The sequence below is a fragment of the Petromyzon marinus genome, chromosome 14 (assembly GCF_048934315.1).
Source record: "Petromyzon marinus isolate PM22_M1 ecotype Great Lakes invasive population chromosome 14, UKy_Petmar_22M1.pri1.0, whole genome shotgun sequence".
Taxonomy (NCBI): domain Eukaryota; kingdom Metazoa; phylum Chordata; class Hyperoartia; order Petromyzontiformes; family Petromyzontidae; genus Petromyzon; species Petromyzon marinus.
In genome coordinates this window covers 510,545-798,902 of record NC_133680.1, presented here as the reverse complement: position 1 = coordinate 798,902, position 288,358 = coordinate 510,545, and the positions used below count along the sequence as shown (strand labels likewise).

The following is a 288,358-nucleotide window of genomic DNA, read 5'->3' as shown; positions in this document are numbered from 1 at the left end:
GTGGTGGTTGAACACAGTGTGGTGGTGGTGATGGTGGTTGAACATAGTGTGGTGGTGGTTGAACACAGACTGGTTGTGGTGGTGGTGGTTGTGGTGGTGGTGGTTGTGGTGGTGGTTGAACACAGACTGGTGGTGGTGGTGGTTGAACATAGTGTGGTGGTGGTTGTGGTGGTGGTTGAACACAGACTGGTTGTGGTGGTGGTGGTTGTGGTGGTGGTTGAACACAGACTGGTGGTGGTGGTGGTGGTGGTGGTTGTGGTGGTGGTTGAACACAGTGTGGTGACTGAGACGATGCAGCCAGAGGCTGGTAGAGAGCGAGTCCTCAGCACCGGTGGAGGAACCAGTGAGTGAGGTTCCGGGACCAGTAACCAGAGTAGTCATAGAAGAGTGATAAGGAGGTGACAGACCGACCGTCGTTGAGCGAGAGATCGAAATGAACCACTGCTGAGTAGAGAATAAAACCAAATGCAAAATACGACGTTTCGGATAATAACGCTCCCGCAGAGCACGCAGATTATCGGGTGGCCACAGTGTTCATGAGTGCACGAGCCTTTGTTAACTGTGCTTGTTCACCGCTCTCTGCCGACGCAGCATCACAAATACACACGGAGAGAGAGAGAGAATATCGGCTCTGTGATTTAAGGAGCATTTCCGATTGAAAGATTACGCAATCAAAGCCGTGGGGTGATGAACGCGGAGCCCGGCTCGAAAATACAGTCATGGGACGCAAATCCACGTTGTGGTGATGATGGTGATGGTGGTGATGGTGGTGATGGTGGTGATGATGATGATGGTGGTGATGATGGTGATGGTGGTGATGGTGATGATGGTGATGGTGGTGATGATGGTGATGGTGATGATGGTGATGATGGTGATGATGGTGATGGTGATGATGGTGGTGATGGTGGTGATGGTGGTGATGGTGGTGATGATGGTGATGATGATGGTGGTGATGGTGGTGATGGTGATGGTGGTGATGATGGTGATGATGGTGATGGTGGTGATGGTGGTGATGATGGTGATGGTGATGATGGTGGTGATGGTGGTGATGATGGTGATGGTGGTGATGGTGGTGATGATGGTGATGGTGGTGATGATGGTGATGGTAGTGATGGTGGTGATGGTGGTGATGGTGGTGATGATGGTGATGATGATGGTGGTGATGGTGGTGATGGTGGTGATGGTGGTGATGGTGGTGATGATGGTGATGATGATGGTGGTGATGGTGGTGATGGTGATGGTGGTGATGATGGTGATGATGGTGATGGTGGTGATGGTGGTGATGATGGTGATGGTGATGCGTGGACGCCGCGATGACGCGGGGCGGCAGGGACTTCGTGCGCCACACCGCAGGGCGGCACCTGGGTTCGACTCCCGACTTGAGCGCCTCTCTGTGTGGAGTTTGATGGTTCCCTCGGCCAGAGCGTGAGTGAGTGTTTCTGAGTGAGTGTGAGTGTTTCTGAGTGAGTGTGAGTGAGTGTTTCTGAGTGAGTGTGAGTGTTTCTGAGTGATGAGTGAGCGTGAGTGAGTGTTTGCGCGTAGGTGGAGCGTGTCTGTTCTCTTGTTCCGCACAGTGTGAGTGTTTCCGAGTGAGTGTTTCAAAGTGATGAGTGAGTGAGTGTGAGTGAGTGTTAGTGAGTGTTTCCGAGTGAGTGAGTGTGAGTGTTTCTGAGTGAGGAGTGAGTGTGAGTGAGTGTTTTTGAGTGAGTGTTTCCGAGTGAGTGTTTTTGAGTGAGTGTTTATGAGTGAGTAAAGAGTGAGTGTTTCTGAGTGAGTGTTTCCGAGTGAGTGTTTCTGAGTGAGTGTTTCTGAGTTTGATGCTCTCTCTCTGTGCGGGGGTTTTCTCTCTCCTGGTTCTCCGCTTTCCTCCCATTGCTAAAAAGAAGCCGCACCGCACACGTGGTCACTGGGACCGGCTAAACATCGCGCCGTAGCGAAATGACCTGGCTAGATTCCCTCCTGCACAACGAGTCTTGAGACTCAGCGAGGCTTCTGCGATGCCCGCGTGCGGCGTATCCGCATTACTGTATTAGTAATTTAGGAAGCTGTGCTTAATACCTCCGCTGAAGTGTGCAGATTTTATCTTTCTCCGCAGGACCGGGAGCACTCTGCCCGTGGGCTGCGGCACTGGGATCATCACAATAAGAATAATAATAATTATTAGTAGTATCTACAGCTCTGACAAATTGTTTCACGAGGCCCAATGTGATGTGCAGTGGTGGCATCAGCACCTTCCGGGGGTCCACCAGTGGCTCCCACTTGACGTTGCTCCTCCCTACAGAGAACTCGGTCCGCTGTGGCCAGTCCCGCCTGTGGTTGCGCGCCTTCGTGTCTACATCTTTTGTAGTCATTTTTGTATTACTTTAGTATAAATACATGTTTATTTTTATCCATATATTTTTTTACTTATGTGAACGAATTCTCCCGTTTCTCATTGAAAATAGGTAAATTAAAAAAAGATCGCTGTCCTGGTCACAAAAGCAAAGTTTGTGGGGAACAATGGCCATTTTCTATACTTTTTAGGCATAAGCAATTACGAAATAACACTTACTATCCAGGAACAAAAATTGTGTTGCATGGTGCAGCTATCCACGCGTCACGCTTGCGACGCAGACACCGGATATTCTGATGCTCCGTCTCCGTGTTCTATCCGGAAGAATCTCGCGGAAATCGCGCGTCTCACACCCTCAAAACCACTGCCTTAAATATGAATATGTGCTATGTATACACACACACACTGTATGTGTATATATATACACACTGCATGTGTATATATATACACACGCTGTTGAGTTGTTGTTGTTGAGTGTGATGGTGCACCACTGCCAATGCAGCAGCATCGGCGGATTAGTTTTTTTTCTCTCGATCTCGCCCAGGTGATCTCGCCAGGTGAGATCACCGGGCAAGATCACCTGGGCGAGATCACCTGGGCGAGATCACTTGGGCGACCACGCGTGGAGGAGAGGGGAGAACGGAGATGGAAGAGAAGAGAAAGGACATGGGAGAGAGGAGATGAGATAGGAGAAGAGGGATGGGAGAGACGAGATGGAGCAGGATAGGAGATGAGATCGAGTGGATGGGAGATGGGAAAGAGAGACAATATGAGATAGGCGGGAAGAGGAGATAGGAAGGAGGGAGATGGCAGAGAGGGGAGACGGCAGGGAGAGGAGAGCGCTGCGGGGATAGCCAGTGCCATCGCATCGGGGTCCAGGCGATAGACGACGGGAATTGGAGAGGGGCCCCGACTGATGGAGAGAGAGAGGAGAGAGAGAGGACAGGGAGACGCTAGCGGTGTTGCTGGTGGCGACAGTGATGGCATAGAGGGGAGACGAAAGAGTGGAGTGGAGGAGAGAGAGAGGAGGGGGGGGAGAGTAGATATCCTCGCCAAGGTGTGAGAAGTGTGCAGCAGTGGAGGAGAGTAATGGGAGAGAGTGGAGAGATCGTACAAAGAGAAGGGGGGGGGGTAGAGAGTGGAGAGCGGGTCTCCGTTCCAGCTGTGAGAGACGAAAGTAGTGGAGGAGGGGGGAAGAGAGAGGATCGGAGAGAGGGGGTGGTGGGGGAGATGGTATCCACGCCAGCATGGAGCAATGATAGAACACCCTATTACTGCCTACAAGCAGCACAGCGCCGTGGCCAAGAGGCGGCGGCTGGGAGGCAGGGGGGGGTGGGGGGGAGAGGCCGTAGGGGAGGGGGGTGCCTGGGGCTCTGCGGGCTGCGGCGCGGGGTGCACGGGAAGCTCGCGGCTGGCGCCTCCGCCCCGCGCGTTGATTCCCCCGCGCTAATGGGAAGCATTCGTCTTGGCTGGAGCCGTCACACCTCCCGCTCGCGCCAACAAATGGGGACAGAGAGAGCGGCAGGGGAATAGAATCTGAACCCCCCCAAACAACCGAACCCCGAGGCCAGATGTAGACCGAATCTGAAGTGTGGGACTCGTCCGGTGTAAGCGGGGCACTTCCCAGTGAGACAAAGGCGGTCGGGGCGAGGTGCTGTGCACCCACCCACCCATCGTGCGCCGTGTTGGCCTTCATAGGTGTCGCTACTCGCTAATAGCACTTGCCCACACAGGCTATAGGGGTGTCTTTGTCTTTGTGGTCTACGTGAAGGGGGAGGCTTCTGCTCGCGTGTACCTCGCTCTTCGTGTTCCCCACACGAGGTCGATCGTCGCGGGAAGGCCTCCCCACTTTGTGGGCCCTGCTGAACAGCGTCCGGGGCAGAGCGGTGTCCGTCACTCGTTTTCAGAGGGGGGGGGGGGGGCACTTTCGCCGATAAGACATCGGCAGCGTTCAGGGTCGCCAACCGATTTGAAACCATTGGGGTTGACAGCAGCACGATGGGGGGGGGGGGGGTTCTCACTCTTTGTGCATCGTCAGGCGCCGCACGAAAGGCCACCAGGGGCCGGCAGTGCGGCCCGCGGGCCTTGCACGGGAGGAGGAGGGAGAGGAGGGGGGGGGAGAGGAGGAGGGAGAGGAGGAGAGGGGGGAAGAAGGAGGAGGAGGGAGAAGGGGAGAGGGAGAGTCGCTGTCGCCGCGTTTCCACGGCCACGGCAGCCGCGTCTCGCGTGCCCCCTGCACCCTCGACGCAGATTTACACGCGGACCAATCATCGATGCCTCTCAGGCTCCCTTGATCCGCCGCTAATTACGAGCGTAATTAAATTAACCGCGTCGCATTAAGCGCCACGATCTGACCTAAGGGCAAGTGGCCGCCCTAAATATTCCCAGCGACATCCATCAGCCGCTTATAAACTCATAACCATCGTCATAATCACCACCATCATCATCATCACCATCACACTCCACGCCGAGCAGCTAGCCGGACGGACCAGTGCCGTGCGCCACGTCAGCCCGGCTCTGCTCACGAGACGCCCGTCCAGACAGAGCCTCCCTCTGTTTGAACCAATGATGCTGCACGATTACGCACTTCGAGAAGATTGTGCACAGGATGACGAGATGTATATTTATATATTTTCAATGCTGTATTATTTGTTTTTCACGTGGAGGGACAGACGTGTGAGAGGCCACACTGAACGTGGCTGCTGTGACCCAGCACGGTCGAGGCAGCGCCGAGGGTTGGTGGATTACCGCACAGATCCTGTGCAAGTTCCTTCCCGTGGGTGGGCGTCGAGGAAGTTCCAAAACTTGCCTCGCCAGCAGAAGGAAGTACAGCAAGTGGACTAGTCTCCATCTGTTTACATCTGTACGGGGATTAGAGCGCCCTCGCTTCGCGCGAGGCGTGGGTTTTATCCAGGTGCTCTGATTTCCTCCCCACGAAGTGTCACAACAATAATCATGACAAACACACTCATCACGAATTGCGCCAGAAACATCGAAACATAAAACACCCCAAAGCAGCAGCAGCAGCAGCAGGACGCTCCTGAAGCAGTCCTACAACAGAGTGCGACTCTGCTGGATTCATCGCTTTCATCACACGTGGGGAAGAGGAGTGCATTGTCTGCTTGTCAGTTGTGTTGCGATGCAATAGGCTCGGCCAAGATGCCTGATAAAAGTGAGGGGGTGGCGATACGCACGAACCCCACACATAGCCAGACATACACACAGCGGTGTATACACAGCGGTGTATACACCGCTGTGTGTATGTCTCTGTGTGTATCCGTGTGCGTCTGTTGTTTGTCTGGGTGGGGGGCGGTAGTGTAGTGGTTAGCGCGCTGCGCTACGAACCCGGCGACCCGAGTTCGCTCACGACGATTACCTCAACCAGTCCTGGGCCTCCCCAAGGTCGACTCAGCCTCAAATGAGTACTTGGTGCGATGTGTAAACATCGCGACGAGAAAGACAAAGGCGGCCTAGCCTGGTGTTGGCCACCCACCCCGTCGTGTGCCGCTCCGGCCTTAATAGGTGCTCGCCAACAACACTTTCTGCAACAGTCTGTGGAGGTTATACGGGGGATCTTTGTGTGAATGAGGGTTTACATTGAAACATCCAACACCTCAGCACAGAGGTGACCTCTTGTGAGGAGGTCGTGGCGCAGCCCTGCAAGTGCTCCCCTGCGCCACTGCTGGGGACAACAGCGCCTCCACTGGAGCAGACTCTTTGGCAAGTATTTGGGGTTCTCTTCCACGTTGACGAGACGTGTGCAAAGGAGCTGATCCTCTTTTAGAAGTGGAAACAACTCCACTCCCGCACCACCCCGGAGCGTCCGTGGAGAATGTGGAGGTCACTGCTGCCAACTCCAGATTTAACCCTTGACCCTTAACGGGCTCATAGCCGATGGGCAGTTTTAGTGATTCACTAATGAACATTCTCGACCTCTGAAGAGACGAGCTGTCGCGAGATACGCCGCCGGTGTCGCTGCGCTGGGAGACTGCGACGGGGTAGATGGGAATCGACCTGCGTCGGACTGCGTGGGACACTCACAACGGGTGGGAGAGCTGACGGCTCGAGCTGATTCGAGACTCCAGCGCATTCTGTTTGACCAGCTGAGGACCCCGGTAGGCCCGGTCAGAGTCCCGTTCGTAAGCGTGACCCTGGGCCATTCCCACCGCCAGTCCCCTTCAGAGCGGGGGCTCGGCCTGGCCGGGACTCGTCGCTGGAAGGGCCGTGGGCCGGTGGCCACTAATAACAACGGAGTGGAGGCCGCGCCTCTGACCCCCACCCAACCTCTGAACCGTCGCTCTCCTTCCCTCTCCCCGTGCCAGACCCCGTCATCAATCAAATGAGTCACCCACCCACGGCACAGACAAAGATCCTCCGTGTAGCCTTCAACAGACTGGTGGGACAAGTTTCTGTCAGCGAGCAGCGCCTAATGAAGGTCGGCACGGCACACGACGTGGTGGGTGTGCCAGCACCACCACGCCTCCCCGGCCGCCTTTGCCTCCCTACTGCCGATGTTTCCACACCGCAACAGGTAACCATTGAAGGTTGAGTCAACCTCAGGGAGAACCGGGTTTCGGTTCAGATATTCGTCACAATTGTGGGCTGGGAGCGGGGAATCGAACTCGCGTCACGGGGTTCGTAGCGCGGTGCTGCGCTAATCACCGCGCCACCCACCTAGTCACACCCCCACTCACCCACACACTCACACCCCCACTCACCCACACACCCACCCACACACCCACCCACTCACACCCCCACAGCCCCACCCACCCACACCCCCACACACCCACCCACACCCCCACACACCCACCAACACCCACACAAACCGGCCCAGTGCTCAAACCTTCCGCTAGACTGGGGGGTGACCGTGCGAGCCTGCGTGCTAAGGGAGGCGAGGGGGGTGGGTGGTGTTTGACTGAAGACCACATCAAAGGATTCATTAGGAGGGGGTGGTGGTGGTGGTGGTGATGAGATTCTGATATTGACCTCATCACAGCCTTGATGGGGAAGGTGATCGTGGCATTGTGATGGTAATCAATCCGTTTTTCATGGGAGTGGTCAGCAGTTGTCACCGGTGGTTAACAGTGGTCAGCAGTGGTTAGCAGTGGTTAGCAGTGGTCAGCAGTGGTTAGCAGTGGTTAGCAGTAGTCAGCAGTGGTTAGCAGTAGTCAGCAGTAGTCAGCAGTGGTCAGCAGTGGTCAGCAGTGGTTAGCAGTGGTCACCGGTGGTTAACCAGCAGTAGTCAGCAGTGGTCAGCAGTAGTCAGCAGTGGTTAGCAGTGGTCAGCAGTGGTCAGCTGTGGTTAGCAGTGGTTAGCAGTGGTCACCGGTGGTTAACCAGCAGTAGTCAGCAGTGGTCAGCAGTAGTCAGCAGTAGTTAGCAGTGGTCAGCAGTGGTCAGCAGTGGTTAGCAGTGGTTAGCAGTGGTCACCGGTGGTTAACAGTGGTCAGAAGTGGTCAGCAGTGGTTAGCAGTAGTCAGTAGTGGTCAGCAGTGGTCGGCAGTGGTCAGTAGTGGTCAGCAGTGCTCGGCAGTGGTTTAGCAGTGGTTAGAAGTGGTCGGCAGTGGTCAGCAGTGGTCAGCAGTGGTTAGCAGTAGTCAGCAGTGATTAGCAGTGGTCAGCAGTGGTAACAGTGGTTAACAGTGGTCAGTAGTGGTCAGCAGTGGTCAGCAGTGGTTAGTAGTGGTCAGCAGTGGTTAGTAGTGGTCAGCAGTGGTTAGCAGTGGTTAGCAGTGGTCAGCAGTGGTCAGCAGTAGTCAGCAGTGGTTAGCAGTGGTTAACAGTGGTTAACAGTGGTCAGCAGTGCTTAACAGTGGTTAACAGTGGTTAACAGTGGTCAGCAGTAGTCAGCAGTGGTTAACAGTGCTTAACAGTGGTCAGCAGTGGTTAACAGTGGTTAACAGTGCTTAACAGTGCTTAACAGTGCTTAACAGTGGTCAGCAGTGGTTAACAGTGGTTAGCAGTGGTCAGCAGTGGTCAACACACTCTGAACAGAGGCGTCGAGGAGGCCCCATACCGTGGCTCACGAGGACAAGGCTGTGCAGCAAATTGTGGAAAGATATCATCTGTCCGGTCTGCATGGGATAGAGTGTTGCCCCCTCGCACGCATGGGGTTTTCTCCGGGGGCTCCTTGTCTCTTCTCGCACCTGGAATGCTTTGGCGCTGTCTGCCGGCCTAGTCACCCTTAAACTAAAGCGAGCTCCTGAGCTCAATGGGCTTCACTGTCTACACACTCGCTCATCGGACGGAATGGTCTTCATGTCGGGAGGACTGTAGATAAATTGTTGGTAGCGCCGGCTCTTTGCTGGCTAGCAGACTTCCGGCTTGGTCTGTGGTTCCTACTCAGTTTGCATGAAGGACAATGCATGGCACAAGACTTACAGTAGACATGTTGATGTTGTAACGCTGCCGTGTCTAGAGATATTTCTCTGCATCGGTGAACATAAATTAGAGTATTAAGACGCTATATAAATACAAATGATGATTATCGTTGTTATTAGTATTTACTACGCAATCATTTTTACAATGTCCACGATTCTCGGTAGATCTGGCGACGCTCTCTCCCTCTCCGCAGCCGGACCTCCCCCCCACTCCCCCCACCCCTGTCGATAGGGGATTGACCCCCAACCCACATCCCCTTCGTCATGGTGGGGGTCACACCTGTAAGCCAGGGTCCCTGACATCCCTATCAGCCCTCGCCCCGAGGGGAGGGGTGGAGGGGGATGAGGCTGAGTCTCGTCGTGACCTCTTGACCCTGCCCCTATAATCACATCGCCTGGACCCTCATGGAAAGTCATGGCCCCTCATTACAACGCTGCAGCTGTGCGACCGTGACGACTACGACGACGATGATGGTGATGATGGTGATGATGTGAAGCTGGGCTGTGTAATGTTGTTGTTATTTAATGGATGGTTCCGTAAATTAATCTTCATTTTCATTCAGTGCCCGCTGGGTGACCCGCGCAGAGGTGACGGGGGTTGTCTGTGCAGCGCTGGGCGCTGTTATTCACTGCGTTCTGGATGAGCAGAGCAACTCTACGCACTGCCCTATAACCAGTGACCTGAGTTAGGTTCCCACCGGCGGCTAACGTCAGTAGCGAGTTATATATCAGCCTACCCACGCCTCACTAAACCCGCACTGACCAGCGTGGTGAAGTATGGTCAAACAACCTCCATGACTGACACGGCCTGGGAAGACTTTCATCCAGCAGTGGATTGGCAAAGGAGCTGTAAATTCATTATCATCAGCAGCAGCAGTCACGATCAATCCACTGCTGGATGAAGGCAGCTCCAAGTCATCACCATCGCTAATGGTCCTGCGATGCCACAATCTATTTTGCGCTCCGATACGGGAGCTCATCTCGTCCCCCTCCGTCTGGTTAGCGACACAGCTCAGGACAGTGGAGGCAACACCGCTCGTGGCCGTCGTCGGCTATGATCGATCTACTGCTGGATGAAGACTTCCCCCCCCCCCCGAGCCGACGGGCATCGCGCACGGTCGAGTGATTCATCGCCACGACCTGCTCCCGCACGCGGGACGGTTTCCTCGCTCCGTCTCCGCGATGGCCGTTCCCTCCTTGGGCCGCCGTTCCGTCGCCAGCCTCGTCCAGCAGCCATGGACCCTGCTAGCCATGGTGGAGTGCGGCCCGCGGCTGCTTCCTCTCCTGCTCAAGGTCCACGTGACGTGCTCCACGTGGACTTGCTGCGCTCCTCTTGCCAGTGGGGCTGGATCTGTAAAATAAAAATGTCAGATTTGGCGGAGAAGCGATGCCGACCTAATGAGGTTTCAGCCGGTCCGATTGGCCTTAGGTTGGAAACATCCCTCAAGAATACTGCTTCAGTTTGAGCGCCGCTGCCCCCTGCAATACCATAATTGAACCAACACTATTTAGAAAAAGCGAACAATAATTTCAACTGTCAAACTAAACATAATTGAATTCGCCAATCGCAGACGTAGCTCAGACGGCAGAGCGCTGAGCTGGCACAGCAGAGACCCGGGGTTCGAATCCGGGTTTCGGCCACTGCCCGTGATTAAACCTGGGTTCTCAAAGTGTAGTAAGCAGATGGTGTCAGGCAGGTTACCAATGGCTCAGACATACAAAATCACAGACGTAACACATAGAGACCCATAGGCTCTCATCGACTGGGCTGTGGTTAACCTGGATACCCCGAGGTCGTGGCTCGGTGGTATGAGCCCGGTCACCAATGACTTACATTGAGGCCCATAGACTCACATAGAGACCTTAGCGACTAGAGTTGTGATTTAACTTGGTTCTCACGTGCAGTGAGTTGATGGTCTCAGTCCGGTCACCAAGGACCACACACACACCGAATAACCCTATGATATGATCTCTGGTTCTGCAATCAATTTGTCGAAATTCCAGCTCTGATAATTAAAAATCATGGTTTGACTGTTGTGTGCAGAACGTTTCTCTCGTATGGCAGAGTGAAAACACTGCCCCATACGGCGAGGAGCAGCAGTCAGAGGTAGCTCTGTGTAATCCACTTATCTGGGCCATTCTCTAGCACAGGGGATGCATTACTCGTAGGGGGTTGTCGCCGTTCTGCTGTGTGGCTGTCCGAGGACTTTGCACGCTGTACCGCGTGCTGTTCGTCACGAAGTCCGACGTTTGGCTCCACGGGCTTCTTCAGCAGCAAAAAAAATCCCTGAAACACACGCGGAAGAGCCAGCCGAGTGCGCTTGTTGGGACGATCCGGGTGAAATTGCGAAAAATTGATAAAAAAAATAATTCAATAAAGACCTAGCCGGCGGATTTATGTTTTCTCTTCTTTGTGATATTTAAAGCGACTATGGATCGGGGAGACTTCCCAGTGGATTTTAGGATTCGTCTTCGACGGTCGGCTCACGCTAGCAGCAGCAGCGTGCCAATGGACAAAGACGGAGATACGTTTTGTGAACTCTGCAGATTCTTCGCTCGGATCGATGGGAACGCCCACGGCTCCCGGACTCTCAACCATCGGGTACGCGGCTTTTCGTTTCGTCTTCGGTTAATTCTCTTTATTTATATTCTTCAGATTCTGAGATTTGGACAGAAGCCCCAGTGAGCCTTCATTTCGTTGTGCGTGTGCTTTTTGTTGCCCTGTTTGTTTATCTCAAAAGTAAAACAATAACAACAAAAAAGTGTGTCACGCCTCAAAGCTGTGCTGGAGACGAGTTGCCTCTCGAGAGTGCTGATTGTTGCTCGCCGCTTGAAGTTTTGGGCCTGCACTCAGCAGCTGTGTCAAATAAAGACGGTGCTGGCCGTGTTCCTCCGCCATCCACGGGACTTGTGGTTGTGGTGTAATAATTCAAGTGAAGTAACCTCACACTCAATTAAAACTACTGCTGCCTTAACTCTACGAAGCCCTCACCCACCCACTCACTCACACATCCACTTACCCACCCACACACTCACACATCCACTCACCCACACATCCACTCACCCACTCACTCACTCACACATCCACTCACCCACTCACTCACTCACACATCCACTCACCCACTCACTCAGTCACACATCCACTCACCCACTCACTCACTCACACATCCACTCACCCACTCACTCACACATCAACTCACCCACCCATTCACTCACACATGCACCCACTCACTCAGTCACACATCCACTCACCCACTCACTCAGCCACACATTCACTCACCCACTCACACATCCTCTCACCCACTCACTCACACATCAACTCACCCACCCACTCACACATCCACTCACCCACTCACTCAGTCACACATCCACTCAGCCACTCACTCAGTCACACATCCACTCACCCACTCACTCAGTCACACATCCACTCATCCACTCACTCACTCACATCCACTCACCCACTCACTCAGTCACACATCCACTCACCCACTCACTCACTCACACATCCACTCACCCACTCACTCACTCACACATCCACTCACCCACTCACTCACTCACACATTAACTCACCCACCCACTCACTCACACATCCACTCACCCACTCACTCAGTCACACATCCACTCAGCCACTCAGTCACACATCCACTCACCCACTCACTCAGTCACACGTCCACTCATCCACTCATCCACTCACTCACTCACTCACACATCCACTCACTCACTCACACATCCACTCACCCACTCACTCACTCACACATCCACTCACCCACTCACTCACTCACACATCCACTCACCCACTCACTCACACATCCACTCACCCACTCACTCACACATCCACTCACTCACTCACTCACCCATCCACCTACTCACTCACTCAAGCACCCATCGACCCGCTCACGTATCCACCCACTCATCCACGCATCCACACACCCACCCCATCACCCACCCACGCATTCACCCACTCACCCACCCACGCATTCACCCACTCACCCACCAACTTACCCACTCACTCAGTCACACATCCACTCACCCACTCAGTCACACATCCACCCACTCACTCACACATCCACTTACCCACTCACCCACCCACTTACCCACTCACCCACCCACTTACCCACTCACCCACCCACTTACCCACTCACCCACCCACTTACCCACTCACCCACCCACTTACCCACTCACTCACCCACCCACTTACCCACTCACCCACCCAATTACCCACTCACCCACCCACTTACCCACTCACCCACCCACTCACCCACTCACCCACTCACCCATCCACTTACCCACTCACCCACCCACTTACCCACTCACTCACTCACCCACCCACTCACCCACTCACCCACCCACTTACCCACTCACCCACCCACTTACCCACTCACTCACCCACCCACTCACCCACTCACCCACCCACTTACCCACTCACCCACTCACCCACCCACTTACCCACTCACCCACCCACTCACCCACCCACTCACCCACTCACCCACCCACTTACCCACTCACCCACCCACTTACCCACTCACCCACCCACCGAGCACTTGTCCTTATGGTTGGCAGCGCAGTCCAAGACTGATTGCGCTGGTGGGTGCTGGGTGGTGTGAAAGCGCGGTGAGGTTGTATGGTTGTGGCCGAGTTGTAGTGGTGAGGCCGGGTGGCGTGGCTCTGCCCTGTGTGGCTATTGGCGTGGCTGTGCGGTGCTCGACTTCCCGCTTGTCTGCGGTAGTCCATGCTGAGCAGATACGCATCACAATATCCCCTGCAACAGCGCTCGGTTCTGATCCCGCGACCTTGCGGTCCAGGGAGCAACAAGACACCACATCAATCACGAGCAGGTTTGGGGGGGCCTCCTGCTGAGAGAGGAGGGAGGGCGGTGGTGGGGGGGGGCGAGGTCCTGCAGAGAGAGGGGCTCACGCAGGGATAGGGTTAGGGGTTAGTTAGGGGTTCGCGTTAAGAATGTCATAATGCAATCAATGTGACACGATTGCTGTCACGTGGAGACGAACTGGGCTTTAAGGGAAGGAGCAGCGGCCACCGACGCTACTGCTGGCCACCCAGCCCCTCGTGTGCCGTGCCGACCTTCGTAGGTGCTCTCGAACAGCACTTGCCTCGACAGACTGTTAAAGCCTATACAGTGTACCTTTGTCATTGTTGTTGTGGGTCTGTATGTTGTTGTTGTTGTTGTTGTTTTTATTCTCGCGTGTATTAGTATGCGAGCGCGTGTACTCCGATTATTTAACTCGGTCCTGGGCCTCCCCTAGGACGACTCAGCCTCAACTAAGTTCCCATGCGATGTGCGATCATCGACACTGGGGAGACCGATGCGGCGGGGCGTGGTGTGTTGAACTTCTTTCGCGCCGTACGTAGCCAACCGTGATAATAGAAGGTACGGGGGAAGGACAAGCAACCAGGTGGTGCTGGCCACCCACCCGCTTCGTGTGCCGTGCCGGCCTTGATGAGTGCCACTTGCTAACTGCACTTGCCCCAACAGTCTGCTCGGCCATTAGGATGGGATCTTTGTCTTCGTCTCTGTGTGTGCCCGTTTGTGTGTGTGCCCGTGTGTCTGTGTGCCCGTGTGTGTGCCCGTGTGTGTGTGCCCGTGTGTGTGTGTGTGCCCGTGTGTGTGTGTGCCCGTGTGTGTGTGTAGGTTGCTGAGGAGATGGAGTCTGCCTCAGTGGCCCGCGATCACAAATCTCTATTTAACTCCATCAAAAAAGTAACCTGCAGCGCCACATCTATTACCATCATTAGGGGAAAAAACGGTGTTCCAATCTCCGACCCCCAGGAAGAGGTTTGCAGATTTGCTGAGCATTTCTGTGAGGTCCAGGGGGAGGGGAAACCCCTCAGCCAGGAAAACATCGTGGTACAAAGTGGGGATGACCCTGCTGAGGCTGCGATGCCTCAAATATTGGAAGAAGTCACCCCCTGTGAGTGGCTGGCTGAGGTGCCATCTGTTGAGGAAGTACTGATGGCGATCCGGAGTCTGAGACCAGGAAAAGCACCGGGCAGAGATGACCTCTCAAGCGAAAAGCTGAGGGAGGGTAGCGTTTGTGCACAGACTGTCCTATATGACATCATAACAACAGTCTGGACCACTGGACGGGTTCCGCAGGATTGGAAGGATGCCCTGGTGGTCCCCCTTTTTAAGAAGGGGGACCGCACAGACTGTAACAACTATAGGGGCATCTCACGCCTCAGTGTGCCGGGAAAGGTCCTGGCAAGGATTATTCAACATTGCCTTGCCAGGCACGCTGAAGAGAGGCTTGCGGAGCCCCAATACGGTTTCAGGAAAGGGCGGTCCTGCACAGATGCCATATTTTCTGTCCGTCTGCTACAGCAGAGGTGTAGGGAATTCCAACAAGACCTACATCTCTGCTTTATTGACCTGGTCAAGGCCTTTGATACCATCAGTAGGCCTGGGCTCTGGGTTGTTCTTCGTGCTTTTGGAGTCCCTGACTCCCTGCTCACGATCATTAAGGACCTTCATGATGGTGAGCGGGCCCAGGTAAAACTACGTGGCCAGGAGTCAGAGCCATTCCCTGTACACCTTGCGATGCGACATGGATGTCCTCTGGCTCCCACATTATTTAACATCTATTTTGACCACGTAGTTCGTGAAGCCTTCAATATCTGTACCGTGGGAAACTCGATTTGGTACAGATATAATGGGAGGCTGATCCATGCCCGGGTGCGGTCAAGGGATGGATCCCTATTGCTCAACCATGTTATGTATACTCTTTGGTTCTCTTCGGTAAAGTCACGTAGGTAAAAAGTAAAACAACAAAAATCACGACGTTTCGGCCACAACCCAAGTGGCCTTCATCAGGTGAAGGGACCAGACTGTCTAGAGGGCAGCGCTGGAGTGAACACAGCCAAGCTCAGACCGCGACCTTTAAGCTGTGTGAGAGGAAACAGAGTGCCTTGACAAAGGAATTAGCATAAAAATTAGCATTTAATTGGCGGACTTAGCATGATGAACGGTGTAGAGGGGGTGAACATGTGCAGGACGGCAAGGGGGGGAGGGGGGAGTTTACATATTGATGGTGTGAAAAGGGAATTTAAGCAGCTGCGAAAGTTTGGGATACCACTTGCAGTCACGAAAGCTTTAAATCCATGTTATGTATGCCGATGATTTGGTAATAGCTGCTCATTCAGAGGAGGAGTTGGAGACGCTGCTGCTGAGACTGGAGCGTGCCACTAAGAGATGGGGCCTTACCATCAGCCCCACCAAAACTAAGCACCTGCCTGGGTATTTTGTACCATCGGACACTCCACCCCCACAACTCCCAATCGGTGATGGGGCAGTTGTGGAGAGAGTGGAGAGTTTCCCATACCTGGGCAGTGTGCTTATGACCGGCTCCAGTTTAACAGCAGAGGTCTCACTCCGAATCAGTCTTGCGGTAATATCTTTTCATCGGTTGCATAACGCTGTGTGGAAGCTACCTGGTCTCTCGCTCCGCACTAAGCTTCAGGTCTTCTCGGTCATGGTCATTCCCTCCCTTCTCTACGCTTGCGAAACGTGGACCCCCTTAATGGAACAAATTCGCCGGTTAGAAACATTTAGGCTAGCCTGCCTACGATCCATCCTGGGTTCAACCAGGCTGGATTGTGTGAGGAGCTCACAAATCCTTGAAAGATCTGGGCAAGGTCCCATCAGTGAGCTCCTCTGGCAGGCAAGGCTGCGTTGGCTGGGTCATGTAGCCCGCATGCCCAGCCAACGCATGCCGAAACAGCTTTTGTTCGGCCGGATCGAGGGGGCTAAACGGGCGCGGCACGGGCTAGAGAAGAGATGGAGTGATGTGGTACAGGAGGACGTGGAGCTGAGTGGACTTGCCGATGACTGGTACCAGCGGTGTCAAGATCGGCCTCTGTGGAGGAGGCTCGTGAAGGATGCTACTGGGCAGTTGGAGGCAGTCGCCCTCCAACAACAGCGGAGGGCGGAGGAACGACGCTTACAACAACGAGCGGAGCGCCGGGTGGCTAAAGCACAGCAGGTTGGCACAGTAGGGGGCACAGGTGGTGCATCAGCCAGTCATCTCAGTCAGTCGACCCGTGGCACCTGGGTCTGCCCCGTGACCTCCTGCCAGCGAGCGTTCGACACTTCACGTGGCCTCAAGGTGCACATGGCCTGGCACAAGCGTCGTGGTGACGTCACCGCCACTTAGTGGCGAATGGCGGTTGTTGTTGTGTTTGTGCCCGTGTGTGTGTGTGCCCGTGTGTGTGTGTGTGCCCGTGTGTGTGTGTATGTGCCCGTGTGTGTGTGTGCCCGTGTGCCGTGTGCGTGTGTGTGCCCGTGTGCGTAGGCCCGTGTGCGTGTGCCCGTGTGTGTGTGTGACCGTTTGTGTTACCGTGTGTGTGCGTGACCGTGTGTGTGTGCCTGTGTGTGTGTTCACCGGCGCGCGTGTCTCTAAGCTTACTCGACCTCTACAAGGTGACCTCTCCCACCGTGGGGGGGGGGGGGGTCACGTGTCTGTGATCTTGGAGGTGACGTGATGGACAGACCCCGCTTCTCGCTGTCAATGATGCGCGCACCATCACAAAGGGGCCTCTGCTCGCAAACGCCACGCGGCTTCGCTGTTCCTCCTCCCCCTCCGTTGAAGGAGGCGCAGACCACAGTGGGCTTACTGTGAGGTCCATAGTGCGGGTTTCATTAAACTATTAAAACTATGTCTTACAACCTATTAAACTACGTTTAATTTTACCGGGTAAGGCCCACTGAGCTATAAAGATATTTTTCTGAAGCGACCTGGCCACAAACGATAGCTCAACGAAGTGGCTTATCATCGTGTGGACATTTCAAGCAGCCCAATACTCTAAATGCACGTTTATAAACTAGAGGGAGAGACCGGAGGACCCGGATAAAAATCCATGCGACTACGACAAGAACATGCACATTCCAAATATACAGCAGTGAGGGTCGGGATCGAACTCACGACCTCCTACATACCAGGCGAGGGAGTTAACATCTCACAAGGTCCAGGGATCGAACTCACGACCTCCTGCATACCAGGCGAGGGAGTTAACATCTCACAGGGTCCAGGGATCGAACTCACGACATCTCGGCCCATGGCCACACTGGCACTACTGTGGCGTGTGGATTTCATGCATCTCCATGGGTCTCTATGGGTCAGTATGTGTCTCTGTGTGTCTCTGTGTGTCTCTATGTGTCTCCATGTGTCTCTATGTCTCTGTGTGTCTCTGTGTGTCTCTGTGTGTCTCTATGCGTCTCTATGCGTCTCCATGTGTCTCTATGTGTCTCTGCGTCGCTGTGTGTCTCTATGCGTCTCCATGTGTCTCTATGTGTCTCTGCGTCGCTGTGTGTCTCTATGCGTCTCCGTGTCTCTGTGTGTCTCTATGTGTCTCTATGCGTCTCTATGTGTCTCTATGTGTTCTTGTGTCTCTATGGGTCTCTATGGGTCTCTATGTGTTTCTATGGGTCTCTGGGTCTCTGTGTGTCTCTATGTGTCTCTATGCGTCTCCATGTGTCTCTATGTGTCTCTGTGTCTCTATGTGTTTCTATGGGTCTCTGTGTCTCTATGGGTCTCTATGTGTCTCTATGTGTCTCTATGTGTCTCTATGTGTCTACATGGGTCTCTATGTATCTCTATGAGTCTCTTTGTGTCTCTATGGGTCTCTATGTGTCAATATGGGTCTCTTTGTGTCTCTATGTGTATCTATGGATCTCTATGTGTCTCTATGGGTCTCTTTGTGTCTTTATGGATGTACTATGTGGTCCATGGTTTGGATTTCGGCCCGGTGAGGGCGTCTGTGTGGGGAGCGTTTGCGTTCGTCAGGGAGCAGAAAACCATAACCGAGCCAACTCCGACCATCCTCGCAGCAGCGAACTTTGGCTGCTCGATATCGAACAAAGACGGCGGTCGCCGCATCGCGTGGCGCTTTCAGATGCGCTTCTGCGGCCGTCTGGAACGCTCTTCCTTCCGATATTAGGAAGCCACTGGAGCTATGCACTTTGAAAACATCATCTAGATTGACAAACTCATTTCTTTCGAACTGCTTTTTGTGTTTAGTTTCCTCTCCTTACCAAAGTTCAATTCCCGCTCACGGCAACCAAAATCAGCGACGGTTGTCTGAACCAGTCTTGGGCCTCGCCTAGGTCGACTCGGCCTCAAATGAGTACCTCGTGCGGCGTGTAAACAAACATCTCGGCACAGCGCTTCCCCCCCCCCCCCAACAGGAGGCTCCGTGGGGGATCGTGATCTTCGTGCCTCTCGGCTGTGCCTCTGTGCTCCTCGCATTAGGAGTTGGCGCTCGGCTCCACTCATATGGGCTCCACTCACATCGGCTCCACAGATCGACGGAGGCGCAGGGCAACTGCCGGAGCGAGCCAAGGAGGTGGAGACGATGTCGGCTCTCCCACTCACCTGGTCGCTCACCACTCACCGACTCACTCCCACGCACATCGCTCACCATGTCGGCTGATGAACGCAGTGGCACAATCGCTCAATCGCCATTCACCGCGCGCGTAATGAACTCCTTCCACGTGCGGTCTCCTCAGAGCAGCACCCACAGGGGAGAAAGCGAGACGGGGACGGGCGACTCACGGAGCATGAAGATTGATGGGGAGAGAGATGAGAGGAGCAGGAGAGGGGGAGGAGAGGAATACGCGGGAGAGGAGGCAAGAGAAGAGAGGGAGGAGATGTAAGAGAGATGGAGCAGGAGGGGAGAGATGAGAGAGGGAGGAGAGGATGAGAGAGGGAGGAGGGAGAGGGATGTGAGAAGGGTGAGAGGGCAACGAGAGAGGGATTTGCTGTCGATGGAAGACTTTTCCAGTGGAGCCGGTGCATCATTTTATGTCGAGGAACTCCGTTCGCCCTGAACGTCGCGTGCGGAGAATGAATACAGAGGTCGAGTAGCCTGAACAGACTGTTGGGGCAAGTGCTGTTAGTGAGCACCTATGAAGGCCGGCACGGCACACGAGGGGGTGAGTGGCCAGCACCACGACCCCCCGCCGTTGTCTCTCAAGTAGCAGAGTTTTTTAATCGCACCGGGTACCCATTTCAGGCGGCGTCGACCTAGGGGAGGCCCAGGATCGGTTTAAATAATCTTCACTGATTTTGGCCGCGAGCGGGAGTCGAACTCGTGTCGCCGGATTCGTAGTGCAGCGCGCCAACCACAACAGCAGCGCTCCCCCCACACACTCACACCCACACAGCTCCACTCCGCAGCATCGCATGATAGGGGGAGGTAATGGAGCATTCATTCGTCAACAAAGCAAAATAAGAAATTAGATTTAAAATCCAAAAACGGAATGTTTGAGTGTGGGCCGCACAAACAACGCGGGAAACGAAGCGACGAAATCCGCACGAGTGCCGGGAGGAGGGATGCGAGGCAGGACGAGGGGGGCCATCGCCACGTGGGCAGCCAGCGGAGCTTCTGTGGAGGGCTCGAGGCGATTGTTACCCCCCCAACCACCCCCACCACCACCACCACCACAACCACCACCACCCACCCCTGAGTCTACAAAGCTGGGGTGGTGGGGGTGGATGGGGTGGTGATGAACACGTGAGCGAAGATCAACTTAATCAACACAACCAAAATCACCACAACCACCACCACCACAACCACCACATCCATCACCACCACCACCACCACCACGAGTTCCCCGGGCGCACGCGTTCAGTTGGCATGGACGTGGCACGGCGTCTCCCCGCACAGACCCCCGCAGAGCCGCCGCGATCTCTGCCTCTGTCTCGGAGGGAGCCGCTCTCCCATTCCTCCCGCGCGTGGTGCGAGGAGAGACGTCGCTCTCCAATTAGGCGCCCCATATGGCTCGCTGTGGGGGTGACCCCCCCCCCCCGCAACCGGCTCGGTTTGGGGGGGGTCTGGGTTGTGTTTTAGTTCCTCACAGGAAGAGTGGGGGGGGGGGGGTCCAGAGGGACTCGTGACAGCTGTCGTGCGCAGGGTGAGGCGGTGCGGGGTGAGGCGGTGCGGGGTGAGGCGGTGCGGGGTGAGGCGGTGCGGGGTGAGGCGGTGCGGGGTGAGGCGGTGCGGGGTGAGGCGGTGCGGGGTGAGGCGGTGCGGGGTGAGGCGGTGCGGGGTGAGGCGGGGTGAGGCGGTGCGGGGTGAGGCGGTGCGGGGTGAGGCGGTGCGGGGTGAGGCGAGACCGGTCACGTGCGCTGCTCCGCGCCCAAACTTCCCCAACCTCCCCCAACCTCCCCCAACGCCCCCCAGCCTCTAACTCCCCCCCCCCCTTTCTCTCTCTCCCCCTGCGCCCCGTGATCTCCCTCTCCCGCAGCGCCGCGATCAGCCACGGGATGTCGAGTGTGGTGAGCTAATGATGGTCTCAGCCCAGTTACCAATGAGTCGCACAGCGAACCATAAACATACATCGAGACCCATTGACTCACACAGACAGAGACCCAATGACACCCACATAGAGATGCCTGATGCCACCCATAGAGACCCATTGCCTCGCCAAGTGAAACATGTTTATAAAGACGTTGCAAATAATTGACGTCGGGTGGCCTTCATCCAGCAGTGGATGGACCATGACGGATGGTGAGCGGCCTCTGTGGGATCCACGTGGCCCTGCTGCGCGCCTCTCCCGAGCGCGCCGCGCCACGATTGGCTGAGGGTCGGGGATGGAGACGCGGGTGACTCAGCCAACTCTCATCTCTCCGGGGTCGATAAAACTGGTACCGTTTCGTAGGGAAGCCCCACAGTTGTTGTCCTATGGTGAGACTTGTGTGCCCCCGCCACCCCGTCATAGGAATGTGGAATTTTCATCACTGGCTCAGGGCGGTGCTGCTCATGAGATCTTGGAATCACTTTGCATGTTTGTGTGAATGCACACGCGCTCTCACCGCAAAGAATACTCTCACACCCGGCACACCACGTCCTGTATACCTCTCGCTGTGGGCCGTAGCTACGAGTCACGGGCCACGTCCTCCAGCCTACCAGCGACCCCGCACACCACATCCAGTGAGACATTGAGCCATGCGCGAGACCTCCCAAGCATCACCGCTCAGCCCTCACAACAACGGCCGAAGAGTTACGAGTCTCTCTGTTTCTTAAGACAAAAATTCGTCACAGTCTCGTGTCTGCTCCCCGACCCTCCCTCCCATCCACCCTCACATCCACCCACCCTCCCTGCCTCCCATCCCACCACGCACCCACCCTCACATCCACCCACCCTCCCTGCCTCCCATCCCACCACGCACCCACCCTCACATCCACCCACCCTCCCTGCCTCCCATCCCACCACGCACCCACCCTCACATCCACCCACCCTCCCTGCCTCCCATCCCACCACGCACCCACCCGCACATCCACCCACCCTCTCTGCCTCCCATCCCACCACGCACCCACCCGCACATCCTCCCACCCTCCCTGCCTCCCATCCACCCTCACATCCACCCACCCTCCCTGCCTCCCATCCACCCTCACATCCACCCACCCTCCCTGCCTCCCATCTCACCACGCACCCACCCGCACATTCGCTTCGCACCGCTGTGCGTGCAAGATTTATAACAGCCCGGCTCTCAGAGTCCAACTCGGGTTTTTTTTACAAAGGATGCCTTTGTGCTGTGTAGGTGCGTGAGTCCGCGCGTGTGTGTGCATGTATGTGTGTGTGTATGTGTGTGTGTATGTAGTGGGGAGCGGTAGTGTAGCGGTTAGCGCGCTGCGCTATGAACCTGGCGACCCGGGTTCGATTCCTGCTCACGGCCAACACCAGTGACGATTATCTGAACCGGTCCCGGGCCTCCCCTAGGTCGACTCAGCCTCAAATGAGTACCTGGTGCGGTGTGTAAACATCGTCACTAGGGAGACAAAGGCGGTCGGGCGTGGTGCTGGCCACCCACCCCCTCGTGTACCGTTCCGGCCTTCATAGGTGCTCGCTAACAGCACTTGCCCCTACAGTCTGTTAAGGCTATACGGGGGATCTTTGTCTTTGTATGCACAGTGGGGAAAACAGGTGGTTCATCTGCCAGTCATCTCAGTCAACCCATAGCACCTTCACCTGTCCCATGACCTCCTACCAACCTTCCACACTTCACGTGCGCCTAGCTTGGCACAAGCGCCATGGTGATGTCACTTCTTGGCGATTGGCGGCTGTTGTTATATCCGCGCGTGTGTGTCTGTGCTTGCCGCAACACTCTATGTAGGCTACAAGGGGGATATTTGTGTGTGTGTGTCAATGATCGACTCAGGCTCAAATGAGTACCTGGTGTGGTGTGTAAACATCGCCGCTAGGGAGACAAAGGCGGCCGAGCGTGGTGCTGGTCACTCAACCCCTCGCGTACCGTGCCGGCCTTCATAGGTGCTCGCTAACAGCACTTGCGCCTACAGTCTGTGAAGGATAGACAGGGGAGCTTTGTCTTTGTCTTGCGTTATGGGGAGCGGTTATGTTGACGATGGTGATGAATGCTCCACTCACGAGGTGCTGGCAGTGATTGACAGGTGATCAGCTCTCGTGCACGTGGCCAGCTGTAGTCCAGCGCTGTTAGAGGCAGCAGCGAGGGTTGATGTATCACACGCAGATGACCACATCTTGCGATACTCCTCCCTTCCCGTGGGCATCGAGGAGGTGCCGTGCCCTGGCTCGTCAGTCGAATGCAGTCCAGCAAAGTGTGGACTGACAGAATCTGTCTTTTCTGTGTGGGATAGAGTGTTGCTCCCTCGCACGCGCGGGTTTTGCTCCGGCTGCCCCGGTGTCCTCCTAACGATTAGCTGAAAGAATCTTAATATAGAGAGGACTGCAGAGCAGCTGTTTGGCGGCGCCGGCTGCTCACCGCCGAGCATCCTGCCAGCTTGGCCTGTGGTTCCTACTCGGCGATTCTGAGATTCAATTTGCACGAAGGACGACGCCGCTAGATAAAACGAACCTTGAGATTTGTTTTATTTCACAGATGGTAATTATTCGGTGCGCGGAGGGAGAGACGCACACGAGCCGCGCGTAGCTCAGGTGACTGAGCGCGGCACGAGGTAGATAATGCGACCCCCCCACTCCATCTCTCTCCCTCTCTCTCCATCTCCCTCCATCTCTCTCTCTCCATCTATCCATTTCTCTCTCCCTCTATCCCTCCCTCCCTCTCTCTCTCTCCATCTATCCATTTCTCTCTCCCCCATCTCTCTCTCTCCCTCCCTCTCTCTCTCTCCATCTCTCTCCATCTCCCTTCCTCTCCTAGCCCCGCGTCCCATCAACCCGAGTAATGGGATATGTGGGGATCGGTAGTGTGGTGGTTAGCGCGCCGCTGCGCTATGAACCCGACTCTCCTAGTTCGATTCCCACTTACGGCCAACATCAGTGACGATTATCTGAACCTGTCCTGGGCCTTCCATTGGTCGACTCAGCCTCAAATGAGTACCTGTGCGGTGTGTAAACATCGCCACTTGGGAGGCAAAGGCGACCGGGCGTGGTGCTGGCCACCCAACCCTTCGTGTGCTGTAGGTGCCTTCGTAGGTGCTCACTAACAGCACTTGCCCCAACTACCTGTTAAAAAGGCTATATGGGGGATATTTGTCTTCGTGTGGTGTATGTTTATGTACAGTATGTGTGGAACGGTGCTGTGCGCGTGTATAACAATTGCCTGTGTGTGTTGTCTTTGATGCATGCATCTTTATGTGATCCACCAACCCCGGCGTGGATCGCAGATGTGCGCGGCTCCACGCCTCGCCAAATTCATTTTTGTAATTCAGGGCTCAACCAACGAAGTAGAAGATTATAAAGTTGGAACATCGAGGGGGGAGGTGGGACAGGGGGTGGATATGGGAGGTTAAGGGGGGGGGTCTGGGGGGGGGTGTCCATGCATGTACGGTGCGAACGAAGTTCAACAGTAAGGCGGGGTATGGATGAAGACAAATGGACGACCCACACCTGTGCTGTACCACAGGTGTGTACCACAGGCGTGTACCACAGGTGTGTACCACAGGTGTGTACCACAGGCGTGTACCACAGGCGTGCACCACAGGCGTGCACCAGAGGCGTGTACCACAGGCGTGTACCACAGGTGTGTACCACAGGTGTGCGGCTGACTGATTACTAGGGGTCACTATGCACAGAATGCTTGGTTATTTGTAAGCGATGAGAATCGATGATGACCTTTCTATCGCAACGCACGCAGGACGATTGCTGGCGTTGCGATCTATGGGTCTATGTGTAAGTCTTTGGGTCTCTGTGAGCAGTCTATGGGTCTTTATGTAAGTCTTTGGGTCTCTGTGTAAGTCTACGAGTCTCTATATAAGTCTTTGGGTCTCTGTGTGAGTAGTCTATAAGTCTTCTTTGGTTCTTTCGGTAAAGTCACGTAGAATGAGAATAAAATAATAAATTGATAAAATAAAATAACACAATAAAATTCTCACGACGTTTCGGCCACAACACAAGCGGCCTTCATCAGGTGAAGGGACGAGACTGTCTGGAGGACAGCGCTGGAGCGAAAAAGCCACGCTCAGATCGCGACCTTTAAGCTGTGTGAGAAGAAACAGAGCGCCTTGACAAAGGAATTAGCATAGAATTTAGCATTGAAACAGCTGAGTGATTAGCTTGTGACTGGTCACAGAAATGGCTATGTTAAAGTTAAAGCATCCACATCCACAGAGGCACCCCTTGACAAAGGAATTAGCATAGAATTTAGCATTGAAACAGCTGAGTGATTAGCTTGTGACTGGTCACAGAAATAGTTATGCTAAAGTCAGAGCATACACATTCACAGGGGCACCTAGTACAAAACAAACAGGAGAATTTAGCATTGAAATAACTAGGAGAATTTAGCATTGAAATAACTGAGTGATTAGCTTGTGACTGGTCACAGAAATGGCTATGTTGAAGTCAAAGCCTACACATCTGAGCTATTCACAGTAACTGGGTATACACTACAATATATAATGAATACTACATAGTGAACCAATAAAAAACTAAAATATAAATTACCTCAATGTTATCAATAAACTCTATATATTCTCCAATCATCTAAGCTACCAACAATAAGTCGTTATATATCACAATGCTATATGGCGAAAAAATGGGTGGATTATTACCCTCAACTTTAGCAACACAGATAGCTACGGACCCCGTTCAGACGGACGAGTTCATCCATAGTCGGAACAGACGAGGGGGAGAGAGACAGATGCGAGGCGCTGTTATACTCCATGTTGTAAACCATATCATTAGCCGTGGTGTGAGAGGTATTAAGAGTCAATGCCAGCGAAAGAGCTGCGGTCTGAGGGTCATCGTAAAATACAATTAATTAAGAACGGAAATGGTTTAAAACATATTTCCAATGGTTACTAAGCCAGAATCCATCTTCTCGGTTGAAATTGTCTCTGTGCTTGTATATGTGAATGGCCTCATGAACGAATCTCTCATGGTAGCCGGTTGGTTTGCAAAGAACCTCCGTCTTGGAGAAGTCAATGTCATGTGAGCCCACTGAATTATAATAGTGATCCGCCACGGCAGAGGAGTTCGTTCTACCGTGTTTCAAGTCTGCTTTATGTTCGCGGATGCGGTCCGAGATATGAGATGATATTGTCGTCCTCTCAGCCGACAAGGGCAATGCCACTGTTATCATGGACAAAACAGAATATAACAACAAAATTCAAGAACTCCTCAACGATGGCAGCTATACAAAAATAAAAAGAGATGCCACCAACAGCCTGGTTACCAAAACGAACAAAATAATATCTGATTCAACAGCATTGATTGATCAGACCAAACAGTTCTCGTTGAAATCCTCTGCTGCCAGACCACCAAGATTATATGGCCTTCCAAAGATACACAAAGAAGATACACCCCTTCGTCCCATCGTCTCCGCGAACATAAAGCAGACTTGAAACACGGTAGAACGAACTCCTCTGCGTGGCAGATCACTGTTATAATTCAGTGGGCTCACATGACATTGACTTCTCCAAGACGGAGGTTCTTTGCAAGCCAACCGGCTACCATGAGAGATTCGTTCATGAGGCCATTCACATATACAAGCACAGAGACAATTTCAACCGAGAAGATGGATTCTGGCTTAGTAACCATTGGAAAGATGTTTTAAACCATTTCCGTTCTTAATTAATTGTATTTTACGATGACCTTCAGACCGCAGCTCTTTCGCTGGCATTGACTTTTAATACCTCTCACACCACGGCTAATGGTATGGTTTACAACATGGAGTATAACAGCGCCTCGCAGCTGTCTCTCTCCCCCTCCTCTGTTCCGACCATGGATGAACTCGTCCGTCTGAATGGGGCCCGTAGCTATCCGTGTTGCTAAAGTTGAGGGTAAGAATCCACCCATTTTTCGCCATATAGCATTGTGATATATAACGACTTATTGTTGGTAGCTTAGCTGATTGGAGAATATATAGAGTTTATTGATAACATTGAGGTAATTTCTATTTTAGTTTTTTATTGGTTCACTATGTAGTATTCATTATATATTTTAGTGTATACCCAGTTACTGTGAATAGCTCAGATGTGTAGGCTTTGACTTCAACATAGCCATTTCTGTGACCAGTCACAAGCTAATCACTCAGTTATTTCAATGCTAAATTCTCCTAGTTATTTCAATGCTAAATTCCCCTGTTTGATTTGTACTAGGTGCCTCTGTGGATGTGTATGCTTTAACTTTAACATAGCCATATCTGTGACCAGTCACAAGCTAATCACTCAGCTGTTTCAATGCTAAATTCTATGCTAATTCCTTTGTCAAGGCGCTTTGTTTCTTCTCACACAGCTTAAAGGTCGCGATCTGAGCGTGGCTTTTTCGCTCCAGCGCTGTCCTCCAGACATTCTCGTCCCTTCACCTGATGAAGGCCGCTTGTGTTGTGGCCGAAACATCGTGATAATTTTTTTGTGTTATTTTATTTTATCAATTTATTATTTTATTCTCATTCTACGTGACTTTACCGAAAGAACCAAAGAAGATGAATCCTTGCAGTCACGAAAGCTTTAAATCGAAATTTAGTCTATAAGTCTCTATGTAAGTCTTTGGGTCTCTGTGTGAGTAGTCTATGGGTCTCTATGTAAGTCTTTGGATCTCTGTGTAGGTGTACGAGTCTCTATGTAAGTCTTTGGGTCTCCTTTTAAGTAATCTATGGGTCTATGTGTAAGTCTTTGGGTCTCTGTGAGTAGTCTATGGTTCTCTATGTAAGTCTTTGGGTCTCTGTGTGAGTAGTCTGGGTCTCTATGTAAGTCTTTGGATCTCTGTGTAAGTGTACGAGTCTCTATGTAAGTCTTTGGGTCTCCTTTTAAGTAATCTATGGGTCTATGTGTAAGTCTTTGGGTCGCTGTGAGTAGTCTATGGTTCTCTATATAAGTCTTTGGGTCTCTGTGTGAGTACTCTGTGGGTCTCTATGTACGTCTATGGGTCTCTGTGGGTCTATGGGTCTCTGTGTAGGTCTATGGGTCTCTATGCTAGTCTATGGGTCTTTGTGTAAGTCTATTGGTCTCTATGTAAGTCTATGGGTCTGTGCAAATCTATTGGTCTCTATGTAAGTGTATGGGTCTCTATGTAAGTCTATGGGTCTCTATGCAAGTCTATAGGTCTTTGTGTAGGTCTATGGGTCTCTATGTAAGTCTATGGGTCTTTGTGTAAGTCTATGGGTCTCTATGTAAGTCTATGGGTCTCTGTGTAAGTCCACCCACGGTAGCCGTGGGGTCAATGGAGACGATTGCCCGCTCACTCCGCAGGTCACCGAACGTCGCTGCGTCCACCAATCAGCGAGCTCCTCCTCCACGCTCCCCCTCGACTCGAACACGCTGGGGTAAGGGGAGCACCCTCTCCCAGCCCCCCGCCCACTCATCGGAGCTCCCCCTATCCCCCCTCGACCCCCACCCTCTACTCTCCACGTCTCAACCCCCCGGGGTGGGGGGGGCTGCACAGAGCTAAAAAAAGGAAACGGGGGGGGGGTCAGTGGGGGGGGGGGGGGTCAGGGGGGGGGGTCGGGGGGGGTTAGGGGGGGGGTCTCTACCGCTCCGTGCGAGTGTGGGGAGGCGTGCGCCGAGTTATTGATTGTTCCCCACCTTTTATCCTCCACTTTTTTTCTTCTTCCACACAAAGACTCCGCTCCTCCTCACCCCCCTCCTCCCCGGGCGTCTGGCACCAATTGGTTGATCTTCCTAGCGTTGAATGCACTTAAAGATGGCATCAGTGATTTTTGACAATGCGTCTCTTATCGCGCGCGCCTTTTCATGGACAAGGTCAGGGCACGGAGGCTTTTTGTGAGAATTCAACGCGCACCCCGCCCCTCCAGCCCCCCACATTCCCAGTTGCCCCCCCCCCCCCATTCCCCGCAGCCTCAGCAACACACAGCCGCCCGTACCCCCCACTGATGTATCCGAAGCTCACCATCATCTCTCCACCCAGACACGCACACAAAGACAAAGATCCCCCGTGTAGCCTTCACAGACTGTAGGGGCAAGTGCTGTTAGCGAGCACCTAGGAAGGCCGGAACGGCACACGAGGGGGTGGGTGGCCAACACCACGCCCGACCGCCTTTATCTTTCCAGCAACGATTTTTGAGGCTGAGTCGACCAAGGGGAGGAACAGGACCGGTTCGGATAATCGTCACTGGTGTTGGCCGTGAGCGCGAATCGCTACACTACCGCTCCCCACCAATACCCACACTCATACCCACACACATATCCACACTCACACTCATACCCACACTCATACCTACACTCATACCCACACTCATACCCACACACACACTCATACCCACACACACACTCATACCCACACACACACTCATACCCACACTCACACTCATACCCACACTCACACACATACCCACACTCACACTCATACGCACACTCATACGCACACTCATACCCACACTCACACTCATACCCACACACTCACACTCATGCCTACACTCATACCCACACACGCACTCATACCCACACTCATACCCACACTCACACTCATACCCACAATCATACCCACACTCACACACATACCCACACTCATACGCACACTCATACCCACACTCACACTCATACCCACACTCATACCGACACACACACTCACACCCACACTCATACCCACACTCATACTTACACTCATACCTACACTCATACCCACACTCACTCATACCCACACAGACACACACACATACCCACACTCGCACTCATACCCACACACACACTCATACCCATACTCATACCCACACTCATACCCACACTCACACTCATACCCACACACATACCCACACTCACACTCATACCCACACTCACACTCATACCCACACTCATACCTACACTCATACCCACACACACACTCATACCCACACTCACACTCATACCCACACACACACTCATACCCATACTCATACCCACACTCATACCCACACTCACACTCATACCCACACACATACCCACACTCACACTCATACCCACACTCACACTCATACCCACACTCATACCTACACTCATACCCACACACACACTCATACCCACACTCACACTCATACCCACACTCATAACCACACACATACCACACACTCACACTCATACCCACACTCATACCCACACTCACACTCATACCCACACACATACCCACACACTCACACTCATACCCACACTCATACCCACACTCACACTCATACCCACACTCACACACATACCCACACTCACACTCATACCCAAACACATACCCACACACATACCCACACACTCACACTCATACCCATACTCATACCCACACTCACACTCATACCCACACTCACACTCATACCCATACTCATACCCACACTCACACTCATATCCACACTCATACCCACACACATACCCACACTCATACCCACACTCAAACTCATACCCACACTCACATAGATGCCCCACACACTGCAGACAATAATCCCCGCAGGGGCGGTGTAGTGAAGGGAGACGTAGTGAGGGGTGAGGGTCTTAGTGGGGAGTTGTGTGGGCGGAGGTGGGAGCTGTAGTGGGGGTGTAGGTGGGGGTGTAATGGGGGCTGTAGTGAGGGCTGTAGTGGGGGCTGTAGTGGGTGGGCTGTCGTTGGGGTGTAGGTGGGAGAGTGGTGGGAGCTGTAGTGAGGATGTAGGTGGGGGTGTATTTGAAGAAGAAGCCACCCCCTGTGAGTGGCTGGCTGAGGTGCCATCTGTTGAGAAAGTACTGAAGGCGATCCAGAGTCTGAGACCAGGAAAGGCACCGGGCAGAGATGATCTCCCAACCAAAATGTTGAGACAGGGTGGCGTTTGTGCACACACTGCCCTACATGACATCATTACAACAGTCTGGACCACTGGACGGGTTCCGCAGGATTGGAAGGATGCCCTGGTGGTCACCCTCTTTAAGAAGGGGGAGCGCACAGACTGTAACAACTACAGGGGAATCTCACTCCTCAGTGTGCCGGGAAAGGTCCTGGCAAGGATTATTCAACATCGCCTTGCTAGGCACACTGAGGAGAGGTTTTCGGAGCCCCAATGCGGTTTCAGGAAAAGGCGGTCCTGCACAGATGCCATATTTTCTATCCGTCTGCTACAGCAGAGGTGTCGGGAATTCCAACAAGACCGACATTTTTGCTTTATTGACCTAGTCAAGGCCTATCATACCATCAGTAGGCCTGGGCTTTGGGTTGTTCTTCGTGCTTTCGGAGTCCCTGACTCACTGCTCACGATTATTAAGGACCTTCATGATGGTGAGCGGGCCCGGGTAACACTACGTGGCCGTGAGTCAGAGTCATTCCCTGTACACTTTGGGGTGCGACAGGGATGTCCTCTGGCTCCCACATTATTTAACATCTATTTCCACCACGTAGTTCGTGAAGCCTTCAATAGCTGTACCGGAGGAAATTCCATCTGGTACAGATACAATGGGAGGCTGATCGATGCCCAGGTGCGGTCAAGGGATGGCTCCCTATTGCTCAACAATGTTAAGTGTGCCGATGATCTGGTAATTGCTGCTCACTCAGAGGAGGAGTTGGAGGCGCTGCTGCTGAACCTGAAGCTTGCCACTAAGAGGTGGGGCCTTACCATCAGCCCCACCAAAACTAAGCACTTGCCTGGGTATTTTGTACCATCGGACACTCGACCCCCACAACTCCCAATTGGTGATAGGGCAGTTTTGGTCAGAGAGGAGAGTTTCCCATACCTGGCAGTGTGCTCATGACCGGCTCCGGTTTGACAGCGGAGGTCTCACTCCGAATCAGTCGAGCGGCATTATCTTTTCATCGATTGCGTAACGCTGTGTAGACGCGACCTAGTCGGTCGCTCCACACGAAGCTTCAGGTCTTCTCGGCCAAAGTCATTCCCTCCCTTCTCTACTCTTGCGAAACGTGAACCGCCCTAATGGGACATCTTCGCCGGTTAGAAACATTTAGGCTGGCCTGCCTACGATCCATCCTGCGTTTAACCAGGCTGGATTTTGTGAGGAGCTCACAAATCCTTGAAAGATCTGGACAAAGTCCCATCGGGGTGCTCCTCCGGCAGGCAAGGCTGTGTTGGCTGGGTCATATAGCCCGCATGCCCAGCTACTGCATGCCTAAACAGCTTTTGTTTGGCCGGATCGAGGGGGCTAAACGGGCGCGGCACGGGCTAGAGAAGAGATGGAGTGATGTGGTACAGGAGAATGTGGAGCTGAGTGGACTTTCCGATGACTGGTACCAGTGGTGTCAAGAACGGCCTCTGTGGAGTTGGAGGCAGTCGCCCTCCAACAACAACGGAGGGCGGAGGAGCGACCCTCACGAAAACGAGCGGAGCGCCGGGTGGCTAAAGCACAGCAAGTTGGCACAGTATGGGGCACAGGTGGTGCATCAGCCAGTCATCTCAGTCAGTCGACCCGTGGCACCTGGGTCTGCCCCGTGACCTCCTGCCAGCGGGCGTTCGACACTTCACCTGGCCTCAACGTGCACATAACCTGGCACAAGCGTCGTGGTGACGTCACCGCCACTTAGTGGCGAATGGCGGTTGTTGTTGTAGTTGGGGGTGTAGTGGGAGCTCTCGTGGGGGCTGTCGTGGGGGTGTAGGTGGGGGTGTTGTGCGGGTTGTATGTGCGTGAAATTGATGCCCCCTCTTACCCCGAGCGCTCACAATGCAGCGATGATTGTGTCGAGTCAGGCAAAACATTAATTGTGATGGATGTTGATTATTATGATTAATACATTTCCATATTAATTTTAAACCCGGGATTATATATTACCATTAGGAGTCGTGGCCGTGTAATTTACACGCTACGGGCCGCGCACAATGAGAATTATTGCGGGTGATGAATTCGGGCGGCTTTTATTTTATTTCCAGCCGGCACTAAAAATAATCATGAATTATTTCAAGATTCTCCTCCCTGAAGTGAGAATGACTCCCGTAAGGGGGTTGTTGTCCACTGCGAGTTAGCGCCCGGGGAATCAACCGATTTCACGAGGCCGCGTTCACAGCCACACCACCTCTGGCCGAACCCAACAAAAGCCGAACCACCCTCTCGCGTGCCCGTTTCGATCTTCGTGTGTGCCGCTGCTCGCTCACAGCACTTGCCCCAACAGTCTCTTAAGGCTATACGCGGGATCTGTGTGTGTGGGTACGTGTGTATACGTATGTGTGTGTACGTGTGTGTGTGTACGTGTATGTACGTGTGTGCATGTACGTGTGTGTACGTGTGTATGTATGTGTGTACGTGTGTGTATGTACGTGTGTGTACGTGTGTGTACGTGTATGTACGTGTGTATACGTGTGTGTACGTGTGTGTATGTACGCGTGTGTACGTGTGTGTGTGTACGTGTAGGGACGTGTATGTACGTGTGTATACGTGTGTGTACGTGTGTGTATGTACGTGTGTGTACGTGTGTGTGTGGATAAAGAGAGTGCCGCCTGCAGCTAAGAAGTCAGGCGCACGCGAGCTCAGAGTGAGACGTCACCTCGGAGCGATGTGCGTGAGAAGCTCTCTCCACTGCTAGCGTGCAGACTCCCCCCTCCATCATCCTCCGCCTCCTGTCAACCAATTCTCATCTGTTAAATTCGAGATAGATGTGAATATTATTTTCGCTCCTTCCGTGTCTCGCCCTGACCCTCCGCCCGAGCGAGGTCTGTCCGTGGTGGGGAGACGTTGTCAGGGGTCACGGCAGAGTTCACGGTCCTCCACACGCGACGACTTTTGTTACGAACTCTTCATTGTCAAGAACGGCTGTCGGGAGGAAAGTAGTGGTGGTGATGGTGGACATCCCGATGAACTCACTCACTCACCAAGTCACTCAACCCAAAACTCACTCACCTACCGGCAACGCACTCTTCCACCCGTTCACGCCACTCACCCCTGACCTACTTACTCACCGAAGCATTTTACTACATCGCCAACCACTCACTCACTCAATTACTCACTGCGCACTTACCACGCATAAACTCACCCGCTCCACCTTCGACCCAACGATTCAATCATCCACTCACCCTAGCCCTCACCACCACGCACCCTAGCCCTCATCCTATTACCCATTCACTCCTTCTCCTACTCACAGCACACTCACCCATTCATTTCTCCATTCACTCAACTCACCCACTCACCCGCTCGCTCACCAGCACACCCATCAACGCACTTACCCATCCATCGACTCACCCACTCACCCGCTCACTCACCAGCACACCTACCCATCAACTCACTCACCCACCCATCAACTGACTCATCCACTCACCCACTCATCAACTCACCCGCGTATCCACCCACAAACTCACTGACCCACCCACCCCTCTTGCCCGCTCACCGCACCTCGTGAGAATTACGAGTCCTGGCCAGGGCCACGTGGAGAGCAGCGGGGAGTTCCCCCTTGGTGTCACGTTGAGTGACCGCGTGCGGATTGTGAACGCTTGGCCGCTCTCGTTAATGAAGGGGCCGCGCTATCGCTCCCCGCTCCGCGGGGTCCGCGTCTCGCATTCATTCATGAATCACGCGCGGCCCCGCGCACGATATTTTAAGCAGCGCGTCAACAGATTCTTAAAACTGTGCAGGAGGAGAGGAGAGATAAGTTAGTCCCAAAACCCCCACTCGCACCACCCCCAACCACCCTACTCCACCCCTCGACCCCCCACCCCTCACCCGCGTTCATTTAATTCAATCAGATTTTTAATTAATTGATGTTGTTTTTGTAGTAATTGGTGTTCGATAAAGGGGAGGGAGGTTGTGATTTTTATTTACCACCACGACGATCACCACCGCCACGAGCAGCATCGACAGGGGAGCTAATGGGGCGGTGCTGGGGAGCGTTCGGCCGTCACGAACGCCTTCTGGAAATTAAATGTTGACGCGTGTAGCTGAGACGAGTTCACGCGATGGATCGTCCGGAGAGTCTGTACGCTTGGAGGTGATAGTGGTGGTTGGTGGTGGTTGTGGCGACGCGATCTTCAGCGCACTACGCTACGAAACAAACGACGCGAGTTCCCACTGACGGCCACCAACACCAGTGACGATACTCTGAACCGGCCCTGGGCCTCCCCTAGGTCGACTCAGCCTTAAATGAGTACCTGGTGCGACGTATATACATCGCCACTTGGGAGACAAAGGCGGCCGGGCGTGGTGTTTGTTGCCGTTTCGGCCTTGATAGGTGCTGGAGGAGGAGGCGAGGGGGGATGAGGAGAAGAGAGAGGAGGAGGAGGCGAGAGAGGAGGAGGCGAGGGGGGATGAGGAGGCGAGAGAGGAGGAGGCGATGGGGGGTGAGGAGGCGAGAGAGGAGGAGGAGGCGAGAGAGGAGGAGGCGAGGGGGAGGCGAGAGAGGAGGAGGCGAGAGAGGAGGAGAAGGAGGCGAGGGAGGAGGAGGAGGCGAGAGAGGAGGAGGCGAGGGGGGAGGAGGCGAGAGAGGAGGAGGCGAGGGGGGATGAGGAGGCGAGAGAGGAGGAGGAGGCGAGAGAGGAGGAGGAGGCTCTCCTTGTCTCCAGGTGAAGGCCCCGCCCGGCTCGCGCCGTGCAGCCGAACCCGAGACGGCGCGCGGCGCCCTTTGTGGCGTGGAGATACAAAGGTGGCTTCGCGCACACGTGTCAGAGCAGTGGCGCAGATACCAAGGCAAAGACGACACCTCGTCTAGCCTGCACAGATTGTTGGAGAGCGTTGTTGGTGAACATCGGGAAGGCGTGCGCGGCTGACGAGGGGTGGTGTGGCCAGAACCACGCCTATCCACCTTTGTATCCCCAGGTGGTGAATGTTAACGCACCGGTAATTATTTAAAGCCGAGTCGAATTGAGGGAGGCACGGGACAAATGTGGATATCCCTCGCCGCTGATGTTGGTGGCCGTGGTCGGGAATCGAAGGCGGCTCGCCGGGTCCGCGCACCGCGCTAACCACTGCGCCACCGCTCCGCACGTATTGAGACGTGCTCACACACACACACAGATACCTGCAGCAACACAGATACGCACATACATACAAATATTCCCAGGATAGCCTTTCCAAGACTGTTGTGGCAAGTGCGGCTAGCGAGTATCTCTGAAGACCGGAAGGCACACGAGGGGATGGGTAGCCAACACCACGCCGGGCCGCCTTTGTCTCCCCAGTGATGAAGTTTACTCACCTTACCAGGTACTCATTTGAGGATGAGATACGCACACATACATACAGACAGACACCCCCCTAAAATGGCCCCCGCAGATTAGGTAGCGCTCCCCTTTGTACCCCCTGATTAAGGGGTCCTAGGATGAGTAAAGGAGATGAGGCACAGGGAGACAAAATGCGAGAGAGGAAGAGAGAGAGCTATGGATGTGTAGAGAGGAAGAGATAGGCTTTTTTACTTTTAAACAACTTTTATTGCCGCCAGCAGCAACAGCACTGGAGGCGATTTCGATATGAAATACACAAAGTCACCAGCAACACAAATGAAAATAAACGCTACAAATCCACGCGCTGTGGCGCTAAAAGCACCGCGCACAACACGAAAGAAAAGTCACGTGGTGGTGGTGGTCATCGCGCACGCCACGATGACGAGCGAGCGCTTCAGAAGGTGAACACGTGGGTGCCGTCCACGCTGGTACAGATGGTTTTTCCGGCGCCCCAGCGTTCGAAGAAGACGTGCACATCACCGACATGTGTGTGGTATGCGTGTTCCAGCCGGAGCCGCGCCTTAAGCAGGCCTCTGAACACTGGAAGCAGCACAGAGCAGCCGTCAGTGTCACCTTCCAGCATCTTTTTTCTCGTTCTGTACACTGCCATCTTCGCCTGAGCACAGGCGAAGATGGCGAGGTCATGGCGCTTGTTAGCCAAGTAAGGCACCACCCCATATACGAAGGGTACCCCCAGTTTCATGAAGATGTCCCCCAAAAGGCGGAACATTGGTTTGAGCCGCTGGCAGCGTAAGTACCGGTGGGGCAGATCCTCCCTGGCACCGCAGGAAATGCACCAAGTCTGTTACCCCTGGCGAGATTCGGCTGAGCCACACGGCCGATGGCAACGTGCAGTGTGCCAACCTCCACTGGAGGTCACCGCAGCGTTTGGCTAGGGAGGGAGAGTCGAAGGAGAGGGAGGGAGAGTTGAAGGAGAGGGAGAGTGAAGGAGAGGGAGGGAGAGTGAAGGAGAGTGAAGGAGAGGGAGAGTGAAGGAGAGGGAGGGAGAGTGAAGGAGAGGGAGAGTGAAGGAGAGTGAAGGAGAGGGAGGGAGAGTGAAGGAGAGTGAAGGAGAGGGAGAGTGAAGGAGAGGGAAGGAGAGGGAGGGAGAGTGAAGGAGAGGGAGGGAGAGTGAAGGAGAGGGAGGGAGAGTGAAGGAGAGGGAGGGAGAGTGAAGGAGAGGGAGGGAGAGTGGAAGGAGAGGGAGAGTTGAAGGAGAGGGAGAGTGAAGGAGAGTGAAGGAGAGGAAGGGAGAGTGAAGGAGAAGGAGAGTGAAGGAGAGGGAAGGAGAGGGAGGGTGCTCGTGGGAGCTGGCTGGAGCTGTGTAAGCGATACTTTGGAGAATCTCACGGCGTGAAGGAGAGAGAGGGAGAGCGCGCGAGGGATTGTGGGGGGAGATGGGGTAGAGGGGGAACGATGGCAGGTGGGGGTGGAGTGGGGGGGGGCTGTGGAGGAGGGGGGTGGTGGAGGGGGAAAGGTTGGGGGGCTATTGGGGATGCAGGGTGGCTTGGGGTGGGGGCGGTGGTGGAGGCGGTGGTGGAGGTGGTAGGTGGGGTGGTGGTGGAGGCGGTGGTGGAGGTGGTAGGTGGGGTGGAGGGATTGGGGATGATGGGGTGGGTGGGGGTGGGGGGCTGTGTAGAGGACAGGAAATGTCGGTGACAGATCGCCGCGCGACAGCACGCGCTGGGTTGGACGGCGGCGCCGTGTATCGAGAGGCGCGCAGAGCCGAGCCCTCCAGAGCGGGTTCTGAATGAGGGGACCCGGCGCGTTGAGAGGCCCCGCGCGGTATCCACCTCATCCCACGCGTACCGCGAGAGGGCCCCACCAACCCTCCTCCTTCTCCCCTCTCGCACTCCCTTGATCCTCCTCCTCCTGCTTCTCGCCTCTACCTGCTCCTCTGTACGCATCTCTCCTCCTCTCTACCCGACTCCCCTTGCTGCTCTCTCTTTCTCTCTGCTCTACCTCCACCCCTGCTCTAAACCGCATGGCTCAGGAGTCAGAGGTACCGACCCGACACCTGGGTTCAAATCCGGGTTCAGCCGCCCGCGGTTAAACCTGCTGCTGCTCCTCCTGCTGTGTCGCCAGCTTTTGGGGTCCGCCGCGCCACAACGGGCTCCTCATATCCGGGTCTTTCAATACATTTGGCTCGATTCCAGCTCTGAGATTGTAAACGTTTCAGGTTCACTGCCACGTGACGAGCGTCTCTGCAGCAGGGAGCGTGCGGACGTGGCCTTCGTGCGTGAACAAGAGCTCAGCAGCACGGATCGTCAGAAGCATGTGACACCCACTTCCGCGGGAGCGTTCTGGAACGCGAGGGTGGTGGTAGTGGGGGTGGGGTCACGGCACCCCCCCCCCCCCCACCAGCTCCTCACCCGCACGATTTCCGAAAGGAGTTTCGCCGTCTCGTGACGCAGAACGAACCATCTCTGGGCGCAACTCTCATCAAATCGTATCACGAGAGAAATGTAACTGTTTAAGTCTTATTATTGTTATATTATTACCAGTTTGTTTGCGTATCCAAGGACGGGTGTATATTCCAGTAAATCTGAAATATTCAATTGAAAAAAATTGTTCAGCTCATGATTATTAATGAGGGTTTTTTTTTTTAATCAGAGATTTGTTCACGAGGCAATTCAGATCTACAAACACAGACACAATTTCAACCGAGAAGATGGTTTCAAATTAAGCAACCATTGGAAAGATGTTCTAAATCAAACTAAACATTATACTAATTTTCAATGGTACAGTATATTTTTCAAGTAGTGTTACCCCAAACTTTCGCAGCTCTCAAAAATTCCCTTTTCACACCATCAATAGGTAAACTCCCCCTCTCCCCCCCCCCCCCCGCGTCAACCGGCAAGTCCACCCGCATGTACACCACTTCTATGCTAAGTCGGCCAATCAAATGCTATTTTTTATGCGAATTCCTTTGTCAAGGCACCTTGTTTCCTCGCACACAGCTTAAAGGTCCGCGGTCTGAGCGTGACTGTGTTTCACTCTAGCGCTGTCCTCGAGACAGCCTGACCCCTTCACCTGATGAAGGCCGCTTGTGTTGTGGCCGAAACGTCGTGATTTTTGTTGTTTTATTTTTTACCTACGTGACTTTACCGAATAGAACCAAAGAGTAGGGTTGGGGGGGTTGCCCCATGTGGAGTGACGTCACCCGCTAATGGTTATTGGGGAGGGGTGCGGCATGTTGAGTGACGTCACCCCCTCATGGTTATTGTGGAGGGGTGCGGCATGTGGAGTGACGTCACCCGCTAATGGTTATTAATAAAGGGGGGCCTCATGTGGAGTGACGCCACGCGCGGGACACACATTATTGTCGTATTACATTAGTAATAATTATCATACGCGTCGCTCCGCAAGAGAAAATTAAAGACGGGTGTCACGTCCGTCTCACGACCTACCCGCACTCGGAGAACGAAAAGTAATTTGCCTTTTTATTTGACGCAGTAATAAAATGCCAAGATAATATTTCGTGAGGTTTTCGTTTTTAATATTCTCGAGGATTTAAAGAATGTTCTGGGGAAAGAATGACATTCATAGGAGCACAAATTGAAAAGTTCGGGCACTTTTAAACGAGCCGTGGTCAGTCTTCGGCGTCACTATAATTAAACGTCTTCCGAACGTCTACCTCCGACGTTCCAATTCTGTTCAACGTTACTGTATTTGTTACACGTACAATCCCTTGCAGCCAGTTACCCAGCTAGTTTCCGTGGAAATGGCCCGCAGCAGCCGCTAACAACAACAACAGAGTTACTGGTGGGGTTGGTGAGGAGGCCAGCCAGCAGCCAGCCAGAAAACTCGAGGCATAGCTTGTTGGTAACCATGACATATTTTATTGTTGTTGTTGTTGTCGTCGTCGTAATGACACCGGTGGAATCGAGACGTCCGCCAGTGAAAGGCATCGAGCGCTGGGCGCCACTCGAGCCCCCTGCAGATCGCGCCGCTGACGAGCTCCGATGGGGAGCGGTGGCGCAGTGGTTAGCGCGTTGCGCTACATTGCACTGCGAACCTGGCGACTCGAGTTCGATTCCCGCTCAAGGCCAACACCAGTGACGATTATCTAAACCGGTCTTGGGCCTCCCCTAGGTTTACTCGGCCTCAAATTATTACATGGTGCAGTGTGTAAAACTTCAATACTAGGGAGACAAAGGCGGCCGGGCGTGCTGTTGGCAACCCACCCCCTCGTGTGCCGTACCGGCCTTGGTAGGTGCTCGCTAACAGCACTTGCCCCAGCAGTCTGTAAAGGCGATACGGGGGATCTTTGTATTTGTGTGTGTGTGTGTCAGAGCGTGTGTTGGGATCAGCGTGTGTGTCTGTGCGTGTGTTGGGGTCAGCGTGTGTGTCTGTGCGTGTGTTGGGATCAGCGTGTGTGTCTGTGCGTGTGTTGGGATCAGCGTGTGTGTCTGTGCGTGTGGTAATGTGGAGGGACGCATGGCAGAGCGGTAGGAATTGAAGAATGGATGGAACTGAGATGGAGCGATGCATCTGTCCGTTTGCTTAACCTTCGCCTACAACATCAAATTATTCACCACCACCACCACACGATTCCAAAGCCAAAGATCAAAGACCCCCCTTATCAGGCTTACAGAGGCCGGCACGGCACACGCCCGGCCGCATTTGCCTCCGCAGTGGCAACGTTTACACACCGCACCAGGTACTCATTGAGGCGGGGTCGACCAAGGGGGGAGACCTAGGGTCCGGTTCCGATAAGCGTCACTGGTGTTGCAGGGCGTGAGCGCTAACCGCTGCGCCACCGCTCCCCACCACGTGAGACCACCGCGACCACACGAGACCCCCCGCGGAGTCGCGTCCCGTGTCGCGCTGCGACGGAGCGAGCGAGAGACCGGAGCGGTCCCTGGCGAGTTCCAGCGGTGACGCTCCTCAGGTGGCCACGGGGAGGTGAGGGGGGTGCAGGGGACGCAGGGAAGACGGAGCGGGGAGCGCGAGGTGCAGGGAGGGACGGTTCTGCAGTATCACGCGTATTCGCGCCACGTGTACCTATACCACGTGCACTCGCGCCACGTGTACCTATACCACGTGCGCTCACGCCACGCGTGCTCACGGCCCCACATGACTGCGCTGCCGCTGTTGAGGCCGAGGGGAGCGCCGCGGACGAATCGAACCCAAGGCCAGATTGAGATTTATGTTGTCCGTGGGGCGCTTGATTGAGATTTATTTTGTTTATTGTGTGGGATTTGATTGATGCAGTGGGCTGGGGGTGGGGGCTGGGGGGTTGGTGGAATCCACGCAATCAACAGAGAGCCCATCGGGACTGCGTGCCGGCCTGACGTGGTGGTTACAACAATGACGTTACTAAAGGACGTGGTGATTACAACAATGACGTTACTAAAGGACGTGGTGGTTACAACAATGACGTTACTAAAGGACGTGGTGATTACAACAATGACGTTACTAAAGGACGTGGTGATTACAACAATGACGTTACTAAAGGACGTGGTGGTTACAACAATGACGTTACTAAAGGACGTGGTGATTACAACAATGACGTTACTAAAGGACGAGGTGATTACAACAATGACGTTACTAAAGGACGTGGTGATTACAACAATGACGTTACTAAAGGACGTGGTGGTTACAACAATGACGTTACTAAAGGACGTGGTGGTTACAACAATGACGTTACTAAAGGACGTGGTGGTTACAACAATGACGTAACTAAAGGACGTGGTGATTACAACAATGACGTTACTAAAGGACGTGGTGATTACAACAATGACGTTACTAAAGGACGTGGTGGTTACAACAATGACGTTACTAAAGGACGTGGTGATTACAACAATGACGTTACTAAAGGACGTGGTGATTACAACAATTAAGTTACTAAAGGACGTGGTGATTACAACAATTAAGTTACTAAAGGACGTGGTGATTACAACAATGACGTTACTAAAGGACGTGGTGATTACAACAATGACGTTACTAAAGGACGTGGTGATTACAACAATGACGTTCCTAAGGACGTGGTGATTACAACAATGACGTTACTAAAGGACGTGGTGATTACAACAATGACGTTACTAAAGGACGTGGTGATTACAACAATGACGTTACTAAAGGACGTGGTGATTACAACAATGACGTTACTAAAGGACGTGGTGATTACAACAATGACGTTACTAAAGGACGTGGTGATTACAACAATGACGTTACTAAAGGACGTACCGCGAGTCGCGGCTGACACGATCACTGCCTTATCAATGGTTAGAATTATATTCAGATGACGTTTCGGCAAATGGCCCTTCTTAAAAAAAATTAAGATGCATTGGGTCGTAAGCAAAATAAACCAAAGATGTACATAGGCATAGACAGTCACACACGGGACACACAGACAGACACAGAGTGACACACAGACACACAGACAGACACAGAGTGACACACAGACACACAGACAGACACAGAGTGACACACAGACAGACAGACAGAGTGACAGACAGACACGCAGACAGACAGAGTGACACACAGACACACAGACAGACAGAGTGACACAGACACAGAGTGACACACAGACACACAGACAGACAGAGTGACACACAGACACACACAGACAGACACAGAGTGACACACAGACACAGACACAGAGTGACACACAGACACACAGACAGACACAGAGTGACACACAGACACGCAGACAGACAGAGTGACACACAGACACACAGACAGACACAGAGTGACACACAGACACACAAACAGACACAGAGTGACACACAGACAGACACAGAGTGACACACAGACACACAGCCAGACACAGAGTGACACACAGACACGCAGACAGACAGAGTGACACACAGACACACAGACAGACACAGAGTGACACACAGACACGCAGACAGACAGAGTGACACACAGACACACAGACAGACACAGAGTGACACACAGACACACAGACAGACACAGAGTGACACACAGACACGCAGACAGACAGAGTGACACACAGACACACAGACAGACACAGAGTGACACACAGACAGACACAGAGTGACACACAGACACGCAGACAGACACAGAGTGACACACAGACACACACAGACAGACACAGAGTGACACACAGACACGCAGACAGACACAGAGTGACACACAGACACGCAGACAGACACAGAGTGACACACAGACACGCAGACAGACACAGAGTGACACACAGACACACAGACAGACACAGAGTGACACACAGACACACAGACAGACACAGAGTGACACACAGACACACAGACAGACACAGAGTGACACACAGACACGCAGACAGACACAGAGTGACACACAGACACGCAGACAGACACAGAGTGACACACAGACACGCAGACAGACACAGAGTGACACACAGACACGCAGACAGACACAGAGTGACACACAGACACACAGACAGACACAGAGTGACACACAGACACGCAGACAGACACAGAGTGACACACAGACACACAGACAGACACAGAGTGACACACAGACACACAGACAGACACAGAGTGACACACAGACACGCAGACAGACACAGAGTGACACACAGACACGCAGACAGACACAGAGTGACACACAGACACACAGACAGACACAGAGTGACACACAGACACGCAGACAGACACAGAGTGACACACAGACACACATTCCCTGGATAAAGATCCCCCATATCGCCTTGCTGTTCGCGGGTACTGTACTGTAGTAATTAATGTCGGTACGGCATGAGTGGGTGTGCCGGTACCACGCTCGGCCGTCTTTGTATCCCCAAAGCTGATGTTTACTCACCGCACCAGGTTCCCATGTAATTGCGAGTCAACCTAGGTAAGACCCCAATCACACACGCGCCTTGCACGGCTAACACATACACACACAGAGGCACACACACACACACAGAGACACACAGAGAGACACACAGAGGCACACAGACACACAGAGAGAGACACAGACACACAGAGACATACAGAGGCACACAGACACATATAGAAACACACAGACACACAGAGACACACAGAGGCACACAGACACAAAGAGAGACGAAAAAAAGATCCCCCATATAGCCTGTACCAGACTGTAGGGGCAAGTGCTGTTAGCGAGCACCTATGAAGGCCGTAACGGTACACGAGGGGGTGGGTGGCCAGCACCACGCCCGACCGCCTTTGTTTCCCTAGTGGCGATGTTTACACACCGCACCAGGTACTCATTTGAGGCTGAATCGACCTAGGGGAGGCCCGGGACCGGTTCAGATAATCGTCACTGGTGTTGGCCGTGAGCTGGAATCGAACCCGGGTCGCCAGGTTCATAGCGCAGCGCGCTAACCGCTACACTATCGCGCCCCACTAGAGGCACACAGACACAAAGAGAGACACACACAGAGACACACAGAGACACACAGACACACACAGAGGCACACAGACACACACAGAGACACACAGACACACAGAGACACACAGACACACAGATATACACGCAGACACACAGAGAGACACACACAGAGACACACACAGAGAGACACACAGACACACAGACACACAGAGACACACACAGAGAGACACACAGACACACAGAGAGACACATACAGAGACACACACAGAGCGACACACAGACACACAGACACACAGAGACACACACAGACACACACAGAGAGACACACAGACACACAGAGAGACACACACACAGACACACACAGAGAGACACACAGACACACACACAGACACACACACAGACACACAGACACACAGAGAGACACACACAGAGAGACACACACAGAGAGACACACAGAGAGACACACAGACACACAGAGAGACACACACACAGACACACACAGAGAGACACACAGACACACACACAGACACACACACAGACACACAGACACACAGAGAGACACACACAGAGAGACACACACAGAGAGACACACAGAGAGACACACAGACACACAGAGAGACACACAGAGACACGCAGCAGTGACCCCTCTCGCCCTTAGAGTCTCCCCCCCCCTGGGCTGGAGAGTCTCCCCCTCCCCTGGGCTGGAGAGTCTCCCCCTCCCCTGGGCTGGAGAGTCTCCCCCTCCCCTGGGCTGGAGAGTCTCCCCCCCCCCCCTGGGCTGGAGAGTCTCCCTCCCCTGGGCTGGAGAGTCTCCCCCTCCCCTGGGCTGGAGAGTCTCCCCCCCCCCCCCCTGGGCTGGAGAGTCTCCCCCTCCCCTGGGCTGGAGAGTCTCCCCCTCCCCTGGACCAGGGCTGGAGAGTCTCCCCCTCCCCTGGGCTGGAGAGTCTCCCCCCCCCCCTCCCCTGGGCTGGAGAGTCTCCTCCTCCCCTGGGCTGGAGAGTCTCCCCGTCCCCTGGACCAGGGCTGGAGAGTCTCCCCCTCCCCTGGGCTGGAGAGTCTCCCCCCCCTCTCCCCTGGGCTGGAGAGTCTCCTCCTCCCCTGGGCTGGAGAGTCTCCCCGTCCCCTGGACCAGGGCTGGAGAGTCTCCCCCTCCCCTGGGCTGGAGAGTCTCCCCCCCCCCCCTCCCCTGGGCTGGAGAGTCTCCTCCTCCCCAGGGCTGGAGAGTCTCCCCCTCCCCTGGGCTGGAGAGTCTCCCCCTCCTCCTCCCCAGGGCTGGAGAGTCTCCCCCTCCCCTGGGCTGGAGAGTCTCCCCCTCCCCTGGGCTGGAGAGTCTCCCCCTCCCCTGGGCTGGAGAGTCTCCCCCTCCCCTGGACCAGGGCTGGAGAGTCTCCCCCCCCCGCCCCCTGGGCTGGAGAGTCTCCCCCTCCCCTGGGCTGGAGAGTCTCCCCGTCCCCTGGGCTGGAGAGTCTCCCCCTCCCCTGGACCAGGGCTGGAGAGTCTCCCCCCCCCCTCGGCCGCGCTGTGAGGGGGAGTGAAACAGAAAGGAGCACATTAATTGGGCTTTAAAGAGACCGCGTGCCGGCCACGCGCTGAGTGTGTCTGATTGAGATGTATTTGTCGTGAAGGAATTTGATTGATTGGTGCGGGGTGTGGGGGCGGCTGTGGGAGTGCGAGGCGGCGCGTGGGGGGAGGAGTGTGCGCCTGCCTGTGGGGGTGACAAAGGCGGCCGGGCGTGGTTGGTGGTGGCCAACCTCCACCTTGCGTGCCGTGGATCATTATAACACCGCCTCTGTGTGCGCGATGTGCTCGCGTCTTTGTCTTTGGGAGCGGCAGCGCGGTGATTCGCGCTCGGCGCTGTCTGCCCGGCCAGCTGAGTTCGATTCCCGCTCACGGCCACCACCACCACCACCGGTGACGTTTTTCTGAATCGGTCCTGGGCCTCCCCTAGGTCGACTCAGCCAGGCGCGAGGTGTCGTCAACATCCGCACCGCGGAGACAGGCGCGATCGGGGTGGTGCTGACAAACACCCTCCGCCTCCTGTAACGTGCCGGCCTTCATAGGCGCTCGCTAATAGCACTTGCCTCCAGCAGGCTCTGAAACTATCCGGGTTTCTCTTGAACTTTTGTCTTTGTTTTACAACTCTCTCACGGTTGAAACGCGATCGCCACAGGACTCGCATCCCACGGTTCCCTCCCCGCCCGTCTTTGTCTCTCCCCGCCCGTCTTTGTCTCTCCGCTCTGCTGCCATCAGCAGCAGCCGCTGGCCGAGCGAGCTGCTGCTGATTAATTGGCTTAATGGGCGCGGCGTGGCCTGGCTTAATCAGCTGTTCCACATTCTCATACTTAAACAAAGCATGGCCGGTGGGGGTGGAGTTGGGTTGGCCAAGTGACTAATGGAGTTGACATCCGCCCCCCCCAACCCCATCCTCTTCCTTTTTCCTCTCTCCGCCCCCCCCCCCCCCCCCGAAAAAACAAACAAACATTGGAACGAAAACGATTCCATTAACACGTGAGATTGTCCATTGTCCACCACAGGACCCCTCTGCCGGAGGAGACGGAGCGATGAAGCGATGAGCTCATGCGCCGGTTGGATTAAAACATCGCGGGATCGTGGCAGATGGTCACGACAGATTGGGGAGGCCTTCATCCAGCGGTAGATTGACCATGGCTGGTTAGGACGGCGAAGGCAGTCACTTGCACGGGAGTTGCGTTCGGTCTCTGTGAGCGTGTGCGATAGATTGGGGGAGATAAAGGCGGAGGGGAGGGAGGTCTGGACGGTAAATATGGGGGGGGGGGGGCTATGCTGGGGGAGGGGGGGGGCTGCTTGTGTGATCACTATTTTGGTGGGTGGGGGGGGGTGAAGTTCCGGCTGACGGCTGTTGCTGGTTGGTCATAGACCCCACGGTGGAGAGACGGAGGAGGCGACAGACAGCTTGCTGGCGATCATGCTCATGATCATTACTCTGCTGCTGCTCATGATCATTACTCTGCTTCTGATCATGATGATTCTGCTCCTGCTGATCATGATGATTCTGCTGCTGCTGCTGATGATAACGTGGCTACTCCTGTCAATGATTGTGGTGATGCTGCTACTTCTATTGTTGCTGCCGAGGCTAATGATGCTGTTTCTTGTAATAATACTGCTGATGCTGCTGCCACTGATGGTCCCCCTGATGCTGGCGATGTTATTGCTGATTCACAGCATGGTGCGCAATAAGCCATAGTAATCGGCTATTAATCGGGCGACTAGAAGTCATTCTAAAATTACTCCATTGGTCTCCTGGTCTCTTGAATTCTCAACTCGTCACATAAAGCACGACTCACACTGCATGTGAGTCTATGGGTCTCCAAGTGAATCTATGGTTCTCCAAGTGAGTCTATGCGTCTCCAAGTGAGTCTATGGGTCTCCAAGTGAGTCGATGGGTCTCCATGTGAGCCTATGAGTCTCCAAGTGAGGATGTGGGTCTCCAACTGAGGCTACGAGTCTCCAAGTGAGTCTATGGGTCTCCAAGTGAGTCTATGGGTCTTCATGTAAGTTTATGGGTCTCCATGTAAGTCTTTGGGTCTCCATGTAAGTCTATGGGTCTCCATGTAAGTCTATGGTCTCCATGTAAGTCTATGGGTCTCCATGTAAGTCTATGGGTCTCAATGTAAGTCTATCGGTCTCCATGTAAGTCTATGGGTCTCCATGTAAGTCTATGGGTCTTCATGTAAGTCTATGGGTCTCCATGTAAGTCTATGGGTCTCCATGTAAGTCTATGGGTCTCCATGTAAGTCTATGGGTCTCAATGTAAGTCTATGGGTCTCCATGTAAGTCTATGAGTCTCCATGTAAGTCTATGGGTCTCCAAGTAAGTCTATGGGTCTTCATGTAAGTCTATGGGTCTCCATGTAAGTCTATGGGTCTCCATGTAAGTCTATGGGTCTCCATGTAAGTCTATGGGTCTCCATGTAAGTCTATGGGTCTCCAAGTAAGTCTATGGGTCTTCATGTAAGTCTATGGGTCTCCATGTAAGTCTATGGGTCTCCATGTAAGTCTATGGGTCTCCATGTAAGTCTATGGGTCTCCATGTAAGTCTATGAATGTCAATGGAGAAGAGGCGCAGCGTAGAAGCACGCGGAGGAAGCTCAGCCGGCGTCAGGGTCAACATTTGCCCAATTCTAAAATAGCTCATTTGGTGGGGATCTCACTCACACCGCAGCGGTCATCGTCATCATCGCCCCCGACTGGCAGCAGACTCACGGCCCCGCTCACTCTCGCAAACGGAACTCGAATTCTGCTCTCTGGAGTTCTCAAGCTGCTCACCTGCACACGCACAGCACGGGTTCCACTGCACTCCCCCACACTGCACGTCAGCGAGGGCCCACGCGGGGTCCGGCGTCCCCTGTCGCCTCTAGAGGGCGCGCTCACAACGCGCATCGAGCGCCCGTCCATCCGGCGAGTCGTCAGACTTTGCTCTATCCACCGCTAGCTAGTTCGGTGCATTCACCTCCACAGTTGTATTGCTGTAAAAAAATAACAACATGAAGAGTTCACGACGTCGCTTTGACAATTCATCCATTTACGTAGCAGAGCCTCGCCCAGTCTCGAGGCTGCTGCTGCTGCTGACGTTTGGCCATGGCACTCGGGAGAGTTTTGACTCCGCGTGGGAGGAGCGCGGAGACCCCGCAGACAACCCCAGCGACGCGCCTACAACACCTGGCAAGCCCCCTGCGTGCTGGTCAACCAGCCAAGTCGTAACACTCAACAGACCCCTCGACAATTAGGTTCACGAACCCACGTTGCTGTACTGACATATTCTGGCCCCCTCGCACATAGCGACCCATAGACTGGCATAGAGGCCCACGGTCTTACATGAAGATTTAGAGACGTACATAGAGAGCCATAGACTGACATAAGGGACCCATAGACTTGCGTTGAGAACCATAGACTTACATGTAGACCCATCGACTCACATCCAGGCTCGTAGACTTACATTGAGACCAATTGGCGTGTGAGTAGAGCCATACACTCGCAAAGAGAACCATAAACCCTGACTTCTTGAGTGTCGTGAATTGATGGTGTCAGTCCAGGCACACACAAAACCACCGCTATTAAATGAGCTTTTTCACTTAATTTGGTTAAATTTCACCCTGACGATGAATGACGTTCAGAGCGTTCACTGCCACGTGCTGGACTTCTCTACAACAGAGCCCCCGGAGTGGGCAAGAGGCAATTGAAAGCCCTCAGAAGTAGTTCCGTAAGATCATCTTCCGTTCTAATTCAATAATAATACGTAGGCATTCGCGACCAATATCATCCATGATCGCGTAAATATTTACGCGTAAATAATTACGCGATCTTAACACAAAAAAACAACCTGTATTATGGACAACAATAATTAAGCGTCGTCGTTCATGCAAATTGCACCTCCCACAATCGCCGAGGAACCACACCCGGCGCTACCAACAGTTGTCCAAGCTCTGCAGTCCTCTGTACGTGAAGATGTTTTCAGCCAAGAGGGGGGGGGGGGGAAACCGGAGCATCCGAAGAAACCCCACACGTGCGTGCGAGGGGGCAACACTCTATCCCATTGAGACGGGGCAGATGTCGATGAGACCGCACTTTGCTACGCCGCCTTATGTTAGCGAGCCTCCTCCACGCCCACTAACAGTAAGAGAGATTTACAACATCCGTGTGTGATCCACCAACCCTTCCTGCTGCCTCCACGTGCAGCAGCAGAGGCATCACCGCGGTGTCACGAACACAATGTGGGGCACCGCTCTCTGGGCCTGGCGTCAAGACCGCGTGCCGCCTTCCGCAAGACAACCGTCAACACGACCACGACGATGATGACGGTAACGAAGAATACATTAATAAATAATGGAGCCCCGCGATAAATCCGAGAATAAAACAAGAAAACAAAGAGGCCACTGAGGCGTGCAGAACACTCGGAGTTCTTAAATCGCGTTATTGTACGGGCCTCTACGTCAGTCTATGGGTCTCTGTGTGAGTCTGTGGGTCTCTGTGTGAGTCTATGGGTCTCTGCGTGAGTCTGTGGGTCTCTGTGTGAGTCTATGGGTTTATGTGTGAGTCTGTGGGTCTCTGTGTGAGTCTGTGGGTCTCTGTGTGAGTCTATGGGTCTTTGTGTGAGTCTATGGGTTTCTGTCTGAGTCTATGGGTCTCTGTGTCAGTCTATGGGTCTCTGTCTGAGTTCATGTGTCTGTGTGAGTCTATGGGTCTCTGTGTGAGTCTGTGGGTCTCTGTGTGAGCCTATGGGTCTCTGCGTGAGTCTGTGGGTCTCTGTGTGAGTCTATGGGTCTCTGTGTGAGTCTATGCGTCTCTGTGTGAGTCTATGGTTCTCTGTGTGAGTCTATGGGTTTCTGTGTGAGTCTATGGGTTTCTGTGTGAGTCTGTGGGTCTCTGTGTGAGACTATGGGTCTCTGCGTGAGTCTGTGGGTCTCTGTGTGAGTCTATGGGTTTCTGTGTGAGTCTGTGGGTCTCTGTGTGAGTCTGTGGGTCTCTGTGTGAGTCTATGGGTCTCTGTGTGAGTCTATGGGTCTCTGTGTGAGTCTTTGGGACTCTGTGTGAGTCTGTGGGTCTCTGTGTGAGTCTATGGGTCTCTGCGTGAGTCTGTGGGTCTCTGTGTGAGTCTATGGGTTTATGTGTGAGTCTGTGGGTCTCTGTGTGAGTCTGTGGGTCTCTGTGTGAGTCTATGGGTCTCTGTGTGAGTCTATGGGTCTCTGTGTGAGTCTATGCGTCTCTGTGTGAGTCTATGGTTCTCTGTGTGAGTCTATGGGTTTCTGTGTGAGTCTATGGGTCTCTGTGTCAGTCTATGGGTCTCTGTCTGAGTTCATGTGTCTGTGTGAGTCTATGGGTCTCTGTGTGAGTCTATGCGTTTCTGTGTGAGTCTGTGGGTTTCTGTGTGAGTCTATGGGTCTCTGCGTGAGTCTGTGGGTCTCTGTGTGAGTCTATGGGTTTCTGTGTGAGTCTGTGGGTCTCTGTGTGAGTCTGTGGGTCTCTGTGTGAGTCTATGGGTCTCTGTGTGAGTCTATGGGTCTCTGTGTGAGTCTATGGGTCTCTGTGTGAGTCTTTGGGTCTCTGTGTGAGTCTGTAGGTCTCTGTGTGAGTCTATGGGTCTCTGTGTCAGTCTATGGGTCTCTGTGTCAGTTTATGAGTCTTTGTCTGAGTTATGTGTCTGTGTGTGAGTCTATGGGTCTCCAAGTGAGTCTATGGAGCTCCAATTCAGTCTATGGGTCTCTGTGTGAGTCTATGGGTCTCTGTGTGAGTCTTTGGGTCTCTGTGTGAGTCTATGGGTCTCTCTGTGAGTCTATGGGTCTCTGTGTGAGTCTATGGTCTCTGTGTGAGTCTGTGGGTTTCTGTGTGAGTCTTTTGGTCTCTGTGTGAGTCTGTGGGTCTCTGTGTGAGTTCGTGGGTCTCTGTGTGAGTCTATGGGTCTCTGTGTGAGTCTATTGGTTTCTGTGTGAGTCTATGGGTCTCTGCGTGAGTCTATGGGTCTCTGTGTGAGTCTATGGGTCTCTGTGTGAGTCTATTGGTTTCTGTGTGAGTCTATGGGTCTCTGCGTGAGTCTATGGGTCTCTGTGTGAGTCTATGGGTCTCTGTGTGAGTCTATGGGTCTCTGTGTGAGTCTATGGGTCTCTGTGTGAGTTTATGGACGTGGAGGAAGTCAAGCTCGTCAGCAGAGTGCTGGGACCCGTGCCCGGTATTTGTCGACGGCTGAATTCCAGCAGCAGTCGCCCACAGCCCCGCGTCACCCACAGCCCCGGTGACTTCGTGGCGTGTGGGGGGGGCTAGGTGCGGGGGGGCTGCTCCAATGTACACGAGTTTCTGGTGGTGGTGCCACCTGCCAGTCGTCTCAGTCAGTCAGCCCACGGCACCTGGATCTGTCCCATCACCTCCTGCCAGTAGCAAGCCTATGACACTTCACGTGACCTCAAAGTGCACCTGCCCTGGCACAAGCTCCGTGGGTATGTCACCGCCACTCACCCATCTATCCACTCGCTATAGCATTCACTCGTCCACCCACTCACCCATCTACTCACCCACCCAGCTACTCACCCACCCAGCTACTCATCCATCTTTCCACCCACTACCTCACTCAAACACCCACCATATCTACCCGCTCACCCATCTACCCACTAACTCATTCGCTTGTCCACTAATTCACTCATTGACTCACCCGCGCACTCACCGACGCAACCACCTACTCAACTCGCTTATCCACTCACCCACCTATCCACCCATGATGCCACTGACTCACCCACCCACTCCGGCCGGCGCTTGGGTCATCATCATCATCATAGCGCGAGCAGGGTGGGGGAGAACTGGCGAGGCGGAGGAGTCTGCGAGCCTCCCCATGAGCGATGATAATAATAAGGCGCTCATTGTGCCGCTGCTGTCCTCGCTATCGTTAATCCGCCAGCAGCAGCCTCCTTGCGCAAGGCAGCAGCAGCAGCGGCAGCGAGCGCCGCCGCTGGAGGACTTTGCTCTTCGCTGTCGGCGGCGATGCGTGACCAAGAGACTCTCGTGGTGACATCTCCCACTGGCTCACTCGACCCCCCACACCCCCCGGCGCGTGTTCCTCTCTCACAGATCCGGTTTTTTTTGCACAACGTGGATTAGACTCGTGGCGTGGACGCGTGTGCGTAACCAGCACTTGTCTGACGGCTATACGGGGGATCTTTGTCTTTTGTGTATTGCGGTGGGAGAGGTGGGGGAGGGGCCATGCGTGTGGGTAAATGATTATTGCCGGGCTCGCTGTGTAAACTCAACTTCTGCAATGGAGAGACAAAAGCGGCCGCTAGTGGGTCTGGCCCACCGCCACCTCCCACGCCGTGATGGCCTTCATAGGTGCTCGCTAACAACGCTCGGATGGACAGTACCCCCATCTATACGGGGGAATCTTTCTCTTTGTGTAACGTCACCTTCCCCCGACTTCCTGCGTGACTACACGGGGCACCTGTGTTTGTGTATTGGGGCAGGGGAGAACCACGTGCTTGTGTGTAGATGAGCATCTGGCGCGCTCTGAGTACAGCGATGGGGGAGGCAGAGGCGTGTTTTCCGGTCACTTATAAATAATAATAGGTGCACGCATAAACACCACTTGCCCCAACAGCCTGGAGAGGCTACACGGGGGATCTTTGTCTCTGTGTTGGGGAGGCTGGGGACGGGAGTGTAACCTGCGTCTGTCTGTGTGAGTGGCACCGTGCAGGGCCCTGAGCTATGGTCACCAGTAAGGTAGCTCTCCATCCAGCAGTGGACCGATCATGGGTGGTGATACGCGGCGCATGGAGCAGCGGCTAGCACACTGCCTCCTGCCGTGAGACCGAGTTCGATTCCCGGCCACGGCCAACATCAGTGGCGAGTGATATCACACCAGGATTTGGACTGCCCCTGGGTCGACTCAGCCTTAAATGAGCTCCTCGCGCGGTGTGAAATCAGTTGACGTCAGTACTGGGGATACAAAGGCGTCCCAGGCGTTGTCCTGGCCACGCAACTAACTCCTTCGTGCGCCGTGCCGGCCTTAATAGGTGCTCGCTAACAGCACTTGGCCTTGTGGCCTGCATGACTCTCGAGGGGGACCTTTGTCTTTGTGCCCAGCCACTTGGCCCCAGAGCACTTGATCTTACAGTCTATGAGGCTAGGCGGCGGCGTGGGGGAGGAGAGGGGGGGGTGGAAGAGGGGTAGGGTTAAGGGTGGGAGGTTGATGTCTGACCCCAGATTGGCGAGGGGGACACGGGGAGACATGAATCCCGTTTGTGAAACCCCAGGGATTTACCCTCGTGCGCAGGATATTACAGATCACACTGCAGCCGCAGTGCCTGTGGGGCCGAGGGCTCTTAGCGAGCACCTATTAAGGCCGGCACGGCGCGCGAAGGAGTTGTATGGCCGTGACAACGCCCGGCCGCCTTTGTATCCCCCGTTCTGCATCAGGTGGCTGTAACTGCCTGACTCAAGGACCCCACCCCCTCTGTTATTAACAGCCGACTGCTCGACATTTCGCGCGTGTCCGTGTCAACACCGCACCCTCGTTATTACCTCCTCAAGGGACCTCTGGACCCCTAGACCCCTGCGTCCATAACCGGAGGCCCCCTTTGAAGCCGGGGTGGAGAGATGTTAACTACCTCGCCTAGTTTGCATGAGGTCGTGGGCTTGCGTGTCTCTCTCCCCGTGCTCGTGTGGATGTTTCTCCAGGTCCTCCGGTTTTTCCCTCCACATTTAGATTCATGCGTTTAGAGCACTTGGCTGGCATACATTTCCACGTGATAAACCACTTTCGTTGAGCTATAATTTGTGGCCAGTTCGCTTCTGAAAAAAAATCCCTCTAGAGCTTAGTGGGTCTCATATTCTTGGTTCTTTCGGTAAAGTCACGTAGAAGGGAAACAATAAAATAATAAAAATATAAAACAATAAAATTCTCACGACGTTTCGACTGCAACACAAGCAATCACCTGATGATGATTGTTTGTGTTGTAGTCGAAACGTTGTGAGAATTGTATTGTTTTATATTTTTCTTCATTTATTGTTTCCCTTCTACGTGACTTTACCGAAAGAACCAAGAATATGAATCAATGCAGTCACGAAAGCTTTAAATGAAAACTTAGTGGGTCTTACCTGGTAGAATAATAACAAATAGTTTAGTAGTTTATAAACGCGTCTGGTGATGACCAGAGGCTGCCACGCATGAGCCATCTCTACCCCACGCGCCTGTCCGCACGACTCACACAGGGTACCCCCTTGCTCCACACATCGAGGGGACAGGGACGCAGAGTCGGGGGACTGCTCTGGTGAGCGTTTAATGGCAACGGGGTGGATGTCCTATCGGCGATATCTCTCGTTCGCGTACGTGTGCCTGTGTATGGGGCGTGCGTTCGACACTTTACGTGCACATAGCCTGGCACAAGCGTTGTGGTGGCGTCACCGACACTTAGTGACGAATGGCGGTTGTTGTTGTTGTGTGGGGAGCGGTAGCGTAGCAGTTGGCGCGCTGCGCTACGAGAACTGTCAACAGCCGAGTTGGATTCCTGACTCGCAGCCAACATTGGGGATCAATATCTGAACCGATCCCGCATCTCCCCCCGGTCAACTCAGCCTGCTGCGATGTGTACACATCGCCACTGGGGAGACAAAGGCGGCCGGTCGTGGTCCTAGCCAGCCAGGCCCTCGTGTTGCGTGCCTTAGCTTTATACTGTATGTGCTACTCGCGAACAGCACTTGCCCCAACAGTCTGTTAATGTCTATACGGGCGATCTTTGTCTTTGCTATCATTCTCCCTTGTGGGCTGCGTCACCCTCCCCACCCTGGCTGGCACGGGCCTGGCACGAGATCGCTCGGGTGGCTGGTTGACTGATTGACTGATTACCTCGCCATTGATTACATTTACAGATGCGACCGGGAACGATTCCCGGCCAAGCACTCAGTCCCATCGTCATCATCATCGTGACCATCACCGCCACCATCGTCATTATCATCGTGACCACCACCATCACCATCGTCATCATCATCGTGACCATCACCGCCACCATCGTCATCATCATCGTGACCACCACCATCGTCATCATCATCGTGACCATCACCATCGTCATCATCATCGTGACCACCACCATCGTCATCATCATCGTGACCACCACCATCGTCATCATCATCATCGTGACCATCACCGCCACCATCGTCATCATCATCATCGTGACCACCACCGCCACCATCGTCATCATCATCGTGACCACCATCGTCATCATCATCGTGACCACCACCATCGTCATCATCATCGTGACCACCACCGCCACCATCGTCATCATCATCGTGACCACCACCATCGTCATCATCATCGTGACCACCACCATCGTCATCATCATCGTGACCACCACCGCCACCATCGTCATCATCATCGTGACCACCACCATCGTCATCATCATCGTGACCACCACCGCCACCATCGTCTCAGGTTCGCCAATACGACCACAGCAATCATCATCGTGATCATCACGATCGCTGACATCGTCGTCAGCATCACCGCCGTCACAGTTGTGGGGGCAGGCGGGGTGCTCAGCGGGACAAGGGGTGCGAGTTCAACTCCTGGATGAAGGTTGACTCCGTGCCATCATCTCACCGGGATCGATAAAACGAGTACAGTTTCTTGGAGAAGTCCACAGTGGTTGTATGTAAAGACTCGCTCCCGCCGTAGGAATGTGGAATGTTCACCACTGGCTCTAAAGGGCTATAAACAACGTTTTTAAACAGTGTTTATAGCCCTCTCGACAGCCATTGTGAGTACCAAAGACAAAGACCCCATATAACCTAAACAAACTATTGGGGCAAGTTCTGTTAGCGAGGCTGGCACAGCACACGAAGGGGTGGGTGGCCAACAACACGCCCGGCCGTCTTTGTCTCCCCGATGCTTTTTACACGCGGCACCAGGGTTCTCATTTGAAGCTGCATCGACCTAGGGGAGACCCAGGACCGATTCAAATAGTCGTCATTGGTGTTGGACGTGAGCGGGAATCGAACTGGGGTCTCTGGGTCTCTATCGCAGCGCTGCTGCACTGCAACTCCCCATTGTGAGCACCACGACCACCATCATCATCATCCTGCTCCACTTCACCGTGCCACCCACTCACACATAAATAGAATCGTCGTGCCTTCAAAAGCATTATCATCACCATCATCGTCGTGGGACGTGGTCTATCCATTCCTGAATGAAGGCCTATCCCCCTATCGCCACCGTCGTTTTCATCACCGCCATCACGAGAATCGCTGTTAGCCATCACCATCATTGTCGCCATCACCATCATCATAATCGCCACTGTCATCACCATCACCGCGTTGAGGAATGTGCCATTTTTATTAAACCCCCAGCGTAACCATGGGAACGCGATTGCTGCCGTAAGACAGATTATCTTTACACGTGCACTGCTGATTCCACTGCTGATACTGCTACTGCTGCTGATACGACTTGTTGCTACTGCTGCTGCTGATACTACTGGTTGCTACTGCTGCTGCTGATACTACTGGTTGCTACTGCTGCTGATACGACTTGTTGCTACTGCTGCTGCTGATACGACTGGTTGCTACTGCTGCTGCTGTTGATACTACTGGTTGCTACTGCTACTGCTGCTGATTCGACTGGTTGCTACTGTTGCTGCTGCTACGACTGGTTGCTACTGCTGCTGCTGTTGATACTACTGGTTGCTACTGCTGCTGCTGATACTACTGGTTGCTACTGTTGCTGATACTACTGGTTGCTACTGCTGCTGCTGCTGATACTACTGGTTGCTACTGCTGCTGCTGCTACGATTGGTTGCTGCTGCTGCTGCTGATACTACTGGTTGCTACTGCTGTTGATACTACTGGTTGCTACTGCTGCTGTTGATACGACTGGTTGCTACTGTTGCTGATACGACTGGTTGCTACTGCTACTGCTGCTGATACGACTGGTTGCTACTGCTGCTGTTGATACGACCAGTTGCAACTGCTGCTGCTGATACGACTGGTTGCTACTGCTACTGCTGCTGATACGACTGGTTGCAACTGCTGCTGCTGATACGACTGGTTGCTGCTGCTGCTGATACTACTGGTTGCTACTGCTGCTGATACGACTGGATGCTGCTGCTGCTGATACTACTGGTTGCTACTGCTGCTGCTGCTGATACGACTGGTTGCTACTGCTGCTGATTCGACTGGTTGCTACTGCTGCTGTTGATACGACTGGTTGCTACTGCTGCTGTTGCTGTTTCTAATGCTACTGCTGCTGATACTACTGGTTGCTACTGTTGGTGTTGCTGTTTGTAATGCTACTACTGCTGTTGATACGACTGGTTGCTACTGCTGCTGTTGCTGTTTCTAATGCTACTGCTGCTGCTGATACTACTGGTTGCTACTGCTGTTGCTGCTGCTAATGCTACTGCTGCTGTTCCTGCTAACGTTGCTACTGCTGCTCCTGTAGCCACCGCGGCTGCGTCAATGCAGTCTATAGCTATACTGGACGTCGGGCCAGTCGTGCGCTGGTAGAGGCGTGAGTGGACAAAATGATGACCATCAGACATGTTCACTCCACTGCTGGATGAAGGCCTCTCCCAAGCCGCCGCCACCGCTCGCGACCCTGCGACGTAACAATCCACCCAGCGGCTTCCATCGCCGCTCCATCTCCACAACGGACGGCCCCTCGGAGGAGATCCAATCCCTTGGTCTGCACTCCGTAATTACCCGCGACCGTCGGCCATCATCAAGCCCTTGACCAACCCACACTGACCGGCGTGGTGAAGTATGGTCAACTAATGCCCTCGGCCCACGTGTGGGTTTAGAGGACCGCTATGATGATGACGAAGGCGAGGGTTGTTGATCAGTCACGCTGCCTGCAACTTGCCTCCCTCTGTAGGACATTCCCATGGAATGTTCCGACATCACACATTACAGAATTTGTTTTATTGAGCTCATTAAATATGTATAGTCATATAAAACAGACGGATGAGTTAACACGGAGTGTGTGTGGTGACACGTGTGCTTGGGGGTGTGTGTGTGGTGACACGTGTGCGTTGTGTATGTGGAGTGTGTGTGTGTGTGGTGACACGTGTGCGTTGTGTATGTGGAGTGTGTGTGTGTGTGGTGACACGTGTGCGTTGTGTATGTGGAGTGTGTGTGTGTGTGGTGACACGTGTGCTTGGGATGTGTATATGGTTGGTGTGTGTGCGTGGTGTGTATGGTGCGTTTGTCTGTGTGTTCTGTGTATATGTTGTGTGGTGTATGTGGTCATTCCGTCTACGATGAATTAAACATAATTTACTATGATGACAGATATAATTATGGCTATTTTGCCCAATCCATTACCACTCAGATCATTATCATCATCATCATCATAACCAGTGCCATCTTCAACAACTGCTGTAGCAGCAGCAGCAACATCATCAGCTGTCGCATTAGCACCGATCCATGCATCTCCGCGAACCGTGAGCTGTGAACCGCTGTGAAGAAATAATATAGCAACCGTGATCATCATTATCATCATCAGCATCATCATCAGCAGCAACAGCGGTATCATCGTCATCAACAATAGCATCACCTGTAGCATCACCATCACCTGCAGCATCACCATCAGCAGCACGATTAGCATCAGCTGTACCATCATCATCCGCAGCAGCATCGGATGAATGCACAATTACAGTAAGACCATAAAGAAGCACTTGAATAGCATCATCAGCAGCATCATCATCAGCAGCAGTATCTGCAGCATCGTCAGCAATCATCAGCAGCAGTATCTGCAGCATCGTCATCAATCATCAGCAGCAGCATCATCATCAGCAGCAGCATCAGCAAGAGCATTTGAGTTGATGATCATCATCGCCGCCGTCATTATTTTATTGCCAGCATTTGTTCTCTCTTCTCCCTCCCTCTTATCCCCCCCCTCACTCTCCCCCCCACTCCCTCTTACCCCCCTCACTCTCCCCTCCCTCTCCCCCCACTCTCCCTCCCTCTCCCCCCACTCTCCCCTCCCTCTCCCCCCACTCTCCCTTCCCTCTCCCCCCACTCTCCCCTCCCTCTCCCCCACTCTCGCCTTCCTCTTTACTCTCCCCCTCTCTATCTCCTCTCCCCCTCCCTCCCCGCCTCCCCACCCCTTCTCCCCCTCCCAGAGCCGCACGCGCACGCGCAGTGCGCGCGACACTCGCATCTGCTCAGGAATTTGGGGGCAGATTTCTCTTTCTGCCGCATTCCGCACCCTGGCAGCAGCATCAGCAGCATTATCATCATCAGCAGCAGCATTATCATCATCATCAGCAGCATCATCAGCAGCATTATCAGCAGCATTATCATCAGCAGCAGCACCATCAGCAGCAGCATCATCAGCAGCATTATCATCAGCAGCAGCATTATCATCAGCAGCAGCATTATCATCATCAGCAGCAGCATTATAATCATCAGCATTATCATCATCAGCAGCATCATTATCATCATCAGCAGCATTCTCATCATCAGCACCATTATCATCAGCATCATCCTCATAGTCAGCATTACCATCATCAGCAGCAGATGAATAATTTGCAGCAGTTGCATACTTATCATCAGCAGCATCATCATCTCCATAAATGCCAAGCACAACATCAGCAGCAGTAGCATCAGCAGTTGCACGATCAGAAGTATCAGAAACAGTTGAACCACCACCATCATTATCAGCAGGATTAACAACAGTTGCAGCAGTAGCATCGTGAACATCAGCAACAGTGGCATCAATCTCTCATCCCAGAGACACTTCCCGAATGTTGGATTCACGTCAGGAATTGCAGCCAGGTCTCGTGGCGAGGGAGTACGGATGTGGGGAGGAGAGGGGTGGATGGTGTTGGATGCTCATGGTGTACGTGTGTGTGTGTACGTGTGTGTGTACGTGTGTATATCCAACCCCTCGTGTGTCGTGTCGGCCTTCATAGGTGCTCGCAAACAGCACTCGCCCTAGCAGTCTGATGAGGCTATAGGGGGGATCTTTGTCTTTGTATACCTGTGAGCGGTAGTGTAGCAGATAGCGCACTGCGCTCCGAACCCGGCGACCCTAGTTAGATTCCCGCTCACGGCCAACACGAGTGATGATTATCTGAGCCGGTCCTGGGCTTCCACTAGGCCGACTCAGCCTCCAATGAGTACCTGGTGAGGTATGTAAACATCGCCACTAGAGAGACAAAGGCGGCGGGCGTGGTGCTGGCCACCAACCCCCTCGTGTACCGCCCTGGCCTTCAATAGTGCTCGCTAATCAAAATTTGTCCCAACAGTCTGCTCGAGGCCATAGGAGGATCTTTGTCTTGTTTTCCAGGGTGTATACCCGTGTGTGTATTTATGAATGTGTATGTACGTGTGAACGTGTGTGCCTGCCTGTTCGCGTGAATGCTGCACGTGCGTGTGTGTTCTAGGGGGCGGCATTGTCGTGGTTGAGCGCACTGCGCTACTAACTCAGCGACCCGAGTTCTATTCACTGCCAACATCGGTGCCGAATATCTGAACCAGTCCTGGGCCTCCCCAAGGTCGACTCAGCCTTAAATAGATACGTGGTACTGTGTGTAAACATCACCACCGGACACCGGAGAGACAAAGGCGGCCGGGTCTGGTGTTGGCCACCCACCCCCTCCGTGTGCCGTGCTTGCCTTCATAGGTGCTCGCTAACAACGCTTGACCCCAACAGTCTGTTAAGGCTACACGGGGGACCTTTGTGTGAGTGTGCGCCGGTGGGGGTAGCGGTCAGACAGCGCGAGTCGCCTGTGCGTGGTGGGGGCAGGGGGAGGCTGCGTGGGGAGGGAGGGGGCAGAGAGACGGAGCGAGCGAACTGGCGAGAGAGAGAGAGCGCGTGCGATAGGAGGGAGAGAGGGCGCGAGAGGGAGGGAGGGAGGGAGCAGCGAGAGAGTGCGAGAGAGTGAACAGCAGCAGCAGGAGGAGGAGGAGTGAGGTTTGGGGAGTTGCGCAGGCGCGGCGGCCAACACCTCGCGGCGGATGGATGCCACGGCGCTCTGAGTGTCTGTGCCGTGCGTCGTCTCCAGCATCACCGCTGCCATCGTCACGAGCGGCCGCGCTAAGAGGGAGGCAGCAGCAGCGGCGGCGGCAGCAGCGCAAAGATGCGCGAAGCCTCCACGGCAGCCACTCGCCCGCCCCTTCCCGAGCGCCGATAGCGCAGAGACGCAGACGCAAGGCCGCTGCCACCGCGCGCGCGACGCGAGAGTGTTGCGTGCGAGAGCGGTAGAGAGAGTGCGAGCGGCGCTGGAGAAGGGGAGCGACGCGTCGACGAGAAGAAGGTGGAGAGAGTTCGGGAGCTCTCCTCTCGCTCTCTTTCTCTGCGTTATCTCCGCTCTCTCGCTCGCTCGGCGCGCGCGCGCTCCGCACATCTTCAAGCGCGCTCCCAAAGTTGCCTCTTCGTGCGGAGGAGCCATAATCAGAGGAGCCGCGAGCACCAAATCGCGGGCGGGGGAGGGTAAGGGGAGAAGAGCAAGGGGAGGGGGGCAAGTGAGAGACTCCAGGGAGGACGCGAGACACACGAGGAGACAGAAGAGAGCGGAAGAAGAGAGAAGGCTTCGAGGCGCCGTCGTTTCTCGATCGCCGGTGCCCGGAGTCACCCACCCGGTCCCTGTGCCGAACTTGGATTTTGGCGAACGGTAGGTAGGAGGAGGGTGAGTGGTGGTGTGATTGTGGAAGTGGTGGACGTTGTGGTGGGTGCTGCTGGTGGTGGAGGTTGGTGGGAGCGGTGGTGGTTAGCGCGCGGTGCTACGAACCCGGCCACCCCAGTTCGAGTGCGGCTCACGGAAAAAACCGGTGACGAATATCTGAACCGGTCCTTGACTTCCCCTAGGTCGATTCAGCCTCATATGAGTACCTGGTGCGGAGTGTGAATATCGCCACCGGGGAGACAAAGGCGGTTGGAGGTAGTGATTGCTACCTACCCGCTCTTGTGCCTCGCCGGTCTTCACGAGTGCTCGCTAACAGCACTTGTCCCAACAGTCTGTCCAGGCTATACGGTGGATCTTTATATTTTGGTGGTGGTAGAGATTGTGGTGGTGGTTGTCGTGGAAGTTGAGGTGGTGGTGGAAGAGGAGGTGGTCGCGGTGGTGGAGGTAGTGGTCGAGCTGGTGGTGGTGTGATTGCCACGTGTGATTGATAATTATCAATCACAACTTGCAATTATTATTGTAAGTTGTGGAGCTTGAGAGAGCTGTGAGCTGCCCGCGTGCTGCACTCACACGGCGAGACTTGGGGACGAGAAGACACGGGGACGTGGAGAGACACGGCAACACGGACACTCGCGGCGACACGGGGATGGAGACATGGGGAAGGGGGAGACAGGGAGAGGGACACGGGGAGATACGGAGATACACTTGGATCCTTGCGGATACGGGGAAACTGAGACTGGGATATGTAGACGGGGAGACCTAGAGAGAGAGACACGGGGACAAGGAGACAGAGAGACGGAGAAAAATTTGCAGACGTATTCATACGGGGAGACACGGGAGAGAACAGGGAGACAGAGATATGCAAGGAAATTGGTAGGCACGAGGAGACATGGGGTTAGGGGAGGCACAGGAAGACGTGGAGAGACGAGAGGAGAAGGGTGCGGGGATAGCCACGACGGAGATGTTGGGGGAGAGTTGGGAGAGAGAGAGACGCGGAGCGACAGCGGGATAGAGAACTCCAGATCGCCGGTCCGTTTGACGCGGGGACACTGAGACACTGGCAGACACGGGGGGGAGACACGGAGGGGGGGGGGACAGAGAGACAGGGCGCGGGGCAGGGAGAGATGGTGATACCGGGGGGCAGAGGCTAAGCAGAGGCGACTCGCGGAGACTTGAGGAGAGCGAGACGGAGCCACGGGGAGACGTGGGGACAGGGAGACCACAGGAGGAGCTTCTCCGTCTGTATTTCTGTCTCTCCGTGTATGGGGGCGGTGGCGCAGCGGTTAGCACGCTGCGTTTACGAACCCGGCGACCCAAGTTCCATTGCGGCTCACGGCCAACACCAGCAGCGATTATCTGAAGCGGGTCTGGGCGTCCCCTCGGTCTACTCGGCCTCAAATGGGTAACTAGTACGGCGTGTAAACATCACCACTCGGGAGACAAAGGCGGCCGGGCGTGGTGCTGGCCAAATACCCTCTCGTGTACTGTGCCGGCCTCCATAGGTGCTCGCTAATAACACTTGCCCTAAAAGTCTGTTCAAGGCTATCAGGGGTGTGGGGGTGTTTATCTTTCCTGTCCGTGTGTGTCGGTGACGAGTGTGTGAGTTGATGGGCACGCGTGTACACAGCGTGGCCTGCGGAATGCGTGCACGCTGTGTACATCGCGACACGCACACAGGAGCCCCGCTAAAGCCCCAACAGAGTGTTGGGGCCGGGCCGTCTTTGTCTCCCCAGTTGCTGCCCGTAACACAGGGTACTCATTTAAGGCCGAGTCGACCTAGTGGAGGGCCCAAAACCGACTCGGATAACCGTCACCGGTGTTGACCGTGAGCGGGAATCGAACTCGGGTGGCGGGTTTCTCGCGCGCAGCCCCTGCCCGGTCCTCTGGTGGGCGAGGGCCTTCAGCCACGCCGCGCCGTGGCGCCGCGAGCGAGCGAGGAGGGTTGGTCGCGGGCCACACGGGAGCCGTGCCCACCGTGCAACTCCGTAATGTTGTTCCGTACGCTGCTTCCGCCAGCCAGACGAGAACCGGCTTGGCTTCCGAGATGTGCAGAGATTGGGGCGCATTCCGGGTGATTTCTTCATGACTGGGTATGTGCGCGTGTGTGCGTGTGTGTGTCTGTGTGCGTGAGTACTCTGCGTACTCAGGATTCCTATCGGTGCTTGATAGGAATCTGACCTGTCAATCGCTGCGTGGGGAGCTGTAGAGTTTGATCCCCGCTCACGCCCAAAACCCAGCATGAAGCCTCAAATGATGACACTCTGTAACACAATTTTTGTTCCTGGGTACCTTGTGTGAACGAAACACACAAATGCGCACGTTTTCTCATTGAAAATAGGTAAATTTCAAAATATCACTGTCCTGGTCACAAAAGCAAAGTGTGTGGGGAGTAATAGCTATTTTCTGTACTTTTGAGTCATACGCAATTAGGAACTAACACTTACTAGTCAGGAAAAAAACATTTATTTGTTACACGGTGTTAGCTGGTGAGATGTGTAAACATCGCCGATGGCCACCCACCACTCGTGTGCCGGGTCGCCCTTCGTCGGCGCTCAGCCTGTCACGGCTCCGGGGGCGATCTTTGTCGTGTGGGTACCGAGTCAAAGCCCACGGGTAGCGAGTCAAAGCCCACGGGTACCGAGTCAAAGCCCACGGGTACCGAGTCAAAGCCCACGGGTACCGAGTCAAAGCCCACGGGTAGCGAGTCAAAGCCCACGGGTACCGAGTCAGACCCACGGGTACCGAGTCGAGCCCACGGGTACCGAGTCAGGCCCACGGGTACCGAGTCAAAGCCCACGGGTACCGAGTCAAAGCCCACGGGTACCGAGTCGAGCCCACGGGTACCGAGTCGAGCCCACGGGTACCGAGTCAGGCCCACGGGTACCGAGTCGAGCCCACGGGTACCGAGTCAGGCCCATGGGTACCGAGTCGAGCCCACGGGTACCGAGTCAGACCCACGGGCGATCTCAGAAGCTCGGCAGGGGTCGAGCTTCGTTTGTCCGTGGATGGGAGATAGCCTGCGAATATTAAGGGAGACAGCCTGCGAATATTAAGGGAGACAGCCTGCGAATATTAAGGGAGACTGCCTGCGAATATTAACGGAGACAGCCTGCGAATATAAGCGGGTGCTGTCGGCTTGCCGCTGTGCGAGATGATCAGCATCATATATGGGCTGTACAGCATTGGATTCTTAAATCTATCTGTGCGGAGCTTTGACTGACGTTTCCACCGCGTACGCGCGGCGTTGGGGTTCCTCCGAGGTGTCCGGTTACCTCCAGTCTTGAAACCGGCCAAACCTCCCAGGGTAGGAGGACACGAATCTTGCGACTCAGCGAGGCCGCCTTTCCTGGCTAAAGACATGTCATAATACACGTTCACACCTACCTGAGCCATTGTAGTTCGATTGTATGTATCTGCGTGTATACACACACAGATATCGTTATTACTGGGGAGACAAAGGCGGCCGGGCGTGGAGATGACCACACCATAACTTCGTGCGCCGTGCTTGTCTTCATAGGCGCTCGCTAACAGCACTTGCCCCGAAAGTCTGTTGAGGCTATACGGGGGTCTGTCTCGTGTCTCCGTGTGTGTCTCTCTGTATGCGTGCGCGTCTGTATGATTCGGTGCGTGTCTCTGTGTGTGTATCTACGTGTCTCCGTGTGTGTCTCTCTGTATGCGTGCGCGTCTGTATGATTCGGTGCGTGTCTCTGTGTGTGTATCTAAGTGTCTCCGTGTGTGTCTCTCTGTATGCGTGCGCGTCTGTATGATTCGGTGCGTGTCTCTGTGTGTATCTATGTTTCTCCGTGTGTGTCTCCCTGTATGCGTGCGCGTGTCTGTGTGTCTGTATGATTCGGTGCGTGTCTCTGTGTGTGTATCTACGTGTCTCTGTGTGTGTCTCTCTGTATGCGTGCGCGTGTCTGTGTGTCTGTATGATTCGGTGCGTGTCTCTGTGTGTGTATCTACGTGTCTCCGTGTGTGTTTCTCTGTATGCGTGCGCGTGTCTGCGTGTCTGTATGATTCGGTGCGTGTCTCTGTGTGTGTATCTACGTGTCTCCGTGTATGTCTCTCTGTATGCGTGCGCGTGTCTGTGTGTCTGTATGATTCGGTGCGTGTCTCTGTATGCGCGCGTCTACACTGACTGGGCTGGGTCCCCTAATTCACAGGGACCCCTTTCGTGGTTCACAGGGACCCCTGTAGCTGCCAGAGGAGAGAGGGGATACCCCGTTTGGTCAGGACAAGCCATGTTTCCTATTGCTGCCACTTGGGTCGGCTGTATTTTAAGAGCAACCGGGTCTGTGGGGAGCCCTGGCCGACGATACCTGCTCTCCCGATATAGCCTCGCACAGTGGAAAAACATCCTTCAGCGCCAGTACACCTACATGTAGCCTTCTCTCGTGAAGCCAGGGTACGATCTCCCGTGAAGCCAGGGTACGATCTCCCGTGAGGCCAGGGTACGATCTCCCGTGAGGCCAGGGTACGATCTCCCGTGAAGCCAGGGTACGATCTCCCGTGAGGCCAGGGTTGCGTTTCAGTCGGAACGGTGCTCCGTGAATCTTCGAGGTCTCTTCATGTCCATCTCGCATTAGGAACCTCGCGTTCGCTCGCACGTGATTGGCATGAGCACGCGGACTTTGTACTCCAGTGGTAGCGACTTACATTGTTCATCCCTAACGCGAGCCTGCCTAGCGGCGAGCGAGAGATTGACCTCTGGCCGACGTCGACTTTTGGGGCCACCGCTGTTAGCGAGCGCCTACTGAGGCCGGTACGGCGGGCGCGAGAGCGGCGTAGTCACAGCACCACGCCCGGCCGCCTTTGTCTCCCCACTGCTAATGGGTGTACATGGCGGGCGGGTCAGCGACTTATTCAAGGCAGCCGTGATGACCGCTGAGTGCACAGCGTGCATGATGCCATTCTTGAAAATGATGGATGTTCTTGATGGTGATTGTGAAGATAGTCGTGATGACAGTCATCCTGATTGCGTTCATCACATTCACAACAATGATGTTAATAACGATGATTGTAACGATGATGATGTTGATGATAAAAATAAGAGCTTGAGAGTGATCAATTACACTTGGATAATAAGCAATCATTACAATAATATGAATTAATAATGAAATTATATTAATTAGTATTGTGATAAATAATAGTAATTACTGTGATTAATAATATTCATTAGTATTCCACTCGTTAGCCTCACTGAGTCTCATGGCTCGTTTCAAGGAGGCTCCTGCCCAGTCTCCACCGTGATTGCCGGCGTGTGTGTGATCCCGACTGAGTGATCATCACATCACGTACACATCAGCACTGCTGATCGCTTTGGTGATCATTACATCTCGGCGATGGCCATGGTGATGGTGATATTGATCACGGTGGTGGCGGCGGTGATGAAGCTGTGAGTAGAATGCGTCTCACTGGTGACTGCACTGAGCACAGAGGACGCGTACACACAGAGACAAAGATCCCCCGTGTAGCCTGCAACAGACTGTTGCGGCAAGTGCTGTTAGCGAGCACGTATGAAGGCGGGCACGGCACACGAGGGGGTGGGTGGCCAGCAGCACGCCCGGCCGCCTTTGTCTCCCCAGTTTCGATGTTTAGACACCGCACCGGGTACTCATTTGAGGCTGAGTCGACCTAGGGGACGCCCAGTATCGGTTTAGATTTTCGCCACAGTTATTGGCCGTGAACGGGAATTAAACTCCGGTCGCCGGGGGTGGGGGGGGGGGGGCGGAGAGAAGTGCGCTAACCACTACACAACCGCTACCCACGCCTACATTTATGTTGAACTTCTTTCTCACCGTACACAGCCAACCCGTGATAATCAAGAGGTACAGATACACACACATACAGTACAGTATACACATCTCAATTAATAAAGAAACCAACATCAGCACCATCCCGAGCTGTAGAGCAATTAGCGAGGCGAACCGGGGCGTCATTAAGTCGGCGGCTGGCTGAGAGTGGAAGGATGAAGACCCAGATAATGTGTCCCTGCGGGGGGAAGGTTCCCCCTGGACCCCCCCACTCCACACCCCCTAATCACGTGTTGCCCCTCACACCCGAGAAGCTCGCGAGTGTGCGGTTGCAACAGCGAGTACAGTCTAACTCTGCTCCACTGGCAATGACTCCAGTCATCCCTAGGCAATGATCATAGTCATCCCTAGGCAATGACTCCAGTCATCCCTAGGCAATGATCCAAATCGTCCCTAGGCAATGACTCCAGTCATCCCTAGGCAATGATCCTAGTCATCCCTAGGCAATGACCCCAGTCATCCCTAGGCAATGATCCCAGTCGTCCCTAGGCAATGACCCCAGTCATCCCTAGGCAATGATCCCAGTCGTCCCTAGGCAATGACTCCAGTCATCCCTAGGCAATGATCCTAGTCATCCCTAGGCAATGACTTCAGTCATCCCTAGGCAATGATCCCAGTCGTCCCTAGGCAATGACTCCAGTCATCCCTAGGCAATGATCCTAGTCATCCCTAGGCAATGACCCCAGTCATCCCTAGGCAATGATCCCAGTCGTCCCTAGGCAATGACCCCAGTCATCCCTTGGCAATCCCCATCGCTCTGTTTCTGGTCGTGAGTAACATGTCAGCCTGTCTCGCCCTTCGAGAACATCACTCAGTCGGATCACGATCTTCATTACCAGCACCACCATCGTCATCGTCAGTCACGATCGATCCACTGCTGGATGAAAGCAACTCCCCGAGTTTGCCTCCATCACTCGCGGCCTCGCGATTTCGGAAAGGCGCCCCGGCTCCTGGCCACGTGGCCGCCCTCCGATCCGTCGGGCGCGCGAGGCCACGTGGGCGAGCGAGTCGCGGTGCGGTTGGGACGAGGCCAATGGCCCCCCTTGATCTCCGGAGACTGCGCTGGAGTTGACCTTTCCAAGAGAGCGGTGGGAATTCTACATTCACATGACGGGGCCTCGCACGTGCACAGGACGATCGCTGTGTTGGCTTTCCACGGAGTGGTGCTAAATTTTGTCGACGGCGAGATGATGTTGTTGTTGTCGATGGTCAACTTTACCATATCACGTGATATTTCATGGAATATTGTACACGGGGAGGAGCGGTGGCGCAGTGGTGAGCGTATCGTGTTGTTAACCATGCAAGCTGTGGCGAGTGATGTCTGAACCGGTCCCGGACTTTTTCATCCCGCGCTGACCAGCGTGGTGAAGTATGGTCAAACAACCCCCCCCCCCACCGATCGACAATACGGCGTGGCGAAGGGGACTTCATCCAGCAGTGGATTGACAAGGATGCTGTGCATCATTATTATAGTACCGTCTATATATAGTACTGTATATATAGTACCGTATATATAGTACCGTATATATAGTACCGCATATATAGTACTGTATATATAGTACCGTATATATAGTACTGTATATATTTTATGCACTTAAAGGAATATTGGAAATTATCGTCGCCTTTTATTTTACACGCGAAGCAAAATTAAACGTAATGAGCCGTATTTGGGGGCTTGCAACTTCCAGCACGGCACCCCACACCCAGTATCCCTCTCGCTGTGCCGACTCCGAGTCCACGTGGCCACACACTGCAGTCTCTACCAGCGGCGGGCACTCGATTGGGGCCCTCGAAGTCCCCGGCCTGGGTGGGCTCTTGGAGTCCGTGCGACCTCAGCGAGTGACTGCAGATTCGTGAGACGCTCCGAATGGGCGATTCGTTAATCCGAGCGAGCTAAATTGGCCTGCACGAGTGGCGTCCACAGCGTCGCGGACGCGCGAGAGCCGCCGAGCGTCCATCGGCCGACTGGTTAACAGAGCTCCCGATGGCGATGTAGCCTCGCTCATGCACACACACACGTACGCACGTACGCACGCGTGTGTGAACGCGCGCACACACGTGTGTGTACACGCGTACACACACGTATACTCGCGCACACACGTATATACAGGCACACACGTGTATGTGTACATGCACACACATATACACGCACAGTTGATCAGCTCCCAGGTGAGCTGGCCAGCTGTCTGGTGAGTTGATTAGCTATCGGGTAGCTTATTAGTTATTTGGTAATCTTGTAAATCTGCCATGATGGAGCTTCAGGGCTCACCACTGAGCAACAAGGCGGCACCACCACTGCCCCCACCAATTCCTGGAGAACTTGTTAGCTCGGTGGAGCGAAGATCGAGTCCCCGAGGGGTCCCCGAGGAGTCCCCGAGGGGTCCCCGAGGATTCCCTACCTCTGTAGGACGCCCCGGCTGCCCCTGCTGGTGCCGTACAGTGCGGTAGAATTTGACGCCTTGGCCGGGTCGGGGACACGAGGCGATCTCTCAGGCAGCTTCGGGCTTGAGGTGGTCCCGCAAAGCCCCGCGCGCACAGCCAGAGGCACGTGGCGCCGAGTGTCTTTGTTCCTGGGTCGGGAGCTGCCCCCCCCCACCCCCGTGGTGGCCATGGAGTGATCGCGGGCGAGTGCAGCAACATCATCAGCAGCATCAGCTCAACATCAGCAGCAATAGCAGCCCTAGCAGCAGCATCATCACGCCGCACTGATTGCCACTGTAAGTGACGCTTTCTGGGGACGCTCTATATGGGAGGCCTGTGGCGTTATTTATTTATTTATTTCGCTATCTCCCCCGGAGCTTCCCGCGAGATGAGGCATCTCCCGTGGAAGGGAGTCCACGGTGCCGACCGGCGATACAAATAGATCCGAGCGGTACTGCAGGTACAAAAGCGCTCAACCTTGTCCAGACCACCAGTTCAAAAGAACTGCGCGTGTGGCATGGTCGTAATTTAGAACCATAGACTCGAGTTGAGAATGTGGCCGTCACAACAACAGGCGGTAGAGAAACAAGGACTCGGGGCTGCAGACCAGCTTCGTCCTCATTAGGCCACATCAGCACGGTACAGCTATTGGCGCACTCACGGAGAGAGCTGGTCTCGCCTTCCGTCTCACGGAGCTGCTGATGCACGTGATGCCCTTAATCTCAGACATCTCCACCGCTTCACGGCCCCTTACCCCCTCCTCACTGAGTAGGTGGGTGAGTGAACGAGTAAGCAAGTGAGATGGGTGAATGGATAGGCGGGGGGATTTGTAAATAGGTGGGTATACGAGTGAGGAGCTGGGAATATGACTGCGTGGGTGGGCTGGTGAGGAGGTGCACGAGTTCACGATTTATCACGGATGCTTCTCCTGTCACTCACCAGCGCGTGCTCCTCTCGTCCCTTTCAGCTCCCACGACGCCGGGGCCGAGCTGGGCCGGGTCGTGCCGGGTCATCTGGGGTCGCGTGGATGCGTGGACGCGCGTCCAGTTGAGGCGACGCGCGGATCATGACTCCTCCTCACCCCCTCCTCCGCGTCTCCGCCTCCAACCCGGCGCTCGGCAACAACCGTCGCCAACTCTGCCACGGCCGCCGCGATCGCCACAGCCGCCACCGCCGGCCGCCGCCGCTTACGCACCTGCTGCTCGCGCTGCTGCCGCTGCTGCTGCTGCTGCCGCCGCTGGCGCCGGCATCGCGCGGCTCCCGCCAGCCCTCCGGCGAGGACGGAGGTGACGGCGGCGGCGGCGGCGCCGCCAGATTCGCGACGCCCAACAAGAACTGGCCGCTGAACCACCTGGTTGTCGACGGCGGCACGGGCAAGGTGTACGTGGGCGGCGTCAACCGCGTGTACCAGCTGTCGAGCAACCTGACCCTGCTGCGCGACCACGAAACGGGCCCCGTGATGGACAACCGCGAATGCTACCCGCCGCCGATGGTGCAGCAGTGCAACCAGGAGTCAGCGCCCAGCGACAACGTCAACAGGCTGCTGCTGGTGGACGCGCGGCGCTCGCGCCTGCTGGCGTGTGGCAGCGCCTTCCAGGGGGTGTGCAAGCTGCTCAAGCTGGACGACCTCTTCAAGCTGGGCGAGCCGGCGCACAAGTCGGAGCACTACCTGTCGAGCGTCAGCGAGCGCGGCTCGTCCGTCGGGTTCATCGTCGACCCGCCGAGGCGCCCGCCCCGGATCGACGGCGGCGACGACGGGGACTACGATGATAAAGACGAGGAGGACGAGGACGATGAGGAGGGCAGCGTGCTGTTTGTTGGCACGCCGGTCGACGGCAAGGTGGACTACTTCCCGACGATCTCGAGCCGCTGGCTGAAGCGCGACGCGGAGGACGCCAACATGTTCGCGTACGTCTACCACAACGATTTCGAGTCGTCGCAGATGAAGATCCCGTCCGACACGCTCTCCATGTTCCCCAACTTCGACATCTTCTACGTGTACGGCTTCTCGAGCGGAGACTTCGCCTACTTCCTCACCGTGCACCCCGACACACAGCCGCTGTCCGCCGACGCGCCGGCCGAACGCTTCTTCACCTCCAAGGTGGTGCGCCTGTGCCTGCACGACCGCCACTTCTACTCCTACGTCGAGCTGCCCATCGGCTGCTCCAAGGGCGGCGTCGACTACCTCATGGTGCAGGCGGCCTACCTGGCGAGGCCCGGCCGTCGGCTGGCCGAGTCGCTGGGCATCTCGCCGAACGAGAAGGTCCTCTACGCCGTCTTCCTCAAGGACCAGAAGGGCCGGCGCAGGCCGCCGGGCGGCGAGTCGGCGCTCTGCGTCTTCCCGCTGCGCGCCATCGACGAGGCCATCAAGGAGCGCGTGCAGTCGTGCTACCAGGGCAAGGGCACCCTGCAGCTCTCGTGGCACATCAACCGCCTCATATCCTGCACTGCCTCGGTGGGTGCCGGCGCCGAGCGAGCGCGGTGGCGGTTGTGGTGGTGGTGGTGGCGAGCGAACCCGGCAACCCGGGTTCGATTGTGTGTGTACGTTGAACTACTTTCGCGCCGTACGTAGCCGACCGCGCTAATAGCAGGCGCGGGGAGATTGTCGCTCATGGCTGCCGACACCAGTGAGCCTCCCCCTAGGTCGACTCAGCCTCAAATGAGTACCTGGTGCGGTGTGTAATTGTCGCCACTTGGCAGACAAGCGGCCACGCGTGGTGCTGGCCACCCACCCCCTCGTGTGCCGTGCCGACCTTAATAGGTGCTGCGACTCGCAAACGACACTTTTTAAAATACATTTCCATATATCGTTGGAGTCCTGCGATGTTAGTTTCTAATTTATTCAAAGCTGTTTTGTTATTTTGGTGACCCCAGGTGCCTCTTGCAAACGAGACTCTGCCCTGGCTGCTTAGAGTTATCACCTGGTCCAACAAAACCAACTCGAGACTTGAATCAGAATGCACTGCTCTCCACCATCTTGAAAATACCCATAATGCTTTTCACCTACCATCCCCTCCAACTTTATCGCGGACAAGAGGACGGCTCCTCGGGTTTAATCGGACTGCATCTCCTAAGCGAGTAGCCCGGTGCCGAGCTGTACCATGCATGCGCTCTCCGCTGTGTTTAGAGGTCCGCTTGCCAGCGCCATCAAAGTTGACATCGCCTTGGTGAATAGATCCAAACTGAGGCCTTAAATACCAGCAGGTGTCCACAATGTGGAGGGTGTCTCTTAGCCACATCTAGATACGCTGTGGGTATCTCTTAGCCACATCTAGACACACTGTGGGTGTCTCTTAGCCACATCTAGACATGCTGTGGGTATCTCTTAGCCACATCTAGACACGATGTGGGTGTTTCTTAGCCACATCTAGACATGCTGTGGGTGTCTCTTAGCCACATCTAGACACACTGTGGGTGTCCCTTAGCCACATCTATACACTCTGTGGGTATCTCTTAGTCACATCTAGACATGCTGTGGATATCTCTTAGCCACATCTAGACACACTGAGTGTCCCTTAGCCACATCTAGACACATTGTGGACATCTCTTAACCACATCTAGACACATTGTGGATATCTCTTAGCCACATCTAGACACGCTGTGGGTGTCTCTTAGCCACATCTAGACACTCTGTGGGTGTCTCTTAGTCACATCTAGACACGCTATGGGTGTCTCTTAGCCACTTCTAGACACTCTGTGAGTGTCTCTTAGCCACATCTAGACACGCTGTGGGTGTCTCTTAGCCACATATAGACATGCTCTGGGTGTCTCTTAGTCACATCTAGACACTCTGTGGGTGTCTCTTAGTCACATCTAGACATGCTGTGGGTGTCTCTTAGTCACATCTAGACACGCTGTGGGTGTCTCTTAGCCACATCTAGACACTCTGTGGGTGTCTCTTATTCACATCTAGACACGCTGTGTCTCTTAGTCACATCTAGACACTCTGTGAGTGTCTCTTAGTCACATCTAGACACTCTATGAGTGTCTCTTAGTCACATCTAGACGCATTGTGGGTGTCTCTTAGTCACGTCTAGACACTCTGTGGGTGTCTCTTAGTCCCGTGGCTCTTCTCGCACAGGACTCGCTCGGGTGCTGTTTCCCCGCGGAGTCTCCACAGCCCCCCCCCCCATCCTCGCCTCCCACCGCTTGTTGTTGTGTAATGATTCACGTGGCGCTCATGCAGCTCTGCAGGTTGTGGCCATTGTAAATCCCTCAAGCAAACACGCAAGGCCGCACGTTGGCTCACAGAAGCCGCAACGCAAACAGCGTTGGGTAAAGCTTCCTCATCATAGTCGCCATCATCATGAGCCATGGTCAATCCACTGCTGGATGAAGTCCGCCACCTCTCACGATCCCGTGGGGAGCGAGCAACCCAGAACTCCCACACGAGGGGATACGTCGCTCCGTCTCCTCGGTAGATGTCCCTCTCGGACGCGTTCCATCCCGTGGGCTGCCACTCCGTTATGACTCTTGACCGCCGTTCGTCTTGAACCTGAGTGCGTTCTCTCGTCCACGCCTTCCTCGCTCGCTCTGCCTCTCGCGTCCTTGCAAGGGGCATCTCTGCGTTCTGCGCGAGTCGTTCACGACCACGGCGTCTCTGATGGACGGCTCACAGCAGATCGCAGTCCGCACTCATTGCAACCCTTCCCCCTTCGGGCCAGTGCTGGGTCACTCTCCATCACCAAGTTCAGCTTCCCCGAACTCGCTCCACCTGCCCTCGTCTTGCATCCGTAAGCAGCTTTTATTTAAAACGATCAAATCATAATTACGCGTAATATTCAACCTCCTTCGTCAATCCACTGCTGGATGACGAACCGCACCGTGCTGTTCATGGGGTGGTTGACCATACTTCACCACGCTGGTCAGTGCGGGTTGATGAAAGGCAATGGGGGGGGGGGGTGCCCAGAACCGGTTTAGAAATTGCTCGCCACTGACATTAGCCGTAGCCGGGGATCAAACCTGGGACATCTGTAAACAATATCGTTTCAGGAGCCTCTTTAAATCGCGAACAGAGGCTGCACGGGAGAGATAGAGAGACGGAAGGAGCGTCTGCGATCGGGAGGGTTGAATCGCGCTCTCTGATTCACCCCACCTGGCTGACAGCTTTCGGCAAATCACTCGGAATTGGCGCGACTTGCTTCAAGAGCAGCAGAGGTCTTAATTCCTGCGCGCAAGTCCTGCGCGGACATCCGCAAATTAAAATCCCATTTAAACTTCATTGAACGCGTAATATTCATCTAGCACGGGACAGAGGCACGAGAGGCGGGGGTTGGGCTTTGATGTCGAGGGAGATTACGACTGGATTACGGGGCTCTGAAGCCACTTGCGCAAACACACAAAGACAAAGATCCCCCGGATAGCCTTTGATAACAACGGGCGGTTGGGGCAAGTGCTGTTAGCAAAGGCGCTCGCCAACAGCACTTGCTGATACATTTTTTGAAGGCTATACGGGGGACCTTTGTATTTGTGAGCGAGTGGTTAGGGAGTGTGAGTGGTTAGGGAGTGTGAGTGGTTAGGGAGTGTGAGCGGTTAAGGAGTGTGAGCGGTTAGGGAGTGTGAGTGGTTAGGGAGTGTGAGTGGTTAGGGAGTGTGAGTGAGTGGTTAGGGAGTGTGAGTGAGTGGTTAGGGAGTGTGAGTGGTTAGGGAGTGTGAGCGAGTGGTTAGGGAGTGTGAGTGGTTAGGGAGTGTGAGTGAGTGGTTAGGGAGAGTGAGTGAGTGGTTAGGGAGTGTGAGTGGGTAGGGAGTGTGAGTGGTTATGGAGTGTGAGTGAGTGGTTAGGGAGTGTGAGTGATTAGGGAGTGTGAGTGGTTAGGGAGTGTGAGTGGTTAGAGAGTGTGAGTGAGTGGGTAGGGAGTGTGAGTGAGTGGTTAGGGAGTGTGAGTGAGTGGTTAGGGAGTGTGAGTGAGTGGTTAGGGAGTGTGAGTGGTTAGGGAGTGTGAGTGAGTGGTTAGGGAGTGTGAGTGGTTAGGGAGTCTTAGTAGTGGTTAGGGAGTGTGAGTGGTTAGGGAGTGTGAGTGAGTGGGTAGGGAGTGTGAGTGAGTGGTTAGGGAGTGTGAGTGGTTAGGGAGTGTGAGTGAGTGGTTAGGGAGTGTGAGTGGTTAGGGAGTGTGAGTGGTTAGGGAGTGTGAGTGAGCGGTTAGGGAGTGTGAGTGAGTGGTTAGGGAGTGTGAGTGAGTGGTTAGGGAGTGTGAGTGGTTAGGGAGTGTGAGTGGTTAGGGAGTGTGAGTGAGTGGTTAGGGAGTGTGAGTGAGTGGTTAGGGAGTGTGAGTGAGTGGGTAGGAAGTGTGAGTGGTTAGGGAGTGTGAGTGAGTGGTTAGGGAGTGTGAGTGGTTAGGGAGTGTGAGTGGTTAGGGAGTGTGAGTGGTTAGGGAGTGTGAGTGAGAGGTTAGGGAGTGTGAGTGAGTGGTTAGGGAGTGTGAGTGAGTGGGTAGGGAGTGTGAGTGGTTAGGGAGTGTGAGTGAGTGGTTAGGGAGTGTGAGTGGTTAGGGAGTGTGAGTGGTTAGGGAGTGTGAGTGGTTAGGGAGTGTGAGTGGTTAGGGAGTGTGAGTGAGTGGTTAGGGAGTGTGAGTGGTTAGGGAGTGTGAGTGGTTAGGGAGTGTGAGTGAGTGGTTAGGGAGTGTGAGTGAGTGGTTAGGGAGTGTGAGTGGTTAGGGAGTGTGAGTGGTTAGGGAGTGTGAGTGAGTGGTTAGGGAGTGTGAGTGAGTGTCTCACCGCGGCTCTGCTGCCTCTGCAGTTTGCCGGGGCGGCTCCTCTCGCTCGCTGTTTATTTATTTATTTATCACCGCCATCAACAAAGAGGAGCCGCCTCGCGCCGTCTTCTCTGTCACTCTGCCGCAGCAGCTTGGACCCGGGGCAAATCGAAGGCGACGTCGAGTCACATCGCGTGGCAACGGCGTCTCCTCCTCCTCCTCCTCCCCCACCGCTCCGTGTGCCTCTGCACCACGCGCGATGCATTCTCCCTCCTCTCTCCCTCCTCTCTCCCTCCTCCTCCCCAACCGCGTGCGCTTTAAACGCTAACATGTTCGGCGATGTCACATTTCATTCCTCGCTCAAGTGCGATCGCCCTCCACTTTGTTCCTCTGCGGACGCGGAGCGGCAGACTGCTGGGGAGGGGGGGGCAGTAGCCCCCCACTCGCACAACGCCCCTCCCTAGCCGGGGCGAGCTTGAGGAGGCTGAGCCGCTCCTGCCCGAAGTCTTACCCCCTCCCCCCCGCTAATGTGAATCTGCGAGCCTCTTGTGCTGGTGATGACGGCCGAGATGTCTGCAGTAGTTGGGGGGGGGGGGTAAAATGCACCGATGAGTGCACCTGGGCAGTGCTCAGGGGGGTGCGAGGCAGGGAGCAGATCCTCGCTGCTCGCTCCGTTTCGCCTTCAGCGTTTCACACCGACGGTTTCGCGGAACCCCTCACGAGGGGTTCCCCCTCATTTAAATTTGCACTTGAGGGTGGCCCTCGCTCCCCCCTCTTCCTCCACCCCCCCCCCCCCCCAACTGTGGGCATGTTTGGAGGAGGGGCAGGGCGGTGGTCTGTCGTGGCCGGGGACGCGGAGGGGCCGCGCTGCCGTGTCCCGGGGGGGCGGGGGGTTGGGTCCCGGGGTGCTGTGACGAGGCAAATGGGACGCAGACGCCCGGACAGACAGAGAGGGAGAGAGCGGAGGGGGAGGGAGGGAGCAGAGGGAGCCACTGTGGGCACAGAGACGCGGAGCGGTGCGGACACGCGGAGTGGGCCACAGACTAGGATGGAGGGACGGGCGGGACGGGGCGGCAGACGAGGCGAGGCCTTCCAAAGGCCGTCTCCCTCCCCTGCGCTCTCCCGTACTCTCCTCCACTGCACTCTGTCATCTAATAATATTTACAGCTTAGAGATCTACGCATTTCATAAAATCTCAAGGCGCTTTACGTGAATGCCAATGGGGGGTTTGGTTGGGTCAGAAGTGGCTCCAAGTCAAAACAGAAAATGCCTTCTGAAAGATGTCCTGAGGTGAAGAACTTGAAGATCCCAAACGAACCGAACTCCCCGACAGCTTTCGACAGAGAGTCCGACAGTGCGGGTGCCAAGGGTGCCAAGGGCCAGAGATCGCTGCGCACGAGACTTGAGCTTCGTTCTGGGGATACTGAGCAGATCCAAATCCGCAGACATCGATGGAAATGATCTAAAACAAGTCCTGGGCTTTCTCCAAGGTCGACTCAACCTTAAATGGGTACCTGGTGCAGTGGGTAAACACCGGCACCACGGAGGGAGACAAAGGTGGATGGGGTGGTCTTGGCCACACACGTGAGAGAGGGTCGTGCCAAATCTTTGCAGTAAGGATGCGATGGTGCTGGTGTGTGTGATCCCATTTGAGTAATTTGCTGGTAATTTTTCAACATTGGAATGTTTAGGCCAATACTATTTGCCCAAACATTAGTTTTCTCTGGAGAACCCGGAGGAAACGAAAGTAGAACAGAGGGAGAACACAAAAACTCCCCACTCACTCGTACACACACTCAGCAGGACAGAGGGAACATGTAAACTCCCCAGTCACTCGTACACACACTCAGCAGGACAGAGGGAACATGTAAACTCCCCAGTCACTCGTACACACACTCAGCAGGACAGAGGGAACATGTAAACTCCCCAGTCACTCGTACACACACTCAGCAGGACAGAGGGAACATGTAAACTCCCCAGTCACTCGTACACACACTCAGCAGGACAGAGGGAACATGTAAACTCCCCAGTCACTCGTACACACACTCAGCAGGACAGAGGGAACATGTAAACTCCCCAGTCACTCGTACACACACTCAGCAGGACAGAGGGAACATGTAAACTCCACAGAACGACGAGTCAGGAAGTCAAACCCAGGCACCTATTGCTACGGGGCACGAGCGTCACCCCTGAGCGCTGGTGACGTGTTCATTGTCCTCCTCCTCGTCGCCCCCTCCCGCTCTCAGACGATCAACATCACCGACCGCTTCTGCGGCCTCAACTTGAACCAGCCGCTGGGAGGCGACACGATCATCACGGGCGTGCCGCTCTTCTCGGACGACCGCGACGCCATGAGCTCCGTCACGGCCTACGTCTACAAGGACTATGCCGTGGCGTTCGTCGGCACCGCCTCGGGGAACCTCAAGAAGGTACGAGCGGCGGGCACCGCGGGGGTGGGCGGTTCGGTGGACCGCTGGGAGGGGCACCGCAGGGTAGAGGGCCCGGCGAGCCGGCGGGGCCTTGTGGCGGTGGTGCCCTGGAGGGGGAACGCTCCTTGTAGCTGGGTCGTTGCTGGGTTTGCAAAGACCGGGTCCCGTTGGTTCTGGGGAAAATAAGTGCGAGAGCATGGGTTTGAAGACCTGTAGAGTTACTCGGAGACACGTAGACTCGCACAGAGACCCATAGAGTTACACGGAGACTCGCGGGGACGCGCAGCCTTCCCATTTCACGCCGTGGGGAATGCTCGGGAGGGGGAGAGCACGACGGCGCACACACCCCATGGTACATGGGGTGTGCGCGCTGCGTTAGTTCTGGCCGGGCTCTCGCGGCCCACACGGTGGCTGTGTCGGAGAGGTGGGGGGGGTCCCTTGTTTTGTCTGCCGAGCCGACGACAGACACAGCAGCCGGTTCACTGTTGGCTGTTGGACGAGACGCCGGGGAGGGGCGTCCGAGACGACGATGTTCCCCTGAGTCTCCCACGCCACCCCCCCCCCTCCCCCTCACGCCTCCAATGTCCCCCGGTGTCCAACGCGGCGGGGAGTGGAGCGACTTTCCGCTGCGTTCCGGTGCCAGTATCGGCCGTTGTCATCTTACCGAAGGGTTGCCGGGCCGCTGGTAGATGACTGGAGCTGGTAGCACGTGAGCAGTCATAGCCAAAGCTACTGGACATGGTGTGGCGGGTGCGGAAATGTTAAACGGCTTCACCGATCCGGCGGACATTAACCCAACAAACGCACGTGGCCAGTTGTACGGGAGGCAACTCTGACTCAAGCTATGACGTCACGGCATCGTCACAGCAGAACTTCCTGTTTACTTTGAATATGACGTCATCACGCTGCCAATGGGGTTGAAAAACAAACGCAATCAGATGCCACCGTTATACAGCACTGGAGGAATTATGCACATTTGTTACCTTAATGTATTTTCATAAAACATCCCACCATTATTAAAAAAAAAGAATGGTAGGATCCCATTCGATCGCCACCGGGAGGAGACCGATGCCAACTCTGGGCAGACCCTCCCGGGCCGACCCACGAGGAGGGTTGGCAACCCGAGCTCTCTGCTCCTCGTGAGTGCAGCTTCAGCGCTCACCTAGTCCGTGCGAGCACTTGCGAGAGAGCACGCGGTGGCGTTGAAAAGCTCCCGCCTTCACGACCGGTCGTGGCAGCGCTTGCAAATGTTTGTCCAGCAGACGCGCCGACGAGCAGGGCACCTGGATGTCTGTGAAAAAAGAGCTTTGTAGCTCATCGGATTCCTCCAGTATCCATAAATATTCTAAAGAAGAAGAACCGTGCCTATGCGTGGCTGGGGATGCGTTTCATTGTCCGCTACGGAAGCCGGCGCGTGGTGGGGGGGGGGAGGCTGTCAGGGTAAAACGAGTTTTGTATTTGCGATAATCCGCGTCTCTGGTAACGCTTTGATCATCTTGTCTGGTTCTCTCTCTCGGGTGACTTGAAACGAAAGTTTAATTCAGAGCGGATCATGGTCGCGAGAGTTATGTACAGACAGACAGAGCTCATGCATCGACGTGTTCAAGTTTGATTGGAAAGTGTTATTGGTTATACATGTCAAATACGGGACAATCTCTTCTTTGTAACACAAGAACGTGGTCTGATAGTGATGATGCTGCTGCTGCTGCTGCGTTGGCAGCGGTGCACAAGCAGAGCCCACACAGCAACAGCAGAAACTCAGCACGCTCGTAAATAACTCGTGTCCTATGAAGGGCCGTTGCCTAAAACGTTGCCTGTTTTAAATACAGTGCAGCATTTCATTTTTTAGACCACGCAGTGTTATTGACGATCGTCCTTTGAAAAATAATTATAATACAAATAATACAGATAATGTTACTTTGGGAGAATGTTCTCCGCCGGAATGGAAGTACTGTATATAATTTTGGAGGCCTACGAGAGAACAGCGGTGGTGAATGCGGCGTGACCTGGATTGCGGGCTGTGTGTGCTCTGCGCTCACACAATGAGCGCTGATTTACTGCGATCACGGATCTCCTCGCTGCGGTGGCGGTGAATCGGGGGGAGGGGGATGGAGGAGCGGTGGCGCAGCGGTTAGCACAAGCTGGTTTTGGACACTCGTACCGTCCCCAGGCCCCTCTTGCCAAGGACTGCACTTGTTTTTCCTAGTCCATTGGGAGGTAGCAGTTTCAGTCGGTTTGGCCAGACATTCATGATGAGTGAGCTCAAGGAGATTAGAGTGATCACTCGTCATCATGAAAGGCTTTGTAATAGGAGTGTCGTAATTATCATTATCTGCATCATAAAATCATCATCATCATCATACCAACATTGTCATCGATGTCAACCATGAATCATCATCATCATCAGCAGTGGTGGAGGGGTGGCTTTGTGAAGTCATCATCATCTGTATCAAGACGATCACCATCATCGTCATCATCATCATGATGATCAACAACATCTCTGTTGTCATCACCACCATCACCATTACCTCCTCCTTCGCGTGCCTGCCCTCTTGAGAGAGTGGTGCCGTGGCCCCCACTGTGGGCCAGGATCCCCCGTGCCCCCTCCCTGCCCCCCCTCCTCCCCTATTAAGACGACGGCGTCATGGCAACTGACAGCGGCGAAGGGCGAAGCCTGGGCCCTCCGTGAACGAGGATCCATCCACGCACCCTGACCCCGCTCTCCATCAGCCGCACATTCATCTCCCTCTGCATTCTCTTCCATCCTCCTCCCTCCCACTCCTCATCCTGCTCCTCCATCCTAATCCTCATTCCCTCCCTCCCCCCTCGACCATGCCCACCCTCCATTGCTGTTGCCGGAGGTGGAGAAGAGAGGCACGGGGAGGAGGAGGTGGGAGACGCAGGCAGGGGGAAGAGGTGGATGAGGGAGACACGACGAGGGGGACGGTGGTGGCACTGCGGGCACGCTCGCAGTCCCCGCAGCGGAGGCGGCGTGTCACCTCTCCCTCGCTCCCTCCGTCTCGCGCCATCTCTCCCATCTCTCCCATCTCCCGCACTCTCTCCCCATCTCTCTCAAACTGCCTCCATCGTCATCTATCCGTCTCTCTCTCTCTCTCCCTCGCCACTCTCCCAATCTCCCTCCAGCTCTCATCTCTCCGCGTCCCTCCCCCATCTCTCCCCCATCTCTCTCCATCGCCCTATCTCCGTCTCCCCCATATTTCCATCTCCTATCTCCCTTCATCTCTCATCTCTCTCAATCCGCACTTCACTAGCCTCTGCAGCGCCGTGAAATGAGAGACGCGATCGGGCAGTGGGGAGGGGGTGGGGGGTACGGAGTGGGGGGGAGGGCGATGTTGCCTCGCCCGCTCGCCCGCTCTGCGGCGTCATCTGGATGCTCGCTCCATAAACGCTCGTTTATGGCCGTCGTTTGCGGCATTTCTGAAACGTTCCCAACGAGCGCCGTTAATTGAGAGCAGGCGCGCGTGCGAGGGACGCCCGCTCGCCCGCTCGCCCGCGGTGATTCACGGCGCTGCCGCCCCCCACACCCCCCCACGCCACCTTCCCCGGTGCCCCCCTCCCCACCCTCCCCACCCTGCCCAACACCACCACCACCACCACCACCCTCCCCACCCTCCTCCCTACCACCTCCCTCCCCACCCTCCCCACCACCTCCCACCAACCACTCCTCCCCCCTTCCCGATCCCCAAACCCAAATAGAATATTTAGAATATTGGGGTTTGGGAGATTTTGATTAAAATCAAAATCCACTGGCACTGTGTGTGAGAGTTACTTCCTGTACAGGTGCAGTCGACCGCCAATGCTGCGCTCACCATCATCACCACCAACAACTCCACCATCACCAACACCACCACCAACACCACCATCATCACCACTACCATCACCAACAGCACCACCAACATCACCAACACCACCACCATTACCACCATCACCACCATCATCACCACCAACACCACCATAATCACCACCAACACCACCATCATCACCACCACCAACACCACCACCAACACCACCATCACCAACACCACCACCAACAGCACTTTCATCACCACCACCAACACCACCAACACCACCACCATCACCACCACCAACACAACCATCATCATCACCATCATCACCAACACCTCCAACATCATCACCACCAACATCACCAACAACAACCGCCGTTCGCCACTAAGTGGCGGTGACGTCACCACGATGCTTGTGCCAGGCCATGTGCACCTTGAGGCCACGTGAAGTGTCGAACGCCCGCTGGCAGGAGGTCACGGGGCAGACCCAGCAGGTGCCACGGGTCGACTGAATGAGATGACTGGCTGATGCACCACCTGTGCCCCCTACTGTGCCAACCTGCTGTGCTTTAGCCACCCGGTGCTCCGCTCGTTTTTGTGAGCGTCGCTCTTCCGCCCTCCGTTGTTGTTGGAGGGCGACTGCCTCCAACTGCCCAGTAGCGTCCTTCACGAGCCTCCTCCACAGAGGCCGATCTTGACACCGCTGGTACCAGTAATCGGCAAGTCCACTCAGCTCCACGTTCTCCTGTACTACATCACTCCATCTCTTCTCTAGCCGTGCCGCGCCCGTTTAGCCCCCTCGATCTGGCCGAACAAAAGCTGTTTCGGCATGCGGTGGCTGGGCATGCGGGCTACATGACCCAGCCAATGCAGCCTTGCCTGCCGGAGGAGCTCACCGATGGGACCTTGCCCAGATCTTTCAAGAATTTGTGAGCTTCTCACACAATCCAGCATGGTTCAACCCAGGATGGATCGTAGGCAGGCTAGCCTAAATGTTTCTAACCGGCGAAGATGTTCCATTAAGGGGGTCCACGTTTCGCAGGCGTAGAGATGGGAGGGAATGACCGTGGCCAAGAACACCTGAAGCTTAGTGCGGAGCGACAGACCAGGTAGCTTCCACACAGCGTTACGCAACCGATGAAAATATATTGCCGCTCGACTGATTCGGAGTGAGACCTCTGCTGTTAAACGGGAGCTGGTCATAAGCACACTGCCCAGGTATGGGAAACTCTCCACTCTCTCCACAACTGCCCCATCACCGATTGGGAGTTGTGGGGGTGGAGTGTCCGATGGTACAAAATACCCAGGCAGGTGCTTAGTTTTGGTGGGGCTGATGGTAAGGCCCCATCTCTTAGTGGCACGCTCAAGTCTCAGCAGCAGAAGTCTCCAACTCCTCCTCTGAATGAGCAGCTATTACCAAATCATCGCCATACATAACGTGGTTGAGCAATAGGGAGCCGTCCCTTGAACATCACCAACACCACAACCAACACCACCATCACCACCATCATCACCACCAACACCACCATCATCACCACCAACACCACCATTATCACCACCAACATCACCAACATCACCAACACCACCAACACCACCATCACCACCACCAACACCACCTTCATCACCAACACCTCCACCATCATCATCTACAGTGAGGGAAAAAAGTATTTGATCCCCTGCTGATTTTGTACGTTTGCCCACTGACAAAGAAATTATCAGTTTATAATTTTAATGGTAGATTTATTTGAACAGTGAGAGACAGAATAACAACAAAAAAATCCAGAAAAACGCATGTCAAAAACGTTATAAATTGATTTGCATTTTAATGAGGGAAATAAGTATTTGACCCCCTCTCAATTAGAAACATTTCTGGCTCCCAGGTGTCTTTTATACAGGGAACGAGCTGATTTCAGGAGCACACTCTTAAAGGGAGTGCTCCTAATCTCAGCTTGTTACCTGTATAAAAGACACCTGTCCACAGAAGCAATCAATCAATCAGATTCCAAACTCTCCACCATTGCCAAGGCCAAAGAGCCCTCGAAGGATGTCAGGGACAAGATTGTAGACCTACACAAGGCTGAAATGGGCTACAAGACCATTGCCAAGCAGCTTGGTGAGAAGGTGACAACAGTTGGTGAGATTATTCGCAAATGGAAGAAACACAAAGGAACTGTCAATCTCCCTCGGCCTGGGGCTCCATGCAAGATTTCACCTCGTGGAGTTGCAATGATCATGAGAACGTTGAGGAATCAGCCCAGAACTACACGGGAGGATCTTGTCAGTGATCTCAAGGTAGCTGGGACCATAGTCACCAAGAAAACAATCGGTAAAACACTACGCCGTGAAGGACTGAAATCCTTCAGCGCCTGCAAGGTCCCCCTGCTCAAGAAAGCACATATACATGCCCGTCTGAAGTTTGCCAATGAACATCTGAATGATTCAGAGGACAACTGGGTGAAAGTGTTGTGGTCAGATGAGACCAAAATGGAGCTCTTTGACATTAACTCAACTCGCCGTGTTTGGAGGAGGAGGAATGCTGCCTATGACCCCAAGAACACCATCGTCAAACATGGAGGTGGAAACATTATGCTTTGGGGGTGTTTTTCTGCTAAGGGGACAGGACAACTTCACCGCATCAAAGGGACGATGGACGGGGCCATGTACCGTCAAATATTGGGTGAGAACCTCCTTCCCTCAGCCAGGGCATTGAAAATGGGTCATGGATGGGTATTCCAGGATGACAATGACCCAAAACACACGGCCAAGACAACAAAGGAGTGGCTCAAGAAGAAGCACATTAAGGTCCTGGAGTGGCCTAGCTAGTCTCCAGACCTTAATCCCGTAGAAAATCTGTGGAGGGAGTTGAAGGTTCGAGTTGCCAAACGTCAGCCTGGAAACCTTAATGACTTGGAGAAGATCTGCAAAGAGGAGTGGGACAAAATCCCTCCTGAGATGTGTGCAAACCTGGTGGCCAACTACAAGAAACGTCTGACCTCTGTGATTGCCAACAAGGGTTTTGCCACCAAGTACTAAGTCATGTTTTGCAGAGGGGTCAAATACTTATTTCCTTCATTAAAATGCAAATCAATTTATAACATTTTTGACATGCGTTTTTCTGGATTTTGTTGTTGTTATTCTGTCTCTCACTGTTCAAATAAACCTACCTTTAAAATTATATACTGATCATTTCTTTGTCAGTGGGCAAACGTCCAAAATCAGCAGGGGATCATATACTTTTTTTCCCTCTGTACATACACCACCACCACCATGGTAATTTATTTATTTAGCGCGTACGTTTATGCTGCTCGTATCATTCCATTCACCGGTGGGGGGAAGCGTGGTCACGATGAGCGTGTGCCATAGACAAACATCGGCATGAGCGAAAGATGCTCCTGTAGCAGGACCCTCCTGCAAGCAGGTCTTGAAACTCTCAACAAGCCTTTCCTGGATAAATAGTCAACACGCAGAGAAATTTCCTGCTAAAATTAGAATTTAAGTGGTGCTCGTACCCTCGTTATAATCCTGCAAAGCCGGTGGTAAAAATTCCACATTTCTATGGCGGGGGCGAGTCTGTCCATAAGACCACCATCGTCAACTTCCGAACAAAGTGGTACCCATTTTATCAACCTCAGGGGAATGACGGATAGTCCGTACAAACCACCGCCTCCCCCACCCCCGACCAGGATTTGAACTCTCAACCTCTGGATGGCGAGGCGTTGAGCGGTGGTGATCTCGCGGTGCGTGGGTGCGGGAGGCCGGGGTGCACGGTGGCCAACCCGTGCAGCAATCCCCCGCACCACAGGGGTTTGGCGGCCGCGTGAACGGCAAGCGGCGCATTGTTAGCGGAGCTCCCCGGCTCGAGAGCTCCGGCGAAACGGATTTGAGGTCTCCACAGCAACCCCTTCGGCTCGGCGCCCGGGGATCGCGGCGGCGGCGGCGGCAGCGGCGTAAGGGGAGGGCCCTGCCCCGACCGGAATCGTGGCCGGCAGCACTGCAGCGGTCCATCGATTCCCTCGCACAGCGCGGTTTCCGTCAGATCCCACGCCGTAAACAAGTGCCCTCTTCCACTCTCTGATTATCCCCTCTGTCCCTCGGCTGGCCTCTCGATCGACACTCCGCGATGAAGGGCCATTGCCCGAAACGTCGCCTGTTGTGCACGTTTCCCCCGTCGGGCGCAGAAGGAATGCGTGCGCCGCGATTCCCGCGCTCCGTCAGGCCGTGTCTGGGGTCAGATCGCGGATGGCCATCTGAGGAGGTCTCTGAGGAGGCCGTCTGAGGAGGCCGTCTGAGGAGGCCGTCTGAGGAGGCCATCTGTGGAGGTCTCTGTGGAGGCCATCTGAGGAGGCCGTCTGTGGAAGTCTCCGAGGAGGCCATCTGTGGAGGCCGTCTGTGGAGGCCGTTGTGGAGGCCGTCTGAGGAGGTCTCTGAGGAGGCCGTCTGAGGAGGCCATCTGTGGAGGTCTTTGTGGAGGCCATCTGAGGAGGCCGTCTGTGGAGGTCTCTGAGGAGGCCGTCTGTGGAGGCCGTCTGTGGAGGTCTCTGTGGAGGTCTTTGTGGAGGCCGTCTGAGGAGGCCGTCTGTGGAGGCCGTCTGAGGAGGCCGTCTGTGGAGGTCTCTGTGGAGCCCATCTGAGGAGGCCATCTGTGGAGGTCTCTGAGGAGGCCGTCTGTGGAGGCCGTCTGTGGAGGCCGTTGAGGAGGCCGTCTGAGGAGGTATCTGAGGAGGCCGTCTGAGGAGGCCGTCTGTGGAGGTCTTTGTGGAGGCCGTCTGAGGAGGCCGTCTGTGGAGGTCTCTGAGGAGGCCGTCTGTGGAGGCCGTCTGTGGAGGTCTCTGTGGAGGTCTTTGTGGAGGCCGTCTGAGGAGGCCGTCTGTGGAGGTCTCTGAGGAGGCCGTCTGTGGAGGCCGTCTGTGGAGGTCTCTGTGGAGGTCAGTGTGGAGGCCGTCTGAGGAGGCCGTCTGTGAAGGTCTCTGTGGAGGCCGTCTGAGGAGGCCGTCTGTGGAGGCCGTCTGAGGAGGCCGTTGAGGAGGCCGTCTGTGGAGGCCGTCTGTGGAGGCCGTCTGAGGAGGCCGTCTGAGGAGGCCGTTGTGGAGGCCGTCTGAGGAGGTCTCTGAGGAGGCCGTCTGAGGAGGCCATTTGTGGAGGTCTTTGTGGAGGCCGTCTGAGGAGGCCGTCTGTGGAGGTCTCTGAGGAGGCCGTCTGTGGAGGCCGTCTGTGGAGGTCTCTGTGGAGGTCTTTGTGGAGGCCGTCTGAGGAGGCCGTCTGTGGAGGCCGTCTGAGGAGGCCGTCTGTGGAGGTCTCTGTGGAGCCCATCTGAGGAGGCCGTCTGTGGAGGTCTCTGAGGAGGCCGTCTGTGGAGGCCGTCTGTGGAGGCCGTTGAGGAGGCCGTCTGAGGAGGTATCTGAGGAGGCCGTCTGAGGAGGCCGTCTGTGGAGGTCTTTGTGGAGGCCGTCTGAGGAGGCCGTCTGTGGAGGTCTCTGAGGAGGCCGTCTGTGGAGGCCGTCTGTGGAGGTCTCTGTGGAGGTCTTTGTGGAGGCCGTCTGAGGAGGCCGTCTGTGGAGGTCTCTGAGGAGGCCGTCTGTGGAGGCCGTCTGTGGAGGTCTCTGTGGAGGTCTTTGTGGAGGCCGTCTGAGGAGGCCGTCTGTGGAGGCCGTCTGTGGAGGCCGTTGAGGAGGCCGTCTGAGGAGGTATCTGAGGAGGCCGTCTGAGGAGGCCGTCTGTGGAGGTCTTTGTGGAGGCCGTCTGAGGAGGCCGTCTGTGGAGGTCTCTGAGGAGGCCGTCTGTGGAGGCCGTCTGTGGAGGTCTCTGTGGAGGTCTTTGTGGAGGCCGTCTGAGGAGGCCGTCTGTGGAGGTCTCTGAGGAGGCCGTCTGTGGAGGCCGTCTGTGGAGGTCTCTGTGGAGGTCTTTGTGGAGGCCATCTGAGGAGGCCGTCTGTGAAGGTCTCTGTGGAGGCCGTCTGAGGAGGCCGTCTGTGGAGGCCGTCTGAGGAGGCCGTTGAAGAGGCCGTCTGTGGAGGCCGTCTGTGGAGGCCGTCTGAGGAGGCCGTCTGAGGAGGCCGTCTCTGGAGGCCGTCTGAGGAGGCCGTCTGTGGAGGCCGCCTCAGGAGGCCGCTGGCCCCCCCGCTGCTCACGGCCGCGTCATCGTCTGAGCAGCAGCTGTAAGCTGCCGGGCTCGCGCATCGCACTGCACGGACGCTGATTTTCAAATTGATGCTGAATTACAAACACATTGCCGTCCGTGCCAACAGCAAACACATCACTCGCATCGCCGCGGAGAGTACACGGAACGGGCAACTCGCCTGCCTGCATCGCCTGCTTGTCTCTCCACTTCACACTAAACAAGACAACGATATCCGTTTTGACACATTTAGTCAGCCCCACCGCCTCCTGGGAGTGCGTTCTTTCAGCAGCATTGATTTATAGCTTGTATTCCCTCATTATCATCATCATCAGCAGTCATGTTCAATCAACTGCTGGATGACGGCCGTCGCCATCGGAATGCCTGCGAAGTGCCGATGCTGCTGTCGCTGCTGCGGCGGTGGGTAAATCAATGAGTTGATCGTTTTTATTAACGTGACTAATTAACGTGATTAATTAATGAGTACGTTTGTGGGGAATAATAGCCATTTTCTGTACTTTTGAGGCATAAGAAATTAGGAACTAACACTTACTAGTCAGGAACAAAAAAATTGAACCGGTTCTGGGCCTCCCCTTGGTCGACTCAGTCTCAAACGAGTGCCTGGTGTGATGTGTAAGTGTCACCTCTGGTGAGACAACGCTGGTCGGACGTGGTGCTGGCCACCCTCCCCCTCATGGTGGTGTTTGCCTTCATAGGTGCTCCTCGCTAACAGCACCCAAAAGTCTGCTAAGGCTATAGAGGAAATCTTTGCACGTTGTGTGTGAGTGTGGTGGATGTTGTGTGTGTGTGAGAGCCTTGTGTATGAGTGTTGTGTACATATGTGTATGTGTGTGAGTGTTGTGTGTATATGTGTGCATGCGTGTCGTGTGTCTGTTGTGTTTGCGCCGGCCAGTCCATAAGAGACGTAGTGGTGATGGCATATTTCAGCGTAATTGCATTCATATTCATGTAATTGTACTTTATGTAATCAAAGAGGCTTGTTACTCTTCACAGAAACCCCCTACCGATGATTAACTTTTAACAAATGAAATTTATAATTGAATTTTTTCTTCACGCCGACAATGCACAATGTAATTTGCAATTAGCGTAGAGCGATGTGGGCTTGTCGCTCGGCGCCGCTCGCAGCATTGCGAGTGTGACCTGCGCTGACTCCGCGACTCACCGGCACCACCAACTTTAGCGGACGGTGGAGTCAAGGGCCTGGTTGCTTTAGCTCGTGCCCTCCACCCAGTGCCCTCCACCCAGTGCCCTCCACCCAGTGCCCTCCACCCAGTGCCCTCCACCCAGTGCCCTCCTCCCAGTGCCCTCCACCCAGTGCCCTCCACCCAGTGCCCTCTACCCAATGTCCTCCACCCACTGTGATCTACTCTATGTAATCTCCTCCATGTCCTCTACGCACTGTGCTCCATTGATTGTCCTCGACCGAACGTGACCGCATCTTCTGTGTCCTCCACTCGCCCTTAAACCTCCCATCGGAGACACAAACTCGCAGTAAATTTACTTCCATATGAATCTCGTCTGAGAATTGGACTGAATTTCTCCGATTTTTTGTTGTTGTTTTACCGAATTTTCACTTCGGCCGGAATTAGCGAGCGGCCTCCTTTGGCCAGGCGGCACGATCCGGCGCTGCGCAACGAACCGAGCGGCACCGTCCCCGCTCGCGTGAACGCACGCTCGTGGCTGATGAAAGCCGCCCTCCCTGGGAGCGAGAACAACGGCCTCCCTTGAACAGCCCCGGCGCACGTGGCCACCGAGCACCAAGCTCGCAACATCCAAAGTCGCCGGCGTTTGAAGTCGTTTCACAGAGCGAGGCGGCGACTGGGATTTTTTTAAACAGCGCTCGTTAATATTCCTGTCGACGCGTTCCCCGGCATGGGGGGTGGGGGAGCGCCGTCGACGGAGGCTGCGAGCGCTCCAGCGCCGGCGTTTGGAACGCTCCGCGGGCCTCACGTCCGTGGGGCGACGTGGCGGCGCCGTCGAACGAGGAGTAGCGGTGGAGCTTAAAAGCCCGGGGCTCTCTTCCGGCGAAGTAAAATAACAATTAGGGTGTTGGTGCTGCCCCCGTGGAGAGACGTCGCCGCGCTCCGCGAGCGCCGGCTGGGCCTCGCCAGATCCTCCCGCCGGATTTCTCCTCGTGTGAAAATTACAGTGTGCTGTCAAGTTTGCAGATTGTGTGACGGGAGTTTTGCCTCCCGGTCCTTAAAACGATTTCTCTCCGGGCGGGCGGGCGGATTGTGGGGGTGGTGGGAGGAGGGTGTGGGGGATGCGAGGGGTGGTGGCACGGCCGGGATGGAGCGAGAGGAGTGCGGCGAGGTGAGCGGTTCAAATGTCTCCGGCGGGTTTGGGGTTTTTGTTGTTATTTCATGTCTTCTAAAATTGGCTGCGAAGGCGCGCGGGTTCTGGTGCACTGAAACTGGTGCGCGCCGCTGCTGCCGCTGGTAATTGGCATTTGCGGCACCAGCGCCGGTGGGGTGACATTCCTGCGAGCGGGTGAGCGTGAGCGAGCGGGTGAGCATGAGCGAGCGGGACAGAGCGAGCGGGCAACGCCGGCGTGTGCTGCGTACCGACTATGCATTGTGTGTGAGTGTGCGAATGTGCATGCATGCATTGCATGGATATCTGAACCGTTCCAAGTTACTTTTATGTGAGCCTCCCCTCGGTCAACTCAGCCTTAAACGAATACCTGGTGCAATGCATAAACTCAGAACTGGGAAGACAAAGGTGGCGGGGCGTGCTGCTGGCAACGCTACCCCACCATGTACCACGTTGGCCTTCGTAGGCGCTCGCCAGCAATGCTTGCCTCGACAGCCTGTGTGCCTATATAGCGGATCTTGGTCTTTGCTGCAGGTTGATAAGAATATGGAAACTACCTCGGTGGGCATTTTTCAATGGCATCAAAAACGTATGTTGCAGCGCTACGCCTGTTATCATGGCGATCTAACCTCTGACCTCCAGATCCTGACCCCCAGGATCAGATCTGAAGAGTTTCTGAGCGTTGCTCTGAGGCCTCGGGGGAGAAAGAATTATTCAGACCAAATACCATCATGGGGCGAGAGAGGCCTGGATCTGTGATGGTGGTCGAGCCTCAGATATTGGAGGAAGTCGCCTCCCCTGTGTGTCTGGCTGGTTGACCGATGTCGTCACGTGTGCCGAGATATTTGCATGAAGTGGTCCAGACTCCGAGATCAGACGACCTCACAAGTGAACTGCTGAGGGAGGGTGGCGATTGAGTGCATGTAGGCTGCCCTAATACATGACATAATTACAATGGATTTAGCCAGTGGACGGGTTCCGCGGGATTGGAAGGATGCCCTCGTGGTCTCCCTTTTTAAGAATGGGGCGACTGCACTGATAGTAAAAACTACCGGGGCATTTCCCCCCTTAGCCTGGCATGTGGGGGGCTCTGCCTGTTCATCGCGTCTTTTGTGAAGTGTTTCTTAGAGCCACATTTCTAATTGGACACGAAGTAAAATCAAGAGATGCAGCTGGAATTCATCGGCCATCATCTCTCCACCGCTGATTGAAGGCCCCTCCAAGCTGTCCTTGACGCTGAGCGGTCACGTGACGCGATGATCCGTCTCGCTCCGGCACGCGTCGCTCCGTCTCCGTGGCTGACGTCCCCTTGGGCGCTTTCCCTCCTCTGACCGCCGCTTCGTCGCCGCTCTCCGCGCCCGTCCCCATGCGCCGCAAGGCCCGGCCGCGGACCACTCGCTTCTTCTTCGTAGTCGGCGTCCTGAACCCGCGGATGTCCTCCGGGCCGCCCGCGTGCGCTCCTCATTCCTGCCTCTCTCTGACGTGTGACTCGGAGACACTGACGCTCGTGTAGAAAGTGGAACGAAAGCTGAACACTAAACTCTGAACGAGAATGTTTTATTTTACCCGGTAAGGCCCACTGGGCTATATTGCTCAATTTACAAGTCATAATTCGACGAAGTGGCTCATCACGTGGACATTTATAGCAGCAGCCAAAGACTCAAAATGCGCGGCGTCTCTAAATGTGGAGGGGAAAACCGGAGGACCTGAAAAAAAATCCACGCGACCACGGGGAGAAAGACGGGCAAACTCCAAATATACAGGTGTCGAGAGTTAGGAATCGAACCCACGACCTCCTCCATACCAAGCGAGGTAGTTGACATCTCGCCACTGAATAGCGTGCAGCGAGCACAGAGGAAGGAGGTGGCTGCTTCGTTACACTGGGCGCTGTGTGGCTCCACACTGCAGCCCGCCCCTTTGATGGATTCGCCCATCTGGGCTTCAGAGAGGAAAACCACATCTTGAATAAAGGTTCTCCATATGCGCGCGTGCGTGCGCGTGCGTGGATCATCTGTTAACTCACAACACCTGGGTCTTTCCGATGACGTCCTGCTGGCGAGTCTTGAATGGGGCACACCACCTGGCATTCAAGTGCACTTAGCCTGGCACCGGCACTATTGTGAGATATAACCCGAACAGAGGGGCACGGTGAGTGTACGGTTGGCATCTGTTTGTGTGTGTACACGCTCCTGTGTTTATGTGTGTGTGGGGAGCTGAAGTGTAGCGGTTAGCGTGATGCGCTACGAACCCGCTCACCCGAGTTCGATTCCCGCTCACCCGTGTTTAATTCCCGCTCAGGGCCAACACCAGTGACGATTATCTGAACCGGTCCTGGGCCTCTCCTAGGTCTACTCAGGCTCAAATTAGTACTTGGTGCGGTGTGTAAAAACATCGCCACTGGGGAGACAAAGGCGGCCGGGGGTCGTGTAGGGCACCCACCCCTTTGTGTGCCTTGCCGGCCTTCATAGGTGCTCGCTAACAGCACTTGCCCCAACAGTCTGTTAAGGCTATACAAGGGATCTTTGTCCTTGTGTTGTTTTGTGTATGTTTGCACGCTCGGGGGTATTTAATCTGTCTGCCACCCGATGGCTCAGCCCAATTAAGGGCCCCGTTGATAGGTGGCTGTGGCAGAGGCGGGCACGGTGGAGAGAGGCATCTCTAACTGGCGCTCACAGCCCTCCCTGGCTTTGGAAAACATTACTCGCTCTCTCCGTCTCTTGCTTGGGAGAGAGAGAAAACAGTTTTGCTCATTATTTTCTGAAGTGCAGTCTGGCTTCACTTTCTCTGGCTGCTTACTGCGTTAATAAAAATTCAAGAGGCTTTCAATTTATATTTACTGCCTCTGCAAAGACCCTGAAAACATACGATTCTCCGGTCGTGTTTTAGTTGTTATCCAATATCACGATCGCTGTCCAACAAAGTACAAATCACTGAAGTCTGCGGCCACTTTGGGAAATTGTGTTTCTCCAAATATACCCAGTAATCACTCAAGTTTGTTTTGTTATTTTCTACTCTTGCTCTCTCTCGTGCTCTCTCGCTCGCACTCAACTCCAACCCAGGAATGTGCGATGGGCGTATAGTGACGAGTCCGGGGCGCGCTCGACTCCGCGTCGTTGGCAGTGCAGGCTCGTCCACACTGGCTGGTGTCAGGAAATATTTTTGCGATGGTGTTAGTGGCGGTGGTGGTTGGTGGTAGTGGTGGGAGTGTTAGTGCAATGGTTAGCGCGCTGCACTACGAACCCACCGACGCGAGTACCGTTCCCGCTCACGGTCAACACCAGCGACGAATATCTGAACCGATCTTGGGCCTCTGGGAGACAAAGGCAGCCGGGCGTGGTGTTGGCCACCCACCTCGTATGCCATGCTGGCCTTCATAGGTGTTTGCTAACAGCACTTGCCCCAACAGTCTGTTAAGGCTATACGGGGGGGTCTTTGTCTTTGGTGATGGTCATGGTGGCAGTGGCGGTGGTGGCAATGATGGTGGTGGTGGTGAGACTTGCCCGCGATGTGCTGTTTAAGTCGTCACAGTCAGAGAGCGTCTCGCTTGTAAAATGTCATTTCTAAGACGGCGACGGTGAGCATGGGGATTATGGGATCGTGCACTCCCCCCGCCTCCCCATTTGTAACGCGATTGCACCGCACGCACACTCGCTAGCTACGACGCTGCGCAGGAGGAGGGCTCCGGTGGGTGCGAGGCACAACGAGGCGTTGCGAGGGGGCGCGTCCCCCTGCACGAGGGCTTCTCTGGTTGTGCCCAGAGCTCGGTTCATCGCCGAATACCCCCCGTTCGCTGCCACGTGTCGAGCTGCCACAGCCCATCACAGCAAGTCGTTTACTGGATGCGGTGTGCCCGGGGTAGGCAGACATAACTTCTCAATTTGCGACCCGAATGAAACGAATTCGTGGTCGCTTTGATGATCTCGAGGCCCGCGACCACCGCCCCCCCCCCCGCGCCCCCCGGGATTAGAATCGGCGGGCTGAGAGCGCTCGCTCCACCCTCCGTTTGCGGAGAGGGGGCGGCTGCACCACGCCGAGACGACGCGTGGCACGGGATCCCACAGCGCTGGGGATGGCTCAGCAGCAGCAGCAATTTGTGATGGCAAGTGCGGAGCGGTGGAAATGGAATCGGTAAACGCCGAGAGACGGGCGGAGCGAGCGCGCGCGGTCGAGGAACGGCCGGGACGACTCTCACAGGGCAACATCTCCTCCGCTCGTTTCCTCTCTCCGAACAAATCGATTTCACCCCCCCCCCCCGCTCTCTGTTCCTCCTTCCTTCTGTGGACTTTAACTGTTTTTTGTATTTCTTAAATTATTAACACCACCACAACAATTGTATGTGCGCGCGCGCTCTCCCCGGTAGCCGTCGAGAAACGCTGACGCGGCTATGGAGGAAAAAACACGGGGAAAAAATCTGCACACAAAGTGAAAAACACCGGCGGGGCGATGTGGGGGGTTGAGGGCATGGGAGGGGGGGGGTCGAACGAGGCCCGAGGGGGCCTGCACCGTGCGAGCCACGTGGTTTATCGCTCTTTAATGCTGCCCGGGATCGGAGCGTCGCTTGCTGCGGGGGGGGCGGGGCCAGGGCGGCTCGGGCCGTGGAGGCGGCGTCCTCCACGCCGAGCGCGCTCAGCAGAGGCCAGGGGCCTCTCGGCAGATGCCGGAGTCACCGCGTTGGTTCTCTCGCTCTCTCTCTCTCTCTCGCTCTCTCGCTCTCTCTCTCGCTCTCTCTCTCTCGCTCTCTCTCTCGCTCTCTCTCTCTCTCGCTCTCTCTCTCTCTTGTGCGCTGAGGTGGCGTGGAGGAGGGTGTGTGCTGAGTGGGGAAGGTGGTTGCGGGAGTGAGTGGTGGTAGAGGAAGAGGCAGTGAGTGAGTGTGGGTGATGGTGGGGGAGCAGGAGTGTGTGTGGGTGGTGATGGTGGAGGAGCAGGAGTGTGGGTGATGAGGGAGGAGTGAATATGTTGAGTGGGGAGGGTAGTGGAGGAGGAGAGGGAGTGTGTTGAGTGGGGAGGGTAGTGGAGGAGGAGAGGGAGTGTGTTGAGTGGGGAGAGTAGTGGAGGAGGAGAGGGAGTGTGTTGAGTGGGGAGGGTAGTGGAGGAGGAGAGGGAGTGTGTTGAGTGGGGAGGGTAGTGGAGGAGGAGGAGAGTGGCTCCCAGGTCTTCACACCCCTCCCACACGACTCTGATTCCCCAACAGCGTCATGTGTCCGCACCTCCACTCCTCCCCGCTCCATGTTTCACCTCCCCGCTCCATGTTTCACCTCCCTCTGGCAGGGGATTCGCACTCCCTCACCAGAAGTTTGAATGACCCGCAGTGAGCAGGGGGCGGGAGGGGGGTGTGGGGGGGGCAGCGTGAGGATTTGAGGCGGTAGAGCGGGACGTGGATGTGGCCGAGATGGCGTGGCAGGAATGTTGTGACCACGTTGGTGTGGCGTGACATGCGGTGTGACCACCGGGAGGTGCTGTGGTGTGAACAGAGTGGCATGGTGTGCCCGTGGTGGTGTGGTTGTGTTGGTATGGTCACCATGGCCTGGGCAGGGTTAGTGTGGGTGAAGTGGTGTGGTCAAATTGGTTTGGCGTGACTTGATGTGGTTAGGGCATGCCATACCATTACAACAAGTGGGTTTCTGGTTGTCTCTGTGGCCTTACTCTACGGGGCACGGTGGACCTTCTCCAGGGTTTCTGGTTTCCATCCGACGTGGATTCCAAATCTCATTCATGCAACTCCTCTCGAAAGTCCCCGAGACTCGGCAGGGCTTACCTGGGTAAACAACTTGACACTGTTGTGATGATCACGATTGCACGTGAGGGCTGAGCACAGCGTTGGCTGCTGGATGGGTTTAAACGTTCACGAACCATTTTAAAACGTAAGCGAAGCGGACAGGGGAAACCTGGCATGTCAAATTAAAATAGCGGAACGAGCTCCTGAAATAGAGACTATGGAGTGCAGACGCATCTTTTGAAATACAACCTCGCCAGGACACCTTGGGTCACCGTGGAATTGTGCCAGTAGCTGAGCGGCATCACCATGGAATTATGCCAGTCAATGAGCAGCATCACCATGGGATGATGGCAGTAGTTGAGCTAAATCGCCATGGCATGGTGAGGAAAAACATAATGATTACTATTTGGGTATGTTTGATATTGTTAGCCGAGTTCTCTGCTGGCGGAGGCGACGGTGCTTCATTGATGACCGTCGTTAATTTGTGTGGCGTCGTTATGTTTGTGTGGCGTGGTTCTGTTTGTGTGGTGTGGTTCTGTTTGTTTGATGGCGCGCGTCTTGGGGACGTCCCAGGTCCCCGCTCCTCTCCTCGGGGTTTGAGCGGCTTGAGAGGCGGCAGGCTTGAGATTACCCTCCAATTAAGGGGTCACGAGGCCACTCGTGTTTACAAGCGGCGTGCAGGTAATTGCTCGCTCGTAATAAACACGTCCTTTCTTTGTGTATTTATCGTGTTTGAATTAATGCCCAAGCGGCTGAGAGGATACGCACGCTTATGGTGGCAAGTCGCGGCATGCCAGATCATTATTTAGTGGGGTTGGCCACAAACATTCAGCCGGGCAGTGGTGGTGGTGGTGGCTCCGCTGCTGCCCGCGACTGCCTGGAACCCAGAGCTGTGGAGGCAACGGCGAGGGTTGGTGGATCGCACGCAGATGGGCTGTGAAACTCCCTTCTCGTGGGCGTCGAGGAGGAGCCGTACCCTGGCTCGACAGGAGAAGGCGGTACAGCGAGTGGACTCATCGCCATCTATTTCCATCTATACGGAGATAGAGCGTTGCCCCGGGTTCCTCCCACTTGTATAACAAACACAGCTCATCACTCATTGGCTCAAAATGTGTTGCAAATACAAAAACTACTCAATACAGCAGCAGCAGGACCCTCCTGAAAAAGAGTCATACGACTCAGCCTGTCTCTCCTGGATACACGACTACGTTATTCATACTTTGTTATTATTATATTAACGTAGGACCAGGGATTCATTTTCAGCCTGGTATCACTGGGTGGGGTGGCAACCCCGCACACCACATCCAGTATACCACCACCACCTATGGCTGCTGAGCCACGTGTCGCCCATGCAACTCTACCCGCAGGATGCAGGAAATAATCCTTGGGCAGAGACTCAGGGATTCCTTCTCGGGTAAATAAAATACTTTATTATTGTCACGTTTTACGTTTCACATTTCGAGGAGATCGTGGTGCAAATGCTCCGCACACGCTCGCCGTGGGTGCAGCTGCGCTCGGGGCCCGTCGTGGGGAGGCGAATGGCGAGGAGAGTTACCAATTGCCTGTTCCTTATCCAGGCTGCACCCGCGCACGCACCCCACACGTCGTGCACGCACCCCACACGTCGCATGCAATGGGTTTGTGACTCCCCTGCTGCAGCCACCGGAGCCTGCTACACTGCACCCCGCGATGTCGCATCGAGAAGGCAATTACCGGATACGATCAGGCCCCAATCGTGACAATTAATCGAATCGCGGGGGGCACGGGGGGGGGGGGCAGTGGGGATCGTTCCGCACACATTACCGCGAGCGAGCGAAAAGCGTCTGACAAATTGTTAATTACGTGTGAAGATGTTTCACGTAAATGTAGCGGAGGTCACGATGGAGCGCGCTGGGTGCAGCCGAGGAGCGATGAGTAGGATCGGGCTGCGCGCTGCGGTTGAGTCTCGACGCTCGAGCTAAAGAGGGCCGCGGTATCGTGGGAGGAGCGCGGAGACCCCGGAGACAACCCAGTAGCACCGCGGGGAGAACACGCGGCACCGCCTCGCGGCCCCGCGCCTCCGACACCTGGCAAGCCCCTGCGCGATGGTCACCCATCAAATTAGTCAGCGGGAATATATCGGCAACCGGCACAACACATCCCGTAAACGTATCGCTCGCGATGGGCTGTGGCTACTACCAGTCACGTGCCACCCACTCAGATCCACCAGGAAAAATATTCGGCGAGAAATGAATGAAGCCCCCGCCGGTGGTGTGCGGGGGAGGTGGCGTGGCGGTGGGGGGGGGGGCGCCGCCGTTCCGGCCGAGGAGCGATAATTGTGATCCAGTCGCTCCTCGCCTCTCTCCTGCGGCACCTGTGGCTCTGGCTGATTGAGGCGCAGGTGTGAGGCAGCTGATGAACCTGGTGGTGGTGGTGGTGGCGGTGGTGGCGGTGGCGCTGCTGCTGTTTCACGGGCGGGCGGGCGGGCGGGCGCATGATCGAGGTGGACGACTACGCACGGCCAGCAGTGACTCCCTCCTCCCCCCGCCCCTCGTCCACCCACACCTCTCCCCCCTCGCTCGCTCCCCCCCCCCCAGCCTTCCACCCCCCATCGCTCGAGGCTGATGTGAGGGAGGGGGTCGTGGCGATGTTGTTGGCAGCTGAGTGGAGGGTGTCTCTGAGTTATGGGTTCGCTGTGTGTCTGTCTCATGTGTATGTCCCTCTAACAGGCTGCATATTCGCATTCCCGTCTCCCTGTCAGTCCACATGGTTGTACATCTGCCCATCTACCTGTTTGTCCGGTTGTCTGTCAGCCTTGCTGTCTGTTTGCCCATCTGTGCGTTCGTGTGTGTTTTTGCGTGCCTCGATTAACAAAGTGCGTGTGATCTCGGTCACATCGCTATGGCGCTTGTGCCAGGCTAGGTGCACCTTGAGGCTATCAGGTGAAGTGTGGAAGGCTCGCTGCTGCTGGCAGGAAGGAGGTCACAGGACAGACCCAGGTGCCGTGGGCTGACTGACGATGTGACCCGTATAGCCTGAACAGACTGTTGGGGCAAGTGCTGTAAGCGAGCACCGATGAAGGGTGGCACGGCACACGACGGGGTGGGTGGCCAGCACCACCGCGAGCCGCCTTCATATCCAAAGTGGCGATGTTTACACACCGCTGCAGCTACTCATTTCGTATTGCAACGCGCTAACTGCTGCGCCACCGCTCCCACCTTGTGCGCATCGCCCAGGGGGTGCCACCTCGCTAATCACGACCCAGAAGCCATCTCGCATCTCGGCGCTCTGCCAGCTCACCCGAATGTCGGCGTCGGCTCCTCCTTGGGGTCGCCCTGGCCGCCGTGGCGTCGTTAAAATTCGCTGTGCGTCGCCCCTCGCTGCCAGCGCGACCCGGCGGCGGTGCCAGGTGGGGGTTGGGGGGGGTGCCAGGCGGGGGGGTGCCGGGGGGAAGGGGTGCCAGGCGGGGGGGTGCCAGGCGGGGACGGTGCCAGGCGGGGGGGTGCCGGGGGAGGGGGTGCCAAGCGGGGGGGGTGCCAGGCGTGGGGGTGCCAGGCGGGGGGGGTGTCAGGGGGGGGGTGCCAGGGGCGGGGGGTGCCTGGCGGGCACCGCCGCCGCCCCCCTCAGATCGGCGCGTGCACGACAGGAGCGGGTGGCAAGCGGTGTTTGCTCCGCGGCTTTGCTCGCTGCAGTCCCTCATCGGTTAGCCAGACAGGTGGGCTGGCCCGTTAGCCAGTCAGATAGCTGGACAGCGAGTTAGCCAGGCTGACCACGAGGTGGTTAGACTGGCATCGAGTTCCTGTCGTGAGTAAACAAGGCCGCACTTGGTATTCCGTGTGCACGGTCAGTGAAGCCAACCGGAAAATGCGCGCGCGTGTGATGGGGTGCGTGTGATGGGTCGACTCGGCCTCAAATGAGTACCTGGTTCGGTGTGTAAACATCGCCACTGGGGAAACAAAGGCGGCCGGGCGTGATGTTGGCCACCCCACCCCCTCGTGCGCCGTGCCGGCCTTCATAGAGGTGCTCACGAATAGCACTTGCCCCAACTGTCTGTTACAGGCTACACGGGGAATCTTTGTTTTGTGATGGGGTGCGTTTGCGCAGTGGTTAGCGCACTGCGCTACGTACCCGGCGACCTAAGTTCGATTCCCGCTCACTTGCCAACACCGGTAACGATGATCTGCACCGGTCCTGGGCTTCCCCTATGTCGATACAGCCTCAAATGAATACCTGGAGCGGTGTGTAAACATCGCTACTGGGGAGACAAAGGCGGCCGGGCGTGGTGCTGGCCGCCCACCCCCTCGTGTGCCGTGCCGAGTGTACGCTCACCACCCGCGCTGTGTGAGTGCGTCATGCGGCACTCACGCCACCGAGATCCACATCGTTCTTCATTATCGCAAAGCGAGACCAGCAGCTTCCTCCTCTCCGCCTGTCTCCCCTATTCAAACCACGTGGTACAAACCACTCAGCACGTTCCGTGTCAATATATAATAGGTGACGTTACAGGAAATGGCCCTTCTTCATAGAACATAAGTGGCACTCATGTATGCATGTTTTAGGTTTGCTTTTAACATATATTTTATATGCTGTGTAAATTGTTTTCCTTTTGAGGCCGCGTATTACTGTTGACGAACGCGTTGTCGAGGTTTTGGTTCGCGGAATGAGTCGAATGTTCTCATCGAGACTGGATCCAGGCGCAGGCCGTGCCGCCCACCCAGCCAGGGAAACTTTTATACCCCCGCCCCTCCCGCCTGTCTCCTTTGTGTCGCCTCTCTTCGAGGGAGTAATTTGCCATCTCGAGGGCGAGGTCACGGCGCACTGAACGCGCCGCGTTTGTCTCACCGCTGGTGCCGATGACTCTCGGGGTCCTCACCCAGCGAGGAGACAACCAACTGGACCATCGCCCTCGTCGATCGGGGTCCCCACGGCTGTCAATCACGAGAGAGGCCACCCACTCAAACCCATCACAACGACTCGCACACAAAGACGAAGGTCACCCCGGGTAGCCTTAACAGACTGTTGGGGAAAATGCTGTTCGTGAGCAGCGCCTATGGAGGCCAGCACAGCACACGAGGGGGTAGGTGGCCGCCTTTGTCTCCCTAGTGGCGATGGTTACACACCACACGAGTTACTCATTTGAGGCTGTGTCGACCTAAGGGAGCCCCATGACCTGTTCAGATAATCGTCCTGGGGTTGGGCGTGAGCGGGAATTGAACTCGGGAAGCCGGATTCATAGCGCAGCGCGCGCTAGGCGTTACACTACCACTCCCCATACATACGCACGCACACACATGCACGGACTGTTAGGGCAAGTGGTGTTAGCGAGCACCTATTATAGACAGCACGACGGACGAGAGGGTGGTGCGGCGAGCACCGCACCCGTCCGCCTCAGCGGGCAATGATGGCCATACCGCACTGATGTTTACTAAAACGAATGAAACCTGTGTCGTGCCAGTTGCCTCGTTGTGGCGCTGCTGCCTCAAACAATGGGGCCACAATTCTGAACCTTGGCGGCCACGTGACGTGGCAATGACCGCGGGCGCGGGTCTAAACCCACGACCACAGAGCCCACCCAGTAGACGCCGTCTGTCAAAGCCCACGGAGCGCCCTGCGGAATGGATTGTGAAGAACTCCTGCAGCTGTATCGCGTCGTTCCCGCTGGGAGCGTCGGCCCGGCGCCTGGAGCGGCCTCACCGGGGAAGCCTCCTGGCTCGGGTGGCGCGCTGCTGCCCGCTTCCGACTCGGAGACTCCGGCGTTCAGGGAGAGCCTGGCCGAGTCCCGAGACTCGCTGCCAGGGACGTTCCCGCTACGCCGCGACGTTTGGCCAGTTTCATTCGCGACGAGGATGACGCTTCGTGGAAACCAGAGAAGCCGGACACGGCAGCCCATCCGCCCAACGCGTGGGTGGTGACGCTCAGGGGTGCCACTCAATGAACGGCTTCACTAACCCACTTGCTGTACTGCGGGGTCTTGGCCACATCACGTCAAGGATAGTTTGTTGTGAGTTGTAGGTATGTGTGTTGAACTTCCTTCGCACCGTACGTAGCTGACAGGGCTAAACCACCAACCCTTGTATCCAAATCGCTGCATCGATCATAGGCGTCTCATCACCACCACCACCGCCCATCACCCATCACCACTTTCACCGCCGTCATCAAATACAAAGATACCCCGAATAGCCTTTACCAGACTGTTTGGGCAAGTGCTGTTAGCGAGCACCGCCACCACCGCGCCTGTGCAGGGCTCTGGAGGGTGCGGTGTGGCCGACGCGGTGGCTGTGGTGATGGTGGCTGTGGTGATGGCGGCTGTGGTGATGGCGGCTGTGGTGATGGTGGTGGCGGTGATGGTTGGGTCGGGGGCAGAGAGCGATAAAGACAAGGGAAATGCACGTGCTGGGATTAGAGGCAGCTGGGAGCACGGGGGTGTGAAAAGGGAGGGAGGCAGGGGTGACGGTGGGAGGGCAGTGGGGGCAGGTGAGGAGGGCAGCCGGGGAGTGTTGGGAGGGGAGGTTAAGTTGTCCTGGATAGAGGAGCAACTGTTTCAACACTGGTTCTGCCTCTCAGCCAGCAATTAAAATAATTAGCTCACATCTCTCCCCCTACCCCTCCCTCGTGCTTTCGCTCGCCTTTCATCTCTCACCCTCTCCCTTCCTCTCTCGCACTCTCCCCTCCTCTCTCGCCCTTTCCTCTCTCGCACTCTCCCCTCCTCTCTCGCCCTTTCCTCTCTCGCCCTCTCCCCTCCTCTCTCGCACTCTCCCTTCCTCTCTCGCACTCTCCTCTCCTCTCTCGCCCTTTCCTCTCTGGCCCTCTCCCCTCCTCTCTCCCAGTCTCCCCTCCTCTCTGGCCCTCTCCCCTCCTCTCTCGCACTCTCCCCGAAGCGCGCTCTCAACTCACCGGCTCTCTCTCTCTCGAGCTCTCACCACCGCATTCTCTCCACGCTCCCTCCCCCATCACCAATGTCAGAATGCAGTCGCACTAATTGCTTTCGGAAAATATATTTATTCTTATTCATTTTCATTTGCCGGAGGTGGGGGTAGGGGAAGGATAAATCATCATTGCTTTTTTGGCTTTTTAATTCTCGAGCACTGTCGAAGGCGGCTCGCCCCTTCCTGGGTCGCGAGCCAGGGTCGCGTCTGGAACCAGGGTCGCGTCTGGAACCAGGGTCGCGTCTGGAACCAGGGTCGCGTCAGGAACCAGGGTCGCGTCGGGAACCAGGGTTGCGTCGGGAACCAGGGTCGCGTCGGGGCCCAGGGTCGCGTCTGGAACCAGGGTCGCGTCTGGAACCAGGGTCGCGTCTGGAACCAGGGTCGCGTCGGGAACCAGGGTCGCGTCTGGAACCAGGGTCGCGTCGGGAACCAGGGTCGCGTCGGGGCCCAGGGTCGCGTCTGGAACCAGGGTCGCGTCTGGAACCAGGGTCGCGTCTGGAACCAGGGTCGCGTCGGGAACCAGGGTCGCGTCTGGAACCAGGGTCGCGTCGGGAACCAGGGTCGCGTCGGGAACCAGGGTCGCGTCTGGAACCAGGGTCGCGTCGGGAACCAGGGTCGCGTCGGGAACCAGGGTCGCGTCGGGAACCAGGGTCGCGTCGGTAACCAGGTTCGCGTTGGGAGCCAGGTTTCGCGTCGGGAACCAGGGTCGCGTCGGGAACCAGGGTCGCGTCGGGAACCAGGGTCGCGTCGGGAACCAGGGTCGCGTCGGGAACCAGGGTCGCGTCGGCAACCAGGTTCGCGTCAGAAGCCAGGGTCGCGTCGGGAACCAGGGTCGCGCCGTCCCCTGGAGTCGAGGCAGATACTCCCCGCGCGTTTACTACGGAAATAACGACGAGAAAACAACAAAAATAAAAGCAATAACAATAAAAACAATAACAACAATAAAAACAACAACAAAAATAAAAGCAATACCAATAAAAACAATAACAACAATAAAAACAATAACAACAATAACAATAAAAACAACAATACCAATAAAAACAATAATAACAATAAAAACAATAACAAAGAAACAACAATAAAACCAATAAAAACAACAATAAAACCAATAACAATAAACGACGTCGTCGTCGGAGAGTCTGCGGAGTGGGGAAGTTTGCGAGTCCGCCGCGAGAGTCACGTGACTCCTCAGCAGCTGTCGCAGTCGCTCGCGCTCGTCACGCGCGCGCTGTGGGCTCCTCCGCCGTGTGTGTGTTAAAGTACGTGTGTGTGTTAAAGTAATGTGTGTGTGTTAACGTAATGTGTGTGTGTTAAAGTAATGTGTGTGTGTGTTAAAGTAATGTGTGTGTGTGTTAACGTAATGTGTGTGTGTGTTAAAGTACGTGTGTGTGTTAAAGTAATGTGTGTGTGTTAAAGTAATGTGTGTGTGTGTTAAAGTAATGTGTGTGTGTTAACGTAATGTGTGTGTGTGTTAAAGTACGTGTGTGTGTTAAAGTAATGTGTGTGTGTTAAAGTAATGTGTGTGTTAAAGTAATGTGTGTGTTAAAGTAATGTGTGTGTGTTAAAGTAATGTGTGTGTTAAAGTACGTGTGTGTGTTAAAGTGCGTGTGTGTGTGTTAAAGTAATGTGTGTGTGTGTTAAAGTAATGTGTGTGTGTTAAAGTAATGTGTGTGTGTGTTAAAGTACGCGTGTGTGTGTTAAAGTGCGTGTGTGTGTTAAAGTAATGTGTGTGTGTGTTAAAGTAATGTGTGTGTGTGTTAAAGTAATGTGTGTGTGTTAACGTAATGTGAGTGTGTTAAAGTACGTGTGTGTGTTAAAGTAATGTGTGTGTGTTAAAGTACGTGTGTGTGTTAAAGTACGTGTGTGTGTTAAAGTAATGTGTGTGTGTTAAAGTAATGTGTGTGTGTGTTAAAGTAATGTGTGTGTGTTAAAGTACGCGTGTGTGTGTTAAAGTATGTGTGTGTGTGTTAAAGTAATGTGTGTGTGTGTTAAAGTAATGTGTGTGTTAAAGTACGTGTGTGTTAAAGTAATGTGTGTGTGTTAAAGTACGTGTGTGTGTTAAAGTACGCGTGTGTTAAAGTACGTGTGTGTTAAAGTAATGTGTGTGTTAAAGTAATGTGTGTGTGTTAAAGTACGTGTGTGTGTTAAAGTGCGTGTGTGTTTAAGTAATGTGTGTGTGTTAAAGTACGCGTGTGTGTGTTAAAGTGCGCGTGTGTGTGTTAAAGTACGCGTGTATGTGTGTTAAAGTACGTGTGTGTATTAAAGTACGCGTGTGTGTGTGTTAAAGTGCGTGTGTGTGTTTGTGTGTCTGTGTGTTAAAGTACGCGTGTGTGTGTGTGTTTAAGTACGCGTGTGTGTCTGTGTGTTAAAGTACGCGTGTCTGTGTGTTTAAGTACGCGTGTGTGTGTCTATTTAAGTACGCGTGTGTGTGTCTGTGTGTTTAAGTACGTGTGTGTGTGTGTGTTTAAGTACGCGTGTGTGTGTGTCTGTGTTTAAGTACGCATGTGTGTGTGTGTGTTAAAGTACGTGTGTGTGTCTGTGTGTTTAAGTACGCGTGTGTGTGTGTTTAAGTACGCGTGTGTGTGTCTGTTTAAGTACGCGTGTGTGTGTGTCTGTGTGTTTAAGTACGCGTGTGTGTGTGTGTCTGTGTGTTTAAGTACGTGTGTGTGTGTCTGTGTGTTAAAGTACGTGTGTGTGTCTGTGTGTTTAAGTACGCGTGTGTGTGTGTCTGTGTGTTTAAGTACGCGTGTGTGTGTGTCTGTGGGTTAAAGTACGCGCGTGTGTGTGTGTGTGTCTGTGTTAAAGTACGCGTTTGTGTGTGTGTCTGTGTGTTTAAGTACGCGTGTGTGTGTCTGTGTGTTAAAGTACGCGTGTGTGTGTGTCTGTGTGTTATCGTCACTGTTAAGGCTATACGGGGGATCTTTTTATCGTCACTGGGGGAGACAAAGGCGGCAGGGCGTGGTGCTGGCCACCCCCCTCGTGTCCCGTGCCGGCCCTCATAGCACTTGCCCCAACAACAGTCTGTTAAAGGCTATACGGGGATCTTTGTCTTTGTGTCCCTGAGTGTGTGTGGGTGTTTGTGCCTGAGTGCGTGTGCGCATGTGTTTGTGTGTCTGAATGTGTGTCTTGAGTGTGTGTGTCTGTGCGTGGTTGTGGGAATGTGGCTTTCTGTGTGTGTGGTGTTGGGCAGTGGTAGTTTAGCGGTTAGCGCACTACGCGTCGATTTCAGTTAGATTCCAGCTCACGGCCACCACCAACACCAATGACGATCATCTGAACCGAATCTGAGCTTCCCCTAGGTCGACTCGGCCTCAAATAAGTGCCTGGAGTGGGGTATAAAGATCGCCACTGGGGAGGTGGCCGGCCGTGGTTCTGGCCACCCACCCCCTTTCATAGGTGCTCGCTAACAGCACTTGCCCCAACAGTCCGTTAAGGCTACACGGGGGATCGTTGTCTTGACTTTGTCTTGTAAGTCCGTGTTTGTCCGCGGCTCTGTGCATGTGCGTGTGTGCGTGCCCAGTTCCCAAGTGCCGACCGCCACAGATACACTTACAACATACACAGATACACTTCCACACACACACAGATACACAAAGATCAAAGATAAACAAAGATCCCCCATATAGCCTGTAACAGACTGTAGGGGCAAGTGCTGTTAGCGAGCACCTATGAAGGCTGGAACGGTACACGAGGGGGTGCGTGGCCAGCACCACGCCCGACCGCCTTTATCTCCCTAGTGGCGATGTTTACACACCGCACCAGGTACTCATTTGAGGCTGAGTCGACCTAGGGGAGGCCCGGGACCGGTTCAGATAATCGTCACTGATGTTGGCCGTGAGCGGGAATCGAACCCGGGTCGCCAGGTTCATAGCGCAGCGCGCTAACCGCTACACTACCGCTCCCCACAGATACACACACACAGATACACACACACAGATACACACACACAGATACACACACACAGATACACACACACAGATACACACACACAGATACACTTACACACACACAGATACACACACACAGATACACACACACAGACACACACAGATACACACACAGATACACAGATACACACAGATATATACACACACAGATACACAGATATACTTACAACACACACAGATACACACAGATACACACACACAGATACACACACAGATACACACACACAGATACACTTACAACACACACTAGACACACACAGATACACACACACAGATACACACAGATACACACACACAGATACACACACAGATACACACACACAGATATACACACACACAGATACACACACAGACACACACACAGATACACTTACAATACACACAGATACACACACACAGATACACACACAGATACACACACACACAGATACCCTTACAACACACACTAGACACACACAGATACACACAGATACACACACAGATACCGATATACACACACACAGATACACACACACAGATACACAGATACACTTACAACACACACAGATACACACACACAGATACACACACAGATACACACACACACACAGATACCCTTACAACACACACTAGACACACACAGATACACACGCACAGATACACACACAGATACACACAGATACACACACACAGATACACACACAGATACACACACACAGATACCCTTACAACACACACTAGACACACACAGATACACACACACAGATACACACAGATATACACACAGATACACACACACAGATACACACACAGATACACACACACAGATACCCTTACAACACACACTAGACACACACAGATACACACAGATACACACACAGATACACACACAGATACACACACACAGACACCCTTACAACACACGCTAGACACACACAGATACACACACAGATAGACACAGATATACACACAGATACACACACACAGATACACACACAGATACACACACACAGATACCCTTACAACACACACTAGACACACACAGATACACACACACAGATACACACACACAGATACACACAGATACACACACACAGATACACTTACAACACACACAGATACACACACATAGATACACACAGATACACACAGATACACACACATAGATACACACACAGATACACACACACAGATACCCTTACAACACACGCTAGACATACAGATACACACACAGATAGACACAGATATACACACAGATACACACACACAGATACACACACAGATACCCTTACAACACACACTAGACACACACAGATACACACACACAGATACACACACAGAGATACACACAGATACACACACACAGATACACACAGATACACACACACAGATACACTTACAACACACACAGATACACACAGATACACACAGATACACACACAGATACACTTACAACACACACAGATACACACACAGATACACACAGATACACACACAGATACACACACAGATACACACACACAGATACACACACAGATACACACACAGATACACACACACACAGATACACACAGATACACACACAGATACACACACAGATACACACACACAGATACACTTACAACACACACAGATACACACACACACAGATACACACAGATACACACACACACAGATACACACAGATACACACACAGATACACTTACAACACACACAGATACACACACAGATACACACAGATACACACACAGATACACACACAGATACACACACAGATACACACACAGATACACACGGATACACACAGATACACATACAGATACACACACACAGATACACACACACAGATACACACAGTTACACACACAGATACACACACACAGATACACACACAGATACACACACAGATACACACAGTTACACACACAGATACACACACACAGATACACACACACAGATACACTTACAACACACACAGATACACACACAGATACACACACAGATACACACAGTCACACACACAGATACACACACAGATACACACACACAGATACACTTACAACACACACAGAAACACACACACAGATACACACACACAGATACACACACAGATACACACACACAGATACACACAGATACACACACAGATACACACACACAGATATACACACACACACAGATACACTTACAACACACACAGATACACACACAGATACACACACAGATACACACAGTTACACACACAGATACACACACAGATACACACACACAGATACACTTACAACACACACAGAAACACACACACAGATACACACACACAGATACACACATACACAGATACACACACACAGATACACACACACACAGATACACACACACAGATACACACACACAGATACACACACAGATACACACAGGCGCGAGTCGTCATTGCCGGCGTCTCCTCCTTTCGCTTGCGTGGCGCACGCCCCACTTGTGAGCGCGCGTCTCTGGCAGTGAAAGCGACAAAGACCCCTCCCCTCCCCCCAATTTAGCCTCGAACAGACTCCGTGGCCGGTGCTGTTAGCGGCCACCTATGAAGGCTGCCGGACAATTGTTGACTTCGCCACGTAGTTGCACTGCACTTGTACGGGAAGCCCTCGCTGAACGCGCGGTGCTCACACCATAACGCGTGCTGGCTATAACGCAGTTCTTCCATTCGGGAGCACATCGCAGAGCGTTATAACGCGGAACGCACACGGAGCAGCTGACGACTTTGTCCCGCCATCGCACTGTGTGTGCGGAGTAATATATCCTATCCTCGCCGAACGTTATCGCTCCGTTATTGTTGGTGAACTTGTTTTCGCTTAACGCGGCACTCTGCAGGGACGCGTCTACTGCTCCCGCGTTAAACGAGGACTTATTGTGCTGATGCCTTCATCCCCGGAGGGACGATTGGCTGAGCCACCCCCCTCCCCACCCAGGATTTGAACTGTGACCCTCTGCTCGGAGCCGCTCAGCCATCCTGCCGCGCCACCAGGATTAATGATTGATGGTATTTGTGAGCCGTCCACGGGATGAAAGCACAGCAGTGGATTCATTAGTCGATGTGTGCTTAGCTCAGTGCGTTGTCGTCTCTTATCTATGCTAGATTTTCCCCGGGTTCTCCAATTTCCTCCCACAACGCCAAACTCCCATTGCGAATGTAATTGGCCAAACATCCCCAATGTAGCAGGACCCTCCTGACAAAGAGTCTTGAGACTCACTCGCGCTTCCCTGGGCCAGGGCATGATTTGCACTCTCGGTAGCACGAACAGAAGACGCGACGCACACAGACACAGAGAGACATCCTCTTAAAAACCGCGTGAGAGCCCGTTGAGACAGCAGTCCATCTTACATGGGAGACCTCTAATTGATCGAGTCCCTTCCATAGGAACGTGGAATGTCCATGCTGCGAGATTTTAAACCAAGTCGAGCGCTCTCCGCCACAGGGACGGTGGGCGGCTCGCCGTGGGACAGATCCCGGGCCGGGGCCCTGCGGGGGCCGTAGCGGTGCCGCGTGGCCCCCGCTACGGGGCGTGGTGGACACGGCCTCCTCGTCCGCTCACGACGATTGGCGGAGAATGCGATCTCCTTGTGGACGTAGGGGCAGAGATCGGCTCTGGCTCCACCGGGCAGCCCGTGCCACCCTGGCCTTGTAGTCGTCCTCGCCCGAGGCGGCGCGTTCCGCCCCACCTCGCCTCCCTATCCCCGACCACCCCTCGCCCTCCCTCGCCTCCAGCGTGACCCCCATAACTCCGTGACCGCGCGCGAGCCCGTGTGAATGGCCTGAGCACTTGAATTGCCCATCCCGCACTCTCCACTACCCCCTCCCCCTACTGCCCCGAACCCCCGTGGAGTGATTCCTGGGAGCCGCTTTGGCCCGCGCGCTCTCCGCGAGGCGCTCGCTCGCCTTGCTCGGGTCAGGCCCGCAGTAAATCTGCCCCTAATGGCCTCTTCCCCAGCTCATTCCTCGACCTGCGGCATTTGCTCTGTTTAGATTAAGTGGTGGTGGTAGTGGTTTTATGGTGGTGGTTGTTGGAACAGTGGTGGCGATGCTAGCGCTGTTGATGGTAGCAGAGGCGATGCCTGTGGTGGTTGTGGTAAAGGCGGTGGTGCTCGTGGCAGTGAGGCAATGGTGGTCGTCTCAGCGGGGTTGTGGTGTTGGTGGTGTTGGTGAGTGTCCCTGGCAGTGGTGAAGGCAATGACAGTGCCAGTAGCGGTGGTGGTTGTGATGGCGACTGTCAGGATGATGATGATGATGCTGATGATGGGAGTGGTGGCGATGGTAGTAGTAATAGTGGTGGTGGTAGCAGTGGTGGTGGTGTCGGTGGTGATGGTATCAACGGTGTTGGCAACAATCGCGGTGGTCGTGGTGGTGAAGGCGGATGCCGTCTCGCTCTTGCAGAGCTTCAGCAGCATCGGGGCTGCGTGCGGACGAGTGCGCGTGTGGTGCTGTGGGGAGCGGTAGTGTAGCGGTTAGCGCGCTGGGCTATGCACCTGGCGGCCCGGGTTCGATTCCCGCTTACGGCCAACACCAGTGACGATTATCTGAACCGGACCCGGGCCTCTCCTAGGTCGACTCAGCCTCAAATGAGTACCTGGTGCGGTGTGTAAACATCGCTACTAGGGAGACAAAGGCGGTCGGGCGTGGTGCTGGCCACCCACCCCCTAGTGTGCCGTTCCGGCCTTTATAGGTGCTCGCTAACAGCACTTGCCCCTACAGTCTGTTAAGGCTATATGGGAGATCTTTATCTTTGTGTGTGCTGGGTGCATGAGCTCGTTCGTGACTCTTTGTTTTGGTAGTGGTTAATGCACCGCGCAACGAACCCGGTCATCCAAGTTCGATTTCCGCTCGCGACCAGAAACTAGGTCGACTCGTGTGAACATCAGCACTGGGGATACAAAGGCGGCCGCGCGCGGTGCTAACAACACTCGCCCCCTGCTGTTGAGGCATCACGGGGGATCTGTGTCTGCCAGCGAGTCGCTCTGTGAGGAGAGGTTCGGGTCGGCGGGGGGGATGGAGGTCGCGCGGGGTTTGGCGTCTCGGCCCCCGGGGGTGTCAGGAGGCAGAGGGCGGTGGGGAGAGGCGCGCGCCACCCCCTGCCAACCCCCCGGCCCCCCGCCGTAGTTTGTCATCAGTCTGGCGGGCGATGCTGCCTGCCTCGCTCTCGTGTCCAAGCCGAGTTGCTCCGAGTTGGCAGGCCATCCGGCCATCCCAGTGTCTACGGCTTCACCCGGCACACCACCTCCAGTGTGCCTCCGGTCGCTACGAGCTGTGGCTTCTAGTTGCGTGCCACCTCCCGGCTCTAGCAGTGAGCAGGGACATGTTTCAGTGAGATCTCTATACCTGATTGTGTTTTTATTTGATCGTGGTAATTATTGTTTTATCCACGCAAACTGAATCCACGGATTGCTCTGAGCCCTCGGCGAGATGGCATGAAATCCGGGGGTGTCGAGGGGGGGGCGGGAATTAAATGACTACAAATACATTAATAACCAAGTTGCTTTTGAGGATTTATCAGACTGTGACTAAAAGTGAAAAGAAGGGACTGCTAAAGAAGTGGCTTCAATTATGAAAAAAACATGCTTTTCAAATAAAAGCAAGAAAGAGAAAGATATAGGGGGGGGGAGCACAAAGATAGTGAGAGAGAGAAACGACAACCAAGGAAGTGTTTAAAGTTTGCGTCGCGTTTGCCAAGGACTCGCTGTGCCGGGAGATTCGGGCGAGAGTTAAAGGTGGCCGAGGCTTCGGGGCTCCCCCCCCCTCCTCGAGGTGCTGCCACCTCCTCGCCTGGTCCCCTCTCACCTGGTCCCCTCTCGCCTGGTCCCCTCTCGCCTGGTCCCCTCCTCGCCTGGTCCCCTCTCGCCTGGTCCCCTCTCGCCTGGTCCCCTCTCGCCTGGTCCCCTCCTCGCCTGGTCCCCTCTCGCCTGGTCCCCTCTCGCCTGGTCCCCTCCTCGCCTAGTCCCCTCTCGCCTGGTCCCCTCTCGCCTGGTCCCCTCTCGCCTGGTCTCCTCTCGCCTGGTCCCCTCCTCGCCTGGTCTCCTCTCGCCTGGTCCCCTCTCGCCTGGTCCCCTCTCGCCTGGTCACCTCTCGCCTGGTCCCCTCTCGCCTGGTCCCCTCTCGCCTGGTCCCCTCCTCGCCTCCTTCCCCTCCACCGTTGCGTCGCCGCAAGCTGCAGAGGTGGAAATTCAACTCGCGTCTCTCTTGCGAAATAGACTGGGTGGTTGTTGTTGTTTTCTTTGTCTCAAGAGGCTCTTGTCCGGAGATGAACATTGAATCCACGACGTCTCCACGTAGCAAGTGGCCGAGCCGTGACCCTGGGTCACCTGGAGTGTGGCCCACGTCGTGGGGTCTCGGGAGCTGAGCCGGGGTCGAGGGTCGGGGGGCGATGGCCGGGGGCTGAGATTCATCACCGAGTCGGATCCACGCACCCGGGAGACGGAGCAGTGAAATCGGCGAATCTGAGGCCCTAGACTGGATGGATCGTTACATCGTAGGCTCGCTAGAAATAGCTTGGCGGGGGGGGTGGAGACTTTTCAACAGTGGATAGAAATATGTTGCTGCTGCTGTTGCTGCTGCTGATGATTACCAACTGCGGTGATCTATTCTCAGGGCGAATACAGTGCCAGCCTCGCCTCGCCCGCCAGTCCGCTCGCGTTATTCTGAAAGCGCGCCGCTCCTCGCTCATCCTCGATAATTGTCGAGCAGATGATCGGAGCAGTCTCCCCCCATCCCTCCTCCCCACGTGGCGTCCTGCAGGGCGCCCCTAATAGAGCCGCTTGTGCCCCGTCGCGTCGTTCCGTCTGTTTGTTTTGCCGCGTTCATTAATTAATTCGATCACTCACTCGAGCCGCCGCCACTGCCAAATCATCTCATCACCATCGCCGTCGTCGTGGTGTTCTTGCGCGGCGGTCGGACGGGGCCCGCTGATGAGACGAGAGCTGCACGGGGAGGCGCGGCCGCGAGCAGGGACATGGAGCGGCGATGGCATCTGTCCCGCGCATGTAAATGCGATGATGATGATGGCGTTAATGCTATTACCGGTAACGAGCGGGCGAGCAAATATCGAGACAGGCTGCGTCTGCAAGGTAACGTTGTCACGTCAATTATCTTGCACGCAAAACAAATTTGATTGTTTTACCGAATTAGCAGAAGACCCCCTTTGGGATTGTGTGCGCGCGTGTGTCATGGCGTGTGAACATCAGCAATGAGGAAACAAAGGAGGCTGGGCGTTGTGTTGGCCACCCAGGCATTCGTGTGCCTTGCCGGCCTAGAAAAGCACTTGCCCCAACACTCTGTTCAAGGCAATATTGGGGAATCTTTGTCATTTGTATGCGTGAGTGCATTTATCTGTGTGTTTATGTTCCTTTGTGTCGTTACTGTGTGTGTGTGGCTATGCGTGTGTGTTTGTGGTACCAGTGTGTATTGAGTGTGTGCTGTTACTGTGTGTGTGTGGGTATGCGTGTGTGTTTGTGGTGCCAGTGTATTGAGTGTGTGGTGTTACTGTGTGTGTGTGGGTATGCGTGTGTGTTTGGGGTGCCAGTGTGTATTGAGTGTGTGGTGTTACTGTGTGTGTGCGGGTATGCGTGTGTGTTTGTGGTACCAGTGTGTATTGAGTGTGTGGTGTTACTGTGTGTGCGTGGGTATGCGTGTGTGTTTGTGGTACAAGTGTGTATTGAGTGTGTGGTGTTACTGTGTGTGTGTGGGTATGCGTGTGTGTTTGTGGTACCAGTGTGTATTGAGTGTGTGGTGTTACTGTGTGTGCGTGGGTATGCGTGTGTGTTTGTGGTGCCAGTGTGTATTGAGTGTGTGGTGTTACTGTGTGTGTGTGGGTATGCGTGTGTGTTTGTGGTACCAGTGTGTATTGAGTGTGTGGTGTTACTGTGTGTGCGTGGGTATGCGTGTGTGTTTGTGGTACAAGTGTGTATTGAGTGTGTGGTGTTACTGTGTGTGTGTGGGTATGCGTGTGTGTTTGTGGTACCAGTGTGTATTGAGTGTGTGGTGTTACTGTGTGTGTGTGGGTATGCGTGTGTGTTTGTGGTAGAAGTGTTCGTAGTGCGCTGCGCTACGAACCCGGCCACCCGAGTTCGATTCCCGCTGACGGCCAACACCAGTGACGATTATCTGAACCGGTTCTGGGCCTCCCCTAGGTCGACTCAGCCTAATTGAGTGCCTGGTGCAGTGTGTAAGCATCGCCACTAGGGAGACAAAGGCGGCCCGACGTGGTGTTGGCCATCGACCGCCTCGTATCCTGTGCCGGCCTTCATTGGTGCTCGCTAGCTGCATTTGCCCCAACAGTATGTTAAGGCTCTATGGGGGATCTTTGTCTTTGTGGTGCTAGTGTATATTGAGTGCGTGCGTGTGGGTATTAATCTAATAGTTAAATTAATAAATATGACGAGTGTCCTGGATGTCCGTGACAGGACGTGGATCACGTGAATGGAGTCATCGGAGTGTGAACACGGAGCCTAACGTTCCCACATAACGGAGCCTAACGTACCCACACAGCCCCGCGTGTGTGCACCCGGCACACTCCGTCCAGTAAAATTGTTGCCTGCGGCTACGAGCCACGTGCCGCACCCTCCGGTGACACCGAAGTGAAATCCCTCCCGGCGGTGTCGCGGTGCCGGCCATCGCGAGCCGGCGAGGCCGGGCGCTCTCTCCCCTTCTTCCCTCGCTTTGCCGAGCTCGGCGCGGTGACGACGATGACGATGACGGCGCCCGGGTGTTGGAGCGGCGCTCCCCTCCCGGTGCCACCGCAGGGATCGCCGCGGTGGTTCCACCGTGATGGACGGCGCGTCGAGCCGTGCCACGGGAAACGAGGCGCGCGCGCGACACCGGGCCCCCGGGGAGGAGCTGTCGGCGGAGAAGGGGGAACGAAAGCGACCTCCTTCCCAGAGGGATCGGTTTGGTGGGGGGGGCGGTGGCGGTCTAATGCGGACCAGTTGTGGGGTCGCGGGCGCGCTTGCGTGTGTGTATGAAAGGTGCACGTGTGTGTGTGTAGATGTGGATTTCGCACAAGTGTCACCATTGGCCTTGTCGCGTCATTGTTGTGCAGTGCCCATATAGACTGCCACCCACCTCGTCGACCATGTCAATCCATCATCATCGTCTTCATCATCGTCTCCATCATCGTGCCTAGCATTGCTCCGGTGTAAGCTCTTGGTTGCTCTTGCTGTGATCACAGCGCTTGACTCGCAATTAAAATCTTGCCAATTAAATTACCGGTAGTGGGTTACCGATCCAACATCATCTTTTGCGTACTATCTAAAATAAGCAGCACTTTGCGAGAAGACAGCAATTGGGTAATTCTCCGGAATGACTGGCACTCACCACGGGAATGTGGAATTTCCACCACCGGCTCGGGGGGCTATGACCACCGGCCACGCTGTAAATGGGCAGCGCCCCACGAGGGGACACCTCTCCGTTTAATTCCATCCCCGGCGCAGTGCATCCTGGGAGCGTCGTGTTTGTCGATGCGCTATAAATATCGACCGTGCGCTCACCGCTCTGGGCAGGAAACCCTCCGTCACCAAACAACAGCAGCAGCAGCAGCAATAACAACAACAACAATAATCGCCCTAATTGCGACGCAAATAGTAGGACGGTTCCCCTGCCGCGGAGGTTCTGAAGCGGGGTGACGCAGGCTGGCCTGTGGGGCCACGCGGGGCGTGGGCGTCATGGGCGTCGCGGGTCACGCACGCAATGAATGGATGTATGTATGTATGGATGTACTCGCACAACCCGCGGTGCCCACCTCCACCTGTGCCGACAGTCGTGGGGAGGGGCAGTTGACCCGGCCGGCATTAAAGGTCGCGCGCTTTGCAGGTTGTGAAGTAGTGATGTAGCAGTGATGGTGATGGCGATAAAGGGCACCGCTCAACACGATGCAATCTACACTGCCACCACCACCGCCACCGCCTCCACTGCCACCGCCGCCGCCGTCACGGCCCTCGTCCCGTTCTGTGGGACCCCCTCCTCCTCTTCCTCCTCCCGTGTCGCAACGGAGGTGGCGACCCGAGTTCACAGAAATTATAATCGCGCGTTCATCGTTTTGAATTTTATAGAGATAAATAGATCGCAATTACGATAGCGGTTTCATTTTTGAAAGCGGCTTTTGTTATTGTTAGATAAATCTTTAATTTCGCCCTTGGTTCTGTGAGAGCTCGGATGACTGCGTCAATTGCCACCGAGTCAAATGGCGAGCCAGCGCGTTCAGTGTCCCCGGGCTGAGATTTGTTCCGACAAATTAGTTTATTAAGCCTCACATAAAAAGGTCGGCTGTCAGCGCCCGGGGAAGCTCTCACGAGAGAAGACTTGAGTCGGGGGAGGCCGGGTGGCTCGGAGGTCAAAGACGCTGAGCTGGCACCCATGGGCGACCTGGGTTCGTGTCCGGGTTTCATCCACCCAACCACACAGCGGGTACAGTATTAAATGTATTGCGAGTTCATGGTCTCAGTTCAGTTACCAATGCGTGCATATAATACAACAACAAACCCGTGAAATTTAATTTGGTTCTGCACTAAATGTGGATAAATTCCAGCACGGAGAATTCAACACCAGTTTGACCGTCATGCGACGGCCGTCTCTATTGCGCTGCGTTAAGAGGAGACTGCAGCGAGCATAGTTGTGGATCTCGGAAGCAGTTCTGCGATATCTGCTTCCACGGGCCCTTGTCTAGCACGGGGGCACCGTGCTGCTTACTCCGAGTGCCCCGATTGGACAATTCTCCATCCCCCGTGACTGGAATAAAATCGGGAAAAACATTTCCGAGAACAACTTGACGCCAAACACGCGACCCGCCCGCATCAGCCGCGGGGGAGCGACGTGAAGCGACGTGCCCGTGGTTATTCCGGCGTGCGTGGGGGGCTATGGGGTGCGGGGTGGCGGGCTAGAGGGGGGCTATGGGGGTGCGGGGTGGGGGGGGGGCTTGGGTGGCACGACTCACGTTGGGGGATGAACGCCGTTCCCGCCCCGGCTCAATTATCGTGCCGGGGGAGGGTGCGACCGTCAGAGTCATCACAATCCATTTGGGTTTTTTTTATTTTGCTACTGAACTGGCATTCTAGTAATTAACGAATTTTACATATGTGTAAACGCGCGCGCGCGTTGGACGCCGTGAACAAAAGCGAAATTGTGTAAAGGGAAGCGCGCGCGCGTTGCTCTGGGATGGAGGCAGCAGCTGAGCTGCGATGTTTGCCACCTGCCTTTGTGACGTCGCTTCGGCGATGCACGCCTCACCAGCTCGCCGCGAGCTCCCTCGAACTTCTCCTTTTTCTCGTCGGCACGCGCGACGCGGCCCCTTCCAGACGCGCGCAAACCGGCGGCAGTTATGTCAACAAACTCTGAACCGGATTGCTCACTTCGCTTTTTTTGCGCAGATTCACAGGTGGCGCAACGTATTAATAATTAAATAATGGTGTACACCCCTTGCGGTTTCTTGTCAGTCCGCTCGCCGCTGGATGAAGGCCTCCTCGTGCTGTGTCGGTCGTGAGGGTTGTTGAGCCATACTTCACCACGCTGGTCAGCGTGTGCGGGTTGCTGGAGGCAAGGATGGTTGGCGGAGGTCAGCACCGGTTCCGATAGCGCCTCACCACCGATGTTGGCCGTGCATAGCACAGTGTTTGAGAATGGCACGTGGAAGCAGACATCACAGAACTGCTTGTGAGATTCCTATAGGCGACCTCATCGACGCCAGTGGTGCTGCTACTGTATCTGGGCTGGAACACCCCGGGCCGACTTCACTGCACCGGATAGAATTCAGAGTGAATCAGTCGGGATGATTAATGGTCCAGCACTCACCGATTCACCCCAGTTACCCCATACACCAGTAGCCAGTCGCCTCTCTATCACTCTTCTATAGCTCCTGCTACTACTACCATGGTTACTGTTCTCACAAACTTGACTCATTGATTCATTCACCCGTGTTGAGGACTTGGTTGACCAGACACTGACTGTTTCGTCTCATCCCTCACACTGTGTTCACACACCACCACACTGCAGGTCACACAACTCACTCACCCACTCACCCACTCACCCACTCACTCACGCACTCACTCACTCACTCACCCACTCACTCACCCACTCACTCACCCACTCACCCACTCACCCACTCACCCACTCACTCACCCACTCACTCACCCACTCACTCGCCACACTGCAGGCCACACTGCCCCTCTTTCTGCTTCTTCCCTTGCACTGCTCCACCGTGGAAGTACCTCCTCCCATCGTCATCTCTTTCCCAAATCTCTTACAACAACAATAACAACAACAATAACCTGGCTCAACTCACGAAACGTGTTGCACCACTCGTCCATTACAACGTCGATCGTGCCGTTTGTGACCACTTGACTTTGTGGGCCTTAGTTCCCGTGCTCCAAAACTGGGTTTAAAAAATCTTACACGCATCACGGCACCCGAGAGCGTGGGGTGTGCGTGCCATGTCGCTGTGTCACCCACTGTGCCACCCACTGTGCCACCCACTGTGCCACCCACTGTGCCACCAACTGTGCCACCCGCTGTGCCACCCGCTGTGCCACCCACTGTGCTACCCATTGTGCCACCCACTGTGCCACCCACTGTGCCACCCACTGTGCCATCTCGCTGTGCCACCCGCTGTGCCACCCACTGTGCCACCCACTGTGCCACCCACTGAGCCACCAACTGTGCCACCCGCTGTGCCACTCACTGTGCCACCCACTGTGCTACCCACTGTGCCACCCACTGTGCCACCCACTGTGCCACCCACTGTGCCATCTCGCTGTGCCACCCGCTGTGCCACCCACTGTGCCACCCACTCTGCCACCAACTGTGCCACCCGCTGTGCCACTCACTGTGCCACCCACTGTGCCACCCGCTGTGCCACCCGCTGTGCCACCCGCTGTGGCACCCACTGTGCCACCCACTGTGCCACCAACTGTGCCACCCGCTGTGCCACCCGCTGTGGCACCCACTGTGCCACCCACTGTGCCACCCACTGTGCCATCTCGCTGTGCCACCCGCTGTGCCACCCACTGTGCCACCCACTGTGCCACCAACTGTGCCACCCGCTGTGCCACTCACTGTGCCACCCACTGTGCCACCCGCTGTGCCACCCGCTGTGCCACCCGCTGTGGCACCCACTGTCCAGTGGGATGAGGCTGACGCTGCAATCTGTTTGTGCTGTGTGCGCAGCTGCGCGTGGATGGGCGGCCCGAGGGCGCACGCCAGTACGAGGTGGTGCCCGTGGTGCCGGGCAGCCTGGTGCTGCGGGACATGGCCTTCACTGTGGACGAGCGCTTCATCTACGTGCTCTCCGAGGGCCAGGTGAGAGCTCCCCGGCCTTTCCTCTCCCTTCCTCTTTCTCCGGTCCTCCCCTCGCTGCGATCCACACGGTCGCCACCTCTTCCCCTTGTCATCCCCTCGATCCCCACAACATCAACAACGTCAACCGGACAGCGCCGCCCCTTTCGTCCCCACGCTCGCCATCCCCGTGCGGTGCCCGTGTTTCATGGGCGGGGGGGGGGGGGGCACGACACGGCCTCTGAGTTGAATGTATTGGCCACGCAGGGACATTGAACCCCCAACCGCCAAAGCGACGCCACCTCCTCGGGTGGTGGCACCGACGAGCGAGATGTCCGGTCCGGGCTCCTCGCGAGACCCCCCAACCCCCTGTTGTGCCCACAGGTCGTGCATTCCGCCTTGCAACCGCACGCTGCCATCTCACGAAATGGTGACTCGTGAGAAGGGGTCAAGCGGTGTGTGTAACATTCGGTCATTGTAATCACTCGGCCCGAGGCACGCTCATGTGCGTAGGCCGTCTCCCCATCGCTCGTCACGTGGCTATTGTTTGTCGTCTTTGTGGATTGGCCCGTCTGCTTGTCCTTGCTGCGGCGATCTCTGTGAGTGGGAGAGACGAACAAAGGGTCTGCCACCACCACCACCACCGGCGCTGTTAGTGCCATACTTGCACTGTATTGTTACGAGACATTTATAATTTTATTTTTTATTCATGAAACCACCGCTCCGTCGCTGCCCCCCAGTAAGAGGAACGCCACCATACTTCACGTATCCAGCCGCTCTGATTCTCTTGACTCGTTTTCAAGAGGGTTCTTCCTCTGGGCTCCTTCACCAATTCCCTTTCAACTGCCAGATTGCATCTGATTCGTCACCGCGCACCCCACGCCACTCCCCGCCCCCCAAACCCCACTCCCCCCCCGCTCCGTCATCGCAAGCCCCCCCCCCCCCGCATCGCTTCTCGTTTTGTCTCCCTTGTCTCGTGCCGTCGTGGCGCGCGATCATTAGCGACCTTCGGCGAGCGCTCCACCGCGGCAGACGCGGCGCCGGGGTGGAGGGCGAGGAGGCGGCGACACCCACGCCCAGGCCCAGGCCCCTACCGTCACCCCCCACCCCCGCGACCCGTCGTGCTGCCGTGGCTGTTCACGGAATAATTGGCTCGCCCGTTCCGCGGGTGTGGAGGTTTTAGGCGCAGCGTGTAACGTGCAGGCGGTGGCGTAGGTAAATATGCGGCGGCGGCGGCGGCGCGGTTAGCGCGCTCTGCCACGAACCCAGCGACCCGAGTTCGATTGCCGCTCATGGCCCAACATCGGTGACGAATATCCGAATTGGTCCTGGAGTTCCCAACTTCAACTCGGCCTTAAGTGAATTGCAATTGTTTCACTTCATGACGATTGCTGCTATTTTTTCAAATGACGACGATTGCTTGCGTTGCGATCGAAACGTGATATTTTTTATTATTTTTTCTATCTACGTGGCTTTACCGAAAGACCCAAAGAATATGAATTCCTGCAGTCACGAAAGCTGTAAGAGTCTAGACTTAAATGAGTACTTGTAAACATGAGCACTTGTTGAGAAAAAGGTGGCCGGGCATGATCCTGACCATAGCACCCTCCTCGTGTGTCTGTTAAGGCTAAACGGGGATCTTTGTCTCGTCTGTAGAGGGGTTTGTATGTGTGTGTGCGTTTAGTTTTGTGTGTGCGCGTGTCTGTAGAAGTGGAAGGGATGCCCGTGGTGGTATGCACACGTATGTGTGTGCGTGTACGTGCGTAAATAAATATGTGTGCGTTTGTGTGCCATTATATTCGTCTCTGGAGGTGAATTTGGGAGAATTTGCGTGTGTGCACGTCTCGGCGCTTGTAGATTATTAATTTATAGTCTTCCCACAGCATTTGGGTTTACACGTCCCGAGAGAGATGGCTCTATTCTCACTGCGGCTGCTCTTATCTTCCTGATTATGTTTTCATAATTGTCGTTGTTTTTATTTATTCGCGCTGGGCTCATCATTTTGAACAACGAAATTCCGTGCTGCGGAAAAAAATAATTTTGCTCCTTATCTCCCTTCGGCCTCATGTGCCCCGCACTCTCTTCCTCGGCGTGGCATCACCGGATTATAAAACAATCGGCTTTTCATTTCTGCCGCCGTTCATTCACATCGGTGTGGGGAAGCCTTGTTAGCTTCTGGCGCTGCGGTCAACTGGAAAGTTTTACGGGGCCTCACCGAGGCCTAGCGGAGGGCTGCCGGGATTTCTGCAGACTGATTGTTACAATGATCACGCCTTTGATTTCGGGTTGAGCGGTGGCACACTGCTGAGAGCACCGATATAAATTCCTGGCCACAGTGAATGTCAGCAGCGAGCAGTGTCCGACCTGGCCCTGACCCCCCCCCCCTCAACATAACTGGGTACACGAGATGGTAACACTCAAGCGTCCACCCAGGCACGATAGCTCAGCAACCTACATGCTGTACTGCCACCATGTCATTCCCTGTGGCACTTCTTCACGGCCTGCCCCACCCCCACTCCCCACGGCTCCACCATCAGCGCAGCCCCTCTTCCACCCCCCCCTACTCTCACCGCCACCACCGAAAAAAAAACCGCTTATGCCGATCGTCACGGCCGCCGTCTCCTTCACGGCGCTCGTGATTTGCATGTCGCTCTCTCGGGGGCTCCCTGGGTGGGGGGTGTGGGGGAGGAGGTGTGTGGGGTGCACCTGCACCACGCGGCCCACCGCCAAGGTCACGGCCGACGAGCTGCCCCCTCCAGTCGCCCCGAACGAGCCGTGCCACCTCGAGCCCGGCTAATTATCATCATCGTCATCATGAAGCTCGTTTACCCAGCGAAGCCACACCCAGTCTCAAGACTCCTTTTCAGGAGGGTCTTGGCCAGTTTTCACAGTGGGGAGGGGGACGGAAGATTGCTGCTTTGTGTGCGATCGCATTTTGAAGTCTTAAGCACTGGGATGTTTTTGGCCAATGCAACAGTGGTTACATTATGTGCTAATCGGAGAATGCGGACGAAACCCACGCAGAACGGGGACAGAGAATACGGACTCCACGCAGAGAGGCGCCCTTCGAGTCAGGAATCGAACCCGGACACTTTCTGCTGAGAGGCGCGAGTGTCGCTGGGGGCGCCATTCTGCCCACCGAGCGGCCTCCTGCTGCTCAAAGCTTCATTGAGGCATCGTAGCTCATCTCATCTTTACAGGCCTGAGCCAGTGGTGAACATTCTACATTCACAAGGACAACCACTGTTCTATTTCCCACAAGGTACCCCGGAGGGAGTGATGATGGTACGAGTGCTTTACTTCTGTCACGCTTTCTGACCACGGTCGGGAGCGTTCGTGGCTCGCGTGAAGATGGCTCCATTGGGTTGCCGCAGAACGATGCGTTGCTGTTCGGAACCCAGCCCTCGGGGAAAAGCGGTTCAACCGATCAAATGGTCACGAGAAGCGCGGCAATTAAATCCACCGCAGGACTCTAGAGTGTGGTAATGGTGAATTCCGGCTTTCATCCAGCAGCAGGTCGAGCGTGGCTGATGCCACCGCCGATGATGACGAAGGAGTCGGTCTAATCTCCTCCGCTCATCTTTGGCCGCATCTTCAAAGCGCACCCGGGAGGCTCGCGGTTTGCTCGGTGGGACCACGCCTGTCGCTCTCCGTTCCGTTATCACAACAACAACAGCAGCAGCGGTGGCAGCGGCAGAAACAAATAAATAAATTGGTAATGATAAAAACAAATAAAGAACGAGGGTATTTTTAAAAATCATGAATACCAAAGCAAAACCTGCAGGCTTTGTTTGCTTATCGACATCTGCCTATTTATTATTTTAACTTAGTTTATTTCTCAAGTTTACGGGCAAATTGGAGAGAAAACACTCGCACACAACGCGTGTCTACGGGCTGAGGCTCGGGGGGTTCTTCTGCAAAAGAGATGCATGCAAGATCGTCCGTCTGCACCATGGAAATCTGCTCCACAGGGTGGGGATCCGGGGAGACTCCGAGTCTCAATCAGCCCCCCCGCCCCCCCCCCTCGCCCCCCCCTCGCCCCCTGCACCTCCCACGCGCTCCCCACACTCCTCGCCCTTAATGAGCATCGCTAAAAAAATTTAGTTCCGTGTCCCCAGTCCCCCGCGTCGTCCTGTGGAGTAGCGAGCGAGCGAGTCTGCTGGTGCTGCAACTGCACCGGGGCCTATGAAGAGAGGGGCCACATTTGGATGGGGGGTGGGGGGGGCGTCGGGGGCATCCCCCAATTTAATTCCTCGTACCAGTAACCATGCCAACCACGCCAGGCCACTGGGTCTCTATGTGAGTCGGAGGGTCTCCATACGAGTCACAGTGAGTACATAGGTCTATGGGTCTCTATATGAGTCTGTGGATCACTATGTAAGTCCTTGGGTCTCTATGTGAGTCTAGACCTTCACGTGAGTCTACATGCCTCTACGTGTGCATGGCCAGAGGTATCTTTGAGTTTGTGGGTCAATAAAATGGCGTAGCTATGGAGTGTACAGGCGGTGTAACTGCACCAGAACTCACGGGCAGGAGGAACCCAGTTACCAAGAGGGGCGAAGATCTGATAGGGGAGGGCCCCATTCCATTCCTTGTGACAGGGCCCTGGGCACTCTCACTACGGAGAGAAGCACTGGAGAGTGGGCGGGCGGGCGGGTGGGCGAGTAGGTGAGTGGGTGAGTGGGTCAGTGAGCGGGTGAGCGGGTGGGTGAGTGGGTGAGTGGGTCAGTGAGCGGGTGAGCGGGTGGGTGAGTGGGTGATCTTGTGATGCGGTGAATGACCGAGCATGACGACGGTGCTCTTTGCGACTGAGCGAGGTGGTGGTGGTCGTGGTACATCCAGGGATTAATTATAACTCGCCGCTACACTGGCATAACAGACACAGACTCACGTAGAGACCCACAGGCTTATACAGAGATACGTGGACCCACACAGAGATCCGCAGACTCGCATAGAGAGCGACAGAATCACAGAGAGACCCACAGACTTAGAAAAAGATCCATAGACTAACATAGCATTCAGACCATTAGCATAAGGCACTATAACTAGAGTACAAACTACGCCTATCCGAGTTTTTTGTATATTATCGTTGGTGTACCTTGTAGACACCACCGCAGTATCACGAGTGCAGCTTTGGCGAGATGATACCGACCCCTACACCGCCTAGGATGTATGCAGATTGGAACAGATCGGATGTACACAGAGCGGCTTGGAATTCACTGAGAGACAGAGAGGAACGCACGGATCGGGGCACAAAAACACCGCGGCAGAGCTGTTTGCTCCAGCGCTGTCCTCCACACAGTCTCGTCCCTTCACCTGATGAAGGCCGCTTGTGTTGTGGCCGAAACGTCGTGAGAATTTTATTGTGTTATTTTATTTTATCAATTTATTATTTTCTCATTCTACGTGACTTTACCGAAAGAACCAAAGAAGAGCTGTTGTCGTGAGTGTGGAGCGAAGTGAGCACGGCTCGTGCGGGACACGTCGCGGCTGGAAGGGGCGATGACCGGTGGACGAGACTCGTCATGGAATGTGGAATGGCAGCCAAAGGAGGAAAAGCTCCCGAGAGTTTGAGCTCCGTGGGGATGGAGCGATGAGATCAGCTGACATGCGGCAACGAGATGCATCGTGGCGCCGCGAGGCCGAGGGATGATGTCGCTGAGGGGACTTAAATCGAGCAGTGGATAGGCCGTCACGCGCGATGGCGGTGATGACGATTGATGATACCCTCGCGTGCATCGCTGTCCGATGTGTGTCTGGGTTTCACGGTGTGAGGTCCGACGCTTCGCTGCACCCGATGGACGCTTCTTCAGGAGCTGAAAAAAGCTCCATTCGATTATCTGAAGAAGCGTGTGTAGCAAAACATCGGACACTGTACCGAGCGGCGACGGGTACGACCAGGAAACAGAGAGGTCGTTGAAGACGATGACGGCGATGGTGATGGAATTGTTACCCAAATGATGGATCTGTGGGCTCACGGTGTGAGTCACGGTCTCGCTCGGATTGTTGCAATTCCTTCACGCTTCACGCAAATATTGTAAACGAGGGCGGCTTGAGCAGGCGAGCGAGTGGAAGCTGAGACGGTGGGCGGCGGCTCTGGCGGCGGCTCTGGCGGTGGCTCTGGAGGTGGCGGCGGCAGTGGTGACGAAGTTGCTTTTGTGTTTGCGGTCGCAAGACGCAATATTTTAAATATTTCTCCCTTGGCGTGCGGGGTCGGAGTACGTCTCCTGATCGTGTGTGAGATCCCGGTGCTGTGTTGGGGGCAGGGAACGCATCTCTGTTCGTGCGGTTACCAAAGGGTTTATGTGGCCGTGCGTTCAGAGTTCATAGGCGTCTACTTAGATTCTTCTTCTAAAGTCACTCAACTCAGGAATAATAATGATATAATTATTATTCTCAGCCTTGCTCTATCCACTGCCAGACGAAGTCTCCCCAAACCTTGTTAGTCTGGGTATTGTTTGTTTGACCAAACTGTACTTCTCCATTCTGACCGGCGTGGGTTTAGAAGATGCGTGAGCCCACGATGAGTCCAGAAATGACTCGCCACTGATGTTGGCCGTGGGCTCTGATAGAACTCGGGCATGGCCCGGTTCGTGCCTCGGCACGCTAACCGCTGCGCCACCCCTCTGCCACGCACACACAACTTGGGCTGTCGGAGGAAACCGTTCTGTGGAGGGTCACTCGGAGTCTGGTTGCGTCCACAACTTTGTTGATTTAGACTCAACTCGAGTTGGCACAAGCAGCACGGTGGCTCGCGGTCTGAGGTGTGAACTCCTGATCCCGGAGGCTGAGAGTTCAACTCCAGGTCAGGTCCATTCAGCTCATCGTCCCCATCGTGGATGTGAGTCATCATCATTACCGGTAGAATAATAAACATAATTAAAATACTCGACATGTTCATCAATAACACCACCGTGTGTGTGGCCATTAAAGGACATTAATATAACAGGTGAAGTTTCTGGCAATGGTCCTTCTTCATGAGCCTCCCGAGCCTAGGCTAGATGAGCGGCCTGACCGCCACCACCACTCGGAACGGTGCCGTGAACCCTCCCGGCCCAAGTCTCACAAAGCCACCCGCCGGCAGGGACATCGGTCCTCCGCCACGCCTGCCGGCTGCCGTCGCCGGGAGCCGGTGCGCCCGGCGGCGCGGCGTCAGCGATGGCGCGCGATCCACCGGCGTCGCTCGATTTGGCGAAATTCCTTTCGCCGCTTGCGCGAAGCGGCGCTGTGCCGAGCGCTCGCTTGGACGGGGTCTCGGGGGTAGCCTCTGCAACGTCGCGGTCGGGCGGGACGGTCTGTGGCTCGCCGCTCAGGGTGGTGCGCCGCTAGCTGCGAGCGGTCTGCGTGGACGTTCCATCCCATCGCGCGACACAAAAGCTGGGGCGAAAGACAACGAAACTAATCACATTTTGATTTAAAGCTTTCGTGACTGCAGGGATTCATATTCTTGGTTCGTTCGGTAAAGTCACGTAGAAGGGAAACAATAAAATAATAAAAATATAAAATGTAAAAATATATTTTTATTATTTTATTGTTTCCCTTCTACGTGACTTTACTGAACGAACCAAGAATACTAATCACACTGTTTCCCGGTCTTTGTCCGTCACGGGTGCACGTCAGACACAAGCAGATCGTGTCATTATTCATTCTATTTAGCCGTTTAACATTTGTCTAACACGCCCCCCCAACCTCCTTATGTCTGCTGTGACTCAAACCTCTGCGCAGCAGCCACCACCGCCACCACCACCACCACAACAACAACCACCACCGAGCCAGCTCCCCAGGGGCCGCCCTTGGGCACGTGACCCTGTGTTAGACGACGAACCGTATTCACGCTGCACACTCGAGCGTGCCGCCGCGTCCGGTGGCACAAAGGAGCGCCAGCGCGGGATTCCACGCTCTCCTGCTCGCTCTCGCTCTCTCGTTTCCTCGCTCGCTCACCGGCCTCTGAAGGGACGGGGTGGTCAGGGGTCGTGGTGAAGTTTGAAAGGCTCGTGTTCAGGGGTGGCCGGGTGAGGTCAGAGGTCAGAGACACTGAGCCGGCTCCGCTGGGAAACCTGGACTCCAATCCGTGTTTTGGCCTCCCAACCACAGTGATGATACCGGGGCTCTGTGGCGCCAGACTTGTGTAGAGACCCATAGACTTCGACAGAGACTCGGACTCACGTAGACATCCGTAGACTTGTGTAGACCCGAGTCGAGTTTGTTTGTGTCGCTAGGTGAGAACTCAAGAGAATCGAGGCATCTCTTTTGGCAAGAGTGACCTATAGACTTACTGGGACGCGCATAGATAGACTCACAGAGAGACCCATAGACTCAGAGAGACCCATAGACTTACATAGACACCCATAGATAAACTCATAGACTTACATAGACACCCATAGATAGACTCACAGAGAGACCCATAGACTTTCATAGACTGAGTTGCGATTCAACTTGGTTCTCAAACGTAAGGTGTTGGTGATGTCAGCGCCGGTCATCAATAACTGCTAAAGAAAACCAAGTTGAATTTTAAACTTCATTTGGCAAATGTCCAGCTCTGAGACCTAAATATTTCGGTTTGATTGACAATCAGATATATGCTCCTTGTAGGGCACGTGAGCGTACCTGGTGTGTGTCATGAGACCCGCTCAGGTGAGATAAGAAGTAGTTACTTGATATTATCTTCCAGGGCTGGTCTCTGGCACAGCGTGGTGCACTGCCAGCTGCAGACCGATCAGAGTGGGAGCACTGGTGGCGCAGTGATTAGTGCACAAAGGTCACCACTGTGCCACAAACCCAGCGATCTCAGTTCTGAAGTGACCCGATCCTGGGTCACCCCACTTCACCTCTCGCACTTTCCAGCTGTGGTGAAGTATGGCCAAACAAGCCCTTTTTGCTGACACAGCAGCGTTGGTCTGGGGTGGGGGGTAGGGCTTCATCCAGCAGTGGATGGTTAAGGCGTTGTAAACAGAAATTACGTCGATTCCACAGCTCTTATGTAATTGTGGAAAACAAGAGTCAACCATGTTGTTGTTGTGAAACGCCCCTGTGTGTTGAGCGAGCGTTGGAATGATGATGGGGGGAAGGAGGGGTGCATGGAGGGGGCCAAGGGGGGAGGGGATGGACGTATGAGCGAGCGTGGGAGGGTGGACATAAATCACGGCTGACACACGGGTCACGGCAGTGCCTCCTCGAGACCTCGCCGGCTCCGTGAAGCCACCACCACCACAGCCGCCACCACCACCACAGCCGCCACCACCACCACCACAATCGAACTGCCGCCCATCATCCGCCACGGGGTCGCAAAGCGCAAATCCTTCGCTTTCCATGGAGACCGGCACAACCCCCCTCCCCCTCCGGTGTTCTCTCTCTACACATCCCATCAGCTGCACGGCCTTCTGCGAGTGCGTAAGAGGGGAGCGGTAGCGTCGCGGTTAGCGCTCTGCGCGACGAGTGCGGTATTAGCTCACGGCTAATACCGGTGATGATTATCTTAAGCGATCTGCGGCCTCCCCTAGCTGGACTCAACTGAGTACCTGGTGCGGTGTGCAACTATCAGCACTGGGGAGACAAAGGCGGTCGGGCGTAGTGCTGACCCACCCACCCCCACATGTGCCGTGCCGGCCTGCGTAGGTGCTCGCCAACAGCACTTGCCCTAACCGTCTAATAAGGCTACACGGGGGATCTTTGTATATGCTATGCCCGTGTGTGTGTGTGCGCGCGTGTGCGTACGACGCTGCGAGGTGCTCACATCTGCAGGAATTCCTCCGGCCGCGGAGCGGAGCCCGAAGAAATATTTCAATTAAAAAAAACGCCAATTCAGCGAGATGATTGTCACCACCGCCGGGGCGTAGCCGTCAGCAGGGTCACGTTCCCACTGTGGGAATTCTGTTTCTGCCAACGCGCGATGCGTCAATTTAATGGCCCCCCGCTCCCCACTGCCACGGGCGGTGTGTGCGTGTGCGCGCGCGTGTGTGTGGATAAAGGTGGCGCAGCTGCGCTACGAGCCCGGCGACCCGAGTTCGATTCCCGCTCACGGCCAACATCAGTGTCGATTATCTGAACCGATCCTGGGCCTCCCCTAGGTCGACTCAGCCTCAAATTTGTATCTAGTGCGGTGCGTCAACATCGTCACTGGGGAGACAAAGGCGGCCGGGCGTGGTGTTGGCCACCCACCACCTCGTGTGCCGTGCCGGCCTTTATAGGTGCTCGCTAACAGCACTTGGCCACACAGTCGTTTAAGGATAAATGGGGGATCTTTGTGTGTTCGCTAGTGTAGCAGTCAGTGCGCTGCACTATGAACCCAGTGGCCCAAATTATATTCTCGCTTACAGCCAATTTCGGTGACGTATATTTTAACTCGCCTTGGGCCTCCTCTAGGACGACTTGGCTTTAAATGGGTAAATTATCAGCAGCATTGGGGGTGACTGAAGGGGCATTGTGGGAGCGTGGTGCTGGCCTCACACGACGCCTTCAGAGGTGCCATTCGCTCACAACGGCACTTGCCCCACCAGCCTGGTGAAGGCTACACGTGGTGGGATCTCCGTCTTCGTGTCGAGGTGTGTTGATTTGCGAGCGCGCTGATTGGACGCTGGCGCCCGCGTGGCCCCGGCGATGAATGAAACCGCGCGTGGTCACTCACGCCCGGGCACATTTGCGCGCGGCACGGCGCAGCGCCAGGATATTTTAATGAGACATTTGCATGATTTATGTGATGTCATTACCGCTGCTCCGCCACGCTCCCTCCCGCCCGCTCCCTTGCCCGCACCACCCTCAGCCGTACACCTGGTTACGTTGCTTAGCAACGTGCAGAGCCGGCCGCTCGTTTTACACGATGGCATTTTGTCTGCTTTTGGCCCCGGTGTCTCCGGGTCATCGTCAGAGCCGGATAACCCCTCCCGTGGGGAAGGTCTCTCTTCCCAAGAGGTCTCAGAGTAGAAGATGTCCCAAGACGTCCTCCCCTGCTGACCATGATGAGCCAACCGACTGCTCAGAAACAAAATAAACAAGCGGCTAATAACGCTCCGCACGACCTTCTGAGAATGTATCGTATCAGCAGCATTTGGTTCAGACATAATTAAATACATGGACCCGTCTCGAAATTCCTTGCCTCGTTTGGAGAGCCAGACTCACGTGCATCGATGCTGGTGAGCTGTCAGATGTGTATAGCTAGTTGGATGCAAGACTGTGATACACAACACAGCACAATCAGCAGCGTCCTTGTGGAGATTCTCAATAAACAAACAACCCATTTGGGACCAGTGCGGACGGAGCTGGCACCTCCGGGGGAGACGGGAGATAACAAGGGACAGAGACACAGAAATAATAATAACAACAGCAGCAGCAGCTTCGTACACTTTGTATCCGCGCCGCTCCTGGAGCGCAGGGAAGGTTCTCACGCGGCAGCCACGTTGCGGTGCTTGATGCCAACAGGGCTGGGTGATGTTTCAAATTTGGACCGTGACGCCGGCACTGTCGCCAAGCTTTTTTAATTTTTCTTTCTTTAAGCGAACGACGTCGCGGGATCTTTAACGGCCAGCGTGAAGCGGGCGGTGCGTGCTTTTTTACGGGCAACACACCACCGCAGTGATAACCGGGGCGGCCCGCTGGAACCGAACCGCGAGCCTCTCCCAACACCGCTGGGCCGCGGCCTCACCGCCCCCCCCCCCCCATGGACAACCAGGAGCCGCGAGTAGCCTCGCGTCGGCTTCGGACGTCGCTGGTGATCCGGAGTCGCGGCCAACGACGGAGCGCGGTTGCCACGGCGATGGATGAGGTTCGGGGGAATGTAATGAGGGCGGCCGAGGGACGCCGCTGCGAAGGAGCCCCCGCCGGGGCACAGAGCCCCTCTCGGCCTTCGCGTGGGGGGCTCCGACTTTCCGACGGACGCCCAAAATACAAAAAAAAAACCTCTGGCGCTAAAATTCTCGGGGTGACGACGGCGGCGGTGGTGGGCAGATTGCAGCCGGTCCACGGAGTGGAGGGGCTTTTATTATTATTACTGATGTCGCGGCATTGTTACGCGCAACATGTATACTTACCTGCATAGCAGTATTGTAAGAGTCACGACTACAATAACCGTTGACCAGGGGTGAGGGGGCCAGAGCCCACTGAGGGAGGGGGCTGGGGGGGGGGGCACGGTTGGACCCAGACCCTCTCTCGAGAGACAGGACGCTTGGGAGAGGAAGGATTTAAAGGGCAGCAGCAGCTCTCCCAGCGTGAGTCAGTCCGCACTCACCTCAAGACTCAAGACATCGAGATAGTGCCCTGGGACTTCCAACCTCCGGCCCTTGTCAGTGCCAGGTCCGAACGGCCCAGTGGCGGTACCTGTTGAGCAGAGTATAGTGTGAGGAGAGCACACTAAGTGTGAGGACGTATCGTCCTCTAGGCTATCGGGTGGGAGAGGCCGTTACCTCTCTGTGTTAGGGACGTTCTCTGAGTTTAGAGTAAATAAACAGTGTTGCCTGCAAAGACGTCTGTGCCTCCTTTGTCAACACTACACTATACTACTATCGCTACCTGTCAGGAAGAGACGGTGTTATTGAATAGGAAAAAAATGTAATTAAGAGAGGGCGACGAAGTGACAGGTTTAATGGAGCATAAATCAACGTCAGCGGGGCCGCAATATCCGCGCGTCACGTGACACCGCCCCTATTAGCCGCCGCTTAATTGAGGAGGGGCCGCTTCGGGGGGGGGGGCAGCGGCAGTGGCCATGGGAACGGCCGCGAGCAAGGGCAGGGATCAGAGTGGCTACTCACCACGCTCACCACACTCACCACGCTCACCGCACTCACCACACTCACCACGCTCACCACACTCACCACGCTCACCGCACTCACCACGCTCACCGCACTCACCACACTCACCACGCTCACCGCACTCACTACGCTCACCGCACTCACCACGCTCACCGCACTCACCACACTCACCACGCTCACCGCACTCACCACACTCACCACGCTCACCGCACTCACCACGCTCACCGCACTCACCACACTCACCACGCTCACCGCACTCACTACGCTCACCGCACTCACCACACTCACCGCACTCACTACGCTCACCACACTCACCACGCTCATCGCACTCACCACGCTCACCACGCTCACCACACTCACCACGCTCACCACACTCACCACGCTCACCACGTTGGCCACGCTCACCACACTCACCACGCTCACCCCACTCACCACACTCACCACGCTCTCCGCGCTACGTGAGTCTATGGGTCTCTACTTGAGAATATGGCTCTCGACGCGAGTGTGCGGCTCTATGCGAGTCTGTGGGTCTCTGTGCCAGTCTGTGGTTCTCTGTGCGAGTCTCTGGGTCTCTGTGCGAGTCTCTGGGTCTCTATGCGAGTCTGTGGGTCTCTGTGCGAGTCTCTGGGTGTCTGTGCCAGTCTGTGGTTCTCTGTGCGAGTCTCTGGGTCTCTGTGCGAGTCTCTGGGTCTCTGTGCGAGTCCCTGGGTCTCTGTGCGAGTCTCTGGGTCTCTATGCGAGTCTCTGGGTCTCTGTGCGAGTCTCTGGGTTTCTGTGGGAGTCTCTAGGTCTCTGTGCGAGTCTCTGGGTCTCTGCGGCATCGATGAGGTCGACGGAGCCAACCAAACCTGAGCCGGTCGGCGGCTAAGAGCACGGCCCCGGGGTTGCCACGCGTGGCCCGCACGGCGCTTGGCCCCCCGTGCGTGCACACCGTCGGGGATATTTTTAGGCCGAGCGGGCGGCCGGTTCCTCCGCTCCTCTCCCCGTCCCGTCACGAGCTGCGCGAACATGCGGGCAGGTGGGGGGGGAGGGGGTGCGAATCATCGCATCTCCCCTGCATCACCTGTGCGCGTGTGTTTGTTTTTGTTTAAACCCAGTTGTGCCTACTACAGGTCCAAAGGCTCAACGCATCTAGCGGCTGGCAACAAACAGCACCGAATCTAAGTTGTAAAAAATGATAAGAGTGCAGCGTTTCTTGATTTGAGCAAGGTTATTGTAAACACGTGGGATTAAAAACGACGATGATGGGGAGAAGGAATTCGAGAGGGGAACAGTGCGGTGTGGTGAGTGTGTGGGTCAGCGAGTGTGTGGGTGAGTGAGTGGGGAGCAGTAGTGTAGTGGACTCGTGGTTCGCGCGCTGCGCTACGAACCCGTCGACCCGAGTTCGATTCCCGCTCACGGCCAACACCAGAGACAATTGTTTGATCCGGTTCTGGGCCTCCCCTAGGTCGAATTAGCCTCAAATGAGTACCTGGTGTGGTATGTAAACATCGCCACTAGGGAGACAAAGGCGGTCGGGCGTGGTGCTGGCCACCCACCCTGTGGTGTGCAGTCTGTGAAGGCGATACGAGGGATCTTTGTCTTTCGGTGAGTGGGTGAGTGAGTGCTGGTTAGCACACTACGCGCGCGAGTGTTATGTATGCGCGTTGTTGCTGTCACGCGCATCGGCGCAGAGCGCGCACATTTGCATCCGATTTGTGCGGGCATGCTGAGCGACGGTAACACGGGAGACACAGGGACACACGGTGACACGCGGTGACACACGGTGACACACGGGGAGACACAGGGACACGTGGTGACACGTGATGACACACGGGGAGACACGGGGAGACAGGGACACGCGGTGGCACGTCCTGACGTCTCGCCACATATTCTGAAGAGGGTCCCTGGCGCGAAACGTCGGACATCGTGTTGAATGACCCGCGGAACGACGGGAGACTCATGGGCGAGTTTCTCCTGCTGCACGGGAGGGGGGAGCGTAAGTCCCCGTTTGAATCCCTAAGCCAGTGGTGTAAACTCCACATTCCTATTTTATTGATCCCGGAGGGAGGGATGATGGGGCTGAGTCGTCATCTCCCAATCAGGATTCGAACTCGCTGCCGGTCCGCTTGCAGCCGCTCGCTCCCCCGCCCAGCCACCAGAAGCAATCATCGCTGAACGTGCGTCGTTATCCCCTCGTATGCACAGGCTGGGTGTTCTCCAGGTGCTCCGGTCTTACCTGGCCTGGGGGGGGGGGTCACAATGGTATCTCCCAACAATTCCCACCCCCAACCCGGATTTTCTCAGTGGCGCGGTCCGGTGTGACCAGGCACCCGGGTCCCAGTGCACGCGTACGTCTGTGCATTCACGTGCGTCCGTATGTCCCGTGCGTCTGTGCGTCTGTGTGCATCCGTACGTCTGTGCGTCTGTGTGCATCTGTGCGTCTGTGTGCGTCCGTACGTCCGTGCGTCCGCTCGCCCTGCTGCTCGCGACGTCGCTCTCTCCACGGCTTTGGCCCGCGGGAGCTTGCGCGCGCGTGACACTTGATATTATCACCGCCTGCCACGGCTGACAGTAATTGATAACTTCTGACTGACCTGCGCCCCCGACAATCCTCAAAACTGGTTACGTGACATACGCCCGCGCGCGCTCCACCGGCTCGCTGGCGGGTGACCGCCGAGGACATTTAAACTCCGGCGCTCGCTGGCGGCGCCATGCAAGGGAGAATTAAAAGGCTCGGGCGGAGCGGGAGAATGCCACTTAATCGGAAACGTGATAATTTGACGGAGATTAATCACAAGTTGGGTGGACAGGTGGAGAAGTTTGGCTCGCATCGATTTTTTTTGAGCCGCTAACGTCGTTTTGCCCGGCTGGGGGAATGAGCTTCGTGTGGGCGCTGGGGAGAATCCAATCGGGATCCGCTCCACGCTGATTGGATGAATCGCCACGTTGTTTGCGGGGTTCAGGATTACATTCACGATTCGATTGATTAATTTAACCCTGAATCTATAACGGCCGCAGGATTTATATCGGCCAGTCACATCCATCGTCAGCAGCAGCAACAGCCATGGTCGCTCCACTGCTGGATTCAGGCCTCCCCATGCTGTTGCAAATTCCGCACGGTTCCGCGCAACAGCACTGTAAATCTCATCCCTGCCACGCGAGTTGACCTCATCGCTCCATCTCTGCGATGGTCGTCCTCTCGGGCGTGGGGTCGGGGGCTGGCCGCGGGCGGGGCGGGGTGTGTGCGGGGGGGGGTCGGCGATTGCACCACCGGGTTGGGAAGGATGGTGGCTGTGCCGGCCTGATCCTATTAAGGTCGCTGTAAACTAATATAAACGAGCTGTAATCGGATAACGTGTGATTTACCGGCGCACATCCTTCACAGGCCCCAGGGTTAACGCTTCGCTGATAAGGCGCAGCTGTATTTACACAGAGGCCATTATTGGGTGACACAAGGCAGGGGCAGGCGTGCCGGTTGCGTTTGGTAGGGCCGCCGCCATCGCTTCAGCCAGGGCCATCTAAAAAACGCTTCCCACACCGCGCCATCCTTTGCCGAGCACCCTGCGGGTCGCTGCCGCACGTGACCAGTAGCAGTCACAGCCAGAGAGATCGGTGTGCTGGACCTGGTGTGTCGAGTGCGTAAATATGGTCACTGACCCGACAAGACCCGGCTGAAATGAAGCCACGTGTAAATCTATGGATCTCTGCAATTCCTCAAAAATTCACGCAAACCGCATTAATCTGTGGGAGTTTGTGGGTCTCTATGTGAGTCTGTGGGTCTATATGAACCTCATGGCGGTACCCCGGGGTGCCATAGTACCCCGACTCTCGCACAATGTCCGTGATGCAGTAATTTTGTCTGTTGATGGTCGGCGATGCGGCAATCGACTCATCTCGACGAGCTGTACACGATGCACCGCTACGGTGCGTACGAGCGTTCAGGGTTTCAGCGCAATCCTCCTCGCTGCGTTTCGACATCGCGGAGTGGCACTAATTTCGGATTGATTGGTACCCCAGTCGCGGAGTTAAGTACACACCTGGAAAAAATAGTGTCCCAGAAATAACATATTTAATTGCTTCGGCCATTTTGTGTTATTTGGTACCCCCCCCCAGAGTACCGCCACGAGGATCACGTGTAATTCCAGGGCTTACTTCCTCACCGAACTTTTTCCGGGTCGACTGCAGTATGTGGCACGTGACTCGTAGCCTCGGCTCTGAGCGAGAGCTCTGCTGGATGTGGTCTGCTGGCTGCAGAAATGTTTTTTTTCTTGGAGATGAAAGTGGCAGAGGTCGGCTGTAATGGAACGGTTGGCGGCACGGTCCCCGATTCCCACGAACGCTTCTGCTTGGTGGACGTTCCTTGCGGAACGTTGCCGATTTCGGGCGATATCTTCGTCAACGGCAATCGGGCAAATTGCCAAGACGATGAGATGCGTCTCGGCTGCTTCGTCGCGATGGGAATCTACCCGCGGTGATATCTCGCGGCATTTAAGCCTGAAATGTCGCCGGGCTGGGCCGCGCATTCTCCACCGCGTGCGTCCCAGATCGACGGAGCGGCTCCGTCGGCGAGCGGCGGTTGTTTCTGTCGCTGTTTTCAGCCGTTCTCTATCCACCACTGGATGGATGTGGTGCTGTTTTGGTGGAATTTCCGTCTCGTGCGTGCTGTTTCATGACAATTTGTTGATGTGCAAGGGGAATGTGGACCTCTACCAATAACACAATTTAAAATTATAATAATTTACAGCCCTGGGTTTTCGATGCTGGGTGAAGGTCACGGAGGTTATGTGACCATACTTCACTACATGGGTCAGTGCAGGTTGGGTAAAGGGAAGGTATCCCAGAACCAAGTCGGATATCACTCGTCAAAGATGTTAGTGAATACTGCGAATCGAACTCGGATCGCTCGGTTCACAGTACAGCTGTGCCAACCACTGCACCACCACTCCCGCACAGTTCAACCTTGGAAAATGTCGTCAGATACCCGTAAAGTATCATGATTCATATTCATTCCTTCCTCGGCTCAATAAAGTGAGTACCACATCGATGGTCCTGTGCACCACAGCGCATTGTGGATGTACACGGCGGTGTCTTGAGCTGCGACCGCGTCTCGAAATGCTGGAGAGAAGAGGTTGGCCGTACGCAGAGAAGAGGAGGGAGGTCTCGAGCCCGCAGTTGGAAGAGGAGCGGGGAGCCGACAGCACGGGTGGCCGAGTTCCAGGCCACGGGTGTGGCAGATGAGAATGGGCGACCTCCCGCTGCGAGCGAACGTTGATGGGGGCTCGGGCGGAGAGCCTCGCAACTCACGAGGCAGACGGGCGGCACCCGTGCCGCGACTCGCGTTCCGAAAGAGGCGAGTTCAATTCCTGCCCGTGGCTGCACTGGACACATCATCTTATTTTTGTCGTGGGAAGCCGCCGGTGCTTGTCCTGTGGTAGTGACTGGTCCTCGTCGTAGGAATGTGGAATTTCCACCGCTGACTAGAGACCACCACCAGCGGCGGCGGCGCTCACCGCCCCGTGCTCGTTCGAGCAAGGAGAGGGTTATGAATGGCCGCGAGGCACGGACGCTGGAACTCTCCGGCTCCGCAGGTTTCGTCCGCACTTCTGAACCGCCCGACCACCGACACCCGATATCCAACTGACGTCAGCCGCCAAACGTGTCTCCGAGATGTGTCAGAAGACAATAACACTCTCCGCTTCGTCCTCCTCCTCGTCGTAGTCTTCTTCTTCGTCATCATCGTCGAGTGCGCTGTATTTTTAGGAAAGTGGAACAGAAACAGCCAGCCTTGAAAATAAATCGATGGGAGATCAGTGCGGAGCGAAGATTTGCACGGAAGATAGCGCTGCCACTTTGTGTGTGCGTGTGGAGGAGTGTGCGTGTGGAGGAGTGTGCGTGGAGGAGTGTGTGCGTGGAGGAGTGTGGAGGAGTGTGTGTGTGTGGAGTGTGTGTGTGGAGGAGTGTGTGTGTGGAGGAGTGTGTGCGTGTGTGTGGAGGAGTGTGTGTGTAGAATGTGTGCGTGTGTGTGGAGGAGTGTGTGTGTTGCGGTTAGTGCGCTGCGCTATAAACCCGGCTACCCGGGTTCGATTCCCGCTCACGGCCAACACCGGTGACGAATATTTGAACCGGTCCTGGGCCTCCTCTAGGTCGACTCAGCCCCAAATGAGTACCCAGTGCGGTGTGAGCACTTGCTCCTACAGTCTGTTAAGGCTATATGGGGGATCTCTTGTCTTTGTGTGTGTGTAAAGGAGTGTGTTGCGTGTGTGTGTTGAGTCTGAGGGAAGGAGTGTGTGCGTGTGGAGGAGTGTGTGTGTGCGTGTGTGGGAAGGAGTATGTGCGTGTGAAGGAGTGTGTGTGTGTGTGTGGGAAGGAGTGTGTGCGTGTGAAGGAGTGTGTGTGTGGGAAGGTGTGTGCGTGTGGAGGAGTGTGTGTGTGTTGCGTGTGTGGGAAGGAGTGTGTGCGTGTGGAGGAGTGTGTGTGTGCGTGTGTGGGAAGGAGTGTGTGCATGTGGAGGAGTGTGTGTGTGGGAAGGTGTGTGCGTGTGGAGGAGTGTGTGTGTGTGGGAAGGAGTGTGTGCGTGTGGAGGAGTGTGTGTGTGCGTGTGTGGGAAGGAGTGTGTGCATGTGGAGGAGTGTGTGTGTGGGAAGGTGTGTGCGTGTGGAGGAGTGTGTGTGTGTGGGAAGGAGTGTGTGCGTGTGGAGGAGTGTGTGCGTGGGTGTATGTGTATAGGCTACATGGAGATAGATGTTTGTCTCTGCGCACGTGGTCGTCTCAGCCTCAGATGCGGTGTGTAAACATCGCCTCGGGTGTGGTGGTGCCCTCTTACTGTACGAGGGATATTCGTGTCCTGTGGAGTGGTTAGTGCACTACGTAATTAACCAGTTGTGGGCCTCTCCTAGGTCGACTCAGCCTTAAATGTAAACCTGGATCCATGTGTAAACATGAGGACTAGGCTATACGGGGGACCTTTGTATAATGTTTACCTCTTTCACACCCAGGTGCTCACTCGCACGTCCAAAACATTACAAAGATGCACCGTACAATCTTTTGGGGCATGAGTGCTGTTTGCGAGCACCTATTAAGACCGGCGCGGAGCACAAGGCGGTGGGTGGCCAGCACCACGCCCGGTCGCCTTTGTCTCCTTTAGTGGCGATGTTTACACATCGCACCAGGTACTAATTTGAGGCTGAGTCGACCTGGGGGAGGCCCAGGACCGGCTTATCGAAATGCTTTCCATGTTAGTGGCTACGATGAGGCTGGGGACACGGAGCGGTGAGCGTGCGCGCGGATGAGAATGGGTACCTTGAGGTGGACATTCTCTCTGCTCATGGTCCTTTTGCATATCGCAGTGAGGCTATGGATATGTGTGTGAGTGTCCAGAGATACGAACCTGACGACCCGGTGTCGATTCCTGCTCACAGCCAACTTCGGTCACGAATATCTGAACCGGTACAGGGCCTCCCCTTGGTCGACTCGGCATTAAATGAGTACCTAGTGCAGTGTGTGTACATGTCACATATCAGCACCCCCTCGTGTGCCATACCGGCCTTCAAAGGTGCTACTCGCGAACAGCACTTGCCCGAATAGGTGGTTGAAACCTATTTGGGAGATCTTTGTAAATAGGTGTATGTGTGTGTTTACGTTGATGTGTGTACGTGTTGGTAAATGTGCACAAACGCACGGGGAGCGGTGGCCCGGCGATGAGCTGCACCGCACTACGAACCCGGCCACGGCTAACGTCAGTGGGGATACGACTAAACCGGCCCCGTGCCTCGGCAATCGGGGAGAGACAAAGGCGGCCGGGCGCGACGCTGCCGCACCGCGATTTTCGCACGCTGCTGGGGCCCGAGACGGCACTCGCTGGGGAGCACTTGCCCCGTCGTCACGCCGGGGGACCTTTGTCTGTGTGCAGGTGACGCGGGTGCCGGTGGAGATGTGCGAGCAGTACACCAGCTGCGGGAGCTGCCTGGGGTCGGGGGACCCTCACTGCGGGTGGTGCGTGCTGCACAGCAAGTAAGTGACACACACACACACACGTGCTGCACAGCAAGTAAGTGACACACACACACACACGTGCTGCACAGCAAGTAAGTGACACACACACACGTGCTGCACAGCAAGTAAGTGACACACACACACACACGTGCTGCACAGCAAGTAAGTGACACGCACACACACACACACGTGCTGCACAGCAAGTAAGTGACACGCACACACACACACGTGCTGCACAGCAAGTAAGTGACACGCACACACACACACACGTGCTGCACAGCAAGTAAGTGACACGCACACACACACGTGCTGCACAGCAAGTAAGTGACACGCACACACACACACGTGCTGCACAGCAAGTAAGTGACACGCACACACACACACGTGCTGCACAGCAAGTAAGTGACACGCACACACACACACACGTGCTGCACAGCAAGTAAGTGACACGCACACACACACGTGCTGCACAGCAAGTAAGTGACACACACACACGTGCTGCACAGCAAGTAAGTGACACGCACACACACACACACGTGCTGCACCGCAAGTAAGTGACACGCACACACACACGTGCTGCACAGCAAGTAAGTGACACACACACACACGTGCTGCACAGCAAGTAAGTGACACGCACACACACACACACGTGCTGCACAGCAAGTAAGTGACACACACACACACACGTGCTGCACAGCAAGTAAGTGACACACACGCACACCGCCCCAGGTACTCATTTGATGCTGATTCAACCGAGGGAAGGTCCAGGACCGATTCAGATAATCGTCGCTGGTGTTGGCTGTGAGCGGGAATCAAACTCGGGTCGCGGGATTCATAGCGCAGTGCGCTAACCGCTGCACCACCAATATACACGTGTATGTGTGTAGGCTGTGCACGTGTGTGTGCTCTACACGTGTGTGTATGTGTAGGCTGTACACATGTGTGCTGTGCTGGCCTTCATAGGTGCTCGCTAACAGCACTTGCCCCAATAGTCTGTTAAGGCTCTATGGGGAATCTTTCTCTTTGTTTGTGCACTCATTTGTAACATCGCTGGAAAATCTGCCATCACTCCAATTATCGCAAAAAAATTATCTCAGCAAAATTCTCGCACGATAAATTTATCTCTCGAATTGATTTTTTTGTTCACGTGGGTATCTTGAAGAAGGGCTGTCAACTGAAAAGCATTCCTTTAAGAGAGGATATCCATGCACACACACGCACACACACGCGCACACACACACACACATGCGCACACACACGCACACACACGCGCACACACACGCACACACATGCGCACACACGCACATGCGCACACTTTTGGGGAACGTGCTGTGAGCCAGCACCGATTAGGGCAGGCATGGCACACGGAGGGGGTGCCAGCACCACGGCTGGCCATCTACACAAAAAGCACACAAACAACAAAAACCGCCATTTGCCCCTAAGTGACGTTGACATCACCACAGCGCCTGTACCAGGCCAGGTACACTTTGAGGCGACGTGAAGTGTCGAAGGCTCGCTGACAGGAGGTCTTGGCACAGACCCAGGTGCCATGGGTTGGCTGACTGAGATGACCAGTAGATGCACCAGCTGTACCCCCTACTATGCCAACTTGCTGTATTTTAGCCGCCCAGTGCTCCGTTCGTTGTTGCGAGCGTCGCTCCTCTGCCCTCCGTTGTTGCTGGAGGCCAACTGCCAAGTAGTGTCCTTCATGAGCCTGCTCTGTAGAGGCCGATCTTGACACCGCTGGTACCAGTCATCAGCAAATCCACTCAGCTCCACATGCTCCCGTACCACATCAGTCCATCTTTTCTCCAGCCCATGTCGTGCCCGTTTAGCCCCCTCTATGCGGCCAAACAGAAACGGCTTGGGCATGCGGTGGCTGGGCATGCGGGCTACATGGCCCAGCTAACGCAGCCTTGCCGATGGGACTTTGTCCAGATCTTTCAAGGATTTGGGAGCTTCTCACACAATCCATGCTGGTTAAACCCAGGATGGATCGTAGGCAGATGTTCCATTAGAGGGGTTCACACTCAAACATACACACACGTACTTACACACACACACGTGGACACTTACACAGAGGCTCTCTCATACACATACAATGCAATTTCATTTGGTTTTATACATTATCGCACACAAAGACACGTCCACCGATACATTCACATAGATACACACACGTATATGTGAACACACACATACAAACATGCCCCACACAAAGACACACACATGCACAACAACAACCGCCATTCGCCACTAAGTGGTGGTGACGTCACCACGACGCTTGTGCACACCCATACACTCACACACATACATATGCCCATGCACACAAAGATCCCCCTTATAGCCTTAATAGACTGTTGGGGCAAATTATGTTAGCGAGTACCTATGAAGGCCGGCACGGTACACGAGGGGTGGGTGGCCAGCACCACGCCAGGCTGCCTTTATATCCCAAGTGGCAATGTTGACATACCGCACCAGGTTTGAGGCTGAATTGACCTAGGGGAAACCCAGGAAAGGTTCAAATAATTGTCACTGGTATTGTTCGTGAGCGGGAATCGAACTCGGGTTGCCGGGTTTATAGCGCAGTGCACTAACCACTGTGCCACCACTCCCCCCACCCAAGTACACACACACACGCGCGCTCATCGAGAAACATACACATAGGCACAGACAATGCAATTTGGGTTTATAAAGCGCCTCAATGTGACCAAATCTCTATGGCGCCCCTTCCGTGAGCAGAGTCTCAGTGTCGCGGCAAACTCGCCCCATCTCTCCACTCGCTCACCCGCTCACTCCATCTCTGCGTTCGCCCCGTCTCTGCGCTCGCCCCGTCTCTGCGCTCGCCCCGTCTCTCCGCTCGCCCCATCTCTCCGCTCGCCCACTCTTTCCACACACCCACTCACCCCATCTCTCCGCTCACCCCGTCTCTCCGCTCGCCCCGTCTCTCCGCTCGCCCCATCTCTCCGCTCGCCCACTCTTTCCACTCACCCACTCACCCCGTCTCTCCGCTCACCCCGTCTCTCCGCTCGCCCCGTCTCTCCGCTCGCCCCATCTCTCCACTTGCCCACTCTTTCCACTCACCCACTCACCCCGTCTCTCCGCTCGCTCACCCACTCACCCCGTCTCTCCGCTCGCCCCGTCTCTCCGAGAAACGATAGCGCGACACAAGAATGCGACAGGGCCGACCTTTTGTCCTCGTGAAGGCCGCCCGGCGCCTGCCCCTTTGCTGCTGCCACTGTTGTTTTCCTCCCCGCTGCGCCGGTGGCGATGCGCTCGCGCCTCGGCTGTAGCTGTTGAGAGTACGATGCGAGGGCCGGGCGGCTTGGGGGTTCACAATGGCCGTGTCGGAGCCACAGAGCCGGCCACGAGAGTTCAATCCGGGCTCTCGAGCGAGAGCGAGCTTTATGTTCTCAGTCCGGCCACGAAAATCCGCACAAAAGAGGGAATTTTGTACTTTATTAGGGGTATTCAAGCCGTGAGAATGAATCAAATATGTTGTTAATACGACCGCGCGATGAATGAGGCTTGCGAATAGCGCACGGCCGTGGAGAGGATAGAGGTCCATTGATGGGATATCTCTCGTATTGACACGGGGTTATTCTTCAAGGACTTTCCACTGACACAAACATGTGCACTGCTCACGAGTACAACGATTGGAATACGATCGAGAGAGAAAGAGGAAACAATTTACAAAAGAAGAGAAGAGTGGGAGCTGTCGTTGAGTCGGGTGACGAATCTGGGCACAAGTGGGCAGCGCCTCCATACCCCCCGCCCACCCCGCACCCTTGCCGACCTGAGTTGGACCTGAGGGTATGGGATGTGTGGCAGGGGTTGTTGGGGTGTGTGGCAGGGGTTGTTGGGGTGTGACCACACCACGAGGTCAAAAGGCACCCAACGCCTGGAGGTGCGACTAGCCGAGGGGTCACGCTCCTGACAAACCCTCCCAACGTCAACGCAGTCGAAGAGAAACAACGGCGGTTTATTCCGTTGGCGAAAATGTCGTCTTTTATGGCTTCTTAAGAGCGCCTTTGTCTCGTAGTTATTTTATTTTATTTTTTCAACTCTAACCTGGTCCTCTCCCAGAGGCGGTCACTCTCTCAGCCGCGTCTCTCTCTCCCTGCCTCAGCCGCTTCTCTCTCTCTCTCCATTCTCAAAGGGTGGTTGTTGTCTCAAACACCCATTTGTCAACTTTCCAAGTTCACATTTTTTTTGGCCTTAATCAAAGCCCCCCACAGTTTTAAAGTGCCACCTCCCAAGCGTGAGTCTCTATGGGTCTCTATGTGAGAGTCTATGGGTATGGGTCTCTATGTGAGTCTCTGTGGCCACATCTGTCTTTTTCTCTCTATCCGCTCTCAAGGAGGGCCGTTGGCCGAAACGTCGGCCCACTCCGAGCGTTTCTTTCGCGAGGTTGCGGCGGCGGCCGGGGCGGCACGCTCGCACGTTCCCACGCTCACGTTCGCCCCGCGCCCGTGGCTCAGATACCGATCGCTCGCACGATAGCCCCCACCCACCGCACCCCCCCCATCCCCCCCCCACCTCCCTCAGCCCCTCCTGCCCGCTCCACCGACCCAATGCGCAAGGACAGGGAGCTGGGGTCAGCGTTGCCACCTGTCCAGGTTTTCCAAGGAAGCTGCCGTCCTGAGAATTCTGTCGGACTTCCCGACGGTGCAGACAACGCGGTTAGCAGGAGCCGTCCCCCCTACTGCCGGCTTTGTGACTTCACCGTCTTCACCGTCTTCACCGTCTTCACCGTCTTCACCATCTTCACCGTCTTCACTGCCACCGCTAGGCTTCAACACCCAGGAGAGCCTCAACACAACTCTCGCAGGAGGGTCCTGCTGGGTTTTGGGAGTAATCTTGTCAATCTTGCGCGGTGCCCGCTGTCACTCAGCGCATTCTACATCAGAAATGTCACGCAAATCTGATTACGGGTAAGCCTTCCACGCTCTCCCGCCCGGCGCTGATAAAGGAGATTGTCACCCCAATGGTAAATGTGCACTTTTTGCTCGAGCTGGTGCAGTGGGGCTCAGAGAAATGTGGGGAAGGAATTTGGGGGAGGGGGGTGAATGAGTGAATGTGTGTGTAATCATGCCTAGGTGTGCTGTTCCGGACTTCGTAGGTGCTGCTCGCGAACAGCACTTGCCCTGACAGTGTTTTGAGGCTACATGGGGGATCTTTGTCTGTTTTGCGTAGGTGCTCGAGGAAGGACCGCTGTCCCCGCTCCAGCGAGCCGCGGCGGTTCGCTGTGGACGTGGCGCAGTGCGTGCGGCTCACCGTGAGGCCCACCAACATCTCGGTCAGCGTGTCCAGCGTGCAGGTTCGTGCACACGCACCACCGCCGCCTTCACCGCCATCACCATTGTCACCACCGTCGCCACCGCCGTCGATACCATCCGCGGCTTCTCTCGCTCAATCGCCGCGTCGTCCGTGCCACTGCGGTTCCATCACGCGGCTCCGCGCCTGTGCCGCTTGCCCTAAACAAACATGGCGGCAAATATAAATAAATAAGGAACCCGGCCAGAGTCGGGCTTAATAAATAATAAACGCACACACACACGCACGCACACACGCACGCACACACGCACACACGCACGCACACACACACGCACACACGCATGGTCGGACAGGGAGCAGGCGGAGAGCTGGCGCTAACAAGCAGATGAAACGGCGCTCGCGCGTCTCTCCGTCGCCCTCAAAATCCTCATCCCTCCCTCCTCCATTTTACACCTCCACTACCGCCACCACCGCCACCACCACAACCACCGCCGCGCCGATAACCTGTGATCTGCGATTGCGATGAGCGAGCGTACGTGAGCGCTCCGGCCGTGTTTTAATTTCAGATCTTACGCCACTAAATGAGGTCCCGAGATGATGGCATCCCCCCCACCCTTCACCCTCCATGTCCCCCGTGGCCCCCTCCTTGCTCGGTGCACCGGTGCTTCCAATGCCGGTTACGAGGTGCTGCTGCTGCTAGCGCCACGGCGGTGCCACGGTTGCGCCGCATCTCTCCCCGTGCTCGCTCTCCCGGTTTGTTGGTGCACTGCGATCGTGGACGATGCCGGATGCTCCCGCCGATTGGTGGATGAGTCACGGCGGTGGTGGTGGTGATGGTGGTGCTGGGTGGAGTGGTTGGGGAGTGGTTGGGGAGTGGTGATGCAGCGGCGACCCAGCTTCAAATCCCGCTCACGATTAACACCAGCGGTGATTATCTGAACCGGTTCTGGTTAGAGACTCGCATAGAGACCCATATAGACTCACATCGAGATTCACTTCAGCCGGGTCTATCCGGGTCGGCGTCCCAGATAATATTTCCACACCCGGCACACCACATCCAGTCTAAGTGACACGCCCATCGACCGGGCGAGCCTTTAAAATACTTGTTTGACCTTTTGACGTGGCGGCAGCGGTGACATGGCGATCGTTCTCGGTTGTCAACGGCTACGGCGGAGGTGGCGGCCGTGCCGATGGCGGCGATGACGATGATGAGCCGTAATGGGACGGGGGCATGCGGCCCGGGCCGATCGGAACGCCCTAACGGCCCGTTAACCCGTTAACCCGATTAGAGATCACAATCCCCTCAGCGGCCTCTCTTCATCTCTCGGCTGACAATTAGGGGGGCGGCGGGAGACCTGCGGCTCCCTCCCTCCCTCCCTCACCTCTCTCCCTCCCGCAACCCCCCTCCCCCATCCCGTACTCATCAGCCGCAATAGAACACCGCGGACACGAGCGCCGCCGAAGCGATGACGCGGCTGCGTTTGATGGTGGAGGCGGCGGCCGTGGCTTCTGTTCGGGGCCGGTGCCAATCGGGTGACTTGCCGGCACGTGAGACGGTGGGGGGGGGGGACGGAAGGGAGGTGGGGGGGGGGCAGTGCACAGATGGCAGGCGAACACCCCCCACCCCCACCCCCCATACAGCCGCCACCCTCTTCCAGCTTTGTAGAAATTTTCCTTGTCACCGCCCCCCCCCTTTCCCCCAACTCACTCGCCAGCCCCTTTTTGAATTTGGGGGTCGTAGCTGAGAGGGTCACGGTGCCGTCAGGAGGGGCTGCCCACACAGCGCGAGCCCTACGGCTGCACACGCGTGTACACGTGCGTGTGCCCGCGTGTGCAGGCGTGCGATCGTGCTCCCCTCTCACTCACTCGCCGTCCGGCTCTAATGTCTGCCCTCCTCTCTCTCAGTGCCGTGCTCTCTATGGCTCTCTTTCTCTCTCTCTGCCTTTCTCATTTTTTCATTTGTCCTTGTCCGCACGTGTTTCTGCTGTGCGTCCGTCAGTCTCGCCGTGTTTGCACATCCATCCGTCTCGCTGCTTCTCTGCCAGTATCTCTGCTGCCCTGTTTGTCGACGTAATGAATTTACGTTATTATCAGTAAACAGTTGAGGTTCTGGTTCATCGCCAGAAAATAAAATACCTTACGTTTGTGTCCATCAACCGCAGTGCCTTCTGGGCCGGTGTTTCCCATCAGCGTTTGTGGTCAGCAACCCTCACAGGCTCGTGAATCATGTCACGGAATTAAATAAACGTTTATTCGGGTTTTGACTTTCTTAGTCTCAACGGCAGCGTGTGGCCTGCTAAACAAACCTGTGCTGAGTTTCACAGTCGGTCCCAAACCTGCCTTGCCTTCTCACACCTCCGTCTTGGATCGCACGCGGTTTGTTTCTGTCCACCAGACCCACACCAGGCCCCGTATTCAGAGACAAGGCCACACAGCTGTTGTCCTTGCAGCAGAAATAATAAAAATAATAATCAGGGCCGAGTTGGCACTTCTCAGCAGCCGGGACAGAGCCCCACGTAGACACCACGGCAAGCGCCCCAGCATCATCACCTCCGACCTGTCACTGCACCTCAACGCGAGCGCACAAACAGGTTCCGAAGCGCCAACAGAATCAGCGGCACTGCTGTTTCTTGGTCATTCCCGGTTCATTGCTGACCCAATTCTGAGCCAATACCAGACAATTCCCGGGCCATTCCTGGGCCAGCATCGACAATTCCGCGACGAGTCTCTGATGTGAGGTCCACTTGGCATGCGGCCCGGTCTCCCTCCTCCTCCTCGTTTTCGCAGCTCACGATCCGGGCTGAGAACGTCCCGGAGCTGCTGGCCGGAGTGAACTGCACGTTTGAGGGAGCGGCCGAGACGCCGGGGGAGGTCTACGGCTCCCGCGTGCGCTGCTTGTCGCCCTCGGCACGCGACGTCACGCACCTCCTGCGCAACGTCACGGGTAGCGGTCGCATCGTTACAACAACCGCACGGCGCCACCGTTCACAACCGCCCGGCCGCTGGTCCACCACCAGCGTGCTCCACACAAAGGGGCAAACCGCTTTTTAAATAATTGCACATCGCTGGAGCGCCTCCGCCTGATGTCCGACGTTCCGCTCCACGTGCCGCCGGGAGATTCTTCAGGAGTTGAAGTGAGAGCAGCGCCTGCCAATCTCAATGTGTTCACATCCGCACGGGGATAGAGTGTTACCCCCTCGTGCAATCTTAATATTAAAAACCCAATGTAGCAGCAGCAGCAGCAGCAGGCTATGACTCAGCGTGGCTCTCCTGGATGAAGAAGTCACCACAAGGACTGCCTGTCCTGCACCCCCCGCACGCCCCTCTCTGCCCCCCTCGCTCTGTGTGCCCCCCCCCCCCCCCCACCAGGAGATCGCCGCGTCATGAGACTCGGACTCAAGTCTCTGGGGACCGGAGTGCCGTTTGCCAGCACCAGCCTCATCTTCTACAACTGCAGCAAGCATGTGTCGTGAGTGGGGGGCACTCACAGGGAAAGCCAAATGGGTGGGGGGCAAAGGGCAGATGAGCGGAGCATATAAGCTGGCTAGCCGGATGGGTGATAGTGAGTGGATAGTGGTGTATGGCTGCTTGTGGGTGGTTAGGTAGCTGGGTGGCTATATGGCTCGGTGTGTGGGTGGGTGACTGAGTGGGTGGATAGCTGGGTGGCTGGGTGTGTCGGTGACTCGGTGGTTGGCTGGGTAGCTGGGAGAGTGGCTGGGTGTGTAAGTTACTGGGTGGTTGGCCGAGTGGCTGGGAGCGTGGCTGGGTGTGTCGGTGACTTGGTGGTTGGCTGGGTAGCTGGGAGAGTGGCTGGGTGTGTGGGTGACTGGGTGTGTGGGTGACTGGGTGGTTGGCCGAGTGGCTGGGAGGTTGGCTGGGTGTGTGAGTGACTGGGTGGCTGGGAGGTTGGCTGGGTATGTGAGTGACTGGGTGGCTGGGAGAGTGGCTGGGTGTGTGAGTGACTGGGTGGTTGGCTGCGTGGCTGGGAGGGTGGCTGGGTGTGTTAGTGAGTGGGTGTGTGCGTGACTGGGTGGCTGGGAGCGTGGCTGAGTGTGTAGGTGACTGGGTGTGTGAGTAACTGGGTATGTGAGTGACTGGGTGTCTGGGAGAGTGGCTGGGTGTGTGAGTGACTGGGTGGCTGGGAGAGTGGCTGGGTGTGTGAGTGACTGGGAGGTTGGGAGGGTGGCTGGGTATGTGAGTGACTGGGTGGCTGGGAGAGTGGCTGGGTGTGTGAGTGACTGGGTGGCTGGGAGAGTGGCTGGGTGTGTGAGTGACTGGGAGGTTGGCTGCGTGGCTGGGAGGGTGGCTGGGTGTGTGAGTGACTGGGTGTGTGAGGGACTGGGTGGTTGGCTGAGTGGCTGGGAGGGTGGCTGGATGTGTGAGTGACTTGGTGGCTGGGAGCGTGGCTGCATGTGTAGGTGACTGGGTGTGTGAGTGACTGGGTGGTTGGCTGGGTGGCTGGGAGGGTGGCTGGGTGTGTAGGCGACTGGGTGTGTGAGTGACTGGGTGGTTGACTGGGTGGCTGGGTGGGTGGCTGGGTGTGTGAGTGACGGTGGCTGGGAGCGTGGCTGGGTGTGTAGGTGAATTGGTGGTTGGCTGGGTGGCTGAGAGGGTGGCTGGGTGTGTGAGTGACTAGGTGTGTGAGTGACTGGGTGGTTGGCTGGGTGGCTAGGAGGGTGGCTGGATGTGTGAGTGACTGGGTGGCTGGGAGTGTGGCTGGGTGTGTAGGTGACTGGGTGTGTGAGTGACGGTGGCTGGGAGCGTGGCTGGGTGTGTAGGTGACTTGGTGGTTGGCTGGGTGGCTGGGAGGGTGGCTGGGGGGACCTGGCACGGTGAGTGAGGGATAGACGATGTACTCAGGCGGACGTCAGCGCTGTATTTACCGAAAAGCAGCTCTGAGGATCGATGCCGAAATAAATAAATAACCACGGGAGGGCGGGGCGCGCCGGTGGGTGGCGTCGGGGGGAGGGTGATCGGGCTGGGGGAGGGAGGGGGATGGAGGAATTTGGCAGTGACGAGCAGAGGAGCGTGACGGGAGAGGCGCTGCTCGTGCCACGTGACACCTCCACTGCGGCTGGAGACGCCGTTCACGGCAAGTGGCTATCGACAGGAAGGACCCCCCCCACCCCCCCACGCCCCCACCAAGATCGCGCTGTGATGGATTAGGATGCTCTCTCCTCTGTCGCTGTTTTGTTTTTCTTAATACGCGATTTTAATTACAATTAGACGTTAAACTCTTTAAGATTGTGAGGGCAAATCCCGTTAGGGGAGCCGTGAAAGATTTCCGCACAGCAGCAGAAAAAGAATCTCACGCAATGAAACGAGATTGGACGGTGGCGGCGGCGGCGGCGGCAGCGATGGTGGTGTAATCCGACTGGCGGCGCTCGGCAGGTTCCGCGCGAGATTGTACGCCACGGAGAAAATGTGACTCAATAAGAGGCTAAATCCGCTGGTGATTGCCTCTTACGGGCGTAATGTAACACGGGCGAGGGTGGCGCCGCGCGGCAGATGCTCGCCGGCCCGCACGTGTTAGCGTGTGTGTGTGTGTGTGTGCGTGTACCCCTCTGTGGTTTCACACTCGGTGATTCAACAACCCGACGACAACAACGACGATGACGGCGGTGGTGGCGGCGATGGTGGTGTTGGTGGTGGTGGCGTTGGTGGTGGTGGTGGCGGTGGTGGTGCTGGTGGTGTTGGTGCCGGACGGCAACGCTGTGGTGGGCAGTGCCACGGGGGGAGGGCCAATGTAGATTGGCCTTTCCCTTCATGGCGTTTGTAACCACCACAGCGGCCAAATGGGGGCTCTGGACAGGTGCGAGAGGCTGGTAACCCCTCCACCTTCAATGAATTACCCCCAACCACGGCGTCTATGACGTCTCCTGACCAAACCCCATTTGGCGGAGTGAGGAGACTGAAACAACAAAAAAACATTACGGGTGGCCACTTGGAATGCGGAGGAGAGGCTGCTATTCCTCTGTCGGGAGCTGGACCGGTACTGCCTGGATCTCTGTGGTATTCAGGAGGTCCGGTGGACCGGCTCTGGCTCCTGTCACCATGAGGGATGGACAGTCCTCTGCTCGGGGCAGGAGATTGCCAAACAACAGAGAGTGGCTCTGAAGGAGGCGTGGGAACGTGGCGGTGAGGTGTGTGAAGCTGTAAGCCCCAGGCTACTTTGGGCTCGTCTTCCCATCAACTGGAGGCGAGGAGTGGTGGTCGTGGTTACTTATGCCCCCACCAAAGACGAACATCCGTGGAGGGATGCAGGCAAGGCCGATGAGTCAGATGCCTTCTATGACCTCCTGTCACAGGTGCTGGCTAAAGTGGCCCATCGGGATCGAGTCACCTTGTTGGGTGACTTCATTGCCCGAGTTGGTCATGATGCTAGCACCTGGTCTGGAGTGATTGGAAGACATGGGCCAGATCAGCTCAATAACAACGGTAGGAGGCTGCTCAATTTTGGTGCAGCCCCTGGGCTTGTAATTACCAACACGCTGTCCTGGCATCCGCGCATCCACACAATATCATGGATGCATGCCGGGTCCAAGCAAGAACATCTGCTGGACTACATAGTGATGGAACAGCGGATGTGGGCCCATGTCCTTGACACCAGGACCTACCGTGGAGCTGATCTGCCCTCTGACCATCGACTAGTCCTCTGTAAGATGCGCCTGCCATTCTTCCACTCCGATGGTGGGTGTACACCCAGGACCCCATTCCAACCAAAAGTGGCCTGGTCTCAGTTATCTGATGAAAGTTGCAAGCGAGAATTTCATCATCGCTTTTGGCCTGGGTTGGCATCATCCCCCACTCCTGCTGATGTCGAGGGAAAATAGGCGAGGTTTAGGACTGTGGGTCATGCAGCTGCAATGGCTGCTTTGGGTAAACGGTCCAGACCTCCCCAGAGACCCTGGCTGACAGAGGAGGTGTTCAGGCTGGCTGAGAAAAAGCGACAGGCTCACTATCATCGGCTACAGCATCCCACGTCGGAGAATGAGGAGGCTTACCGCAGCCGTCGCTCGGAGGTTCGGAGAGCCGTGAGGCACTGCAAGAATGGGTAGTGGTCGCGGGTTGCTGAGGAGATGGAGTCTGCCTCAATCGCCTGCGATCACAAATCGCTCTTTAACTCCATCAAAAAAGTAACCTCCAGCGCCACATCTATTACCATCATTAGGGGAAAGAATGGTGATACAATTTCTGACCCCAGGAACAGGTTTTCAGATTTTTTTAGCATTTCTGTGAGGTCCAGGGGGAGGGGAAAACCCTCAACTTGGAAAACATCATGGGACTGGTAACAGCGGTGTCAAGATCGGTCTCTGTGGAGGAGGCTCGTGAAGGACGCTACTGGGCAGTTGGAGGCAGTCGCCCTCCAACACCAACGGAGGGCGGAGAAGCGACGCTCACAATGAGCGGAGCGTCGGGTGGCTAAAGCACAGCAAGTTGTCAAAGTAGTGGGCACAGGTGGTGCATCGAGTCAGTCGGCCCGTGGCACCTGGAACTGCCCCGTGACCTCCTGCCAGCAGGCGTTCATGTGGCCTCAACGTGCACATAGCCTGGCACAAACGTCATGGTGACGTCACCACCACTGAGTGGCGAATGGCGGTTGTTGTTGTAGGTGGGGAGCGGTAGTGTAGCGGTTAGCTCGCTGCGCTGTGAACCTGGCGATCCGAGTTCGATTCCCGTTCAAGGCCAACACCAGTGAAGATTATCTGAACCGGGCTTCGGCCTCCCCTAGGTCGACTCAGCCTCAAATGAGTACCTGGTGCAGTGTGTAAACGTCGCCACCGGGGAGACAAAGGCGGCCGGGCGTGGTGTTGGCCACCCACCCCCTCGTGTGCCGTACCGGGCTTCATAGGTGCTCGCTAACAGCACTTTTCCCAACAGTCTGTTAAGGCTACACGGGGGATTTTTGTCTTTGGTGTAGGTGGTCGTGGTGATGGTAACCGCCCACCGATGTTCCTCATTCCGTGCGCGTCACGAGCAACAAAACAAATAAATCAATCTTGAGAATGACCGAGGAGTGAAGAATGGATAATGAGATGCGATGAGGGAGAGGGTGAGGAGGGTCGGAGCCAGGGCTGGGTGATGCCTTCTGCTGCCGTGGGTGTTTGTATCGTCTAAACACCGCTGTCTGTCTCTCTCTCCCCTCCTCCCCCTCCATCGTAATCCCTCTGTTGTCTGTCCCTCCCTGCTCACCCCCCTGTTGATGGCTTCTCCTGCACTGTTGCCATCTCTCTCCTTCTCTCTCTGACTCTCCCTCCTACCACGACCTACATCATCATTATCATCTCTCTGTTGTCTGCCCATCTCTTCTCATCCCCCCCTTTTATTTTCTCTCCTCTCTGCTGCCTCTCCATTGTCATCTTCCCATCATCAATACGTTTCTCTCCACATCCTTTCTTCATCACCCATCTCCTCCTCCTCTCTATCTCTCCCACCACCTCCTCGTACCCCACCCCCCCGCCCACCAGCTGCCTGGCGTGCGTGAGCAGCTCCTTCCCGTGCCACTGGTGCAAGTTCCGCCACGTGTGCACGGACCACCCGGGCAGCTGCTCCTTCCTCGAGGGCAGAGTGAACGTCTCCGAGGTGAGCGCCGCGGCTCGTTACGTAAATACGTCGCGACGCTAAAGGCCGTGGCGATCCGCCCGGCCTCGCGAGGCTCGGAAACGAGACGCCGGCGCTGACGGGGCGAGGCCGCGGGGGCCACCCGGGGACTGTGGGGAAATGGGGGAGGAGTGGCGGTACGAGGGCAGCGCCGGCGGAGGTGGTGGCGATGGGAGCGAGGTGGCGAGGGATGCGGAGAGAAGCGGTGGAGATGGGAGATTGGGAGGAGTTGACCGGAACAGTTGACAGCAGGCACAAGCAGGCACAAGCAAACCGAGCAAAGGCTAAAGGCCCAAAGCATCTAAAGGCCCCCAGAGTCATGGCAATAACGTGTAGAATTATAATGAGGGTTGTGCCGAATTTAAATTAGATCCATGGAAAAATAAATAAATTGACATGTAAATTATTCTAATAACTCTTAAAACAATTTAATTGCAACTAGTCTATTAACGCGGTTACATTCACATGCTCGCACGGCAATCACTTTGGGCTCCGAATGGAGTCGCGACCTCACTGACGGAGAGACGTCGATGGGAGGATGAGATGTTGATGGGATGATGAGACGTCGATAATCTGAAGAAATAAATGGTTGCATTTCGCTCGTTCATTGTAAAGGTGCGCCGTGCCAACGTCCGGCGGTGGTGTCGCGAGCCCGGTTGAACGCTCGCCCAGGTGAGCGTTCGTGAGTGTTTAAATTCAGCCGGGTCTGCCCGGGTCGGTGACCCAGACAATATTCTCACACGCAGCACACCACATCCGGTATACTTCCCATTCCGCTCTACCAGCGAGAGTCGGAAAATATTGGAGCGAGAGATGAGCCCCGGGTGGCAAGCGAAGCAAGCAGTGTGGGGAGCTCTCCTCTCCCTTGGCCAGCGGTGGAAATTCCACACTCCCCTCGCTCCACAGTCGCCTCTTTATTTAAATGCCCGTAATGATCCTCAGCAGCTAGTGGAGCGCCCCGAGCTAACGAGCCATCACCTCCTGCCCGTCGCCCACCCTCTGGGGCGTGGCGAGGGAGGAGGGCTGGGGGGAGGCTGTAGGGAGGGAAGTTGCCTCTGCAGATAGATTTTTTTCCAAAGTCGGGGCTTCATTGCTCACCGGGTCGCTGTTCAACTGGGAGTGGGCCGCACGTCACTGCTACCAACCACGGCCGTAGCGCGTGGTTATATTGGTTGTGGTGTGCCGGGCGTGGAAGTATTTTGCAGGTCACCGATTTGGACAGGCCTTTCCTCCTGGGTCTCCTTGCCATCACCCCACCCACCGCACCCCTCGCCGCTCGGCCGCCCCCCTTCCCCCGCCCCCCGTTGCAGCTGTCAGGATCGGAGACCCAATACAGACGCCGTTGTGCGCGCACACACGGCCGCCTTTGTTGCTGGGGACGCGCGCAGGAGAGCGTGTGTTTACTGTGATCACATTCCCCTGTCTGTGCGCGCGCGGATCGCGTGGCCATTGTCCGGCGCACAACGCCACGGCGGCGGCCTCACGTTTGAACCCCGAAGGCCCTTCACTTGATCCCCGACAGCCTCTCACTTGAACCCCAATGGCCCTTCACTTGAACCCCAATGGCCTCTCACTTGAACCCCAATGGCCCCTCGCTTGAACCCCAATGGCCCCTCGCCTGAACCCCAACGGCCCTTCACTTGATCCCCGACAGCCTCTCACTTGAACCCCAATGGCCCCTCACTTGAACCCCAATGGCCCCTCACTTGAACCCCAACAGCCTCTCACTTGAACCCCAACGGCCCTTTACTTGATCCCCGACAGCCTCTCACTTGAATCCCGACAGTCCTTCACTTGATCTCCAATGGCTTTTTGCTTGAACCCCGATGGCCCCTTGCTTGAACCCCAACGGGCCCTCGATTGAACCCCAACGGGCCCTCGTGCTTGAACCTCGATGGCCTCTCACTTGAACCCCAACGGCCCCTGGCAGAACCCCGACGGCTTCCAGCTCGAACCCCGACGGCTTCCAGCTCGAACCCCAACGGCCTCGTGCTTGAATCCTGCAAGAATGGGCGAGTTTTCAAGGGCACTGAGTGACTCGTGAAAAGAGGGACGACTCATGAACAGGGGGGCCACCTGTGAAATGGGGGTCAGCTCACGAAAACGGGGGTGTCTGATAAGAAGGGGGGTGGGGGATAAAGCAGAGTCACCGTGCTGGCACTAACGTTGAATATGTGCGTACGGCTGGAATATCCCCATAGCTGGTTGGTTTATTGTCACCTTGGCCACGCGGTTGGCCACGCGGCGGGTGAGCCCGACTGGCAACGCCCGGGGGGCCAGTGCGGCCCCTTGCGCTCGATCTCGTCGAGCCTCTCGCGCTCAACAAACGCCGCTCCGCAGGGAGCCTCGCCACGAGCCCCCACGATTGCCTCCTGGGAACGCTGTGGACGCTTCTCGACCCGGGTTGACGGTGCGAACGTGTCGGCTCCGCAGCGAGGGGGTCACGCTAACTCTCCCGGGGGTGATGCGACACGAACGCAGCTCCCGTCTCACGCTGTTACGCTATTAGGGACTCGCCCCCCGGCAGGAGACCGGACGCGTTAATCGGAGCGTCGTTTAAAACCTGGGAGACGAAAAAAACAGCGTTAAAAGGACCCACCTCGGTATCCCGGCCCTGCGGGCCAGAGACGGCGTTGCCCAGCCTAGCGCGGGCGCCGCTGTCAACGCGCGTGCCCGGCTTGTGTCGCGCACGCATCACGCGTCGTTGCAAACAGCTGCTGCAAGCGCATATCAAGAATAATAATTCTAATAAAATCAACCGCAAGCAAACCATCCGGAGGATTGACGCGCAAACAGCGGGCGGGCGGGCGAGCAGGCGAGGATGTATTTGCTTTAATTAAAAGTGTGCTCGGTGAGAGATCGACGTTTTTATCAAATCTAATCACATTAAACATTCATAGTGGCGGCTTCAAAGGCGGCGCTGTGTCGTAGCTGCAAAGTCAGCCCCGGGGAGGCGGCTGTTTACATCTGTTAGCTGTGTCAGTTTGGATGTGGCCCAATGTGTCTGTGGCGTGCACCACTGCTATTGTTTACAAAGGCGGCGTAATGAATTTCGCTTTGACGCTGATTGCGTGAGGCTCTGTGATCTCCGCGCCCGAGCGGCACGCGACGACAAATCGCTCGCTTCCTGAAGCGCGCGCGTGGGGCATCCCGCCACTCCGCGCCCTCCGCAACGACGCCTGGAGGTTAGCACGCCGCACCACGAACGCGGGCACCCGAGCTCGAATCCCGCTCGCGGCCAACATCGGCGACGAATATCTGAACCGGTCTTAGCCCTCCTCTGGGTCGACCTAAATGAGTGTCTAGTGTGGTGCGTGAACATCGGCGTGGGGAGACAAAGGCGGTCGGGTGTGGTGCTGGCTAGCCACTCCCTCGTCGGGGCGCCGAGCCCGCCGCTCACAACGCTCTGTTGGGGATTTGCTCGCCCGATGCAATTCCCAGCGCTCCCGTCGCCCTGAGAGGAAATTTGTCCATCGGCCAATCGGCGACGCGGTTTACCCGGCGGTCCTCACGGGCGTCGTCGATCCGGGGGCGTTCGCTCGTAATGAAGACGATCAGCGCCACGGCGCAAGTGGGGAGGAGACGGCCGTGGCTCACAGGGAGCGCCGTTAATGAGGCCATGTGACGCGCTTAGCGCTGGGGGGGGGGGGGGTGTGGAGGCCGTGGCGCGCACTTGTGGCACAGGGCGCACTCAATTACCACTCGGCTCTGCTGCGACACCACTCACCCGATTATAATTTTAGCGGCTTTACAGGTGACATTTAAACCATTGATTGTTATCTATGTTCGTCCATCCTCTGTAACGGGGTGGCAGGGGGGTGGGGGAGGGACGATAACTCTCGTAAAGTTGATCCAACGTGAACGCAACTTCATTGTGAAGCTGCGTTGCTACCGGTGCTCTTATGCTGGGTCGCGAACACTCGCCACTCGAGACGGAGCGCCACTCTCGTGCCACGCCCCCCCTCCGCTAACCCCTTAACCCCGCCCTGGATTAGAGAGGGGGGAGCGGGACGCTGAACGAACTTCAAACAAATGCTGAACGCTGATCAAGACGAGTATCAATGATTGACTTGACTTGAACGGTTTAGATAAGGGCAGCAGAGCCTTGTGTGCCTCTGCCCACTGCCACATGCAGGAGTGCGTGTACATGGTTGTGGATGCAGGAGTGCGTGTACATGGTTGTGGATGCAGGAGTGCGTGTACATGGTTGTGGATGCAGGAGTGCGTGTACATGGTTGTGGATGCAGGAGTGCGTGTACATGGTTGTGGATGCAGGAGTGCGTGTACATGGTTGTGGATGCAGGAGTGCGTGTACATGGTTGTGGATGCAGGAGTGCGTGTACATGGTTGTGGATGCAGGAGTGCGTGTACATGGTTGTGGATGCAGGAGTGCGTGTACATGGTTGTGGATGCAGGAGTGCGTGTACATGGTTGTGGATGCAGGAGTGCGTGTACATGGTTGTGGATGCAGGAGTGCGTGTACATGGTTGTGGATGCAGGAGTGCGTGTACATGGTTGTGGATGCAGGAGTGCGTGTACATGCTTGTGGATGCAGGAGTGCGTGTACATGGTTGTGGATGCAGGAGTGCGTGTACATGCTTGTGGATGCAGGAGTGCGTGTACATGGTTGTGGATGCAGGAGTGCGTGTACATGGTTGTGGATGCAGGAGTGCGTGTACATGGTTGTGGATGCAGGAGTGCGTGTACATGGTTGTGGATGCAGGAGTGCGTGTACATGGTTGTGGATGCAGGAGTGCGTGTACATGGTTGTGGATGCAGGAGTGCGTGTACATGGTTGTGGATGCAGGAGTGCGTGTACATGGTTGTGGATGCAGGAGTGCGTGTACATGGTTGTGGATGCAGGAGTGCGTGTACATGGTTGTGGATGCAGGAGTGCGTGTACATGCTTGTGGATGCAGGAGTGCGTGTACATGGTTGTGGATGCAGGAGTGCGTGTACATGGTTGTGGATGCAGGAGTGCGTGTACATGGTTGTGGATGCAGGAGTGCGTGTACATGGTTGTGGATGCAGGAGTGCGTGTACATGGTTGTGGATGCAGGAGTGCGTGTACATGGTTGTGGATGCAGGAGTGCGTGTACATGGTTGTGGATGTAGGAGTGCGTGTACATGGTTGTGGATGCAGGAGTGCGTGTACATGGTTGTGGATGCAGGAGTGCGTGTACGTGCTTGTGGATGCAGGAGTGCGTGTACATGGTTGTGGATGCAGGAGTGCGTGTACATGGTTGTGGATGCAGGAGTGCGTGTACATGGTTGTGGATGCAGGAGTGCGTGTACATGCTTGTGGATGCAGGAGTGAGTGTACATGGTTGTGGATGCAGGAGGGCGTGTACATGGTTGTGGATGCAGGAGTGAGTGTACATGGTTGTGGATGCAGGAGTGAGTGTACATGGTTGTGGATGCAGGAGTGCGTGTACATGGTTGTGGATGCAGGAGTGCGTGTACATGCTTGTGGATGCAGGAGTGAGTGTACATGGTTGTGGATGCAGGAGTGAGTGTACATGGTTGTGGATGCAGGAGTGCGCGTACATGGTTGTGGATGCAGGAGTGAGTGTACATGGTTGTGGATGCAGGAGTGCGTGTACATGGTTGTGGATGCAGGAGTGCGTGTACATGCTTGTGGATGCAGGAGTGCGTGTACGTGGTTGTGGATGCAGGAGTGCGTGTACGTGCTTGTGGATGCAGGAGTGCGTGTACGTGGTTGTGGATGCAGGAGTGAGTGTACATGGTTGTGGATGCAGGAGTGCGCGTACATGGTTGTGGATGCAGGAGTGAGTGTACATGGTTGTGGATGCAGGAGTGCGTGTACATGGTTGTGGATGCAGGAGTGCGTGTACATGCTTGTGGATGCAGGAGTGCGTGTACGTGGTTGTGGATGCAGGAGTGCGTGTACGTGCTTGTGGATGCAGGAGTGCGTGTACGTGGTTGTGGATGCAGGAGTGCGTGTACATGGTTGTGGATGCAGGAGTGCGTGTACATGGTTGTGGATGCAGGAGTGCGTGTACATGGTTGTGGATGCAGGAGTGCGTGTACATGGTTGTGGATGCAGGAGTGCGTGTACATGGTTGTGGATGCAGGAGTGCGTGTACATGGTTGTGGATGCAGGAGTGCGTGTACATGGTTGTGGATGCAGGAGTGCGTGTACATGGTTGTGGATGCAGGAGTGCGTGTACATGGTTGTGGATGCAGGAGTGCGTGTACATGGTTGTGGATGCAGGAGTGCGTGTACGTGGTTGTGGATGCAGGAGTGCGTGTACATGGTTGTGGATGCAGGAGTGCGTGTACATGGTTGTGGATGCAGGAGTGCGTGTACATGGTTGTGGATGCAGGAGTGCGTGTACGTGCTTGTGGATGCAGGAGTGCGTGTACGTGCTTGTGGATGCAGGAGTGCGTGTACATGGTTGTGGATGCAGGAGTGCGTGTACATGCTTGTGGATGCAGGAGTGCGTGTACATGGTTGTGGATGCAGGAGTGCGTGTACGTGCTTGTGGATGCAGGAGTGCGTGTACATGGTTGTGGATGCAGGAGTGCGTGTACATGGTTGTGGATGCAGGAGTGCGTGTACATGGTTGTGGATGCAGGAGTGCGTGTACATGCTTGTGGATGCAGGAGTGCGTGTACATGGTTGTGGATGCAGGAGTGCGTGTACATGGTTGTGGATGCAGGAGTGCGTGTACATGGTTGTGGATGCAGGAGTGCGTGTACGTGGTTGTGGATGCAGGAGTGCGTGTACATGCTTGTGGATGCAGGAGTGCGCGTACATGGTTGTGGATGCAGGAGTGCGTGTACATGGTTGTGGATGCAGGAGTGCGCGTACATGGTTGTGGATGCAGGAGTGCGTGTACATGGTTGTGGATGCAGGAGTGCGTGTACATGGTTGTGGATGCAGGAGTGCGTGTACGTGGTTGTGGATGCAGGAGTGCGTGTACATGCTTGTGGATGCAGGAGTGCGCGTACATGGTTGTGGATGCAGGAGTGCGTGTACATGGTTGTGGATGCAGGAGTGCGTGTACATGGTTGTGGATGCAGGAGTGCGTGTACATGGTTGTGGATGCAGGAGTGCGTGTACATGGTTGTGGATGCAGGAGTGCGTGTACATGGTTGTGGATGCAGGAGTGCGTGTACATGGTTGTGGATGCAGGAGTGCGTGTACATGCTTGTGGATGCAGGAGTGCGTGTACATGGTTGTGGATGCAGGAGTGCGTGTACATGGTTGTGGATGCAGGAGTGCGTGTACATGGTTGTGGATGCAGGAGTGCGTGTACGTGGTTGTGGATGCAGGAGTGCGTGTACGTGCTTGTGGATGCAGGAGTGCGCGTACATGGTTGTGGATGCAGGAGTGCGTGTACATGGTTGTGGATGCAGGAGTGCGCGTACATGGTTGTGGATGCAGGAGTGCGTGTACGTGCTTGTGGATGCAGGAGTGCGTGTACGTGCTTGTGGATGCAGGAGTGCGTGTACATGGTTGTGGATGCAGGAGTGCGTGTACATGGTTGTGGATGCAGGAGTGCGTGTACATGGTTGTGGATGCAGGAGTGCGTGTACGTGCTTGTGGATGCAGGAGTGCGTGTACATGGTTGTGGATGCAGGAGTGCGTGTACATGGTTGTGGATGCAGGAGTGCGTGTACATGGTTGTGGATGCAGGAGTGCGTGTACATGCTTGTGGATGCAGGAGTGCGTGTACATGGTTGTGGATGCAGGAGTGCGTGTACATGGTTGTGGATGCAGGAGTGCGTGTACATGGTTGTGGATGCAGGAGTGCGTGTACGTGGTTGTGGATGCAGGAGTGCGTGTACATGGTTGTGGATGCAGGAGTGCGCGTACATGGTTGTGGATGCAGGAGTGCGTGTACATGGTTGTGGATGCAGGAGTGCGTGTACATGGTTGTGGATGCAGGAGTGCGCGTACATGGTTGTGGATGCAGGAGTGCGTGTACGTGCTTGTGGATGCAGGAGTGCGTGTACATGCTTGTGGATGCAGGAGTGCGTGTACATGGTTGTGGATGCAGGAGTGCGTGTACATGGTTGTGGATGCAGGAGTGCGTGTACATGGTTGTGGATGCAGGAGTGCGTGTACATGCTTGTGGATGCAGGAGTGCGTGTACATGGTTGTGGATGCAGGAGTGCGTGTACATGGTTGTGGATGCAGGAGTGCGTGTACATGGTTGTGGATGCAGGAGTGCGTGTACGTGGTTGTGGATGCAGGAGTGCGTGTACATGCTTGTGGATGCAGGAGTGCGCGTACATGGTTGTGGATGCAGGAGTGCGTGTACATGGTTGTGGATGCAGGAGTGCGTGTACATGGTTGTGGATGCAGGAGTGCGCGTACATGGTTGTGGATGCAGGAGTGCGTGTACGTGCTTGTGGATGCAGGAGTGCGCGTACATGGTTGTGGATGCAGGAGTGCGTGTACATGGTTGTGGATGCAGGAGTGCGCGTACATGGTTGTGGATGCAGGAGTGCGCGTACATGGTTGTGGATGCAGGAGTGCGCGTACATGGTTGTGGATGCAGGAGTGCGCGTACATGGTTGTGGATGCAGGAGTGCGCGTACATGGTTGTGGATGCAGGAGTGCGCGTACATGGTTGTGGATGCAGGAGTGCGCGTACATGGTTGTGGATGCAGGAGTGCGTGTACATGGTTGTGGATGCAGGAGTGCGTGTACATGGTTGTGGATGCAGGAGTGCGTGTACATGGTTGTGGATGCAGGAGTGCGTGTACATGGTTGTGGATGCAGGAGTGCGTGTACATGGTTGTGGATGCAGGAGTGCGCGTACATGGTTGTGGATGCAGGAGTGCGCGTACATGGTTGTGGATGCAGGAGTGCGTGTACGTGCTTGTGGATGCAGGAGTGCGTGTACATGGTTGTGGATGCAGGAGTGCGTGTACATGCTTGTGGATGCAGGAGTGCGCGTACATGGTTGTGGATGCAGGAGTGCGTGTACGTGCTTGTGGATGCAGGAGTGCGTGTACATGCTTGTGGATGCAGGAGTGCGTGTACATGCTTGTGGATGCAGGAGTGCGTGTACATGGTTGTGGATGCAGGAGTGCGTGTACATGGTTGTGGATGCAGGAGTGCGTGTACATGGTTGTGGATGCAGGAGTGCGTGTACGTGGTTGTGGATGCAGGAGTGCGTGTACATGCTTGTGGATGCAGGAGTGCGCGTACATGGTTGTGGATGCAGGAGTGCGTGTACATGGTTGTGGATGCAGGAGTGCGTGTACATGGTTGTGGATGCAGGAGTGCGCGTACATGGTTGTGGATGCAGGAGTGCGTGTACGTGCTTGTGGATGCAGGAGTGCGCGTACATGGTTGTGGATGCAGGAGTGCGTGTACATGGTTGTGGATGCAGGAGTGCGCGTACATGGTTGTGGATGCAGGAGTGCGTGTACATGGTTGTGGATGCAGGAGTGCGCGTACATGGTTGTGGATGCAGGAGTGCGTGTACATGGTTGTGGATGCAGGAGTGCGTGTACATGGTTGTGGATGCAGGAGTGCGTGTACATGGTTGTGGATGCAGGAGTGCGTGTACATGGTTGTGGATGCAGGAGTGCGCGTACATGGTTGTGGATGCAGGAGTGCGTGTACATGGTTGTGGATGCAGGAGTGCGCGTACATGGTTGTGGATGCAGGAGTGCGTGTACATGGTTGTGGATGCAGGAGTGCGTGTACATGCTTGTGGATGCAGGAGTGCGTGTACATGGTTGTGGATGCAGGAGTGCGTGTACATGGTTGTGGATGCAGGAGTGCGTGTACATGGTTGTGGATGCAGGAGTGCGCGTACATGGTTGTGGATGCAGGAGTGCGCGTACATGGTTGTGGATGCAGGAGTGCGCGTACATGGTTGTGGATGCAGGAGTGCGTGTACATGGTTGTGGATGCAGGAGTGCGCGTACATGGTTGTGGATGCAGGAGTGCGTGTACATGGTTGTGGATGCAGGAGTGCGTGTACATGGTTGTGGATGCAGGAGTGCGTGTACATGGTTGTGGATGCAGGAGTGCGTGTACATGGTTGTGGATGCAGGAGTGCGTGTACATGGTTGTGGATGCAGGAGTGCGCGTACATGGTTGTGGATGCAGGAGTGCGCGTACATGGTTGTGGATGCAGGAGTGCGCGTACATGGTTGTGGATGCAGGAGTGCGCGTACGTGCTTGTGGATGCAGGAGTGCGTGTACGTGCTTGTGGATGCAGGAGTGCGTGTACGTGCTTGTGGATGCAGGAGTGCGTGTACATGCTTGTGGATGCAGGAGTGCGTGTACGTGCTTGTGGATGCAGGAGTGCGTGTACGTGCTTGTGGATGCAGGAGTGCGTGTACGTGCTTGTGGATGCAGGAGTGCGTGTACGTGCTTGTGGATGCAGGAGTGCGTGTACGTGCTTGTGGATGCAGGAGTGCGTGTACGTGCTTGTGGATGCAGGAGTGCGTGTACATGCTTGTGGATGCAGGAGTGCGTGTACGTGCTTGTGGATGCAGGAGTGCGTGTACGTGCTTGTGGATGCAGGAGTGCGTGTACGTGCTTGTGGATGCAGGAGTGCGTGTACGTGCTTGTGGATGCAGGAGTGCGTGTACATGCTTGTGGATGCAGGAGTGCGTGTACGTGCTTGTGGATGCAGGAGTGCGTGTACGTGCTTGTGGATGCAGGAGTGCGCGTACAGTGAGGGAAAAAAGTATTTGATCCCCTGCTGATTTTGTACGTTTGCCCGCTGACAAGGAAATTATCAGTCTATAATTTTAATGGTAGGTTTATTTGAACAGTGAGAGACATAATAACAACAAGAAAATCCAGAAAACCGCATGTCAAAAATGTTATAAATTGATTTGCGTTTTAATGAGGGAAATACGCATTTGACCCCTTCTCAATCAGAAATATTTCTGGCTCCCAGGTGTCTTTTATACAGGTAACGAGCTGAGATTAGGAGCACACTCTTAAAGGGAGTGCTCCTAATCTCAGCTTGTTACCTGTATAAAAGATACCTGTCCACAGAAGCAATCAATCAATCAGATTCCAAATTCTCCACCATGGCCAAGACCAAAGAGCTCTCCAAGGATGTCAGGGACAAGATTTTAGATCTACACAAGGCTGGAATGGGCTACAAGACCATTGCCAAGCAGCTTGGTGAGAAGGTGACAACAGTTGGAAGAAACACAAAAGAACTGTCAATCTCCCTCGGCCTGGGGCTCCATGCAAGATCTCACCTCGTGGAGTTGCAATGATCATGAGAACGGTGAGGAATCAGCCCAGAACTACACGGGAGGGTCTTGTCGATGATCTCAAGGCAGTTGGGACCATAGTCATCAAGAAAACAATTGGTAAAACACTACGCCGTGAAGGACTGAAATTCTGCAGCGCCCGCACGGTCCCCCTGCTCAAGAAAGCACATATACATGCCCGTTTGAAGTTTGCCAATGAACATCTGAATGATTCAGAGGACAACTGGGTGAAAGTGTTGTGGTCAGATGGGACAAAATGGAGCTCTTTGGCATCAACTCAACTCGCCATGTTTGGAGGAGGAATGCTGCCTATGACCCCAAGAACACCATCCCCACGTCAAACATGGAGGTGGAAACATTATGCTTTGGGGGTTTTTTTTGCTTAGGGGACAGGACAACTTCACCGCATCAAAGGGACGATGGACGGGGCCATGTAAGTATCTTTTGCAGAGGGGTCAAATACTTATTTTCCTCATTAAAATGCAAATCAATTTATAACATTTTTGTCATGCGTTTTTCTGGATTTTTTTCTTGTTATTCTGTCTCTCACTGTTCAAATCAACCTACCATTAAAATTATAGACTGATCATTTTTTGTCAGTGGGCAAACGTACAAAATCAACAGGGGATCAAATACTTTTTTCCCTCACTGTACGTGCTTGTGGATGCAGAAGTGCGCGTACGTGCATGGATACGGGAAGCGGAAGTGTCGTGCTTAGCGCACCGTGTTACGAACCCGGCAGCTCCGGTTCGATTCCCGCTTCCCACCAATAACAGTGGCGAGTATCGGAACCAATGCCTGGGCCTTCCCTAGGTAGACCCAGTGCGGTGTTTAAACATCAGCACTTGGGAGCCAAAGGTGGCCGGGCGTGGTGTTGCCCTCCCCACCCCTTGTGTGCCACAGCGCTGGTCTTCGTAGATGCTCGCTACCAGCAGCACCAAGCGGGCGATGTTTGTCTTCGTATCTACAGGAGTGCCCGCAGCTGCTGGCGCCCTCCGCGGACGTGCTCATCCCGGCCGGCGTGGTGCGGCATGTGACGCTGGCGGCGCGGAACCTGCCCCAGCCGCAGTCGGGCCAGCGCGGCTACGAGTGCGTGCTGACGCTGGGCGGACGCGAGGAGCGCGTGCCGGCGCTGCGCTTCAACAGCTCCAGCGTGCAGTGCCAGGAGATCGCGGTACGGACTCGACGCGGGCCGCGTGCCGCGGCGGCGATGCGAGCGCCTGAGCCCCGCAAACCCGAGAGCCGGCGCTCTCGCCGGGCGGCGCAACCGCCGGATGGGACTTGACAATAAATACGATTTCGATGCTGGCGCCGCCGATAAAGACACCCAACCGCCAGGGATGTTAATTGCAGCGACGTGAATAATTTAGCGGTGGCGTGCGGCTTGTGGCGGTTAATGTGCACCGCCGCTCCGCCCAACACGAGGAAGCGCTAGCTGATCGCGTGGTTTTAATTTAATTAGTCCGGGTCGTTAGAAGTAGCGAGCGCCGTTAATCTCCCCGCGCCGGCTCTGCCGAGTTGTAATCAGTTCGGCTTGCCACGCCGCCCGTGTCCTCTTTCTCCGGTTCCGTCGTTCGTTCCATCGCCCCCCTGGTCGATCGTTCGCCGATTTCTTGTCCCACCGCTCGCTCCGTTTGCTCGCCACGTATCCCTCTCATCACTGTTCGCTTGCCTTGCTCGTTCCCCCGAGTTCCATCGCTCGCTTGATGGGGCTCTTCGCTCGTTTCTGTCACTCGTCACCTACTCAGTGACTCGTGTCCCGTCCCACAGCTCGCTTCCTTGCTTCACATCGCTCGCTCGTTCGCTCACCTTCTGTTCTAGCTCTTGCTTGCTACACGCTGCATCACTCGCGCATCGCTCGTCCCTTTACTCAGTCACTCACCCCACGTTCCATCGCTCACTCATTAGGTCACTTACACAGCTACTTGCTCACAAACTCACTTCCTCACTCACTCCCTCACCCACTGACTCACTCACCATTTCACTCATTCACGCACTCATTTGCCCACACACCCATTGACCCGCTCCCTTGCTCACTTCCTCGCTCACTCACTCTGCTGGCCCCAGAGTTGGGAGGCCCAGCCTGGGTGTTTCCGTGCCACCGCTGCCGATGAGATTCGCCCCACAGTCCCCCCCCCTCGACCGATCGGTAGTGGCAGCAGCAGCAGCGGTGATCGTAACCCAGACAGGGCGCGTTTCCCGTGGCGTTTGTTTGTTAGTTTAGGCTGCAAAGTAACGACCATGACGACGGTCATATTAATAATAATTATATTTACACCGACGTTACTTCACGGCCACAGTTTGTAACTGAGCGGGGTGGGGGAGGTGGGGGGAGGATGTGGTGGTTGAGAGACACGGCGATGATGATGATGATGTGTGTGATGTACCAGCGTTGGAACGTGGTGGGTGAGATGGGGCTGATTGAGCCCCGGGAAGGAGGCCAAGGCTGTAATGGGAGCCGGAGGAAATGCCGGATTCCGGGGAACACAAACATCCGCCTCGCGTATTTTGCTGCCCTCCGTAACCTTGGCGTTAAAATAATATCGCCTCTACTCCACTCGAGCGGTGGCGCAGCAGTTAGCACACCGTGCCACGGCCGCGGCGACTCAAGTTCGATTCCCGCTAGCGGCCAACATCAGTGGGACGAATATCCAAACTGGTTCTAGGCCTCCGCTAAGCTGCTCATGGTTAACTCATGGAGAATGTCAGCGTAGTACTTGTGTTGCCCTAGGCCTTCAATGAGTACATGGCACACTTTCCCTAAGTCTGTTAAATACTATACGGGGAGATCTTTGTCTTTGGAGTAGGCCTCAGCAAGGTAAAAGGTAAAAACAACAAGCCTACCTTTACCCTACATTTTACCTTACCACAATACAATCACTCTACCCTACCTTTTACCCTTCAGCAGGTAAGGTAAAAGGTAAAAAGGTTAAAAGCAACGAGCCTACCTTTACCCTACCTTTTACACTTACTCCATACAAATTACCCGATTACAGGGTAAGGTTTATAACAGTAGATGCTAGGTAGAGTGCTTTATTCATATAGAATACTCTCAATTATTCCAATTTTACACGCTTTCTTTTAACTCACTCTGTCTGTTGTTGTCGTTGTATCCTCAAATCTTGTAACTCAATTTTAACTCACTTCCCAATGTGGTATCGACTGCAAACTTGGTATACTTATGTCATACTTATGACAATACTATGTTCTATCATTAAAAATAAAATTAAAATATTTTTAAACATTGTTTTTTTATGTTATGTTTCGGCTTGGGTCTAATTGTCCACTGTCAGCTGACGTTGGCTGTAATTGGCCACGGTTCCTTATGCTGTGGCGAGCTTCGGGGCCACTTCCTGGAGTCGTGGAGTTCTGCCATTACTCGTAGATTTCATTAAAGGGTGTTTTAAAAAAAAGTTTTTTTTAAATTATTACTCATTAAATGGAGGCCACGTCCTGCGCCACGGAGCTTTTAGCGGTAAACAAGGCACCGTATTTACCGGGTAATACTTCGCGGTACCTTGACCCTACCCGGTAATTCTTCCGAGCTACCTTTACCCTACCCTTTACCTTACCCCTTGGCATGTCGACACCTTTACCCTTTTACCTTTACCCTTTTACCCGGTAAAAAAGGTACATTACCTTACCTTGCCGAGGCGTACTTTGGAGCCGGTAGTGGAGCCGGTAGTATAGCGGTTAGCGCACTGCGCGAGGAACCCCTCGACCCGAGTTTGATTCCTGTTCACAACCAACATGGGTAACGAATAGTTGGACCGATCCTGGGCCTCCCCTAGGTCGACTCAAATGAGTACCTGGTGCAGTGTGTAAACATTGGCACTCGGGGACAAAGGTGGCTGGACATCCTTCTGGCCACAAACCCCCTCGTGTGCATCAAAAGTCTGTTACGGCTCCATGGAGGATCTTTATCTTGTGTGTGTGTGTGGTGGTGGTACGAGGACCGCCGTCGACGCGCGTGTGTGCGTGTGTGTGCTTGCGTGTGCGTGCGTGTGTGCGCGTGCGTGTGTGCGCGTCCTTGCGTGTGTGCGTGTGTGTGCGTGTGTATGCGTGTGTGCGCGCGTGTGCAGTATGCGTACGACGAGGACGTGGGTGACGTTCTCGTCGACTTCTCCGTCGTTTGGAATGGAGATTTCGTCATCGACAACCCGGCCGACATCAAGGGTGAGTCGCCAATTCCGGACGGAGGTGCCAGGCGCGGTTCATCACCACCACCGCCGCTACCGCTGCATGCTTGTAAGGCACGCTCCTCGCGGTGGTACATCTCAGCCGCCCCTGTGCAGCGCAACCTGCACGCAGCACCGGCCAGCGGCCCGCCACGAGGAGCCCAAGCTGCTCCCTGCTTTTACTCAATCAATCAATTTGCTGATGATTGATCAAAGTGGGGATCTTTACCGTACACTGTGATGCAAGCCGCACGTTGTCGTGTTTTATGGCTCCAGAATTAACCAGCGCGGTCAATGGGGTTCCTATAATTACTTGGTGACGCAGAGAGCCACCCACAAAGAGTATTGCTCAGGAGGGCCCCGCTACACTGGGATGTTTGGCCAACAGCAGTGTGTGGGTTTAACTATGGGAGGAGGAAACCCGTCCACAACAGCGGGAGGTCATACAAACTACACACGGACAGGATGCCAATTTTGGAATCCAACACGGCCACTTGTTGCTGCGTGCTACCGCCGTGGGCGGCCGACGGGTTCGAACCACGACCCTCGGCAACGAGCGGCAATCGCGCAGCGGCCGCCCTCCCCCGGCGTCGCTTCCCCGCGCGGATGCCACAAATCACGGAGAAATCCCCCTGCGAGCCGGGAGCATCCTTAATTGAAAGTGGGGGGCGCCCTTATCGCCTCGATTGCGTAACGCGCATCGCCCTCCGAGTTAAAAATAGGAAGATCGCCGCACGCTGCTAATGGTCCGTGGTTAATGGCGCTCCTATCAGATGGCGAGCTCCGTGTCGTGTGCTCTTTCGAGCTGAGCTTTTAAGTGTGCGCGTGCATGCGTGCGTGCGTTCCCATCCCCAGCGGCCTCTGAACTTAAATTTTCCATTTGCCCGCGCTGCAGCCGGCATAAACAGCGGCGCGTGACGGCGTGCGGTCTTGGCCATCGCGTCTCAAACACAAACCGCCAGCAGACCGCCAGAAGTCTGCCAGCAGCCTGCCCTTGCGTAGGCAGCGTACGCGTGCGCACTGACACACACACACACATACACGCTCACGTGCACACACGCTCACGTGCACACTGACACACACACACACGCTCACGTGCACACACGCTCACGTGCACACACGCGCACTGAGACGCACGCACAAAAAAACCCTGAAACGCGATCGACCCCGCGGTCGCTGACTAACGGGCGTCTCGCCGCGGCCGCTTGCGGTGCCGGGTTAATCGGGATTCCCGTCCACTTAGGATCCATCTCGCCGTGACGGACGATGGGGAGCGGCGGTGTCCTGGGACTCGCGGGGTTGGAGGTCGCGCTAAAACAACCCCAGCACGCGCAAATAAATAAATAAACCCCGCGTAGCCGAGCGCCGAGCGGCACGCGGGCGTCCCAGCGGCTCGCCGCCGCCGCGGTCGGCTGCGGCCGGCGTAACCGCCGCCATCCCTCGCCGGCCGTGATTGACTCGCGCGCCACTCTGGCCGTGCCGGCGTGGGACGCCGGCGCCGGCGGGCAGCCCGAGGAGGGAACCGCGGAGATGGAGCGGAAACATTCAGATATTTCGGAGGAGCGGCACTCTTCATTCCAACTTGAGGCCAATCGAACGGGCGGCGACCTCCTCGGTCGGTCTCACTTCTCGGCCACATGTCAATAATTATTTCTTATAGATCCAGCCCCACGGGAAAGAGGAGCGCAGCAAATCCACGCGGACTGCGAGATGCTCGTCGCCTTGGAGGGAGGCCTTCGTCCGGCAGTGGATCGATCGTAGCCGACGATGACCATGAGCGGCGTTGCCTCCTTTGTCTTGCGCCGTGCTGCTAATTTGGAGTGGAGGTGGCAAATGGTTGTGGTGTTCACGCGCGCGCTGTGTTGACGCGGGCGTGCGTGCTTGTGTGTGCCGCGTTCACGCGCGTTGCGAGCAGTGCACCTGTACAAGTGCTCGGCCGCGCGCGACAGCTGCGGCCTGTGCCTGAAGGCCGACGCACGCTTCGAGTGCGGCTGGTGCAAGGGCGAGGAGCGCTGCACCCTACGCCGGCACTGCGCCGCGCCCGACCTGCACTGGCTGCACCGCGGCCTGCCCCTCGCGCGCTGCGCCCACCCGCGCATCACCGAGGTTCGGCACCGCACCGCGTCTGTCCGTTCGCCCACCGCTTGCCCGACGCTGCGATGATTGTCACCCGCACCCACCACCCACTCACGCGTCGCTCGGTTGTCCTTCCCCCGCACACGGTTTGTCTACGTACGGTGCAAAATAATTTCAACATACATACATACTGTACATACACATACGTACGTCCGGTCACCGGCACACAGCACACGGCACCGTGCCAAACCGCGTCCGTCCACCGCTCACCGCGCATTTGATTTTCCCCACCCGTGCGTCGCTCGCTGAGGTTCTTGAATCGATCTGTGTGGAGTTTGAGAGTGCTATGTAACGTGCCCTGTAGCAGGACTCTCCTGAAAGTGAGTCCCGAGGCTTAAGACTCGTTGTGTTATTGGCATTACAAACGCGCGCCCGCAGCACGCCACAACATCACTCACCGTAAACCGCGCACCACCGCGCACTCAGACCAGCCGTGCGGTCGCTGCGGTTCGGCAGCAGCACTTAACCGCGCGCCACGCGCCCACCCCCTCGCACGCCCCACACCGCCGACTCCGGCTCCGCGCTCCGGTCTCGGAGCAACGGCACTCCGCGGCCACCCGTGCACGCGCGCGTCCGTGCACGGGCGTCGCCGGCTCTTACAAACTCGAGCGGGCGGGCGGGCAGGCGAGTGGGCTAGAGTGCACATCGAGGGCCCAGCTGCCGACCGCACCCCGGCGCCGCGTCGCGGCTCACGCACGCCGCGTCTTGCCAGCTGGCCGTCGCTCATTTGCGTGATGAGCGCCGTTCGCCGGCTCTTGCCGGGTTAAGCGGGTGAATAATTGATAAACAGGGAGGCGCTAACGACGCGGATTGTTCGGCCGTTGCGCAGCGCGCTGCCGGTTAGCGCCGCGGGTTTTCGCGCCGCCTCTCATCGTTTTCTTTGATTCGTATCACGGAGTGGGAAGTCGCCCCGCCCCTCCCCCCGAGCGGAAACGACCCCGCGGAAGCGGATGTCGTAGAGCCGCTCCGGAGGCCCTCCTCCGATTGCACCCTGGTACCCCCACCGGCGGGCATCGAGTGCCCGCTGCTCACCCTGCCGTCGCGGTGCCCACGTCGCTCCACGCGCAATATCGTACTTGCGTGACGCTTCCATCGGTCGCATCGGAACCCGGCGCACCGCATGCCCCACGAGCCACCGGCTCAAGTTGGTTCTCATCGATCGTCGTCATCGTCGCCACGACGGTCGTCATCGTCACGAGAGGGGAGGGCGCTCGCGCAGGCCGCAAACGAACCACCACGACTCCCGCCGCACAATCCACTCCGCCGCTCCCCGACCGGCCACGCGGATAAATATACGGTGAGGAATTAAGCCCCAGGGGCTACTAACGTTAGGACGACCAGACAGCCCCCCCCCTTCCCCCCGCTCCACCGTCTCGCCCCGCCCCCCGCTCTCTGTTATGACGGCAGCCGGCGACGACGTGAACGATTCAGGGGCGGACGCGGCGCAGCTGCTGGCCGTGTCCACGCGCCTCCACCTCGCCTGTACGCTCACGGCGGTGGGGGGCGGGGGGCGGGGGGCTGCTGCGCGCGCGTGGGCCGGAGCCGCCCTCCTGGGGCCGGGGGTGCAGGCCCTCCGCGCCCCCCCCCTCCCCCAAAACTCCCACGACGGGGCCACCGGCAGCATCCATGTTCAATCCACTGCTGGACGAAGGCCTCCCCAAGCCGTTGCCGTTTCTCACGATCGTGCGACGCAGCCCGGCCATTGTCGCTCGAACCTCCGCCGCCATCGTCAGCGCCGCCGCCATCGACGCCGCAACTTCCGTCACCGCCGCCGCTAGTGCTGGCGCTGCCTCCGCCGGCCAAGGGGATGGTGCACGTGCGTGGCCGCGTGCCGCTCGCTGACATTTGTGCCAGCGGGCGCCACGCGGCGTGCCCCCCGCGGGCAACGCGACGAGCCAGCGTTTTTTTTTTATCTTTCTTTATTCCTCCCCACTTCCTCGCCACCGCGCGGCCCCAGGCGCACGAGCGCAGAGCGCCGCGCGTGAATAATTAATCCTCCGGTCCCCAGCAGGGCCCACTTTATGACACTGAGGCGCTCGCCCGCGCCTGCCACTGTGGGGTCGTCCGTCTTTGAGAGCAGGAAGCGGGGGTTGACGGCGAATGCCCAGACGCCAGTCGGCTTCTCGGCGCTCGTTCGTCGGCTCGCTGGTTTGATTCGAAGTCTCCGCCTTCTGGGAAGAGATCATCATCCGCATCGTCGTCTTCGTCTCGTGCCTGGCGTAGTGAGGCTGGTGGCGATCGCGTGCGAGCACAGGTGGCCGCGCAGGCCACGTGCCACGCGCGCGAGGGGGAAACACTCGATCTCGTACAGGCGTAACAGGTGGACTCCACATTTTTGCCGTACCGCCTTCTCCTGGCAGAGCCAGGCTACGGCTCCTTCTCGATGCCCGCACACATCCGTGTGCGGTGTTCCACCAACCCTCGCTGCTGCCTCCACAGCGCCGGGTGACAGGCTGCCACATAGTTCATTTTAGTTCATAGTTCATTTATTTGGTATAGCCCTGTGAGCCATTCGGCTCTTGAATCGGGTGCAACCGCAACAAACAAAAACATGAACAAGAAAACATCTTAAAGTGATAATGTGACTGTGCAAACAGAAAATCCAGGAAAAAAAACATCAAAATATTCCTGAAATAGATAACTAAGATCAAGGCCATCAGTCTAACTCTGTACTACAATAAATAAAAACATGGCCAAAACAAGAAAAAAACGTTTTCGAAATCACCAAAATAAAAGCCATAAATGCAATGTAACAGTGATCATAGGGACTGTGACCGAATTTTTAACAATAAACTACATAAATAAATTATAACACCAAAATCTAGAGCCATATTTTAGGCCACTGAATAGCAGTGGCAGCTAGGGGTGTACAACTCCTCTAGAGCAGTTTTGAGTGAAGATCTCATAGGTAGTGATTCAAGTTGCAGTTTATTGGCAATAGCATTCCAGACCCTGGGGGCATCAATAGCAAAGGCCCTTCCTCCAGTTTTTGTACGGCAATAGGGAATGTGAAGCTGGTAAATGAGCGAAGACCTGAGGTCAAATTTGTTCTTTGAAACAGAGAGGAGATTCAGTAGGTAGTCTGCGGAATTTTTTGTAAGTACATCGTTAATAAATAAGATCTGGTGCACAAGCCGTCGAACATTAAGAGATGTTAAGTTTGACCCAGTGGTGAGTCCTATATGGGCAGTTCAATGCAAATCTTAAGGCCGAGTGATAGATGGAATCAAGTTTCTTCAGTATAGTACTTGGGGCTGATTTATACACGATATCACAGTAATCAAGTAGAGGCAGTATGGTAGCTTTTATCAATTCCAAACGGAACATTGGGGGGAAGCAGTGCTTGTGTCGATACAGAAAACCAATTTTTATTTTTGTCTTTTTACCAATATAATCAATGTGATCTTCAAAACTAAGTTTTGAATCCAGGATGACCCCAAGATACTTATAGATCTTGACTTGCTCTATTTGATAATTATTCAAGGAATGTAATAAGGGAAAAATAACTTCCTGCTTTAATCCCGGTGAGAAGCATAGCACCTTGGTTTTGGAGTTATTCAGGACTAGTTTTAGAGAAACTAGCTGATGTTGTAGTTTGTTGAAATCACCCTGGAACTTAGCAATCACGTCATCCGGAGAGCGGCCAGCAGTAATCAGTATCGTGTCATCTGCAAAAATATTTACCCTGGAATGATCCAGGTCAGTGCCCAAGTCATTGACATAAAGAGAGAACAAGAGGGGGCCGAGGATGGAACCCTGTGGAACCCCTTTTGTTATCTTAACACTGTTTGACCTCCAACCATCTGTGAATACAGTTTGGGTGCGAGAAAAGAGGTAATTTTTTAACCATTGTACTGTGTTCTCGGAAAAACCGAGGCAACTTAGCTAACTAAGCAGGGTGTTGTGGTCTACTGTATCAAAAGCTTTGGACAGGTCAAGAAAAAGATAGGCACAGTACTGCTTATTATCAAGGCTACTGTAAATTTGATTCAAAGAGTCTAATGCAGCAGATGTGGTGCTGTATTTTTTTCGGAACCCAGATTGTTTTAGATGTAGTAGATTGTTGGTGGACAGGAAACTGCTAATTTGGTTGTTCAATAATTTTTCAAAAATTTTCATCAATGGGGACAAAATTGAGATAGGTCGGTAGTTATTGGGATCATCTTTAGGGCCCCCTTTGTGAAGTGGAACTGCATAGCCACCACGGTGGGAGTGGTGGCTTCCTGCACTGCTGCCGCTGCTGTGAACGAGCAGCAGCCGTGCAGACTCTGCGTGCTATTGAAGCCATCCCTAAGGCTCATTTTGCAGCGCCGACGCTCCACAGTCTGGAGAGAGCGCTGGCACCCTGGCACGCCAGAGGAGACGGCGCGGCTCCCGTCGCAGAGGCGTGCGGCTCACGTCGGTGCTGACCGGGTTTAAAAAAAATCTATTTGTTAAAAACGATGACTGCTCGCCCCCCGCCCCAGCGAAACAAATTGTGGTGGGGGAGGGGGGGATGTCCTGGCACCCCCCCCGCCCCCCGATGACCTGGATAGCGATTGCCATTGTCACGATCGCTAATGTCGCCGCATTACCACGGTCGATTCCGTGACAGATGTTTGTTTTCACAGGCGTCATTTGCAACCATCGATTAATTTTTTACTTATTTCATTTCATCATTGTCATCGTCGTTAACACCCCCGGCGCATGGTTTGATGTTTCGTGTTTGTCCCGCTGGCTCAAGGCCGTGAACGGGAGATGCACATAAGAGCAGGAAATCGTGTTGACGTTCGACAGATATAAAGTCACCAAAATTTTGTTTACTGAAGGTCCGCGACCTGACCCAGGCAGAGAACAAAACGGATTGGAGGAGAGGGGAGCGTCTCCCCCTCCACCCTCCGCAAGCATTCGCGTGCGACGCTGCCTCTGCTGCTGCTGATCATGATGATTACGATGTTGCTGCTGCTGATGATGATGTTGATTAGAATCGAATTGCGGGCAGCAGCAGCAGAGAAAGGAACTCGGTGACCGAATGGAACTCGCGCCGTCCTTGCGTGCGTGTATTTTTTCATCGCGTAAACATTTTATAATGTTTTAAATGTTTAATTATGTTGATAGAAAACCGAGATTGGGGTGCACGGTGCCAGCGGACAGCGTTGTGCGAGGACTCCTTCTGGGTCTTGTTGTTCTTTAAACGCCGTCATTACGAACATAGGGGGGTGGGGACATTACCCACGCAGGTCTTATTAATGTTTCACGTGGAAGAAGATTGTGGGGGGGTGGGATAGGGTATGGGGGGGTGTGGAGTGGGGGGTGTGGGCCGGGAGGGGATGGGGGTGGGCTTGGCAGGGGTTGTTGCCAATGGAAGGGCAGTGAGGGCACGGGAAGTGAGGGATACAAAGGCGGCCGGGCGTGGTGCTGGCCACCCACCCCCTCGTGTGCTGTACTGCCCTTCATAGGTGCTGCTGCTCGCTAAAAGCCCCGACACTTGAAGGCTGTACGCGGCGAGTGAGGGATTGGGTTCCATTACAAGCTTGCCACGCAAGCGAGCTGTTAGACCATCTCGAGGTTTTATCCATGTGAGATGTTGGAATAAAACAATATAACAACGCCGTCGGGGAGCCGTACAGCAGAGCCGTGTCGGGAGGAGCGCTCCGAGTCAGTGGGCTCGCAGCAGAGGGCCGAGCCTGGACAGAGATCCCCCGCGTAGCACCCACAGACCATCGTGGGGAGTGCTCGCAGCAAGCGTCTACGACGGCCGGCATGGCACAACTCCGAGCTGATGTTTTAATACTGCCCCAGGTGCTCGCTTACGATTGAGTCGACCTACGGGAGGCCCCAGACCACCGTGAGCGGGCATCGAACTCGGCTCTCTGCCAAGTTCGTAGTGCACGGACACACAGGCACGCACGACTACCCTTGAGCTTATCCAATTAGGGCTCTGATCATAATTGGCTTCTTTCAGTATCGATTCTCGCCATGATTACAGGAAGCTGCGGTTTAAACAGCACCGGTTTATTGTTGTTAGCGGTGTAAATGTGTAAATAATTAATTAAACGGCCGCACGATTAGCGTCGCGGCTTCTCGGCGAGGGAGCGGCAGTGCGAGGCGCATGCCGGGCGTGACAGCGCTGGGCCGAGCGAGGAGCGCGCGGAGTCGAGAACGCACGCACGCACACGCAGGTTGGCGGAGTAGAGGTGCACGCCGACGGCTCACGGAGGCCTCTATCCAGCAGTGGATAGATCGTGACCGACACGATTAACGGCGAGAGCTGCGGAACCCAAACCCCGGCCGGCGACTCCGGTTCATCACCGAGCCCCCTGCCCCTCCCGCCCCTCCCCCCGGCCCGTGTTCCCCCGCGAGAGGCCTCGTGATTTATTCATCTCAACGGCCGCTCACAAAAACCACGCGCACGCAAATATAAATATATATATAAGTACGTTGACCCCGAGCCCTCGCGGCTTGCGGGCCGGGCCGCGGCCTCTCGCATCGCTCGCCGCGCCGCGGGGCTCATTACCGTCAGCGGCAAACAGCCACCGAAACGCACAACTCATGAATAACGAGACGCGCGGCCCAGGGGGGAAGCGGCCAGACCGGCACGCCGACCGGCCCGCTCTGCGTGCGTTGAACTTCTTTCGCACCGTACGGAGCCGACCGACCGAAGGAGTCGGCAGCCAGCGCTGGCAACTCCTTCGCGCGCAAAGCGGTCAAACCAACCTAGGAGCGGCCGCCACGTTCACCTTGCGAGGCTCCCGGGAGCCGATTGGGCGCGGCCAGTCGCAAAGTGGCGCGGCGGCGTCGCTGGGCGCTCCCCGCCCCGGACACGGCGTTCAATCGCACGGCAATTTACCGAGTGAAATATTTTTCATCAATTTGAAAAAAATATCGCCCAGTGTGACGCACGCGTCGATAGAGGGTCCCTGGCACGGCCCCGGGCACGCTCCCAGCCCCGCGCCGCGACCTCCTGCCAAGGAGGCGCCCGGCTCCTCTCATGATGTTTTGTCGCGACACAAAACCGCGCGACAAAAACCACAGAGTTGGCAACGCTGAGTAGGAGGGGGGGCAGGGCGTGGGGGGCAGGGCGTGGGGGGGCAGGGCGTGGGGGGCGCGCACGTGGGCTATGCCGCTGGGCGTGCGCGCTGTGAGGAGTTGGTGCAAAGTAGAGGCCGACCGAAACTGAATTTCTGGTTTCGGCTGAAACCGAAAGGAATATAAACGAAGTTACTGAACACAAGATTTATGAAATATGTCATGATGCAATGCTACTTTAATCTAAAATAAATCTAGAATTAATCATTCAGAGCTTGCAGTAAGAGTCACTAATTATCAAATCTTTAGGTGTTACTTACTTAGTAATTGTATCCAAACAAACGAATGTTGTAGTTAAGAAACAACAGTTTTTCCGCATTCAGCCAGACAGGCTGCCGTCTGTTGACCGGTCGTATCTACATTAGCAGCCTGCATGGTTGTGGCTGTAACCTCGCTCCCAAGCTGCTGCTGCTGACGTGTGTTTGTGTGTACTTGTGTGTGTGTTTGTGTGTACGTGTGTGTGTTTGTGTGTACGTGTGTGTGTACGTGCATGTGTGTTTGTGTGTACGTGTGTGTGTGTGTACGTGTGTGTGTGTTTGTGTGTACGTGTGTGTGTGTGTACGTGCGTGTGTGTATGTGTGTACGTGCATGTGTGTATGTGTGTACGTGTGTGTGTGTCTGTGTGTCTGTTTGTGTGTGTGTCTGTGTGTCTGTTTGTTTGTGTGTGTGTCTGTGTGTGCTTCTGTGGTTACACGTGTCCGCCTGTGTGTACGTGACCGTGTTAACCCGTGCTTACCTCTTATAACCAGCACTTTCCTGTTCTAACGTGCATGCAAACCTTGCCGTGCTTCGCTGTGATATTCACGTGTACGTAGCGATCCTCCGACCTGCGTTTAGCGCGTACTCGTGTGTACCAGTGATCCGTGCGTACCTGTCGCCGTGGTAACCTCTGACTCCCGTTTCACCTGTGCACCTCTCACCTGTCCGTACCCGTGGTTACCCGTGCGCTCGTGCGTCCCCAGGTGAGCCCTCTGACAGGGCCTCGCGAGGGCGGCACGCTGGTGACGATACGCGGGGAGAACCTGGGCCTGAGCTACTCGGAGATCGGCCGCCACGGCATGGTGATGGTGGCAGGGGTGGCCTGCCAACCGCTGCGGGACCTCTACATCCCCGCAGAGCAGTACGTGCGCGTGTGCGCATGTGTACGTGTGTGTGTGTGTGTGCGTGTTTGTGCGTGTGCATGTGTGTATGTGCACGTGTGTACGTCTGTGTGTACATGTGCTCGTGTGTGTGTGCGCGTTTGTGCGTGTGCACGTGTACGTGTGTGTGTGCATGTGCGCGTGTGTGTGTGCACATGCGTATGTGACATGCTGGCCTTCATAGGTGTCCGCGAACAGCATGTTCAAACTAGAGGGGGGATCTTTGTGTTTGCTTTGCGTGTGGCGGGTAGCGGTGGCGCAGTGGACCGCAGTTCGATTCCATGGCCAACGTCGGTTACAAATTTTCATGGCGGTGCTAGGCCTTCTCTAGGTTGACTCAGCCTAAAATGAGTATCTGAAAGACATCAGCATTTCAGCACTGGGGAGACAAAGACAGCCAAATGTGGTGCGGCTAGCCACGTTCTCGTGTGCTGTGCCAGCCTTAATAGGCACTCTCTAACTGCACTTGCCCCAACAGTGTGTTAAAGGCTATGCGGGGGTTCTTTGTCTCTGTGCGTGTGAGAGTGCTTTTCCCAGTGAACTCGCCGTGACACGGAAGATCTAATTGAAGGCAGCGGTGCAATTTAATCCAATAAACCAAAACCCGCTCTGGCTGTTTGGACGCAATATTTTGACTCAATATCCCACCCGCAGTTCTCCCTCCTAGTTCGTAAATTGATTTAGAAGATGGAAAAAAACAAAACCCCAAGGCTTTCATTTTCTGTGGTGGCGGCGGCGGCGTCGTTACGAATCTCTCCGTGGCCAAACACAACCAAGAGTGGCGATTCGACCGGGGCGGACTTCCCGCGGACGCTCAACTCAAAACGACGCTGACGTTTACGTGCGCGCACAAAGTGACGCAAATCGCAATCGGCGTCGGCAGCGTCGTAACAGCAGCGGAAGACTCGCGGCGCGTTGATGGCCACTTTTACAGTGAGGGAAAAAAGTATTTGATCCCCTGCTGATTTTGTACGTTTGCCCACTGACAAAGAAATGATCAGTCTATCATTTTAATGGTAGGTTTATCTGAACAGTGAAAGACAGAATAATAACAAAAAAATCCAGAAAAACGCATGTCAAAATGTTATACATTGATTTGCATTTTAATGAGGGAAATAAGCATTTGACCCCCTCTCAATCAGAAAGATTTCTGGCTCCCAGGTGTCTTTTATACAGGTAACGAGTTGAGATTAGGAGCACACTCTTAAAGGGAGTGCTCCTAATCTCAGCTTGTTACCTGTATAAAAAACACCTGTCCACAGAAGCAATCAATCAATCAGATTCCAAACTCTCCACCATGGCCAAGAACAAAGAGCTCTCCAAGGATGTCAGGGACAAGATTGTAGACCTACACAAGGCTGGAATGGGCTATAAGACCATTGCCAAGCAGCTTGGTGAGAAGATGACAACAGTTGGTGCGATTATTCGCAAATGGAAGAAACACAAAACAACTGTCAATCTCCCTCGGCCTGGGGCTCCATGCAAGATCTCACCTCGTGGAGTTGCAATGATCACGAGAGACAGAATAACAACAACAAAAATCCAGAAAAGCGCATGTCAAAAATGTTATAAATTGATTTGCCTTTTAATGACGGAAATAAGTATTTGACCCCTCTGCAAAGCATGACTTAGTACTTGGTGGCAAAACCCTTGTTGGCAATCACAGAGGTCAGACATTTCTTGTAGTTGGTCACCAGGTTTGCACACATCTCAGGAGGGATTTTGTCCCACTCCTCTTTGCAGATCTTCTCCAAGTCATTAAGGTTTCGAGGCTGACGTTTGGCAACTCGAACCTTCAGCTCCCTCCACAGATTTTCTATGGGATTAAGGTCTGGAGACTGGCTAGGCCACTCCAGGACCTTAATGTGCTTCTTCTTGAGCCACTCCTTTGTTGCCTTGGCCGTGTGTTTTGGGTCATTGTCATGCTGGAATACCCATCCACGACCCATTTTCAATGCCCTGGTTGAGGGAAGGAGGTTCTCACCCAAGATTTGACGGTACATGGCCCCGTCCATCGTCCCTTTGATGCGGTGAAGTTGTCCTGTCCCCCTAGCAGAAAAACACCCCCAAAGCATAATGTTTCCACCTCCATGTTTGACGGTGGGGATGGTGTTCTTGGGGTCATAGGCAGCATTCCTCCTCCTCCAAACACGGCGAGTTGAGTTGATGCCAAAGAGCTCCATTTTGGTCTCATCTGACCACAAGACTTTCACCCAGTTGTCCTCTGAATCATTCAGATGTTCATTGGCAAACTTCAGACGGGCATGTATATGTGCTTTCTTGAGCAGGGGGACCTTGCGGGCGCTGCAGGATTTCAGTCCTTCACGGCGTAGTGTGTTACCAATTGTTTTCTTGGTGACTATGGTCCCAGCTGCCTTGAGATCATTGACAAGATCCTCCCGTGTAGTTCTGTGTTGATTCCTCACCATTCTCATGATCATTGCAACTCCATGAGGTGAGATCTTGCATGGAGCCCCAGGCCGAGGGAGATTGACAGTTGTTTTGTGTTTCTTCCATTTGCGAATAATCGCACCAACTGTTGTCACCTTCTCGCCAAGCTGCTTGGCAATGGTCTTGTAGCCCATTCCAGCCTTGTGTAGGTCTACAATCTTGTCCCTGACATCCTTGGAGAGCTCTTTGGTCTTGGCCATGGTGGAGAGTTTGGAATCTGATTGATTGATTGCTTCTGTGGACAGGTGTCTTTTATACAGGTAAGAGATTAGGAGCACTCCCTTTAAGAGTGTGCTCCCAATCTCAGCTCGTTACCTGTATAAAAGACACCTGGGAGCCAGAAATATTGCTGATTGAGAGGGGGTCAAATGCTTATTTCCCTCATTAAAATGCAAATCAATGTATAACATTTTTGACATGCGTTTTTCTGGATTTTTTTGTAGTTATTCTGTCTCTCACTGTTCAATTAAACCTACCATTAAAATTATAGACTGATCATATCTTTGTCAGCGGGCAAACGTACAAAATCAGCAGGGGATCAAATACTTTTTTCCCTCACTGTGCTTACCCCCGATCCCCACGCCGTCACAATAGAGTGTCAGCTGCTGTCCGCTCGACCGGCCCGATGATAATTCCCCGCTCGCGGAAATCGATAAGTGGGCCGTGTCCCGCGTCGTCTTCTTCATTCCGCTGTGGGCGGCGGCACGCTGCCCCGGCGAGGCGCGGTGTAATCGTTCCGAAATCCGATATTCGCCGGGAAAGGTCATGTTCCCCACCTCGGTACCCCCCTCGGGTCCCCCCCCCCCCCCTCGGATCCCCCTCCCCTCCACCCCCTTCCACGCTCGTCCACGCTCGTCCACCCCTCGCTGCTCTCGCTTCGCTCCTCGGAACACTCGGCTGAACTCTCCGAACAAAGCGCCCCCCCCCTTCCTGCTCCCCCCTGCCGCCAGGGGTGCGGGTTCCAAACGGATCATTGTTCCCGCATGCACGCACGCACGCACGCACGCGTGTCTGTGCTTCTGTGTGCGCGTCTGTGTGTGCATGTCTGTGTGTGCGTCTGTGTGCGTGTGTGCATCTGTGTGCATGTGTGCGTGTGTGCATCTGTGTGCGTGTCTGTGTGTGCGTGTGTGCGTGTCTGTGTGTGCGTCTGTGTGCGTGTCTGTGTGTGCGCGTGTGTGCGTGTCTGTGTGTGCGTCTGTGTGCGTGTCTGTGTGTGCGTCTGTGCGTGTGTGCATCTGTGCGTGGGGGAGCGGTGGTTAGAGCGCGGCACTACGAACCCAGCAACCCCAGTTCGATTCCTGCTCACGGCAAGTGACAATTATGTGAATCGGTCCTCAGCCTCCCCTAGGTCGACTCAGCCTTGAATGATTTCCTGGTTTGGTGTGTAAAACAATAGTGCTCGGGAGAGAAAAGGGGACTCAGCTCTTGCCCCACCAGCATGTGTAGGCTATACGGGGATCGTTGTCTTTGTGCGCACGTGTTGCACTTTGTGCAGAGCACACAGAAGCGTGCACACCGATGCAAATGTTTTGACGCCCATTTAGCCGGCAGGAGACCAATGTGGCCTAGCCACATGATCGCTCACTCACCTGCTCACCAACTCACCTGCTCACCAACTCACCTGCTCACCAACTCACCTGCTCACCAACTCACCTGCTCACCAACTCACCTGCTCACCTGCTCACCAACTCACCTGCTCACCAACTCACCTGCTCACCAACTCACCTGCTCACCAACTCACCTGCTCACCAACTCACCTGCTCACCAACTCACCTGCTCACCAACTCACTCACCAGCTCATTAACTTGACCAGCTTACTCACTCACCGGCTCACCAGCTCGCTGACTCACCAGCTCACTAACTCACCAGCTCACTCACTCGGCCAGCTTACTCACTGACCAGCTCACTAACTGGGCCAGCTCACCAGCTGACCAGCTCACTAAGTTGACCAGCTTACTCACTCACCAGCTCACTAACTGGACCAGCCAACCAGCTCAATAACTCACCAGCTCACTCCATCGATCAGCTTACTCACTCACCAGCTCACCAGCTCACTCACTCGAACCCTGACGTGTGCTGGGCTCCTGTGCAGAGTTTGCACCGAGATCTGGGGCCCCCCTCGTTTTGAAGTCTTCACGCGGACAGCTTATTAAATTATTTAGCTGCTTAGCTTTCAGATTACGTCTCAGAGTCTCTGAGCATCTTTTATTTATGGCCAGTGTTGATATGTGTGCGATTTTAATGTTCTTTGAAACAGATACACACAGATGTATTCCCCCATTCTTAAATGCACTCATCTGTCTCATAGATGTAAGCAATAACAATTATAATGTGTTATCACAAGGGCAATAATTGCCCGTTATTTATCCAGGACAGCTTAAGCGAGTCTCAAGACTCGCTTTCAGGAGGGTCCTGCTCCTACTTCACTGGGATATTTGACTCCGCGTGGGAGGAGAAAACCGGAGACCCAGCAGCCTGCTGCTGTACGCAGGGAGGGGGGGAGACGTTCAGAGCTCCGCACAGATAGATTCAATAATCCATTGCTGTACTGCCATCTTCTAGCCACCTCGCAGCCCAAGGCTACAACTCTGGGTATTTTCCCACCCACGTACTAATCAGGCTCAACCCGGCTTCTCTTCAAATATCTGATGAGATAGGAGAGTACATTCATCATCACCAACACCCATTAGCTATCCACTGCTGCTGTAATGATGAGCACGTAATGATATTACTCGACTTGAAGTAGCGTATAACCACGTGTAGAGTAATGGGATCACATCACGCCTGCAAATAGGGGTGCTGACATTCACCACAATGGTTTAACAAAAATAAAGGATCCTGCTACCCCAAGTCGTGCCAACTCGCCCACTCACCCTGGGTCGTGAATCCTGCGGGCAGGCTCGCAATCGGATGGTTGTGAGTTCACATCCTGACTGGGGGGGAGGGGAGGAGGGGATTCCACTCAGCCCAACATCCCTCCGGGGTCGATAAAATGAGCATCACCCTGTGGGCGGAGAGACTCGGCCCTACCATAGGAATGTAGAATTCCCACCTCCAATGGCTCTGTCTCCGTGGCTGTGAAGAGACGAGCAGCGATGGCTCAGTGTTGTCTCTCTCTCGAGCGGGAGCCACTGAGTGGCTCTAATAGCGGGAGAGGGGATGGTGGTGCCGTGGGACCGTGGGGTGAAGGTCCCCCCCATCCAGCTCCTTGCCCTTTCTCCTGCGGTGAGAGTCGCTCTCTTGCTGTGACAGCCGTCGCTGCGCGGTCTGGACGGATTCTTATTAATTTATTATTCGCTTTACCCACATTCCACTCAAATGGTTTAAAGTTTTTAACCGGTTGAGAGCTCAAATTTGCCAAATGCGAAGATTGCACGGCAAGCCGCTCAATTGAGATCGCACGCGGAGCGGTGATCTCCGCCCGCCCACAGGCGGACTGACGCCCCCAAGGTCGCTCGTGCGGACGAGATTTGACGCCGGTCTTCTGAGTCCGCGCCCCGCCACGCAAACTCAACATGAGAGCTGCGCGCTCGCGACGTGCCACTCCGCGTCGTTCGGCACGGCGGCCGATGTTTCGATCCACGTGCCTAGAGCGTGAGCTCGCGAATCTCGCGCACTTGGGTACCGTCGCGAGCGTCGGGATCGAGGCGCCTCGACGACGATGAGACCTCGACGACGATGACGATGACGACGATGTCGCATCGACGACGATGAGACCTCGACGACGATGACGACGACGATGACGACGATGTCGCATCGACGACGATGAGACCTCGACGACGATGACGACGATGAGACCTTGATGACAATGACGACGACGCCTCGACGACGATGACGACGATGTCGCATCGACGACGATCGGCGAGGCGCGTTCTCACCGGAGCTTGTGCCGCCGCGCAGGATCGTGTGCCGGATGGCACGCGCCGACGGGCGGCACCAGGTTCGCGGGCACGCGCACATCTGCGTGGAGGAGTGCGTGGCGCAGTACATGGCTCTGTCCAAGCAGGTCTACACCTTCGTGGTACGTCTCGCACGCACGCACACACGTACGCACGCACACACGCACGTGCACCACGTATGCAGGGTGCGGTGCCCCGCGTGCGCACGGATTTTCCGGACCCCGTGGCTGGCGGGGGAGAGGTGATGAGTGATGGACGTTGGGGTCGAAGGGCGGTGGAAGCGGGGAGGGGTGACGTGAGCCGGGTGCGAAGGGAGACGGAGAGGCGGTGGAGCGTGGGTGAGAAGGCGGCGGGTAAGGCAAGGACGCGTGATCTACGCGCGTCACAACCTCGATCGATAGCAATAACGCCAACGTCAATGGGCACGGGATTAAATACAGGCATGGATTTTTATAAAAACTGAAATCAATAACGGCATGCAGGTAATGTCTTCGGTTAAACCGCCACGTATAAATATTTCACAATCGCAGCGGAGCGGCTTGCGCTGGCACGTGCCATCGGTCGCGCTGGCTCACCCTGCGCACCTCTTCAGCTGTCGTCTCACGAGCGTCGCTGTGCGGACGTCGTGGGAGGATCTGAGACGCAGTGCCATCTCAGATCCTCCACGGACCCTTCTGCACCGACCTCTCCATTGTCATCTCTCTCCTCCCCTCCACGCACTCTCCTGCCTCTCATCTCACTCTACTCCCCTCCACTCACTCTCCTACCTCTCATCTCACTCTACTCCCCTCCACTCTCGTACCTCTCATCTCACTCCACTCCCCTCCACTCACTCTCCTACCTCTCATCTCACTCTACTCCCCTCCACTCTCCTACCTCTCATCTCACTCCACTCTCCTCCACTCACTCTCCTACCTCTCATCTCACTCTACTCCACACACTCTCCTACCTCTCTCATCTCACTCCACTCCACTCACTCTCCTACCTCTCATCTCACTCCACTCCCCTCCACGCACTCTCCTACCTGTCATCTCTCTCTTCTCCCCTCCACACACTCTCCTACCTCTACCCTCTCATCTCACTCTGCACCAGCAACCAAGTCTCTTAGTGGAAGCCCCCAGTCAACCGTCGCTCTGTGGGGGGGTCGCTCATTCTCCTCTGTTGCCCCCACAGTCTAGAACTCCCTTCCCCCAGCCATCCGTGCTGTCAGCTCCCTGCCCCCTGGTCAAGTCCTGGCTCCAGACCTTCCTCCTCTCCTCTGCCTGTGACCAACTGCTTCCCTCTCTCTCCTATAGGCTCATACGGAGACCCATACACTCAATACAGAGATCCATAGACTCTCATAGAGACCCATAGACTCACTCAGAGACCCATAGACTCACTCAGAGACCCATTGACTCACACAGAGACCCATAGACTCACACAGAGACCCATAGACTCTCATAGAGACTCATAGACTCACTCAGAGACCCATAGACTCACACAGAGTTCCATTGACTCCCACGGATGAACATACAGAGCCATAGACCTATAAAATAAAAACGCCTGACTCTTTCTCGACGATGTGTTGACGAGCGCTTGCATTTACACGCCGTGTAACTCCAAGTCGTCGTGTACCGTGTGCCTGCATGTGCGTAGTGGGGAGCAGCAGTGCAGCGGTTGGCACGCTGCGTGGTGCTGCGCCGCCACCCCCTCCGCATAGGTGCTGCTCGCCAACAGCACTTGCCCCACCAAGACTACATGGGTGATCTTTGTCTTTGTGTGTGTGTGCCCCTCTGCCACGCCGCCTCCCCCAGCAACCCGCGGTGCGCACGGTGGCGCCGGCGCGCGGCCCCGTGTCGGGCGGCACGCGCGTCTCCGTGCACGGAGCGCACCTGGACGCCGGCAGCGCGGTGCGGGTGGCGCTGGGCAACGAGAGCTGCGTGCTGCGCAGGTGACGGCACCGTCGGATCGATCGGGACGCTCGCCGGGCCCCGACGGGCGTCGTCGTGGAGACGGGAGGGAGCGTGAGCGTCGCCGCTGTTGCCACGCGGGGTCTGGCCGCCCGTGGTCAAATCGGTCTTTCACGCAAAATGAGTCGACAGCCTTAGCCGGATTAGCCGGATTACACGCGGGGCCTCCCGAACCAGGCCCCTCGGCTACAGCGTTTCCGCGGTGAGCGACGCCATCCCCAATCCGCCGTGCCGAGCACTCCGCCGGTGGTCGTGGCGATGCACCGTCTGTGATTTAGCCGGTGCCCGCCGTGCAGGTCACCTCGGGGTGCCTTGGTCGCCGCGCCGCTCGCCACCGGAACCTCCTTATCGACCGGCGACCTCCACTCTGAAGGTTGTCGATCCCGTGAACTCTGACCTCATCGTTTTTTACCCCTACCTCTGGCCACGTGACCTTTCGCCCCACAAATTCTGGCCCTGCGACTTCCTGCCTCGGTGACCTCCCACCCCGTGACCCTTGCCACCCGCGACCTCTGCCTCGAATTTTATTGCCGTGCCGCCACCTTCCGAGGACGACGCGGACACCGAGCGCCGCGGCGCACTCTGCCCAGGCCTGGCGGGGCGTTTACCGCTCGGCAATTACGGCCGTGCCGGGGAGACGCGACGCCGCAACGCCAAACCGCGCTCCGGCTCTCGTTAGTCTCGGTCGCCCGGAGCGGATCGCTCGGCCTTTCCACCGGCGCGAGGTGACCGCCGTGGCGGTAATTGCTCTCCAGGTGTGATTTTTCCATTTGATTAGTGCGCCGAGCCCTTCGCCGTAATTAACCGTAACAGCTGCCAAAGTCCATTTTTCAAACGTGGACTAATTGGGGACCGGGGTTAAAAAAAGAGCGGCGTGAAAACAGCAACGCAGGGACGGCACCACGCTCCCCACGCCGCCGGAACAACGGGGATGCCTTGGCGATCGGTCGACCTGACGGCGAGCGCCGGGGAGCGTCGCCCCCTTCCGCTCGGTTCTGATACCACGCCGCTCGCCGACAAGGACCGACCGCGAGCGCCGACCCGGGTTCAATTCTCACGGAATTATCGGCCACGTCGCGCGGAATTATCGGCCTCGCTGGCCCGCATGTAGCGCCATTCTCGGCACAGCAGGTGCTCGCCGGTAGCTCTCGTCAGCGCCACCCTGCTCGGTGTGAATAGAGACGTCATGAACTTTGAATTCGGTCTCTGTGTGTGCGTCTGTGTTCTGTTTGTGAATGTGTGCGTCTGTGTTTCTGTCTGTATCTGCGTCCGTGCGTGCGTCTGTGTGCGCGTGTGCGGCAGTCGGAGCGCGGGCGAGATCGTGTGCACGTCCGCGTGGGCGCCCCGCGGGCCCGACCTCGTCGCCGTCTCCGTGTCTCTGGACGGCGCCGAGCTGAGCACCGCCCTCCGCTACGAGTACACGGAGGACCCCGTGGTGACGCGCATCGAGCCCGAGTGGAGCATCACGCAGTACGCGCACGCAGCCACGCGCACGCACGCGCTCGCGATCCAAGCCGAGGGGAACGGAAGGCGCGGCCGTCGCCAACGCGTTCTTACACGCCGAGCGCGTGGTGGGGCGGCGACGCTGAATCGATCGAACCGCGGCGTAGGCGCGCGTTGGGCGCCCGGCGCAACGCTCGATCCCACACTGAAAATGAGACAGGGAGAACTCACTCGATGGAATCTCGAACAGCCGTCTGTTTTGACTTAAAGCTTTCGTGACTGCAGGGATTCATATTCTTGGTTCTTTCGGTAAAGTCACCACGTAGAAGGGAAACAATAAAATAATAAAAATATAAAAAAGAAAAAATATATATTTTTATTATTTTATTGTTTCCCTTCTACGTGACTTTACCGAAAGAACCAAGAATATGAAGCCGTCTCTTTATTTGAGCACACATACACATACGCACGCACACACGCGTCCAGTAAATGCACGCGGTGGGAATGGCAGACACAGCGGTTGGCTCGGCTCGCTACGAACCCGGCGACCCGAGTTGGATTTCCTGCCACGGATTACGCATTCTGCTCCGCCGGTCCAACTAATCCACTAACCTGCACTGACCAGCGTGGTGATGTATGGTCAAACAATCACCGTAGCGTCGATGGTCCTTGCCTCTCTCTGCCGATGGGGCACTGAATATCTAAACCGGTGCAGAGTTTGCTGAACCAATGCTGCTGAAATAATGCGCTGCCGGTAGGCCGTGTGGCTGATGGGATGTGTATAATTTAATGTGGGAAGGCGGCAGCGTATCATTACACAGCGGGGGGGGGGGGGGGGTGGCCTTCATCCAGCAGTGGAGCGAGCGGCCACCAAGACGGCGAGCGCCGGGCGCGAGCGATGAACGCGAGAGACTCGCAAAATGAGGGCGGCGGCTCCGAGCGGGAACTCGCGAGTCGGCAGAAACTAAGAGAACGGGCGAGTCAGCGGGTGCCGGCTCGCTGGTGACCGCGATCGCTCGGTCAACCCGTCCCCGTCCCGCTTGACGTGGCTTCAAAGTGCACCTAGCCTGGCGCAACCTCGTCGTGACACCACCACCGATCGCCAACGTTTGTAACTGCCGGTGTGTTAGTGTGCGCGTGCTTGCGTGTGTGTGTGTGTCTTTGTGTGTAGACAAAGGCGGCTGGCCACCCACCACCCCCTCGTGCCGGCCTTCATAGGTGCTCGCTAACAGCACTTGCCCCTACAGTCTGTTAAGTCTATATGGGGGATCTTTGTCTTTTTTTGTGTGTGCGCAGTGGAGGAACGCTGCTCACGGTCACGGGCAGTAACTTGGGCACGGTCCAGGAGCCTAAGATGAGGGCCAAGTACAAGGGGGTGGAGAGCGTCGACGTGAGTGCTGCTGCTGCCTCTCACCATCACCACCATCATCACCATCACATCAACATCACCATCACCATTATCATCATCACCATCATCACCATCATCACCAGCATCATCATCGCCATCATCACCATCATCGTCATCATCACTATCACCACCATAACCACCATCATCACCATCACTACTATCATCAACATCATCATCACCATCACATCACCATCATCACCATCATCACCAGCATCATCATCGCCATCATCACCATCATCGTCATCATCACTATCACCACCATAACCACCATCATCACCATCATCACCATCACTACTATCATCAACATCATCATCACCATCACATCAACATCATCACCTTAATCACCATCACCATCATCACCATCATCACCACCACCATCATCACCATCACCATCATCACCACCACCATCATCACCATCACCATCATCACCACCACTATCATCATCACCACCATCATCACCATCATCACCATCATCATCACCGCTTGATATGGACACTGCGCCTCCCCCCATCGGTGCATCTCGAGGTGCCGGGCGGTCGTCTCGCCCGAGGAGACCCCCCAGTGGCAGCTGCCGCTGTGTGGCAACGCTGCGCCGGCCTGCACGTGGGCTGTCTGCCAGTAGGGGGCGTGGTCGCCGCTCGCTTTCACCCAGTGGAGTAATTTGCGATGTCACTCACGGAATTTGGCAACTTTGGACCGTGACTCCGACACGCGCACCACATTCTCTCTACACACACAAAGATAAAGATCCCCGTGTAGCCTTAACAGACTCTAGGGGCAAGTGCTGTTATCGAGCACCTATGAACGGTACACGAGGGGGTGGGTGGCCAGCACCACGCCCGACCACCTTTGTATCCCCAGTGGCGATGTTTGCACGCGCACCGGGTACTCATTTGAGGCTGAGTCGACCTAGGGGAGGTTCAGGACCGGTTCAGATAATCGTCACTGGTGTTGGCCGTGAGTGGGAATCGAACTCGAGTCGTCGGGTTCGTAGCGCAGCGTAGCGCTAACCGCTACACACACACACCACACGCAGATACACACACACAGACACGTAAACATACACACACCACACACACCTAAACACACACTCATACCACACACACCTAAACACACACACGCATGCACACACGTAAACACAAACACACATCCCCAAGGAGGTAAACAAACTCTCGGATAATTTCACGCAGCCCTCCGCTAAGCACCGCTGCTGCGCACGAGGCCAGGAATTGTGCAGTTGATGGGCGACGACTTCCCCCCTCCACCGCCCCCTCCATTCAGCCGAGTCGATCTGCAGCCCCCCACTGCCGCTGTTCTTTTGATGTGGGGGCGGGGGGGGGCACCACTCGTTTGCACGGGAAGACTTCCTTGACAGGCCGATGAGCCCCCTACTGTCTCCACGCTCCCCCCCAACCTCACCCGCATCGCATCGGTCCGTCCGCCCGTCTCTCCGTGCTCGGTTTGCGGAGCGGCGGCGCGGTGGTGAGCGCGCTGAGCTGACGTGTTTTTTGGTGACCGCTCTTCTGCAAAATGAGAAGTAGTCTGATTGAATTACAGTTGGATCCCACGCGTGGACTTAGAGATTCACTCCCACTCACGGCCAACATCAGTGGCGAGCGAAATCCAAACCTCTCCCGGGCTGACTCAGCCTCAAACGAGCACCCGGTACGGTTTGTGAACATCAACGCCGGCGCCGTCGTGCGCAGGCTCCGGCCTTAGCAGGTGCTCGCTGACGGCACCGGTCCCAGCGGTCTGCTTAGACGGCCACACGGGGGGCGGTCTGCTTGGACCGTGCGTGTGCGTGGTTGGTAAACGGCACAGCGTGGGCTTGCGAGCGTTCACCCCTCCGACAAAGACCACGACCTTAACCCTCCCCTTCACGGCTGCTTTCAATTTCGCCGGCGCCCGTCTCTGCCGTGAACCACCGCCGGGGGAACCTTTGCCCGGGGCCGGCGCGACGCGGGCGGCGGTGCCGGCGTCGTCGCCGCCGGCGCCCGCCGATCGACGCCGGGGGCCCCTGGCAGGAGACGACCCCGCCGGGCCGGCACGGTTGACCGCGAGGCCCGGGCTGCGTCGGCGCTACCTCCGTCGCCGCCGGGTGAACGGTTAAACAAACATTTTGGCGTAATAATTAAACCCTTGGAGAGAGAGGGAAAGGTTGTGAGGCGTGCGGGTGGGCGGGGGGGCGGGAGCGGGGGCGGGGTGGGGAGGTGGGTGCGAGGAGCGGCGGTGCCGTCACCGCGTGTCTGACCGCGCGGGCCGTGTTCGCCGTTTGCAGCCGCCCTAATTATTTTCATCGCCGCCGTCTCCGCTTGATCGTTCCCACGGTGCATAAATAAATCATCCCCTACGCCGCGCGCCCGTAATTGTTGATCTTCCACGAGACATGATGGCATTCTGCTGCAAAGCTTCACACCCCGCCCGCTCTCCTCCCGCCGTGCCCCCCCCCGCCGTCTCCGCCACCCGCGGCAACCCCCCCCCCTCCTCCTCCTTGCGGGAGGCGAGCAAACGTCGTGGAGCAGCGGCGCGCGGATCCCCCGCTGTGTAGATGGTGACGCGGAATGGAGCGGCCCCACGCCCCCCCCACGCCCCCCCCACGCCCCCCCCACGCCCCCCCCACGCCCCCCCCACGCCCCCCCCCCACGCCCCCCTTTAGGCGCACATTGCTGCCAGGCAGGATAAAAGATGCTGCCCAAGCTGTTGTATCGGTATTCTTCCGCAGGGAGCGCTCCGGGGGATTTAAAATGTCGCGGAGTTCACGCGAGGATGGGTGGTAACACCTAACCCCAAGTCTGACCTTGATCCTAACCGGTGACCCCTAACCCCACAGACTTGCACCGTGTTCAACGAGACGACGCTCATTTGCCGCGCCCCGGGCATCCAGTTCAACAGCCCTGGTCCCCTGCCAGCGGAGAGCGGCGATGGAACCTCGTCGTCGTCGTCGTCGTCGTCAGCATCGTCGTCTTCGTCGGCTGCGTCGCTACCCATGCTGGCGCCCGTGCGCCCCGACGAGCTGGGGTTCATCTTCGACGACGTGCGCTCGCTGCTCGTCTTCAACGGTTCCGAGTTCTACTACCACGCCAGCCCCACCTTCGAACCCCTGGGTCACGACCCCCTGGACATCAAGCCCGGCTCGCCCATCATCCTCAAGGTGAGCGCGCCACCTCCGCCGTCTCACGGGCGGCGCCTGCGGTGCTCTCGCGAGGGAGGGATGGAGGGAGTGGGGACACATGGCAGGTGCCATGCGGGATCTCCGTGGAGTCGTTGGCGGTGCAGTTTGTTAGGATTTGGCGAATTTGGACGGGGACGCCGGTGGCACACGATAGCCAACTCTTGCGGGTGGCGTCACGGCAACTTTAACGTCCGCCGTGAATTGGACGGCGCGTGGCGTTATTTTACGCGAGTACAGACCGCGGCATTAACCAGGGTGGCCTGCCGCGTTCAAACCGTGAGGCTCTGCGACGAGCGGCGAACGCGCTGCCGCTGCGCCACCGCGTCACCAGCCCAATGCACGTGCCTGGATGTGTGCACGCACGTGTGTGCATGTCTGTGTTGTTTCACACGTGTGTCTTGTTCTACGTGTGCGTGCGCGCGCGTGTGCGTGCGTGCGTTTTGCCATCGCGTGCTCAGGGCCGGAACTTGATGCCGGGCCCAGCCGGGGGGCGGCTGAACTACACGGTGCTCATGGGTGACGTGGCATGCGCCGTCACCGTGTCCGACACTCAGCTACTGTGCGAGTGCCCGGCCCTGTCGGGCCACCACATGTTGACTGTGAGGGCCCACCACTGCCACCGCTATTACCGATACCACCGCCACCATTACTGATACCACCACCACTACCGATACCACCACCACTACCGATTTCACTACCGATACCACCACCACCAATACCACCACCAATATCACCACCACTACCGATAGCACCACCAATACCGATTTCACCACCACTACCGATACCAATACCACCATCAATACCACCACCAATACCACCACCGACAGCACCACTAATGATATCACCACCACGACTATCACCACCACTACTGATACCACCACCACTACTGATGCCACTACCGATACCACCACCACTACCGATACCATCACCACTACCGATTTCACCACCACTACCGATACCACTACCACCACTAATACCACCGCCAATACCACCACTACCGATACCATCACCACTATTGATACCACCACCACGACTGATACCACCACCACCACTGACAGTACCACCACCACTACCGATACCATCACAACTACCTCCACCACTACCACCACCGACACCACCACCACTACTGATACCACCACCTCCATCACTATCAACGCCACTGCCACCACCAACACCACCACCACCGACACTACCACAGACACCACCACCACCACCACCAAACTCACGCACAGCTGCCTGCCCACCGGCTCGCACGAACCTCATGGCACTCGTTCGCCGTGACCTGTGGGACGGCCAGGTGCGCGTGGGCTCGCTGGAGCAGGCGGTGGGGCGCGTGAGGCTGGCGCACGACAGCCTGCTCACGCTGCCTGCCATCGTGGGGCTGACGGCGGGCGGCGGGTTGCTGCTGCTGGTCGTGGTGGGCGTGCTCGTGGCGTACAAGCGCAAGTCGCGCGAGAGCGACCTCACGCTCAAGCGCCTGCAGCTGCAGATGGACAACCTGGAGTCGCGCGTGGCGCTCGAGTGCAAGGAGGGTGAGCGACCGCCCGGCACCGCGCGGCGGCGGCGGCGGCGGCGGCTCGTCGCTCGCACGAATATCGCCTCGCTTTTCTCGTCCGATTGCCCGGCGGTGATGACGGTCGTTGTCGTGCCGGTTGTCAGACTCCAGTTGTTGCTGTTGTTGACGCGGCGGTTGCGGCCGCGGTCGCTGTTTGCGGTGGCGGCGGTGCAGCGTTTGCGGAGCTGCAGACCGACATCAACGAGCTGACGAGCGACGTGGACGGCGCGGGGATCCCCTTCCTGGACTACCGCACGTACGCGCTGCGCGTGCTCTTCCCCGGCATCGACAACCACCCGGTGCTCACCGTGCTCGAGGTGCCGGCACGGCCCCCACACCCACCACACACCCACCACACACCCACCACACACCCACCACACACCCACCACACACCCACCCCACACCCACCACACACCCACCCCACACCCACCCCACACCCACCCCACACCCACCACACACCCACCACACACCCACCACACACCCACCACACACCCACCCCACACCCACCCCACACCCACCACACACCCACCCCACACCCACCACACACCCACCCCACACCCACCACACACCCACCCCACACCCACCACACACCCACCACACACCCACCCCACACCCACCCCACACCCACCACACACCCACCCCACACCCACCACACACCCACCACACACCCACCCCACACCCACCACACACCCACCACACACCCACCCCACACCCACCACACACCCACCACACACCCACCCCACACCCACCCCACACCCACCACACACCCACCCCACACCCACCACACACCCACCACACACCCACCCCACACCCACCCCACACCCACCCCACACCCACCACACACCCACCCCACACCCACCCCACACCCACCCCACACCCACCACACACCCACCACACAACCACCACACACCCACCACACACCCACCCCACACCCACCACACACCCACCACACAACCACCACACACCCACCACACAACCACCACACACCCACCACACACCCACCACACAACCACCACACACCCACCACACACCCACCCCACACCCACCACACACCCACCACACACCCACCACACACCCACCCCACACCCACCACACACCCACCACACACCCACCACACACCCACCACACACCCACCCCACACCCACCACACACCCACCACACACCCACCACACACCCGCCCCACAGGAACCCCACATTGAGCTCTGCTTGTCTCAGAACTCATGATGACCTCATCTTGACTCCATCCTGACATAATTTTCATTTCGCATTGACCCACTCTTAACCCAGAAATTATTCCATTTTGACCCCATCCTGACCTCATCTTGACCTCTATCTTGACCCAGCGCTAACCTCTTTCTCACCTCACTCTGCATGCTTGCGTGTGCGTGCGTGTGTACGCGCGTGTCTTTTTGCGTATTGACTTCATAGGTGCTCGCTAACCACACTTGTCGCAACAACCTGTGTAGGCTATATGGGTGATATTTGTCTTCGTATGTGAGCACGCCCACGTCTCTGCGTGTGTCTGCGTGTGTCTGCGTGTGTGCGTGTGCATCTGTGCCCGTGCGTCACGGCTGTTCTTGATGTTGTGGTGCAGCGGTTAACGCGCCACGCCACAAACCCGGCGACCCGAGTTCCATTCCCGCTCACCGACCCCAGTGGCCTACCCCAGGTCGACGAGTACCTAGTGCGGTGTCTCCCCACCGGGGAGACAAAGACGGCCGGGCGCGGTGTCGGCCTCGCCACCGCCACGTGTGCCGTTCCGGCCTCCGCGGCCGCTCGTCAACGGCGCTCACCCCAGCGGTCTGCGTGGGCTACGCGACGGCGGGATCGGCGCACGTCCGTGCGCTCACAATGCCGCCCTCGCCCGCGCGCGTGTCCCCAGGTGCCCGGCAATCGGCACGAGTGCGTGGAGAAGGGGCTGCGGCACTTCGGCACGCTGCTGGGCAGCAAGGTGTTCCTGCTGGCGTTCGTGCGCACGCTCGAGTCTCAGCGCGCCTTCTCGATGCGCGACCGCGGCAACGTGGCGTCGCTCGTCGCCACGGCGCTGCAAGGCAAGATGGAGTACGCGACCGACGTGCTCAAGCAGCTGCTCTCTGACCTCATCACACGCAACATCGAGAGCCGCAACCACCCCAAGCTGCTTCTGCGAAGGTGACGCGCGTTCCCCGCCTGCACTGCGTTCAAACCACCACACTGCAGGTCACGACAGCACACTCACCCACTAACCCCACTCGCCCACCCACTCTCTTACTCACCCACTCACTCACTCACTTACCCACTCACCCCCTCACCCACTTACACACTCGCTCACCCACTCATTCACCCGCCCACCGACTCACCACACTGCAGGGCACAACACTTTCTGCTTCTTCCCTCGCACCATTCCACTCTGGAATTCTCTTCCCCGGTCATCGTCATCTCTTTTCTCAAAGCCCACGTCGCTCCGTCTCCCCGCGTCGCTCCGTCTCCCCGCGTCGCTCCGTCTCCCCGCGTCGCTCCGTCTCCCCGCGTCGCTCCGTCTCGCGGCAGATTGCGCTCGCTAATCGAGCGCCGCTCCTTCGCTCGTGCCGGGTCTCACCGGGCCGCCGGGTATCAATTACGCCAGATGGGGCATCGCTCCCTTCGAGGAGTGGAGGGGGGGGGCATGGCAGGAGTGGGGGGGGGTCAGGGAGGATCGTGGGGGGCACGTCTCCACCCACGCGGCACGGGAGCGAGCGCCTCTCGTTAATGATCGACGGGTGGCGCCCTGCGGACCGAGGGGCAGTTGGGCACCGGCTTCGCGATGGAAACGCCTCGTGCGGGGGGAGCGAGAGCGGTTGTCGCCTTGCGGGCCTCGTGAGAGATGGCGAGGCCTTCGTCCAGCGCAGGGTCCACCAGGGGGAAAGCTTCATCCAGCAGTTGATTGATCATGGCTAGCGATGGTGATCATCCCGGGCTGGCCTTCATCTATTGGTGGATTGTGTAATTCACGACAACGATAGGGGGGAGTCGTCCATCCAGCAGTGGATGGAACACGGCTAACAATGCGGCTGATTGATGCCGTGAAGGCTGGGGGTGAGGGGCTAATGAGGCCACTGTGGATCCCGTACACAGCGGTCACGGTGTTACGGGGGGGGGGGGGGGGGAGGTAGTTGTGGGGGCCAGTGGAGTGGTGGGGGGCAGAGAGCACGCATCATGATTGTTTTTATATTTCAATTAATTAAAAAAACCCATTCCTCCCGCCCCCACGCGCCTACACAAGCAATTACCGCAATCCGTGATTAGCGGCGTGGCGCTCGGCTCGCCGCGTGATTCTCTGATTAATGGCGGGCACCGCTCGCAGCTTCCCATTAAATATTCATTTGCCCATCAACGGCGCTCGTTCGGCCGCCATCCTTGTTGCTGCGCTGCTGCCCGCTGGCCGTGGCCTGGCCGCCCCCTCCCGCGCACCCTGGCCATCTCCCACCGGCGCCTTCCCGGTTGCCTCTTTGCACGACGGCGGCTCACGGGAACACAGAAAACAAAGTAATTCTTATCGGGGGGAGGGGGGCCGTGGTGTTTTTAGTGCAGCCTGCACGCTCACCGCCGCTCTGTCTCTCCGGCCTCTCTCGCGGGCGGCGCCATTGACGGCCGCGTTGAGCTTTTCAACAACAAGTGGCGCGGTTGTTGAACGCCCGCGCCGAGTCGTCATTCATTTTGTTTGGCTGCGTTGGGTGATGGAGGGTCTTAATGACACAAATTGGGCCAGGTCATCACGTGGCCCAAGCCCAAATATCCCTGTCGACTCCCCCCGCCACCCCCACCGTCAGCGAGACGGGACATCACAAACGAGACAGAGCAGGTGAGACAGAGCAGGTGAGACTGAGACAGAGCAGGTGAGACAGAGCAGGTGAGACTGAGACAGAGCAGGTGAGACTGAGACAGAGCAGGTGAGACAGAGCAGGTGAGACAGAGACAGAGCAGGTGAGACTGAGACAGAGCAGGTGAGACAGAGCAGGTGAGACTTAGACTGAGACAGAGCAGGTGAGACAGAGCAGGTGAGACTGAGAAAGAGCATTTGAGACTGAGACAGAGCAGGTGAGACTGAGACAGAGCAGGTGAGACTGAGACTGAGCAGGTGAGACAAAGCAGGTGAGACAGAGCAGGTGAGACTGAGACAGAGCAGGTGAGACTGAGACAGAGCAGGTGAGACTGAGACTGAGACAGAGCAGGTGAGACAGAGCAGGTGAGACAGAGCAGATGAGACAGAGCAGGTGAGACTGAGACAGAGCAGGTGAGACTGAGACTGAGACAGAGCAGGTGAGACAGAGCAGGTGAGACAGAGCAGGTGAGACTGAGACAGAGCAGGTGAGACTGAGACTGAGACGGAGCAGGTGAGACAGAGCAGGTGAGACAGAGCAGGTGAGACAGAGCAGGTGAGACTGAGACGGAGCAGGTGAGACAGAGCAGGTGAGACAGAGCAGGTGAGACAGAGCAGGTGAGACTGAGACAGAGCAGGTGAGACTTAGACTGAGACAGAGCAGGTGAGACAGAGCAGGTGAGACCCGACAAACAAGACTGCCGACAAAACGAGGGCACAAATCAGTGATGAACTCGAGTCACGACCCCAAATAGGTGGAGGGGGGATGTGGGGGTGGGGGCTCAGCCTGAACCCCGAGACGCCGCCCAGGTCGTCGATGCATGCACGTGCGTGTGTGTGTACGTGTGTGTGCGTGTGTGTGTGTACATGTGTTTGTGTACATGTGTTTGTGCGTGTGTGTATACGTGTGTGTGCGCACGCGTGTGTACGTGTGTGCGCACGCGTGGGTACGTGTGTGTGCGCTTTTGTTCGGCCGGATTGAGGGGGCTAAGCGGGCGCGGCACGGGCTAGAGAAGAGATGGATTGATGTGGTACAGGAGGACGTGGAGCTGAGTGGACTTGCCGATGACTGGTACCAGCGGTGTCAAGATCGGCCTCTGTGGAGGAGGCTCGTGAAGGACGCTACTGGGCAGTTGGAGGTAGTCGCCCTCCAACAACAACGGAGGGCAGAGGAGCGACGCTCACAACAACGAGTGGAGCGCCGGGTGGCCAAAGCACAGCAGGTTGGCACAGTAGGGGGCACAGGTGGTGCATCAGCCAGTCATCTCAGTCAGTCGACCCGTGGCACCTGGGTCTGCCCCGTGACCTCCTGCCAGCGGGCGTTCGACACTTCACGTGGCCTCAGGGTGCACATAGCCTGGCACAAGCATCGTGGTGACGTCACCGCCACTTAGTGGCGAATGGCGGTTGTTGTTGTTGTGTGTACGTATGTGCGTGTGTACGTGTTTGAGTGTGTCTGGGGAGCGGTAGGGTAGCGGTTAGTGCACTGCGCTACGAACCTGGCGCCTCGTGTACAATTCTCGCTCACGGCCAACACCTGTGACGATTATCTGAACTGGTCCTGGGCCTCCCCTAGATCGACTCAGCCTCAAATTATGTGTAAACATCACCACGAGGGAGACAAAGACGGCCGGGCGAGGTGTTGGCCACCCACCCCCTCGTGTGCCGTGCCGGCCTTAATAGGTACTTGCGAACAGCACTCGCCCCAACAGTCTGTTACAGGCTATACGGGAGATCTTTGTCTTTGTGTGTGCGTGTGTGTGCGTGAGATAAGAGGCGCTCGTTATCCGCCTCCCGTCTCCCTCCAATGAAAGATGCCGGCGATCCCGGCCACGTGTGGGAGTCGCGGCAGAAGTGAGGGTGGGGAGTGGAGGTGGGGGGAGTGATGAAGGGCGCCACCCACTCGGCACAAATCGCGGCACGTGTGAGCCGGCCCTCGCCGGTGCTCATTACCCACAATCCTCTTCTCTTGATTGGCTCAATTTGTAAACCGCAGCGGGTTTTGTTGAAACCCATCATCTCGGCCGGGATTACCATCATGCTGTCCCTGTGGGGAGCGGCGGCACAGGGCTTAGCGCGCTGCGCAATGAACCCGGCCCCGTGCTTCTTTCCCCCCTCTGTCACCGACACACACTGACCGGCGTGGTGGAGTGTGGCACAAAGACCCGGCACCACCGACACGGCGTGGGGAAACCTTCCCCCAGCAGTTGATTGATGAAGGCCTGTGAATAATAATGATCACATTGTGATTTTCTCCTCAATTTAGCACTTGCAATGCACCACCATCATCCGAAGCAGCAGCCACGATCTATCTACGACTGGATGAAGGCAATTCGATTGTGCTAAATCCAAATAACTAAATTCTGTATTAAAATAAAAAGCGAATTAAACAAGGTTTAGAGAATAATTTCGGCCTTCCTCAGAGGGGGCTGCTCTCCGCTCCACAGAGCCGTGCCCTGTTCGGGGCCCACAGCCGGCTGGCTTGATTCGATTTCGGCGCGGACACAGCGAGTCCTTGCCAAACCACGCATCACCGAGCACTCCGTTAACCAGGGCAGCCGTGGGAATTCATTCGCCATGCCCTCGGCAAAACCGCAGATTTTCCGCTTCTCACTGGCAGGAGCCGGCCACGGATTTAGTGACTTGTCTCTTTCTTTAGTCTTCTCTCTCACTCTCTATCACTCACTCTCCATCTCTCTCACTCACAGTCTCTCTGTCTCCGGCTGTCCCTCGCCCGCGCACTCTCCGCCAATGATATTTCCCTGCCGCTCGTGCTTGACAGTGGCCTAACGGGCCGTGGTGGTGGCTTTGTTTCTGGGAGCTCTATGTAAATGTTGGTATGGGTTAGAGGAAACAAATTTGCGTTTAAATTTTGATTTAAAGCTTTCGTGACTTCAGGGATTCATATTCTTGGTTCTTTCAGTAAAGTCACGTAGAAGGGAAACAATGAAATACTAAAAATATAAAACAATACAATTTCACGATGTTTCGACTGCAACACAAGCAATCATCATCAGGTGTGAAAACCACAACAAGAAAGTTTGAAAAAAACATTTCGGGTCTTAATTGATTGATCACGCTTAAGGTGGCTTTCAGACCGCATCCATTATTTTTCGTCTCCCCCCTCCTCTTTTCAGAACATAGATGGACTCGTCCATCTGAACAAATTGTCAAATCTCTCTCCGTGGTGCTAACGTTAAAAAAAACGCCACTTTTTTCAAATTTTCTTGTTGTGGTTTTCACACCTGATGATGATTGCTTGTGTTGCAGTCGAAACGTTGTGAGAATTTTATTGTTTTATATTTTTATTATTTTATTGTTTCCCTTCTATGTGACTTTACCGAAAAAACCAAGAATATGAATCCCTGCAGTCACGAAAGCTTTAAATCTCATGCGACTTGATGATCGACTAACTATGGTGTGCGCCAGTATACTGCTGGGTGGATAGAGGTGGGGGGGTTAAGAAACTTGCCCCATTGTTTCAACTGCCACATGAGTAGAATTATCTTGGTGACCTCTGAATTGAAAGTCCAATGTGTTAGCCATTACACCAAGCAGAATGCTTTTAATGAAAAAAAATACCAATTATTTACCCACGTATGCCCCCAAATGAGTCTCAATACCATTTCTAAAGAGGGCCAGGCAGTGGGATGTTGGGCCAATAACATTGAAATTAGTGTTTGGCTTCATGTGGGTGGAAAACAAAGTGACTGAAAAACATTGCATGCAGCACACTACCTGGTCACCTTGCAGTCCCCCACCTACAACAGCTGACAAGTCCTGGGGGTCACCCATCCAAGTACTAACCAGACTCAACCCTGCTTCCCTGCTTCACTTCTGAAATCCGATTAACTAGGGCACATTCTGGGTGATGTGGTCATGGGCAAATGTTGCAACCAGCCACCGTATGAGTGGGGTTTGCTGTTTAACTCAATGAAACGATGATCTGCCATCAACGTTCCATTGTGAACTGCGTTTTCACAGTTCACAAACATTTGCTAGTCGTCACGCTGTGTGGAAATTTCGTTATTTTTTTGACATTTAGAATTCCTCCGAGCGGAAACACATTTGGTGAGAAGGCAAACACACTGGAACCTGTGTCACAATAATTGCCGGCAGTTTCCATAAGAAGGTGTTTGTTTATTTATTTGTTGACAAAAAAAATGCAGTCGAAACGTCGTGAGAATTTTATTGTTTTATATTTTTATTATTATTTAATTGTTTCCCTTCTCCGTGACTTCACCAAAAGAACCAACATTTTGCGTTTATTGTATTAATCAAAATCATCATCGTCATCATCATTAGCAGCAGCAGCCATGGTCAATCCACTTTCTGCGTGAGGGCTTCCCAAGCCATCGCCACCTCTAATGGTTCTTCCTCTACACAAACCGATTGCATCGCTCCATCTCCGCAGCGGAACGCGGCCTCCAGGGAGGAGTGCTCACAATCACGGAGCGCTACGTGCGTCGTTGACGATCGTCGCCCTTGATAGGCGTCGTTTCGGGAACGACTCTGCGTGAGAGTCAGCTGCTGTTCACTCGAACTCAACGACCTCGATGGAGCTCCATCAAGTCAATGACCTCCCCACCTTTGTCTCACCTGCCGGCCCTGTCTCTCTCTGTCGCTACTGCAGGACCGAGTCCGTCGCTGAGAAGATGCTCACCAATTGGTTCACGTTCTTACTGCACAAGTACCTGAAGGTCAGTCCTCAGCATCTCCGACAGGGCGTGTGGGGAGGTGAGCGAGTGAGTGTGTGGAGTTTGTATGTTCTCTCTCTGCCCCTGTTCTGCATGGGTTTGCTCCGGTTTCCTCCCACAGCTAAACCCCACACCACTCACAGTGGAACTGGCATGGCCCAAAAATCCTAATGCTGAAGAAACAATGAACTTGCAAATCACTGAATTTCGATCTAACTGCAGCAGAAGCATACGCCCCCCCCCCACCCTCTACTGCGAAAACATGGCAGGACCCTCCAGAAAACGAGTCCCGACTCTCAGCGAGGCGCTCCCGGACGAGCGGAATCATCGCCACAATGATGAGGGCGCGGGGGTCACGCACGCCGTGCCGCCATCGTCATGTGGGGGTCACGCACGCCGTGCCGCCATCATCACAGGGAAAACAAGCGTTTCCGAGTAACCACGTGTGCAGTCGCGACGGCGGCAAGAACACAGCAATAACGATACCAGCAGTAACAATATGCAAATTGGTGATTAATGATCGTAGTGAGGGGGCTGGTGGTAGTCATGGCAGCAGCAGTAATACCACCGGCTGGCTGAGTAATCAGCTGGACCTGAGGCAGGCGAATCGGCCCCGCTTAACGAACGTGACATTCAATTGCATGGGGAGGGGGTGGTGTTGGGAGGGAGGGGTCGTGACCACAGTTTCTCACGAGCTATCTCCACCATCAATAATGTCCTCGCTCGCTCGTTCAGCCGTCCACCCGCTCAGCCATCCACCCGCTCAACCATCCACCCACTCAGCCAACCACCCATTCAGCCATCCACCCACTCAGCCATCTACCCAATTCAGCCATTCAGCCATCCATTAAATCAACCATCCACCCACTCAGCCATCCACCCACTCAGCCATCTACCCACTCAGCCATCTACCCACTCAACCATCCACCAACTCAGCCATCTATCCAATTCAGCCACTCGGCCATCCACCCACTCAACCATCCACCCACTCAGCCATCCACCCACTCAGCCATCCACCCACTCAACCATCCACCCACTCAGCCATCCACCCACTCAGCCATCCACCCGCCCACTTGCCTCACTTGTCCAAGGATTTTCTTGCTCTCCCTTTTGTCCCATTCACTCGGTCCTCTGCTTGCTCATCCGCCCACTCACCCGTCCACCTATCTGCTCATCCACCAACTCAGGCACTCGCCTTCTCACTCGTCCACATGCCGGCTTCTCGCTCATCCACCAGCCAGTTCCTTTGTCCATTTGCTCGCTCACCCACTACTCTGCTCGTCCACTGACTCGTACGCAAGCCCACTTTGCTCACCCATCTGCTCGCTCCTTTTCACCATCAGCTTTCTCCACCGTGTGCCCTAATCGGTTGTTCTCTTGTCCACCTGCTCCACTCTATAATTCACCCACTTTCCACCTTGTCCACCCTCTCACCCCCGTGTTCATCTCTTCGCTTCTGCACTATCTCTCTCGCCCAAACTGCTCGCAGATCCATTCATCCGACGACTCGCTCCCTCATCCACCCTCGCACTCCATTGTTCGCCCGCTCACTCACCGTCTGCTCGAGGAATGCAGGCAAGGGAGGGGGGCGAGTGAGTGAGTGAGATCCCAGTGAGGGGTTCTGCACCGCTGCGATCAAAAGATGTTTTGTGGCAATTATCATCCAGCCAAACAATGAGCCCATTTAAAAAAAAAACGACTCGGGGTTGATAGCGCAAGGCTGCACCCTTCATGTGGCCATTAAAGTCCTTTCATTGCCTCTCAGGCCGTCTCCCTTTACAAGTAATCTCATTTTCATATCTCCCACCGCATCTCCATAATGCTGCCCTGCGCCTTTCTCCCTCCCGTCCGCCGCCGCCGCTCCCGCGCCATTGCATACCTAAGTAATTGCTTCCTCGCCGCCCGATCCGCCGTATAAATCATCCTATTCATTCCGCCGCGTTTGCCCCGTTATTTATTTTTTCTCTCTGCTCACCCGTCCGGCCTCCCGGGCCGTTTATCACCAGCGGAGAGGAGACGTGCCGGAGTGGGATGCTGCGACGTAGCAAGTAATCGGATACTTTACCGATTACTCTCCTGATTACTCTACCGATTACTCTACAATGACTCTCCTGATTACTCTACAATTACTATCCTGATTACTCTTCAATTACTCTCCTGATTACTCTACAATTACTATCCTGATTACTCTATGATTACTCTACCGATTACTCTACAATGACTCTCCTGATTACTCTACAATTACTCTCCTGATTACTCTACAATTACTCTCCTGATTACTCTCCTGATTACTCTACAATTACTCTCCTGATTACTCTACAATTACCCTCCTGATTACTCTACAATTACTCTACCGATTACTCTACAATTACTCTCCTGATTACTCTGAAGATTACTCACCTGATTACTCTACTATCCTGATTACTCTATGACTACTCTACCGATTACTCTACAATTACCCTCCTGATTACTCTACAATTACCCTCCTGATTACTCTACAATTACTCTCCTGATTACTCTACAATTACTCTCCTGATTACTCTTCAATTACTCTACAATTACTCTCCTGATTACTCTCCTGATTACTCTGCAGTTACTCTCCTGAATACTCTACAATTACTCTCCTGATTACTCTACGATTACTCTCCTGATTACTCTACAATTACTCTCCTGATTACTATACAATTACTCACCTGATTACTCTACAATTACTCTTCTGATTACTCTACAATTACTCTTCTGATTACTCTACAATTACTATCCTGATTACTGTATGATTACTCTACCGATTACTCGACAATGACTCTCCTGATTACTCTACAATTACTCTCCTGATTACCCTACAATTACTCTCCTGATTACTCTCCTGATTACTCTACAATTACTCTCCTGATTACTCTACAATTACTCTCCTGATTACTCTATGATTACTCTTCCGATTACTCTACAATGACTCTCCTGATTACTCTACAATTACTCTCCTGATTAATCTACAATTACTCTCCTTCAATTACTCTCCTGATTACTCTACAATTACTATCCTGATTACTCTATGATTACTCTACCGATTACTCTACAATGACTCTCCTGATTACTCTACAATTACTCTCCTGATTACTCTACAATTACTCTCCTGATTACTCTCCTTATTACTCTACAATTACTCTCCTGATTACTCTACAATTACCCTCCTGATTACTCTACAATTACTCTACCGATTACTCTACAATTACTCTCCTGATTACTCTGAAGATTACTCACCTGATTACTCTACAATTACTATCCTGATTACTCTATGATTACTCTACCGATTACTCTACAATTACCCTCCTGATTACTCTACAATTACTCTCCTGATTACTCTACAATTACTCTCCTGATTACTCTTCAATTACTCTACAATTACTCTCCTGATTACTCTCCTGATTACTCTGCAGTTACTCTCCTGATTACTCTACAATTACTCTCCTGATTACTCTACGATTACTCTCCTGATTACTCTACAATTACTCTGCTGATTACTATACAATTACTCACCTGATTACTCTACAATTACTCTCCTTATTACTCTACAATTACTCTCCTGATTACTCTACAATTACTATCCTGATTACTCTATGATTACTCTTCCGATTACTCTACAATGACTCTCCTGATTACTCTACAATTACTCTCCTGATTACTCTACAATTACTCTCCTGATTACTCTACAATTACTCTCCTGATTACTCTACAATTACTTTCCTGATTATTCTACAATTACTCTACAATTACTCTCCTCATTACTCTACAATTACTCTCCTGATTACTCTGAAGATTACTCTGCAGATTACTTTACTGATTGCATTACTGGATACTCTTACGCTTAATCTACGGATTACTCTACTGATTACTCTATCGATTACAGAACTACAGTCATACATAGAAACCTACATACTTGCATGGAAACCGATAGACTAACATAGAGCCGCAGAGATCGTCTGCCCCAGTTACGAAACCCTTGCCACGTTTGACGGAATAATATGTACTCGGAGGAGGCGCGGTTTGGTTTGGAATGACTTTGGCTGATGTCCAGCCGTGAGAATCGGGCCGGCTGGGTTGGGTACCTTGTGATGAATGCATAATTGTCGTACTGGCTACCGATCTGAGCCATGGTTGGAAATTGAACTTTGGTTGCTTCGATCGTAGCGCAGTGCACGAACTGCTGTCCCACCGCTCTTCAAGCACACAAAAGACAAAAGATCCCCAGAATAGCCTCTCTGGGGCCTCGTTTGGGGCAAGAGCCGCTCGCGAGCCCCGACAAAAGTTGGCACGGCACACGGGGGAACAGGTGACCAACACCACGCCCGGCTGCCTTTGTCTTCCCAGTGTTGATTAAACAATGAACCCAGGTACTCATTTAATGCTGAGTCGATCTAGGGTAGGCCCAGGACCAATTCATATATTTGCCACTGTTATTGGACGTGAGCGGGTAGCCGGGTTTGCTGCGCAGTGTGCTAACCACTGCACCACCACTCCCCACACGTACACACGTGCATGTACACACGCGCAGGTGCACACAAATACACGATGATGATTTAAAAGATAATTTCTCCAGTTGCAGAGCACAGCTGAGGATTCGTCACCATTAGCAATGTCACATTAATATTGTTCTCCATTCAATGTCTTCCTTACATGTTCCAGTGCAGGCACTTATTTTGAGATAATGTGGTTTTAACCGTACATTACATTTAAACATGATTTCATTCATGACTTTTGCTAAATTGCATATGTCGGAGACAAAAACTAATCCCAGTAATTCACTACCTCAAACTTAATAAGTAACAATTAAAATGTTTTATTTGATTAATTTGAGCCCAAGAAATATCTTGTCTCGGTGGTGGAGCGGAGGCGCAGCGGTTAGCGCACTGCGCTACGAACCCAGCATCCTGGGTTCGATGTCCACTCACGTTCAACACCAGTGACGATTATCTTAACTGTTCCTGGTCCTCCCCTAAGTCGACTCAGCCTCAAATGTGCGGTGGGTAAACATCACCACTGGGGAGCGTCGTGCTGGCCACCCACCCACTGATGTGCCGTGCCGGCCTTCATAGGTGCTAGTCGCTAACAGCACTTGCCCCAACGGTCTGTTCAGGCTCTATGGGGGATCTTTGTCAACATCTTTGTGTGAGTAAGTGAACATGACAAGGTTTCAAATGGGGACTTTATGTGTTCACAATTCGCATCCCACCACAACCCGGGCTCAACTGTGCTTAGCGTCCAGGACCTGTGTGTGCATGCGTGGATGTGCGTGCATGCGTGGATTTGCGTGCGTGCGTGCGTGGGATGTGCGTGCTTGCGTGGGATGTGCGTGCGTACATTGTTCGGCAACTGAGATGACTCGGCAGCCCCTTCCGTGCGTCGCCGCGTGACTGAGGCCGCGGGGCCGCGTGGCGTAACGCAGAGGGTGCGGACGAACAGTCGTTCCTTGCCCGCGTAAGCACGTGCGTGTGGGCGCGGCTCTCATCGTGCGGGCGGTCAAGCGTGCGTGTCCGTGTTCGCACTCGTGTGCGCGCGCGAGCATGATGACCACTCCTGTGTCCGCCCGTCTGCATCCACCTGAGTGGCTGCTTGTCCACGTGCATATCTGTGTATGTGTGTATGTATGCGCGTGTATGTATACGTGTATGTATTTATGCGTGTGTACGTGCGTGTGCGTATGTAAGTATGTATGCGTGTGAAAGTGTACGTGTGTATGTGTGGTGCAGCAGCGAGCGCACTGCGCTTTGAACCCGGTTGACCCGTATTCAATTCCCGTATTCATGGCCAACACCGGTGATGATTATCTGAACTGATCCTGGGCCTCCCCTAGGTCGACTCGGCCTGAAACGAGTACCTGGTGCGGTGTGTAAACAGCGCCACTTGGGAGACAAAGGCGGCCAGGCGTCGTGCTGGCCACCCACCACTTAGTGTGCCGTGTTCGACTTTCACAAGTGCTACTCGCTAACAGCACTTACCCCATCAGTCTGTTAAGGCTATACGAGGATCTTCGTCTTTGTGCGTGCTTGTGCAGGAGTGCGCCGGCGAGCCCCTCTTCATGCTCTACTGCGCCATCAAGCAGCAGATGGAGAAGGGGCCGATCGACGCCATCACGGGCGAGGCACGCTACTCGCTCAGCGAGGACAAGCTCATCCGCCAGCAGATCGACTACCGCACCCTCGTGAGTCCTCCTCGGGGACCCGGGGCCGACTCGCTGCCACACCGTGCGGCTCGGTCGTGGCCGAGATGATGGTGGTGGTGATGATGATGGCGATGATGGCGGTGGTCGACGTGATAATGCAGTAGGTAGAGATAGTGATGCTTGTAGTGAGCTGCGCTACGAACCCGGCGACCTGAATTCGGTCAACACCAGTAAACCGGTCTTGGGCCTCCCCAAGGTTGACTCAGTCTCAATGAATAGCTAGTGTGGTGTGTAAACATGTTGCAATGGTGGTAATAATGATGGTGATGGTGGTGTTCGTAACGATGATAGCAGATGACGACCACGATGATGACGATGATAACATTGACGTTTATGACAATCACAAAGCAAAATTTGCCAGTGATGATAAGTGTGTTGATGGTGGTAGAGGTTTTAAAAATTATGGTTTTGAAATTCATGATGATTCTGATGGTGGTATGATGATGATGATGATGATGCTTATAATGACGCGAGTGGTAATGTCGCCGGTGGTGGTGACGACGCTGTTAGTCATCCTGATATTGAGAACAACGCCGTCGGCGGCGGCAGTGTAGTTGACGACGGTGATCGTGCACCCGTCACGACGACGACTGTGCACGCGCTCCCTCTTGCCCGGCCGACAGACGCTGAACTGCGTGACCCCGGAGAGCGAGAAGAACGTGGAGGTGAGCGTCAAGGTCCTCGACTGCGACACCATCACGCAGGTCAAGGAGAAGCTGCTTGACGCCGTCCACAAGAACGTGCCCTACTCCCAGCGGCCCAAGGCCATCGACCGCGACCTCGGTGAGGCCCCCGTCGCCTCGGCCGGGAACCGCGCGCCTCGCGTGGAGGAGCTGGCCAGGAGATGATGGGGAGAAGTTAACGTCGCGGTGGATAGATCACGGCTCGCGATGACGACGACGATGATGACGGTGGTGGTGTGCGGTGGTGGCGTGTGGTGAGCAGAGTGGCGACAGGGCCGCATGGGGCGCGTGATCCTGCAGGACGAGGACGTCACCACCAAGATTGAGAACGACTGGAAGCAGCTCAACACGCTGGCGCACTACCAGGTGAGACTCGCGCACCACCAGGTGAGACTCGCGCACCACCAGGTGAGGCTCGTGCACCACCAGGTGAGGCTCGCGCACCACCAGGTGAGACTCGCGCACCACCAGGTGAGGCTCGTGCACCACCAGGTGAGGCTCGCGCACCACCAGGTGAGACTCGCGCACCACCAGGTGAGACTCGCGCACCACCAGGTGAGACTCGCGCACCACCAGGTGAGACTCGTGCACCACCAGGTGAGTCTCCCGCACCACCAGGTGAGACTCGCGCACCACCAGGTGAGACTCGTGCACCACCAGGTGAGACTCGCGCACCACCAGGTGAGACTCGTGCACCACCAGGTGAGACTCGTGCACCACCAGGTGAGGCTCACACAGAGACCCATAGGCCCACACAGGGTACTTTGTTAAAGCTGTTTCTTGGTAAGAATGGCGTCATGGAGACGTTGGCGAAGCTGAACTGGGACGATCTCGGGGGAAGCGCTGAGCGTAGTGGCTCCCACGAGCGTGGGTCGAGCGTGAGACGAGCGTGGGACGAGCGGGCGGTGCGTGCGCTGTTGCCGTAGGTGGCCGACGCATCCACGGTGGCGCTGGTGCCTAAACAGACGGCATCCTACAACGCCGCCAACTCGCTGCTCTCGCGCTCCGTCAACAAGTATGGTGAGTACCAGCCAGGGTACCGTCCAGGGTCCCGGCGAGTACCAGCGAGCAGAGTGCCGGCGCTACGTCGTGCGCTGGGTGCGTGGGGACCAGAACGAGGCTCCGGGCACCTCGTTTGAGCCTGCCAAGCTCACGGTGGTTTGGCACCGTTTAGTGTTGTTGTTGGTGGTGTTGTTGTTGGTGGTGTTGTTGTTGTTGGTGTTGTTGTTGGTGGTGGTTTTGTTGTTGTTGGTGTTGTTGTTGTTGGTGGTGGTGGTGGTGTTGTTGTTGTTGGTAGTGTTGTTGGTGGTGTTGTTGTTGGTGGTGTTGTTGTTGTCGGTGGTGGTGTTGTTGGTGGTGTTGTTGGTGGTGTTGGTGGTAGTGTTGGTGGTTGTTATTGGTGGTTGTATTGGTGGTTTTATTGGTGGTAGTGTTGGTGGTGGTAGTGTTGGTGGTGGTAGTGTTGGTGGTAGTAGTGTTTGTGGTGGTAGTGTTTGTGGTGGTAGTGTTTGTGGTGGTAGTGTAGTGGTGGTAGTGTTGGTGGTGGTAGTGTTGGTGGTAGTTGTGTTTGTGGTGGTAGTGTTGTTGGTGGTGGTGTTGGTGGTGGTGGTGGTGTTGGTGGTGTTGGTGGTGGTGGTGTTGGTGGTGTTGGTGGTGGTGGTGGTGTTGGTGGTGGTAGTGTTGGTGGTGGTAGTGTTTGTGGTGGTAGTGTTGGTGGTGGTAGTGTTTGTGGTGGTAGTGTTGGTGGTGGTGTTGGTGGTGGTAGTGTTGGTGGAGTTGGTGGTGGTAGTGTTGGTGGTGGTAGTGTTGGTGTTGGTAGTATTTGTGGTGGTCGTGTTTGTGGTGGTAGTGTTTGTGGTGGTAGTGTTGGTGGTGGTAGTGTTGGTGGTGGTAGTGTTGGTGGTGGTAGTGTTTGTGGTGGTAGTGTTGGTGATGGTAGTGTTGGTGGTGGTAGTGTTGGTGGTGGTAGTGTTTGTGATGGTAGTGTTGGTGGTGGTAGTGTTGGTGGTGTTGGTGGTGGTAGTGTTGGTGGTGGTAGTGTTTGTGGTGGTAGTGTTGGTGGTGGTAGTGTTTGTGGTGTTGGTGGTGGTGTTGGTGGTGGTAGTGTTGGTGGTGGTAGTGTTTGTGGTGTTGGTGGTGGTGTTGGTGGTGGTAGTGTTGGTGGTGGTAGTGTTGGTGGTGGTAGTGTTTGTGGTGGTAGTGTTTGTGGTGGTAGTGTTAGTGGTGGTAGTGTTGGTGGTGGTAGTGTTGGTGGTAGTTGTGTTTGTGGTGGTAGTGTTGGTGGTGGTGGTGGTGTTGGTGGTGGTGGTGTTGGTGGTGTTGGTGGTGGTGTTGGTGGTGTTGGTGGTGGTAGTGTTGGTGGTGGTAGTGTTGGTGGTGGTAGTGTTTGTGGTGGTAGTGTTGGTGGTGGTAGTGTTTGTGGTGGTAGTGTTTGTGGTGGTAGTGTTGGTGGTAGTGTTTGTGGTGGTGGTAGTGTTTGTGGTGGTGGTAGTGTTGGTGGTGGTGTTGGTGGTGGTAGTGTTTGTGGTGGTAGTGTTGGTGCTGGTAGTGTTGTTGGTGGTCGTAGTGTTGGTGGTGGTAGTGTTGGTGGTGGTAGTGTTGGTGTTGGTGGCAGCCACGGTGTTTTCTCACCGGGCTGGCGCTGATTGTAATGGCAGGGAAAACAAAACCCACAGAGCCGGGAGCAGCAAGCGGAGGCCACGCGGAGTGAGGGGAGAGCCGCGTAAGGTGGCGGTGGTGGCGACGTGGTGTGCCACGTGGTGTGCCACTTGCTGTGCCACGTGGGGTACCACGGGGGGTGCCACGGGGGGTTTCACGGGGGGTACTGTGGGGGGTGCCACGTGGTGTGCTATGCGGGGTTGCCACGGGGGGGGGTGCCCTTTGTTATTTTTGGGGTGTTTCGCTTTTAAATGTATTTATATTTCCCCCATTTCACCGTCACGGTCTCGTGACACGAGGTGAGATAAATTGCCGGCAATGTGGGAACGCCGGGCCCAGCCTGCCGCCACTCTCTAGCCACTCCCCCGGCTTCAATAAACAGGAAACCTCCATCCCTCGCTCCTCGGCTGAGCCATGCCGCTACATCGTGGCTCCCTGCTGGTGGGCCCTCATTACCATGTGTGGCACGGCATGCGCCGCGCCTTTTAATTAACGGGGAAATTGCTCGCTACTCGTGCGCCGGCACCGACGCCACCTCTGAAGTGCGGGAAATTAGGAGTTAATTTCCACGCTCGCTTCTTACTCGGGCGTGGAATTGGCATGCTCGCTCGCCACCGCCACCGGCCGTGGTCGTTCGCTGCCTCTGCCCGCCCGGCGCGACGCGCGATATGCCGCCGGCGCGGTGGCACGCGGTCCGGCCGTGCCAACGTCGTGACTGCGTGGTGCCCGCGGTCAATTCTCGGCACCGCCACGGCCGAGCCGGGACCACAAGCTGAGCTCTCAGTGCCCTCGCCTTGCCTAGGCTGGTGCAAGGCTCAAGGCCTCCCTCTTCTCCTCTGCTGTGACTGACGGCCTCTCTCATATAGACTCACACAGAAACCCATAGTCTCACACAGAGACACATAGACTCACACAGAAACCCGTAGACTCACACAGAGACACATAGACTCACACAGAAACCCGTAGACTCACACAGAGACACATAGACTCACACAGAAACTCGTAGACTCACACAGAGACACATAGACTCACACAGAAACCTGTAGACTCACACAGAGACACATAGACTCACACAGAAACCTGTAGACTCACACAGAGACACATAGACTCACACAGAAACCCGTAGACTCACACAGAGACACATAGACTCACACAGAAACCCGCAGACTCAAACACAGACCCATAGTCTCACACAGAGAACGATACACTCACACAGAAACCCGCAGACTCACACAGAGACCGATAGACTCACACAGAAACCCGTAGACTCACACAGAGACCGATAGACTCACACAGAAAACCGTAGATTCACACAGAGACCGATAGACTCACACAGAAAACCGCAGACTCACACAGAGACCGATAGACTCACACAGAAATCCGTAGATTCACAGAGACCGATAGACTCACACAGAAACCCGTAGACTCACACAGAGACTGACAGGCCCACACAGAAACCTCCGCCTACTCGCCCGCACGCCCTCCTGCTAAATCAGTTGCCCGCCGATTGCCCGCTCGCCTGACCATTGATTGCGACCTCCGGTTCGCTGGCTCCTCTGCGTCCCCGCGCAGAGAGCATCATGAGGCACCCGGGCAGCCCGGACTCGCTGCGCTCGCGCACGCCCATGATCACGCCCGACCTGGAGAGCGGCACCAAGCTGTGGCACCTGGTGAAGAACCACGACCACGCCGACCAGAAGGAGGGCGACCGCGGCAACAAGATGGTGTCAGAGATCTACCTCACGCGGCTGCTCGCCACCAAGGTGAGGAGACGCACGCAGACCCCCGCTCCCGCGGTCCCTCTCACCAACGAGGTGGTCGGCCTCTACTGGCATACCTCCGTGGACCTCGCGGACCTCCGCGCTCCCAGACTCTCGACCTCCCGTTAGATGGCTCCGAGTCGAGGAGGCTGCGAAGTCCGCCTCGAGTCCACCCGACGATGATGGCGACGACCGCCGAGACCGTCGTCGCGATGCATGTGTCGGTCGGGACGGCGCATCGCTCACGCTGGCGGTTTCGCCGTGTGCGGTGGCCCCGTCGCAGGGCACGCTGCAGAAGTTTGTGGACGACCTGTTCGAGACGATCTTCAGCACGGCGCACCGCGGCAGCGCCCTGCCCCTCGCCATCAAGTACATGTTCGACTTCCTGGACGAGCAGGCCGACCGGCACGCCATCCACGACCCGGCCGTACGCCACACCTGGAAGAGCAACTGGTGCGTCGTGTGTTGTGTGTGTGTGTGTGCGTGCAAGCGGGAGTGCACGGGTCAGCACGCTGCACGACATACCTGGCGACCCGACTTTAATTTCTGCTCAGGTCCAACACCAATGATGATTATCTGAACCGGTCCTAGGCCTCCCCTAGGTCGACTCAGCTTCAATTGAGTACCTGGTGGGATGAGAAAACATCGGCACTTGGGAGACAAAGGCATGCCGGCCAGCACTTGCCCCAACAGCTTATAAAATGTGTTGCTGTTGTACAAGCAACTCGTGGTCAGGTTGGCTAAATGGGTTCACCTGGTCATCATGACAGCCAATACTTAATTTCTCCCCCCCCCTCCTCCTCTTCTCCCCCTCCTCCTCCTCTACCCGCCCACCCACCCTCCTCTGTACAGCCTGCCGCTGCGCTTCTGGGTGAACGTGATCAAGAACCCGCAGTTCGTGTTCGACATCCACAAGACGAGCATCACGGACGCGTGCCTCTCTGTCGTGGCCCAGACCTTCATGGACTCGTGCTCCACCTCGGAGCACCGGCTGGGCAAGGACTCGCCCTCCAACAAGCTCCTCTACGCCAAGGACATCCCCAACTACAAGCACTGGGTGGAGAGGTGAGCGCCAGGTCGAGGGGATGGGAGAGCGGTGGTGCGCCGTGCTACGAACCCGGCGACCCGAATTCGGTTCCCGCTCACGAACGATAACGGCGACGAATATTTGAACCGGTCCTGGGCCTTCCTTAGATCTACTCGGCCTTAAGTAAGTACCTGGTGTGATATGTAAACATCAGTAATGGGGAGATGAAGGCAGCCGGGCGTGATGCTGGCCACCCACCCCCTCGTGTGCCGTGTTGACGCAAATAAGTGCCGGCTTCATGGTCCAAATTTGCCAAATTTTAACTAACGAATCTGCGAATGACTCTTCGGATCGCGTCCGTAGCAGCGATCTTCACCATCCCATGCTGGCTGAGCGGCTGCTGGCCCCGGTTCCCTGCCCTAGCGAGCACGATCGACCCAACGGGTTCCTCTCCTTCGTCACCTCTCTGACGTTTGCACACGTGTCCTTGTCTTTGTGTTTGCGCGTGTGCGTCCACGGTGCGTGTGTGCACGTGTGCGCATGCGCGTGTCTCCATCTCTGCCGCAGGTACTACACGGACATCGGCAAGATGCCGGCGATCAGCGACCAGGACATGAACGCCTACCTTGCCGAACAGTCGCGCATGCACAGCAGCGACTTCAACACCATGAGTGCCCTTAACGAGCTCTACCTGTACGTCAGCAAGTACAAGGACGAGGTGGGGCTCGCCACGACGCCAACGCCGCACTCGAGCACCTCTTCCTTCGTTGTTCTGATGATGCTCGTTCACCCAGGCAGGCCTCTAGGCTCTTGTTCAGGAGGGCCCTGCCAAGTGTTCGCAGTAAGGGGGTCGATGCTGCTGCTGCTGTGTGCGATCCCGATTGGAATAAATCCACTCAGAACAGGGGGAGAACAAATACAGACCATCGGTGATCAGGCTGAGCATATCAGCTCGCTCTGCTTGAGAACGCGGGTTACTCACGAGCAGCCTAGAATAGCAATGCCCGGCAATTGGATCATTCGTTATTGTCCCTTAGTGTACGTCCTCGATGGAGATGGAGCAATGAAATCAGCCCGTACGCAGAAGCTAGACGGATCGTTGCTTTGGGAGACTTCGATCGATGGCTACGTCTTGGGGTGGCTCTTATCCAGCAGCAGATAGATCACAGTTGAATCGTAATGCGACGACAGATTAATGTAGCTCTGTTGCTCTCGGCCCCCCCTGTACCCCCCATACACAGATCCTGGCCGCACTGGACCAAGATGAGCAGGCCAAGCGGCACCGCCTGGCCTTCAAGCTGGACCAAGTGATCTCCTGCATGTCCGGGGACAGTTAGAGGTCACCGCATCGCCAGTGCCGCAACCACCACCGCCGCCATCGTCGCCACCACCGCCGTCACCGGCCGGGTGAAGTGTTGCTTATTTTAGTTCTTTATTTTTCCTCCATTTGGTTTTTATTCTTTTATAAAACACCGCCGTCCGTCTGTCCTTGCAACCATCCGACTGACCGACCGAGAGGACGCGTGACGGTTTGGTGTTGCCGCACTCGGGCGACCGGACGTCCCGCTGCGACACGCCCGGCTGCGCGGTTCCACGGTGGTCCGCGATGGAGCGCGGCGAAGCGCGCGCAAGCGACCGTCCACACGCACCCGCGGGTCGGCCTCCCCTCTTCACTTGCCGGAGGAGCGGCTCCACCCGGGAGTCGACCCCGTGACCTCTACACGGCGTGGGGAAAAGGCCGTTTAGACCCCTGGGAGGGACGCGGGGAGGCGCGGTGACATCTTCGCCCTGCGGGAAAGACCGACGGAAGAGCAGGAGAAGGCCCGGGGAGATCCGGGGGAGACCTGGCAAGGGGCTGAGAGTCGGCGTTTGTTGGAGAGATCGACCGGAGAAGCGGCCTGCTCCGCATCGCTCCGACACCGCTGCTCCCGCCGAGCACGAGGAGGACTGCAGCTTCACGGCCCCTCTCCCACGTGGACTGCATTCTTCCATCCCGCTGCTTCGATCGTGCACACTCGACACCGACACGGAGCGCTCTGCTCGTGTTTTGCTTCGTCGCGTATCCGTTGGATCTTCCGAATGTTTGTTAACCCCAGGCACGCCCCCCGCGGAAGAGCCGACGAGTGACTGACGGGGGCCTGAACGCGGGCACCACTCACCGAGACTTGGTGAACCGTGGGCGTCGTTATCGCGCCCCCCTCCCCAAACTCGCCCCCCCCCCAGCATGTCTTGCACAAAGCATCGATGCTGCGAACGATGATGCGCACGCGACCCATTTGACGGAGACGAAGATTGTTTGAACGGCTCGAGAGAAACGCAACGGCTTCGGATCTTCGCTGGGGTCGTTTTGTAATTTTATTTTTTAGAAAAATATCCCCCTTTTACGGAGGGGAAGAAAATGAGACAAAACGCACGCACATGCACATGCACGCACGCACACACGCGCGTCTAAATTTCGGCCTCGCGTTCGCGTAGCGTCCATCTGCAGGGGCGGCTCCGCGCTCCCCGGCACTCGGGGCTCCGTGCCGTCTTGACCGCCAGTATTGAAGCGTCGCGTCTCCTTCTCCTGTTTACTCGAAACGACAAACTGTGGTTGTACAGCACAAAAAAAGGAAGGGGCGAGCGAGACGGAGCGCCGCCCATCCCCGTGGTCGCGCCCTCTCGGTGTTTGAGCGACCCCCACGCAGCGGCGAGCTTTTACCGCACCCAGTCTGTCCGTCGGCTACAAGTAAGGTCAAGGGTGGGGGGGGGGGAGACTGGAATCCGCTGCGAATTTTTTTGGGTCTTGTCCGTTTGGCCAGACGCCGAGTTTCAACAAACGAAGTGAAAGGAGGAGTTTTGAGATGCTGCTGTGTGCACAGCTCGCTCAGCCGTATGTCCAGTGTCGCTCCAGTCTATCGAACATTATATGGCTGCTGCTGTAGCTGCTGCTGTAGCTGCTGTAGCTGTAGCTGCTGTAGCTGCTGCTGTAGCTGCTGCTGTGGCTGCTGTAGCTGCTGCTTGTGGCTACTGTAGCTGCTGCTGTGGCTGCTGCTGTAGCTGTAGCTACTGCTGTAGATGTAGCTGCTGTAGCTGCTGCTGTAGCTGCTGTAGCTGCTGTAGATCTAGCTGCTGTAGCTGCTGCTGCAGCTGCTGCTTCTGTAGCTGCTGTTGATCCCGGGCTGGCGTGTCCACGGCGGCTGGTGTAGAGCGAGCGAGTGGGCGAGTGGGCGAGCGAGGCTGCACAGGGAGCTCCGGATGACCGCGCTGGTTTAGAGTTCGGTCGCTCTCTGTGCCGCCGCCGTGACCCGAGTGTGGCGTCGCCCGTTCGCCGCCTGGCAGTGTTACCGGAGCGCGGGTTTATGCTTTACACGCGCACACGCACACACACGCACACGCGTGTACACGCGTGTCATTGTGGCAGTGCCAGAAGACTCCACTGTGTTGGGTGATCCTATGGACCTCAGCTGCCTTGGGGGGAGGGGGGTGATGCTCGGTGTATGAATGATGATGACGACGACGACGATGATGGTGATATCGATTATTATTATGATTATTGCTCTGTTGTTATTATTGTTGTTGATGTTGTTGTTGCGATGTCGAGCCGCCCGCGTATAAAGTCGAAACCCTCCTCCCCATCCTGCTCCTCCGCGCTCCACGTCTCTTGGCGCGTCGCGATTGTGCGTGCGTCTGTCGAAGGAACCAACTCGCGTCCCCCGCCACCCCCTGCCTCTGCCCCCCATCCTTGGGTCGCGAAGCCCCGGACCCCGGCTTGGTGACCCGCCAACAACTCCCACCGCCCGGCACGGCCGCGTCGACGGAACGAGAGAGGCAAGGAGCGACGCGGCTCGGCCGGCTTCAGGAAGGCCCCCCCCCCCGCCCCGCCAAAAACAAATCACGGCCCCCCTATCCCCTTCCCTCGGAGCGCATTTGAGTGATGGGGGTGGATTCATCGACGATCCGGATTCACCAAAGGTCCGCGCGCCGCTCCCCTGCCTGCGGGGTGACCTCCAGCCTCTCGCGCCGGGCGTGGGGAGCCACGAGCAACGTCGCTCGTTACGAGAGTGAGAGAGAGATTGAGAGAGAGAGAGTGAGAGAGTGAGAGATTGAGAGAGAGTGAGAGAGATTGAGAGAGATTGAGAGAGAGTGCGAGAGAGAGAGTGACAGAGAGAGAGTGAGAAAGTGAGAGAGAGAGTGAGAGATTGAGAGAGAGTGAGAGATTGAGAGAGAGTGAGAGAGAGAGAGTGACAGAGAGAGAGAGTGAGAGAGTGCGAGAGAGAGCGCGCGAAGACAAACTCGACGTCGGCAGTAATTTATTTTGCTGTGAAGCTACGCCGCGTGGAGGAGCGTTGGAGTTCTGTGCGTGACAAGGCATCACGGTGGCGGAGAGGTTTAATGTCTGTGCGTGTACATACCATTTGTAATAAATCACACATCCAAATGTGTGCGCGGCGCGGTGTGCTTGACGCGATTCCGACCCTCGCGCCCCCACGATGGGAGTGTCGCGATGTGATGATTGGGGGGTAACAGCACGCCCTCGCCACTCGTGTGCTCTCGCCACTCGTGTGCTCTCGCCACTCGTGTGCGCGCGAGTGCGCGAGCGGTGGCGCAGCGGAGAGCGCTGCGCTGCCAACACGGTGACCCGCAGGGTTCCATTCCCGCTCACGACCAAGAGCTGTGGCGAATATCTGCGCCAGTCCTGGGCCTTCCCTGGTTCGACTCGGCCTCAAATGAATAACTGCTGCGGTGTGTCCATCATCATCACGAGAGGAAGTCTCCGGACGTGTTTCTGGCTACGTCTCCCCCGAGTGCGCCGTTCATGGGTGCTCGCTAACAGCACTTGCCCCAACAGGCTGTGAAAGGCTATACGGGGGATCTGTGTATGTATATGATCATAGACTGGTAACCCTGAGCGAGCCCCCTCTCTGCTGTTTATCGGCATTAGCGTCACACTGCACAGTAGGCAAATGACTCTGACGCAGATGATGATGGGGATATATTTGTAATTTGCAGACTCTGCCATGTATCGTGCGTTCCTCGCCCCACGCCACTCGCCCTAGCGTTGTGTCACGATATATTTTTTTCCAATTAGTCGCGATTAATTAGAATAATAATTGACGATTATGAATATTAATTTCCGAGGTCCCAGTGGGATCGCGAGCACACTGCTCGCCACGAGGCGTGCACGACGGATCATTGCCTCATCCACGGCGCTTTACAACAATTGTACATCCCATGATAGTGGTGAAAATAAAGAGTGGGGTTGTTAAAAGTGGCGGTGTAGTTAAGGTGACAGGAGGACAGGTGGGAGTGGTTAAGGAAGGGTAGGCTTAGAGATAGTGCTAGTGATTGGGGGAGTGATTAGGGTTGACCTTGAACAACAATCACCCTGATCTGGGAAACTCGGCCCGGTTAGCACAGCGCTTGGATGGGTGACCACCACGCAGGGGCTTGCCAGCTGTTGTAGGCGCGGGCCTGCCAGGCGTGGCCAGGAGGAGGCGTGGCCAGGAGGACGCGCTGGGGTTGTCTCCGGGGTCACCGCGATCCCAGACTCGTGGCAATTGGTGGCCAAGGGTCCCAGTACAGCAGCAGCAGCACCCTCGTAAAGACGAGTCTCGAGACTCGGCGATACTTCCCCTGAGCAGAGAATCGCAATTAGTATTATTACACTGTGTAACAATTGTTTTTCTGTTCCTGGGTCGTAAGTGTTATTTGCTAATTGCTTATGCCTCAAAAATACAGAAAATGGCTATGATTCCCCACAAACTTTGCTTTTGTGACCAGGACAGTGATATTTAGAAATTTACCTATTTTCCAGAACATTCCAGATAGATTCAGTGTTGAGTAAACTTGGAGTAACTTCCAGAACATTCTAGAACTTTCCAGTAATATGAATGGTAGTATAAATACAGGGGCCTTAAGCCCACCAGTTCAGTTTAGTTCCAGCTGCCTAAGTGGATACATATGTGCATTTTTCTGAGATGGCATCAAGAGGCGGCAAGCCTCCGGCAGACGCATTTTGCTATTTCTGCGGCCAATTTATCAAGACGAGCTAAAAAGTACTCTGTGGAAGCATCTGCTAAGATGTGTGAGGCCTACTAGGCATATTTCGGCATTCCTGTCAGGGATCAAAACAAACCCTGGGCACCTCATTTCACATTCTAAAAACTTTTAATTTTAAAATGTTTTACAATTTTCAATGTTATTAAAAAAATACAATATATGAAAAATTTTGCGAGAATCTCTTACACATTAGTCATGAGTGAAGTAAATATATTTTTGTAGGATGGTACAGAGGGGAAAATAGAGCCGTGAAGTTCGCTATCCCAAGAATTTGGCAGGAACCCACTGATCACTCAAGCAACTGCTACTTCTGCATGGTGGACCCTTCTAAACGTCGGACTGGCAAGAATGCACCTGCTATCACGTATCCGGACCTTCCTTCATCCATCGCCCTGGTGCCACACTGCCATGAGCTCCCCGTACCCACTCCTCCGAGCAGCCGTATTTAGAAGAGAGCAGCAAGTCAGAGAGAGAGGAAGACTTTGTAGACCCAGATGACGATTTGAGAGGTGGAGCTGAGGAGAGAAACCCATACTACCCCAACCAAAAAAACCTCAACAACTTGATCAGAGATATTGGTATCACCAAAGTCCAATGCCGAGCTTTTGACGTCTAGGCTCAAGCAGTGGAACTTGTTGGATGAAAGTGTGCCAGTCGCAGATCAGAGGAAGAAAGCATCACCAACCTTTTTGCAGCTTCTTCACCTGTCAAGATGGGCTCTGCTTCTACCACAATGTGACCAGTCTGTTCGATGCAATCGGAATCGCCTGTAATCAGAATGAGTGGCGCTTCTTCATTGACAGCTCATCAAGGTGCCTCAAAGCCGTGCTGCTCCATAATGGCAACAAGTACCCGTCTCTTCCCCTGGCTCACTCGGTGCACCTCAAAGAGGATTACAACAGCATCAAGACCTTGCTGGACGCCGTGAAGTATGACGAGTATGGCTGGGAGGTCATCGGAGACTTCAAAATGGTGGCATTCCTGATGGGTCTCCAAGGCGGTTTTACCAAGTTTCCCTGCTATCTTTGCCTTTGGGACAGCAGGGACACCAAGGCGCACTACCACAGGTGGGACTGGCCACAGTGGAACGAGTTCTCCATGGGGAGGAACAACGTCAAGTGGGAGCCACTGGTGGACCCCCGGAAGGTGCTGATGCCACCACTGCACATCAAATTGGGCCTAATGAATCAATTTGTCAGAGCTGTAGATAAGGAGTCGGCAGCCTTCAAGTACCTTCAAGACTTCTTCCCTAAGCTGTCTGAGGCAAAGGTCAAAGCCAGTGTCTTCGTCGGACCACAGAAAAAGAATATCCTGGGGAGCAATTAATTCCCCAAAAAGCTCACTAGTAAGGAGAAAGCGGCTTGGAACAGCTTTGTCGCAGTGGTTCATGGCTTCCTGGGCATCACAAGGTCGAAAACTACGTGGAGCTGGTTGAGACTGGTGGAGAACTACGGCGCAATGGGATGTAGGATGTCCCTAAAAGTCCACATCCTTGATGCTCATCTTGATACATTCAAGAACATGGGAGTGTACTTGGAGGAGCAAGGCGAGCGCTTCCACCAGGATATACAGGACTTTGAACGCCGCTACCAAGGACAGTATAACGAGAACATGATGGGAGACTACATTTGGGGGCTGATTCGTGAAAGTGATTTACATTTTAATCGTAAATCTCGAAAAACTACTCACTTATACAGTGAGGGAAAAAGTATTTGATCCCCTGCTGATTTTGTACGTTTGCCTACTGACAAAGAAATGATCAGTCTATAATTTTAATGGTAGGTTTATTTGAACAGTGAGAGACAGAATAACAACAAAAACATCCAGAAAAACGCATGTCAAAAATGTTATAAATTGATTTGCATTTTAATGAGGGAAATAAGTATTTGATCCCTCTGCAAAACATGACTTAGTACTTGGTGGCAAAACCCTTGTTGGCAATCACAGAGGTCAGACGTTTCTTGTAGTTGGCCACCAGGTTTGCACACATCTCAGGAGGGATTTTGTCCCACTCCTCTTTGCAGATCTTCTCCAAGTCTTTAAGGTTTCGAGGCTGACGTTTGGCAACTCGAACCTTCAGCTCCCTCCACAGATTTTCTTTGGGATTAAGGTCTGGAGACTGGTTAGGCCACTCCAGGACCTTAATGTGCTTCTTCTTGAGCCACTCCTTTGTTGCATTGGCCGTGTGTTTTGGGTCATTGTCATGCTGGAATACCCATCCACGACCCATTTTCAATGCCCTGGCTGAGGGAAGAAGATTATCACCCAAGATTTGACGGTACATGGCCCCGTCCATCGTCCCTTTGATGCGGTGAAGTTGTCCTGTCCCCTTAGCAGAAAAACACCCCCAAAGCATAATGTTTCCACTTCCATATTTGACGGTGGGGATGGTGTTCTTGGGGTCATAGGCAGCATTCCTCCTCCTCCAAACACGGCGAGTTGAGTTGATGCCAAAGAGCTCCATTTTGGTCTCATCTGACCACAACACTTTCACCCAGTTGTCCTCTGAATCATTCAGATGTCCATTGGCAAACTTCAGACGGGCATGTATATGTGCTTTCTTGAGCAGGGGGACCTTGCGGGCGCTGCAGGATTTCAGTCCTTCACGGCGTAGTGTATTACCAATTGGTTTAACACGTAGGCTTTCGCGACCAATATTATTCATAATAAAGGTTTTTGGGTTAGATCGCGTTATTTATAAATGTGTCGCAACCCTCCACCACCCGACACGGCCAATCAGCGAACAAAGTGTCACGTTGACAAAAGACAAATAGTTCACTACTTTAGCCCACCGGTGTGTTGAAGAGTGAATCCACAACATTTGCAGTTTGAGTACGACGTTTCGCTGGTAATTACATCCAGCATCATCGGGCAATTCGCCAGAATGGTAAAGCCCTCGCTTGCTCCCGGTCTTAAATAGAGCAGCAGGGTGACGTCATCATTTAACTCATTTCAGGTGCAGTGATTTGAGGCGGAGGGGGGTATTGTAATTATATAATCGATTGGTAATCAGTTAATGGTTATGATTAGTAATGAGTTGTAGATTAGTAATTAGTTGTAATGTGTGTTATTGTTACTGGCAAAGACTAATTAGAGAATCCATTGAAATTGAGAGGAATATAAATAACTTTAATCGCTCTGACAGCTACAGGCTTAGTGCGGCTTGGAAGCGTATTATTAAATAATACATATTACAATTCCTTATAGGGGAAACACATACTAATGAACGGATTACTAACATAGCATATAATCACAATGGTCTTGCAGCCCATTCCAGCCTTGTGTAGGTCTACAATCTTGTCCCTCACATCCTTGGAGAGCTCTTTGGTCTTGGCCATGGTGTAAAGTTTGGAATCTGATTGATTGATTGCTTCTGTTGACAGGTGTCTTTTATACAGGTAACAAGCTGAGATTAGGAGCACTCCCTTTAAGCGTGCTCCTAATTTCAGCTCGTTACCTGTATAAAAGACACCTGGGAGCCAGAAATCTTTCTGATTGAGAGGGGGTCAAATACTTATTTCCCTCATTAAAATGCAAATCAATTTATAACATTTTTGGCATGCGTTTTTCTGGCTTTTTTTGTTGTTATTCTGTCTCTCACTGTTCAGATAAACCTACCATTAAAATTATAGACTGATCATTTCTTCGTCAGTGGGCAAACGTACAAAATCAGCAGGGGATCAAATACTTTTTTCTCTCACTGTACATCTTTAGTAGTCATTTTTGTATTATACTCTTTGGTTCTTTCGGTAAAGTCACGTAGGTATAAAATAAAATAAATCTAGATTTTTTTTTTTTTATTACTTCAGGAAAATACATGTTCATTTTGATTCATATGTTGTTTTTTCTGACTTTATGTGAACGAAAAGACACAAATTCGCCCGTGTTCTCATTGAAAATAAGTAAATTTAAAAATATCACTGTCCTGGTCACAAAAGCAAAGTTTGTGGGGAATAATAGACATTTTCTATACTTTGTAAGCATAAGCATTTACGAAATAACACTACCCAGAAACAAAAAGTGTGTTACATAGTGTTATCATCACTCTGACAGCAGTGATGAGGACAGTGCTTCAGGAAAGGTCAAGCTTCCATTTCGGTCACCAGAGGCGATGCGTCATGTGCTCTGTGTCATCATCCCCAGCAGGCGAGGATGGACGCGATGATGAGGAGGATGAGGAGGTGTTGACGCGCCCTCGTAGACCCCCCCCCCCCCAATGTGGGATGAGACATTGCACTGTTGACGATGGCTACGTGACAGCTCCATCGTGAGCCGAGTCGCCCTCTCAGAGATGATGCCTGCCCACGAACCGTGCTCGCAGAGCCACGCTCTGGCGGGGCCTTCGTCGGTGGCCACTCGGGAGTGCCGGAGGCGAGAGCTGCAACAGGAGGTGAGAGCTGCAACAGGAGGTGAGAGCTGCAACAGGAGGCGAGAGCTGCAACAGGAGGTGAGAGCTGCAACAGGAGGCGAGAGCTGCGACAGGAGGCGAGAGCTGCAACAGGAGGTGAGAGCTGCAACAGGAGGCGAGAGCTGCAACAGGAGGTGAGAGCTGCAACAGGAGGCGAGAACTGAAACAGGAGGCGAGAGCTGCAACAAGAGGGGAGAGCTGCAGCAGGAGGGGAGAGCTGCGACAGGAGGCGAGAACTGAAACAGGAGGCGAGAGCTGCAACAAGAGGGGAGAGCTACAACAGGAGGGGAGAGCTGCAACAGGAAGCGAGAGCTGCAACAGGAGGGGAGAGCTGCAACAGGAGGCGAGAGCTGCAACAGGAGGGGAGAGCTGCAACAGGAGGCGAGAGCTGCAACAAGAGGGGAGAGCTGCGACAGGAGGCGAGTACTGAAACAGGAGGCGAGAGCTGCAACAAGAGGGGAGAGCTGCAACAGGAGGGGAGCGCTGCAACAGGAGGCGAGAGCTGCAACAGGAGGCGAGAGCCGCAACAGGAGGCGAGAGCTGCGACAGGAGGCGAGCGCTGCAACAGGAGGCGAGAGCTGCAACAGGAGGCGAGAGCTGCGACAGGAGGCGAAAGCTGCAACAGGAGGCGAGAGCTGCAACAAGAGGGGAGAGCTGCAACAGGAGGCGAGAGCTGCAACAGGAGGGGAGAGCTGCAACAGGAGGGGAGAACTGCAACAGGAGGCGAGAGCTGCGACAGGAGGCGAGCGCTGCAACAGGAGGCGAGAGCTGCAACAGGAGGCGAGAGCTGCGACAGGAGGCGAAAGCTGCAACAGGAGGCGAGAGCTGCAACAAGAGGGGAGAGCTGCAACAGGAGGCGAGAGCTGCAACAGGAGGGGAGAGCTGCAACAGGAGGCGATTTGACATCGGCGTCGTCTCCCCCCCCCCCCCCCGAGTGCCGGTCGATTCGTGTGGCTGTGGCGGGCGGCAGCAGCAGACCTCGACGAAATCATTCAGCTCCCAAACAGATCGCTCGCTGCTTGCCATCGTGTGCAGGAATAGAAGAGCGGTGCCGCGTGCTGGCTACTGGTACACCGGGCTGCCGTGCAGTCGGATTGTCGGCGAAAGGCACTACCACGAGAGTGCAATGTACGCCAATCCACACCAGTTTTATGTTATTGTACCTCGTATTGATATTTTAAACCCCAATGTTCCTTGTAATCATGTTATTGTAGTGCTCGTTCACCCAGGGAAGCCACACAGAGGTTCGAGGTTCGTTCACAGGAGGGTCCTGCCCAGGTGTCATTTGCAGGAGTTGTTGGTGCGGTGAACATCACAGCTGGAGTGCCAATCTGGGCAGTCGCTGCACTCGAATCGCGAACCTCTTGCCACGTGACCTCTCAGAGAACAGTGCTGTAACTGACGCAACGCAGTCATTGAAACCACCTCGGACTCCATTCACGCGACTGCGGCTCGCCAATGGCACGAGGCTGCATCTCGCACCGCGTCCCTCTGCACGGCTAATATATGCTTGCAGCACTGAGCCAGTGGTGCACATCCTACATTTCGATGGCGAGGGCGAGTACATTTAGAGGACAACCACTGTTGACAGCCTAACAAAGTGGTCCTCATTTTTATCGACGCATACGCAACAATGAATAAATAAAACAGACATCGACTCGCTTGATGTGCTGCCATCTCCTTCCAAGCTCTGCGGATTTGTTTTGTTTATTATTTATTGTGGCGGGGTTGTGTTTCACAAATATTTACGGTATCCACCAACCCTTGCCTCCACCCCCCCAAAGCACCAGGTCACAGCCGTAGGCACAATGCATCTGCTGGGAGATCCCCCGACCCCACACACGCGGGCGGGGGACCAGAGCAGACGGGAGGAATTACCGCTGCCACAATTGACATTGTGGCAGCTCTGCAAATTGAGGACGAGAAGTGGACTCGCGGCACGCTCCCTGCACCGGGACGTGGATTGGCGCCGAGCCACGACCGCCTGCCGTGCGCTTGGCTCGGGCTCGCCGCTCCTGCTGCAGGGAAGCCACAGACTCTAGGGGCTTGACCACCTACGTTCGATTCCCGCACACGGTCAACATCGGCAACGAATATCGGAACAGCTGTTAAGCCTCCACCGCCATCCACCCCTCCACCCACCGAGATCGACTCAGCCTTTAATGAGTACCTGGTGCGGTGTGTAAATATCGGTACTCGGGAGACAAAGGCGACCGGTGTGGTCTTGACAGCACCACCACGTATCGTACGTCGCGACAGTATTAAGAGGTGTTCGCTAACAGCACTTGCTCCAATAGCCTGTACAAGGCTATACGGGGGATCTTTGTCTTTGAGTATGTACCTAGCACTGTGGTGACGGCACCACCATACTGCGTGTGGATGTGTGCATGGAGAGTCGTGGCGATCGTGGTTAGCGCACCGCACCACAGAGCCGGTGACACGTGGGACCTGCACCAGTCCCGGCCCTCTCGTAGGTATGAACGCAGTGTGTTAAACGCACCAGATCTGGAGTGACAAAGGCGGCCGGTCGGGCGTGGTCTGACCACACCACCACCAATCGTGCGCTGTGCCTGTCTTTGTAATTAATCGCTTACACCACTTGCCTCAACAGCCTTTAAAATAATATCCGGGGGATCTTTATCAGTGTGAGTGCGGGAGAGTGCATATGAAGACATCATCATCGTCATCATCAGCCAAGGTCAATCCTCTCCTGGATGAAAGCCTCCGCCCCGAGCCGCCACCACCGCCATCTCTCGCCATCCTACGATGTGAGACTCCATCCAGCAGATGCTGCACATGAACTGCGCTATCCATCGCTCCGTCTCCACGGTGGAGGAGCTCTCGAACGCGTCCTGTTCCTTGCCACGTGTGTGGGCGTGCGTGTGTGAGATCCGAGTCCAATCACTTGTTCGAGCAGGGGAAGAGTGGAAGCATCTCTCTCTAGCTCTCTCTCGCTCTCTCTCTCCACACTCATCCCCATTCCATTGCGGCGCTTCAATTCCTTCTCAATCCGTGTCGGGTAATTGACCACCCGCCCCCCACTCGGCCCGCGGTGATGAAGCCATCGGGATGAGATGTCTCACACGGCGGCACGGAGCGGAGACCTCGGCGGGGTTCGGGGGACAACCTCCTGATCCGAGGGGAGAGCTCCCGAGAGGAGCGCAGCTGGAGATGCGCGGAAGCCATCGGTCGCGATTAGAAATCCGAGGCAGTTAAATGGCTCGCGCTGGGAGAGCGGGGTGGTGCTGGTATCGGTGAATTCAATGTGCACCTAGCCTGGCACAAGCGTTGTGGTGACGTCACTTGGTGCTGAATCGTGGCTGTTGTTGTTGGTGATAACGATGGTGGTTGTGATGGCGGTGGTGATCATGCTGTGGTATTGCAGGTTTGTGGCCTTTCTATGGCTGCTAATACGATGGTGATTATAATGGTGATGACGAGCATCATTCTGATAGCAGTGCGGTAGTGGTGGTTATGCTATGATGGTGTTGGTGATGATGATGTTGGTGATTGTGGGGGTGATGGCGGCTATGATAATAGTGATGGCGGTGTTGGTGATGATGACGATAAGTATAATGAAGATGGTGGTGGTGATGGTCTTGATGTTATTGATGGTGACGATGATGTTGGTGGTGGCGGTGTTGGCAGGTAGTGATGTTGACAGCGATGGTGATGGCGCTCTGGTCGATCCCCCCCAGTACCCCCTCCCCCACCCCCCTCTCTCCACGGCACGATTACATTCCTACCTTTTACACTTTGTAAGAGTTTCTGAAACCTCTCTCTCTCTCTTGCGCAACACACATTGGTTGTGAAGGATTAAGTCTCTCGTGTACAGAGCGAGCGACTCGTCGATTTGTCGCGCTCACGTCTCACGCTTCCACCCACCCACTCCCCTCTCCATAATCACTCATCCACCTCTAAAGACAAAGCTCCCCCCGTATAGCCTCAACAGACTGTTGGGGCAAGAGCTCTATGAAGGTCGAGACGGCACACGAGCGGGTGAGTGGTCAGCAACACGCCCGACCGCCTTTGTCTCACCTAAAATGATGTATACAGGTATTTAGTTTAGGCTGAGTCAACATAAGGGATGCCCAGAACCGGTTCAGATCATCGTCACTGGGGTTGGTGGCCGGGAGCAGGAATTGAAGTCGGTTTGCCGGGTTCGAAGTGTAGTGCGCTAACCACTGTGCCACCACTCCTCATTCTACCTGGTGAAGGTGATGGTGGCTGGAGCTGACTTGTCAACAGTTGTTGAGCACAGAACCAGAGGCACAGAACGTCAACCGGCCATTAACAAACAGCACTCTCATCAAATGTATCATAGATACGAGTGTAACGCGTTTCTTGAATTGACCAATGTTATAAGACTGCTGATGAAACACTGAATGTCGAAACCGGTCGACAGTTTGCTTGCAACAAATGCGGCGTGTTGGCTGATGCGATGTGTAAATAATATGTATTTTGCACAATATGGAGGGACAGGTGTGTCAATGAAGAGAATTAAATGTCTATGTCGAATTTAATAGAGTGGGCTCTGGTCCCTGTGCAAGTGTTGGTGCGATCCTGCCCCCACCCACCCGGTCGATTCAGTCTCAGATGCGTACCTGGGGTGGTGTGTAAACATCGCCACTAGGGAGACAAAGGTGGTCGAGCGTGGTGCTGGCCACCCACTAACGTGCCGTGCCGGCTTTAATAGGTGCTCTCTAACACTACCTGCCCCAAAAGTCTCTTAAGCCTCCGTGGGGGATCTTTGCCTTGTAGCTGCGTGAAAATGCGTGTCGTGTCGGATACACTCAGACAGCCAGACTAAGGCACCGTTAATATTCTTAGAATTCACTATGAATGCCAGACTTTCATTGAGCCAGGCTCGGGCACCTTCAGGTTTCATGGGTTGAGTGTCACTAACCCAGGCCCAGAGAGCCAGACCAAGGCACCTCCAGGATTCATGGGTTGAGTGTCACTAACCGAGGCCCAGAGAGCCAGGCTAAGGCACCTTGGCCCATTTAAAATGCTCCTTCGTGCGAATGTTGGAGGCTTGGAGCGAAGTGTTGCGAGGCGGTGGCATGGTCACGGCGAATTGCCTCCTTGATATTTGCCGCGCGTGCAAAGGCAGGGAGAGAGAGAGAGGGAGAGAGTTTATCTCTCCCTCTCTCTCTCTCCAAAGTAAAAAAAAGAAAAGCGAGAGGTTTGAAGCCCCGAGACGGCAACACGGAACCAGCCCCAGTCTTTGGTCTTTCATGCGAGGAATTCACTTTCATTTTAGCCCCCCCCCATCCCTCCCCCCTCCTTCCACCTATTCCCCTTCCCGTCCTCATCCTCCTCCACCTCCCCCTCCACCATCTTCTCCCCCACTCCCTCATTTCTGTTACTGATCCGAATTTGTCTCGGGTCCGTGCCGTGGCTGGGGCTTGGCTTGTTACGTGCGCAGTTTGTGTGACGTCGTTCGGTAAAACTCGAACACAAGTGCAGACGCGAATTAAATGTGATCGTTTGTTTTGTGTGCAGTCATTGTTGCCCACATTGTCAACTCTCTACACTTGATAACCATGGTTTAAGCACAACTCAATCTATGGGTCTCTACACAATTCTATATGACCCTATGTAAGTGTATACGTCTCAATGTGAGTCTGGATCTCTGTACATTAGACTACGGGTCTCTACGTGAGTCACCAGTGACCGGGTTGACACCCCGGTGTAATAGGAAGTGATGCGCGGCTGAAACCTGGATTCGATGCCAGAGGCTCTCAGAATTTTCAGCTCCACGACTCTGACCTCTGAGCCATCCGGCTGCCTCCTCCCCTGGCCCTAATCCTGGAGAGACCCCATGCCGAGCAGCTCGCCCCGAGAGGAGTCAGACGGATTGCGGGCTCTGCTCGCGGAGTTTCGGGGCGTGCGGCTCCCCCAGCCATGCGCAGTCTTCGCGGCTCGCGCCCCCCGCTGATCGATGAGGATCGCAACGGCCGCTGAACGTTCATTGCGTCCATTGTCACGGCACTTGGGACGGTTTATTAGCGGTGGTGGTTGGGGCGGTGACTTGAAGTGTGGAGTTCACTGACCCCAATGCTGCTAAGTTAGCCGACACAGTCGCTCAATAACGGCGTCCGCCCTTCGAGTCACCCTGTCTCCCAGTCACTCTGTCTCCCAGTCACTCTGTCTCCCAGTCACTCTGTCTCCCAGTCGCTCTGTCTCCCAGTCGCTCTGTCTCCCAGTCACTCTGTCTCCCAGTCGCTCTGTCTCCCAGTCGCTCTGTCTCCCAGTCGCTCTGTCTCCCAGTCACTCTGTCTCCCAGTCGCTCTGTCTCCCAGTCGCTCTGTCTCCCAGTCACTCTGTCTCCCAGTCACTCTGTCTCCCAGTCACTCTGTCTGCCAGTCGCTCTGTCTCCCAGTCGCTCTGTCTCCCAGTCACTCTGTCTCCCACTCGCTCTGTCTCCCAGTCACTCTGTCTCCCAGTCACTCTGTCTCCCAGTCGCTCTGTCTCATAGTCACTCTGTCTCCCGTGTAGCCTCCCAGTCACCCCAGGGTAAAGTCACGTAGAAGGGAAACAATATTTTTTTCATTTTATTGTTTCCCTTATACGTGACTTTACCGAAAGAACCAAGAATATGAATCCCTGCTGTCACGAAAGCTTTAAATCGCTACACTTTGACAAGCCGGTTTAATCGCAGGCTGTCGCTGATACCTGGATTCGAACCCAAGGTCTGAGAAGTACCGGCTCAGTGCTCTGGCCTCGGATTGTTCAGAAATCCAAACGCTTCACAAAATATCAGCGCTGAATGTTCGCGCGCTGCGCCAAGATCAACACGAGCGGCGTGACTGCAGCTGTTTGTCTTTTTCATTATTATAGGAACCAATAAAATAGAGAACTCAATCAAAACAGAAAACACATCGCCGCATCCCGCTCTCAAAAATGTCAAGGCACAGCCGTGGCATTGCTACGAGCGTGTTATTGCGAGCGTGCGGAATCCGGCGGTAATTGATTGAATAATCGGAGACACGTGGCCTCGCCGCTTCGTCCAGCCGCGCGTGCGTGTGTGAGTGTGCGTGTGTGTGTGTGCGGGTGTGTGCGTGTGTGTGTGCGTGTGTGTGTGCGTGCGTGTGTGTATGTGCGTGTGTGTGTGTGTGCGGGTGTGTGCGTGTGTGTGTGTGCGTGTGTGCGTGTGTTATGTGCGCGCGCACACCGGCTTCAAATTAAGCGCCGCGCCTCCGGGCGGAAGGTTGCATCGCGAGAGGTGGGCAAATCCTGGGGTGGGGGGGGGGGCTTCATCCAGCAGTGGATTGATCGTGACGATTCTATTGCATTCTTCCGTTTGATGGCGAAACGTTCAAGAACTCGATGCCAACGTGGGTCTCTGGTCGCCACGACGAGAGTGTTTCAGAAGCGAGAGTTCGTGTCGCCCTTCCTCCTCCTCTGCTTAAGGAGCGCAGGCTGCAGTGGGCTCACTGCACGGTCCTTAGATTGGGTTGCGTGGCCACAGTGGCACTGCTGTGTCTTTAATGTTCCATCATGACGGAGATGTGCGCATGGGCATTGCTAATGATGTTCTGATGATGCGGTTGATGATTCCGCCAGGGTTTTTGAAGAGGAGGTGGGGGGAGGAGGTGGGGGGGAGGAGGTGGGGGGGAGGAGGTGGGGGGGGAGGAGGTGGGGGGGGAGGAGGTGGGGGGAGGAGGTGGGGGGGAAGGAGGTGAGGCGGGGAGGAGGTGGGGGGGGAGGAGGTGGGGGGGAGGAGGTGGGGGGGAGGAGGTGGGGGGGGGGGAGGAGGAGGTGGGGGGGAAGAGGAGGAGGTGGGGGGGAGGAGTGTCAAAGCCAAGAGGTGCGTTGTCTGGGTCTCCAGTTAGAAGTTCGTCTTAGTCGTCCCCGTTGTTCCACTCTGGTTGCGAGCGTTCTTCCGGATCTGCGTGATGGTGATGATGGTGGTGATGATGGTGACGATGGTGATGATGACGATGGTAGTGGTGATGGTGGTGATGATGGTGGTGGTGATGATGGTGACGATGGTGATGCTGACGATGGTGCTGGTGGTGGTTAAGGACGGGCTCGCCTCAAATGAAGACCGGAGACACCCAGGAACCTCTGGTTTGTATCCGAGACGCCAAAACGCGATGAACAGCGCGATTGAAGGTGGGAGAGATCGGAGTTCACGTTGGTCGAAGTGGTAGAGCGAGCAGCTCACAATCGAAGGTCGTGAGTTCAATTCCTGGTTGGGTGTTGACTCGGCCCCGTCATCCCTCGCTTCGGGGTCGATAAAGTGAACATCACTTCGTGCGGAAGTCAACCGTGGTTGTTCTATGAAGATCTCCCCATCAAAAGAATGTAGCATTTTCACGACTGGTTCAGGACTGTAATCGGAGATGAGCACTGATGCCTCAAAGCTCTTTTAGCCTGGAGATCACTTTGACCTTGGAGCTGTGTTAAATGAGCGAGATGATCATGGGAGGGAATGAACGAGCGGGTGAGTAGACGAGTGAGTGAGTATTCGCCGGCTGCATCACGCAGAGCAATGCTGTGGCCTTCATCAATATTGTCAAAGAGCCTGGGTGACGCACCGCAGTGCCTGCGGCATTTCCTCCACCGTTAGAAGGCCGCGTTGCATCTTCACTCTCGCGGCGCTGTCGACTACGGCCCTGGCCGCGATGAAATCTTCAGCTCTGTTTTTTTTTTATCTAAATCCCAGGCCCTGTGTTCACCCCTCCCCCCCAACCCCTTCCCCTGCTGTTCCCAGTTGGCTCCAAGTGTGAGCGAGTGGCTCACGCAAAGTGACATCTCCCATTCTCGATCCGCCCGGTGGCCAGAGGTGACCTTGCCCCCCCCCCGGCTTCGTCGTCTAACCCTGTCCTTCTCGGCGGTACCGGGCTCGGGGGGGGGGGGGGTATGTGGGGGGGGGAGGCAGCTGGGCTCTCGTGGGGGAGCGACGCTTCTGCAGTGAGCCCGGAGGGTTTCCAGGGAGGGGAGGAGGTGACGGGAGCGAGGCGGTGAGAGGCGCTGGGAGGAGATGAGAAATTCGGAGCTCAGCGCTGAGCTCGCACCGCTCGGAGCCAGGGTTCGAATCCGGGTTTCAGTCGCTCAGCTGTGGTCGAACTGAGTTCTCGAAAGTAGTGGGTTGATGGCCTCAGTCCGTTCACCAATGATTCGCAGAGGCTCAGAGATTCAAATAGAGACGCACAGACTCGCATAAAGATTGAGTTGCGATTATACTCGGTTTTCTAGTGTAGTGAGTTGATGGTAACAGTTCTTAGTTCGGTTAACAATAACTGCACAATAAAAACGTCACATTAAATTTAGTTCCGCACTTAATTTGGCTAAATTCCAGCTCTGAGAGTTAAAATTTCGCGTTAAATGTCATGCGACCAACATCACTTTCCTATGGCAGAGCGGTTGCGAAAGTGCTGCCCTCTCCTGCGTGTGGACCGTGAGTGCCACTTGAAGAAAGTTGATCTCAGCGGCTGCTCTGCGGCATCCGCTTCCGCGGTCCGTTCTCTGAAGCAAGCGCGGGCACCGCCGTGTCGCGAGAGGCCCCAGAGGCTGCCGACTCGCCTCGGGACGACTCCACGCCGGCAGCGCGATCGGCAGGGAATGATGGGGCACGACAATGAGAAGTTAAACATCACAGCGCGACTTGTCACGAGTCGCGCTCGATGTTTGTCACTGCGGCGGCCAAGGCTGCTCCTTGCGATCCGATATTTGGGGGAGGGGGCGGGTGAAGGGGGGCTCTAGACATCAGAGACGCGGTAATTGGTGACTTGTGACACGAGGCGAGATCGAAGGGGTCATGGTTTTAGTGCGGCCGTAGCGGTTGTGGTCGGACCGGGCACCCCGTGCCTGCCGACCCTTGGCTTCGTGCTCTCTCGCCACGGCAGTCGCCCCAGACACGGACCCGGGCCGCTGCCGCTGTTCTTCTGCCTTTCCCAAGATTGCATTTGGCGTTCACAAATCGGCAGGAATTGATCTGCATCGTCCATTTGTACTTATACACTTCTTCATTTTGTTTAACTCACTTGATTAGCTATCCTATACTTTGCACTCCTATCGGTTTTGTATCACGTGTTGTTGTTGTAACTTTCTGACCTGCCCCTATTGGACGTCTCTGAAAAAGAGCTTTATAGCTCATCGGATTCTTCCTGCAGTCTAAATAAACATTCTGACTCTGCTTCTGCTGCATCGTCGCCTCCTCTCTCCATTCACCGCACGTACCGCGGTGCTCGCAGTGCCTCATTAGCGCACTCCTCGCTGTGGCCGCCCTGGAGCCACGGGGCGCGCGCGTGGGTGGGAGCGGTGGCGCAACGGTTAGCGCACTGTGCTACCGAAACCCAACGAGCCCAGTTCGATTTCCGGCTCACGACGACCAACAAAAGTGGTGGCGATATTCTGAACCGGTCCTGGGCCTCCCCGTTGTCGACTCGGCCTCGAATGAGTACCTGGTGTGATGTGTGAACATCGCCGTGGGGAGACAAAGGCGACCGAGCGTGGTGCTGGACAACCGCCCCCTCGTGTACCGCTTCGGCCTTCGTACGTGCTACTTCCTTAACAGCACTTGCCCCAACAGTCCGTTAAGCCTATACGGGGATCTTTGTCTTTGTGTGTTGATATTGTAAATATTCGCACACAGAGAAGCCGGATTTTCAAAGGCCAGCAGACTGGCGTCTCCAAAGGGGACCCGCACACTTCTCTTGAAGCAAATGTGGCCGTTTGGCGAGGGCTCACGGCCCAAATGGCAGAGGTGGTCGGCGGACGCTCAAGGCACGGTGGGGGAGCGCCTCCACCGCGCTCCGAACCCGGCGAGACAAATTCCCGTCCGACATCAGTGGCGGACGATATCAACCCGGTCCTGGGTTCTGTCCCTTCGCCGACCCCGCGCTGACCCGCGTGGTGAAGTATGGTCAGTCGCGGCCGCCGTCACCCTGTGGCGAGCTCGTGCCAGGCAGGGGAAGGCCGCTCTTGATTGAACGCGTGAACGTACATTTTTTTTTATCCTGCATTCATTTATTTTCAGCCTTATTTCACATCCCATGTATATTTATTGCCGTCTTTTGCTCTTTGTGGTTTGGAATCTACTTTACATTTCATCCGCTCGCACTCTCCCGCCAATGTAATAGGCGCGCGCCTGATCCCCTGATTGAAACGTGCGCTTTGTCTGTTATCAATTTCCTATCTGGCTGCTTTCCTCTTTTTTTGCATTTATTCGCATATAAATACACACATATAAATACACACACAAAAATATATAAATACACACACACACATATATATTCTCCTCGTTTTAGGCGGTGGATGCGTTCCAGGAAAGAGGCGCACAAAGCGAAACCGCACGAGATGACGGCTGCCTGGCGACGTTGTTGTTGTTGTTGTTGTCGTTGTTGTCGTTGTTGTTGTTGTCGTTGTTGTCGTTGTTGTTGTCGTTGTTGTTGTTGCGAGTGGCGTGGATGTCGTGGCTGGGGCGGCATCCTGCGGCTGGCCACGTCCCCTGCGCGGGCCGCGCTCGGTCATCGTGAGCACAGAGCTCGGGGCGACGATCGGCGCGGAGCTTTTGGAGACGTGAATTGTTGCAGTGTCGGGGAAACTCGCGCAGTGAACGTCACCAGCAACAACATCATCAGCGTCGGCAGCAGAATCACTCTTGCTATTATTATTACTACTACTACTACGTATGATAATTGACGATATCTTTGTCATCATCAAGCCACTGGATATATGCACTGTTAAATACAGAGTGAAACGTATTTTTTTTCAGAAATTACTTTTGTGTTTCGTTGGTTGTCCTTCCCCCGCACATCCTATCAGCACGATTGGCTACGTACGGTGCGAAAGAAGTCCGACATGCATACGAACTCGATGTTTCAGGATCAACAGTTGTTGGTGGGTCCGACCACGTGAGACTTTTACTCCGCAGTTCTTCTTGTTGGCAGAAGACGACCACCCACGTGACCCACCCCAACTCTCAGATGGGTCGCGGCACTGATTCTGGAAACCTCCGCATTAGACGCTGCACCCCAGACACTCTCCTGGTGAAACATTATAATAAAACCAAAGTCAACGAAATCAACGCCCTAATCTATTTGCTGTTTCAGTCCTCGGGATGCGTTTTTTTATCCAAAGTGTTTTCATCAAGGCAATAAATGAATTAATTTAATTCCGTTGCTGACGACGAGAACTGCCTGCTCAGCATCGTCACCACGACAGCCCCTTCACTCGCACGGGGACCTCCTCTGGCTTGGATCCTCCTCCGAGCCCCAGGCTCCGAGGCAGATGAGAGTAATTCCCCACCGTGTACCTTGTGACAGCAGCATCATTGTGAGTGTTATTATTATTATTGCTGCTGCTGCACACTTCTGTGGGTACCTGGCAGCCCCGATGCGCACAGATGCCCATAATGTGCCGTGCCGTGTGCTGCGCAGGGATTGTGGGGTTGGATGAGATTATCAGGACAGCTTCCCGTTACCCACATAGCGCTAATCGACTCGGATGTCCCGTCGACCCCTGCTGATCCACACGTGGATTTACTGCGGCGTGGTGGACAGAGGCGGAGAAGGGTTTTTTCACACATCGAGGTTTAATGCTTCCTCTTCAAGGGACGCCGGAATTCAGGGCTGCCACTGAACCGGGTTTGAACCGAACAGTGCGGGAATCGGCCTCAGCTGTGTCCGGGTGTCATCAGGAATTGATTTGTGCCGACATCTGGTGCCGGTGTTGCTGCGTTGAACTCAATGGCAGTGACGCTGCACGGTTCTCATCGTAGGCCCAGGCTGAGTGAGAGGCGTGCACGGAGTTTGCTCTGTGGGGAAGATGGCAGCCCTCCCGGCTCGGCTCGCGCTGCAGTGCATCGATCCGCAATGTCGTCGTCGTCAAGAGTCGATCGGCAGGTTCCACGTGGTGGAATAAAGTGTCGGTGCTCCCACCTCTTCCACTATGCCTGTCTAGTGTGTCACACGAGGACAAGAAGCCCTCTCTAGAGCCCGCTCACTCGAGAGGCCCTCTCGAGAGCTCGCACGCTGGAGCTCGCTCGAGAGGAAGCCCTTCCACAAGCAACAGTGTCAGTGGGGAATTTCAGGGCTGCGCCTTCCAGATCGCAGAGCCAGCACGCTCCTGACCATGACGCATTGTCTACGTTACAATGCCGAACACGCTGCGTTGTTCGGGACATTTCTCTAAGTTCTGGAAAACTGGTAACCGGTGTTGATCTAGTTATTTTTCTTTCTCCGCGGTTACCGGTTATGGAGGTACCCAGCTGTTCTACGAACGCGAGCATGAATCCGCACGTGAGCCAGACACCTGCTCTCGTGCGACGCGCGTCTGCGAAGGGCTCACCAATTAAAACATTATAAAAAGCAAGCAACCACCATCACGGATCTAAAACCCCACGCCTCCTCTCGTAGACGCAAGGGTCTCAGGGCCATACATTTAATTAACAGTCCCTATTACGTGAAGAAGTTCACGTATCAACATGCATGTTTGCGTGTGTGCGTCTCTGTGTGTGTGTGCGTCTCTCTGTGTGTTTGTGCGTCTCTGTGTATGTGTGCGTCTCTCTGTGTGTGTGTGCGTCTCTGTGTGTGTGTGTGTGTTAATTGATACGCGGGTTCTTTGTGTCGAGGTTAATTCATGTTCCCTACGTCAGACATCCCACGTGAATGTTTTGAGCTCCGTTTAGATCGCTCCGTGTTAATATTGTGAGCGGAATTTAACTCACGTTGATTAAACAAGGTACGGTTTGATTCTACAACGAGACGGGTTCACGTTGCATCGTCAACTCGTACACAGGTAGCACTCCCCTTAATGCCGTGCAAAGAGCGTGCACAGCACACACACACACCGCTCTACACGTGCTGCATTCCGAAGCTATCGTAGTCATGTGCAAGGCAGATAAAGAACAGCCCTGCGATTGCTCGCTTGTTCGCTCCACTACTGGATAAAGAGGCTCGACTTGAGGGAGCTCTCGGGAGCTCCATCGAGAGTGCTACTTGGTCGACTCTATCACGCTCTCAGGACATCGCGGAATAGCTGGGGGGTAGCCACTCTGCACCCCACCACAACCCGACCTGCCAATAATATCGACGAACAGTGGCGATCCAATTTACACTGCTGGGTGGACAGAGCAGGTGGAGGAGTGGGTGGTGGGGGAGTGGGGGGAGTGGGGGGAGGGGGATGTTGAGCAGCTGCCACTCCGGGAGATGGAATTGGCTCAGCGCCGCTCCGCCGCTCGACGCCTTCATCAGTTGAGCGAGGACACCGCCGTTGCGTTGACGGCTCCAGGTGAAGACTTGTTCCTTACAAATTCGCGTGGGAGATGTGTAAACTAGTTAGTTAGACAAAAATAACATCTCCCCACTCGAGGGATAATGATGATGATGATATCCGCGGCGTAACCCAAATGACACGCGCGTGGCTGTGGGAACACGTGCGCCTCTTCATCATGACCTCATTAAAGTACAAGGCAATTATATAATTTTGTAAAATGGTTTTTGCTAAACTCGTCGGAAATTGCAGTAATTTCCGACGAGTTCTAAGCCGAATGCCGCGCGCGTGCGTTGTGCAGGGGTGCCAGGTCGGTGAGGAGTGGTGGCGCAGCGGTTAGCATTTGCATTGCATCTGCGCACCAAGGGGATCCAAATTCAATTCCCGTTCACGGATAAAACTTTGTGACGATTATCTTAACCGGTCCTGGGCCTCCCCAAGATCGACTCAACCTTAAATGAGTACCCGGTGCGGTGTGTAAAGATCAGTATTGGGGAGACAAAGGCGGTCGGGCGTGACGCTGGCTACCCACCGCGTGTGTACCGTGTCGGATGTACTTGTTGCTCATTGGGATCATTTGCCTCGATAACTTGAAAAGGTTATACGGGGGATCTTTGTCTTTGTCGGTCATTAAAGGCCCAGAGCGCCCAGCAGCCAGCAACAAACAGCACGATTATCAGAGTTGTAATCGATGAGAGTGATAATTATTAGCTATAAGAGCTTGTGGGACCACAGACGATGACGATGGGAGAGGGAATTACAGAGTGGAGCAGTGCGAGGGAAGAAGCAGAGAGAGAGAGAGAAATGAGGTGACTTGGAGAGTGGTGAGGAGGTGAGTGAGTGGGTGAGTAGGTGAGTGAGTGGGTGAGTGAGTGAGTGAGTGGGTGAGTGGGTGAGTGAGTGAGTGAGAGGGTGAATGAGTGGGTGAGTGAGTGAGTGAGTGGGTGGGTGAGTGAGTGGGTGAGTGGGTGAGTGAGTGGGTAAGTGAGTGGGTGAGTGGGTGAGTGAGTGGGTGAGTAAGTGAGTGGGTGAGTGAGTGAGGGGTGGGTGAGTGGGTGAATGAGTGAGTGAGTGGGTGAGTGAGTGGATGAGTGAGTGAGTGGGTGAATGAGTGGGTGGGTGCGTGAGTGGGTGAGTGAGTGGGTGAGTGAGTGGGTGAGTGAGTGAGTGAGTGGGTGAGTGAGTGGGGGGAGTGAGTGGGTGAGTGAGTGAGTATAAAAACACTAAGAAAAAAACAAATATCCCTTGTATAGCCTTAACAGGCTGTTGGGACAAGTGCTTTTTGCGAGCACCTATGAAGGCCCGCACGGCTCATGAGGGGGTGAGTGGCCAGGACCACGCCTGACCGCCTTTGTCTCCCCAGTGGCGATGTTTACACATCGCGCCGGGTACTCATTTAAGGCTCAGGACCGATTCAGATAATCATCTCTGATGTTGGCCGTGAATCGAACTCGGGGGCCGGGTTCGCTGTGCAGCGCGCTAACCGCTGCACCACCGCTCCCCACAGAGCGCTGTCGCAGCGTCACAGAGCCTTGCGTAGGCAACGGACATTATTCACAATAATACAACTATTACCGATATTTCACTGATCGATATCCCTATCTGCTGGAGAACGCCAACGCCCTGCTGATTTTTGGTGGCTGAGAAAAGGAGAGTTGCGTGGAATCTTTGAGCAAATTTTTTATACCCTCCTGGGGAATGAAATTTAAACAAATAATGACCCGCACGAAATAGTTTTGACGCGTCTGTCGCCTGGCACCACGGCCTCGGAGTTGAACTTGTGCGTAGCCAGGTGACAAGTCGCGAGGCCGGGACGGAGCCTCACGTGCACGAGTGACAAAGGCGAAACAAACCGAGTCCAGCAGCAACGAAGCCACTGCCAGATGTCGATAGCAGAGCGTGCTCAGTGCACCGCGAAACCACAACTGGCGGCGCGACATCCTCCTCGTTGCAGCGTCGCTGGGCAGAATCACCGCACGCTCCCAGAAGGCCGTGTGGCTGATGAGATGTGTAAATAAATCTTCGTATTTTTCTTTGTTGCCACTAAAGCATGTCTGCCGTCTGTTCGTTTATTTACTCGGCGTTCCGCCAGAGGAGTCTCGACCTGCGCAGCAGCGGCGGCAGCGGCGGCAGCAGCAGCGGCGGCAGCAGCAGCGGCGGCAGCAGCAGCGGCGGCAGCAGCAGCGGCGGCAGCAGCAGCGGCAGCGGGCCGTGCGGCCCTAGCGAGTCGTGGAACGACGCCGGGGTTGTGGTCATAGTTTGGGCAAAGGGTCGCCTCGGCCCAAGAGGTCATCCGCTTTCGTTTCCCGTTCGCGCCGCCGGCTCGCCGTGTTTATTTCTTTCCACAGACAAAGTACACCGCTGTGTATGCGAACAGACTCGTGCTGAGTAAATCAGCGCTGTCAGCGAGCGCCTATTAAAACCGGGACTGCTAAACAAGGGCTTGGTGTGGCCAATACCGTGCCTGACCGCCTTTGTTTCCTCCGTGATATTTTTTTACACTGAACTTTTTATTTTATTTTACAGTATTATTATTCCGCTTGTTTACCAGGAATGCCTCACTGAGTCTCAAGACCCTTTTTCAAGAGGTTCCTGCCAAGTGTTCGCAGTCGCGTGCGATGTTGCTACTGCTCCTGTGTGATCCTAATGAAGTAATTTTCTCGTGATTTCTCAGCATTTGGGATGTTTGCCCACAGCCAGTTACATTGCGCGGGTTGTTTTAGCTATAAGAGGCAACCAGAGATCCCGGAGGAAACCCACGCAGAACAGGGGGGAACAAACACACTCCACACAGAGAGGCGTCCGAGTCGGGAATCGAACCCATGATCTTCGTGCTATGAGGAACGAGTGCCATCGCTTCGGCACCCTACGGCCCATGTCATTATCATCAGTAGCATCAGCAACAGCATCATCAGCAACAGCATCATCAGCAGCATCATCATCAGCAGCATCATCAGCAGCATCAGCAGCAGGCAGGGCGTCGTGAATTCGCGCGTACAGCGGGACGAGAGAGCATTCCATCACGTGATGGCGTCAGCCGCCTGATTCAGAACGAGAATCCCGATCAGACTGGAGGAATCCGATGAGCTATGAAGCTATTTTCACAGATGTCACTTCAGCTGCCTTTTCCTCCGCACTGCCCTGAAGACGTCCGTCGGGTCGCACGCGGACACCGATTTGTTATTCTGCTCAACTGGAGTGGCAAAGCGAACCTTGACGTGATGGTGGCTTTTTGTTGTTGTGCGGTCGTTGGTGACCAGGGTTGAGACCAACCATCAGCTCGCTACACTTCCAGAACCCGGTTTGAACACAGGCAGTGGACGAATCCTGGATTCGAACCCAGACTCTCATGGGTGCCCGACTCACCGCTCTCACCAGGCCCTGAGTGATGTGGCTGGCTGGCTCGTCTAGTAACGCATCGCATTCGTTTAACTTTTTGCTGTGCAGCGTCGCGATGACCGGGTGACAATGGGGGGTTGAACGCAGGCCAGAGACACCGAACCAGCGCAGCTGAGAACCTGGGTTCGAATCTTTTTTCCAACCGCTTGTGGTGGAACCGGGTTCTCAACTTTGGGTGGGCGGGTTGCGCAATGGTGACAACTCGTGCCCCGCAGCAGCCAGAAGGGATTCGACCTCGCGACCTTCCAGTCGCCAGCCGGGTGGACAATGAGTGCCGTGGGTCGAGGAGGAGCACGCGTAGTAGGTTAAGCCCCGTGACCTCTAAACTGCTGCCCTCACCGCCACGGCTATCGCTTTCGGGTGACTCGTCACCCCCGCCGCAGAGAGCGCCCTGGCCGTTGTGAGTGGCGGCTGCGAGGGCTGCCCCGCCACTGCCCCCGTCGCTGTTTGTGTATTTTGCTCACGCTGGCCAAATACACGGCGGTGCGGGCGATGATTGAGGGCCCTTGCGCGGCGCGGCCCTCGTGGGATCCCAGCCCCTGGCTTCTCCTCCCAGTCACGGGGGCACTTGCCCAGCGCTCGTGCCAACCCACCAAGCGAGAGGCTGATCAAGCGATCGACGCAGCGACTGAATGACTGACCGAGCGCCTGTCCTGGTGAACGATTGAGTGAGCTATGTAGAGCAAAGGGGCGAGCGTTATAGCGAGCAGCGGACCGATCTACTGAGTGAACGACCAAGCTGGCAAGCAACTGATTGAGTGGCTGAGAGAGTAAGTAAGGGAGCGGCTGACTGACTGAGTGGGCGACTTTAAGTGAGCGAGAGGGCCCGGGTAGCGGTGGTGTTGATTTAGCAGAGCGCAATGTTACACAGAATGTCCCACGAGGCCACGCACACAGAGAGAATCTGCGCCACATTAATGCGACTAATTCTCAAACAGCGGAGTCAGTCTCCGCCCACGGGCTCTTGGCTGTCACAAACTCATCCCCGCCGGGACGCTCGCAGTGGCGGCTGCATCACCGTGGAGTACAGCCAGAGTCTGCGCTGCCGTACCAATGGTACGGCGTTATAGGCGTGTGTGAGCGTGTGAGACTGAATGTGTGAGCGTGTGTTTTTGGCCGGATAGAGGGGCCTGAACGGGCACGGCTCGGCTGATGTGGTGCGGGAGGATGTCGAATTGAGTGGAATTGCCGTTGACTGGCACCGGAGGTACTGTTTTGTACTTCGCAAGAGGTGATCAAACAGTTTGCAAATGGAACATCGCAGCTTTGCCAGGGTGATGCTCATTGCTGTGATATTAAACTTGGCGAGCTCTGGGGGGTTTTAGAAAAGGAATAAAATCATAATTCCATTTTAGTTTCAGGCGTAGCTTTAAATAAGCCACGTTTCACAAAATCCATCGTGACGGTTCACACAGGTCACCATGCGTTTCCACCAGAAGCCATCGACGCACGCACGGCCACGTGATTGCTTTGTGACGTGCGTTCCCATCGCAACGCCCTCGTGCGAGTGGAGGGGTAGGGGCAGCCGCGGCAGCAGCACGGGGCGCTCTGTCGCCTCGTCCACGTGGACAGCGCGGAGGACACCGCAAGGCGATGTTCACTCTCGGATCTGTGCTGAGTGAGCGCTGAGCCGACTCCGCTGATATAATAGGTTCGGATCCAAGTTTCACCCACCGCCCGTGATGAAACCTGAGCTTTCAAGTGAAATGAGTCGTTGGTCTCATCCTATTTGTCCCAGTAACTGCACACGAACACTGTCCTCGCATTAACCGTCGGTGTTGTACTGATACTCGGCTACGTTCCAGTTGCGAGAGTCAACAAACGTCGGTGTGACCGTCTCGCGAGGGGTATCTCTGCGCGCGCCAGAGCGCACGGTCGCGTGCTGCCCCCTGCTGCGTACGGACCCGAGGTCAGAGGAGAGCGGACAGCGGCAATGTGGACTCGGCCGGGAGTTTCTCCCCCATCACACACTGGCAGCCACGGAATGCAACGCGTCCACCAAGGAGATGGAGCTGTTAAATACATCATGGGACCTCCCTTGCCAGTATCAAAGTATAAGAATAGGCTTTACCCTTTCTGGCGATAAAACAGTTTGTGTTAAGATGTTAAAGCAACAAACTGAAACCTTCTGCAATGAATCCTGTCTGCATTAATGACAAATACTTGTAATGAACATGCAAACAACACACATGCTCTGGTAGAACAAAATATAAATACGTTTCGCGTGCCGGTGCTGCGATGTATAATTGCGTCGCAGGATAGCAAGAGGTGATAGCGGCTTGGACAGGCCTTCATCCAGCAGTGGATGGACCGTGACGACTCGTGCCGCCTCTGTTAGGGTGCAGCGCCATTGCAGAGTTTTGTTTCACTCCTCGCCGCAAGTCTAAGCGTGCCCCAGCTCGTGATTCGTCACGAGGTCATTTGGGGTCAGATCGTGTAGCGATAAAGTCAGAATTTGAATATTTAGTGAGACAGGAAGAGGAATCCGATGAGCTATGAAGCTCTTTTCACAGATGTTCAGGAGGGACACGTCAGCAAGTTACTTGCAGAAACTATTTTTAAAACTACGATACGAGTGCAAGATAGAGAAAGGGTAAGCAAGCCGCTGCTAAATAAATAACACGTGTAAATAACGTAGACAAGTACACATTACACAAGTACAGAGATGCATGCCTATTTCTCAACACCAAATGCAAGCTTGGGGCAAGGCAGCAAAAGAAAAACAGTCTCAGATCTCACCAAGACAAGAACAACACCACACAGTCCCTCACTTGCATTGCACATCAACTTGAACCACCGACTACAACCATGGGCCCCATCGCCACCCGACGATACAGCCCAACACAGCGATACACGGTGCCATGTCCTTCGATTCGTCAGCAAAACCGGTGACGTTTAGAAGCAATATCAGCTGGCACATTTGCCACCTGACGCCTCGACTTGTTTGGGATTTGCCGGGTGGCGGAGGGGCTCGACGAAACACACCGCTGGACGGCCGCACGAGCGAGAGTCGCGGTGCGTGGGGGGCAGCTGCTCCGGTGCGGCGGGGAGCTCTCGGGCACCGCTTATCCTGCCCGCAACAACAACAACAACAAAAATCTCACCACTCCCCCGTCCACAGTTGATGATGCGGCCGATAATGATTACTTATTACGACGTTACTGCTGCTGCACCACGGCGCTAACTAAGCGGTAATAATGCCCAGCGAATAATTGCGACTGTGTGTGTGGTTCACAAGAGCAGCGTAAATAAGCCCTGACCTTTTTTTCTTGCTGCAGGAAGAGAAGATAATGTTCGTGGGGGATTCATTTACTCTCTGCCTATACCTATTACATGAGCTCCTTGGTTAATGGGTCACGAGGAGAAACGGCCATGATTCACCGGTTGGAATCCTGCTGCTGTTGCTGCTCTGCTGTTGTCGCATCTGGGATGGAGCGCCCAGCTCACTGCTGCACCGGACTGAGTTCGGACTGAAGCAGCCGTCGGGGTGATCGCCCTCGCCGATTCACTCGCTCACCAGTTGGTCAGTCACCTCCTTATCACTCTTCTACCGCTCCTATGCCGTGGCTACTGTTGCCCTGGACTTCACTCTTTGAGTCCTCCACCCGTGTTGAGGACTCTCGGTCGACTCTGGCTGCTTCGTCTCATTCCCCATGCTGCGTTCGACCACCGCCACGCTACAGATCAGTCCGTCATTGAAACAAAACTGCCGAACTCAGTGGGCCTTACGCAACATTAACTGACTGTCTGATATAGCATCATAGTTGTACAATCCTAACAAAGACAAAGATCCTCATATAGCCTAAACAGACAATTGAGGCAAGTGCTGTTCGCGAGCACCTACGAAGGCCGGCAAGGCACACCAAGGGGTGGGTGGGCAGCACCACGCCCGGATGTCTTTGTCTCTCCAGTGGCGATGTTTACACACCGCACCAGGTACTCATTTGAGGCTGAGTTGACCTCGGGGAGGCCCAGGACCGATTCAGGTAATCGTCACTGGTGTTGGTGGCCGTGAGCGGGAATCAAACTGGGGACGTCGGGTTTGCAGGGCAGCGCAATAACCACTCCACTACAGCTGCCCTACCACTCACCAGCACGCACGCAGCCAGCCGCGTGCGCCTTGGCCCTGAGGGGCACGCGTGTCACTTCGCTAAAGGGCACGGCCTTGCAATGGCCCTTTAATTCAGACAATAATTGCTGCAGGAGACTAGAAGTAAATTAATAAATAAAGCTCGGGGAGCAGGCGATTTGATTCTCGGCAATCGCTGTTTGACCCAAATAGCAGCGAGCAGAGGCGAGCGGAGCCGCAGAGGCGAGCGGAGCCGCAGAGGCGAGTGGAGTTGTAGAACCGCGCTCCGCGCCTGCGTGGCAGCCCCTCCACGCAGGCGCGCACTTTATTTTAGCGGCATCAATATTTATTTATTTTAGCGGCATCAATATTTATTTATTTTAGCGGCATCAATATTTATTTATTTTAGCGGCATCAATATTTTTTTATTTTAGCGGGATCAATATTTATGTATTTTAGCGGCATCAATTTTTAACGGGCAATTTGTGATGACATCAATTGCGGCCTTGGGAGGTGATTTCGTGACAGAATTGTGCACGCGCGAATCCGTTGTGGTCTCCCCGCCACGTCTGGCTCGCTCTTCTTTGTCTCTCTGCGTCTCACCTCGCCCACACCCCTCGTCTCACTCATGCATGTTCCTGAGTGTTTGAATGTCTGAGTGTGTGTGGAGGGAGTGGGTGGTATCGCGGCTAGCGCTACGCTACGAACCCGGCGATCCGAGTTCGGTTCCCGCTCATTGCTAACACCGGCGACAATTATCTGAACCGGTCATGGGCCTCCCCTAGGTCGACTCAGCCTCAAATGAGTACCCGGTGCGATGTGTAAACATCGCCACTGGGAGACAAAGGCGGTCGGGCGTGGTGTTGGCCACCCTCCCCCTCGAGTCCCGTGTCGACCTTCATAGCTGCTCACTAAACAGCACTTTGCCGCAGCGGTCTGTTCGAGGCTACACGGGGTATCTTTGTCTGTGTGTGAGTGCGTGTGAATAAACGCTAACGCTAATGATCGTCTCTATCGTGAGAACAGCTCCAGCCGATATATATTTTTGTTGCTACGTGAAAATCAATACGACTTTGTTTATAAGAGGATTGGATATCGTTTCAGAAACTCCGCTGACATTCACGCTGCCGTGAACCCTCCCAGCGGTGGCGGGCCCCGTGCGAATAAAAATTATCCCGAAAATATCTCGCGCGCCAGAGTTGCCGGGGACTTTCTGGGCACGAACGATTTTAATCAGAGACTTTGTAATCGGCCCGGAATGGAACTGTCAAGTCGCATGGTGCCATTACAATCACTGCCTGCTCTTCAGCGCTCTCAACGCTTTCATATTCATATTTAATTCCTTGTTACATTTTTAAATTTAATATCTTTAAATATCTATAATTTCATCCCGGTTGTGCCATCCATCGGTGTCGCGTCTGCAAAAAGGGCGCCCGATTAATAAAAAGAGCGTAAACCATGATCCGTTCTGCGTCTGATGAGACGAGGAATCCATGCGGGGAACTCTCTCAGAGATGTGTTCGACAATGGCCCGTGGAAGTGGATATCACAGCGCTGCCTCTGAGATCCCTTAAATATTTCTAGTACACACACAGTCGCGGGCAGGACTTTGCCATCGCGCTCTGCGTATGAGAGTAATGTTGGTCACGTGAATGTCAAACAAATATATTCACACTCGAGTGGAAGTTCTCTTCTATTTTGGGAAACCAGTTGGGATCTCCTTGAGGCCCAGGTGAGTCTCAATTGCACAAGTGACCCGGGTCGCCAATAGCGGATAACAAGTACAATAGCGGATAACAAGTACAATAGCGTATAGCAAGTACAATAGCGCATAACAAGTACAATAGCGCATAACAAGTACAATAGCGTATAACAAGTACAATAGCGCAGAACAAGTACAATAGCGTATAACAAGTACAATAGCGTATAACAAGTACAATAGCGCATAACAAGTATAATAGCGCATAACAAGTACAATAGCGCAGAACAAGTACAATAGCGGATAACAAGTACAATAGCGCATAACAAGTACAATAGCGTATAACAAGTACAATAGCGCGTAACAAGTACAATAGCAGATAACAAGTACAATAGCGTATAACAAGTACAATAGCGTATAACGAGTACATTAGCGTATAACGAGTACATTAGCGGATAACAAGTACAATAGCGTATAACAAGTACAATAGCGTATAACAAGTACAATAGCGTATAACAAGTACAATAGCGGATAACAAGTACAATAGCGGATAACAAGTACAATAGCGTATAACAAGTACAATAGCGGATAACAAGTACAATAGCGCATAACAAGTATAATAGCGTATAACAAGAACCATATCGTATAACAAGGAACAATAGCGTATAACAAGTACAATAGCGTATAACAAGTACAATAGCGGATAACAAGTACAATAGCGTATAACAAGAACCATATCGTATAATAAGTACAATAGCGGATAACAAGTACAATAGCGGATAACAAGTACAATAGCGTATAACAAGTACAATAGCGGATAACAAGTACAATAGCGCATAACAAGTATAATAGCGTATAACAAGAACAATAGCGGATAACAAGTACAATAGCGTATAACGAGTACAATAGCGGATAACAAGTACAATAGCGTATACCAAGAACCATATCGTATAACAAGGAACAATGCCGTATAACAAGTACAATAGCGTATAACAAGTACAATAGCGGATAACAAGTACAATAGCGGATAACAAGTACAATAGCGTATAACAAGTACAATAGCGCATAACAAGTACAATAGCGGATAACAAGTACAATAGCGGATAACAAGTACAATAGCGCATAACAAGTACAATAGCGCATAACAAGTACAATAGCGCATAACAAGTACAATAGCGTATAACAAGTACAATAGCGTATAACAAGTACAATAGCGGATAACAAGTACAATAGCGCATAACAAGTACAATAGCGCATAACAAGTACAATAGCGCATAACAAGTACAATAGCGTATAACAAGTACAATAGCGGATAACAAGTACAATAGCGTATAACAAGTACAATAGCGGATAACAAGTACAATAGCGTATAACAAGTACAATAGCGGATAACAAGTACAATAGCGTATAACGAGTACAATAGCGGATAACTAGAACCATAGCGTATAACGGGTACAATAGCGGATAACAAGTACAAAAGCGGATAACAAGCACAGCCCATGAAGCAAACAGAAATCGGAGCAAACGCCGCCGCAATTGTCGCTGAGCGCTGAGAGCTCCGCACCTTTGCCCCACAGAGTGAGCCCGGACAGATGTCTCACCCAACCTGGATCTATGATCACAGCCGTGCAGTTTACTGTGCTAAAGCGCATTCCAGAAATACGCGGTGCGAGATCTCAGGGCCGTGCTGCGTCCGCGTCTCCAAGCCGCGCACTGCGCTCCTTGTCTCGCTGGAGAGAGCACGTCCGTGGAAATACCAACAACCACAACAACCACAGCAACAACCACGGCAAGGGAGAGCGAGAGAGACGCAGAGACATAGGAGCGACAGGAGTTGGGAGGCATTATCCGCTGATGTAATCAGATGTGACAGCACATTCTCCGTCAATGGGAACCCTACGTGAGTCGAAGAATTGGCATCACTCTTCCGAGCCTCTTCCGCGGTCTTTAACGGGGAGAGAGGTCGGGGATGGTGAAGTGAGCTCTACTTTCTCGTGATGAGTCAAATGGGATCCCCCCTCCACCCCATCAACAACTCCTGCCCCCTCCCTTTCCCCGAGAGCAAAGCACCAGACTGGACCGTGCGCAACTGACATTTCCCAAAGAGGTCACGACCTGCAAGTGAGAGATTGGAATAGACGGCTTTCAGAAGGGAGATATTTTGAGAGTTAGACGGATACACATAGACAAAGATGCATACAGGCAGACAAGCAGGCATACAGGCAGACACACAGGCAGACATACGGGCAGACAACACAGGCCGGCGGGCATACAGGCAGGCAGACATACAGGCAGATACAGACAGTCAAGCAGACAAATAGACGGGCAGATAGGCAGACAGGGAAACGCAAATGAGCAATCAGAAGCGTACAGACGGCCATTGTATTTGTGAGATGGAGGCACAAAGAGGGACGAGGCGGATGGCTCGCAGAGGCGCTTCGGGTGCCGCGTGATTAGAGGCATCACGCGCGGCCGTATCGCCCGAGCCTCATTATTAAAAAGCCATCGCAGCGGCGGTGGCGATCCGACGATGAGATTGGCGTCCGCAGATTTCTAACTCTGGCTGAGCGGAGATGCGGAGGCAATTTCCAGCGCGGAGCCACGGAGCGAGCGGCCACAGTCGACAAATTAAGGCGCCGATTGAAATCCGGTGACATTTCTCCGAGATTGGAGCAGTTAAAAGGATCGGAAAAGTCAGCCGGGATGAGGGCCAGGAAAGTACGCAGCAGAAGCAGCAGACAGGGGCCACATCGGCTGAGAGACTGAGATGCTGATAGAGATGCCGGCAGCTCGGGAGAACGACAACCAGGTAAGCAGAACGACAGACAGGTAAAGAGGCAGACAAATAGCCAGGCATAGAGACGTACAGACAGACAAATAGGCAGCCAGGCAAACACCCAACCCAGTACCAGGCAGACAGACAGGGGATGCATACAGACAGAGAGACACTGTGGGAAGGAATGGAGTTTGTCGGGGTTAAATTGATGGAGACACTGGGAGTCCGGGACACCCCCCCCCTCCCACCATGCCCCTCCTCCCCCGTGGTGCAGTGAGTTCCATCGCGCTGGCTGGAGCAGCGAGCACCAAAGCCGCCCCAACAACTTCCTTCTGAGAAGCGAAACTCGAGGAAATGTTGGATCAGAGAGCGGCAAAGTGTCCCTGTCAGCCCTCCGTGGTCTCACACCAAGCGCTGGAGACGGGCGGCGCCGTCTCTGAGGAGCGCGCGCACCTCGAGCTCTCCTCCCCGAGAGGTGCTGAGTTTGACGATGATTTGAATTGTGACACGGCGGATCATCCCGTTCACACAGGAGCCCGGCGGCTATGTTACAGGGGAGGTCCGTGGTGCAAGAGCACAGTAGCAACAACAAAGACGTCGCTTTTGCAGAGAACGAGCACCGGGTGCTCAATGGACTTTGCTCAGAGGCTGTAGGGCAAGTGCTGCTAGCGAGCACCTTATACACACAGACACACACACTATCAGATACACACAGACACACACGCACTCTCATATACACACAGACACACACTCTCATATACACACAGACACACACACACTCATATACACACAGACACACACACTTTCATATACACACAGACACACACACATTATCAGATACACACAGACACACACGCACTCTCATATACACAGACACACACACTCATATACACACAGACACACACACACACTCTCATATACACACAGACACACACTATCAGATACACACAGACACACACACACTCTCATATACACACAGACACACACACTATCAGATACACACAGACAAACACTCTCATATACACATAGACACACAGACACACACTCTCATATACACATAGACACACACTTTCATATACACACAGACACACAGACTCTCTCATATACACACAGACACACACACACTCTCATATCCACACAGACACACATACATTATCATATACACACAGACACACACACTCATATACACATAGACACACAGACACACACTCTCATATACACACAGACACACACACTTTCATATACACACAGACACACAGACTCTCTCATATACACACAGACTCACATTATCATATACACACAGACACACACTCTCACACGCACTCACACACACTATCATATACACACAGACACACACACTATCATATACACACTCTCATATACACACAGACACACACATACTCTCATATACACAGACAAAAGACAAAGATCCCCCATATAGCCTTAACAGACTGTAGGGGCAAGTGCTGTTAGCGAGCACCTATGAAGGCCGGAACGGTTCACGAGGGGTGGGTGGCCAGCACCACACTTTCATATACCGACCGCCTTTGTCTCCCTAGTGGCAATGTTTACACACCGCACCAGGTACTCAATTGAGGCTGAGTCGACCTAGGGGAGGCCCGGGACCGGTTCAGATAATCGTCACTGGTGTTGGCCGTGAGCGGGAATCGAACCCGGGTCGCCAGGTTCATAGTGCAGCGCGCTAACCGCTACACTACCGCTCCCCACTCATATACACACAGACACACAGGCACACACATATAACAACAACAACCGCCATTCACCACTAAGTGGCGGTGACGTCACTACGACGCTTGTGCCAGGCTATGTGCACCCTGAGGCCACGTGAAGTGTCGAACGCCCGCTGGCAGGAGGTCATGGGGCAGACCCAGGTGCCACGGGTCGACTGACTGAGATGACTGGCTGATGCACCACCTGTGCCCCCTACTGTGCCAACCTGCTGTGCTTTAGCCACCCGGCGCTCCGCTCGTTGTTGTGAGCGTCGTTCCTCCGCCCTCCGTTGTTGTTGGAGGGCGACTACCTCCAACTGCCCAGTAGCGTCCTTCACGAGCCTCCTCCACAGAGGCCGATCTTGACACCGCTGGTACCAGTCATCGGCAAGTCCACTCAGCTCCACGTCCTCCTGTACCACATCACTCCATCTCTTCTCTAGCCTGTGCCGCGCCCGTTTAGCCCCCTCAATCCGGCCGAACAAAAGCTGTTTCGGCATGCGGTGGCTGGGCATGCGGGCTACATGACCCAGCCATCGCAGCCTTGCCCGCCGGAGGTGCTCACCGATGGGACCTTGCCCAGATCTTTCAAGGATTTGTGAGCTCCTCACACAATCCAGTCTGGTTAAACCCAGGATGGATCGTAGGTAGGCCAGCCTAAATGTTTCTAACCGGCGAAGATGTTCCATTAAGGGGGTCCACGTTACGCAAGCGTAGAGAAGGGAGGGAATGACCGTGGCCGAGAAGACCTGAAGCTTAGTGCAGAGCGACAGACCAGGTAGCTCCCACACAGCGTTACGCAACCGATGAAAAGATATTGCCGCTCGCCTGATTCGGAGTGAAACCTCTGCTGTTAAACTGGAGCCGGTCATAAGCACAATGCCCAGGTATGGGAAACTCTCCACTCGCTTCACAACTGCCCCATCACCGATTGGGAGTTGTAGGGGTGGAGTGTCCGATGGTACAAAATACCCAGGCAGGTGCTTAGTTTTGGTGGGGCTGATGGTAAGGCCCCACCTCTTAGTGGCACGCTCCAGTCTCACTCCACACACATATACACACAGACACACACAATCTCTCTCATATACACACAAACACACAGACACACACATATACACACAGACACACACATATACGCACAGACACACAGGCACACAAATATACACACAGACACACATACTCTCTCTCATATACACACAAACACACAGACACACACATATACACACAGACACACACACTCTCTCATATACACATAAACACACAGACACAAATATACACACAGACACACACACTCTCATATACGCACAGGCACACACTCTTAATCAACTGCCGATGCCTTCGGGTGGATCGTCAGACTCGGCACACAGCTGCTGTGGCTAACCAGTTGCTTCTCAAGTGCCATATGAAAGAGGGAGAGGATTCCTGAAGAAGGTCCCGGCATGTGGAGAGAAACGTGGGACATCCCGATATAACACAAGCATACGTGAACACCGATGAGCCCCACGTGAACACCGACGTGGGGCTCATCATGTTTACATGGAGTCTACACCGATGACAACGACTGTTGGCTTCCCACAGAGCGCCAGCTGATCGTGGCAGTGCAGTTTGATTATGCGCTTTTCAGACGGGGGTTGGTGGATCACGCAGACCTTTGTGACCCCCATCACGCTGGACTGCGAGGTGACCAAGTGGTGGTCACCATTTGGCCACTGCAAGTGGGATCGTGAACCTGTCCGTATCGAGGACACACGCAGGATAACGACATCGCCATCGTCACGTTGACTGCGAAGGAAAGTGAGTGACCCCGGAGTCAACCCCCAGCCAGGATGTGAACTCGCGACGTTCACGGCTGTGAGCCATAGCCCCCTTTGCCCGGCCGGTCGCGCCGGGGTGGAACTCATCGCGCGCGGGCTCCACGTGGCGACGCCACCGTCGAGGTCGCTGTACGGACGGAGCCTCTTTGTTGACATTGACTTTGCCGCAGTTCGCGAGGCATTGCACAGCCTCCCTCCCCCACCCCGCAGTGAAACGGCGCTCGCTGTTCACCCCGTGAGCGGGAATCGAATTCGGGTGGGGCGCTTTGTAGCGCAGTGCGACAACCTCTGCGCCACCGCTCCCTCATGCTACAACATTCGCACAGACACAGAACACCACGCAGAGTGCGTGCGGTCACGTGTATCGCAAGCCTCGAGGTTTGTCCCGGGGAATGCCCCGAAGGGCAAGATCCAATGCTGCCTTGCTGGGGGGCAGGAGTGCCGGTAATCCAGCGCTCGCCTCGGAGGCAGTGGCATCGACTTCTCTCCACGCACTCTCAGCGGCCCCCTCGTGCTCTCTGACATGGCCACTCTGGTGCTGTTGTCTGTGTTCCGCCAGGTCTGATCTCTCACTCAATAATTAATTCTCTCTCTCGCTTTCTCTGGCGCTTCTACAATCCCCGTCTCTCCCGCGCCCATCTTACTGTTTGCTCTCATGCCTCTCTCTCATCGCTCTCCTCCCTCTCCCCACTCTCTCTCCACACTGGGTACTGATCAAGAAATGTGGAGGCTATGTTTATCACCACCACCACTATTAATATTCCGCTTGTCTACCCAGGGAAGCCTCGCCGAATCTCGTGACTCGTTTGCAGGAGGGTCCTGCCTGGTGCCAAGATTTCGAAGCAGGGAGGTGGGGGGGGGCTATCGCAAAATGGAATTGAGATTGAGTGATTTGACGATTGAGTTATTTGATTAGATTGTTGAGTGATTTGATGATTGAGTGATTTGAAGATTGAGTGATTTGATGAGATTTTAGAGTGATTTGAAGATTGAGTGATTTCATGATTGAGTAATTTTATGATTGCGTTATTTGATGATTGAGTGAATCTATGATTGCGTGATTTGATGATTGAGTTATTTGACGATTGCGTGATTTGATGATTGCGTGATTTCATGACTGAGTGATTTGGTGATTGCGTGGTTAGCGTTGCGATGTTTAGAATGTGGAGTGTGACGTGGCACCGCCACTTCATGGCTGGTGGAGCACTCGCGGGAGGGAGGAGAGTTGGGTTGCCATGTGGAAGTTGTCACGTGGGGGTTGTCACGTGTGGATGTTGTCACGTGGAGGTTGCCGCGTGTGGATGTTGCCACGTGGATGTTGCCACGTGTGGATGTTGCCACGTGGATGTTGCCACGTGTGGATGTTGCCACTGTGGAGGATGTTGCCACGTGTGGCGACTGCCACTGTGGATGTTGCCACGTGGATGTTGTCACGTGGAGGTTGTCACGTGTGGATGTTGCCGCGTGTGGATGTTGCCACTGTGGAGGATGTTGCCACGTGTGCGACTGCCACTGTGGATGTTGCTACGTGGATGTTGTCACGTGTAGATGTTGCCACTGTGGATGTTGCCACGTGGATGTTGCCACTGTGGAAGATGTTGCCGCGTGTGGATGTTGCCACTGTGGAGGATGTTGCCACGTGTGGCGACTGCCACTGTGGATGTTGCCGCGTGAAAGTTGCCGCCGTTGAGCAGCACGGCGCCACCTCCCTGGAGTTATGCCGCCACCCTCCCTCGCCGCAGCAGCACAACGCGCGGCACAACCCAAGAACGCTTCAAGAAAGCTCCCAGTGGCACGTGCAGAGAAACGTCGGACATCGTGCCGAGCAACCAAAACGCGGCACGGCCCGATAACACATCGCTGAACCGTGCGCACGAGATCCACTTTCAAACGGGACTGTGCCACGAGGTGACTTTGACGTGGCGGGCACAGCAAGTAGGTTCTCTTCAGTCTATTCTGCTCCCCCTGCCTCCCCCGTTATCTATCGACTCCGCTCCAGGCTCCACGCCCAGAGGTGGCGTCAGGAACTCTGCGGCCAGCAGTGCATCTCCCTGTGAGCAGTCACGGGGAGGTGCTGATGTCATCGTTTTCGTCTGACTTCTTGTCTCCAGGACTCTCTCATTCCTCGTCTGACTCTCTTTCCTCTCACTAATCTGCGTTGCGTGTCGACATCTATCTCACCTCTATCTCTCTCTCTCTATGCGATGTGTATCGCTACATCGCATCAGGCCTGGTCTCTGCGCGGGCCACTTGAAGCGCCTTCGCGGCTAACGTCTGGAACTAGTGGCGCGCCAGTGACAATAAATAAACCCTGGCACAGCCCCACCGGTGAATCATGGAGTCGCGGAGCAGTCCCGGACAGATGATGCGTTGAGTGAGAGCGAAGATTTACTTGAGCTGCGTAAACGGCCGTGGCTAGGTGGCTCGAGAGAGAGAGACGGATTGATCGGTGATGAGTCGGTGGGGCGGAGTAGGGGTGGATGTACTGAGCTGTTTTTTTGTGTCACGATGGGTTCATATGAGCGCGCGTGTTGTGTGTACGCGTGTGTGTGTTGTGTGTACGCGTGTGTGTGTTGTGTGTGTGTTGTCTGTACGCGTGTGTGTGTTGTGTGTACGCGTGTGTGTGTTGTGTGTGTTGTGTGTACGCGCGTGTGTGATGTGTGTACGCGTGTGTGTGTTGTGTGTACGCATGTGTGTGTTGTGTGTACGCGTGTGTGTGTTGTGTGGACGCGTGTGTGTGTTGTGTACGCGTGCGTGTGTTGTGTGTACGCGCGTGTGTGTTGTGTGTGTGTTGTGTGTACGCGTGTGTGTTGTGTGTACGCGTGTGTGTGTGTTGTGTGGACGCGTGTGTGTGTTGTGTGTACGCGTGTGTGTGTTGTGTGTGTGTTGTGTGTACGCGTGTGTGTTGTGTACGCGTGCGTGTGTTGTGTGTGTTGTGTGTACGCGTGTGTGTGTTTTGTGTACGCGTGTGTGTGTTGTGTGTACGCGTGTGTGTTGTGTGTACGCGTGTGTGTGTTGTGTGTGTTGTGTGTGTGTTGTGTGTACGCGTGTGTGTTGTGTACGCGTGCGTGTGTTGTGGGTGTTGTGTATACGCGTGTGTGTGTTTTGTGTACGCGTGTGTGTGTTGTGTGTACGCGTGTGTGTTGTGTGTGTGTGTTGTGTGTACGCGTGTGTGTTGTGTACGCGTGCGTGTGTTGTGTGTGTTGTGTGTACGCGTGTGTGTGTTGTGTACGCGTGTGTGTGTTGTGTGTGTTGTGTACGCGTGTTGTGTTGTGTGTACGCGTGTGTGTGTTGTGTGTACGCGTGTGTGTGTGTTGTGTGGACGCGTGTGTGTGTTGTGTGTGTTGTGTGTACGCGTGTGTGTCGGCACTGTGATGTCAGCCGCTGTCAGATCGTTACTTAGATTTTCTCGCTCGTCTCGGCCGTGTGAAGCGAGCGTTCATTTGCAACGCGCGCTCGGAGTTTTAATTACCGTCACTTAATCATGTTTGCGAATCACTGTAACTGCTACAAAGCCGAGCAATGGTTCGCTCTCTCTCGCCTGCTCGCTCGCTTCTTTTTTCGAAACGGCAGTGAACAAGTTTCACTCGTGTGATCGCCGTCACGGTTTGCTGGGTTGATGCAGCACCCTCCTGCACAAAGTTCGTAACGTGATATAACCACTCGTGTCGCAGTGGCGGATATGACGAACGACACCACGAAGCAGACACCTCGCCTCCTCCTCGTAGATGTCCCTGAACATCACAAAAATAATTTAAAAGTATTTTCTTTTTACACATCCCATCAGCCACACGGCCTTCCTGGAGCGCACACATTTCAACAGTATTGTTTCACCCACAAGCAAAACGCTGAGCTGGTTTCGACATTCAGTGTCTCGTCAGCAGTCAGTCTTGCTTAAGCCGATGCTGGTGTATTGCCAGATGTTATAGGCAAAGGGTATCTGTGATGTATGGGTCCTAGTTTGACGCAGCACTCCATAATACACAACACTAAATAATCACGGGGCTGTTTTTTAAAGCGGCAGTATAAACTTCTGTGTCGTGTGGTCGCTGTACGAATCGATTACTATTGGGTTATGCGATTGCTGTGAAATCAATGGCACTGGATTTTCTTAGGAATGACCTTTGTTGTTGTGGACAGGAGAGATTATATCGCATTTAATGCCGCGATGGGAGAGACAGGGTGGTGCGGGAGATACGGAGCGAGAGTGGGGAGAGAGAGGATTGATATTTCTTACAGCCCCTCTGTCATTCCACTGCTGGATGAAGGCCTGTCCACGTCCTGCGAGTCATGGGGGCCGTTTAACCACCATACTTCACCACGCTGGTCGGTACAGGTTGCTGAAAGGCACCACCGGTTCAGAGATCGATCGCCACTGATGTGATCTCACGTTAGCCCGTGAATCGCGCACTGCGCTCACCACTACGCCACCGCCCCCCAAAAAACTTAACGTTAGTACCGTGGGTTCGTTTAGGGCAACCCTAACCCGCACTTACTGGCGTGGTGAAGTATGGTGGTTTAACGGCCCCCTTATTTTAGGAATCTGGTTACAAACAATATCCTCTGGTTGTGGATATTTGAGGACAAGAATACACATTCACACTGAATGTTTTGTTGTTGTAAAATCGTAAAGAGAGATACCTTGCATAAAACCGTCGGATAGTTCACCTGCAACTGGTTCCAACAAGCCTGACTGCTGATGAGACACTCTATGCCGAACCCGGTCCTCAGTTGTGCTCGCATTGAACCAATGTCGCCGATAATATGCACAACCAAAGGCCGCGGAGACAAACACGATGTGTAAATAACGACGTTTATTTTTTACCTGGAGAGGCGAACGAGGGAAGGAGGCGTTATTGTATTGTTTACTTTGTTAAAAGCACCCATTACAGCAAGCATCGCGGTACGGATGACCTACTGACCTTGACCTTCAGCGATGCACACGCTGGCCTGGCTGATGGCGAGCCGCGATTTCTGCAGACGGGAGAGTGTCCATGGAGACAAAATCAGTCCATTGGAGCGCTTTGTTACACGCGGTCCAATTTGCATTTAATAAAATCGGGCGCGTGATGTTCCTATCGTTGAGTGTGACGGCTCAAAGCTAACGCGAGCACCGAATAGCCACACCTGAGCGGATGAACTATGAGTGTGGAAGGGTGTGTGTGTCAAAATGTGGGGAGACAAATACAGCCGGGCTTAGTGCTGGCCACACACCTTCTCGTGTGCCGTGTTGGCCTTCATAGGTGCTCGCTAACAGCAATTGCCCCGATAGCCTTAAAACTCTAATGGGGTTCTTTGTCTTTGGAGCGGCGTCGCAGCGGCTCGCGCGCTGCGCTACGCACCCGGCGATCCCAGTTCGATTCCCGCTCACGGCCAACACCAGTGACGATTTCCTGAACCAGTCCTGAGTCTCCCTTAGGTAGACCCAGCATCAAACGAGTACCTGACGTGGTGCGTAGACATCGTCACTTTGGAGACAAAGGCGGCCGGGCAAGATCCCGACTACCACACGCACGTGTGCGTGATAGAATTATTTAGGTAGTTGCACTTACCCCAGCAGCCTGCAACGTTATCGGGGGGGGGGGGGGGTCTTTGTCTTTGTGCGAGTGAGAGCGCCGTGCACGCGCCAGAGTCCACGTGCTCGTCACGTGGCCGGTGTTAAATAGCACGGTGTAGATTTTAAATGACTTATGGATCCACCTTTGATTTTGTATTTCTGTACAATGAACACACGGACTAATTGTGTTGAAAGGGTACATTAATTGACTCTACTCGCAGATCGCGCGCTGGGTATCATCATCATTATTATTAAAGCGCGCGTCAATCACTGAGCGCGCGGCCGATTGCAGCCTGACCCTCAAAGCGGGGCCGGACACGTGTGTGCATGTGGGTGTGTGGGGGTGTGGGAGCGTGTGTGTTTGTCTGCGTGTGGTTGTGTGTGTGGGTGCGTGTGGGTGGGTGTGGGAGCGTGTCTGGGTGTGTGTGGGAGCGTGTCTGGGTGTGTGTGGGAGCGTGTCTGGGTGTGTGTGGGAGCGTGTCTGGGTGTCTGTGTCTGTGTGGGAGCCTTCATAGGTGCTCGCTAACAGCACTTGCCCCTACAGTCTGTTAAGGCTATATGGGGGATCTTTGTCTTTTCATTTTTGTGTGGGAGCGGTAGTGTAGCGGTTAGCGCGCTGCGCTACGAACCCGGCGACCCGGGTTCGATTTCCGGTTACGGGCAACACTGACGACGATTATCTGAACCGGTCCTGGGCCTCCCCTAGGTCGACTCAGCCTCAAATGAGTACCCGGTGCGGTGCGTAAACATCGCCACGAGGGAGACAAAGGCGGTCGGGCGTGGTGCTGGCCATCCACACCCTCGTGTACCGTGCCGGCCTTCATAGGCGCTGCTCGCTAACAGCACTTGCCCCTACAGTCTGTTGAGGCTACACGGGGGATCTTTGTGTGTGTGTCTATAGGCGCTGCTCGCTAACTGCACTTGCCCCTACAGTCTGTTGAGGCTACACGGGGGATCTTTATGTGTGTGTCTATAGGCGCTGCTCGCTAACTGCACTTGCCCCTACAGTCTGTTGAGGCTACACGGGGGATCTTTGTGTGTGTGTCTATAGGCGCTGCTCGCTAACAGCACTTGCCCCTACAGTCTGTTGAGGCTACACCGGGGATCTTTGTGTGTGTCTATAGGCGCTGCTCGCTAACAGCACTTGCCCCTACAGTCTGTTGAGGCTACACGGGGGATCTGCGTGGCGCCGTTAGCGCACCTGAAGCTCCACTGGAACGCACACAAACATTATTTTCATTAAAATTATCAACGCAAACGTCCATCCGTCCCAGCCAGCCAGATAAGATATATACATATTTATTTTCCTGTGTATGCAAATAGCATGCACATGATAGGTACTATTGCTATATATTGATGCTTAATGGGACGCACCAGCGCACAACCGACAGCCCCCTCCCTCCACGAGAACAATAGAAAGGTGACGGTGGAATCGATTACGAACTCGATTCGTGGTCGTGAATCGTGTGACAAGTCGTGGAATCGCCAGGGTGGAGTGCTCAGCTCCACAGAGAAACGATGCCTCCCAGAAGGCCGTGTGGCTGACGGGACGTGTACAAACAAAGGCCTTTCATTTGAGTTACCTCCGTCCACAGAGAGAACGTGCGTAGGAGACAAGCTGCCGACGTTGTGGCGACATTCCCACAACGTCGCGGGTGGTGTTTGGTGCAGGCACCGAGACCCTGCAGAGGAAGGGAAGGGCGACCTGCATGGACATCAGCTGAAGATTGAATCTCCACCCCTTCTGTGAATCTGTGTGTCCTTGCGTAGCTGCCGCTGCTGCTGTCATTGCCGTGATTGTTATTTGTAATTGGTTGGCAATTAAGGCTGCCCAGCATCTGGCAGCCACGAGGTGCTGGCGATGGTTGCTGGTGTATGTGGCTGGTGCTGGGTTGTGGGTCTGTAGCTTTTGGCTCCGAGGGAGTTCTCGCCTGCACGCGAGCTGCGTTCCAATTGACGAGTCTCACGTACGCATTCAATTGGGATCACTGCGCCCCTCACGGCGGGGGTGGGGTGGGGGAAACCGGGGGGGGGGGGAGCCGTTACCCCCCCCCATCCGCCCCTTGCCCACCGCAACGCCGCCCGTGGTGCTGTCCCTGCCGCCCGTGGTGCTGTCCCTGCCGCCCGTGGTGCTGTCCCTGCCGCCCGTGGTGCTGTCGTGCCGCTCGAGTCGCCTGGCCGTGAGCTCATCGCGAGCCCCCAGGGGCCGCTGCGCTTCCACGGCAGCGATTGTCGCGCACAGTTTGTGAAAGGATCTGAAGACGGTTACCGGTTTGTGTTCACCAGTTCGCGTTCAATAACTCTACCGCTCCTCCTCTCCCTTGGCATCACAATCGGCTCTGCGCGCCTCTGGGCGTAGGAAACTGATCGAGCAGCGCGGCTGCTTTCTGATGAAATCCCTCGCAGCGCCCAGAACCACGCCACGCAGTGGGGGGTGTTTGCCCGCCCCCCCCACCCCCCCACTGTTCCACTCTCGTGCACGATGGCAGCAGCAGCAGCTGGAGTGAATTTAGGAGCGAGATGCCAATGTGGATGTCTGCTGCTGCTGGCCACGACGAGAGGGCTTCAGCAGAGAGAGCTCGTGTCGCTTTTCCTTCTCCTCTTCCGTTAAAGGAGCGCGGACTACAGCGGTTTACTGTGCGGCCCATAGCTTGGGTTACATGGCCACAACCGCACTGCTGTGGCTCCTGGCTTTCGTTTTCCATTCACGAAGATGTGTCGATGTTCTGATGCTGTTGATGGTTAGAGCCCCGTGGGAGAGTGAGCGAATGGGCGAGTAGGTGAGCGGGCGAGTGAGTTGATGGTTAGAGCCCCTTGGGAGAGTGAGCGAATGGGCGAGTAGGTGAGCGGGTGAGTGAGTTGATGGTTAGAGCCCCTTGGGAGAGTGAGCGAATGGGCGAGTAGGTGAGGTGAGCGGGCGAGTGAGATCATGGTTACGTCAGTATCTTCGAAGAGGAATGTCAAAGCAAGGTGGATCTCGAATGAGGGGTTCACTCTGGACGTCCGTGACGTTCCACTCTCGACACCACAGCAGCGCTCCTCCGCATCTGGGTGAGATTCTAGGACGCGTATGCTGCGACGATGGACATCGCTGGGCTCTTGGTTGTTGATGGCTGGAGGTGGTTGTCGTTGGCAAGAGAAGCGATCAACTCCATTGCATTTTCGCGATGTCTCCGCGGGTGTTTGGTGGCAGAGGAGAAGGGGTGGGGGGAGGGGGGGGATGGGGGGGGGGCGGCGACGTTCGGAGCACGCGGCGACTGCGCGTGAACTCGAACCGCGCTCCGGCCCAGCGAGCGGTGGGTGTCGTGGTCGGGGAGGTGATGAGTGATGGGGGATGGTGATGATGATGGTTGTGCAGGCGGTGATGATTTTGGACGCGATGTGCGTGGTTATGTTGACGGTAAAGGGAGCAGTGATGGGCGTGGTGATGTGCGGAGTCCTGCTAAGTTGTCGTCATAGGGAACGATGGTCGCTTGATACATTCGGACCGTGACGCCGCCGCACGACTCTTGCGAATGCCGCCGTAGGAACTCCGACGTCATGGGAACTCTGGCGCCGTGGGAACTCTGACGTCGTGGGAACTCTGACGTCATGGGAACTCTGACGTCATGGGAACTCTGACGCCATGGGAACTCTGACGCCATGGGAACTCTGATGCCGTGGGAACTCTGATGCCATGGGAACTCTGACGCCATGGGAACTCTGACGCCGTGGGAACTCTGACGTCATGGGAACTCTGACGCCGTGAGAACTCTGACGTCGTGGGAACTCTGACGTCATGGGAACTCTGACGCCGTGGGAACTCTGACGTTATGGGAACTCTGACGTCATGGGGACTCTGACGTTATGGGAACTCTGACGTTATGGGAACTCTGACGCCGTGGGAACTCTGACGCCGTGGGAACTCTGACGTTATGGGAACTCTGACGCAATGGAAACTCTGACGCCGTAGGAACTCTGACGCCGTGGGAACTCTGACGCCGTGGGAACTCTGACGTCGTGGGAACTCTGACGTCATAGGAACTCTGACGCCATGGGAACTCTGACGCCAGAGAAACTCTGACGCCGTGGGAACTCTGACGCCATGGGAACTCTGACGTCGTGGGAACTCTGACGTCATAGGAACTCTGACGCCATGGGAACTCTGACGCCGTGGGCACTCTGACGTCATGGGAACTCTGACGCAATGGGAACTCTGACGCCGTGGGAACTCTGATGCCATGGGAACTCTGACGCCGTGGGAACTCTGACGTCGTTGGAACTCTGACGTCATAGGAACTCTGATGCCATGGGAACTCTGACGTCATGGGAACTCTGACGCCGTGGGAACTCTGACGTCATGGGAACTCTGACGTCATGGGAACTCTGGCGAAATGGGAACTCTGATGCAATGGGAACTCTGACGTCATGGGAACTCTGATGCCGTGGGAACTCTGACGTCGTATTAACTCTGACGCCGTGGGAACTCTGACGTCGTGGGAACTCTGACGTCATGGGAACTCTGACGCCATGGGAACTCTGACGCCGTAGAAACTCTGACGCCGTGGGAACTCTGACGCCATGGGAACTCTGACGTCGTGGGAACTCTGACCCCATGGGAACTCTGACGTCATGGGAACTCTGACGCTGTGGGAACTCTGATGCCGTGGGAACTCTGATGCCATGGGAACTCTGACGCCGTGGGAACTCTGACGTCGTGGGAACTCTGACGTCATAGGAACTCTGATGCCATGGGAACTCTGACGTCATGGGAACTCTGACGCCGTGGGAACTCTGACGTCATGGGAACTCTGACGTCATGGGAACTCTGGCGAAATGGGAACTCTGATGCAATGGGAACTCTGACGTCATGGGAACTCTGATGCCGTGGGAACTCTGACGTCGTAGGAACTCTGACGCCGTGGGAACTCTGACGTCGTGGGAAATCTGACGTCATGGGAACTCTGACGCCATGGGAACTCTGACGCCGTAGAAACTCTGACGCCGTGGGAACTCTGACGCCATGGGAACTCTGACGTCGTGGGAACTCTGACGCCATGGGAACTCTGACGTCATGGGAACTCTGACGCTATGGGAACTCTGACGCCGTGGGAACTCTGATGCCATGGGAACTCTGACGCCGTGGGAACTCTGACGTCGTGGGAACTCTGACGTCGTGGGAACTCTGACGTCATAGGAACTCTGATGCCATGGGAACTCTGACGTCATGGGAACTCTGACGCCGTGGGAACTCTGACGTCATGGGAACTCTGACGTCATGGAAACTCTGGCGAAATGGGAACTCTGATGCAATGGGAACTCTGACGTCATGGGAACTCTGATGCCGTGGGAACTCTGACGTCGTAGGAACTCTGACGCCATGGGAACTCTGACGCCGTGGGAACTCTGACGTCGTGGGAACTCTGACGTCGTGGGAACTCTGACGTCGTGGGAACTCTGACGCAATGGGAACTCTGACGCAATGGGAACTCTGACGCAATGAGAACTCTGACGCCGTGGGAACTCTGACGTCGTGGGAACTCTGACGTCATGGGAACTCTGACGCAATGGGAACTCTGACGCAATGGGAACTCTGACGCAATGGGAACTCTGACGCAATGGGAACTCTGACGCCGTGGAAACTCTGACGTCGTAGGAACTCTGACGCAATAGGAACTCTGACGTCGTGGGAACTCTGACGTCATAGGAACTCTGACGCCATGGGAACTCTGACGCCGTAGAAACTCTGACGCCGTGGGAATTCTGACGCCATGGGAACTCTGACGTCGTGGGCACTCTGACGTCGTGGGAACTCTGACGCCATGGGAACTCTGACGTCATGGGAACTCTGATGCCATGGGAACTCTGACGCCGTGGGAACTCTGACGTCGTGGGAACTCTGACGTCATAGGAACTCTGATGCCATGGGAACTCTGACGTCATGGGAACTCTGACGCCATGGGAACTCTGACGTCATGGGAACTCTGACGTCATGGGAACTCTGGCGAAATGGGAACTCTGATGCAATGGGAACTCTGACGTCATGGGAACTCTGATGCCGTGGGAGCTCTGACGTCGTGGGAAGTCTGACGTCATGGGAACTCTGACGCAATGGGAACTCTGACGCAATGGGAACTCTGACGCCGTGGGAACTCTGACGCAATGGGAACTCTGACGCCGTGGGAACTCTGACGTCGTGGGAACTCTGACGTCGTGGGAACTCTGACGTCGTGGGAACTCTGACGCCCTGGGAACTCTGACGCCGTGGGAACTCTGACGTCGTGGGAACTCTGACGTCTTGGGAACTCTGACGTCTTGGGAACTCTGACGCAATGGGAACTCTGACGCAATGGGAACTCTGACGCAATGAGAACTCTGACGCCGTGGGAACTCTGACGTCGTGGGAACTCTGACGTCATGGGAACTCTGACGCAATGGGAACTCTGACGCAATGGGAACTCTGACGCAATGGGAACTCTGACGCCATGGGAACTCTGACGTCGTAGGAACTCTGACGCAATAGGAACTCTGACGCCGTGGGAACTCTGACGTCGTGGGAACGCTGACGTCATGGGAACTCTGACGCAATGGGAACTCTGACGCAATGGGAACTCTGACGCCGTGGGAACTCTGACGTCCACTGTGGGCGAAGCGCGCGGCGCCTCGTGCTGCTTGCTTGGTTCATGCGGCACAACACCGCGGGGTATATTAATCGGGGCGGCCGCTGGATTCGAACCACAACGCTTCGCAAAAACCTTCTCCCGCTGGGCCGTGTCGCCACACATCGGGGCTGCGGGGTTGAGGAATCGAGTCACGTAGCAATGAGCATCTCAGACGTAAGTGGCTGATTCCGCACGCACAGCTAAACAGACTCCAATGTGTGCCTCCCCAGTATCGATTGCTGAGAGGGGGGCAGGAGGATAGAGATGAAAGATGAAATCGTAGGAATTGCTATCAGTGCCACCGACCACCTAATTACAAACATCCCTGCAAATCGCCCTATTGATAACAATTTGCCAAACGGGCGAGCAAAATGTCATTTGCCAATTCGCCAAGTTGCGGATTGGTTCCGCAGTGCTCAGTTTGCAGAGCGCGCTCCCACATCGATAGCCTTCGCTCTGGTGATGGTTGTGTGTGTATCATTACCTGTGCGTGTGTGTCAAATCCTTGTATGGTTGTGTTATTACATGTGCATATGTGTTATTACCTTGACTTGAAGCATTCGTCACTGCTGCAGAAATTAATATTCTTTGGGTCTTTCGGTAAAGACACCTAGATTGGTAAAAAAAAAAAAAACTACGTTTCGATCACAACATTAACATAACCATCACCACTTGTGAAGACGTTTCTATCACAACATTAACATAACTATCACCACTTGTGAAGACGTTTCTATCACAACATTACCATAACCATCTCCACTTGTGACGACGTTTCTATCACAACATTAACATAACCATCACCACTTGTGAAGACGTTTCTATCACAACATTAACATGACCATCTCCACTTGTGACGACGTTTCTATCACAACATTAACATAACTATCACCACTTGTGAAGACGTTTCTATCACAACATTAACATAACCATCTCCACTTGTGAAGACGTTTCTATCACAACATTAACATAACCATCACCATCTAGGAAGACGTTTCGATGACAACATTAACATAACCATCTCCACTTGTGAAGACGTTTCTATCACAACATTAACATAACCATCACCACTTGTGAAGACGTTTCTATCACAACATTAACATGACCATCTCCACTTGTGAAGACGTTTCTATCACAACATTAACATAACCATCACCACTTGTGAAGACGTTTCTATCACAACATTAACATGACCATCTCCACTTGTCACGACGTTTCTATCACAACATTAACATAACCATCTCCACTTGTGAAGACGTTTCTATCACAACATTAACATAACCATCACCACTTGTGAAGACGTTTCTATCACAACATTAACATGACCATCTCCACTTGTCACGACGTTTCTATCACAACATTAACATAACCATCTCCACTTGTGAAGACGTTTCTATCACAACATTAACATAACCATCTCCACTTGTGAAGACGTTTCTATCACAACATTAACATAACCATCTCCACTTGTGAAGACGTTTCTATCACAACATTAACATAACCATCTCCACTTGTGAAGACGTTTCTATCACAACATTAACATAACCATCTCCACTTGTGAAGACGTTTCTATCACAACATTAACATAACTATCACCACTTGTGAAGACGTTTCTATCACAACATTAACATAACCATCTCCACTTGTGAAGACGTTTCTATCACAACATTAACATAACCATCTCCACTTGTGAAGGCGTTTCAATCACAACATTAACATAACCATCACCACTTGTGAAGACGTTTCCATCACAACATTAACATAACCATCTCCACTTGTGACGACGTTTCTATCACAACATTAACATAACCATCACCACTTGTGAAGACGTTTCTATCACAACATTAACATAACTATCTCTACGTGTGACGACGTTTCTATCACAACATTAACATAACTATCACCACTTGTGAAGACGTTTCTATCACAACATTAACATAACCATCTCCACTTGTGAAGACGTTTCTATCACAACATTAACATAACCATCACCACTTGGGCTACGCCCACTCTGCCCTCACACCAGGACGCTTGTGCCCCGCCCACTCTGCCCTCACACCAGGACGCTTGTGCCCCGCCCACTCTGCCCTCACACCAGGACGCTTGTGCCCCGCCCACTCTGCCCTCACACCAGGACGCTTGTGCCCCGCCCACTCTGCCCTCACACCAGGACGCTTGTGCCCCGCCCACTCTGCCCTCACACCAGGACGCTTGTGCCCCGCCCACTCTGCCCTCAAACCAGGACGCTTGTGCCCCGCCCACTCTGCCCTCACACCAGGACGCTTGTGCCCCGCCCACTCTGCCCTCACACCAGGACGCTTGTGCCCCGCCCACTCTGCCCTCACACCAGGACGCTTGTGCCCCGCCCACTCTGCCCTCACACCAGGACGCTTGTGCCCCGCCCACTCTGCCCTCACACCAGGACGCTTTGGCCCCGCCCTTTTTAAACCTTTAAAACAGCTCGCCTCCAGTGGCATCCCCCCCCCCCCCCCTCTTGTTCAACCTGATCACGGTCGCTTGTGTTGCGATCGAAACGTCGTATTTATTTTATTTGTATTATTTTTGAACCAATCTACGTGACTTTACCGAAAGACCCAAAGAGTATGTGTTGTTACCTGTGTGTGTGTGTGTGCGTGCGTTATGGATGAGAGCACCTAGCCTGGCACAAGCGCCATGGGAACGTCACTTGGTGGCGATCGGCGGTTCTTGTTATTGGCGCGGTTCGAGTCCAGCCGGCCGCCCTGATGATGACTGCGGGCGTAATGCCGATTTAAACACGTGCCGTCTGCTTCATAGCGGACGTCAAGGAGCCAGTGACGTCTTGCACAAGAGGAGGCCACTGTGTGCCAGCGTCAGCATCCAACTGAGCAAATTCTAAAATGACCGGAAAATTACTCCGTTAAGACGACGCAGCAGCAGCAGCGAGGATCGCCCCTGACGCCAGGTTGCAGGCCAGATACCGAGTCTGTTGGTACCGTACAGGTAGCGAGTCACCTGGTGTCGTACAGGTACCGAGTCACCTGGTGTGACACAGGTCCCGAGTCACCTGGTGTCGTACAGGTGCCGAGTCACCTGGTGTCGTACAGGTGCCGAGTCACCTGGTATCACACAGGTACCGAGTCACCTGGTGCCGTACAGGTACCGAGTCACCTGGTGTGACACAGGTCCCGAGTCACCTGGTGTCGTACAGGTACCGAGTCACCTGGAACCGCACAGGTACCGAGTCACCTGGTGTCGCACAGGTACCGAGTCACCTGGTGTCGTACAGGTACCGAGTCACCTGGTACCGTACAGGTACCGAGTCACCTGGTGTGACACAGGTACCAAGTCACCTGGTGTCGCACAGGTACCGAGTCACCTGGTGCCGTACAGGTACCGAGTCACCTGGTGCCACACAGGTACCGAGTCACCTGGTGTCGTACAGGTACCGAGTCACCTGGTACCGTACAGGTACCGAGTCACCTGGTATCACACAGGTACCGAGTCACCTGGTGTCACACAGGTACCGAGTCACCTGGTGTGACGCAGGTCCCGAGTCACCTGGTGTCGTACAGGTGCCGAGTCACCTGGTATCACACAGGTACCGAGTCACCTGGTACCGCACAGGTACCGTGTCACCTGGTGTCGCACGGGTACCGAGTCACCTGGTGTCGTACAGGTGCCGAGTCACCTGGTGTCGTACAGGTACCAAGTCACCTGGTATCACACAGGTACCGAGTCACCTGGTGTCGTACAGGTACCGAGTCAACTGGTGTCGTACAGGTGCCGAGTCACCTGGTGCCGTACAGGTACCAAGTCACCTGGTGTCGTACAGGTACCGAGTCACCTGGTGTCGTACAGGTACCAAGTCACCTGGTATCACACAGGTACCGAGTCACCTGGTACCGTACAGGTACCAAGTCACCTGGTGTCACACAGGTACCGAGCCACCTGGTGCCGTACAGGTACCGAGTCACCTGGTGCCGTACAGGTACCGAGTCACCTGGTGCCGTACAGGTACCGAGTCACCTGGTGCCGTACAGGTACCGAGTCACCTGGTGCCACACAGGTACCGAGTCACCTGGTGCCGTACAGGTACCGAGTCACCTGGTGTCACACAGGTACCGAGTCACCTGGTGTCGCACAGGTACCGAGTCACCTGGTGTCACACAGGTACCGAGTCACCTGGTGTCACACAGGTACCTAGTCACCTGGTACGGCACAGGTACCGAGTCACCTGGTACCGTACAGGTACCAAGTCACCTGGTGTCACACAGGTACCGAGTCACCTGGTATCACACAGGTACCGAGTCACCTGGTGTCGTACAGGTACCGAGTCACCTGGTGTCGCACAGGTACCGAGTCACCTGGTGCCGTACAGGTACCAAATCACCTGGTGTCGCACAGGTACCGAGTCACCTGGTGCCGTACAGGTACCGAGTCACCTGGTGTCAGGCAACAAAGGAGTGACTCAAGAAGAAGCACATTAAGGTCCAGGAGTGGCCTAGCCAGTCTCCAGACCTTAATCCCATAGAAAATCTGTGGAGGGAGCTGAAGGTTCGAGTTGCCAAACGTCAGCCTCGAAACCTTAAAGACTTGGAGAAGATCTGCAAAGAGGAGTGGGACAAAATCCCTCCTGAGATGTGTGCAAACCTGGTGGCCAACTACAAGAAACTTCTGACCTCTGTGATTGCCAACAAGGGTTTTGCCACCAACTACTAAGTCATGTTTTGCAGAGGGATCAAATACTTATTTCCCTCATTAAAATGCAAATCAATTTATAACATTTTTGACATGCGTTTTTCTGGATGTTTTTGTTGTTGTTATTCTGTCTCTCACTGTTCAAATAAACCTACCATTAAAATTATAGACTGATCATTTCCTTGTCAGTGGGCAAACGTACAAAATCAGCAGGGGATCAAATACTTTTTTCCCTCACTGTACACACGTGGAGGGATGCGTGTGTACACACGTGGAGGGGTGCGTGTGTACACACGTGGCGGGATGCGTGTGTACACACGTGGAGGGGTGCGTGTACTGGGACTCGCCACCCCCTCGTGCGCCGTCGTGCAGGCCTTGGGTCAGCTGGCGAACAGCACTTGCCTCATCAGTCTGTGCAGGCTATATAGTGGAACTTTGTCGTTGTAGTGATGGTGGTGATGATTGTGACAAAGATGATTGTGATCATGACGATTATGATGCTGTGGATTACGACGATAACGATTGTTATGGTGGTGGTGATTATGTTGATGATGATGATCACGAATAGTGGTGATTGTGATGTTGATAATAATCATCGTGATGATGAAGATCACGTTGGCGATGATGATGATGCTGTAGCGTTAAGTAGCGAGCAGAGTTCAGCCAGACAAAGTCTCGAGCTCTCCCCGCAACCCTCAATCGACTTCGACTCGTGAACGCCTCCCACCCGAAGCATCTGCTGGCTGTTATCAGAGAAGCCGACATCGGTGACAACTAGCAAACCCGCACCTCGACTATCTACAAGGTTGATTCAGCCTAAATGATTAGCTGGTTCAATATGTAAACATCAGCATTTGAGAAACAAAGGCGGCCGGGGGTGGTGTTGGCTACCCACCCCCTCATGTGCCGTGCCGGCCTTCAAAGCTGATATTCGCTATGTGAATCTCCCCCCAAGAGTCTGTTAAAGGCTAGCCAGGGGATCTTTGTTTTTGTGTGTGCGGTGTGTGGAGTGTGGCTGGGTGTAGCTGTACATTTTAATTCGTGTTGTTGTTGTCGTGGCCTCAGCTCGGGGAATATCGGTATCAGCCGAGTGCAGCGTTTGAAGTGTTGTTGTAGGGGCTGTACAAAACAATCAGTCAAACACAAAAAGACTTATCTGTAAAGTTTCGTCTGCAATTTGGCAGAGGATGTGGGGCTGGTGGTGGTGGGAGCCAGCGAGCAGGACAAAGGCACAAGCCTGCAAGTGCTCGCCCACGCCACTGCTGGTGGAAGTGGCCTCTAGGGAGCTCTCGATTTTGGGCCGCTCTTCCTCACTGGCCAGACATCTTGGAAGAAAGAGGTGAGGAGGTAGGGGTGGCGGGTACCCACATTTTACCCCACCTCACCAAGCCCTCCGATCGTAGACTAACTGGATGCACCGACTACAGCAGTAGCCATCGGGTGCGGGTAGCGACCATCAGGCCCGGCGGTGGTGCTCGTGACCATCACACCAGAGGAGAAAAGCAAAAGGCGGCGAGAAGTGAGTCAACCCCATGGCTGGGAGATGGTGGAAGCGGGGTGGCGACTCTCCTGAGGAACGGCGCTCGTTATTGGCGGTGTTGCAGAAGTGATACATCACCGGGTTTATTATGACCCCGCGCTGGAAATGTCACCGCAGAAAATCATGAATCCACTGAGGAGGAGGAGAGACCCCAGAGAGAGACAGAGATAGAGACAGAGATAGAGACAGAGATAGAGACAGGGATAGACTTTAAACAACTTTTATTGCCGCCAGCAGCAAAAGCACTGGAGGCGATTTCGATATGAAATACACAAAGTCACCAGCAAAAAATGAAAATAAACGTTACAAATACACGCGCTGTGGCATAAAAAGCACCGCGCACAACATGAAAGAAAAGTCACGTGGTTGTGGTGGTCATTCGCGCACGCCACGTTGACAAACGAGCACTTCAGAAGGTGAACACGAGGGTGCCATCCACGCTAGTTCAGAGGGCTTTTCCGGCTCCCCAGCGTTCGAAGAAGATGTGCACATCACCGACATATACGAAGCTGCTGTTGTAGAAGGGTACCCCCAGTTTCCTGAAGATGTCACCCAAAAGGCGGAACATTGGTTTGAGCCGCTGGCAGTGTAAGTACCGGTGGGGCAGATCCTCCCTGGCACTGCAGGAAATGCACAAGTCTGTTACCCCTGGCGAGATTCGGCTGAGCCGCACGGCCGATGGCAACGTGCAGTGTGCCAACCTCCACTGGAGGTCACCGCAGCGTTTGGCTACGGGAGACTTGTACATTTGTTTCCACTGAGGGGCAGTTGCAATGAGGGGGGAGAAATGGTCTCTCCATTTTGTGTCCAGTAGGTCGGCCAGGTCCCGGGAATGCAGCGCCTTGACACAGCCACGTGTAGAGCGCTGTGTTTGGGGCACTCTTGAGGGGCACGCTCCTGCAGCCTCGGAGCGTCAGTAGCTTGCCGGAGTCTCTGTGGCCGGGGGGCTGCGCGCAGGAGAAGCACAACTCCGGGAAAGAGGAGGAGGAGGGCCGCCACCATCCCCTGGTGCCTCCAGCTTCAGGTGCAGCTCCTTCATGGCACGGAGCGATGTCCCGCAGCAGCTTCTCCCCAGCGAGCATGGAGCGAAGCCCTGCGGTGTTGGCGATCTCAGCTGCGGTCTTCCACTTGGGCTGGTGGGCCTGCACGAGGTGGAAGACTGTCCGCAGCCCTGCTGATGTGAGGCATTGAGCCAGGGTCCTCTCTACTTTGATTCCCTGGAAAAGCCCGTTGCAGAACAAGGGCTCGTTGAGGAACTGCGTGAGGTCGTAGGGTGCGCGCGTTCTGCTCCACTCGAGGCTCCGCCACACGTCCAAGAGGCTCTGGTAATAACCTGGCAGCCTCGTGTAGTCGACCAGGCTCAGGTCCATCAGGAAGAGCTCCTTTCCATACCCCAGGCACCCCCCTGCATTCCTCAGCAGGGCGAGGGCCGGCGACTTCCAGAGTAGCTCCTCCCGGTCGTGCAGCAGCCGCCTGACTGCCATTAGCCTGAAACTCATGACCCTGGCGGCGACATCCACCAGACCCTGTCCGCCCTCGGCCACCGGCAAGCAGAGACCACCCGGCCTGAGCCAGTGCTTTCCATGCCAGACGAAGTGCGCGAGTGAGCGGTTGACTCTGGTGAGAAGCCAAGCAGGAGGTTGGAGGGGCCTTGGTCTTGCGCCACAGCACGGATGTAACCAGGGTGTTAGCAATGAGCACTCGGCCCCTGAATGACATCTGCGGAGCGAGGCGTGCCCATGTCAGTAATTTAGCCTCGATTATGTCGGCCAGCTCGGTCCAGTTGTTCAGAACGACGTGTGGGTTTCCCCAGGTAAACCCCCAGGTACTTGACTCCGTCGTCCCGCCAATCGACTCCTCCTGGGAGGAGCACAGAGCGAACACCGCCTCGCAATCCCAAACACAGAGGGGGCCTCGCACTTGGGCCAGTTGACCCTGGCAGAGGAGGCCCTCTCGTACACTGCAACCGCCTGGCAAAGCACGGAGGCGTCGTGCGTGTCGTTGAGGACGACGCATCACGTCGTCTGTGTAAGCCGAGAGCTTGATGACCGCGTTCTCAGGTCCCGGGACTTTGATGCCAGTCAGATTTCGTCTCAGGTGGCGTAGCAGTGGCTCAATGGACAGGGTGTACAGCAGCCCCGAGAGGGGGCATCCCTGTCTGACCCCCCTCGTCACAGGGAAAGGGGCACCGAGCCGCTGGTTTATCTTCAAGAGTCTGGATGTGCCCGTGTACAGGAGCCTCACGTGCGAGATGAAGGCCTGGCCGAAGCCGAGCGACGTTAGGAGTTTGTCCACGGTACTCGTGGCTCACCCTGTCAAAGGCCTCCTCCTGATCTAAGAAGAGGAGCCCTAAGTCCATGTTGTGTGACCGTACTGATGTTGTCGTATATGCACCGTCCGGGGATGCAATACGACTGTTCCGGCAGGATCAGCTGACCCAGCACTGTCTTGAGACGGTTTGCCAGCACCTTGGAGAAGATTTTGTAGTCGGCGCACAAGAGGGACACGGGTCGCCAGTTCACGACGAGACGCAGGTCCCCCTTCTTGGGTAGCAGGGAGACCACCGCTCTCCTGCAGCTCTGTGGGAGTTCTCCCTTCTGCAGGCTCTCCGTCAACAATTGTAGTAGTGGAGGGCCAAGCTCATCCCAGAAGGTCGCATAAAACTCAACCGGCAGGCCGTCAATGCCCGGGGCTTTACCAGCTGCGAGCCCTTTCACAGTGGTTGAGACGGTGGTCTTGGTGACGATGGTTGAGACGGTGGTCATCGTGACGATGGTTGAGACGGTGGGCATGGTGACGATGGTTGAGACGGTGGGCATGGTGACGATGGTTGAGACGGTGGTCATGGTGACGATGGTTGAGACGGTGGGCATGGTGACGATGGTTGAGACGGTGGTCATGGTGACGATGGTTGAGACGGTGGGCATGGTGACGATGGTTGAGACGGTGGTCATGGTGACGATGGTTGAGACGGTGATCATCGTGACGATGGTTGAGACGGTGGGCATGGTGACGATGGTTGAGACGGTGGGCATGGTGACGATGGTTGAGACGGTGGGCATGGTGACGATGGTTGAGACGGTGGACATGGTGACGATGGTTGAAACGGTGGGCATGGTGACGATGGTTGAGACGGTGGTCATGGTGACGATGGTTGAGACGGTGGTCATCGTGACGATGGTTGAGACGGTGGGCATGGTGACGATGGTTGAGACGGTGGGCATGGTGACGATGGTTGAGACGGTGGGCATGGTGACGATGGTTGAGACGGTGGACATGGTGACGATGGTTGAGACGGTGGGCATGGTGACGATGGTTGAGACGGTGGGCATGGTGACGATGGTGGTGATAAGGATGACGAGTAATTGTAACACGTTTGTACGATGATTACCATGGCGATGACCACTACTGTAATGATGACGATAATGATCGTGGTGTGAATTGACATTGATGATGGTGTTGCGGGTGTTGATGGTGATGATGATTACAATTATATCACAACTAGCCTTTTGCCCGTCCAAGGACGGGTGTATTGCAGTAAATCTGAAACTTGCATGCGAAAAGCAGACCGCGACGTGATATATTCATTGCATCCATTGGTGTGCAATTTGTAAGGACGCGGTGCACAGACTTAGTTCATGTGAAGGTTATAATCCCTTGTTCATCATGACGTCCTTTATACTTTGATGTCTCAATAGCGTTACGGAGGTCACGTGACGTGAGGGTTCTGCCTTTGTCGTGAGGGTTCTAAGTTGACGCCGAGGAGGGGGGAGGAGGCGATTCCCCCCCGCCCCATGTGGAGTGACGTCCCCTGCTCATGATTATTAATGAGGGGGGCTGGTCGACGTGGAGTGACGTCACAAGCGTTAAAGACAAATTCCTGGGTGATTATAGTAGGTATATTGATGATTTTATTAAGATGAGGACGAGATGAAAATATTATGATTACGATGGTGATACGGATTAGGCGATGCTAACGATGAGGATGATATAATAATGGTGATTACATGCAGAAAACTCAACACTAACACCTCCACCCTTCCCCTCCATCTCCCCTTCTCCCTCACCCTCCTCTTCTCCCTCACCGCTCCCTCCCCTATCCCTCCCCTCTCCTATCCCTCCCCTATCCCTCTCCTATCCCTCCCCTATCCCTCCCCTCTCCTATCCCTCCCCTCTCCCTCCCCTCTCCCTTCCCTATCCCTCCCCTATCCCTCCCCTATCCCTCCCCTCTCCTATCCCTCCCCTATCCCTCCCCTATCCCTCCCCTCTCCTATCCCTCGCCTCTCCTATCCCTCCCCTCTCCCTCCCCTCTCCTATCCCTCCCCTATCCCTCCCCTATCCCTCCCCTCTCCTATCCCTCCCCTCTCCCTCCCCTATCCCTCTCCTATCCCTCTCCTATCCCTCCCCTATCCCTCCCCTATCCTATCCCTCCCCTATCCCTCCCCTATCCCTCCCCTCTCCTATCCCTCACTTATCCCTCCCCTATCCCTCCCCTATGCCTCTCCTATCCCTCTCCTATCCCTCCCTCTCATATTCTCCTGCCCGCCGCATTACGAACACGCGTGAAAACGGAGTCTGGACTCCAAGCTGCCAAGGCAGCAGATGAATCGCATGCAGCAGTAGCAGCACATGCAACAGTAGCAGCAGATGTAGCAGTAGCAGCACATGTAGCAGTAGATGTAGCAGTAACAGCACATTTAGCAGTAGCAGCACATGTAGCAGTAGCAGCACATGTAGCAGTAGCAGTAGATGTAGCAGTAGTAGCACATATAGCAGTAGCAGCACATGCAGCAGTAGCAGTAGATGTAGCAGTAGCAGTACATGTAGCAGTAGCAGCAGATGTAGCAGTAGCAGCACATGCAGCAGTAGCAGCAGATGTAGCAGTAGCAGCACATGTAGCAGTAGCAGCAGATGTAGCAGTAGCAGTAGATGTAGCAGTAGCAGTAGATGTAGCAGTAGCAGCACATGTAGCAGTAGCAGTACATGTAGCAGTAGCAGTACATGTAGCAGTAGCAGCACATGCAGCAGTAGTAGCAGATGTAGCAGTAGCAGCACATGCAGCAGTAGCAGCAGATGTAGCAGTAGATGTAGCAGTAGCAGCACATGTAGCAGTAGCAGTAGATGTAGCAGTAGCAGCACATGTAGCAGTAGCAGTACATGTAGCAGTAGCAGTACATGTAGCAGTAGCAGCACATACAGCAGTAGCAGTAGATGTAGCAGTAGCAGTAGATGTAGCAGTAGCAGCACATGTAGCAGTAGCAGTACATGTAGCAGTAGCAGCACATGTAGCAGTAGCAGCACATGTAGCAGTAGCAGCAGATGTAGCAGTAGATGTAGCAGTAGCAGCACATGTAGCAGTAGCAGCACATGTAGCAGTAGCAGCAGATGTAGCAGTAGATGTAGCAGTAGCAGCACATGTAGCAGTAGCAGTAGATGTAGCAGTAGCAGCACATGTAGCAGTAGCAGTACATGTAGCAGTAGCAGCACATGTAGCAGTAGATGTAGCAGTAGCAGCACATGTAGCAGTAGCAGCACATGTAGCAGTAGCAGCACATGTAGCAGTAGCAGTAGATGTAGCAGTAGTAGCACATGTAGCAGTAGCAGCACATGTAGCAGTAGCAGTAGATGTAGCAGTAGCAGTACATGTAGCAGTAGCAGCAGATGTAGCAGTAGCAGCACATGCAGCAGTAGCAGCAGATGTAGCAGTAGCAGCACATGTAGCAGTAGCAGCAGATGTAGCAGTAGCAGTAGATGTAGCAGTAGCAGTAGATGTAGCAGTAGCAGCACATGCAGCAGTAGCAGTAGATGTAGCAGTAGCAGTACATGTAGCAGTAGCAGCACATGTAGCAGTAGCAGTAGATGTAGCAGTAGCAGCACATGTAGCAGTAGCAGTACATGTAGCAGTAGCAGCACATGTAGCAGTAGATGTAGCAGTAGCAGCACATGTAGCAGTAGCAGCACATGTAGCAGTAGCAGCACATGTAGCAGTAGCAGTAGATGTAGCAGTAGTAGCACATGTAGCAGTAGCAGCACATGCAGCAGTAGCAGTAGATGTAGCAGTAGCAGTACATGTAGCAGTAGCAGCAGATGTAGCAGTAGCAGCACATGCAGCAGTAGCAGCAGATGTAGCAGTAGCAGCACATGTAGCAGTAGCCGCAGATGTAGCAGTAGCAGTAGATGTAGCAGTAGCAGTAGATGTAGCAGTAGCAGCACATGTAGCAGTAGCAGTACATGTAGCAGTAGCAGTACATGTAGCAGTAGCAGCACATGCAGCAGTAGTAGCAGATGTAGCAGTAGCAGCACATGCAGCAGTAGCAGCAGATGTAGCAGTAGATGCAGCAGTAGCAGCACATGTATCAGTAGCAGTAGATGTAGCAGCACATGTAGCAGTAGCAGTACATGTAGCAGTAGCAGCACATACAGCAGTAGTAGCAGATGTAGCAGTAGCAGTAGATGTAGCAGTAGCAGGAGATGTAGCAGTAGCAGCACATGTAGCAGTACATGTAGCAGTAGCAGCACATGTAGCAGTAGCAGCACATGTAGCAGTAGCAGCAGATGTAGCAGTAGATGTAGCAGTAGCAGCACATGTAGCAGTAGCAGTAGATGTAGCAGTAGCAGCACATGTAGCAGTAGCAGTACATGTAGCAGTAGCAGCACATGTAGCAGTAGATGTAGCAGTAGCAGCACATGTAGCAGTAGCAGCACATGTAGCAGTAGCAGTAGATGTAGCAGTAGTAGCACATGTAGCAGTAGCAGCACATGTAGCAGTAGCAGTAGATGTAGCAGTAGCAGTACATGTAGCAGTAGCAGCAGATGTAGCAGTAGCAGCAGATGTAGCAGTAGCAGTAGATGTAGCAGTAGCAGTAGATGTAGCAGTAGCAGCACATGTAGCAGTAGCAGTACATGTAGCAGTAGCAGCACATGCAGCAGTAGTAGCACATGTAGCAGTAGCAGTAGATGCGGCAATGAATCAGGAGAAGCAGATGCAACAGCTGCAGCAGGTGCAGCACATGCAACAGTAGCAGTCTTCTCAGCAGCACTTTTTCAATCTATTGCTGGATGAAGGCCTCCATCCATCCAGCGGTGGACTGATCATGCCCGATGATGATGCGATGCACAGCCTACTTTGCGCGAAATAAGAAGGGGATAATATGTGAATGTGTGTGTGTGTGTGGGGGGGGTCAGTGCGTGTGAGGAGGTCGCCTGGAGAGAGGAGGCACGGATCTGTGTCGATGGCGCTGCTCTCCTGCCCGCGGACGCGTGGCGAGAACTCCGTGCGGGGCACTCCCAAGCACGCCGCCCCGGGGGCATGCCGAGCATTACCGAAGCGAGTTGTGGTTTATTTATTTTTGCTCATGAAATATTTCACCTGGAGCATCCCCTGGAGATGGAGCCATCTCGTTTCCAAGATGTGTCCATACCTCAGAAGTAGTTCTGCAACATCACCTTTACCGACGCCGTTCTCTTGACGCATGCCGGGTGGTGCACTGCTCACTGCGAGAGTCGCTCACGTACATTTGATTATATATTTATTACTCGTCTCTTGAGGATGAGACGTCCGGGAGTGGAGCAACTTTAACGCGATTGGGCCCGTGGAGAGGCGGAAGAGTAAAAGATAAAGAGCACAATCATCTCAACGCCGGGACGTCTCTCGCACATCGCCACTAACCCATGCTGCAGGTGTGGCACAGCTGGTGGAGCGTGCCATTCTCAATCATTTGCGACTCGTGTAGGGGTGCCAGCCTACGGGCGGAGGGGGGGGGGTCACCCCTCTACCACACGCCCCCACCACCACCACCACGACCCCACCACCACGGCACCACCACGGCCCCACCACCACCACGGCACCACCACGTCCCCACCACCAACACCACCTCGCCCCCACCACCACCACCACGGCCCCACCACGGCACCACCACCACGGCACCACCACGGCCCCACCACCACCACGGCCCCACCACCACCACCACGGCCCCACCACGGCACCACCACCACCACGGCCCCCACCACCACCACGGCACCACCACGTCCCCACCACCAACACCACATCGCCCCCACCACCACTACCACCACGGCCCAACCACCAGCAGCACCGCCATCTCCTGCGGCGCGGTCGGTGCTCCGACCCGAGTCCAGTGATGGACGCTGACCGGTGGACGCTGACCGGTGGAGGCTGCGTGCCGCGCTCATCTCGCGCGGGCCGCTCGCTCCGCTCAGCTGCTCCAGGCCCCGACGTGGCGATTAATGGCGCGCACAGGCGGAGAGGGCTTACACAGGGAGCGTGGGGGGGGGGGGCTGGTCGATGAGTGAGTAGATTAATTGGTGGGTGGGTAGTTGGATTGGCATCGGTTGGGTGGGTGTGTTTGTTACTTGACTGATGGGATCGTAGGTGGGTGCGCGGTTGCAAGAGGGAGTGTGCGGATGGCTAGTTGGTGGGTGGGTGAGCAGACAAATTATTGGCAGGTCGGGTGGGTGAATGGGTAGGTTAGTTTATTTATAGGTGGGCTAATCGATCAGTGACTGTGCAATTGTAAGAGGATGTATGACCCCTCGCGTGCCGTTCCGGCCTTCATTGGTGTTACTTGTTACAGCACTTGCCCCGAAAGTATGTTAAGTGTATACGGGGATCTTTGTATCTGGAGATTCGTGAAGGATACTACGTCCCGTAGCATCCATCAGGAAATCGCCCTCCAGCAACAATGGAGTGCGGGGGAGCGACGCTCACAACAACGAGCGGAGCGCCGGGCGGATAAAACGTAGCCAGGTGGTGCAGTAAGGAGCACGGGTGGTGGTGGTGCATCTGCCAGACATCTCGGTCAGCCGACCCGTGACACCTGGGTCTGGCTCGTGACATCCTGCCAGCGAGCCTTCGACACTTCACGTGGCCTCAAAAGTGCACCTAGCCTGGCACAAGTGCCGTCGTGACGTCACCACTATTTAGCGGCAAATGGCGATTGAAGCTGTTGTATTTGTGTGTCTTTGCGGTTTTGTTATGGGTGGTTGGTATCTCAGTAGTGGACGCTGCATCTCGGCAGGCGCCGTGTGACCTCGACGCTGTGATCTCGCCGCGTGAGTGACACGTGCTCAAGACGCCAGAATCACTTCCCTCTCCCTGCAGCTCACCACGTGGAGAGTTTTCGCAAACTCCTTTGAAAGCGAGCGTCCTCCATTCCTCAGGCGCACCACGTGAGCCGCATGCATGCTCATTACTCCGTGCTCCCGATCAGCGAGCGGTGGCGCCGCCGTTAGCGCGCTGCGCTATCTGTGAATAAGGCTACGTGTGATTGTGATTGTTGGGCACGGCTAACTTTCAGTGTGCAAAGCGATATCAGAACCTCCGATTAGCGCTGCTGGTTATGTGCGGTGCGAAAGAAGTTCTACGTAGAGTACATACAGAACCTGTCCTGCCCCGCCCCCCGCCACTTCTCTCTCAATCACTCGCAGTGACCAGCGTGGTGAAGTATGGCCAAAGCCGTCCCCACCCTCCATAACATATACATCGTGGGTAGGTCTTGACTCAGTGGGGATTTGAGTGACTCGCAAGTCTTGACTTAAAGCTTTCGTGACTGCAGGAATTCATATTATTTTGTTCTTTCGGTAAAGCCACGTAGATAGAACAAATAATAAAAATAATAACAATATCACTGATGTTCATATTATTTTTGAGAACCAAAGAATATAACTGACAAGTGCTGTTACTGTGAGCTGGCGGCAGGTCTAGTGCTCGTGTGTGTGCACGCGACTGCATATGTGCACGTGTGTGCAAGTCCCTTGTGTGAATCCACTGCTGGATGTAGACGGAGTGCTGAGGCTGAAACATCGACACTTAGATTAGTTCCAATTCCTGAAGCTCAAGATACGAGGAAAATGTAGAATTCGCGCATCAGAATGGGTTCACATGAATGGGTTACAGCCACGAGTGGACCGCTGCATTAACCAGAGTTGTTGAGGTGATTGCCATTGGTGACCTGGCCGCGACCATGAACTCATGACACTTGAGAACCAGGTTTTACCGTTGTGGTTGGGCAGATACAATCCGGAAGAGAACGAAGGACCCCTCAGCATTGCCCACCCGTAATCTCCGACTCACGAACCCGTAATCTCCGACTCACCAACCCGGTTACCTTTTCAGCAACAACATTTCTAATCAAAAACATAAACATTACAAATCATCATCCGTGTCATAACCCATCATCACCATAAACCACCACATCATCAGTCATGTAATAGTATTGATTATGAACATCAATGAATGTCTCATCAAATGTAACAAGTCATCAGTAATCCATCATGATCGTCATCACCATCCATCAGCACGTGTCACCCATGACTCCTGATTACGAATGTCAGTGTATCCGTAATTAGCGGTAAGAGTAATCCATAACCCATCACCGTAATGAATGCATATCTTGGAATTTGTATCGATTCAATAAAAATGTTATTTGAATGAAAAAACCCCAGAAGACATTACTCGTGCAATACCGCTCACATGAAGAAGAAAGCCTCGGAGCGTTGGCGAGGTGCTTAGCGGACCGCGTTACGATCTCAGCCACCTGAGGACGATTCGTGGCCACAACGAACTATCGGAACATCATCAGC

At 54.9% G+C, this 288,358-nt stretch overlaps 1 protein-coding gene across 1 annotated transcript; it reads left to right on the top strand.

Annotated features, from left to right (window-relative positions):
* The first annotated feature begins 61,849 nt into the window (after window positions 1–61,849).
* Window positions 61,850–223,601, top strand: LOC116942492 (plexin-A1). Its single transcript, XM_032954492.2, has 32 exons — window positions 61,850–62,607; window positions 71,821–73,308; window positions 79,792–79,974; window positions 121,972–122,103; window positions 142,711–142,811; window positions 147,987–148,110; window positions 150,855–151,011; window positions 151,437–151,536; window positions 156,536–156,650; window positions 168,868–169,071; window positions 171,980–172,073; window positions 173,991–174,181; window positions 182,242–182,399; window positions 188,770–188,890; window positions 190,565–190,701; window positions 192,023–192,190; window positions 193,460–193,553; window positions 196,402–196,722; window positions 197,202–197,342; window positions 198,041–198,275; window positions 198,473–198,615; window positions 200,181–200,449; window positions 206,770–206,836; window positions 212,886–213,032; window positions 213,677–213,836; window positions 213,999–214,102; window positions 214,663–214,756; window positions 217,967–218,157; window positions 218,438–218,607; window positions 219,007–219,219; window positions 219,749–219,899; window positions 220,423–223,601. Exons 2-32 carry the CDS (start codon window positions 71,920–71,922, stop codon window positions 220,516–220,518), a joined length of 5,970 nt encoding a protein of 1,989 aa, XP_032810383.2. The 5' UTR covers window positions 61,850–62,607; window positions 71,821–71,919; the 3' UTR covers window positions 220,519–223,601.
* The last annotated feature ends 64,757 nt before the right edge of the window (window positions 223,602–288,358 follow it).

What these genes read in the sequence shown, in the direction of transcription:
- LOC116942492 (XM_032954492.2), top strand. Translation starts at nt 71,920, where the DNA reads ATGACTCCTCCTCACCCCCTCCTCCGCGTCTCCGCCTCCAACCCGGCG. An exon ending in GGCGCTCGAGTGCAAGGAGG is followed by an intron (nt 198,276 to 198,472) that starts GTGAGCGACCGC and finishes GCGGCGGTGCAG; the next exon opens with CGTTTGCGGAGCTGCAGACC. An exon ending in CCCAAGCTGCTTCTGCGAAG is followed by an intron (nt 200,450 to 206,769) that starts GTGACGCGCGTT and finishes TCGCTACTGCAG; the next exon opens with GACCGAGTCCGTCGCTGAGA.